The sequence below is a fragment of the Microtus oregoni genome, unplaced genomic scaffold (assembly GCF_018167655.1).
Source record: "Microtus oregoni isolate MIOR12 unplaced genomic scaffold, Mior012 000061F_ref0000440, whole genome shotgun sequence".
NCBI classification, from domain to species: domain Eukaryota; kingdom Metazoa; phylum Chordata; class Mammalia; order Rodentia; family Cricetidae; genus Microtus; species Microtus oregoni.
Window position 1 is genome coordinate 1,837,779 of NW_024543871.1, and position 288,358 is coordinate 2,126,136.

A 288,358-nucleotide genomic window follows, 5' to 3' on the forward strand; every position below is an offset into this window, starting at 1 on the left:
TAAGTCTATATTCTGTCAAACTGGAAAATCTAAAAGAAATAGATGACTGTCTAGATACATGTGGCTTATCAAAGCTTAGTCCAGAGGGGCTGGAGATATGGCTCAGTGGCTAAGAGCACTGGCTGATCTTCCAGTGGACCAGAGTTTGATTCCCACATAGCAGCTCATGACTGTAATGCCAGTTCTAGAGGCTCTGACCCCTCTCTTCTGCCTTATTGAGCACAAGACACACATGTGGTGCTCTGATAGGCATGCAGACAAAACACTCATATACATAACATGAGATAAAAATAAAATTAAAAAATAAATCAAGATGATGTAAGTACTCTTGAGACCTGCAACTTCCAAATAGATAGAGTCAGTAGTTAAAAATATGCCTATTAAAAAAATTTGGTCAGCCTCAATTTTTATGAGTCTTTATTTCTAAGAGAAAACTCAAAAATTTAAAATTTCTCTTGCATGAAAATCTTTGGTGGAAATTGGGATTAATGTTTATCATCTTGTTGACTGACCTGTCTCAGCGTCAGTAGTCTCCTGGGCTAGTGGTAAGCAGGGTCATTTGCTTTGGCTTATTTATTTCCCGCCCCCCCCCCCCGCCCATGTACTCATCCCTAGAGAATATTGAGAAACGTTAACAAAATCTTGAAGTTTTTTGTGTCCTGAATAATACTATATTTGTTTGTTTATTTGTTTTTTTTTTAAATCTCAGGACCTGTCCAAACTTTTCTCCTCATTAATTCACTTAATTCTTGCTATAGCACTCTCTGTAAGATGACCTATGTTACCCATTTTCAGATGAAGAAAGGGAGAGTCAGGAATAGCAATTTTCTTGCAGGTCATTCAGCAAATTGATGACAGCGCTGGGGTTCAAACCCAGATCTTGAGGTGGTCGTTTCTTTGGCACTCACTTAGGCCTCCATGTGTCTTATCTCACAGCACCCCTAAGATCTCCATTTCTCAGTCTTGTGCTTTAGTCCCTGCTCCTCTCCTTGTTCTGACCAATTCTTTGTCTTCATGCCTGATTGGAAAACAAACAATGAGATAAGGTATGAAGGTGATAGAAAGGAACCTGACCCACATTTAGATGCTCAAAAAATGTAATTTTACTACTGTATCTCATTTGAGCTTCATTGCCCCAAACTATAAAATTAATATCATTTCCCATTTTGCAGATTAGTAAACAGGCTTGAAGTAGCTAGGAACTCCCAACAGCAGTGTACTCATCCCTTCTATAATAAGGCTACTAGGATAGAAATTGTCTGGATAAAAGATGAAGCCATAAGTTCCATAGCTAATTCTATTCTCTGTGATGCAGATAAAAAGCAAATGGGCTTTCAACAAACTGCTCCCTTCCTCATATTATCAGCATTATCTACCAAACCCTTAGCTGACAGTCTCTTTAAAAACAACTCTATAAAACCGCAAGACCCCAGGAAACACTTTGAAAAATCATTGCACTATAAACTAAGCTGCCTAGCATAGAAAAAAAAAAGAAAAATCAAAGCTTCATCTTTTGCACCTCCAGCAAGGTTACAATCTCGTTGCCTTAGCATGGTTGTTTCATTTATGTCTGAATTATTCCCTCTTAAAAAATGCCTACTGTAGTAGTTATTCCTGCCTGAAGATCTTAATGAGCCTGAATTTAGAAAAATGTAATTTTAGTCCCTAGAGAATATGATATCATAATCATTAGCAAACACCAACGTAATATATATGATCCCTTAGTATCCTTGACAAATTTCCTATAATATACAAATCTGTAGATCCTTGAATTCTTTTCAAAGAGAATTATTTTATTTTTATTTTTATTTAAATGAGTATATTTTGGTTGTTTGCATACCATGTAATGCAGTATCTGCAGAGACCAAAAGAGGTCACTGGATCCCTTGGGACTGGAGTTATCGATAGTTGTGAGCTGCCATGAGGGTGCTGGGAATTGGATCCAGGTGCTCTTAATTGCTAAGGCATTGCCCCAGCCCCAGAAATTATTTTATAAAATGTTATAGTATGTACATTTAGTCTTTACACAATTTTCTGTAGACTACAGTTTATGTATACTTTAGATTATCTAAAGTTCATTTTTATGCCTTCTACAATGTAGAGTTCTATAAATTATTTTCATACCATAATATTTATGACAAGAAAAATATAGTACATGTTCAATATGTTCCATATAGGTAAATTTCTTCTTCTTTTTATTTTTCAGTGTTAGGGGTTAACAAATCTAAGGCTTTATACCCTTATTCATGACAGGCAAGCGTTGTAGCACTGAGCTAAACCCCCAGCTGAGACAAATAGTTTTTCAAATATTTTTTTATATTTGATTTATGGAACCCACAGATACTGATGGGCAACCACATTTAGAGATGTTTCTTTCCCGAATAAGCTCCCTTTATGTCTACAAAATATAAACTATAACCTGGGATGGAAATATAAGTCATGGTACTGGATAAATAGGTCCATAAAATATTTATTAAGATAGCAGCCAGTATCCAGGAGTATATTATAGAACACCTCCCTTCAACAAGAGCATCTAAAAGAAGAGGATTTTATTTTCAACACATTTCTGGAACTGGTATTTATGATCCAAATCTGTGTTGTTCATTGAAAAGCAATTGTTTGAGAATTTGTTATACGCTACTAAATGAGAACATAAAGGAAAGAAATACAGCCTGTTGTGTCGTGTTAGACATGACCCCAGGGGCTACGAAAAGTTAAAGGAATTGACCCTGCCCAGAGATATTTCTTTGTTTTGTTAATATACATGTCTGGGAGGTAAAAGAGTACAATAAATATGACATGGTTGCTGATGAGGTCTGTAGGAATTGGGGAGGCAGAGAGATCCCTGTGGGCTGTTTGGTAAGGGAAGTCATCAAGAAAGAAAGTAGACCAACACCAGGAATTAAGGAAGGACTATTGTTCAGAGAGGCATAGTGTCAAGATAGGGCATTGCAGTCAAATGGAGCAAAAATTTTCAAAATTCCAGCAGAGTCAAGAATGTGTAAGGCATTTGGGAAACAATGGTTTAGAATGATCTATACTGAAAAATAGGAACGTTGACCATGAAGAGTCAGTATCACGGCTAATATCAAGAATGTATCATATCCTATATTAGAAGCCTTTTGTGGGGTACATTTAGAGGTCAAAGGTCACTATCTGGCTTCTTCTTCAATCAACTCTTCTCATTCTTTTAAAATTATATTTATTTATTTATGCATTTATGTGTTTATTTATGTATATGTATACATGTCACCTCACAATGGAGATCATATGGCAATTTTTGGCAATTTGTTCTATTCTTTTACTACATGGTTTTCAGGGATCAAGCTTAGGTCATCAGACCTGGTGAGATGCTTCTCTGCCGAGCCATCTTGTCCTCCCTCATATTTACTGAAGGTTACTAATCTGGCTAGAATGGTGGACCACTAAGCCCTAGGAATTATTCTGCATACACCTCCCTGACCTAGGAATTTATTCACACACTTCCATGCCTGGCTTTTAAAATAAGTATGAAGGATTTAAACTCAATTCCTCAAACTTGATTGGCAAGCACTTTATGGACTGAGCAGTGTCCCTAGCCTCCACTGTAGGAGGAGGAATGTTGTATGAAGACGAGACTGTTTCAGAAAGGTTTCTAATTGAGATTTTGAGTATTCTTATCATAGTAAGTACATAAGGTGACTTATATACTCATTAGCTCAATTTAGCTGGTCGACCGCATGTACTTCTATCAAAATCTCATTATTTACTGCAAATGTACATATATTTAATTAAAAATTTAAAATGCTAATGTAATACATCTTATGATTTTTTTATCACAAAGTACAATAATGAAAAGGCAGAAAACTCAGTTTCATACCTAGTTTTGAATTCTGGAACTAGAGGAGGATCCCAAACTGTACTACCGCAGAGGCCACAGGTTGGATTTGTCTCTTAAGCATTCAGTGTTTGCTGACTTGAGCTAAAAGACAATCTTTGAAGAAATTATTTAAAAGATCCTTTCTCTTTGTTATAACTCCTTTCACCACAGTTTATTCTTAACATAACAGTTTTCCCTACCCTCTTTTTAAAAAAAGAATTATATAATTTCTTTACCATTTTATTTTTGTTTTTTTTTTAATTTTTTAATTACTACTTCATACAATATATTGTGATCATATTCTTTCGCCTTCCCCAACCTCTCTCAGATCCTCCTCACTTTCCTTCTCACCCAAAGACATGCTTTCCTCTCCTTCTATCTCTCTAAAAATGACAAAAAACAAAAGGGCAAACTCCTATTGTAGCTACAGGTTCTATGCATTGGATTCTCACTGCCTTTTTTATTTGCTTTCATATCTCCTCACTCCGTTCATTTTGCTAACTTTTTTGTTCTTCATTTAACACATCCAATATATTGTTGAATGTGGGCTATTGTAATTTCTAATCCCTGGAACATTCTATGTGCATATTTTCATGTATCTTTTAAAATTCATCTCATGCATCTTTCAGAACTCATCTCAAATACCTTCTCAATAAGGCCATTTCTGACCATCCTATCTCAATTACAATCCAATATATATATACTCTCTGCTCAATTTTTTCTGCTTTATATATTTACTCAACAATTATTGCTATATAGTGTTACTTAAATTGTAGTCATTTGTCTCTTTCCATTAGAAAGGTGAGCTCTACCAGGGCAGAGATATTTTGGATTCTTGCTATATACCTACCTCTTAGAATTGTACCAGGGCCACGTTAGATATTCAAAAAACTTCACCTAGTGAGTAAAGGCCATGTATTAGTTGTGTGACCATGAATAAGTAACTCAAAATGAGCCTCCATTGTCTTATCTCTTATACCAAAAGACCAGATTTGCCTCCTAGTTTTGTGATGATTAAAATGAGATCATGTTTATATCTTTCACATGCTCTTACCAGATCAGGTGTCCAGTAAATGTTAACAAGAGTCTTGAGTAACTTAATTCAAACCACACTCTTCTACTTCTACAGAAGGCTAAGCCACCTAGGGAGAAACTATGTAGTTAGGCTCTATCATGGTAATTCCCAGAACTGCAACCACAGAAGCAACCTGCATTGCAGCTCTTTCCCCACTGATGAATGTCAGTTGATAGGCGCAGCTGAGAGGCGGCTGTGACACAGCCTTAGCCAGTACATGGGAAATGAGGCAGAAACTAGAATATGTGTAGTTTTTTTTTTTTGACAAGACTGGGAAATCAAGTAATAGGCACATTTTGTTTTACTCGTGAGGAGTCAGTCATGGCAGAAATACAACTTAGATACCATTCTCCCAACATACACACCCTCTCATGTGCGAGTAACAAATGAGTGCTCTTGGATGTCCTTAACAGTGAAGGCAATCTGAATTAGAGTTGAATTAGAGTTAGTCTGCTCACACAGAGCAATGGGAGGCGTAATTGTCAGCATCATATGGTCATTATGCCATCAGTTTTCAGATGCGGCCATTCCCAGTTAAGTCTATTCCCTTTCACCTATAAGCCCAGTGAGTTGTCAGGACTTAATAGGGCCCATGCTGCTTTCATCATCTCTGCCTGGACTTCATCCTGACTCTTCCTCACCTCACAGGTTGCTGAAGTTGCTATTTCTGAAATGAAAGAGAAACTCTAGCTTCTCCATGTTCTCTTTGCACCTACTAAAGGGAAGTGTTCTGTACATACTGACTATTCTTATTATTTCTAATATCAGGCTGTATCGCTGTGTATTATTGTGTACTATTATTTAATTACATATACAATATCATATTAGGATCTATGTTTGATACATAAGATCTTGCTAAATAGCTTGGCTTGGAAAAACTCATGGTACTCCAAATGTAGATTAGAAGCATGTACCTCATCCTTAGCCCAATACAGGAACTTTATACTCACAGTTCTTAATTACTACAGAAACCATTGCTGGATAGGTTTTTTTGTTCCCATTTTATGAAAGGGAAGCTTAATTGATTCAGGGAAACAGTTTATCATAGCCACTAAGAAAAGAACAGTGATACTTATTCCTAGATTATGCACCCACTTTTGATCCAGCACTTCCACACCTGTTAGAAAGATATACATAGATCTTCCCGTTGTTGTTTCCTTGCTTTGATGGCCAAAGAAGGAGCCTTTCTGCTGGATACACCTAGACACCCAGGTTATCAGTATCAGTCTGGGTCTAATTAGGAGAAACAACTGACCCAGTAATTTTAAACACACACACACACACACACACACACACACACACACACACACACACAATCCTTATGGCTGAGATATAGTGAAAGGGAGAATTTCTCTACCTCTACTTTTGGATCTACACCCAACAGCACCAACACTGAGTTCCAGACACTGATGGAAAAGGTAAAGCTATGGCTAACTGGGTAGACAAACATTTACTTTGCTTGCCTACTCAGAAAACTTGCCAGAAAACCACTTTGAACATTCCCAGAAGCCTACTCTTGCTGGACTTCAAGGGTTTGGACATTTTGTAGTAACTAATCACAAAACCACCTAAGAGAGGTGTGGCCAGAGGAAGCTTTTGTCTAGAAGCTAACCATCCACAGTACAGAAGCTGAACACTATGGAAGCTAATTGTCCCATGGAACATACTAGACCTAGGAAGCATGGACCTTTTCTTCTTCTCATTCCTCTTTTGTACCCTCTGAAAAAAAGTTGCATCAGTATGGCTAGAGGAGGAAATCTTTTTAAAGAACGCAGATTCAATCTCACAGTTGGATGAGGCCGTGCTGCAAAATAACCCCAAATGGCTAAGTGTCATATTTGTTAAATGTTGGTCCCTGAACAGCCTCTGTTCTCCTATTCCTAGATTCTAACCAACAGAGTGGCTTTTCTCATCCAAGTCAAAATCCAATAAGCTTGTTTTCCTGATTTTAATTTGTGCTGATTTTAAGTAGCATAAATATTAAGAAAAATTGAAAAATTCATTGCTTTCATAGAAAAATTCAAAACAATATCTATATCTGTGAATGATAATCACATTTAACCCTTAATATATATTCTTATAGAAAAATAGATTTTTATAACAGATATACCAAATGTATACGTGTATACTTCCCATGCAATCATACATACAATCACACACAAATGAATACCCATTTGTCCACAGGCAGCCCCGTGTCTGTCCATGTACTTATATACATATAGTATTGATATAGATAGAAACATTTTTGGTAGAGAACAATTTTTTCCAATACTGTAAGTGAATTAATTCATATATGAAGTTGAGGGCTAGTAGAAAAGTCCAATGGAAGTTATAAAAACTGCTTCAAAGAAACACAGCTTTGGGATCAAGCACACTTCAGCAAAACCAAGAACATCAACAAAGGACCAAAGCAGATACTCAGGAAAGCCTCTCACTTGAAAGCACTTACAGGATATAAAATTAGCTAATATAGATTGTATCCATAACTGGAATTAAAATCATTATATATTTAAACAATATCTTTTTTCTTTGAAAATTTCATACACTGTGTTTTAAATATATTCACCCCTCCCCCAATTCCTCCCATATCAACCGCCTCTCCCTTCCCTTCACTTCCCTTCCCTTCCCTTCCTTTCCCTTCCCTTCCCTTCCCTTCTTTCCCATCTAACTCTGAGTTTCCTTTCTCTCCCCAATCACAGGAATGCCATTTTGCATATGAATACCATTCTCAACATTATTTTGACTTGTTAAGAGTGAAACTTTGATATATAGCCACTAAGAAAATAAGGAAAACATCTTGGCTATACCCTACTTGTGAATCCTCAATCCCTAACAATATGGCAATATTTCACAGTGGTTAGAAGTAGAGTTTGACAAATTGTTGAAATAGGAGCAGCGGGGCTGCGTCCCCAGCACCCTGGCCGTCCAGCTAGCTTATGCCCCGAAATAATTATACGGACACTGTATTCTTTTAAACACTGCTTGGCCCTTTAGCTCTAGCCCTTACTGGCTAATTCTGATATCCCGATCAACCCATCTCTAATAATCTGTGAGCACTGGTCTTAGTGGCTATGTTAAACTGTTTCCCTGAATCAATTAAGCTTCCCTTTCATAAAATGGGAACAAAAAAAACCTATCCAGCAATGGTTTCTGTAGTAATTAAGAACTGTGAGTATAAAGTTCCTGTATTGGGCTAAGGATGAGGTACATGCTTCTAATCTAAACATTTGGAGTACCATGAGTTTTTCCAAGCCAAGCTATTTAGCAAGATCTTATGTATCAAACATAGATCCTAATATGATATTGTATATGTAATTAAATAATAGTACACAATAATACACAGTGATACAGCCTGATATTAGAAATAATAAGAATCACTGTTCCCTGACCAATTATTCTACCAATGGAAGTCTTTACTACATTTTAGATCCCGGCTCAAGGAAAAGTGTTGCATGAAGATTTTCTTAATTCGAGAATCTATGAGATGGGGTAAAGTAAGTAACTAAAACTTAGGCATGCATAGAAGAAGCTACAGCAGATTTTGATGGGAAAGAATAGCTGTGAACTTTGCACTGAGTTGCCCTCCATAGTAAATATATTCTATATTAGAAAACATTATTTGACATTAAAAATTTCTAAGTGAAAGCTTATATAGTTAATGGATCGGAATCATCACTTGAACGAGGCTACTGCTTTTCCAAGAAACATTAGAAGTTTAAAACACTTCTTAATGCGTATCAATTTTAAAAATAATGAGTTCCTTGTGACATATTCACTCATGGATATATTTTGATTCTATGCACCCACACTGTTAGTCTCTTTTATCCTGCTTTCGTCTTCACTGTGATCACAGGCCCTTTCCTCTTTAATGCCTTTTCAACTTTCCAGTCTTCTTTTTCTAGATTCTACAGGAAAGAAAATGTACGGTAGCTGAATTTCTGAGTCTGTTTTATTTCCCGCAATCTCTGGTTACATTCATTTCTTTGCATCAAAAGTTTTAGCTCTTCCTTAAGCCTGAATGGTATTTCTCTCTTCCTGCCTCCCTCCCTCCCCCATCCCCCCCCCTCTCTCTCTTTCTGTGTGTGTGTGTGTGTCTGTGCGTCTGTGTGTTATATTTTCTTTATTTTACATTTGATGGGAATGTGGCCTGACTTGGTAGCTTGGCTGTTGTGGACAGTGTTGTGAAACACACTGGTAGGCTGACTGTTACATTTTGAAAATATCCTCCATGGTCCCATATACTGTTGGCTGGGCCCACAGCTTGTGGAACTGTTTTGAGAGGCGCGTTAGGAGATCGGGCTTAGATGGAGGCAGTAGTCACTAAAAGCCAAGTTCTTGAGGTATCCTGTCTATGCCCTTCTCTCCTTTGGCCTCATCCTAATTTTTGACTGTCATGATGTGAGCTGCACTGCCCTGCCAGGCCCTCCCAGCCATGATGGATTGAAACCTCTAAAACATGAGGCCAAATAATCTATCATTTCTTAATTTGTGGGTAACAGTCACTCAAGAATTATGGTTTCTTAAACACCTGGAAAAAATGAAAATGCGTTATATACCAAATAACAGAGTGATTATTTCTACGTGTTGAGATTAAAGGTGATGTTTGTTTTCTTAATTCAGGTTCTGCCCCTTACTGGTTATATGATGTTTAAAAGGCTGGAGAGATGGCTCAGTGGTTAAGAGTACTATCTGCTCTTCCAGAGTCCCCAGGTTCAAGTTCAGTGCCGACTTGGCAGCTCACAACCATCTGCGTCTCCAGTTGTAAAGGATCTGACTCCTAACCTCCACTGGCTCTGTACTCACACAGTGCAGAGGCATACATGTGGGTAAAACTCAGACGCATAAAATAAAATAATAATGCAAGAAAATAAAAAAGACATTAAAACTCTCTGGTTTGTTTCCTTATTTACAAAGACAAATAATATAAATTCTTCTTGACTCAGGAGGGAATTTCTCCTTCCACCCATAAAACAAAACAAAGCACCCTGTAAGAAATTGAAAGAGTAATTAAAAGTGCGCCGGATGGACTCAACATACACAGTGTAGAGTATGTGTTGTTTACTATGATGATCGTGTGGCTGCCTGGGAGTCGTGGCTCACTGCCAGGGCTCAGCATGGGGAAAGCACACTATTACACCTCACTAGCCCAGAGAAACATCAAAATTCAGAGTATGATTTCACTGACTATGCATCAAATTTGCACCATTATAAAGCTGAGAAACTGAAGTCAAGCCATAGCAAATTGGAGACTATCTGTAATGGTCTCAATAACACAGGGTTGTTGGGGTTAGAAGATATAGCAATTTTTAAACATAAAATCAAAGGCATTCAGTACACCGTTTTGCCCTTGAATTTTTGTATTTTGCCATGCCCATGGCTAATTTGCTCACAAAGAGTGCAGTATTCAAACAAAATAGAGACAACAACCTGTGTCAGTTTAGAAATAATACTACGTTAATCCCCAATCGACAATTTAGAGTTCTTTAAAATTACTTGTTACAATGAAGAATCCGTCCACCCAACTGCTATCTCCTTTCAGCATATTTACAGTGGAATTTCTTTGGTGCTTCTTTAAGCTTTAAAATGTTTTTTTAAGCCATCAAAAGTATAACGGATTTTTTAATGGAATTTTAGAGCAGACTTTGATTTGGTTAATCCGTGTTGCCTACTGCTCCTCACTCATCTATCTCATCCAGCCCCTCCTTGTATCCTCAGTATTTCCCTTTCATGTCATATGTATTCTGTGATACTTTTTGCACCCTTCTTGCTTAAACTCATCTTCCATGCTTTATGGTATTTTTTATAGGTTCATGTCCTATTCTCATATTAACTGTCCCATAAATATACATATATAAAAATAGAAAGTAGGATCCTCACATAAAAGAGAACCTGAAGTATTTGTCTTTCTGAACTGGAGTCATCTCATTTAATAATTTGCAGAGCTACCCATTTCCTTGAAATCATAGTAATTTCATTTTTCTCTATAATTGACTAGTGTTCCACAGTCTATATGTGTCATATTTTCATTATTCGTTTATCAGTTGATGGACAACTAGACTCTTTTCATGTTCTGGCTGTTGCAAATAGAATGACAATGAGCATGGATGAGCAAGTATCTCTGCAGTAGGCTATAGAGTTCTTTGGGTATATATCCTGAAGTGGTATTGCTGGATTATATGGCAGTTCTATTTTTATTTTTTTATAGACATTCTCACACTGATTTCCATAGTGGCTCTAACAGTTTACATTTCCCCGAGCACTAGATAAGGGTTCCTCCTTCTCCACATGCTTGCCAGAATTTGCCCTTTATTTTCTTGGTGATAGCCATTCTGACAAAGGTGAGATGGAATCTCAGAGTAGTTTTAATTTGCCTTTCCCTGATGGCTACAGACGAACACTTTTAAAGATAGTAGCTATTTGTCTATTTGTGTTTCTTCTTTTGAAAACTGCTCAGTTCATTGGCTCATTTATTGATAGAAAGTTTTGGATTTCTATTGGGGTTTGACTTTTATAGCTCTTCATATATTCTAGCTATGTACCTCTTATTTAGAGATAAGCTGGCAGGAATATTGTCCTGTTGCGGTGTCAGCTTCCTCTGTCGTGCAGCAACCTTTTACTTTCATGTAATCTCATAGGTCAATTCTTGGGGAACGTTTCCTGGACTAGTGGGTTCTATTCAAAAAGTTCGCATCTCTACCTACATCTCAGTGTTCCTCTATAATTTTTTTCTCTAGATGCTTCATCAGTTCAGGTTTTTTAAAAAAATATGAGTGTGTAAGTGTTTGTGTGTGTGTGCACACATGTGTGCACGTGCACATATATGTTTCTATGTGCAGGTATGTATGCATGTGTGTTAATGCCAAAGACAACCTTGAGTGTTGTGGTTTGAATATCTCCCATAGACTCAAATATTTGAATGGAGTTGTTGGAACTGTTTGGGTAGGATTAGGAGATATGGTCTCATTGGAGGAGATGTGTCACTGGGGGTGGGCTGTGAAGTTTCAAATCTCACACCATTCCTAATAAGCACCCCCTCCCCACCGCTGCCTTGTACTTATGGATGTGATGTAAACTCTCAGTTACTGCCCCAGAGCTGTGCTTGCTTGCTTGCTCTCATGATCTCTACCATGATTGCTATGGGCTCTCTTCTCCTCTGAAATTGTGACCCCCACCCTGAATTAAGTGCTTTCTTTCATAAGTTGTCTTGGTAATAGAGTTTTGTCACAGCAATAGAAAGCTAAAGCAGGTGTCATACTGAAAAATATCCTCAACTTCCTGTGAGGCCAAGTCTATCATTGGCCTTGAATTGTCCAATTAATGTAGACTGGCTGGCCAGCAAGCTCCAAGATCTTTCTGTCTTTTTTTATTTATTAGATTTAAAAAAAAACACCAATCCAAGTTCCCACTCCATCCTCTCCTCCCATGTCCTCCACACACCTTATCCTTAAAGAGGGTAAGGCACATTGCTTTGTGGAAGGTCCAAGGCCCTCCCTACTATATCTAGTCTGAACATCTTTCTGTCTTCTTATACTCACTGCTGAGATTATGTGTATGTACAGCCCTGGCTCGACTTTTCTTTTCTAGTCTACTTCACCAGTTATGAGCATCACTATGCCATCATATTAGCAGTTTCCATTGCTTTGTACTTTTGACATCTTAGTTTGGATATAGCCTGATGATGTTCTTCTCTGATTATATCCATTTGGGGCCTAAATGCTGCCCATGCTTGGATGTCTATTTCTTTCTCTAGATTTGGAAGATTCTTAGATGTCATTTTATTAAATAGGTTGAATGAATTTGAAACTTCTTAGAGATTTTACTCATGTTCATTAATTTTAATATATATGTGTGTGTGTATATGTGTGTATGTGTTCACGCGCGTGTGTGTGTAGAGCTTTGTTCTACTTTGTCTTATTTGCCTTCTGTTGTGTTTTGTTGTTGAACAGATTGATTATTTCCAGAATATCTCCTGGTGCTTTTTAGCATCTCAGCATCCATCTTGCTGAACTGTTGCTCTATGTATGTAAAAATTTCCTCCAAGTTGCTGATTATTTCATCCTCTTTGTTAAATTTCTTGTTTAGGTCCTAAATTTATTTAGTAACTTTCCTGTCGATATCTTTTATTTGAGCGCTGTATAGAATCATTGATTCATTTGAAAGTAGGAATCTGAAATGCTTATCTTGCATCTTAGCTATCTCTCTATCTTTTTTTAAAAACTGTATTGAGAAGTTGTCACCTTGTGGAGGTGTCGTGATGGAATGCTATCTCATGGCTTTTTTTTGTGTTTATTTGTTGTGTTCTGTACATCTGTTGGGATGAATGCATCCTCTGATTTTTAGTTTCTCAATAGGAAAGCCAGCTGCAGCAAGAAATGTGACAGTTTGGCAGGAGTTTTAGTGTTAGCTGCAAGAGAAAGATACTTGCTCAGTTAACTTTTTCTTCCCAATTGAGATGAGAGACAGCAGCATTAGGGTACTCTGGTTGGGGAAAGCATAGTTTAACAGTCATTTAAAAAAAGGGCTAAGGGTACCAATGTTTAGGTTAGTGATGTGAAAAGGGAATGTTAAAGGAGGAGGACGAGAAGGAAAGTATATGGATTCGAAATATGCAAAACACCAGGAAAATATTCAACATTAGTCTTAGAGAAAAGTAAGAACAGATATAAACTTTTCCCCAACAAGATACAGTTAAGAAACCAACAACTGGACTTCTGAAGTACAAAGATGTACATACTAAAACAACTTAAAATGATAAGTATGCATTTATGCAATAAAAAACCAAAGAAAATGATAAATGTACCACACACTATTCTAATTTTACTACTGCCTCAATAGTTGTTTTAAAGGAAAAGATCTACTTTCCTGGGTGATGAGCCCATCTGCTTCAAAGATCTATCTTACACTTCACCCAAAGCTCTAGATATTTTGTTGTCCAGGACAAATATATGTGTGTGCACACCCCCTACACACACACACACACACACACACACACACACACCCTGCCAATTTCAAACTGCTTTTTTTGTATCTGCAGCCACCTATCCCCTCTATTTACTGCAAACTGTACTTCTAGTTTCAGCAGCAAACTGAAATGTCACCCGCTGAGTACTTTCCTACACACCAAGGTATCTTCCTTGCAGGCCTTCCCCGCCAATAGCTGATTTTTCTTTCCCTTGAGCTCCCTTAGCACACTGTTCTCATCTCTGTTAGAGTGTTGCACATGATTTAGTATCATCCAAACATCTGTCTTTATCTCTAGAGCATGGGCTAGAGAGAACAAGCCGTTAATCTTATGTATGTTTGAAATCAGATATTTTAACATTATTCCAGATGTATAGTGATCAGGACATGCTCAGTCAATGAATGAATGAATGACTATAGTATGAAGAATTTTTATCTTACAACTTCAAGTGGAAAGTTGAGCTCTTCTTGATGTGGAAAATTGTATGGGCTTGGAATTTGTATTTTTAATACCATGGCAATTCCTGTAAAGTAAGAGTTAGGGAAACTGTTGAGAGTTGGGAAGCAAGAATGATTGACCAGAGAAAGGAGACCTAGAAAGCGAGATCACTAATGATGTATTTAAGCATTGCTCTGTGGGTATTGAGTTAAACAAAATAGAGGCAACTATGGATACTGTCTTGTTGGAAGAATCAGGGTTCTATTAGACACCTTTCTCACCACAGGATTTCCACATCCTCTTGTTCCATCTTCTGTCCCGGCTCAACACTGTGTCTTTCACTTCTCCCAAGTGTTAGGCTTTTGTCAGAGTATTAGTACATTATAACAAAGACTAGGCATAGAAAACAGCTTTCCTCTACTATTGTCCTTAGTTAGGATGTGTTATCCGTCCTTGGAGTGCAAGTTCTCCATCCTCTGTGAAGATAGTCATGAGAAAAGACTATTTTGTGATGTCTTCTGATACATTGTCTGAGTTACCATGTTACAGGGTAAAGACAGAAATGCTTTTGCTTGTGATTATTCTCCATTTCGCAACTACAAGAAACATACTTGTAGTTGAACAAATTGGGTTGGTTATTCAATTCAGTAAGGGAGAATCGACTTAAAAAGCCAAATAAAACTAGAAGTTAAATATTTTATTCCATCAATCCATCTCCCTGAAGTAACTGGGCATAAACTCCACTGGGGAAGAAATGTATAACTCTTCATGTCTATAAGAAATGATTTCTCAAGAAACAAATTATGGTGTTCATTTCTTCATAGTTTCTTTCAAAAAATTCAAGGATAAGAAAAATTTCTTATTGATGCACTTATATGCATGCACAGTGTTTCACAAAATAATGTGCTTTCAATACATTACTTGATACTCAGGATAAGCTTTATTTCAATCTTTGGAGGGATAAACTGAATGTGGTAGGGTTCACTAAACACTTTGCAGCATTATCATCATTCCCCTCTTCAGCACTGAGGTCTCTCTGCTCCCTTTCTCTTCAAAGTGTTATGTTAGATCATTGGAATCTCATTCTCGTCATGGGAACTTTTGACTTCTCCTGCAAATTGAGCCACACAATGTTTTTTTTATGACTATTCCTGCCTGCAGGAGCCATTAGTAATTGAGCAGTTAGCCATTGCTCAATGGGTCATATCTACCTCGAACCACTATGCTTTTGCCTGTAAAGATAAAAATGTGGTAGGGTTGCTGTGGAATTAAAGGGTATAACTGATAACAACTAAGGTCTGGGAGAAAAGGTAGCTGATTGTTAGTAATAGTAGAACCTGATGTTACTGGTTGCTAAGTGTGTCAGTCTTGCCTTCAGAGGAATTCAGAGCTTGCTGCATGTAGATATGATGACCCTGGCTGGTGCAAACATATGGACCTGACAATGTGGGTTTGGGTGGAAGGTCCCTGTTGAAACTTCTTTATCTTATCCCATCACCTACCACACAAAGTTAGTTCCTGCTTGAACTGGGTCCTTGTTTTTCCCATGGAGCCTTCTCAGATACTACTATTGTTCTCTCATTGTTCGGCTTGTCTGATCTTCCCCCTCTCCTTAAGTGTGAGTGCTGACCTGCCCTCTACAGCAACTCACTGGCCACTGTCTTAACAGTGATGGGTAGTGTTAGTCACAGACCCTAGTTGTCAAATCCATATTGCAGCTCTGTTGATTCGTCACGTCATGATATTGTCATGTCTACCCCATAGGACCAAGACAAGAGCCAAGAATGTCAGAATGAGCCCAGCAGTAATTTGGTAGTAGGTGGGCAAAGGTGATATAAGGAGAGGGTATGGGACAGGTTGAGACTGTATCCTAAATGGGGCAGTTTATGGCCTACAAGTATGCAAGGCAGCATTTGAGGTCATAGAAGCCAACACTATCTGTTGGAGAAGGCAGAAGCCAAGTAAAAGTCCATGAAGGAAGTAGATCAGCAGACTTAGTCTTAGTCAGAGACCAGGAGGGCAGTAATACAGAGGAAGCTTGGGATGTGGAACCCTCAGAATAGGAGGAGGGTTGGGATCTGGTAGTAATAAACAACACCCAATTTCCATGTCTGTAATTTCTCCATATTTGGCCTCTTTCATGCTTCTGGATCTGGTTTACTTCATTATGTATTGCAGCTGAACAACTCCTACACCCTGATTCTGTTCAACGGTGATCTACGATCATGAGACCTCGCATCCATAATGGCTCGAGCCGATTTTCCCATAGGCGAAGAATGAGGGTTCTCTCCCAGAAGTTCACTGTCACTGGCCTCGTTCTCTTCCTGGTCCTGTGCTTTGGCCTGGGCCTGGGCCTGGGCTTGGGTTTGGGCCTGGGTTTGAACCCAGGTTTTGGCTTAAGCCTTGGCCTGGGCCTTGGTACAGGCCTGAGTATCAGATTAGGCCAGAGCCTTGACATGCCCCGGATGGCCTCCTTGGATAGAGTACACGAGTCAACTAACAATGTTGCTGTGGAGGGCAGTTCTGTGGCATCTATCCTAGATGTAACAGATGAGAACCTTGGTCAGATCTCAGATGTAAGAGGTAAGAAATCCAAGTGGAGCCCCACTCTCTGTACCAAGCATGAGATGGAACACAACTGTAGGAGGTGGGAAGTGGGGAATGAGTTCACAGGATGGTACACGACAACAGGGTTGCTGGAGATTTTCATAAGCAGCCTCTGAAGAGGTGGCAGATATTGGCTATCCCCAGTGTCGATGAGGATGAGGATTGGTAGGTGGCATCACCTCCAATGTGAGGCTGGAATAAAAGCTCAGTTCACTCAACAACTTTGCAGTTTTGAGGGAGCATCTGCTACTCTCTACCAGGCCATGTTTAGTGAGACAGCAGAGACTCTCAGTGCTGAGAGATTCTCATGAACCCACACATGCATGTCAGTGGGAAGTCGGTGTTCAGCCAAAAGCTTGGCAGATAAAGGAAAAGAAGGCCCAAGGAAAACCAGCACTGCTGTACTTCCTTTTGGTTGGTCACTTCTAAAAGTGCAAAGATTCTTAGAAAGTTGGTTCACCACACGACGAGTTGGTTCAGAAGCATTTGCTGGAAAGAATATGCAGCAGTTTGAGGAAACAATTAGTTTCACTGTAGAATTTGTCTTTGAGGTAAACAATTATCTTCCCCATAACATTATGCCCAAGTCTAGAGATTGCCACCAGCTCCAATGACTGATCCCTTCTTTCTCAAAGGAGAAATTTATCAATAGTATTGACTGGGAGACTTACTGGGAACCACAGAGAAACAGCGCTATGGAAATGATCCTGCAGCAAAATGTTCAGTTTTGTCCCATTGCTTCTCTGAGGGTTGAATATGGATGCTGCTGCTAGCTTGGAATTAGGCTATTTTATCTATGATGGACTCCTCCCAAAGTTTATCTTATTCTTCACTCTAGCAGTCAATAAGTATGACAATTGGGATGTTCATGAAGATTCTGGAGATGAGACAGTGAAAGAAGGCACAGAAGAAGATGAGCAAGATAACGAGCAGACCACAAAAAGCTGAGAAAACCCAGCAGGACAGCAATAGCCCAGGTATCTGTGTATTGCTTTTTATGTCGCTCAGTCTTCCCACATTTTTTGTTTCTTAGAGATTTATTACTTACCAAATTCACGTAAATTAAGAAAAATCTTTAAATTAGAACAAAATCCAATTTAATACAGATTGTTTCCAGAATATTAATGTGTGTAGTCAAACAAATTACACTGTGTTCCAAAACATAAGTAGTAGGTTCACATTGGTTCTTCTGAGATTGTTTTCCTTCTAATCTTAGGCTACTAAAAATGGGAAACACTGTAGACTGAGTGTCTCTATCAGTGTGCTCTAAAAATGACAAATACTGTAGACTGAGCATCTAACACAAATACCCATTTAGAAAATAGCAGAAGCAGCAGCTTAAATGGCTGGGACAGGCACTAGTTGGGTCACTGGTACTAGGTTCTGGGTGGCAGCCTCACACATTAGAGACAGTGGTTTTTAAGGGTCCCGTCAAAGAGGGAAAATGTTGGAATTTTAAGTAGAGCCACACTTAATGAGTGATGATCATGACTTTAGTCATAACTATTTGTGTTTTCTGTTAGTCAGACAACAAAAAGAGGCATAGTATGACACCAACCATTTTCGCATACAAAACAATGGGGTTCATTTTGATATTTTCATGTGTGTCCTTGTATTTTTCTCATATACCCTCCCCAGTCACTTTCTCTTGCTGGTCATATTTATCCTCCAAACAGGTGTTTTTATAGGGGTTTGAGGGTCCTCTATACTGTTCATAGTGGTGGCACTAATTTATATTCTCAACGGTGATATTGGAAGGCATCTTTGTCTTCTACGTCCTTCCCAGCATTTGTTCTTTTGAGGGTAGCTACTCTCACTGGGGTGTGGAGGAGGAGCTTAAGATAAAATCTCAATGTAGTTTTGATTTTCACTTTCCTGTTGACTGAGGATCTAAGTTTGTTTTGCATCCACTTATAGGCCGTTTGCATTTCTTCTTACAAGAAATTTTCTTCCCTTCCCATTCATTGGTCAGCTCATTGATTGCATGGTTTGTGTCATTCTATATGTATCACAGTGTTTGAGTCATTCACATATTTTAAATTTGGGTCACATGTTAGGTGTATAGCTAGCAAGGATTTTCTTCCATTCTGTTGTTTCATTTGTAGTTCAAAAACTTCATAATTTTATGCAATCCCAGTTTTTTCAGTTCTTGATATTAGTTTCTGAGCTATGTGAATCTGTTTAGAAATGTCCTTGTATGTGCTTATATCTTGAAATATTTTCCTCTTACAGTTTAAAAGGTTCAGCCCATAGACTATGGATTTCGATATGTTTGGCATTGATTTTTCAGATAGGGTGTGAAACAAGAATCTGTCTTCGTTCATCTATTTGTGGATATCCAGTTTTGCAGCTACCATTCTTTTCAGTCTCATAGTACTGCTTTCTACCCTTCTTTTTTCTTTGAATTCTTATTTAAAAGAAATACTTTTATTTATTTTACATCTCGAACGCAGCTTCTCCTCCCTCCTCTCCTTCCAGTACTTCCCCCACCTCCTGTCTGTCTCCCTAAACCCATTCTTCCTCCATTTCTATTCAGAAAAAAGAAGGCCTTCCATGGGTAGCAACAAAACATGTCATATAAAGATATAGTAAAACTAAGCACATCCCCTTGGTATTAAGGCTGGCCAAGGCAACCCAGTATGAGGAAAAGGGTCCCAAAAGCTGGCAAAAGAGTCAGAGTCAGCCCGTGCTACCACATGAAGAACAAGTTACATAATATACATGCAGAGTGCCTAGGTCAGTCGCACACAGGCTCCTTGGTTGTTGATTCAGAGTCTGTGAGTCCCACTGACCCCAGGTTAGTTGATTCTGTGGGATTTCTTGTGGTGTTTTGTTTGGCTTATACAATCCTTCTCCCCACCTTCTGCAGGGTTCCCAGACCTCCACCTAATGTTTGGCTCGGAGTCTGTATCTGTTTTCATCAGTTGCTGGATGAAGTTTCTTTGATGACAATTAGGTTAACACAAATCTGGTCACAGGAGATGGCCATATATCCACTATTTCTAGGAGTCTTAGCTGGAGTCAACCTTATAGATTCCTGGGAGAATCCCTTGTGCCAGGTTTTTATCTGACCCAGAAATGCCACCCCCTTTTTATTAGTCTCTCTCTCCATTCTTCACATACTGACCACTCCTGTTCCCATGCCCACCTGTCCTCAGGCCACTCAAGAAATCTCTTCTATTTTCTCATCCCAGGGAGATCCAGGAGTCTTCTTTTGAGCCTTCCTGGTTACCTAGTTTCTCTGGGTCTGTGGATTGCAGCATAGTTATCCTTTATTTTGCAACTAATATCCACTTATGAGTGAGTATATACCATGTTTGTCTTTCTAAGTCTGGGTTACCTCATTCAGGATGATTTTTTTTCTAATTCCATTCATTTGTCTGCAAATTTCCTGGTGTCCTTGTTTTTAACAGATGAATAGTATCCCATTGTGTGAATGTACATTTTCTTTATCCATTCCTCTGTTGAGGGGCACCTAGGTTGTTCTCAGGTTCTGGCTATTACAAATAAAGTTGCTATAAACATAGTTGAGCAAGTGTCCTTGTGGTATGATTGAACATTCTTTGGGTATATACCCAAGAGTGAGACAGCTCAGTTTTGTGCTAGATTGATTCCCAGTTTTCTGAGAAACCACCACACTGACTTCTAAATTGGCCTTACAAGTTTACACTCCCACCAGCAAGGAAGGAGTGTTGCCCTTGTGCCACAACCTGTCCAGCATGAGCTGTCACTTGTGTTTTTATCTTAGCCATTCTGACAAGTGTAACATGGAATCTCAGAGTTGTTTTGATTTGCAATTACCTGACAGCTAAGGATGATGAACATCTCCTTAAGTGTTTCTTGGCCATTTGAGATTCTTGTGTTGAGAATTCTCTGTTTAGACGTGTAGCTCATTTTTAATTGAATTATTTGGTTTGTTGTTGTCTAGTTTCTTGAGTTCTTTATATATTTTAGAAATTATCCCTGTGGCAGATGTGGGGTTGGTGAAGATCTTTTCTGATTCTGTAGGCTGCCATTTTGTCCTATTGACAGTGTCCTTTGCCTTACAGGAACTTCTCAGTTTTTTAAAATTATTTATTTATTGATTTTATTGAGCTATACGTTTTTCTCTGCTCCCCTCCCTGCCTCTTTGCTCCCGCTTTAGCCCTCTCCCATGGCCCCCATGCTCCCAATTTACTCAGGAGATCTTGTCTTTTACTATTTCCCATGTAGATTAGATCCATGTATGTCTCTCTGAGGGTCCTCATTGTTGTCTAGGTTCTCTGGGATTGTGAATTGTAGACTGGCTTTCTTTGTTTTATGTTTTAAAACCACTTATGAGTGAGTATATATGATAATTGTCTTTCTGGGTCTGGGTTACCGCAGATGTTTTCTAGCTCCATTCATTTGCCTGCAAATTTCAAGATGTCATCATTTTTCTCTGCTGTGTAGTATTCCATTATGTAAATATACCACATTTTCTTTATCCATTCTTCAGTCAAGGGGCATTTAGGTTGTTTCCAGGTTCTGGTAATGACAAAGAATGCTGGTATGAATACAGTTGAGCACATGTCCTTGTGGTAAGATTGAACATCCTTTGGATATATACCCAAAAGTAGTATTGCTGGATCTTGAGGAATGTTGTTTCCTAATTTTCTGAGAAATCATCATACAGATATTCAAAAGGTCTGTGCCAGCTTGCACTCCCATGAATAATGCAGGGGTGTTCCCCTTTCCCCACAACCTATCCATCATAAGTTGTCATCAGTGTTTTTGATCTTGGCCATTTTTACAGGTGTAAGATGGAATCTCAGAGTTGTTTTGATTTGTGTTTCTCTGACTAGTAAGAATCTTGAGCATTTCCTTAAGAGTCTTTCAGCCATTTTAGATTCCTCGGTTGAAAGTTCTCTGTTTATGCCTGTACTCCATTTTTTTTTATTGGATTATTTGCTCTTTTGATGACAAATTTCTTCAGTTCTTTGTATATTTTGAAGATCATCCCTCTGTTTGATGTGGGGTTAGTGAAGATCCTTTCCCATTCTGTAGGCTGCTGTTTTGTCTTGTTGACCGTATCCTTTGCTTTATAGAAGCTTTTCAGTTTCAGGAGGTCCCATTTATTAATTGGTTTTCTCAATGTCTGTGCTACTGGTGATATATTTAGGAAGTGGTCTCCAGTGCCAATGTGTTCAAGTGTACTTCCCACTTTCTCTGCTATGAGGTTTAGTGTGGCTGGCTTTCTGTTGAGGTCTTTGATCCATTTGTACTTGAGTTTTGTCTATGGTGATAGATATGGTTCTATTTTCATTCTTTTACATGTTGATATCCAGTTATGCCAGCATCATTTGTTAAATATGCTTTCTTTTTTCCATTTGATATTTTTTGCTTCTTTTTCAAAAATAAGACATTTGTAGGTATGTGAATTAATATCCAGGGCTTCTGTTTGGTTTCATTGGTCCTCCTGTCTATTTTAATGCCAATACAAGGCTATTTTCAGTGCTGTTGCTCTAAAGTAGTGTTTGAAGTCAGGGATTGTGATACCTCCAGAAGTTCTTTTATTGTACAGGATTGTTTGTTGGGTTTTTTGATTTTCTGTATGAAGTTAAGTACCATTATTTCAAGGTCTGTGAAGAATTGTGCTGGGATTTTGCTAGGCATTGCATTGAATCTGTAGATTGCTTTTGGTAAGATTGCCATTTTTACTATGTTAATTCTACCTACCCAAGAGCATGGGAGATCTTTCTTTCCACTTTCTGGTGCCTTCTTCAATTTCTTTCTTCAAAGATTTAAAGTTCTTGTCATACAAGTCTTCCACTTGTTTGGTTAGAGTTACTCCGAGATATTTTATGCTATTTGTTGATATTGCAAAGGGTGATGTTTTTCTGATTTCTTTCTTGGCCCATTTATAATCTGTGTAAAGGAGGGCTACTGATTTTTTTAAGTTAATCTTGTATCTTGCTATATTACTGAAAGTGTTCATGAGTTGTAGAAGTTTCTTGGTAGCATTTTTGGGGTCACTTATTTAAACTATCATATCATCAGCAAGTAGTGAGAGTTTGACTTCTCTTCCAGTTTGTATCCCCTTGATCTCCTTTTGTTGTCTTATTGCTCTAGCTTGGACCTCAAGAACTATATTGAATAGATATGGAGAGAGTGGACAACATTGTCTTGTTGCTTACTTCAGCTGGATCACTGGGAGTTTCTCTCCATTTAGATTGGTGTTGACTGTTGGCTTGCTGCATATTGCCTTCATTATATTTAGGTATGTTCCTTGTATCCCTGCTCTCTCCAAGACCTTTATCATGAAGGGAGGTTGTATTTTGTCGAAAGGTTTTTCAGCATCTAATGAGATGATCATGTGGTTTTTATTTTTCAGTTTATTTATATGGTGGATTACATCGACAGATTTTGTATGTTAAACTATCCCTGCATCTCTGGGATGAAACCAACTTGATCATGGTGGATGATGGTTCTGATGTGTTCTTGGATTCAATTTGCCAGTATTTTATTTAGTATTTTTGCATCAACGTTCATGAGTAAGATTGGTCTGTACTTCTCTTTCTTAGTAATATCTTTATGTGGTTTGGGTATCATAGAAAGAGTTTAGCAGTGTTCCTTTTGTTTCTATTGTGTGGAACAATTTGAAGAGTATTGGTATTAGTTCTTTGAAAGTCTTGTAGAATTCTGCACTGAATCTGTCTAGTGACAGGCTTGTTTTAGTTGACAGACTTTTGATGACTGTTTCTATTTCGTTAGCAGTTATAGGTCTATCTAATTTGCTTATCTGGTCTTGATTGATTTTTGGTTAAGTGATATTTATTAAGAAAGTTGTCCAAGAGACCCACACTGGAGCACTGGACTGAGCTCCCAAGGTCCCAATGAGGAGCAGAAGGAGGGAGAACATGAGCAAAGAAGTCGGGACCACGAGGGGAGCACCCACCCACTGAGACAGTGGAGCTGATCTATTGGGAGCCATAAGGCCAGCTGGACTGTGACTGAAAAAGCATGGGCTAAAACTGGACTCTCTGAGCATGGCGAACAATGAGGGCTGATGAGAACCCAAGGACAATGGCACGGGGTTTTGAACCTACGTAATGTGCTGGCTTTGTGGGAGCCTAGCCAGTTTGGATGTTCACCTTCCTAGAAATGGACGGAGGGGGGAGGACCTAGGACTTACCACAGGGCAGGGAACCCTGACTACTCTTTGGGCTGGAGAGGGAGGGGGAGAGGAGTGGGGGGAGGGGGAGAAGGGTGGGAGGAGGGGGAGAAGTGTGGGAGGAGGGGGAGGGAAATGGGAGGCTGGGAGGAGGAGGAAATTTGTTTTTTTTCTCCTTTTCTCAATAAAAAAAAACTTTAAAAAAAAAAGAAAAAAAAAAGAAAGTTGTCCATTTCCTTCAAGTTTTCCAATTTTGTGGAGTAGATGTTTTGGAAATATGACCTGATGATTTTCTGGATTTCTTCCATGTCTGTTGTTATGTTCCCCTTTTTAATTTCTGATTTTGTTAATTTGGATATTCTCTTTCTGCCTTTTGGTTAGTTTGGATAAAGGTTTGTATATTTTGTTGATTTTCTCGAAGAACCAGCTCTTTGTCTCATTGACTTTTTGTATTGTTTTCTTTGTTTCTATTTTTGTTGGTTTCATCTCTCAATTTGATTATTTCCTGCTGTCTAGTTCTCTTGGGTGAGTTTGTTTCTTTTTGTTATTAAGTTTTCAAATATTCTGTTAATTCACTAGTGTGGGATTTTCCCAGATTCTTTAGTGCTATGAACTTTCCTCTTAATACTGTTTTCATTGTGTCCCATAAATTTGTGTATGTTGTATGATCATTTTTGTTGAATTTTAGGAAGTCTTTAATTTCTCCTTTTTTTCTTCCTTGACTCTTTGATGATTCAGGTGAGCATTGTTTAATTTCCATGTGTTTGTGGGCTTTCTGGAATTAGTGTTGCTGTTGAATTCTAGTTTTAAGCCATGATGATCTGATAAGATACACGTTGGTATTTCCTTTTTTTGTATCTGTTAAGGTTTGTTTTGTTACTGAGTATGTGGTCAATTTTAGAGAAGGTTCCATGACATGCTGAGAAGAAGGTATACATTCTTTTATGTTTGGATGGAATATTCTATAGATGTCTGTTAAGTCCATTTGAGTCATAACATCTGTTAGTTCCATTATTTCTCTGTTAATTTTTTTTTTGTCTGACTGACCTGTTCAGTGGTAAGTGGAGTGTTGAAGTCTCCCACTATTAGTATGTGTGGTTTAATGTATGATTTAAGCTTTAGAAGTGTTTCTTTTATATATTGGGTTACCCTTGTATTTGGGGGCATAGATGTTCAGTATTGAGATTTCATCTTGATGGATTTTTCCTGTGATTAATATGAAATGACCTTTTTTGTCTCTATTGATTGATTTTAGTTTGAAATCTATTTTGTTAGACATTAGGATAGCTACACCAGCTTGTTTCTTAGGTTCGTTTGATTGGAAAACCTTTTCCCACCCCTTTACTCTGAGGTAGTGTCTGTCTTTGAGGTTGAGGTGTGTTTCTTGTAAACAGCAGAATGCTGGATCCTTTTTCATATCCATTCTCTTAAACTGTTCCTTTTTATAAGTGAATTGAGTCCATTGGTATTAAGTGATAATAATGACCAGTGGTTGTTAACTCTGGTTTAGTGTAGGACAATTCTATATTCTGTCAATTATGTTTTAAATAAATGCTGATTTGCCAGTAGCCAGGCAGGAAATATAGACAAGACAATTAGACAGGAAGTAGAGGCGGGTCAATGAGAACAAAAGAATTCTGGGAAAGAAGAAGCCCATTCCTCCTGAGTTTTGTCCACATACGGAAGAAGCAAGATGTTACCTACCCCATTGATAAAGGTACCGAGCCATGTGTCTAACATATACTAGAATAATGGGTTAATATATGTTATAAGAGTTAATAAGGAGCCTGAATTGATGGGCCAATCAGTTTATAACTGATTTTCTTTGGGACCTTACTGACTGTGGGAACTGGGCAGGACAGAAACCCCAGCAAGCAGGCCCTCATGTAACATAGGTTATTTTTTGGTGGTAGTGATTGTGCATTTCCCTTCTTTGAGTTGTGTTGGTGGAGGGTTATCAGATGTCTGTGCTATTGTGGGTGTTGTTGGCTTCCTTGTGTTGAGGTTTTCCTTCTAGTACTTTCTATAAGGCTGGGTTTGTGGATACGTATTGTTTAATTCTGTTTTTGTCATGGAATATCTTGTTTTTTCCATCGATGGTAAAAGAAAGCTTTGCTGGGTATAGTAGTCTGGGCTTGCATCAATGGTTTCTTAGTGTCTGCAGCACATCTATCCAAGACCTTCTGGCTTTCATGGTTTCCATTGAGAAGTCAGGTGTAATTCTGATAGGTTTCCCTTTATATGTTACTTGACCATTTTCCTTTGCAACTCTTAATATTCTTTTTTTTTAAAATTCTGTATGTATTGTAATATGATTATTATATGGCAAGGGTATGTTTGTTTTTGAAGCAGTCTATTTGGTGTTCTGTAAGCTCCTTGTACCTTCATAGAAATATCATTCTTCAGGTTGGGAAAGTTTTCTTCTATAATTTTGTTGAATATATTTTCTGGGCCTTTGAGCTGGAGTTCTCATTCTTCTACCCCTATTATTCTTAGGTTTGGTCTTTTCATGGTGTCCCAGATTTCCTGGATGTTTTGTGTTAAGAATTTGTTTGATTTTTTGTTTTCTTTAATAATGAGTTTATTTCCTCTATAGTATCTTCAGCTTCTGAGATTCCTTCTTCTATTTCTTGTATTCTGTTGGTTATACTTGTCTCTGTAGTTCCTTTTCTTTTACAGAGATTTTCCATATCCAGCCATCCCTTGGTTTGTGCTTTCTTCATTACCACCATTTCATTTTTCAAGTCTTGAATTGTTTCAATTACCTGTTTGATTGCTTTTTCTTGGTTTTCTTGGCTATCTTTGAGAGATTTATTCATTTCTTCTACCTTTTTGTTTATCATCTCCATTTCTTTAAAGGAGTTTTTCATCCTGTTTAAGGGCCTCTATTATTTTCATAATGTTATGTTTGAAGTCAATTTCTTCTACTTTTTCTGGAATAGGGTTTTCAAGTCTTTTTGTCGTGTGATCACTGGATTCTGGTGTTGTCATGTTGCTTTTCAGGTTGTTGGAGGAATTCTTCCATTGTTGCCTGCCCATCTTTTCCTTCAAATGCAGCCAGGAGAGTCTTGGCACCTTGGTCCAATCTTTGCTGTGACTGACTGTGTACTTGGGGAATTTTCTTGGTCTGGCCTCTCTTAGGGCCCCTCGGCACTGGAGCTGGTCACGCTGGTGGATCTAAGGATCCCCTCTGGGTGGATCTCTTCAGCACAGGAGCAGGAACTGTTCCTGGGTCAAGGACCTCACAGACAATAGGGAAGGATTGGGGGAGGCAGGGTCATGTGGAACAAAGAAGCCCCTGCAGCAGGAGCTAGAGGGGCCCTGTGTTCCATTTCCAGAAAGTCTGCACTGGGCAGGCACATACTCATTCCTATGGATGGATCTCCTCATCACAGGATCAGGGACTCCTGGTGGGCCAAGAACCCAGCAGAGGGAAGTGTGAACTTGGGGGAGGGGCAGGGTCATGTGGAACAAAGAAGTCCCTGCACTTCCTTCCAGGGACCTTGCCCTCTCCAAGTTCTTCAAGAAGGTACTTAGTGCTATGAACTTTCCTCTTAGCATTGCTTTCATTGTGCCTCATATGTTTGGGTATGTTGGCCATTCATTTTCATTGAATTATAAGAAGTCTTTAACTTCTTTATTTCTTTTTTGACCGAGTGCTAACTCAGTAGATATTTTTTAAGTTTCCATGAGTTTGTAGGCTTTATGTTCTTTCTATTGTTGTTGAAATCCATCTTTAATCTGTGATAATCTGATAAGATACATGGGGATTATTTCAATTTTTTGTATCTTCTGAGATTTATTTTGTGACTGAGTCAATTCTGGAGAAGGTTCAATGTGTTGCAGCACTTATTTTTGAAGAGGCTGTCTTTTCTACAATTAATATTTTTGGTATACTTATTGAAATCACATGGCTGTAGTTAATTTTTTTCTACATGCCTTATTTTTACCAGTACCATGCTGTCTTTATTACCATGTCTTTGTAATATAATTTGAGTTCTTATGTTATGATACTTTCAGTAAAAGTGTTTCTGCTTAGGATTATTGTATCTCTTTTACTCTTTTATAGCTCTTTTGTACTTCCATGTTAATGTGTGGATTTTAAGATTTTTAATTTAATTTTATGGAGAGCATCATTGGAGTTGTGGGTATTACATTGAATCTACAGATCATTTTACATAACACAGTCTCAATTATGCTGAAATATGAGAATGGAACATCTTTCCATATTATAGTGTTTGCTTAAGTTTCTTTTTTCTTTTCTATTGTTTTTATTTAGCTATACATTTTTTTCTTTGCTTAAGTTTATTTCTTTTAATTGTAGAGGTCATTTGCCTTCTTTCTTATGCTTATCTCTACTTTTTTTACTTTGTTTGAGGCTTTTATGAATGGACTTGTTTTCCTAATTTTCAGCAATGTTGTTTACTATCATGTAAAAACTGATTTCACCATTTTGACTTTGTATCCTGATACTTTTCTGAATGTATATATCAGAAGTAACAGAATTCTGGCATAGTCTTTTGGGTCTTTTATTTATGTAATCATAACCTTTAAAAATGCAGATAATTTAACTCCTTTCTTCACTGTTTATAACTGTATGACTATAAGTAAATTGGCAAATAAGCCCTATTGTATATTTTTGTTTTAAGCATAAAGAACCAGCATTTATTATTTATTTTCCCCCATTTTCCCAGCTATGTATTTCAAGACAACCTGGTTTTTACACTGCAGATATGGAAACCAAGAGTCTAGGAGTTTCCTTTTTAAATGGCCAGAATGATTTCTAAAGTAAAAAAACACCACGGTACGGACACACACACACATATACACACAGGCATGTATAGAGATCTTTCTGGTGTTTGTCAAGGAGGACACAAGTTGCTGTGATCACATGATCAAAATCTATAAAGACCATGATATTTAATTACATGCGTTACGAGAGGAAAATTGTTCCTTATTGGTTCAGATTTACCACACAATTGCACAGCATACATGTTCACATGTACAACTTATTATTGTTTTACATTTAGAAAACCACTGATCCTGATTAACATATAATTGCCCTTTTTTTTCTCATTTGATTCTTCTGTTAGGAGGAATGAAAAGAAGAAGGAGAATGAAGAAAGAATTTGTGGTTCACAGTTTTTCAAATTTTTCTTTTCTTGGAAGGCCATGGAAATTTTAATATTGGCATCATTCCCAAAGTTCATCACATCCAAAGTGGTATCCAAAGGCAATTGCCTTTTCTCTTATTTGTTGAAAATATACTTGACCATGTTTGGCAATGTTAAAAATAATTTTAGTTAGTAAAGAGATGTTATTTAAATAATCATGATACAAATCTCCCTTTTACCCATTTACCAAACTTTTTTTTTCAATGAAATGTATACCTGTTTTAAATCACTTTGTTATTATTCAAAATACATAAAAATACCGCATTTAAAAGATTTCTGATGGGAGAGAAGGGGAAGACCTTGCTAACTGTGCTCTACACTGCAATAGTCACTAACTATCTGTAGGTCCTACGCATTTGAAATATGCTTGGTTTCATTTCAAATGTGCTGTAGTTGTAAAAAGTACTGGAGCTTAACTTACTGTAGACAGGCTAAAATCATAATAAATGTAGTAAATGAAATACAGCATTAAAATGTTGCCAGTTTCCTTTCATTTCTTTTTTATTTTGTTTTTTAATATGTAAATGTTTTTAATTAAATGTTTTTTATTTTTTATTGCTTTATAAATAATACCATTCAAAATTTCCACCTCCTCCCATTTCCCTCCCGCTCCCCCACTCACTCTCCCACCTCCCCCTCCAGTCCTAAGAGAGGACAGGGTACCCTGCACTGTGGGAAGTCCAAGGCCCTAACCCCTCCATCCAGGCCAAGGAAGGTATGTATCCAAACAGAGTAGAATCCCCAAAAGCCAGTACGTGCAGTAGAATCAAAACCCAGTGCCATCATCATTGGCTTCTCAGTCAGCCCCCATTATCAGCCACATTCAGAGAGTCTGGTTTGATCACATTCTCATTCAGACCCAGTCCAGCTGGCCTTGGTGAGCTCCCATTAGATCAGCCCCACTGTCTCAATGGGTGGACACACCCCTCGTGGTCCTGACTTCCTTGCTCATCTTCTCCCTCCTTCTGCTCTTCATCTGGACCGTAGGAGCTCAGTCCAGTGCTTCAGTGTGGGTCTCTGTCTCTATCTCCATCCATTGCCGGACAAAGGTTTTATGCAAGATATTCATCAGTGTGGCTATGAGACAGGGCCAGTTCAGGCAACCTCTCCTCTACTGCCCCATGACCTAGCTGGGGACATCCCCTTGGACACCTGGGAGCCCCTCTAGAGCCAAGTCTCTTGCCAACCCTAAAATGGCTCCCTTAATTAAGATATCTTCTTTCCTGTTCCCATATCCACCCTTCCTCTATCTCAACCATCCCACTCCCCCAAGCTCTCCCCAATCCTCCCGTTCTCCCTTCTCTCTCACCTCTTTCCCCTTCTCCCCACCCCACCCCCATGCTCCCAACTTTTGCCTGGCGATCTTGTCTGCTTCCAATTTCCAGAAGTATCTATATATGTTTTTCTTTGGGTTCATCTTATTATTTAGCTTCTTTAGGATCATGAACTATGGGCTCAATGTCCTTTGCTTATGGTTAGAATATACTAATGAGTGAGTACATACCATATTCATCTTTTGGGGTCTGAGTTTTCTCACTCAGGATAGATAATTGTCTCTGTAGTTCCTGTTCGTTTACCCAGATTTTCCATATCAAGCCATCCTTAGGTTTGTGTTTTCTTTATTGCCTCCATTTCGGTCTTCAAGTCTTGAACTGTTTCCATTGCCTGTTTGATTGCTTTTTCTTGGTTTTCTTGGGTATCTTTGAGGGATTTATTAATTTCTTCTAACTTTTTGTTTGTCTTCTCTTCCATTTTTTTCTTTTTTAATTTTTTCTTTTTTCATTCAATTATTTACACTTCCTTTCCTCCTCCCAATTCCCTCCCGCTCCCCCACACCTGCTCCTCCCTCTCCTGCTCTGCTTGAGAGAGCACCAGGAATCCTGCCCTGTGAGAAGTCTAAGTCCCTTCCCACTGTTGATATAGGCACTGGGATTTATTTTTACGGCATGTTCTGGCTTTTGGGGACCCTAGCCTATATGGAGGCTCAGTTCCATTTCTTTAAAGGAGTTTTACACATCCTGTTTAAGGGCCTCTATTATTTTCATAATTTTACATTTAAAGTTGATATCCTCTACTTCTTCTGGAGTAGGGTGTTCACGTCTGTACTCTATTCCTGGGACTATCCAGCCAGATTCATTTGTCACAGGAGAATATAAAGCATAAAATAAAACATATTGTATTGGCTGAATATGCAAGGATCTTAAATTGAACTATTGTTCAGAACCCGGTTATATTTCTGTTAACCAAACTAAATATCTAATCTGTTCGCCTTTCCTGTCCTTACTGTGTATCATGACTTGTTTTTTGAGCACAGGAGCTCCATTCTGAAAGTAACTGATTTTGCAATAATTTTGGCTTTAAGATTTACCTTATCTGAAGCTGGTCTAGAGTCTCTACAGAAAATTCTTTCATTTCTACTCACTCAGCTAGCCCCTTCCACCACTTGTCTCCTTTGGAGTCCCACACACTAATACAGAATATGGAACCTCAATCTCAGGGCTGACACAACAGCTCTCAGTTTGGCTAGGCATACTTGTAGAAGACCATTTCTGTGCAATGTGGCCTTTTCAAAGTATTTTGAAGTATGAAGAGAGAAAGTGGCAAAGTGTTTGCCATGGAAGCATGAGAACCTGAGTTCAAGCTACAGAATCTTCACCAAAAGCTGGGTGCCATGACATGCAGTTTTAGTGTCACCTCTGGGGAGGCGAAGACAAGTGGATCCTTGAGATTCATTGATCAGCCAGCCTAACCTACTTGGCCAGCCTCAGGTACTGAGAAATCCTGTCTCAAAATAAACAACAACACAACAGCAAAACAAAACACAAATGAGAGCCAACAAGTTGTATGGTGTTTGAAGAATGATACCCATAGTTGACCGATGGGTTTTCATATGAAGATACACAAGGTTGGGGGAGGAGAGAGAGAGAACCTTTTGCTACTCTGATAACCTTCATTTATAAGTTGTCAATGTCCTTTTTTACATTCTCCTCCCGTGTCACAGCCTTAGATGGACTATAGGACAGTTTTGTTATATTTCTTTATCATATCCTAAACTTTAAAGAATTTGCAGTGAAGCTGAAACGCTATCAGAATGCATCTTTGAACATTAGAAATTTAATTTAACCTCTTCATCCAGGAGCAGAGTCTAGTTGATTACTCAATAAATTATTAATGGAAAGTTACCCCCAAAGAATCATTGAACAAAGAAAAAAAATGGAGACGTGTGACAGCTTATGTACAAGCTATACCAGAGAAAAGACACTCATTTAAATGACATGGTCACTGTGGGATTAAAGTGGAATAAAACCAAGTCAATTGAAAATATAGTGTTATGAAAAAGCAAATCTAGAAAAAATAGATATTTTGTGTGCGAATGTGAATTGAAACATGTGTTTACTTAAATCTTATTCTATTATCATGAAAATCAAGTGGCTGTTGGCTTAGTGAGCAGTTCCTTTCAGAATATAAAGGCACAATAAAATGTCTAGAGTTGCATTTCTGTTTAAGCAATTTCTGTTCAAGCATTAACAGAGGCCATTATCCTTTTGTCTCTCTAATAAAATGGACTAGGTTTACTGTCCAGGTATATACAGCAGTTCTCCCTTACCTAATGCTGGCCTTTAAGGGTGGAATGAGGGGGAGGGCTCAGGTAAGAAGACTTCACTAACTTCTAGCCAACCTTGCTGAAACTCCAGGGACAATTGTACTTTGGCAATCAGGCCATTTGAGGAACTGGCTGCAAAGGTGCCCATATCTTAACGGTTAGTTTGGGAGTTCTTGGTACAAGTGGTGTGTTGCCGGAGGTCCTTCCGCTCCTCCAGCCTATAGCCGCTGAGATACTAGCCCATTGGGGCGTGGTCTCTCTCCGTTTAAAAAAGTGGCTACTTCTCTTCTCGTTTGCTTCCTGCTCTGTTTCCGGCGATTAGACAGACTCCTTCCTGATTGCGCAGAGGGCTGTTGTCTGGGACGGTTATCTGTAAGTTTTTTCCCCTTTAAATAAATACCACCCTATTAATCATAATTCCAAACTGGTGTGGCATTGTTTGTGACTTACGCCTTCAGTGGTGATATCAAAGAGAAAGATTACAGCAGGATAGGACATAATGTACTGGGAAACTGGCCCTCCCTTCATAATACTGGCTCTTTTCTTCCTACTATTCCCTTTTATCCATACGGCTTCCTTGAGGCTGCGAGTAGGTGTGCCAATGGGCAGATAGGGGTCCCTAGCCTGGTAACTTTGGGAGGATGCAGCTCTAGTAATGAGAGTAGGGGAGCCTGGTTTCCATCACCGAGACCTCTATGGTGCAAAAAGTACATTTCTTAGCGGTGGTGTTAAAATTTGCTAGTGAACTCATTGTTCAAATAGTGCCTTTTAAATGATTATGTAGGACAACATTGCATCATATCTGTGTGGTTGTAAAATATCTAGTACCTGCTCTGTGATAATAACAGTGACTTGCTTTATCAGAATTGTTTTTAATATTTACTGTAGTATGCTTTTTTTTTCTAGAAAATAGTTGAGAAGTTAAATAAACAATAGTTCCAGTTATGGCAACAGTAATAGAACTTTGAAAATCTTTCTATTTTTACTTAAAAATATATGTATAGTTTGAAGGCTTTATGCACCTGTTTGTATGTGTAGAGTTCAGGGTTTCACATGCAGGGGGGATTCTTTTTTAGTTGTTCTCCACTTTTAATTCTGAGACAGTGCCTCAGTGATCTTTTAGTGCATTGCTTTAGATATAGTGGTTGGCCAGTGAGGTCTAGAGATATGCCCGCTTCGGCTCCTTCAGCACTGGGATTATAGGTACTTTAAAGTGAATGCTGACTATATTTTTAAATAACTACAGAATCCCAAAAGATATTACTATATTGATATCATACTACTATTACTAATCTTTTATAAAAAGATTTAATAAAATTTTGTATAGTTATAAATATATTTACATATGTAATTTGATGTTTTCGAAAATCACCATGCTTCGGCATTGGAGAACAGAATCTCAGTTTTTGGATTGCATAGAAATTTAATAGTCATGTTGTTAAAGAAATTACAGCCTTGAATTTTTTCATTTATATAGAGATAATGCTCTAAATTGAACATTTACAGTCTTATCAACAGTAGCTTGATTACAAAAATTATTCTATCAATAAGAAAAAAATAATTATATCTTCTTTACAACATGGAAAAATGAAACTGAACTACATACCAATTTATATAGTGGTTATTTTTGTATAGTGAAATTAAGGGTGATTTTTTTTGTTTCTTTTTTAAAAGATGTTTCATTTTATTTGTGTGTGTGTGTGTATGTGTGTGTGTGTGTGTGTGTGAGAGAGAGAGAGACAGAGACAGAGAGAGAGAGAGAGAGGGTTCTCTAAAGGAACGTAGATGATGCATGAACATACACACACGTGAGATTTATTAAAATGACTTTTAAACTGTGCTGTGAGTAGTCAAACAGTGACTGTCTCCTGACAGAAAAGTCAAGGATCCATCAGTTTTTCATTCATGAGCTGAATGTTTCAGTAGTCCCAGCCTAGTGCTGGAATCCCAGGCAGTTCCCAGAGAGCTCCCGGTCTTCAGGGTGTGTTGGAATCCAAAGAAGTGGGTGCTAACACCAGTGAAGCAATGCCTCAGGAACGAGGTAGATGAATTTGCCAGTGAGAATGAAGGCATGCAGGCAAAAAACAAAGGCTTCATCCTTTCATATCCTTTCATGTAGGGTGCCACCAGCAAGTGTAGCTCAGATTTAGGGTAGATATTTTGACTTCATATGACACAGATTTATGAAGAGTGTTTTTTACCTCAAATGATCAAATCAAGAGAATCCCTCACATGTCTGGCTACTCAGGTTTTAGTTGATTTCAGATGTAGTCAAGTTGATGACCAAGGCTAGCTGTTACATATGCCTGTGAGTGCATACCATGTGTCCACGTCTTCTGCAGAGGCCAGAAGATGGCATAGGGTCCTCAGTAGATGGAGTTAGAGCCAGTCGTGAGCTGCCCTATGTGAGTTCAAGTCTCCTGGAACAGTAGGAAGCAATCTTAACTGCTGAACTATCTCTCCAACCCCCTAATTGCTGTTTCTACAGCCAAGGCTATTCCTTCAGCCTCCTAAATGCTGGCATTTATTAGCATGCTCTACCAATTCTGACTTTAAGAGTAATTTTTGTTTTCTTATACCGGACCCTGTACCTTACTAATTCTGAATTTTTAGAAAGGTAACTAAATCTTTTTGCCTTTATTTCTATGTTTCAAAGGACATTATTATGCAACAGTTCTCAATTCAATGGGTTTATGTTCCAGTCAACCTATACAATCTGCACATTATAAGCCAAATTTGTGTTTAAGAGACCAAGCACAAGGGGCACCATAGGTTTGCCGTGCAGGGCAAGTCTGGAGTCTCTCTTCTTGTTTTACTGCCGTGACCACACGACTGACTGGTAGCTGTGGATCACTGCCATCATTCAGCAAGGAGAACATATGTTACTGCACCTCACTAGCCCAAAAGAAGGTCAAAACTCAAAGAATAATTTCCAGTGACTATGCATCACTTGGGTGAGGTTGAATGTTTATTCAGGGAGTTATGGAGGAGGAAGGGTGAAGGGGGGATGGAGAGAGAGGGAGAGAGAGACAGAGAGAGAGAGAGAGAAAGAGAGAGAGAGAGAGAGAGAGAGAGAGAGAGGAGAAAGAGACAGAGAAGGGGGAAGCAGAGAAGTGGGGAGAGAGGCAGAAGCGAAGCTGCCTCTCCGAGAGGAAGATGGAAAAGCTATGCATCACTTTTGAAAAAAGTTCAGAAACTCTAAATCAAACCACGCTAAGCAGGCAGCAGTCTTTAATGGTACAAGCGTCATAAGGTCGTTGTAAAGTCTTCCCTCCTCTGAGAAGCTTGTAGAACTAGTTCACCAATTGTGTTGTCTCCTAACTCACTCAACCGAATCCATTAATGTTACAGGCTAATGGTTGCACATTTGCCAAAGTATACCTGTAGTTTATCTGTAGTTTAAGTTTGGATTTATTGCTCATTGCTTTAAGAGAGAACACACACTATGTGTTTGTTTTAGAATAAACAGTTTCAGAAAGTAAGGGTAATTCTTATTGGTAGTTCAAAATAAATCTTATCTATAGAGAAGGGATCATAACTAGGATGCAGTTATATCTGTTAAAGAAGTGGTTGAAGCCAAATGAGAAATAAGTTTAGGGTTTCATGATCTCACTTTAAATTTTCCTTAAATGGAATTAGAACGTCTTTATTTGGTGTTCATTTCTCATGGATACAGAGTGTTATTGTTATTGTAGATATTGCATGAAGTTGTTTTGTCTACTTGGAGAACAAAATGGTCTAACTGCGAGTGTCTGTCTAGTACTACACGTCAAGAGCTGTTTTTCCTTGTTGCTCTACCCTCAAGGCACTCCTTTTTCCTGGTTGGTATATGAGTTTGCTGTAGCGAAAATAGCTGTACCTACTTGTCCATCTCTGGGAAGGTCTGGCCCAAGCTGCTACATGGAACCAGGATAAAAGGCTGCTCTCCAGTTTTGGACATTGAGTTTGTGATCACTTACTTCTCTGGTTGAATAAGTTTGGACTGTCAAGGGTCTGCTAATGTTGTGTGCACAAGAAACAAGGGTGTCTCCACTTCAGATTAAAGGTAAAAATATATCATTTCTAGTCCTAGTCCTTCATTAAGTAGTATAACTTTGACCAAATCATGAAATTCCTTTATGCCTTAGTTTGTCAATTGAAAAAACGAATGGGGTTAGACTAGATATCTAAGCACTGCTTTCAGCCATGAAATTTGATCACAATATGAATTTTCTTTTGCATCACATCTACTTTTATAGAAAGTGCTAAAGAGAACATGGATGCATATCAATATACAGGGGAAGAATGATTAAACAAATGGTTTTACAGGTGAGTTGTTTAAAATAAAACTCAGCTGAAACTGTACTGTCACACTGTGGACTAAGGAGTTAAATGTTGATGTTCAGAGGTTGCTCTGAAACAAAATATAACATAGAATTTTGCTGGATATGTAAGAAAAAATTATTGCAAATTTGGGATGCAGGTACAATTGCAGAGGATTAATATCTAAATTATATAAAGAGTACAGAAGGGTAAATACCAAGAATCCAAACAACCCAATCAGCAGATGGGTACAGATATAAACAGTTTTCAAAGGATGAAGTACAAATGGCCAAACAATATGAAAATATTCAATATTGATAGGAACCATAGTAATGCAAGTAATAACTACATTGTGGCTTCCTCTCACTCCGTTCAGAGTGGTGATCATTAACAAAACAGATGGCAGCAGATGTTGGGGAACACATGTGGAAAGTGGAATCCTTATTCACTGCTGATGGGAATGCGAGTTCATCCAGCCACAGTGGAAATCAGCATGTAGATTTCAAAACATGGAAAACAGATGTACCATATGACTTAACTACACCACTCCTGGATATATATTCAAGGGTCTGTATAACTCAATATTGTCACAGCGATCCTTGTTCACAGCAGCTATGCTATGGAGCTAACCTAGGTGTTCATCAGAAGAAGATGGGTACCAAAATCGGGTGCACATATACAATGGGATCTCGACTAAGTGGCAAAGAAAAATGAAGCTGTGTCATTTGGAAGAAAAAATGGATGCAATTGAAGATAGTCATACTAAGCGAATTAAGTCAGACTCGGAAAGATAAATATTGTATATTTTCAATCATTTGTGGAGCCTAGATTTTATATAAATACATAAACTACATACATGTGACATGAAAGTGAAAATGAAACTATATAGAGTGAAATGAACTCGCAGGAGCGGGTAGGTGAGGACAAAGGATGGCAGGAGAGTTATGGGGAAACGTGTTCACAGTACACAATGTACCTGTATGAAAATGTCTCGATGAAAGCCAGTACTGTGTGTGATGGCTGTACACTAGTAAAAAGCATGAAAGAGAAAGCATTGTTGGATTTTTGCGATATAAAAATTCAAAACGACACACTGAGGAACATTAAGTCGAATAAAAGTAGGATACTATTTTCATCACATGGTTGTTATCATAACTACAATCTTATCTCCCTCCATCTGCTTATCTCACTGAATTGACTGAAGGCAGAGTATAAACCCTGGCAGTGAGGCAATAGCTAATCCCATGTGGTGGGGGAGAAGCTCATTTTTTTTCAGAAACAAATTACAATGTTCTCTGAAAGACCAAGAAATTACTTGATAGCATCACTCCAACAATTCAAAGGTAAGGAAAATGTTATTGATACAAAGCATGCACAATAACATTTCATGATGTGCTGCTTACATCACAGTTATATTTGATTCTAAAAGCAACCTTGAGGTAACAAGTTAATCGTTTCCCTAACTTCATGGATGATAAAACTGAGATCTATACATAAGTAATCCCCCCCTAACAATTACAATTCTACCTTGGATTTGCAGCTTTTGTGGGAGATTTTGGATTTGAGATTTTCTACATTTTGTTATAGCTTTAAACCGGTGAATTATCATATCACCATGTTTCAGTTTTGAAATGGAACCAGAGAGAGAACAAACATATTGAAATTTGTTTGTGTCAATGAAAGGAAAATATTCCCTGCTTATGTTGATAAGATTTAATGGTATTATCTTTCCTAAGTATAATATATGAAATCTTTCACTTGATATGTTTTTCAAAAGCAAATTTTACTGTTACAGTTTTTATAGTATGATATAAAATAGAATGGATTTCTTCATACATCTCAGACTCACATTTTGAGTATTAATTATGCCTTGAATCAACAAAAAGTCTTGATGTGTTGCTCTCCAAGCAACCTTTACCATTTAGTGTCCAGTATAGTTACCTCTTCTGGGGACACTCTGCCTTCAATTTGTTTTAAAAATTCTTTTCTCACTCTTTGGAAGTGTGAACTGAATCGGGCAGAATTCATTAGCTCCCTTCTAAAGTATGCCATTTACTGCATCTTCAACAGTCCTGACAGCATCCATTTTTTCTATATAGCTTTACCCATGTTAAATCATCTGAATTCTTATGGTCTTTGGGCAGGGAGGGGCAGGTTTTTACTGCTGCTAAAGTTTGAGCTATATAACACTTTTTAAAAAATTACTCTATATACATCTATCTATCTATCTATCTATCTATCTATCTATCTATCTATCATCTACTGTGTGTGTTTGTGTGGGTGTCCATGCATGGAGGTCAGAAGACAATTTGAGGGAGTCAATTTTCTCCTTCCACTATGTGTATTGCAGGGATTGAATTTTGATCATCTGGCTTGGTTGCAAGAGCCTTAAGCTGTTGAGCCATCTCACCAGTCTCACACAGCACTATTCTGCTATACTCATAGATTAGTACCTACCCTTGTTGTCACCAGAGAGGCTTCATCCAGCACCTGAAGGAAAGACATACGGACCTGAAGCCAAACATTAGGTGGGGTTCAGGGAATTCTGCAGATGTGGGGGAGAAAGGATTGTAGGAGTCAGAGGGCTTACAACTAATCTGGGCTCACAGGGACTCAGAGAGTCTGACCAAAAACCAGGGGGCCTACGTGTGACTGACCTAAGGTACTCTGTATATATGGGACAGTTGTGTAGCTTGCTCTACTTGAGGGACTCCTAAGATTAGGATCAGGAACTGTCGCTAACCCTTTGGATGGCTTTTAGAATCCTATTCCTCATATTGAATTGCCTTGTTCAGCATTAATACATAGGGAGGTGCTTAGCCTTGCTGCAAGTTGATACGCCATGCTTTGTTGATATCCATGGGAGGTGTGCCCTATTCTGAACAGAAATGAAAGAGGAATAGATTGGAGGGTGAGGGGAGGTGGAGGAGGGAATGGAAGGGTAGGAAGGAAGGGAAAATTCTGTCAGGATGTAAAATAAATAAATTTAAATAGAATCAGTCATTTTCAAAATTATGGGGTCATAATTTAGGTCATAAGTTGTGCTTACCTAACAAACTGTATTCTTTTAAACACTGCTTGGCCCATTAGTTCTAGCCCTTACTGACTAATTCTCATATCCTGATCAACCCATCTCTAATAAACTGTGTAGCACCAGTCTTACCGGGAAAGATTCAGCATGTCTGACCTGGCGGTTTGCTTCATCACACCGTGGTGAATGGTGGGGCTACATTCCAGGTGCCCAGCCGCCCGCAAGGCTAGCTTTATACCTGAAATAATTACACAGAAACTGTATTCTTTTAAACACTGCCTGGCCCATTAGTTCCAGCCTCTTATTGGCTAGCTCTTGCATATTGATTTAACCCATTTCTAATAATCTGTGTAGCCCATGAGGTGGCTTACCAGGGAAGAATCATGGCAAATGCCTGACTTGGCTTCTTTCTCCCAGCATTCTGTTCTGTCAGCTCTGCCTATCTAAGGGCCAAGGCAGTTTTTTTATTAACCAATGACCTTCCTTCATCAAGTTTTTTTTTCTTTATTTTCATGTTATATGCCAACACAGAATCACAATTCCCTCTCCTTCCCTGGTTCATGAGAGGTCTTTTTGGAGCCCATTTCCTATTGTGGGATGCCTTACTCAGCTTTGATGCAATGGGGAAGGGGCTTGGTCTTACCTCAAACTGATGTGCCAGACTTTGTTGGCTCCCCACGAGAGGCCTTACCTTTCTTGGGGAGTGGATGGCGGTTGGGTGGGGAGAGATGGGGGGAGTGGGAAGAAGGGCTATGGATTGTAGACTTTGCTTTATATCTAATATCTACTTATGAGTGAGTACATAATGCATTTGTCTTTCTGGGTTTGGGTTACCTCACTCAGGATGATTTTTTCTAGTTCCATCCATTTGCCTGCAAATTTTATAATATTGTTTTTTTTTTAAACCACTGAGTAATACTCCATTGTGTAAGTGTACCACATTCTCTTTATCCATTTTTCGATCGAGGGGAATCTAGGTTGTTTCCAGGTTTTGGCTATTACAAATAAAGCTGCTATGAACATAGTTGAGAAAATGTCCATGAAGTATGATTGAGCATCCTTTGGGCATATACCCAAGAGTAGTATTGCTGCATCTTGAGGTAGTTGATTCCCGACTTCTGAGAAACTACCATATTGATTTCCAAAGTGGCTGTACAAGTTTGCACTCTCACCAACAATGGAGGAGTGTTCCTCTTACTCCATATCTGTTGGGAGAACTGCTAGTATGTTTACCGAACACCCTGACTCAAAATAATCACCCAAAAACTATATTCGCAATACTGTTTGGCCAATAACTTGAGCATATATCTAGATAGCTCTTACATATTAACCCATCTCCATTAATCTGTGCATCACCATGAGGTCATGGCCTACCAGCAAAGTTTTGGCAGGCTTCAGCAGTGGTGTCTGTCTCTGTGATGGCTACTTGGCTTCTTATTGACTCTGTCTACTTTCTCCCAGAATTCAGTTTAGTTTTCCTGCCTAGCTCTATTCTGCCTTATCACAGGCCAAAGAATCTTCTTTATTCATTAACCAATAAAAGCAACACATAAACAGAAGGACTTCCCACACCACATATCCTCTCCAAAATAAGCTGTTACTTGTGTTTTTGATCTTAGTCATTCTGAGGGATGTAAGAAGATATCTCAGAGGTGTTCTGATCTGCATTTTGGTGATGATTAAGGATGTTGAGCAATTACTTAAATGTTTAGGTCTGAATACCATTTTTCTTTTTTTTTCTTTTTTCTTTTTGGTTTTTCGAGACAGGGTTTCTCTGTGGCTTTGGAGCCTGTCCTGGAACTAGCTCTGTAGACCAGGCTGGTCTCGAACTCACAGAGATCCGCCCGCCTCTGCCTCCCGAGTGCTGGGATTAAAGGCGTGCGCCACCATCACCCGGCCTGAATACCATTTTTAAATCGGATTATTTTGTATTTTGATGCCTAGTTTCTTGAATTCTTTATATATTTAGTAGATTAGCCCTTTGTCAAATATGGGGTTGGTGAAGATTTTTTCCCATTCTGTAGGCTGTCATTTTTTTAATATTTACTGTGTTCTTTGCCTTATAGAAGCTTCTCAGTTTTAGTCTTTTTTATTGACTGTTGCTCTCAGTGTCTGTGCTACTGGTGTTATACTTAGGAAGTGGTCTCCTGTGCCCATGCATTGAAGGCTAACTTCCCACTTCCTCTTCTATCAGGCTTAATGTAACTGGATTTATTTATGTTGAGGTTCTTTATCCATTTTTACATATGAATATATTTGCAATCCTCTAATGGTGACATCCAGTTATGACGCTAACTTCCCACTTCCTCTTCTATCAGGCTTAATGTAACTGGATTTATTTATGTTGAGGTTTTTTATCCATTTTTACATATGAATATATTTGCAATCCTCTAATGGTGACATCCAGTTATGACAGCACCATTTCTTTTTTTCTTTTCTTTTTTTCCCATTTATTTATTTATTAAAGATTTCTGTCTCTTCCCCGCCACCGCCCCCATTTCCCTCCCCCTCCCCTAATCAAGTTCCCCTCCCTTGTCAGCCCATAGAGCTATTAGGGTTCCTTGTCCTGTGGGAAGTCCAAGGACCACCCACCTCCATCCAGGTCTAGTAAGGTGAGGATCCAAACTGCCTAGGCTCCCACAAAGCCAGTACGTGCAGTAGGATCAAAAACCCATTGCCTTCCCACAGTTCAGGGAACCCTGATTGCTCTTCGAGCAGATGAGGGAGGGGGACTTGATCGGGGGAGGGGGAGGGAAATGGGAAGCGGTTGCGGGGAGGAGGCAGAAATCCTTAATAAATAAATAAATTAAAAAAAACAAAACAAAAACCCATTGCCATTGTTCTTGAGTTCTCAGTAGTCCTCATTGTCCGCTATGTTCAGCGAGTCCGATTTTATCCCAGGTTTTTTCAGACCCAGGCCAGCTGGCCTTGGTGAGTTCCCAATAGAACATCCCCATTGTCTCAGTGTGTGGGTGCACCCCTCGCGGTCCTGAGTTCCATGCTCGTACTCTCTCTCCTTCTGCTCCTGATTTGGACCTTGAGATTTCTATCTGGGACAGAACCATTTCTTAAAGATGCTTTCCTTTTTCCATTGTACCATTTTGGCCTCTTTGTCAAAAATCAGGTGTTCATAGGATTAATGTCAGGGTCTTTGATCCGATTCCATTGATCCGTGTGTCTGTTTTTATGCCAGTATCAAGCTGTTTTTATTACTATGGTTCTATAGTAGAGTTTGAAGTCATGAATGGTAATGCCTCTGAAAGTTTCTTTATTGTACAGGACTGTTTTAACTATTCTGTTTTTTTTTTCTATATGAAGCCGAGTATTGTTCTTTCAAGGTCTATGAAGAATTGTGTTGGTATTTTGATGGGAATTGTGTTAAATCTGTAGGTTGCTTTTGATAAGATTGCCATTTTTATTATGTTGATCCTATCTATCCAAGAGCACGGGACATGTTTCCATCTTCTGATATCTTCCTCAACTTCTTTCTTCAAAGACTTAAAGTGCTTGTCAAACAGGTCTTTCACTTCTTTCTTTAATGTTACTCCAAGATATTTTATGTTATTTGTGGCTATTGTAAAGGGTGATGTTTCTCTGATTTCTTTTTTGGCCCATTTATCATTTGTATATAGGAGAGCTACTGATTTTTTTGAGTTACTCTTGTATCCTGCCACATTATTGAAGGTGTTTATCAGCTGTAGGTGTTTCCTGGTAAAAATTTTTGGGGTCACTTGTGCAATACAAAGTCTTAGAAACAGTTTGCTCCTCTGATAACACTCAGTCCCGAGTTTTCAATATTCTGACTTCTCGCCATGTCTCAGACTGACATGGGATACAGAATAGGCTTTGTTACATTGTATTTATTTTCAATACAATGAATTAAAATCAGGAAAGCAACAAAAAAGTTGAAAATCTGTCAGAATGTGTCTATGTGTTTGGCCCTGAAAATATACTTACAAATACCACTCTATAGACAGAAAAGATTGTATTTACATATTTAAGAATACATATGTATTTAAGAATACATGCCTATACATACATGCATATCACAACTAATGAACAAGTAGTACATACACTTGAAAGAGAGAAAGGAGGGGTATATGTGAATGTTTGGAAGGGGAATGGGAAGTTGGAAATGCTGTTATATTATAATATCTCAGGACCACAAGGGGTGCACCCACACACTGAGACGGTGGGGATGTTCTATTGGGAACTCACCAAGGCCAGCTGGCCTGGGTCTAAAAAAACATGGGATAAAACCGGACTCGCTGAACATAGCGGACAATGAGGACTACTGAGAACTCAAGAACAATGACAATGGGTTTCTGATCCTACTGCACGTGCTGGCTTTGTGGGAGCCTAGGCAGTTTAGATGCTCAACTTACTAGACCTGGATGGAGGTGGGGGTTCCTTGGACTTCCCACAGGGCAGGGAACCCTGATTGCTCTTCAGGCTGATGAGGGGGGACCTGATTGGGGGAGGGGGAGGGAAATGGGAGGCGGTGGCAGGGAAGAGACAGAAATCTTTAATAAATAAATAAATAAAAAGAAAAAAATAAAATAAATTTGAAATGTAACATATCTTCATTTGAAAAAGTAACTTTTGGAGCTAGAGTGATGGTTCAGTAGTTAACAGAATGTGTTATTCTTGTACAGGGCCTAAGATCAGGTTCTGATACCCATGGCTGGGAGGCTCACACCAACCTGTCAATCCAACTCCAAGGGATCGCTCTGGCTTCTTTGTTTACTTGCACTCACATGCATATACCCGTACATAGACACACATGCCTAAACATTATTTAAAAACAGTGAAACACAGCTTTGTTAACTACAGAATAAGTTGTCAATGGAGAGTTCTCGTATGGGAAGTACCTAAAGGGCATGGGAAGTGCATAATCTAACTTAAGAGGTGTACGTGGTAAAGGACATTGATTCAAATGAGGTTTTCTCAATGGGAATGAAAAGAAAAGAAAATACAATCAATTATAAACTTAATATTATCAAAAAGACAAAAGCAATGGCACCAGGAAAATAAACTTCATACGGAAAATGGAAAATGTATCATATGATTGGCTGAATGTCATCCTACTGTTGGTAGCAAAACCAAGCAGTCATTGGTTATGTGAGAAGGTTCTAAGAATGCAAAGGCACAGTTAGATGTTCAGGACTACATGTTGTTCAAGCAAAGAAGCCCAAATGACAACAACAGCTATCCTTTTGTGTCTCTAGGAAAATGGACTCGGTACTGGACAGACATAGAAAGGAAATGCTTCCTTAATGTCTGATGGGCTTGAGGAATGGCATAAAGGGAGAGGGCATGAATAAGATTTAGTTAACTTCTAGTACATACACCTGTATGAGACTCTAAACTGGTCTAGGAAGAGAGCCCATTGAGGAACTAAAATGGCCCCATTTTAATCCCTACTCTGGGTGTTCTTAGGAACAGTGCCAGCAAAGTAAAAAGCATATAAGGATGGTAAAGGAGGAGTCAGACTATGTCCACCACAGTGACTCACCCTGTCATACAGATTCTTGTCATCTAACTCTCCTTTTAGGGGTTCCCTCTTTCTCGTGGGTGGGGTTTGCAACTCACTAGGGAGGTGGAGTCTTTCCTTCCTGGTAATCTTTGGTGAGTGCGACTCTAGAGAAGCTGATTTCTAATATCTACTCTTCCATGGATAGAAAGTTCATTTCTCAGTAGCTGTTACATTGTACATTTCTGTGACAAAATATCTGACGGAAACAATTTAAGTCTAGGAGACATTGCCTTTGTCTCTGTGTTACAGAGGTTTCAGTTCATGGTTGCTGGTCTCTGTCTTCATGGGGCTGGTTATAATGTAGAGCAGCAAGGCAGCATGAGTGTGTAACAGGAACAGTTCATATTCTGGTGGATAGGTAACAAAGGCAGGGATAGAGACAAGGGATAGGAATAAAATATTCCCTGGAAAACAAACCCCATGGCCTATTTCATTCATGTATATCCTGACCCCCATTTTTCCAAAATCAGACAAAATAGTGGACCAAGAATATAACATACATGCTTGTGAGAAACAGTTCACATTTAGTCTGTAAAATTCCATTCACCCCAAAGGTTGTGGCCCTCTCAGAGTGAAAAATGGACATAAATTATTATCTAAGATTTAGCAGTTGCAATATTTTCGTAATGTCCAAGTCTAGATTTCACTGAGTCTCAAGGAAAACTATTAGCTGTCAGTCCTTTGAAAAACAAGAACAGTTCATATAATGTACAGTGGAAGAAAATAAATATTTTTTTTATTGAGAAAAGGAGAAAAAAAAACAAGTTTCCACCTCCTCCCAACCTCCCATTTCCCTCCCCCTCCTCCCACCCTTCTCCCCCTTCCCCCACTCCTCTCCCCCTCCCTCTCCAGTCCAAAGAGCAGTCAGGGATCCCTGCCCTGTGGTAAATCCTAGGTCCTCCCCCCTCCGTCCATATCTAGGAAGGTGAACATCCAAACTTGCTAGGCTCGCACAAAGCCAGAACATGAAGTAGGATCAAAACCGAGTGCCATTGTCCTTGGCTTCTCAGCAGCCCTCATTGTCCGCCATGTTCAGAGAGTCCAGTTTTATCCCATGTTTTTTTCAGTCACAGTCCAGCTGGCCGTGGTGAGCTCCCAATAGATCAGCTCCACTGTCTCAGTGGGTGGGTGCACGCCTCGTGGTCCCGACTTCTTTGCTCATGTTCTCCCTCCTGCTCCTCATTGGGACTTTGGGAGCTCAGTCCAGTGCTCCAGTGTGGGTCTCTGTCTCTATCTCCATCCATCACCAGATGAAGGTTCTATGATGATATGCAAGATATTCATCAGTATTTCTATAGGATATGGTCATTTCAGGTTCCCTATCCTCAGTCCCTGGACCCAGCAATACCACTCCTGGGAATATACCCAAGAGATGCCCTATCATATGACAAGAGCATTTGTTCAACTATGTTCATAGCAGTATTATTTGTAATAGCCAGAACCTGGAAACAACCTAGATGCCCTTCAATGGAAGAATGGATGAAGAAAGTGTGGATTATCTACACATTAGAGTACTACGCTGCGGTAAAAAACAATGACTTCTCGAATTTTGCATGCAAATGGATGGAAATAGAAAACACTATCCTGAGTGAGGTAACCCAGACCCAAAATTATGAATATGGGATGTACTCACTCATAATTGGTTTCTAGCCATAAATAAGGGTCACGGAGTCTACAATTGGTGATCCTAAAGATGCTAAGTAAGAAGGTGAACCAAAGGAAAAACAAATAGTTGTCCTCTTGGCTATGGGAAGTAAACAAAATTGCCGGGGAGAAAATTGGGATCTTGGGGGTGGGGTGGGATGGAGGTAAGGGGAGATGGGGAGAGAAAAGGGAGAAGGGGAGGGTGGGGGCAACTTGGGGAAAAAGGATGATTGGGATAAAGGAAGGTTGGATAAGGGAGCACGGAAGTACAATTCATAGTTAAGGGAGCCACCTTAGGGTTGGCAAGAGACTTGAACCTAGAGTGGCTCCCAGGTACCCAAGCCGAGGTCCCCAGTTAGTTCCTTAGAAAATAAATATTTTTATTTTAAAAAAGGTTAAAGGGTAGCCATATGGTAGTAATGCATGCCCCAGCACCAAGGAGGCAGAGACCAGCCTGCTCTACAAAGTGAGTTCCAGGACAGTCAGGGCTATATAGAGAAACCCTGTCTTGACCAGCCTCCCACCAAAAAAGGAATGGGAGACCAGCAAGGAATCTAAGAACCAAAGCAAGGCTGCAACACAGCAGTACGGGGGGCATGTGCTGGTATCATTTGAGCTCCAACTGATTGAGTGTACCCACTCCTATATCATCACAATCAACAACTTGTATGGTCTGTTGCATTCCTAACTGTAACTTTGCTTGAGAGATGATCCATGCTTTTGGTGTTTTCAGCATTTTGGATTCTCATATTTACTTATGGCTCTCTCAGTGGTTTCTTTCAGGATGATGACACTGTCTTCTCTGCCTTCCTGTGCAATCCCAGTTTAAGTGGCCATGATCCCATGCGTAACTCTCACTTTCTCTGTGTTTTCAAGCTAGCATCACATGGATAATGCCCAGATGGCAGTATTCAGGGTCCCTTAAACATGGCCCAACAGTCTGTGAACACAAGGATGGTTAAATTTGAATAAATCCTTCTGTAGATTACCTTTAGTGAGCAGGTGTCCTGTTTCTCTCTTGTGAAAGGAAAAAAAAAACTTCCAAGCAACAGTTGTATACCCTGGAGGTTGGAATGGATGGTGTTGGGGCACTGGGAAACTATTGAGCAGTCCTCAAGGTACCTTTCCTATTGTTCAAGTACAAAGTTCTTGACTTCTTTTTAAAGGTGAAGATGTTTTAATAACTGCATATCTGCTATATTTTTTCCTTCACAACTGCTTGATTTGAAGGAAATGCAGAGGCTGGCCCCACCTTCATACACACCATATCATGTATCTTATTGATAAAGACCTCCAAGTTAACAGTAGTCATTGGGTTTTGTTTTAGCTCCATTGATACTCACATGGCATGACTAGAGCACTAAAGACTGAATAAAAATTATGCTCTTGGAAAATAATCCAAATATTACATCCATCCCAACATTACACAAGTTGTGGTCAAATACCCTGGAAGGACACAGGAATGATGTGTCCCCTCTGTATGCTGTGAATACCATTGGTTAATAAAGAAACTATCTTGGCCTGTGATAGGGCAAAAGAAGAGAGCTAGGTGGGAAAACTAAACAGAATGCTGTGAGAAGGAAGGCAGAGTTTAGAGAAGCCATAGAGCTACTGCCAGAGACAGACGCACTGAAACTTTGTGATGCACAGATTAATGGAGATGCCAATAAGAAGCTAGAGAGAATGGGCAAAGCAGTGTTTTAAATAATATAGTTTCTGTGTGATTATTTTGGCTGGGAAACAAACAGCATCATTACAACAGAACGATGGGAAAGAAGGCACTTATATGGGTACCATAGAGAGTTCTGCTCTCTTTGGGTTTCACAAGTCAAACAAGCCAGTTACAAAAGACATCCTAGTGGACACGCATTGAAACTTTCATAGACAAATCTGATGGCTATAAAATGTATGATTTTTTTTAAATTTATTTATTTATTAAAGATTTCTGTCTCTTCCCAGCCACCGCCTCCCATTTCCCTCCCCCTCCCCATTTAAGTCCCCCCCCCTCAGCCCGATAAGCAATCAGGGTTCCCTGTCCTGTGGGAAGTCCAAGGAACCCCCCACCTCCATCCAGGTCTAGTAAGTTGAGCATCCAAACTGCCTAGGCTCTCACAAAGCCAGTACTTGCAGTAGGATCAGAAACCCATTGCCATTGTTCTTGAGTTCTCAGTAGTCCTCATTGTCCGCTATGTTCAGAGAGTCCGGTTTTATCCCAGGCTTTTCCAGACCCAGGCCAGCTGGCCTTGCTGAGTTCCCAGTAGAACATCCCCATTGTCTCAGTGTGTGGGTGCACCCCTCACGGACCTGAGTTCCTTGCTCGTGCTCTCTCTCCTTCTGCTCCTGATTTGGACCTTGAGAATTCAGTCCTGTGCTCCAATGTGGGTCTCTGTCTCTGTCTCCTTTCATCGCTTGCTGAAGGTTAATATTCAGGAGGATGCCTATATGTTTTTCTTTGGGTTCTCCTTATTTAGCTTCTCTAGGATCACTAATTATAGGCTCAATGTCCTTGGTTTATGGCTAGAAACCAAATATGAGTCAGTACATCCCATGTTCCTCTTTTTGTGTCTGGCTTACCTCACTCAGGATAGTGTTTTTTATTTCCATCCATTTGTATGCAAAATTCAAGAAGTCCTTGTTTCTTACTGCTGAGTAATACTCTAATATGTATATATTCCATACTTTCTTCATCCATTCTTCCATTGAAGGGCATCTAGGTTGTTTCCAGGTTCTGGCTATCACAAACAATGCTGCTATGAACATAGTAGAGCATACACTTTTGTTGTATGATAAGGCCTCTCTTGGGTATATTCCCAAGAGTGGTATTGCGGGGTCCAGGGGTAAGTTGATCCCGAATTTCCTGAGAAACCGCCATACTGCTTTCCATAGTGGTTGCACAAGTTTGCATTCCCACCAGCAATGGATGAGTGTACCCCTTTCTCCACAACCTCTCCAACAAAGGCTATCATTGGTGTTTTTGATTTTCGCCATTCTGACAGGTGTAAGATGGTATCTTAAAGTTGTCTTGATTTGCATTTCCCTGATCGCTAAGGAAGTTGAGCATGACCTTAAGTGTCTTTTGGCCATTTGAAGTTCTTCTGTTGAGAATTCTCTGTTCAGCTCAATGCCCCATTTTATAATTGGGTTGGTTAGCCTTTTACGGTCTAGTTTCTTGAGTTCTTTATATATTTTGGAGATTAGACCTTTGTCAGTTGCGTGGTTGGTGAAGATCTTCTCCCAGTTAGTGGGTTGCCTTTGTGTCTTAGCGACAGTGTCCTTTGCTTTACAGAAGCTTCTCAGTCTCAGGAGGTCCCATTTATTCAATGAGGTCCTTAATGTCTGTGCTGCTGGGGTTCTATGTAAGAAGTGGTCTCCTGTGCCCATGTGTTGTAGAGTACTTCCCACTTTCTCTTCTATCAGGTTCACTGTGTTCAAACTGATATTGAGGTCTTTAATCCATTTGGACTTGAGTTTTGTGCATGCTGATAGATATGGATCTATTTTCATTCTTCTACAGGTTGACATCCAGTTTTGCCAGCACAATTTGTTGAAGATGCTCTTTTTTTTCCATTGTATACTTTTAGCTCCTTTATCGAAAATCAGGTGTTCACAGGTTTGTGGGTTAATGTCAGGGTTTTCTATTCGATTCCATTGGTTGACTTCTCTGTTTTTATGCCAATACCAAGCTGTTTTCAATACTGTAGCTCTGTAGTAGAGTTTGAAGTCAGGGATGGTCATTGGCTAATAAAGGCACTGCCCTGGCCCATTTTATTGGTTAGAGGATAGGTGGGAGGAGTAAACAGAACAGAACGCTGGGAGGAAGAGGAAGTGAGCTCAGAGACTCCACAGCTCTCCTCTCTCCGGAGCAGACGCCTCAGCAGAGACACCATGCCCTGCTCCCTGGCCGACACACACGATGAAGCTCCGACCCAGGATGGACATAGGCTAGAATCTTCCTGGTAAGCGCACCTTGGGGTGCCACACACAGATGATTAGAAATGGGCTAAATTAATATGTGAGAATTAGCCTAGAAGAGAATGGGCCAAGCAGTGCTTAAAAGAATACAGTGTCCGTGTAATTATTTCGGGGCATAAGCTAGCCGGGCAGGCGGCTGGGGTGTTGGGGACGCAGCCCCGCCGCCGCCGCTCCTATTACCTCATATGGCGCCCAACGTGGAGCAACTGCTTCCACATAAAGCCTGAGACAGCTTGGGAAGTAATTCTAGAACAAAATGAAAGCATTGTGCCTGGTTTCTTGGTAGCAGCAATTTCTCGGTTCTACTCTGCTTGCTAGAGGCAAGCAAGCGCCTCATCTAAGAGAGGCTTCCTGACTCAGCTTTAGCTGCAAAGCCTGCAGCTCATTAAGAGGTCCTGCCATGAAACACTTAAATGGTTTTGATGAAAAGCTGAACGCATGCTTTTCGGTTTTCAGCCATAGCAGGAAAAAAGCTGCGCCGTTTAAAAATGCCGGCTTTCTGGGCTGTCCTGCCAGGACAAACTCTGACTCTTTTATGCAGGCGGTTTGTGCGGTTTGCAAGCAAAGGCTGCTGAAGCTCACTTGCTGGCTACAGCCAGTACCTCAGTCATGAGGCTGGAAAGCTAAGGTATGGGCTGGATCCAGCCGGCAAAGCCACGCCTTTAATCCTACTGATATTGCTTGGTAAATTAAAGACTCGTGTGGTCAGAAAAAGAGAGATATACAGTAAAGAGAGATTCAAAGACAAAGAAAATTTCTAAATGGTTTACTGTGTGTTAAAAATTTATGCAGACTATAAGTTGAAGTTCTTAAAGTAAAAAAAAAAAGGAAGAGAGTTGTTGTGTGTGGTAGCACACGCCTTTAATCCCAGTGCCTAGAAGGCAAAGGCAAACAGATCTCTGTGAGTTCAAGGTGTAGTAGTTTACACCTTTAATCCCGAATGCCTGGGAGGCAGAGACAGGCAAATCTCTGAGAGTTCAAAGACAGCCTGGTCTACAGAGTTACTTCAGGTCAAAGATACAGAGAACCTGTCTAAAAAAGCAAAAAGTTAAAAGTAAAAATAAACAAAATAGAGGTTAAAATAAAACGAACAAAGATGGAAAATACACAGAGAATTTTGATACTGTATGCTATTATGCTCTCTTTGAATTATTTGAATGCTGAGGAAGGAGCAACAGCTGCTAAAAGATATTTATTTATAAATGCTGCTGAACTAATCCAACATAGATATTTTGAATTTGGATCTAAGGATATGATACTTTGGAAAAGAGATTATTTTGTTTTCACAGAGGATGAGACGCTGTTCATTTCTTCTATTCCGATTTGGTATGATGGACCACGCCCTCCTGAAGGGTTGGTGTAAACGCCTTCAAAAAGTTGCTTCCCTCAACTGCCAACTGAGATGAAACTAGCACACAGGTTATGCCATGAAAGACCTAATTAACGATGCCCCCATTCAGCAGGAAGCAGTTTGGAGAGAAAAAAACTGCGCCCATGTTCCCAAATATGGTTTATAAATGTTCTTTTACATTTAAAGGGGGATATGATATAGATATGAATAATTTACATTAGTATAGATTTTGCTTTATTCATAGAGATTTAAGGTCAATTTTGTTATATGTATAAGTGTTTCTGATTTTGATTAAGGTATTGTGAGTGTGTAGTTCATTTAAATATGTACTATATAATTAAGAAATATAGGTTGTTAATGGATAATCATCGATAATAGTAAAGCTTGTAGTCATGTTAGTTAGATTTTCTAGACATATAGAGATATATTTCAGATAGGCATTCTTCATATCTCTCAAAGGCTGCAGAATATGGCATTTTAAATGTTTTAATAACTTAGGACTTTTCATGACAATGAGACACTCTGCTCCTGGCAGCACCAATGTACTTCAAGAGGAAGATGGACATCGAAGAGGCACCTTATGGAGTTTGATAGCCATTTGGGCAAGAAACTGCTCTTGCCTGGACTATTGCATAAACTGGACACAGAGAACCCACAGAGAGAGGACTACTGAACTTGCCTAAGGTGAGATGATCTTTCGGGGTTCCTGATTCATGAAAGAGTCTGCGAGACATTCTGCAGGACACAACAGATAGTGACTGAATTGACTTTGAATTTTCCTGCTTTATGGAAATGTCTGCTGGATACCATGGGACTGAAGGCTGAAGATGGATGCCCCAACGGTACAAAAGAACTTTGGGTAACTGTCCAGGCAGTGAGATGTCTTTGTCATTTCTAGAGTTTGAAGTTTCTTAGTTCTTCTTTACTTAGGTAATATATCTTTCTGGAGTCTTTGATGGAGTTAAGAATAGTTAATTATAGTTATAGTTTTCCTTAGTTATGATAAAGATTATTGTAACTTTTACTTGATAACTGTTTTGTTATATGTAATTTTGCTATGTTAAAGCCTTTTTTTTTTGTTTAAACCAAAAAGGGGGATATGATGGAGGAAGGTCATTGGCTAATAAAGGCACTGCCCTGGCCCATTTTATTGGTTAGAGGATAGGTGGGAGGAGTAAACAGAACAGAACGCTGGGAGGAAGAGGAAGTGAGCTCAGAGACTCCACAGCTCTCCTCTCTCCGGAGCAGACGCCTCAGCAGAGACGCCATGCCCTGCTCCCTGGCAGACACACACGATGAAGCTCCGACCCAGGATGGACATAGGCTAGAATCTTCCTGGTAAGCGCACCTTGGGGTGCCACACACAGATGATTAGAAATGGGCTAAATTAATATGTGAGAATTAGCCTAGTAGAGAATGGGCCAAGCAGTGCTTAAAAGAATACAGTGTCCGTGTAATTATTTCGGGGCATAAGCTAGCCGAGCAGGCGGCTGGGGTGCTGGGAACGCAGCCCCGCAGCCCTTATTACTTCAAGGTTGGTTAGCCTTTTACGGTCTATTTTCTTGAGTTCTTTATATATTTTGGAGATTAGACCTTTGTCAGTTGCGTAGTTGGTGAAGATCTTCTCCCAGTTAGTGGGTTGCCTTTGTGTCTTAGTGACAGTGTCCTTTGCTTTACAGAAGCTTCTCAGTCTCAGGAGGTCCCATTTATTCAATGAGGTCCTTAATGTCTGTGCTGCTGGGGTTCTATGTAAGAAGTGGTCTCTTGTGCCCATGTGTTGTAGAGTACTTCCCACTTTCTCTTCTATCAGGTTCAGTGTGTTCAGACTGATATTGACTTCTTTAATCCATTTGGACTTGAGTTTTGTGCATGCTGATAGATATGGATCTATTTTCATTCTTCTACAGGTTGACATCAAGTTTTGCCAGCACAATTTGTTGAAGATGCTCTCTTTTTTCCTTTGTATACTTTAGCTCCTTTATCGAAAATCAGGTGTTCATAGGTTTGTGGGTTAATGTCAGGGTCTTCTATTCGATTCCATTGGTCGACTTCTCTGTTTTTATGCCAATACCAAGCTGTTTTCAATACTGTAGCTCTGTAGTAGAGTTTGAAGTCAGGGATGGTAATGCCTCCAGACGCTCCTTTGTTGTATAAGATTGTTTTGGGTATCCTGGGTTTTTTGTTTTTCCATATAAAGTTGGTTATTGTCTTCTCCAGATCTGTGAAGAATTTTGATGGGATTTTGATGGGGATTGCATTGAATCTATAGATTGCTTTTGGTAGAATTGCCATTTTTACTATGTTGATCCTCCCAATCCAGGAGCAAGGAAGATCTTTCCATTTTCTGGTGTCCTCTTCAATTTCTTTCTTCAAAGACTTAAAGTTCTTGTCAAATAGATCTTTCACATCCTTGGTCAGAGTTACCCCAAGATATTTTCTGCTATTTGTGGCTATCGTGAAAGGTGATGCTTCTCTAATTTCCCTCTCTGTTTCTTTATCCTTAGTGTATAGGAAGGCCACTGATTTTTTGGAGTTGATCTTGTATCCTGCCACAATACTAAAGGTGTTTATCAGCTGTAAGAGTTCTTTGGTAGAGTTTTTGGGGTCGCTTATGTATACTATCATATCATCTGCAAATAACGAGAGCTTAACTTCTTCTTTTCCGATATGAATCCCCTTGATCCTTTATGTTGTCTTATTGGTATTGCTAGAACTTCAAGCACTATATTGAAGAGGTATGGAGAGACTGGACATCCTTGTTGTGTTCCTGATTTTAGTGGGATGGCTTTGAGTTTTTCTCCATTTAATTTGATGTTAGCTGATGGCTTGCTGTAAATAGCTTTTATTATATTTAGGTATGACCCTTGTATCCCTAATCTCTCCAAGACTTTTATCATAAAGGGGTGTTGAATTTTGGCAAATGCTTTTTCAGCATCTAATGAAATGATCATATGGTTTTTTTCTTTCAGTTGATTTATATGCTGGATTACATTGATATATTTGCGTATATTGAACCAGCCCTGCATCTCTGGGATGAAGCCTACTTGATCATAATGGATAATTTTTCTAATGTGTTCTTGGATTCGGTTTGCCAGTATTTTATTGAGAATTTTTGTGTCGATATTCATGAGTGAGATAGGCCTGTAATTTTCTTTCTTGGTTGGGTCTTTGTGTGGTTTTGGTATCAGGGTAACTGTAGCTTCATAAAAGGAATTTGGCAATGACTCTTCTGTTTCTATATTGTGAAATACATTAAGGAGTATAGGTATTAGCTCTTCTTGGAAGTTCTGGTAGAATTATGCATTGAAACTATCTGGTCCTTGATGGAGGAAAGTCATTGGCCAATAAAGAAACTGCTTGGCCCTGTGGGTGGAGTCAACAGAACAAAATGCTGGGAGGAAGAGGAAGTGAGGTCAGAGTCTCGACAGCTCTCCTCGTGGGAGCAGATGCCTGAGAGAGATGCCATGCCCTGCTCCCGGGATGAAGCTCTGACCCAGGATGGACTAGGCTAGAATCTCCCCGGTAAGCGCACCTTGGGGTGCTACACACAGATGATTAGGAATGGGCTAAATTAATATGTGAGAATTAGCCTAGAAGAGATTGGGCCAAGCAGTGATTAAAAGAATACAGTTTGTGTGTTGTTATTTCGGAGCATAAGCTAGCCATGTGGGTGGCCGGGTGTGGGGGACGCAGCCCTGCCGCCCCATATTAATACAGGTCCTGGGCTTTTTATGGAAGGTAGATTTTTGAAAACGGTTTCTAGTTCTTTGCGACTAACAGGTCTATTTAGATTGTTCACCTGGTTTTGGTTTAGCTTTGGTATGTGGCACTTATCTAAAAACATGTCCATTTCTTTTGCATTTTCTAGTTTTGCGGCATACAGGCTTTTGTAGTAAGATCTAATGTGTCTCTGAATTTCCTCTGTATCTGTGGTTATGTCCCCCTTTTCATTTCTGATCTTATTTATTTGCGTGTTCTCTCTCTGTCGTTTAATTAGTTTGGATAGGGGTTTGTCGATCTTGCTGATTATTCCAAGAACCAACTTTTTGTTTCATTGATTCTTTGGACTGTTTTCTGCGTTTCTATTTTGTTGATTTCATCCCTCAGTTTGATTATTTCCAGTCTTCTGCTCCTCCTGGGCGTGTCTGCTTCTTTTTTTTCTAAAGCTTTCAGGTGTGCTGTTAAGTCTCCGATGTATGCTTTCTCTGTTTTCTTTAAGTGGGCACTTAGTGCTATGAACTTTCCTCTTAGCACTGCTTTCATAGTGTCCCATAAGTTTGAGTATGTTGTTTCTCTATTTTCATTGAATTACAGGAAGACTTTAATTTCTTTCTTGATTTCTTCCTTAACCCAGGTGTGGTTCAGTAGTTGACTGTTCAGTTTCCATGAGTTTGTAGGCTTTCTGGAGGTAGGATTGTTGTTGAATTCTAACTTTAATCCGTGGTGATCTGATAAGACGCAGGTGGACACTGATATTTTTTTGTATCTGTGGAGGTTTCCTTTGTTTCCGAGTATATGGTCAATTTTCGAGAAGGTTCCATGGGCTGCAGAGAAGAAGGTATATTCTTTCCTATTTGGGTGGAATGTTCTATAGATGTCTGTTAAGTCCATTTGCTTCATTACCTCCATTAATTCTCTAATTTCTCTGTTAGGTTTCTGTCTGATTGACCTGTCCATTGCTGAGAGAGGTGTATTGAAGTCTCCTACTACTAGTGTGTGTGGTTTGATATCTGCCTTGAGTTTTAGTAATATTTCTTTTACATACATGGGTGCTTTTATATTAGGGGCATAAATATTCAGGATTGAGACATCATCCTGACAAATGTTCCTGTTATGAGTATAAAGTGTCCATCTCGATCTCTTCTGATTGATTTTAGTTTGAAGCTCCTAAACTAAGGCGACCCACCCAGAGCGGTGAGTGCCTGCCAGTCGGGCAGGCCTCAGGGTCCCCTGTAAGGGAGTCGGGCACCTTCAGCTCCGGCGCCAGGCTTCCTGCACGCTCCTGGATACCACATCCCCCCCCCACTTGCTCCATTCATCCTGTTGGCCCTGGATCATTGGGCTACCGGCGGCCCTGTTTAGTTGATGAGGAATCCCATCAGGACGGGAACGGTTCCTGCTTCTACACTGAAGAGATATACCCTGAGAGTCAATCACAGCAAAGTCTGGACCAAGAGACCAGGCCTCTCCTGGCTCCATTTGAAGGAAGAGATGGGAAGGTGCCAATACAAGAATTCCTCCAACAATCTGAAAGGCAACATGACACCACCAGAAACCAGGGATCCCGAAATAAGAAGAATTGTACACCCTACTCCTGAAGAAATAGAAGAAATCGACTCAAAAGTGAACTATATGAAAATAATAGAGGACGTTAAACAGGAGGTGAAAAACTGCCATAAACAATTAGAGATTACAAACAAAAAGGTAGAGGAAATGAATAAATTGCTCAAAGGCACGCAAGAAAACCAAGAAAAACAAGAAAAAGCAATCAAACAGGTTAGGGAAGCGGTTCAAGACATGAAGAATGAAATGGAAGCAATGAAGAAAGCACAAACTGAGGGAAGAATGGAGATGGAAAATCTGGGTAAACGAACAGGAATGACAGAAACAAGTACTAACAACAGATTACAAGAGATAGAAGAGAGAATATCAGACACTGAAGATACCATAGAAAAAATAAACACACTGATCAAAGAAAACAGCAAAACCAACAAATTCTCATCACAAAACATTCAGGAAATTTGGGACACAATAAAAAGACCAAACCTAAGAATAATTGGAGTAGAAGAAGGAGAAGAAGTGCAGCTCAACGGTACAGAAAATATACTTAATAAAATTATAGAAGAAAACTTTCCCAACCTGAAGAAAGAGGTACCTATGAAGGTTCAAGAAGCATACAGAACACCAAATAGGCTGGATCAAAAAAAAAAAATCCCCTCGCCATATAATAATCAAAACACAAAATACACAGAATAAAGAAAGAATATTAAGAGCCGCAAAGGAAAAAGGCCAAGTTACATATAAAGGTAAACCTATCAGACTTACACCTGTCTTCTCTATGGAAACCATGAAAGCCAGAAGGTCCTGGATAGATGTACTGCAAAAACTAAGAGATCATGGATGCAAGCCCAGACTACTATATCCAGCCAAGCTTTCGTTCACTATAAATGGAGAAAACAAAATTTTCCAGGATAAAAACAAATTCAAACAATACGTAGCCACAAATCCAGCCTTACAGAAAATAATAGAAGGAAAATCACTAACCAAGGAGTCCAACAATGCCCACAATAACTCAGTCATCTAGAGACCTTTCACCAGCGCAACTCAAAGAAGGGAAACACACAAACCCTACTACTAAAAAAGTGACCGGAGTTAACAACCACTGGTCATTAATATCACTTAATGTCAATGGGCTCAACTCACCTATAAAAAGGCACAGGCTAAGGGATTGGATACGAAAACAGGATCCAACGTTCTGTTGTCTACAAGAAACACACCTCAACCACAAAGACAGGCACCTACTCAGAGTAAAGGGCTGGGAAAAGGCTTATCAAGCAAATGGTCCTAAAAAACAAGCAGGTGTGGCCATACTAATTTCTAACAAAGTTGACTTCAAACTTAAATCAATCAGAAGAGATGGAGAGGGGCATTTTATACTCATAACAGGAACAATTCATCAGGATGAAGTCTCAATCCTGAATATCTATGCCCCGAATATAAAAGCGCCCACGTATGTAAAAGAAACATTACTAATACTCAAGGCAGCCATCAAACCACACACACTAATAATAGGAGACTTCAACACTCCTCTCTCACCAATGGACAGGACAATCAAACAGAAACCTAACAGAGAAATTAGAGAATTAATGGAGGTAATGAAGCAAATGGACTTAACAGACATCTATAGATTATTCCACCCGAAGAGGAAAGAATATACCTTCTTCTCTGCAGCTCATGGAACCTTCTCGAAAATTGACCCATACTCGGTAACAAAGCTAACTTACACAGTTACAAAAAAATATTAGTAACCACCTGTGTCTTATCAGATCACCATGGATTAAAGTTAGAATTCAACAACAATGCTACCCCCAGAAAGCCTACAAACTCATGGAAACTGAACAGTCAACTTCTGAACCATACCTGGATTAAGGAAGAAATAAAGAAAGAAATTAAAGTCTTCCTTGAATTCAATGAAAATAAAGAAACAACATACTCAAACTTATGGGACACTATGAAAGCAGTGCTAAGAGGAAAGTTCATCGCACTAAGTGCCCACTTAAAACAGAGAAAGCACATATTGAAGACTTAACAGCCCACCTGAAAGCTCTAGAAAAAAAGAAGCAGACTCACCTAGGAGGAGTAGAAGATTGGAAATAATCAAACTGAGGGCTGAAATCAACAAAATAGAAACACAGAAAACAATCCAAAGAATCAATGAAACAAAAAGCTGGTTCCTGGAGAAAATCAACAAGATTGATAAACCCCTATCCAAACTAATCAAACGGCAGAGAGAGAATACGCAAATTAATAAGATCAGAAATGAAAAGGGGGACATAACCACAGACACAGAGGAAATTCAGAGAATCATCAGATCATATTACAAAAGCCTGTATAACACAAAACTGGAAAATGTAAAAGAAATGGACACTTTTTTAGATAAATACCATATACCAAAGTTACACCAGGACCAGGTGAACAATCTAAACAGACCTGTTGGTCGCGAAGAATTAGAAGCTGTTATCAAAAACCTCCCTACCAAAAAAAGCCCAGGACCAGATGGTTTCAATGCGGAATTCTACCAGAACTTCCAAGAAGAGCTAATACCCATACTCCTTAATGTATTCCACAATATAGAAACAGAAGGGTCATTACCTAATTCCTTTTATGAAACTACAGTTACTCTGATACCAAAACCACACAAAGACTCAACCAGGAAAGAGAATTACAGGCCAATCTCACTCATGAACATCGACGCAAAAATCCTCAACAAAATACTGGCAAACCGAATCCAAGAACACATTAGGAAAATTATCCATTATGATCAAGTAGGCTTCATTCCTGAGATGCAGGGCTGGTTCAACATATGCAAATCTATCAATGTAATCCAGCATATAAATAAACTGAAGGAAAATAACCATATGATCATCTCATTAGATGCTGAAAAAGCATTCGACAATATTCAACATCCATTTATGTTAAAAGTCTTGGAGAGATTAGGGATACAAGGGTCATACCTAAATATAATAAAAGCTATATACAGCAAGCTGACAGCTAACATCAAATTAAACGGAGAGAAACTCAAAGCCATCCCGCTTAACTCAGGAACACGACAAGGATGTTCACTCTCTCCATACCTCTTCAATATAGTAGTTGAAGTTCTAGCAATAGCAATAAGACAACATAATGGGATCAAGGGGATTCGAATTGGAAAGGAAGAAGTTAAACTTTCGTTATTTGCAGATGATATGATAGTGTACTTAAGCGACCCCCAAAACTCCACCAAAGAACTTTTACAGCTGATAAACAGCTTTAGTAATGTGGCAGGATACAAGATCAACTCCAAAAAATCAGTCGCCCTCTTATACACAAAGGATAGGGAAGCAGAGAGGTAAATCAGAGAAGCTTCACCATTCACGATAGCCACAAACAGCATTAAATATCTTGGGGTAAATCTAACCAAGGAAGTGAAAGATCTATTTGACAAGAACTTTAAGGCATTGAAGAAAGAAATTGAAGAGGATACCAAAAAATGGATGGATCTACCTTGCTCTTGGATTGGGAGGATCAACATAGTAAAAATGGCAATTCTACCTAAGGCAATTTATAGATTCAATGCAATCCCCATCAAGATCCCATCAAAATTCTTCACAGATCTGGAGAGGACAATAATCAACGTTATATGGAAAAACAAAAAACCCAGGATAGCCAAAACAATCCTATACAATACAGGATCTTCTGGAGGCATTACCATCCCTGACTTCAAACTCTATTACAGAGCTACAGTAATGAAAACAATGTGGTACTGGCATAAAAACAGAGAAGTCGACCAATGGAATCGTATAGAAGACCCGGATTTTAACCCACAAACCTATGAACACCTCAATTTGATAAAGGAGCTAAAAGTATACAATGGAAGAAAGAAAGCATCTTCAACAAATGGTGCTGGCACAACTGGATGTCAACCTGTAGAAGAATGAAAATAGACCCACATCTTTCACCGTGCACAAAACTCAAGTCCAAATGGATTAAAGACCTCAATATCAGCCTGAACACACTGAAAAGGATAGAAGAATAAGTGGGAAATACCCTACAACAGATAGGCACAGGAGATCGCTTCCTATGTATAACTCAAGAAGCACAGACATTAAGAGCAACATTGAATAAATGGGACCTACTAAAACTGAGAAGCTTCTGCAAAGCAAAGGACACTGTCACTAAGACACAAAGGCAACCTACTGACTGGGAGAAGATCTTCACCAACCCCGCAACAGACAAAGGTCTGATCTCTAAAATATATAGAGAACTCAAGAAACTAGACTTTAAAATGCTAATTAACCCAATTAAAAAATGGGGCACTGATCTGAACAGAGAATTCTCAACAGAAGAAGTTCAAATGGCCAAAAGACACTTAAGGTCATGCTCAACTTCCTTAGCAATCAGGGAAATGCAAATCAAAACAACTTTGAGATATTATCTTACACCTGTCAGAATGGCTAAAGTCAAAAATACCAACGATAACCTTTGCTGGAGAGCTTGTGGAGGAAGGGGTACCCTCATCCATTGCTGGTGGGAATGCAATCTTGTGAAACCACTATGGAAGTCAGTGTTTCGGTTTCTTAGGAATTTCGGGATCAACCTACCCCTGGACCCAGCAATACCACTCTTGGGAATATACCCAAGAAATGCCCTATCATATGACAAAAGCATTTGTTCAACTATGTTTATAGCAGTATGATTTGTAATAGCCAGAACGTGGAAACATCCTAGATGCCCTTCAATGGAAGAATGGATGAAGAAAGTATGGAATATCTACACATTAGAGTACTACTCAGCGGTAAAAAACAATGACTTCTCGAATTTTGCATGCAAATGGATGGAAATAGAAAACACTATCCTGAGTGAGGTATCCCAGACCCAAAAAGATGAACATGGGATGTACTCACTCATAATTGGTTTCTAGCCATAAATAAGGGTCACGGAGTCTACAATAGGTGAATCTAAAGAAGCTAAGTAAGAAGGGGAACCCAAGGAAAAGCATATAGTTATCCTCTGGGCTAAGGGAAGTAGACAAAATTGCCGGGGAGAAAATTGGGATCTTGGGGTGGGGTGGGTTGGGGGTAAGGCGAGATGGGGAGAGAAAAGTTAGAAGGAAAGGAGGTCGGGCCTTGGGAAAGCAGGAGGATTGGGATAAAGGAAGGTTGGACAGGGGAGCACGGAACCACAATTCTTAGTTAAGGGAACCACTTTAGGGTTGGCAAGAGACCTGACCCTAGAGGGGCTCCCAGGTGCCCAAGCTGAGTTCCCCAGTTAGTTCCTTGGGCAGTTGAGAATAGGGAACCTGAAATGACCCTATCCTTGAGCAATACTGACGAATATCTTGCATATCATCATAGAATCTTCATCTGGTGATGGATGGAGATAGAGACAGAGACCCACACTGGAGCACTGGACTGAGCTCCCAAAGTCCCAATGAGGAGCAGAAGGAGGGAGAACATGAGCAAAGAAGTCGGGACCATGAGGGATGCACCCACCCACTGAGACAGTGGAGCTGATCTATTGAGAGCTCACCAAGACCAGCTGGACTGTGACTGAAAAAGCATGGCATAAAACTGGACTCTCTGAACATGGCGAACAATGAGGGCTGATGAGACGCAAAGGACAATGGCACGGGGGTTTGATCCTACGTAATGTGATGGCTTTGTGGGAGCCCAGCCAGATTGGATGTTCACCTTCCTAGATATGGACGGAGGTGGGAGGTCCTAGGTCTTACCACAGGGCAGAAAACCCTGACTGCTCTTTGCACTGGAGAGGGAGGGGGAAAGGAGTGGGGGGAGGGGGAGAAGGGTGGGAGGAGGGGGAGGGAAAGGGGAGGCTGGGAGGAGGTGGAAACTTGTTTTTTTTTCCTTTTCTCAATAAAAAAAAAGAATTAGGTCTCAAATTTGAAAAGATTTATAAAATACTGTTTTTATGCTTTTTTTTTTACCTAGTATCCTATTCTGAAGGTGGAAAGAAGATAGATACCATATTAATAAAAGTTAGGCCCTTGGTATAAGCAAAATTTTCTATGCTGACCCCACATGTAACCATCATTTTAGGTGGCAACACCCTGAATACAGCAAACTAGGTAAGAAACTAGCTAAGATGCTTTTTTGTAGCAGATGAAGACAATTACAAAATTTACAGCTGATCAAAATACAGAGAGGAAGGATCTATGGGGTGCCCTGGCTCTATTGTTATAATTACAATACAGAAGCTACAAATAAGTCTCAGGAAGCATCACAGAACAATTGAAATGATTCTAAAATCTAGAAAACTATGATGTCTGGTTCGAGATAGTGTTTTCTTTTTTTTAATTATATTTTTCATACCAACCACAGTTTCCCCTACCCCCTCTCTTCCTCTTCCCTCACCCATCTCCCATCTATTTCCTATACCCACTCCTCCTCCTTTCAGAAAGGTGCAGGCCTCCTATGGGTGTCAACAAACCATTGCATATCAAGTTAATACAGGACCAGACTCCTCTCATTGCCTCAAGGCTTGGAGAGGCATCCCAGCCTGGGGAATTGATTCCAAAACCCAATTCTTGCACCAGAATTGTCCCACTAGCAGGGTCCCCACAAATAGACCAAGCCACACAACTGTCACCCACATGCGGAGGGAACTAGGTTCCCTTGCAGGCTTTCTTAGTGTCTGTACAGAGTCTATAAACTCCACAAATCTGTGGGGTCTCCTGGCTCATACAATCCCTCCTGCCTCTCTTCAACAGGACTCCTGGACCTCTGCCTAGAATTTGCTGTGAATCTCTGTATCTGCCTTCATCCATTACTGGATGAAGGTTCTATGGTGATAATTAGGGTAGTGACCAGTTTGATCACAGGAGAAGGCAGGTTCAGGCACCCTCTCTACTTTTGTTAGGAGTCCTAGCTAGGGCCATCCTTGTGGATTCCTAACAAGGAGGACCCCTACAAGGGACGCATGAATTTCTCTGGGAAGGGAAATAGACGAGATCTCCTGTGATTTCTATATACAAAATGACATCTATATACTTAGGAAATTTTAACAGTATAATTTCCTGAACAAGATCTGAACAAAGAATATACCAGTTAATATCCCCGTGTAGATGGGAAAAATTTCATAGGACTCCACCCTAGGTGAAGAGTTAGAGGTAATTAAAGACTGCAGAGAGGGAGAATCAGTGAACTCCAGTAAAAAAAACTGCTTAAAGAATTATCCAATTTCAAGTGGTCAGTCCTAAATACATACACATATGAGCAATACAAAATGTACTCTGCAGGATACACACACGCACACACACACCATATAATTGTTAAATAATTATATATGTTTATGTATAAATAATGAATTCATGAATTTGAAAGGGAATGGGAGGGACACCAGGGGAATTAGAGGGGTGAGAGTGTTAGAAATTTGTGAATAGAATTTACATATAGGAAGTTCTAATATATATTTTAAAAGAGAAAACTCAGTAACTCAATAAGAATTCTTTCAATAGGAGAAAACATGGGTATATATAAGCCTCATATTTGTCTGTTTTGCCTTAGTTGGACTTTTCACCTGTGTTCTTTGTCTTGGAAAATAAAAGTACTTGTCTCTGAAATCTAAGTTTTATGTCTTTGGACTGTAAATTTGTCATTTTATTTGATCCATCTCATGTCACCTTTGTATTAGTTCATTTGGGATCTTATAAGACTATGTGAGGCTGACTATTTTACTTATAAAGAAAATAAGTTTATTTTGTAGAGTTCTGTAACTTCCATCCTATCATAGTACATGTTTGACAGGTACCTTTTAGCAAGTGACACCATGGAAGGAATGCTTAGAGAGGTGAGAGATTCAACTGAGAAATAGGAAATCAGAGAAGACCACAATTCACCAGTATTGCTTTTCCAAGATCCTTTCCAGGTGGGAACTAAATAATAACTGACGACTATAATGTTTTTTTAAGTATCTGCACATTGATGCCTCATTTGTATACAGTATAGAGAATTTGACAACTTTTTTTTACAATAAGGAGTTTTATATATAAATCTGTTAATGAACATGAAAGCTTTATTAAGAGAAAATATGTTTGTTATGATTACAAACTGTTCATCTTGAAAATATAGTCATTAATGGTTTCCAGTGATTGCTAGGCTAGCTTTCAATAGATGTTAAGATAACCGATGACTGAAAATTTTAATTACTAAAAAAAACAAATTAGAAAAAGTTAAAGAAACAAATCTCTATGTGAGGGGAGTAAAGTATTAGTGTTTTGGTTACAGAAGAGGAAAGTAACTCTTGTCTAGATGGTACAGCTGATTGTTTCAGTGAGCGAGAAGAAGAACAGAGGATAAATAAATTTATAAAAGAAAATTATAGAAGGAATGTACAGAGAAAACCATTTCATGTATGTTAAGTGGGCTAAACCTGAAAGAACTATGACATTTGTTATTTTATTGAATAAAATGTATATTTTTTACATTCCACACACCGTTTTACAGTTTAAAATGTAATCTATATTAATTCCAGGCTATGGTGTATGTAGTTTAAATTCAAATTCAGATTCTAAACTCTATTGTACATATATGGGGACTTTGGTTTCTTTCTTTCTTTCTTTCTTCTTCTTCTTCTTCTTCTTCTTCTTCTTCTTCTTCTTCTTCTTCTTCTTCTTCTTCTTCTCCTTCTCCTTCTCCTTCTCCTTCTCCTCCTCTTCCTCCTCCTCCTCCTTTTCCTTCCTCCCCTTCCTCTTCTTCCTCCTCCTCTTTGTCTTCCTCTTTCTCCTGCTCCTCTTCTTCCTCTTGCTCTTTTATGCCTTTTTTGAGACATGGTTTCTTTGTGTAACAGCCCTAGATATCCTGGAACTAGCTCTGCAGATCAGGATAGCCTCGAACTCACAGAGATCCTCCTGCCTCTGTCTCTGGAGTTCAGGGATTAAAGACGAGAACCACCACCACCTGGCGGGACTTTGGTTTCTTATGGGAATTCTTTCCCTGTCCCAAGACCCAGATGATCAAAATTTCTAGTGTTCTCTTCAAAGATGATTGGGGAAGTTGTAGTCAAAGGAGAGTAATATTGCAAGGTTCTATTTTTAGAACAACCCATTTCCATAACAGACAGAACTATAAACATCAGGCATTCCCATGGATTGCCAAAACTTCTGATTATGAGTGAATTGTTTTTTTTGTTAACTTCTACTTGTTATTCTATGTTTGTGAAGTTTGATTTATTTCATGTGCATTGTTATTTTGCCTGCATGTATGTCAGTGTGAGGATGTTATACCACCTGGAACTGGAGTTACAGACAGTTTTTGGTGCTAAGAATTGAGCCAAGGTCCTTTAGAGGAACACCCAGTGCTCTTGACCATCGAACCAACTCTCCAGTCCTGGCCTTTTATTCTTTATAAAAAAACAATTGAGATTTTTCTTGCTTCCTTTTAATTCTTATATTAGCTCCTTTTTCTGTTTCTGCAACTCGATATTATATTTTCTTCTTATTCAAATATATCTATTCATTCATTTGCTTTATATATTTTTCAAATAATACTTCAGGGGTCAACTCTAACAGTTTGAAGACAAATTTTGCTGTATATGAATGACTGTTTACCATGAATATGTAATTTGTGGGTCTGCTTCTGGTTTACTTCCTCTACTAAATCTATAGTTCATTATTTTTATTCCTATTTCTAAATTGAGCTAGAACTTTTACTAATGTGCTCAATATCACCAGTATAGTGTACACAAATAGTATTATGCATTTTCTCAGGTTTAAGTGGGTTTAATAGAGAAGATTTCACATGCACATTTTCTTTGATTTTTCTTTTTCATAGTTCTTTGATCTATGAATGAGAAGATACATATGTGTGATTCTAAAATAAAATTCAGTAAAATTCACATGGGTAACACAAATCCCCCTTAAGAAAGAGCTGAATTTTTAATTTTCAAGGGTCTTGAATTCATCCTGCTTCAACTTACTTGAAATGTCTTATTGAAGTCGATGGAGTTGCAAATCAATCTTCCTTTGAAATCGAAATGACCTCATTTCATTGAGACTGTTTTTATGTTAATGTGCATTATTTATAAAAGATTCACTTTGAGAAATTCAATTTACAGCATGAATAGTTCAATTTCCAGGTATGGTATGATTTGGGATATAGTTTAATTACAGTTAAGAAGTGTCATCGAACCAATGAAGCATCTGGATAGCAAAATCCAAGAAATAAAAACATGTAGAGTCCTCCCGTTAAAGAAGCTGTAAAAATATATTTAATAACTAGCAAGTAAATGTGATATTTCCATACTTCTACATTCTGTATTTTAAGTTGAATTGATGCATACTTTCCTGTTGGCTTATTGACTTTGTAGGCACCTCATTATCTTAGCAGGAAAAAGTTATCAAGAAGTTTATAACACACTTAGTTGTACTGTAAGAATAATTTTAAATGTATTTCTTTCTTATAAACCATACATTAAAGAGAATTCTACTAACTGTGGGTTCTGTGCTTTGAATCATACAGTGTATTAGTCTTTGTTTAGGCTTAGGGTTGCATTTATGATTCCAGATGGTATGGTTATAAGAGGCAGTTTGCCAAAAGTGTGCCTAATTAATATTCATTTAACGTGCACAAATGTCAAAGGACTTCAGCTTTCTACTTCCCTTTAATGTTGCCTTTCAGATGCTCCCCATGCATACTTTTTTGTGCTAATTCATTCTTTTCCTGGCATACATGCTTTTCTGTTAATTTTTTCCTATTCAGATATCTACTTACACCAATTCCTGGCTCTTAGTATAGGCTGGAAGTGTGTCAGTCAGGGTAAAATCACCAAATTGTTCCCTATCCACAAGAGCTGGTTGCTGATAGCAGTTGCCTCAGCCTTAGAGGACTTGAGACATTATATGTGGGATTAAATTTGCTTGGCCACAGACAGTATTGTGATTATTAAAGTCTACTATTTGTCCCATTGCATAAGAGGAAAATTTGGATATTTTTTGTGAGGCATATGTTCCAGATTTACAAGATGGCTATTGACAAGTTTTGTCCACTCAAACTATTTTTATAAATAAAGCAATCTAACATATTTGAGTTTATTAATTATTTGTGTGTTTAAAGGTGTTGCTTAGCTTAGTAACATATGAATAATGTTGCTAAGATAGTAAGCTATCATATCATCTTGGTACTATATCAATAACAAAGTAAGTTGTATATCATACTTTGACAGCATCACTGAACATATTAGAATCTCTTAGTGTATTATTATGGAACCCATTCTATCAGTGTAGTCAAGTGTTACTTGAGCCAGGATGAAAATAATAAAAGCATTTCCACAGAGAAGTAATAATATTTTTAGATGACCAGATCATGTAGAATTCAGCTTCCCTATGTGTTTTTTTTTTATAATGAAGTAACTCATTAAGATGTCTCTTTTTGCTAACAAGGACAGAATTCTCATATGTTGCTGTTGTAATATGCTCAGGATGTTAGTAGTTATGTACTCTGCAGTGGAGATACCTCACTATGGAAAAAGCAAGTTTACCACTGATTTCTGCAGCCTGTTTGACAACTTCCCTGTAGAATAAAGTTATTTCTAAGCTTCATCACCTCTTTACTGTAAATTGATTCAGGTTTGGCAACTATGAATATTTCTTACATTTTTGTCCCAATAAAGCAGGTTACTGATTTTAAAGCTCCTTAAATGTTTAAATTTCATTTGTAGAAATATCTTTAAAATTACTGTTTTGTGAAACAATAAACTTTATTAAGAGCCATGGTATGCTCTCTGAGTCAGTCAAGATCTCAGCAGGAAATAAATGTAACATTTTATAGTACAATAGTTTTATTGGTGTTTATTCACAAAATAATCATTCATAACGATTTGGGGTGTATCCATGGGGACCACAGGATTTAGCATAAGTTCCATCAGATGTTGACATTATTTCCTTTACTGTAAAATAGATTAAAAGAAGGAATGAGTTCATGGAATCCACAGAAAGGTATGAGAAGCCAGCTGTTATCTGAGCAGTCCCTTTCTCTTAAGGGAAACCGGAGGAGTAAATAACTTTACTGTGTATTCCATTTTCATCTTCTGAAGATGCTCTCCATCAGTTGAACCCAGAGCCCAGAGAAGTGCAGTGATGAAATCAATACAGGCCAGTCTACTGAAGAAAAACGTCAGATAGAATAAAGGATTGAGGCAATTCAGTGCTACATACCTCCAGATCACACTTTTTATGTTGTTGCAACCTTGTTCCATAAGTTATTTCTTTGAAATCCTATAAGACTACAGCAGAATATTTTATTTGACAATTTTACTGATGAAAAGTTGCAGATATTATAATGTATTTAATTTGCTCATAATCACACAAGTAATCAATCCACTCTAGCATGTTTGTAAAATGACTTCATATTTATAAAATATTATTATTAGCTAACATTGTTTGAAAGATTTTTAAGTTTAGCCCAATCCTAAGAGGTAGTTGCTGCTATCATTCCCTTTGGACGAGTAAGGAAATGGACGGTGAAGTGAAACCTATGATTACAGAAGTTCAGAATATGTAATTGTGGAGGTAATTTTCAGAAGGGGGTTGGGGATGACAGAAGAGGTACGTATGGGTGCTTCTAGAGCTCCTGCTGTCTGACCTCACACTTGTTTCCTAAATTACTTCATTAGATCTTTACTCTTTATTCTTTCTTCTACAGTGTCAAGACTTAGCCAGCAGAATATATAGACACTTTCTCTCCCATCTTATCTACACTTTAAATGAAAGAATAAAGGACTCATAAAAACATTGCTATTGCTCTTCAGACCTTTCTCAAAGACAAAAAAGAAGTTCTCAAAGAAAAAAGGAATCTTCAAAGAAAGACACTTTCAAAGAAAAAAGAATTCTTTGGTTTATGTTTGTCATTAGAACCTTCAGCTCTTGCATCAACCAGAATTTTCTTGGAATCTCTGTAGTTTAGTTGATGAGACTGTCAAATACATGGGGTAACTGAAAAGAAAATACTTAAAACATTCTCTCAGAAATAAACCTCAAATTACCACGGGATAATGTTGAAGTGTGTCCTTCAAATTTGGTTTCATATGTTTATACAAGTTTTGGGGTAAGTGACTTCATATTTCAAAATTTGTATTTTGGTGATCCAAATAACATATACTGTTTTTAAAAAGTCATAGGTGATGCCGGGCGGTGGTGGCACACACCTTTAATCCCAGCACTCTGGAGGCAGAGGCAGGCGGATCTCTGTCAGTTCGAGGCCAGCCTAGTCTACAAAGGGAGTTCCAGGACAGGCTCCAAAGCTACAGAGAAACCCTGTCTCAAAAAACCAAAAAAAAAGTCATAGGTGAATGACAAGAAAAACATAAAACAATCCATAATATTACAAGTGGGAACTCACTGACTCCAGACTGACAGTTGGGGAACCTGCATATCACTTAACTAGTCCCTCTGAATGTGGGTGACAGTTGTATGGTTGGGGCAGGTTTCAGGACCACTGGCAGTGGGACCAGGATTTATCCCTATTGCTTTTTACTGGCTTTTTGGGAACCCATTCTCTTTGGAGGGTTACCTGGCTCAGCCTAGATATAGTAGGGAGGGCCTTGGACCTTCCCCAAAGCAATGTGCCTTACCCTCTCTGAGGAGTAGATGGAGGGTGGGGTGATGGGGGTAAGTGGAGGGAAGAGGAAGTGGGGAGGGAGTGGGAACATGAATTTGTATGCAAAACAAAAAAAAGTTAAAAAAAAGAAGTAGCATTACAATGTGTGTGTTCTTTTGTGAATTTTATATATACATATACATGTATATATAAGAAAATAGTCATTACTCTCCCTCTGCTAGCTGATTTTCCCATTCTAATTTTCCTACAATATCTGAACTTAATTTACCTACACAGAACTTTAAATATATTGATTATTTATTACGTTTTGGATTTTATTCCTACAATGAATCATCACTAGTTTGCAGACTATCAAACAACAGAATCGTATCACTTTTGACAAATAATTAAAAGACAAAATATGATTGGAAATGTATATCTTAAAATGATACATACTGTCAGCTAGTATTAATTCTTGTGGGTAAATTTAGAATGCGACAAGCTTTATAATTTTTCTAATTTTCTTTCATGTCTAAAATTTAAGCACAGAGTAACTTGTTATCATGCGCTACTAGATGAAAATGAAGTGAATTTTACTTTATCAATGTTTCTTAACTTCGTGGATATATTTTGAGTTATATGCCAACAATCACATGCTGATTTATCATGCTAAAAACCACTTTGAATGATTTGTTGGCTGGCAATTCAGTTAGGTTCTTCCTGAAGTTTGTTAAGAGCAACGAATTAAAAACCACTTAAGTTTCAGAAAGACATTATGGAGCTATCACTCACACATTTTTATGTTCTTCATTAATGTAGTTTCAAATTATCTTTTTCTTTCGTACCTCACAGATTTTCCCATCCTAGGACAAGAATTTTACCATAATAAAATTGCTGATGAGTAAGAGAAATTCTTTTGTTTGGTGAAGTTACAGAAAGGAATTGTAATTGGGGGCTGAGCAAAGAATCTGTGGATTTCAGGTGTGACCTGAGGTATTCATTCGTTAGAAAAGAATGCTTATCAAAGTGGGGAAGTTTAATACATTTGAAGAATTACCTCTTCAATAGTTCATTGTCTTCACTGGGAACTATACATTACTATTCCTTTCTTTGCTCTCATAAATTTATAAAATCCTTAATAATACAGATTGTGTGCTTAAATTCTCTAACTGACATGATTCTAAGTATGTAATAGGAGCACAATAAATATTGCATTAATATTGTGGAATATTTTTAAAGATGTTTTGCATTTGTTTATGCTGTGGAACCTTTGTTTTAGTGATACAAAAATGTTCTGCATCTTTTATGTTGCATTTGTTTACTCTGTGAAGCTGTGTTACTTTGCCTGTCTAAAACACCTGATTCGTCTAAAAAAGCGCTGAAGTGCAATAAGAAGTCAGAAGAAAGGATAGGCAGGATTGGCAGGCAGATAGCATAAGTAGGAGAGAAATCTGGGAAGGCAGAGGATCGAGGAACAAGAAAAGTAAGGCGTGAGAAAAGGGATCAGCCACACAGCCAGCCACAGAGTAAGAGAAGGAAAAAGACCAGAAGAAAAGGTAGACAGGGTAATTTAAGAAAAGCTGGCAAGAAATAAGCCAAGCTAAAGCCGGGCATTCATAAGCAATAATAAGCCTCTGTGTATGATTTATTTGGAGGCTCCCCAAAGAGTAAAGATCCAATGAATAAAAAAAAAACCCCTACAAATTAATGTTCTTTTTATTTTTTGAAAATTTCATACATTATGATTATGTAACATTCTTCTATTTTATCTCTCCAATTCCTCCCTTCTGTTTCCTAATTCTCAAATAATGTCCTGTTAGTGTTGCTCTTATTTTTTATGGCTGACTTCTTAAGATTGGATAACCTATAAGGGGCTAACATACTAATGGTCTCTTCTTTGAAAAAAGATCATTTCTTTATTTCTCAGCAACCATAAATTCTCTATAGCTCTTCTTCTTAGGTTGAAGAAAATAAATTATTCCTTAATTTACATTGATATACCAGCTGGTATTGTCACTATTTTAGGTCTTCTTTAGATAGCCATATTGTTGTGATTTCCTGGGTGTAGTTCTTTTATCACGTATAGAATACAGCAGATGCCCCATTCTGGTCCTCTGACATTTACAACCTTTCTACTCCCTCTTCTGTGATATTCCTTGTACACTTATGTGTGGGGCTATATTGTATATTTATCACCTGTGGCTAGGTACCTTATGATCATTTGTTCTTGATTCTACCAGTTGTAGTTATTGCATTAATCTTAACTGCTTGAGGCTCTTCTCTTATTTCTATAAAATAACCAAACTACACAGGGTCATTTATCATCTACTGATGAGGATGCCTTGTGAGGAATGTGTGGTTAATAATTGGCCATTATATGAATAAACAGCCCCAGGGTGTAGATGTCCTGCTTTAAACCTTATACCTTAGGCATGTGACTTTCCTAGGCTAAAACCTGTAGAGCATGTTGCTTCACTGAATAGTATACACTGTTGTGACACGATGGCAGATATTAGCTATCAGAAACAAGGCAAGGTACAACCCAAACACTATATAATAGGAATCTTCAGCTCCACAATAATCTTACAAGACCAGTTTTATCTCTATACTCTGTGATTGACCAAAATATTATCATAGTATAAGCCAGGTGTGGTGAATCACATCTTTAGTCTCAATATGTAAAATACAGACAGACAGATATCTGTGAGTTCAAGTTAAGCCTGGCCTACAAAGGGAGTTCTAGGCTAGACATGGAACACAGTGAGACCCTGTCTCAAAAACTAATGTATCAGTGCAAATGACTGCATAAAATGATTGGAAAAAAACTTAAAGGAGACCAAGGGCTTTTAGAAAAGAAATGTAATGTTGTGGTTGAATATGAAATGTCTGCCATAGGCTAAGGGCTTTGAACACTTGCTCACCAGTTGGTAGCAATGCCTGGAAAGGTTATGCAGTCTTTATGAAGTGTATAGCCTTGTGGAAGGAGTGTGACACTGATGGCAGGTTTTGAGACTTTATAGCCTGGCTCCACTTCCTCTTTATTCCCTGCTTCCTGAGTATGGGTGCAGTGTGGATGGCTGGCCTCATGCTCTTACCACTGTGCCTTCCGCAACATGATGACTTGTTTCCCCTGTGAAACTATAAACCCCAGTGTACCCTGTCTCTTTATGTTGCTTTTTTCCAGGTATTTTTTTTTTATCAGAAACAGAACTAATGCCATCAAGATCCCATCAAAATTCTTCACAGATCTGGAGAGGACAATAATCAACTTTATATGGAAAAACAAAAAACCCAGGATAGCCAAAACAATCCTATACAATAAAGGATCTTCTGGAGGCATTACCATCCCTGACTTCAAACTCTATTACAGAGCTACAGTAATGAAAACAGTGTGGTACTGGCATAAAAACAGAGAAGTCGGCCAATGGAATCGTATAGAAGACCCGGATTTTAACCCACAAACCTATGAACACCTCATTTTTGATAAAGGAGCTAAAAGTATACAATGGAAGAAAGAAAGCATCTTCAAGAAATGGTGCTGGCACAACTGGATGTCAACCTGTAGAAGAATGAAAATAGACCCACATCTTTCACCGTGCACAAAACTCAAGTCCAAATGGATTAAAGACCTCAATATCAGCCCGAACACACTGAAAAGGATAGAAGAGAAAGTGGGAAATACCCTACAACAGATGGGCACAGGAGATCGCTTCCTATGTATAACCCCAGAAGCACAGACATTAAGAGCAACATTGAATAAATGGGACCTACTAAAACTGAGAAGCTTCTGCAAAGCAAAGGACACTGTCACTAAGACACAAAGGCAACCTACTGACTGGGAGAAGATCTTCACCAACCCCGCAACAGACAAAGGTCTGATCTCCAAAATATATAGAGAACTCAAGAAACTAGACTTTAAAATGCTAATTAACCCAATTAAAAAATGGGGCACTGATCTGAACAGAGAATTCTCAACAGAAGAAGTTCAAATGGCCAAAAGACACTTAAGGTCATGCTCAACTTCCTTAGCAATCAGGGAAATACAAATCAAAACAACTTTGAGATATCATCTTACACCTGTGAGAATGGCTAAAGTCAAAAACACCAACGATAACCTTTGCTGGAGAGGTTGTGGAGGAAGGGGTACCCTCATCCATTGCTGGTGGGAATGCAATCTTGTGAAACCACTATGGAAGTCAGTGTTTCGGTTTCTTAGGAAATTCGGGATCAACCTACCCCTGGACCCAGCAATACCACTCTTGGGAATATACCCAAGAAATGCCCTATCATATGACAAAAGCATTTGTTCAACTATGTTCATAGCAGTATTATTTGTAATAGCCAGAACCTGGAAACAACCTAGATGCCCTTCAATGGAAGAATGGATGAAGAAAGTATGGAATATCTACACATTAGAGTACTACTCAGCGGTAAAAAACAATGACTTCTCGAATTTTGCATGCAAATGGATGGAAATAGAAAACACTATCCTGAGTGAGGTATCCCAGACCCAAAAAGATGAACATGGGATGTACTCACCCATAATTGGTTTCTAGCCATAAATAAGGGTCACGGAGTCTACAATAGGTGAATCTAAAGAAGCTAAGTAAGAAGGGGAACCCAAGGAAAAGCATATAGTTATCCTCTGGGCTAAGGGAAGTAGACAAAATTGCCGGGGAGAAAATTGGGATCTTGGGGTGGGGTGGGTTGGGGGTAAGGCGAGATGGGGAGAGAAAAGTTAGAAGGGAAGGATGTCGGGCCTTGGGAAAGCAGGAGGATTGGGATAAAGGAAGGTTGGACAGGGGAGCACGGAACCACAATTCTTAGTTAAGGGAACCACTTTAGGGTTGGCAAGAGACCTGACCCTAGAGGGGCTCCCAGGTGCCCAAGCTGAGGTCCCCAGATAGTTCCTGGGGCAGTTGAGAATAGGGAACCTGAAATGACCCTATCCTTGAGCAATACTGATGAATATCTTGCATATCATCATAGAACCTTCATCTGGTGATGGATGGAGATAGAGACAGAGACCCACACTGGAGCACTGGACTGAGCTCCCAAAGTCCCAATGAGGAGCAGAAGGAGGGGAACATGAGCAAAGAAGTCGGGACCATGAGGGATGCACCCACCCACTGAGACAGTGGAGCTGTTCTACTGAGAGCTCACCAAGACCAGCTGGACTGTGACTGAAAAAGCATGGGATAAAACTGGACTCTCTGAACATGGTGAACTATGAGGGCTGATGAGACGCAAAGGACAATGGCATGGGGGTTTGATCCTACGTAATGTGATGGCTTTTTGGGAGCCCAGCCAGTTTGGATGTTCACCTTCCTAGATATGGACGGAGGTGGGAGGTCCTAGGTCTTACCACAGGGCAGAAAACCCTGACTGCTCTTTGCACTGGAGAGGGAGGGGGAAAGGAGTGGGGGGAGGGGGAGAAGGGTGGGAGGAGGGGGCGTAGGGAGGGAGGAGGGGGAGGGAAATGGGAGGCTGGGAGGAGGTGGAAACTTGTTTTTTTTCTCCTTTTCTCAATTAAAAAAAAAGAAATTAATATGGCCACACCTGCTTTTTTCTTAGGATCATTTGCTTGAAAGACCTTTTCCCAACCCTTTACTCTGAGTAGATGCCTGTCTTTGTGGTTGAGATGTGTTTCTTGCAAACAGCAGAATGTTGGATCCTGTTTTTGTATCCAATCTCTTAGCCTGTGCCTTTTTATAGGTGAATTGAGACCATTAATATTAAGTGATATTAATGACCAGTGTTTGTTCATGCCAGATATTCTTATTGTTTTTGGAAGTAGAATTTGTGTGTCTCCCTTCTTTGAGTTGTGCTAGTGAAGGGTCGCTAGATGCCTGAGTTATTGTAGGCAGTGTTGGCAATGTTGGATTCCTTGGGTTGCAGTTTTCCTTCTTTACTTTCTGTAAGGCTGGATTCGTGGCTACGTATTGTTCAAATTTGTTCTTATCCTGGAATGTCTTGGTTTCTCCATTTATAGTGAACGAAAGCTTGGCTGGGTATAGTAGTCTGGGCTTGCATCCATGGTCTCTTAGCTTCTGCAGTACTTCTATCCAGGACCTTCTGGCTTTCATTGTTTCCATAGAGAAATCAGGTGTAAGTCTGATCGGTTTACCTTTATAAGTTACTTGGCCTTTTTCCTTTGAAGCTCTTAGTATTCTTTCTTTAACCTGTATATTTTGTGTTTTGATTATTATATGGTGAGGGGATGTTTTCCTTTGATCCAGTCTGTTTGGTGTTCTGTATGCTTCTTGAATATTCAAAGAAATACCTTTCTTTAAGTTGGGAAAGTTTTCTTCCATAATTTTGTTCAAAATATTTTCTGGGCCTTTGAGCTGTGACTCTTCTCCTTCTTCTATTCCTATTATTCTTATATTTGGTCTTTTTATTGTGTCCCATAATTCCTGAATGTTTTGTGATGAGAATTTGTTGGCTTTGCAGTTTTCTTTGATCAGAGCGTTTATTTTCTCTATGGTGTCCTCAGAATCTGAGATTCTTTCTTCTATTTCTTGTATTCTATTGATTATGCTTGTTTCTGTAGGCTGTGCTCGTTGGCCTAGATTTTCCATATCCAGCTAGTCCTCAGTTTGTGTTTTCTTCCTTGCTTCCATTTCAGTTTTCAATTCTTGAACTGTTTCCATTACCTGTTTGATCGTTCTTTCTTGGTTTCCCAGGGTATTATGTACGTATTTACTCATTTCTTCAAATTTTTGGTTATACTTCTCATCCATTTCTATAAGGGCATTTTTCACATGTTGTTTAAGGGACTCTACTCCTTTCAAAAAGTCAATTTTTTCCACTTCTTCTGTGTTAGGGTGTTGGAGACCTTCTGTTGTAAGATCATTGGGTTCTGGTGTTTTCATGTTGTTTTTCAGATTATTGGGTGAATTCTTTCCTTGACGCCTGCCCATCTCCTCCTATCGATGCTATCTAAGGGGTCTGTTAAAACTCTTTGGTTTAATTGTAGTGGGGCGATATGTTCTCGGTGTTTCGTGTTTCTCGCGGTCCCTGCAGCCTGCTTCTGCTGCTGGGATGGTTCCCGCCACCAGCAGCCTGTGTCCTCTGCTGCTGCTCAGGTCCCAGCTGGTTCCAGCCTGTCCCAGTTGGTCCCCGCTGGCTGCGCTGGGCGTCCTCCGGCCGCCTTCCACCGCCCGGTGTTCCGGCCTAAAATGTATGATTTTAATGCATTATATAAATCCCCTAATTGAGTCTCCCTCTGAAAACTCTGAGACTGGCAGTTAACAGGTAATAATAACTAGAGAACTCAAGGGAATCACAGTTCATCTGACTATTGGTAGATCACTAACTAATTGACTGTGAGTGAAGAAATGGGAAAAAATAAATTGTAGAGAAAGGAAAAAACATCAGTGTCATCAGAAATGACCATGTGTATATATACCAACATGGAGAATGAAATCGGTAGACCATTAAGAAACAGGCCTATAACTGAGAACAGGGTATTGGATGCCACACAAGCATTTGCTACTTAAAATGAAAGATTTTCTGATACCAAAATAGTTCTTAACTTTCCACTACTACCACTCATTTCCAAACTGTCCTGGACATTATCTTCCCATATCTACAGTTCGATCCAAATTAACCAATATAAAGCATTCGTGAATATACTATTTTTACATCATTGTCACCTCTTCCTTCCCTGTACGGCTTCTTCCCACACCCTCCTGTGTTGAATTAATGATCTCTTCTACAATTAACTGTTGTTGAACTAAGAACCCTGCCCGCTGTTGACAGAGGTTTGTGTCCCACCCAGTCCCACAGTCATTTAGTCCCAAAGAAACACACAGAGATCTACATTACTCATAAACTGTTTGGCCTATTATCTCAGGCTTCTTATTAACTCTTACATCTTAAATTAACCCATAATTCTTGTCTGTGTTAGCCACGTGGCTTGGTACCTTTTACCAGTGAGACATTCTCATCTTGCTTCCTCTGTATCTGGGTGACAACTGCAGATTCAGCCTTTCCTATTCCCAGAATTCCCTTATTCTGGTCTCCCTGACTATACTTTCTGCCTGGTTGCCCCATCTATACTTCCTGCCTGGCTATTGGCCAATCTATTAAATTAGTACAAGTGACAAATCTTTACAGGACACAAGACCATTGTCCCAAAGTACCCCTCCTCTGTTTTTAGAGCTGAACTTGAGATTGGATAACCATTCAGTGGGATTGCCCTTGGAGAGAACTGATTTTCCCAACCCCAGCAGCCACTGACTGAATTTAACTCTTCATCTAGGTGTGGAACCTCATGATCTTTTCTTACCTACCTTGGGATGTCAACAGGTATGGCCTGATGAATATTCTTATTTAGGAAGTATTAATGATGGAGTAACTATGTTCCCATCCTATTATATTGTTGAAAACTAACTTTAAGTGAAATGATATTGGGAAGTGGGGGTGGGTATTCAGAAGTAACTAGATAAGGCCAGAAGTTGCCTCACACTAAGACTCTGGGAATATCTGCTACATCTTCCATGTGAGAATACAGCAAGAAGACAGTTATTTGAACTGAGGTTATAATATGGTGATGTAGCTATTGTGTAGCAAGAACATAGCTCTTCCCAGCATAGTAAGGAGATGGAGAAAAGAAGTTAGAGAAAAAAAAGATAAGGAGGAAGAATGTGAGGGAGAAAAAGAGGTGTAAGAGCTAATCTTGGTTGTTAACTTGACTACATATAGGGTCAACTAAAATCCAAGTTGTTGGGCACTCCAGTGATATATTTTCTTAATCAGATTATTTGAAATGGGAAGACCTACCCTAAATCTGAGCCACACATTCTGGTGGCAGCCTACACAAAAGAACATGAAAGAGGGAATCTTTGCTTTTGGTCTCCTTGTTCTGACTCACACAGGTAACTTCATCTATAAAACTTCTTCAGGATTCCAATGTAGACAGTTTCTCATAGCTCTCCAGGACTCCTCCAGACTCCAGTGCCAAATTTGAACAAATTTGTGACATTTAGCCTTATAGACTGAATAATGACCATATTCTTGGCCTGAAATCATGAGATAGCCATTAGTGAAATGGGAGAAAAATACCTCTTATGATAACAAATTGGATGGATTTTGATAACCTTGTGCTAATTGAAATAAGCCAGAAAAGAAACATATTGTGTGTTTTAAAGCATGTGTGGAAGATAGAAAAAAGACGATATGAAAAACAAAGATTGCTGGGGGACAACCCTTCTGGATGCTGTGAACATATTTTGCTATCATTAATTGATAATAGAAACTGCTTTGGCATATAGCAAAGCAGAATATAGCTAGGCACTGTAAGAGCCAGAGAGGATGGAGGACACCAAGAAAACAAGGTCCTCTAAATCAACATATTCAAAGCTCATATGAACTCATGAAGACTGAAGCAACATGCACAAGGCCTATACTGGTGTGTATATTATGTGTGTGTTTATCATGGCTTCTGTTTAGTGTTTCTATGGAACTTATTATTAGTATCAATATTATATGGAATTTGAGTGTATAAATGAGTTGGTCTCTAATTCTTGTGTCTTCTTTTAGGCTCTTTCTCTTCCCCTTTTTGTTTTGTCCAATTCCAATGCAGTAATTTTTATTTTGTCTTATATTGCATGGCATTGTATTGTATTAGCATCCCTTAGAAACATGTTGTTTTCTAATGAGATACAGAAAGGGAGTAGATCCAGATGGAAGGAGAGGTGGAAAAGACCTAGGAAGAATAGAGGGGAGAGAAACTGTAATCAGAATATATTATGTGAGAAAAAGTCTATTCTCAATAAAAGGGGGAAGAAGAAGGTACATTTTAAGTTTCTGGGGTTACTGGTGCCAGTAAATGGGAATATGCTAGTCAAAGCCTATAGCAGCTCTCTCACAGGAAGCGTGGATGAGACCTTCAAGTGCACGGCAGTAAAAGAATAAGGAACACCGCAGTGTCTACCACTAAAAGTCAATTTCAGATGTCTTTGTCACAAAAAAATAAAATGTTTGAGATAATGGACATTTGTTCTTATTCATCTATACAGTGCTGTATCTAAAAACTATACTGTTACATTGTAATACATAAATGCATACTACAGCTTGCAAATATTCAATTGCAGTCAGACTTACATGGTTTCAAGCTGACAAACATCTGAATGAATGCAGCAGGGAAAGCAGTGCTACGAGACTGCAGATACTGCCAAACTGCCCCCCCCCGTCCCCTCTCTTTTGCTGAAAGTCCCCTTAACAAGAAAAGGAAATGTGCATCCCTTCCTCCCTCACAGTGCCAACAAGTGACAGCCTTCATCTCCCCTCACACCCTGCATTCATCATCCTAAATAAACACGCAGACCGGGTAGTGCCTGCTCCTTTACCATGCAGCTGCAAGACACTGTGTCAACATTGCCACCACCCCAGAGAGTTCTCCATAAAGAGCTTTGGGAGTCATTCTTCTCCCTCTCTCCGGAAACTTCCCTTTCTGCTCTGATGCTGCAATAATGCAGAGCTGCTTCCCGAGGAAGAACAAAGACCATGATTGCAAGGAAGATTCAAGGAGCCTAATACTCATGAATCTTACCTCGGGTATTGATTGACTAAATAGCCCCAGGAGGGAGGGCTTCCTTGCCATTTGTGCTTCCTCAGAGGCGGCAGGCAATGATGGTGATTTTGGTATCGACCAGTTAAACCACTAGTTCCCACATCTTGCTTCACCTACAGTCTACCAGGGACTTGAAAATGTTTGACTCCCACCCTTAGCCATTCTGATGGAAATGGCACAGGTCCACAGCAAGGATTAGGAATTTTAATTTTCCTTGTGTTTCTGTTATGCATGTTTGGGGACTTTTTACATAAATCCTCAGTTCTCTGTGTATACTATTTCCTGAGTTGTCTCTGCTTTGTTCTATATAGCCTTATTCAGTTTGTGTGTGCATATGTATGTGTTTGTGTGTGTGTGTGTTTCTGGTAGATGTGTAGCTTTCTTTGATTTACACTTAGCCTTACATCAACTTTCTGCTCATTTGCATTTATTTTCATTATCACTCTTAGTTATCATCCCCCAACACAAACATAGCAAGATATATCTAGTTGAGCTAAATATCTATCCCTAGTTATTTTTATAAGACAAAATTGCTTCCTTATGACCTGTGAAGACTAATTTTAATTTTTTCAGTGTTATGCCCTTCATTGAGGATGTAGATTTTTGTGAACCACCTCTTGAATAGGAACTCTGCAATGAAGCCCTCTCATTGAGAGTATTCTCAGAGTCTTTGGCTGTAGGAATACTCAAATATCCTCAGCCAAGCTCAGGCTGCTCCATGTCCTATTCCTTTATTTACCTTTGTCTTACTTTTGAATTACATCAGTGATGCTAGTGCAAAATAAGGCTATGAATGACTTTATACGCTCATGAAGTTCGAGGACTTTGTACTGACTTCTATACAAATTTGGGAACTTGAGGAGAAAGTTATTTCAGAACTTATTATATTGGTATATCACTTCTTTCTAAATGAGAAAGCTAGGACCCAGGTAGATAAATGAGCTCAGTCATCAAGATACTAGGCAAAGTTTTGGAGGATTTAGGACTCAAATCTCTCCAATATCCTTTTTGGTAATAAATACTAGCTACTGTTTCCTTGCAGTGCTCTGAGCTCCAGTACAGGAAACTACATAGGAATGTGGACATTATAACCATAGTTCTGACATCCCAATACTCCCCACAAAAACACAGCTAGACATATCCTTGAGCAAAATACCCATCCACAGACATATTTGCTAAACACAATTGCTCCCTCATGACCTGTGAAGACCAATTTTAATTTTATTTTTAGTGTTATGTCCTTCCTTGAGGATGTAGATTTTCATTGACTGGCTATTGTTCTCTATTCTCTGTTTCATCTACGTCTGTTTTAACCTGTATTTCTTTCCAACTGCTACCTTTGGGTACAGATTACTTTTATTTTTCTGTCTTCTAGCCATATAAAATTAGATTATTGATTTTGTGATATAGCCTCTTTCTTATGTACTTATTTCAAGTCACAGCCATAGCTGCTTTCATGTCTATATTTTTGCCATGCTGTTTCCATTTTTATCTTTATGAAACCATTGTTTGATTTTACTCGTGAGTTCTTTGGAGCCACTGATTGCTTAAGGTGTTTGATGGCCATCTCCAGGTCATGCTTGGAACATAAAGTCATAGCTGGACGGGCTGTTTGGAGGTGGAGTCTACGTGGAGGAAGTTAGTTACTGGGGCCTGCCTCAGAGAGTGACATCTTGTTCCTGGCCCCTTCTTTCTTAATTATTTCAGGTCTTCCATGGTGTTAGAAGATGTTTTTGAGTGATACCATTCTGTGAGGAAGTTTCTGCCTTCCTATGTGATTAGGTGCCTGGAGCCACCCAGCTGTGGACTGAAATTGCTCACTGTGTTATGCTGGTGGGGCTCAAAGGACTGGAATGATGATAGGAGTATAGAGGAGTGCAGGCAGAAATGAGTGTGCTCAGGAGATTGCAGATCAGAAGGAAGACTCTATCACGAACTTGCTATTCATGCCACATTGTTGCCATTTACCTGTCTACATTAGCCCATACATTGAGGCTTTTTAGGAGACTGAATTTAAACAAAACCACTAATTAATATGGCAACTAACAGCTCACAGCAGCAGCGGGGCAGTAGTGGTGGCGCACACCTTTAATCCCGACAATTAGGGAGGCAGAGGCAGGTGGATCTCTGTGAGTTCAAGTCCAAGCTGGTCTACAGAGTGAGCTGCAGGACAGGCTCCAAAGCTAGAGAAAAACCCTGTCTGGGAAAAACCAAAAAAAAAAGTTCACAGCAGCATAGCCCTGAGGCTATGCCTTTGTAGCTGTGTGTAACAAAATTTGCAGTGAAATCGAGAGCAAAATACATAGTGGGCTCATTTATAAAGCTTAGTTTGGCCAGAAAAGGAGCATGTGTAAAGTTCAAAAGTCAAGAAAAGTGTCTCTTTGTATCTGGACAATAGGTATTAACTGGATACCAGTCATTGCAGATTCAAGGGTGTAAAGATGTAATCTTCCTTGAAAGGTTTTGCTTTGAGAAGAGCACTTCTGGTTGCTTTGCTGAAACAGGATCCCTAGGGAAATATAGTCCCACGTTTACCTAACCATGTACATAAAAGCCCTTGAAACTATGGTCCAAGGAGTCTCAATGCTGGTTTTGAAGACGTGTGGAATACAACAGTTATGGAACACTAGAAGCATCCATACAGATTTTTTTTCAGAAAAAGGTCCTAGAAAGTCAATTATTGTGTGGCAGGCTGAGAGTCTCAGGAATCAGCCACCAAGAGAATAAGGTCTGAAGCTATGACATTCCATGAGATGATGCAATGTGGACTCCAGGGAGTTAGAGATACCAGCAATATACAAAGACTGCAAAGAAAATCTTTAAGCACTCAGCAGATGCAATTCAAGAAAGAGGTGAGAGGGATGAGGTTGCACCCTTCGGTGCTCATACCATATCACTATATACCCTGAATTTCATGTGCAGAGATCCAGGATTATATGCCCTGGTGGCTTTTGGTATTGCTTTGGTCCTATCTTTCTTTTGTGCTCCTGTCCCTTCCTCTTAGGTTGCATCTTTTATTCTGTGATCATGTCATCAGTTTATATTATAGGAAGGTTCTACAGCAGTAGGTTCCATACCTGATCAGGCATTCTTGAGGAAGGTAGAGATTCTCCTAGCCATCTTGGTCTCAATGGCAGCAGACACAGAATCTTTTTTTTTAAGTGTATCAATCCAGAGACTCTGTGTCTTTGGCAAAGACGTTGCCATTGAACTACATCCTGAGACAGATCAGGTTTCTGTATAAGAGCATGGGACAAGGTCTTACTCTGTAGGCCAGGCTTGCCTGACACATACTATTTAGCTCAGGGTGACCTCAAATCCTCAGTGATCCTCTATCTCAGGCTGAGTGCTGGGATTCTATGTGTGACGCACCACACACTTTCAAATGACTCATTTTCTAAAACATACTGCTAATCTGTCTTTTATTGGGTTTATTTTTACCAAATTTGTGTTTGAAGTCATTATTAATATGAAAAGACTTATTTCTGTCATTTGGTCATTTCTGACTGTTCTCATCACAATTGTTTTCCTTAAACATTCCAATTTTGCCTTTTGTGGTTATTCCCTTTTATGTCATTTGGATGTTTTCCCCATCGCTATTCTGTGCATATGCTATCTTATTATTATTATATTTTGTTATCCTTGGAATTGCATCTAAGTAGGTGGTGGAGTGTCCAGGTCTGAGAGAGGTTTGACCTGGAGAAAACATTGATAATACTTCGTGCCCAGATTATATTGATGCTATGGGATGTGGTAGAGAAGAGCAGAAATAGCAGTGCTGACTCCTGAGAACATGAAAGCATAGCCTTCCTATTGATGGATGCTTTTATATTTACTCATTATAACTGCTATTTAGGTATTGCTATTGGTTCTCATTGCTAAAGGCAATTAGGTAAAAATAAAAAGAATTTCTTATATTTTCTAAGTAATAAAACCAGGTAAATTTTGTTACTTTACTTTTTATATTTTTTTTAGCCATGAGATTCTCTTTTAACCTCTCGTTGATTATATCAACTCATTACTTACTCATTAGTTTCAAAAGCATTAATTTTCTTTCCAACTTAAAATAATGACCTTCATTTTCCCACGGAGATCATCTATCTTTAGAAAAAGTAATAAATGTAACTTTATGTTTTTTGCTTCTCCAAATGGGGTACATAAGGCCAAATATTTTGTTGATGAACTCAAAGACATGCATATGAAGCACAAAACTGGTATATGTCAGCTATATGTCATATTGATCTTGGCTTTTATACTTGCCTTGACCAATTTTCTTTCAAAAGTGTATCTTTAATCACAGTGAGAGGGGAGTGGAGATGATTCTTACAGAGAAACAACTCTATGTTCATTTATTTTTTTTTTGAGAGAAGGCTGAGATTCTAACCTTTGTATCTGAATAATGGTGCGACCTGACCCTTAAAACAGCGCAGTTTGGGGGAGGCAGATGAGTTATGAATAATGGTACATGTCTGAAATGAAACATTTGAAATTATGTTAAATATGAGCTGATGGAATCTGGTTTACAATTTCCCTCTTCCCCTAATTGTCTAATTCTCGTTATTTCTCCTGCAGCCACTTTAGCCCTTACTGTTCTAGTTGCTTGCCAACTGCAAAACAGCTCTCTCACCAATTCTTGATATCTGAGAATTAGAAAATATGGAGGTTTATACTTTGAACTCTCCCTTGAATGGGGCAGAATCGAGCAGGTTGGAGCCATGTCCTACCAGTGTGTCACAAGCGTTTCTCAGCACACTTGTAAGACCTTGAACAGTTCGGGTGACATGGGCTAAAATTCGGATAAGCTTGCATAGAAAATGCCGTTTTCTCGGACCGTTTTCTCTGCCTTCATTTCTACTTCTTCCTGATTTACTGAAGCTGTAAAAGAAACTCACCAAACTTCTGTAAATTTCATTTCCTAATTGCCTCACCATGGCAACCCTATTGTTGCCCAGACATGCACTGCATATAGTTCTTTTTGAGAACCTAAGCACTTCTTAAAGGAGCCCATACAAGTTTTCTTTGGGATTTTAAAAGACTTTACCCATGCTATTTATTTTCAAGGTTAGAAGGAGGCCCAGGCTTGGTCTCAGACTCCTGATTTAGCACAGCAAGCAGACTAAAATACTCAAAGCTGTTCTTAGCATTGTTTCACTGGTAGTGTCTGAGGACTCTGTAAGCCTTTGTAAGTGTAATGCAGTGTCTGCTGCACATGTATGCTCTTGCCATACTATCCACTGGGCCTTCAGAAAATGGCTCTGCTTCCATTGTACCTTCGAGAGCTCTTGCTTTAGCTGATCATTTAGGTATCTCCAGAGTTTTCTATGCCTTCTCTTTAAAGGTCATCAAAATATTGTGAAAAAAAGGTTCAGATTGGGATTTTACCTAGCATTAAAACCCACAACCCATTTGCTTCTTTATCATACTGATAACTGACAGGCCACACACCGTCAACTGTGCCTGCCCATAAAACCAACCCCATTAAAAGGTACACAGTATTCACAGGGGAAGGGCGCTGCCTTGAGCTTAGGTAGGCATAGCTGGAGTAAATTCTCATTGATGTTAAGGGACTGATTTGACATTGACTCCAAACCAAATTATGAGTCTGGTGCTGTGCTGTGTACATTCATAAACTAAACTCAATTTCACAACCATCTTGTGAGGTAAATATTGATATCTTAATTCCGTCAGCTCAGAGGAGTGAAATGATTTGCCAAAGACGTTAGGAAAATGTCAGATGTGAAAATGAATCTTTCTGTTACTGCTCTTGCCTAAGGGTCTTATGGGAGTACCAAAGGTGTCCCTAGGAGTGTTTGGGTCAGATTCTCCTCTTTGAACTTGAAAAGAAATTCACTTCCCACGACTTGATGAGTGGCGAGTAGTGTGCTCTACAGCGCCTCCATGACTTCAGAAAGTGCAAGTACCATTCATTGTTGGGCAGGCCACTAGTCTGTCCCCTGGAGCAGTTCCAAGTTTCTGCTTGTATGTTCTCTAAATAACACTGGCATTAGCCCACACTGAAACCACCTCCTCAGGATTCTGAAGTGCTGTACAAACAGTTCGGAGAGAGCATTGTCTAAAGCCATAGAAAAAGACTGGGATTTGTCTGGTGAACAAAAATTTTGCAATCATAACACCTTTTACTCCCACAGCTAGCAGAACATTTTCTTTGTGAAGCAAGCCAACATTTCATTTTTGGAATAATGATGTTCTTTAAAGAGACAGCAATAGCAGTTTAGCTCTTGATTTCCTTTGCATTTAATGCCATCAGAGGAAAAGGGCAAGCTTTCAGATGCAGAGTCTTCAAAACCCCGAATTTCCTGTTATTTAAGTGGATACACGTGGGCTTTGTTGACAAGCTAACAGGCACAGCATTTCACAGTAAGGGATATTTCGTCCCCAAGATTAGAGTCACCTTAGCGTTATAGAAAATGTGGATTTTTAGGTCCCACCATGGAGCTGTTGCTTCAGTGTCTCTTGAGTGGGAGGAGGCATAGAGCTTAAGCACATGCACTTTTGATGTACCTCTGAAGAGTTTCAGATCCATTAGTTGGAAAAGAACTACAGTGGAAGGACCACCTCCATGAAAAGATGAGTTAGAGTATTTTTGTTCTAATGGCATTTGGTTAAAATGAATCCAGCAATTACTTACATTCCAGGAGGGAGAGCCAAACTAACTTGTCTGTGTTGAATTTGTACATGAAAAGGAGATGGAAAATACTTGTGGAGACGAAACTTATTCTTTTAAAGAGCTTGAAGGGAAAGTAGGCATAGTCTGCGATACTCTAGAAATCATGTGTATAAGTGTGTGAGGTGTTCACATTTTAATACTTTGTAGCTCAGGCCTCAAATTTACAATCCTTTGGGGTGGTCCAACTGCTATAGAACACGGTTCATTCATAATGACCATCTTCATCACAGCATCTATGGCTACCTGCAAGAGACCCTTGAGGCTGTTGCTTGTTGACATTTGCCCAGAAAAATAAAGGAGGATGTGAGGGTAAGCATACCTTAGATCTAACTAAGTAAGCCATTCCCTGGAAGCAGGTCCCTGCAAGCTGTAGAGAATTCTGCCCAGTCCAAATTGCACATGACTCCATGGTCTAGAGATGCTAGACTATATAGAGGGGAGGAGGTTAACTGAAATGGGGCACTCTACCTATATGGCTTACTGTCATGGAAATCATCATTCATGCTGAAGTGAGACTTCATTGTGCAGCTGCTTTGTGGTCTCCCACACCCCATCAAGAAACTCCTCACTCATACTGTCTAAACAAGTCAGGCGAACTCATCAGTTCACTAATGGCTCATCCAGCCTTAGTAGATGTTTGTTTATGTCTCTCCAGAAGAAGGTCACGTAACACATCCCCATACCCCCTGGTAATGAGAAAGATATAACTGGTTGAGGCAGGCACAAATCCACAAAGAGTTTCTCAGAGAAATTTACCAGTGAAATAGTCATAAGGTTTTAATCTCCTCTGTTCTTGGGAAAGGACATTTACATGTCTTATAATTTTGAATTTGAACTCATGTCTACTCCGGACTCAGTGAGATTGAAGGTTTTTGAAAAGATTTGGGTATGCTGAGGGTTGAAGGTGGATCACTGCTAAAAATTCATCCTTAATGAGTTGGATTTTGTCTCTTTGACTTTTCAATGTTTGAGTTATTGCACACAAGGCAAAATATGAAATAGTGCCAAGAATATATCTTTAAATTTGGGTTTTTCAAAGTAACATACAGTTAGTGTTTAAAAAATTGACTTGTTGTATAAAACATGTGTGAAATCAGTAGTCATTCTGCCCTTTCTACCCCTGATTTCTACACCTATACTTATTTCATTATTTTCATATTTCTAAATGTATATAATTGATTTTGATTGGTTTAAACTTTGAAATATTATTTGCCTTTTAACATGCCAGATTTATCAAACTCTGCCTCTCCATGTAAACAAAACTCTTCCTGTTATTCCTGCAATATACAGCAAAATTAATATTTAGTGTTTCATGGTACAGGAATGCAAATATTGTGAACTATGTCATACATGACTCTATTTTCCTCTTTACAAGTGCTCTTTTTATTTAAAATTAATATTTTTTTCACTCTTCAGGGGCCCACTACCCAGCTTCCAAATAAATTCGTGGGTACTTATTCTTACTTATGAATGTCTGGCCTTGGCTTGGCTTATTTCTAGCAAGTTTTTCTAACTTACATTATTCTGCTTCTCTTTAATTACATTTTGCCTCTGAGTTTTTTACTTTTCTTTTTTTTTTTAATATATCCTTCTTTCTATATATCTTTGAAAGTTTGAAAATCTTTTCTATCCATTTAGGATGTTCTGAGGGTTCATGATGATGCGCCCTGCTCTGTGCATTGCATTAATCATTGCTCTGAGCTTTTAAACCTGCAATGACATGGCACTTCAATGGAGGAAATTTTTGAGTTATTCAATTTCTTCTCTTTATTTTCTCCTCCTCTTGAAGTACTATCCATTGGCTGTCGAATACCTTAGTCTGACCTTATATTTTGATATTTCTTTTTTACTGTTTATTTCTTTTTCTTTTTGCTTTAATTTATAGGAAAGTTTTTTCAACTTTTCTCCCCATATGTGTAAGTAGATATTTATATGGACTTGAATATCTAATTTCTAAGACTCTCATTTTCTTTCATTTTTTTATTTTCTTAGCAGTGTTTTATTTAACGGAGGACAAATTTATTGTTGCTCACATTCCCAGAACATGGTCAGCTGTCTCCATTGTTATCGGCCTGTGGCGAGGTACAACATTGTGCCAGCAGTGTGGAATGGAGCATGTCTGCTCACTTCATGGCGGCCAGGGAGAAAAAAATAGACAAGGATGTGTTAAGCTCCTTTCAAACGCACATCTCAAATGATCTCACTTCCTAATATCCCTATCACTTTCAAGAGTCCTTAGAACTTAGCCTTCAGCACAGGAGCCTTAGAGGGACATTCCAGATCCAAATTATAAGAACAATGTATGATTATAGGTTCACGTTTAGTAGTGGATCACTCAACACTGAGAGATAATTTTCTCAGTATTAAGGAGCATACTCAAGGATTCATGTACAATAAGCAAATAGTTTATCATTGAGCCACACTCCAGACCAAATAATATATACTAGCTATAGTATAGTATTTTGTTTTTAATTTCTTCCTTCCTTTCTTCTTTCCTTCCTTTCTTTTCTTTTCTTTATTCTTTTTTCTGGTCCTGATGATTCAACATAGAACATTGTGCAGACTAAGCTTATTGTGTTCTATTGAGTTATGCTTCCAATCCAGGAGGCACTTCTGATGTAATGGAATGATTGCTGTGCTCTTGCTTTCTGATACTTAATTACTAGAAAACTGGAAACAGCGCATAAGGTAACCATTTTTTGGACTTTGGAATACAAACAGCATGTTTCTGAGGGAAGGTAAATAACTCAGTGATCTCTGTTATCACCTCAGTGCTTGGAGGCACTTTCCACACCTGAACACAAAGATGATACCCATTGTATTTGGAGAGTCTGACATTGGAGTTTGGGGGAGTCCAAATTAGCTGAAGTTTTCACTGCAAGATACTTTAAAATTGGTCATGGGTGGAATTTGTTTTTTTACCTTGGCTATCAGTAAATACCACAAATTAAGGTTGTTTTGATGTTTGTATTTATGCTCCAAATAACCTTTTGGAACATGCCAAAATATTCTTTATCCATAAAATGTTGTTCAACAATTTTTTTCATTGCTAGTGATTGAACCCAGGGCCCTATACGTGTTAGATTAGAACTCTATCTCGGAGCTAAATCCACAGACTATACATTGGCAATATTGCTATAATAGTTCATTGGCAGAGCCAGTTTTTAAGGCAAATTGTTATGGAATAAGTAGATAACCACATGAAGAAAAATGAAAATGACTATTACTTTGCATCATACACTAAACTTACTTAAAATGACTATAAGAGTAAACAAAACTATGGATTTTTTAAAGGAATCCACATGGGAAAAAAAGGGGGGACCAAGGAGATAGACCACTGAGTAAAATTCTGGCCTTGAAAGTATGAAGACCTACTTGGAAACGCCAGGTGAATGGGGTGGTAAGATGGCTTATCTGCTAAACCATACTAGGTGAAGACTCTTGGTACCTACCTTGGTGACCTGAGGGACCCATATGAAAGGAGGAGAGAACCAAGTTTCCTCCACAGGTGCACTGTAGTACACACACACTAAATAAATAAATAAATACAATAAAATAATTTAAAATGATAATGTGAAGAATGATCAAAGAAGACACGTAACAAAAGGAAGGAAGGAAGGAAGAAGGAAGGACAGGGGAAGGAAGAAAGGGAAGAAGGAAGCATGCTGAGTGTAGTAATGTGCTCTAGCCATCCCAGAATGGGGAGATGGAGATGAATCTTTGGGGCTCCCTGACCAGCCAGCCTAGACTGTTTGGTGAGCTCTAGTTCAGTAAGCAATGCTATCTCAATCAAAGGTGGATGGTGTGTGAGGAATGATTTGATACCCAAGCTTGTCTTCTGGTCCCCACGTGCATGCATACATATATACACATACAGCCACGCTCAAATCCACCTACAAACATGCAGTCTTGCACATACACACAAATTAATTAAAAGTGTACTTTTATTTGTTGAAAATTAGAAGACAAGTTCTATAGCGGGAGAAATATTTATAATTGCTACAACATATAGGAGTTTTGTCCATAACATGAAACACTCATATTTTAATAAGACAAGTGACACAATATATATTTAAACAGATATCTTAACAAATGGAGATAGAAATATCTAATAAGCATGCTAAAAGTGCTTAATATTATGGGTCTACATGAAGATGAAAATAAAAGGCACAATGGAATATAACTTTGCTTACACTGAGAATAGCTAAACTTAAAAGTCTGACAAGTTATTTTTATTATGTTTGGGGAAGTTGAGCCATTTCTTGCACATTACTGGTGGATATGTAAAATGATACTACCAGTTTGAGAATAGTTTGTCAGTTATTTTTAGAAAGGTTAACTTCCCTATTGTGTGTTTTTTTTTCTCTTTGGGGGCCCACCACCCAGCTCCTAAATCAATACATGGAGACTTCTTCACTTACCTAAGCTTGGCTGTTTTCTAGCCAGCTTTTCTTACTTGAATTATCCTGTTTCTCTTTAGCTGTTTTTTGTCTCTGGGCTTTTTACCTCTCTTTATTCTTTTTATCTATTCTCCTCTCCTTCTCCTTTTCTCCTTCCTCCCTCTTCTCTCTTCTTCTTCTATTTATTTTGCCTGCCTGGTAGCCCTGCCTATCAATTTCTCTGCCCAGCTATTGGACGTTTAGTTCTTTATTAGCCCAATAAGGTGTTTTAGACTTGCAAAGTAACATAGCTTTACAGAGTTGAACAAATGCAACAACATTAAAGAATGCAATGCATCTTTGCATCATTAAATATTCCACAACATAGATGAAGGTAACACATCTTAACTAATATTCCACAATGATGATATCTAGTACATTTGAAATACACTTCCTTATAAAGTGTATGTAAAAGTGAACATAAGATCACAAAGTAACTTACAAATAAATGTTTATAGCAGTTTTATTTATTATATTTCCAAACTAGAAATCACTAAAATGAACGAAATGATCTATCAAATTAATACAATCTGATACTCTACTACAGTGAAAGGAATAGAGTGTAAATATAAACAATATTAGTAATTTTTTGTAAAGCAGAGTCTTTATTCTTACACAAGTTTTCAAACACGGACTCTCTGTGTGTTCAACATATTGGAGTGATCGGAGAACCCCTAGCTCAGTTGGGGTTGGGTTTTTAAAGTAGCAAAGGTTGGGGTGAGGGATTTCTAAGGTTTAGGACCCCTGGTTGGCTGATATTTGTCTAGGGATGTCCTGGTGAAAAGCGATGGGTGTGTGATGGCAGGTGATCCTATCTACAGTGTTGGAATGTTAGGAATTTCCTTTGGATGGTCTGTTCCTGGATGGTGCCTGGGTGGTCTCAGTTTATGGTCTTTCTTGGAACCAGGTATTGCCTTGGGGTAAACTACTGAGACTCAGGCCTCTATTGAGCTTGTCATGGCTGGGTCCTACATTTCCCCCTTCACAAGTACCAATGACAGGACCTAATTATGGGTCCTGCTTGCCCAAGGGTTTAAGGAGATAGTATTGGGACCTAAGAACCATTAGGTAACAAATTTATTTTCCAGGGCAGTGGCCATCCTACGAGGCCCTGTAGCTCTGTTCTTTAGTACAACCAAAGTGTAATTACAATCCTGAATTTTATATATATATATATATATATATATATATATATATATATATATATATAATCCTCTTTGGTTCTGTGGTTGTCATTGGGCATGATAGGTAGCCATTTTTGTCCCCTGTGCCAGTAAGTTTCCCCTTGTCTCAGCATTTCAACCTTTTCTTGGCAGGGAACATGGAACGACATGTTCTTTTTTGTAACTACTTCAAGCTGACATTGGGGTGTTTTTTTCAGGGCCCAAGAAGGCTGAAAGACTAGCCAAAGGTAATGAGGGAATTCAGTCAATGAGGCACTTATCAGAAGCTTCTGCTTCACAAACTCTGTTGAAGGGACAGGGAACATTCACATCAGCTAGACTGGTCCACATCAGCTTTCAGCAAGTCCAAGGCTCACAGTCATTTGGAGCACATTGTAGTCAGCAACAGATGCTTAGATGTAGCTGCCAGCCTAGCTTCAATTAAAAATCATTTTTTTGAATGCTAAGCCTGACAGAATGTAAAATTCTAACCTTATGAAAGTTGCTAACTTATTGTAGACTGTTAGGAAATACAATTTAGTCAGTCATCCTTAAAGCACTGACATGATTAATTATAGGGATAAGCCTTATTTAGGTCCCTGTATATGTTTTCAAAGTCAAACTTAAAACAAGTAACTAGAAACAAAGTTTGTCTAATCAGATATACCTAGGCAGCCCTCATACTTCAGAGATCTGAAGAATATGACATTTAAAATAATGATTTAAAAGCTTAATAAATTAGACAGAGACGCTGAGACCCTATCAGTGACCCACGATCTCCAAAGAAGATTGGACACCATGATGTCTCCACCTAGATTATGACAATGCCGACCACTGGGCGAGATGCCTCAGTGTAACACCTGCTGCTAGGACCAGGTCCAGACTGTGGACAAACAGCAGGACATTGGAGAATTGATTGCACCACTTTTGCCTATACAAAATGAGGTCAGTTTTTCATGTGCCTCTTCCATAGGAAAAAAAACATTCACCTTATGGGTCTGGCTAGGACTATAAAACTGCTGTTCCATTACTTCTGCCTCCAATGCTATGAAGACCTGGGTATGGCTAACTCTGGTTCCTGTCATTTCTAATAGATTCAGAAGCTTCTTGGTCTGTACTCAGGTATAATTTATTTATCCTTCTGGGTTCTCTGACAGTATTGATGACTAGGCTAGCTATAATTTTGTCAATTTAGCAGCAGCAGGTATCCAGATCCTTCCATAATGCTATAGCCAGCTTATTAGCTCTCTCTCTCTCTCTCTCTCTCTCTCTCTCTATATATATATATATATATATATATATATATATATATATAACCTCAAGTCTTGCTTTTTCTAAAGCTACTAGGTCTCTTAATTAAAAAATGTTTTGATATAAAAGCTCACTGGGGTGTGGTGGTGCACACCTTTAATCCCAGCACTTGGGGGACAGAGGCAGGTGGGTCTCTGTGAGTTTGAAGCCAACCTGGACAACCAGAGATAGTTTCAAGACAGGCTCCAAAGCTGCAGAAAAACCCTGTCTCAAAAAACAAAACAAAAAAGAAAGAAAAAAGGGATATAAAAGCTCATAAGCTTTGAGGGTCTAAAAATGATTTAAGATGTAAATACAGTTTAAGTTATGGAAAATGTTTCTGATTTCTTTCCCCCTCTGTGGTATAATTCTTATAAACTGATAGAGCAACGACTCCTTACTGTTTAGGTCACAAACTCAAGATTTTATATTTATTCTGGTTGCCATATAATATGAATTTAAAGATGTTCCTCATCAAGCCAAAGGCATTACTGTCCAACCCATACCTGGCTCTCTGTACGGTAGAAAAATGTACATGCTTTTAATCAAAACTTGTAGTTTTGCCTAGGACTCAAAGGAAGGAGTCTATTCCTGCTGTTTTACAGATACCCATTATTTTCTTTATTCTATGCTAGGAATTTCAATATGGGCCTGAAAGTTTCAAATTATTAGTTTCCTTTAAGTATATAAATTTTAACTTCTGTTTCTAGTCTAAACTTATTTCAATATTAGTAAAATTTAAAACACACCAAGCAAAAGAAATCAAATACCCAAATATACACATTGTAAGATTCATTTCGGATGACTCGATGATCCAGAACAGAAAGTTGATTGGAGACTGTCTGGAGCCTGGTGTGATGTGCTGCAGACTAATTGGAAAGTTGCTGGAAGGCACTTTCTGTGGCATAGAAATGCTCTGTATGTTGATCATGCTATGTATTAGCATGCACAGTTTTCAAAATTGTTAACCTTCCACTTGAGTCTGCGGCTTCAACTACTGAGACTTTTATCCGAATAAAGCTGATTTAAAAAGGGGAGCAATGCTAATGTGAAATTGTTTGCAGATGAATTGGGCTTATCATTTTTGCTTCTCCCTTTTGTGGGACTCCTAACAGTGGGGGACAGGGGCTGTCTCCTGATTCTTTTCCTGACTCTTTTACCGGCTTTTGGTACCCTACTCCTCAAACTGAGTTGCTTTGTCCAGCCTTAATACATGGGGAGGTGCTTAGTCTTTACTGCAACTTGATATACCATGTGTTGTTGATATACACAGGAGACTCACCCTTTCCCAAACAGAAATGGAGGAGTGGATTGTGGGATATGAACAGAGGTGGGTGAGGAGGGACTTAGAGGAGAGGAGGGTGGATAAACTGTAGCGGGGATGTAATCTTTATGTATATGTGTATCTAAAAGAAGCTAAAAATGTTATGCTCTGAGCAGTCTACCATAGGTGAAGGCATCACTGCACTGCAGAGCTTTAACCACAGAACTGAAGAAGGCTGATGTCCAAGGAAGGGCGACCAGTGATGGGGAGAGATAGCTGAACGTAAAATCTCACTCTAATCTAGTAATGACTTTTTCCCAAAAAATAGGGCAAATAACAAAACAGTATGATTAGCTGAGCATTAATCCAGACTATGTTTCACATCAGAGGCAATCATCTAGAATGACAGAAATGAACTTTTATTCTTTTAGAATATGGTGTGTGTTAATTAGATTTACTTATCAAAAGGAAACTAAAATTTCTTTTTTATTTCTGATAAGCAAGAAATTATATTTTGGAGCTAAATTTCCACAAGGGAAGAGGGCACAAGCTAAAAGGGAACACTTTTCATAATTTTACTTATGTATGTGTGTATCTGTGTGTGTGTGTATGTTTTTGCATATGCGCGGACACACACGTGTGTGTATGCTTGTGTGTGCATGTGTATAATTGTACACATATGCGTGAAGGCTGGAGGTTGGCATCTGGCATCTTTAATCACTCTTCAGTGCATGTATTGAAGCAACTGAATCCAGAGCCCCCATACAGGTTGTCTAAACACCTAGATTGCCCTGGAACCCCACGTTTCAGAGGCTGGAATTAGAGGAAAGCTGCTACCCTCACCTGCTTATGTGGGCTTGAGGATCCAAACTCTAGTCCTCATGCCTGTACATCAATTGCTCTATCTAACCCTCTGCCATCTGTCCAGGTCCATGGCTTTTACTTCTAAAAAGCATGACTTTTTGGCTGCTGAGAATGATATGCTTGTGGTGAAAAACCAGCCAGAGGTTTGATGATAATCGTACTCATAATATCAAATTCTCTAAAACTGCTAGCAGGAAAGGGAAGGGAGAAAGTTCTTTATTTTTATACACCAGGAAAAAAATCCCTTACCCTTACAATTTTCTCCATTTTCTAGTAAAATTAGTTTCAAAGCTCTCCACACTGCTATCTCCACTTTCCTCTGGGCAGCTTGCAACAGTGAAACTAACCAACAAGTCCACAGTGAAATAGAAAACAAAGGAAGTGGTAGAATTACAATAGGATAAATTAAAAATTACTATTGGTGAAACATTCACCTTGGAATGATAATCTGTAAGTGTAGCATACCAATGATTAATGATTAAAGCAGATTCTTCATTAGTAATACATAAATTTTTCTAATCATGCATTAATTTCATGAATTGTTGTCATACATTTATTGTTTCTGTTTTCAAATGATTACTTGAGAATTATTTTTCAGTTTTTAATGAAATTTTACCATATCAAAGCTTAATGTGCAGCATAAATCTGGAATCTGATAATCTAAACTTGTAGGTTAGTTTTTCTTCTAAAACCTAATAAATCTCCTTAGAATTCTCATTGGTCATAAGAAGGAACAGTATACTTATAAGCTAAACTACCATTCAGCAATTATTCTATTACCCCAAAGAATTTCTCCCATATTCAAAACATAAAGATAGTGCTGAACACTTACTGAGGGGAACAAATTGAATCTCCAGTGTTTCACATAACACTAGGTATTAAGTTTTGATAACAAATCTAACCCATGGGATGTTTCCCATCTTGTCTAAACCAGTTGTATTAGTATTTTAGTTAGCTATTTAGTTAACTATAAGTTCTGGAATTAATATATATTGTTATATGTTATCATATATCATCATATTATATAATACATAATATCCACCTTTGTTTATGTATTTTTTCAAAGGTTGGAGAAAATTTGTATCCCCAAACTAAGGAAGTGACATTAAAGTCATATTCCACAGATTTTATCTGTAAATGACCAGGGTTTTTTTTTTGGTTAATTAGGTGCTTTTCTATACTATCCGTACAAATAAAATTTAAAAAAATACTTCTGTGTGAAATTGAGAACTCAAGATTCTGGATGTATATTTGTCATTTTTACTTTGATATTCTTATACAATAGCCAATATGGTTTTACTTTATTCTTCCCTTAACCTGATTGCTAGAGTTATATTCAAGTCATGTATAGACTAGAAGAACAATTGAGTCAGATTGGCCATGCGATGATAGAAACTACTAGGGCTATAGAAAGAAAGAGAATTTTAACAAATAGTGTTCATTTTCTCAAAAAAAGTGTAATTTTTTTTACTATAATTGAAAACGCAACCCATAGCCATTTGGAGAACAAAATAACCAATGCTAATTACAATACCTCCTTTTAGTTGAGTTTAATACCAATACTAGTCACTCAAGATATTCCAGCCTCAAGTTATCTGGGGAAAGCATAGTTTAGTTCTGGGGAGCTAGCTTCACGTGGAAAACATGAATCTGTGTGGATTTTATTTCAGCCTAATAACCATATGAATAAGCAAGAATACCTGAAAGGGGTCTATCCAACATGGTTAAAAACTGTCACTTTCCCTCTAGAATACTTTTATTATGGATCTCTGTATAATTTTATTTTTATTGTGGTTACCCAGGTTGACTTTGAACTGTCATACTCACGTCATCCTCAGTTTTCCAAATAGCTCAGAATACAAGTACACACCACTATGCCAGTTTGATAAACTTGAGAGATTTCTTCCAGTAAGTTCCAGTAAGTTCCTCCAGGTCCATTTGACTTGTCTCAGGGTTTCTGGAAAAAGAGAAGATTTATAAATTTATAAATTGTGGATTATGATTATAAGAAGAGTGAGTTAATGCATTGTGAGCATTTCAGACCCAAATTCACAGTGCAGCCAAATAGAAATTCAAAGAGATATAATGCATTTTTCCTTGTAAGAGTGAATCTAATTTTTATATAAACAAGGCAAGAGGCAAGCCTCCAGGTCAATTTAACCCAGCGAATTGCTGAATATTAGCCAAAGAACTTTGAAAAGTTTGAGTCTTCCATTCTATCTGGAGTATGACAGCTTGTTGTTTTGTTTTAAGATGGGGTCTTCCTATATTGTTAAATGGCTGAGCTCAAATGAACTTCTACAGCAGACTGCCAAATAGCCTGGGCTGTAGGCATGCACCGTAACCCCTGAATGTAGAACGACAGTTCAAGACATTTGTTTTAATTCCTGAATGAGAGAGGCAAAACAAAACAAAACAAAAAACAATTCCCTCCATCTATTTCAGTAAGCCTTAGGATCCTAAAAGTGGGAATTAGCATTGTAAAAATATTTTTTTATTGAAAATAAATCCTTTTCTCATATAATATATCCTGATTATATTTCCCCTACCTCTACACCCCCCTGTCTTTTCCTCCCTTTCAATCCACTGCTTTTATGTCTTTCATTAGAAAAGAACAGACTTCTAAGAGATAACAATCAAGTGGCAAAATAAAATACAGCAAGGTGGTGGAAAAACTATAATATTGAAGTTGGACATGGCAACCCAGCAGGAGGAAAAAGAGTCCCAAGAGCAGGCACAAGAATTAGTGACCCACTCATTCTCAGTTAGGAGTTCCATAAAAATACTGAGCTAATCTCTATACACAGAGGACCTGGTACAGACCCATGTAGGTCTTGTACGTGTTGCTTCAGTCACTGTGAGCTCATATGTGCCTTTCTTAGTTGATTTAGAGGGTCATTTTTTTTCCTGGTGTCTTATATCCACTCTGAATCTTATAATCTTTTTGCCTTCTCTTATGAGAGATCCCTTGAGCATTGAGGGAGAGAGGTTTGATGGAGACCTCCAATTTAGACCCCTCCACATAATCTGTGGCTGTGGGTCTCTACATCTGTTCCCATCTGCTGCTGGTGGAAGCCTCTCTGATGATAACCGCATAAGGCATTGATCTTTGAGTATAGCAGAATATCATTAGGGATTATTTTATTGATATTTTAGACCAGGAGTGTTTCATTTTTACCTTAGGCCCTGAGGCTATCTAGTTTTTGGTTCTTTGTTACTCAAGTAGTGTCAAATATGGGTTCCTTCTTGTGGAGTAGACCTTAAGTCAGATCAGACATTGATTGGCCATTCCCACAAGTTCTGTGCCACCATTACTCTAGCGAATTCTGCAAGCAGGACAAACTGTATGTGGCTAGATTGGTGTCCATAGTTCTCTTTTGGTAGCCTGCAGAGTATCTTCCCATACCAAACTAGAACACAGAGGTGAAAGTTCTATGTAGGTACCAGCTCGACATTTCCATGTTCAATGAGTTGTGTAGATGTTGTCCTTGGTAATGCCCCCCCATCCACTGTCAGTTTGTGGAGAGCAACTTTTTCTCTTAGCGTAAGCCTGGGTTGGTTGAGATTTCCATGAGTCCCTCTTGGCAACAGCTCAGTTGAATGTAACCTGGATCTTCTACTGGAGGCCTTGCCTGGCTACAAGAGATGGCCAGTTGAGACTCTGTATCCCCATAACTAGGAGTCCTCATTAGTATCACCTTTGTAGATCCCAGTAATTTTCCATTGTACTTCTCCCCCACTCTCCGAAAATGCCCCCAGTTCCAGCTGTCACCCCCACATTATCTCCCTACATCCCATATCCCTCCATCCAATCTCTCCTACTCCTGTTACCACCTGCCCCAAGTCCACCCATACAATCTATTCTATTTTCCCTTCCCAGGGAGATCCACCTGTCCTCCCCCTAAATTTCTTCTCTTTACCTAGCCTAACTGGTCCTATGGGTTATAGCTTGGTTATCATTTACTTAATGGCTTATATCTGCTTAAAAGTGAGTATATACCATATTTGTCTTTCTGGGCCTGGGTTACCTCACTGGAGAGGATTTTTTCTAGTTGCATCCATTTTTTTCTGCAAATTTCATGATATCAATTTTTTACATAGCTCAATAATACTCCATTTTGTAAATATACTGACTTTTGTTTATCCATTTTTCTGTACAGTGACATTTAGGTTTTCACCAGTTTCTGGCTATTATGAATAAAGCCATAATGAACATGGATGAACAAGTGTCCTTGTGGTAGGATGGAATGTCCTTTGGGGTTATACCCAGGAGTGGTGTAGATGGGCCTTGAGGTACACCAACTCCCAGATTTCTGAGGAACCACTATATTGATTTCCATACTGGTTGTGCAAGTTTGTACTCCCACCAGCAATAGGAAGTGTTCCTCTTGTTCCACATTCTCACCAGCATGAGCTGTCACTTGTGTTATTGAGCTAAGTCATTCTGACAGATATGAGATGGAATCGCAAAGTAGTTTTGATTTGCATTTACCTGATGGCTAAGGATGTAGAACATTGTTTTAACTGTTTCTCCATCATTTGAGATTTATAAGATGAACTGGGCAATGTTTATTCTGTTTTTATTTTGTGTAATAATTTGAGCAGTATTGATGTTAACTCTTCTTTGAAAGTCTGGCAGAAATCTGTACTAAAATCATCTGACCCTGGGCTCTTTTAGGTTGGGAGATTTTAATGGCTGCTTCTGTTTCAGTAGGGATTATAGGCTGATTTAAATTGTTCATCTGATCTTGATTTAACTTTGGTAAGTAGTAACTATTGAAACAATCATCCTTTTCTTTTAGATTTTCTGATTTGGTGGAGTACAGATTTTTAAAGTATATTCTTCAGATTCTATTGATTTTCAAGGTGTCTGTTGTTATGCCCTCTTTTTATTTCTGGTTTTGTTAATTTGAATATTATCTCTCTGCCTTTTAATTAGTTTGGATAAAAATTTGTCTATCTTGTTGATTTTCTTAAAGAGCCAACTCCTCATTTCATTGATTCTTTGTATTGTTTTCTTTGTTTGTATGCTATTGATTTCAGCCCTCAGTTTGATTATTTCTGTCTATTCGTCTTGGATGTGCCTGCTTCTTTTTGTTCTAGAGTTTTCAGGTGTGCTATTAAGTTGCTAGTGTGAGATCTCACAAATTTCTTTATGTAGGCACTTAGAGCTACAAACTACACCCCCTTTTTTTATTGTGTCCCATAAGTTTGGGTATACTTTGCATTAATTTTCATTGAATTATAGAAAGTCTTCATTTTTTTCTTTATTTCTTCCTTGACCCAGTGGTAATTCACTAGAGAGTTTTTCAGTTTCCATGAGTTTGTAGGCTTTCTGTTGATCCTGTTGTTGTTGCTATCCATCTATAATCCATGGTGGTCTGATAGGATGAAGTGAATTTATTAGTTGTGACTTACTTTGTGTTTGAACATGTAGTAGGTTTTTGAGAATGTTCCATGAGGTGCAGAGTAGAAGATATATTCTTTTGTATTTGGGAGAAATAACCTATAAATATCTGTTAGGTCCATTTGGTTTATGTCTGTTAGCTCCAGTATCTCTCTGTTTAGTTTTTATTTGGATTACTTGTCTGTTGGTGAGAGTGGGGTTATTGAAGTCACCCACTATGTGTATGAAGGTCCATATGTGATTTAAGCTGTAGTAGTGTTTCTTTTACGAACTTAGGTGCCCCTGTGTTTAGGGAATAGATGTTAATAATTGAAATGTTGGTGGATTTTTCATTTGATGAGTATGTAGTTTCCTTCCTTTTTTGTTAAATTTTGTTTGAAATCTGTTTTGTTAGATGCTAGAATAGATATACCAGTTTGCTTTTTGGTGCTATTTAATTGGATTTTTTTTCCAATCCTGTACATTGAGGCAATGTCTAATTTTGATGTTGAGGGTGTTCCTTGTATGCAGCAGAAAGATGGGTCCTGTTTTTAAAAATCCATTCTATTAGTCTGTGTCTTTTTATTGGAGTTATTGAGACCATTGATCTCGTTTTATTTTGTTGTTGTGGGTACGTATGTATGTTTGTATGTCTGCTTTTTTTCTTTTGATTTTGCTAGTGTGAGAATATATATTTCTTGTGTTTTCATGGGTGTAGTTTACCTCCTTGCGTTGGAGTTTTCCTGTTAGCACCTTCTGTAGGGCTGGATTTGTGACTAGATACTCTTTAACTTTGGCTTTGTCATAGAATGTCTTATTTTCTCCATCTATGGTGATTGAAAGTTTTGCTGGATATAGTAATCTGGACTGGCATCTGTGGTCTGTTAGAGTCTATAGCACATCTGTCCAGGCCCTTCTGGCTTTTATAGTCTCCATTGAGAAGTCTGGTGTAATTCCAATAGGTCTTCCTTTGTATGTTCCTTAGTCTCTTTTCCTTGCAGCTTATAACATTCTTTGTTCTATACATTTAACGTTTTGATTATTATGTGCTGAGGGGGCTTCATTTTCTGATCTAATCTGTTTTACTATGTATACTTCTTACAGGCATCCCCTACTCTAGGGTAGGAAAAATTTTCTTCTATGATTTTGTTGAAAACAGTTTCTGGGCCTTTGAGCTAGGTTTCTTTTCCTTCCTCTATTCCGATTATTCTTACATTTGATCTTTTCATAGTGTCCAGATTTCCTAGCTGTTTTTGTCAGAAGCTTTTAGACTTAAGTATTTCTTGACTGATGTATGTATTAATTTTTCTACAGTGTCTTCAATAACCTCTTATATTTTGTTATTGAATCTTGTCTCTGTAGTTCCTGTTTGAATTCCTAAAATTCTCATTCCCACAATTCCCTTAGTTTGGGTTTCCTTTATTGATTCTATTTCTAATTTTAGGCCTTTGACAGTTTTATTTATTTTCTTACACTGTTTGATTTTTTCAAGGAGATTTTCCTTAAGGAATTTATTTATTTCCTCTTTAAGGATGAATAGCTGTCTTTTTCTTTAATATGTGCTTTAAATATGTCAGAAAATTCAAGGTCTGCTGTGGTAGCTGAGCTCTAATGGAGATATATTGCCCTGGCTGTTATTGGTTATGTTTTTACACTGGCATCTCAGTGTCTGGGTTTGGGATTATTAAAGTTCTAGGTGCTGATTTCTGGATTTGTCTTTGTTGAGTGGGTGTTGTTTTTTGTTTTCTGTTTCCTCTCTGGATTGTAGGAGAGTGTGATGGCTCTGTTTCCCATTTACCTGGTGTCCTCAGATGCTGTGTTCACAGGGAATGCCTGCTGTTATTGCAGGCTGGGATACCGGGATGACTTCGGGAATAGAAAGTTGGAGGAGAAGGAAGGTTTTTGTGAATCCCTTGAGGATAGGATCAGAGCAGAAACCAAGACCACAGCAGGTTTCCAGCTGGAGAGCTGGGGATGAGACTGAGGTGATTGGTTCTCAGGAGCAGTAGGAGAGGTGTGGGTTTGTCTTCCACCTACTTATTGCTCTGGGAGGAGAAGCCTTTGGGTTAGCAAGTGGTGTCTCCTGGATTTAGGGTCTGGGATGAAACAACAAGTAGGGACAGGGGGGTTAGGAAGGATGGTTTTGGGGACCCACAGGAGATGTGGGCAGAAGTGAGGGAAGATTGCAGCTGGTGTTCTGTGATAGCACTAGGAAGAACACCCAGGATTAGCATATTAAGAGAGTCTATTCTTACTTAGATGATTTTGTTGCTAACAAACCAAAATAAGCAAATATGGACTGTTGCCTAGGAGGTGTTTGTAGATAATTAATTCCTATAGTTCAGGTGAATTCAATTTAAGCCTCTTTCAATTCACTTGTCCATTTCCCTTTCTAAATCTTATTTCTGAAAATTAACAAAGACTTTTATTATTGAAAAGAGAGCTTCTAGGTCTGGAGTCTCTCCTGTTTTAGCAACCGGTATTATAGCTGCCAGCAAAATCATGGCTTTTAGAAAAAAAATCACTGTCATGAGTGATCTCTATGGTAGGTTACTGACATGTGAGCAGTTATAAAGCCTCTAACAAATCATCCTTCAATTTTCTGTAGATGCTTTATTTCTCATCAAAGTCAATACCCCCTTTCTGTTTTGTAAATGTGACTTATTGCATCAGATACACTCATAATCAGTGTATGTTTTATATTGCTATGGGTCCAAAACTAAGAACCATAGCTCCATTAGCTGCTTGTGTTAACATAATTCCAGTCTAAAATAAACCTCCAATGTTTTATAATCAGACACTGCAGCAAAGGAGATAAATATACATTTTCAAAAGGAATATCTCATGTATAAACCAGATTCTGGCCTAGTGTTTGCTAATTGTACCACTGTATAATCCTAGTCATCTGTTTGATTGGCTAAAATGTAGTAGGGTTTAGAAAATTGCATCTTTAAAATACAATTAATAGGACTGAATAGAATGTTTGTTTTTTAGTCTAGTAGTGCACCAACAAAGGTAAAGTGTTACACATTTGTAACCATCATCATTTGTGGAATATACACAGCAAGTGACCTACTGCAAAAGTTTTTGTTTCTAATAACTGGCTGCCTCCATGACTCAGATACATTCAAATGTTTGCATCACAGTATTTAGATATCAACTTGAGTTAAATTTCCACTAGCAGTAGCTTTCTTTTCATGAAAGAACAAGCATCAAACTTTTTCTCAGAATCTTGAATTCTTAAAGCTGGAGAAGATGTAATAGCCAATTCTAATTGTTCGAATACCTGTCTGGATTCAGGGACAAAACCAGGGGATCTGGAGGATTATGATGCAAATGCATTGTCAGAAATGTCAGAAGTATTTGTGTGTGTGTGTGTGTGTGTGTGTGTGTGTGTGTGTGAGAGAGAGAGAGAGAGAGAGAGAGAGAGAGAGAGAGAAGTAGTAGTAGTAGTAGTAGCAGCAGCAGCAGAAGTGGTAGCAGTAGGTCCTTTGTCTACATAACTGGCTGACTTTTAGAATATGACACTTAGCATTTACATGAGAATGGGTGGATCAAAGGTTTTTTTTTTTTAGTTTGTTTACTAAGGTCCTAAATCTGCATGAAGCCAACCTAATCAGTCTTGACTTGTACTTTAGTTTCAAAGACTACCAGCAAATTATGTATGTATTAAATGATTTTTTTCTATAAACCACTGCAAAGAGACAGTTCTAAAAACCTTTTGGAATTTCTCTAATTGCATAAACTTATGACTCTTTTATAAATGAATGTCATGAGAATTTAGATTTAAACATAAGGAAACAAAGGAAAAAGAATAGCATAGATTAACTGGAGAAAAAATTTTACAAATGATGACACCAAAATGAGAATATTGTAGGTCTAGAAGTCGCTCCATTTTATTTACTCTTTTAAGGTCTTATACAAATCTATTTAGCATTTGACAGATTTTTATCAAATTTATCTTTTCTTCTTCTGGGAAATATAAGATGACAAAATGATTGCACTTTAAAAGTTATTCATTTTTTCCACCTTAACTTTTTAATAATACGCTTTATTGCTTCAAATTGAACCCTAAATAAAGAATATTGTTTTACACACTACCAATGCTTATCTTTGGGGTAATGTATTTATATTGACTTTTAATATCAAATTAAAGCAGTCTTTAGGACTCACAATGATGCATTGACTTACTTTTTCCTTGATAGGAGGAAGGAACCAATCCAGATGCCCCTTTGCCAGGAAGCTCAGCAAGTTATGGCATCCATGGTATGGACTATGATAGACTTTAATCTGTACCACAGGACCCTTCCTATCTGATTTACAGGAGAATCATAAGAAACCTGTCCTTCAGTCAGTGGACTGTTTTGTATGAGGACCATGGTGTAAAAGACACAAGCAGAAGGGAAAGTTATTGAAACATATTGTTGTCTATGTCTTACCTGTGAGTTTTTTTCCTATTCTTTCAAAGTAAAATCTATTTGGCATTTATATTCTAGTAAAAACACTTGTCCTGCTTTGTTATGATAATGGGGATTAAACTCAAGGTCTTATATATGCTAGGCATACACTAATATCACTGAGGTGGACCCCCAACCTGTACTCTGGAGTTTCTTGATTCCCTTGTTCCTATGAGTTTTGCATCTGTTCTTCCAATGGCATTGTTTTGCAATAACAACATACATTGTTTTCTTTGGTTCCCTAGCTAGAATAATATAATCACCTTTAGTAAAAGCCGAAACTAATACTGACTGCCTATCTGTCTGTCTGTCTGCTTGTTTGCTTCTTTATATGTATATAGGAGTGCATGTGCTATGGTGCAATGTTAGAGTTCAGAGGACAACTTGTAGGAGTTAGTTCTTTCCTTCCACCATGTAGGTTCTTGATGTTCACTTCAATGAACTGGTTTCTGGGCTTTTAAGGATGACATTTCTGGAATGTAGTACTGGTGTGTAACATGGAGGGTCCTATTTGTTGGGTTTTCTGTCCTGCCAGGAAGCTACCCAAAGAAAATCACACATAGGTCTCCATAAATTATAAAGCTGATTGACCCATTTGCTCTAGCCTCTTATTAGCTCTGATAGCTTATATTAACCCATTATTCTGATCTTTGTTAGCCATGTGGCTCAGTACCTTTTTCAGTGGGGCAGATCACATCCTGCTGCTTTGGTGGTCTTGGCAGGAGTGGGAGGAATCAACTTTCTCCTTCCCAGAATTCCCCTGTTCTCATTACATCATTTCTACTTGCTGTCTGGTATTCCCGCCTATATTTCCTGCCTGGCCAATCAGCATTTATTTATAACATGATTGATAGAATACAGACAATTATCCTGCACCACTTCCTTCTCCCCCCCCCCTTTTTTTTTAAAAAAGGAAAATATCCATAGTCCATTTTTTGGGAATGTGGGCATAGTATTCCAGGCTACTTCCAGCTGGTTGGGGGTGCAGATAATCTTATGGGGACCTAAAGAAAATTTAGAGTTATGATCAAATCCTGACTGAAGTATCCTGTGAGTCTTGACCATCTCAGGCAGCAGTCTTGAATCTGTTCTGGATGAAGAACTCAGACATCTGGGCCATCTATTCCTGCCAGAAATTTCTCAGGTGATCTTCCTTGATCAAATCTGATTTTTCTTAACTCGGAATAAATCCACAGCCTCTCATTTTCTGTGGAAACAAAAACAAAATCTCTTCTCCAAAATAACGTACCTTTTGACTTAAATTTTGAAGCCAAGGTACTTTCAAAATACCTATCTTGGATTAATTCTGCAGCATTTATAAGAAAATATCTTTTAGCAGCTGTTCTCCTTCCTTAGCATTCAAACAATTCAAAGAGAGCATAATAACATACAGTATCAAAATTCTCTGTGTATTTTCCATCTTTACTTGGCTTTCTTTTAGCCTCTATTTCTTTTATTTTTTATTTATTTATTTATTTATTTTGCTTTTAACTTTTGGCTTTTTGAGACAGGTTCTCTGTGGATTTTTGTCCTGGAACTCCCTCTGTAAACCAGGCTATGGTTGAACTCACAGAGATCCGTCTGTCTCTGCCTCTCAGGCTTTCTTTCTTTCTTTCTTTCTTTTTTTCTTTCTTTCTTTCTTTCTTTCGAGAACCTTAATCTTTATCCTGTATATATTTTTAACACACTGTAAACCATTTAGATGTTTTTTGTCTTTAAATCTCTCTTTACTGTATATCTCTATTTTTCTGACCACATGGGTCTTTAATTTGCTTAGGAATATGGAGAAATGTTTTTCCACAACTCTATGGCATTTAAGGTCCTTGTCAGGAAGCAAGCTGAAACAGTGTGTCCATAAACAACACTGATAAGCTCCTATGGCATTTCAAGGTCCTTGCCAGGAAGCAAGCTGCAACATTGTGTCCATAGCTCCATAGTCTGGGACCGCCTGCTTGAAAGAGTCAGAGTTTTCCCTGGCAGGACGGCCCAGAATGCCTGCATTTTAAAACAGTGCTGCTTTTTTTCCCATGCTATGGCTGAAAACTGAAATGTTTTACTCTAGTATTTCCCAAGCTTTCTCAGGCTTTCTGTGGATGCAGTTATCCATGTGGGCGCCATTCTGTAACATGGGGGGTCCTGTTTGTTGGGTTTTATGTTGTGCCCTGTACCCCACAGCCAGAAAGCCCCAAAGAAAACCATACATAGGTCTCCATAAATTATAAAGCTGATTGGCCCATTTGCTCTAGCCTCTTATTAGCTCTGATAGCTTATATTAACCCATTATTCTGATCTTTGTTAGCCATGTGGCTCAGTACCTTTTTCAGTGGGGCAGATCACATCCAACTGCTTCGGTGGTCTGGGAAGGAGTGGAGGAATCAACTTTCTCCTTCCCAGAATTCCCCTGTTCTCATTACATCATTTCTACTTCCTGTCTGGTATTCCCACCTAAATTTCCTGCCTGGGTAATCAGCATTTATTTATAATATGATTGACAGAATACAGACAATTCTCCCACACCACTGGTGAGAGGCTTTTTTTATTTTTTAAGGAGATTTATATACATTTCAAGGTGCAGAATTTTCTGATTGTTTTTCCCAAATGAAATGCTTAAAGAAAGTAAAGGGAGAAAAGTTATCTTTATGTATTTTCAAGAGCAGGAAAAAAATGTAAAACAAATTAGATTTGTATTTGCCGTTATACTGAGAAGGAAAAGACACGGTCTCTCTCACATAACAAATTGCTTAGTATTCCTATATAGGGAGAAGAAAAGGCCTTAGTAAATGAATCTGTAGTATGAGTTGAAAATTCATTGTAAGAAAAGAGGCATTTACCTGTCTACATGATCAAAGTGAGAGAAGCAAGAAAAATTTGGTACTGATTAGGATATGTGTGTTTTAGAATCTATACTACAGTTAAGTTTTGAGATGGCTTGGCACATAAGGCCTCTTCCAGAATAAGAAACAGCAATTTAGGCCTAGAAACAAGGAATTATCAGGTGCATTGAGATGTGTACAATGGTCATATTTTTTTTAGTCACTATAGGGAACTAACTTGTTCATTCATGTAAACAAAATATGCCTCAAGAAAGAAGTAAACATTAGGTTAGATAAAACTCAAAAGTTTAAAAATTAGAATATGTACTTTTTTTCTAGCAAATTTTACAAATTGTCACCTCTGGGTTAACTTAGTATAATAAGGAAGAAAGTTATTAAACCATATCTATGATCAACAGAGACTCTTATATGTACTTGGTAAAGCACTTAGAATCATTCCTAAGTTTAAGATTCAAGTTGTTTTATGATAAAAGACACTGAATATTTTGTAGGCATTTTTTGTAAGAGCTCTTTTGTCTTTCCCTTATAATCTAAAAAGTGTAATTAGACAATTGTTTCCTCATCATATCTTCTCTTCACAACATTATCAATGGTACTATAATTTATATCATATCATATCTGAATGATTTGGTCCATAATCCAAGAAGTGGAATTGGGAAGGCAGACTGTGCTTTCATGAAGGAAGAATTCTCTTTAAGTACAATCTGTATAAACTTCCAGTGATTTCATACTTTAGGGGTTAGAGGGTTTTTTTTTTTTTTTGGTCTTCAGTGAACTGTGGCAAAAAGAATTATAATGTTAAGAAATGTATGTACTTACAGATAGACTATTATTGAGATGAAGCAGGTACTGGAAGAAGATATTTTATTGGAGCTAGCATCAAGCCAATGACAAGTCTATGGCAGAGGCCATTGGATGGCTTGAAACGTGGTTATAAAATAATGGGGAAATTAGCAACTAAGGGAAGATGTGGTATTATGTTGTAAACTGAGACTTCTTGTTTGTTTCCCGGCTGCCCAGACTGACTAAAATAATCACACAGAAACTATATTAATTACAATACTGCTTGGTCAATGGCTTAGGCATATTCTTACCTAGTTCTTATATCTTAAATTAACCCATCTCTATTCTGACATCTTTCTCCTTCTGTAGTTAGATGGTGTCTCTCTGACTCCACCTACTCTCTCTCTATATATATATCTGCTCAGATTTCTCACCTGTCTTTACTCTGCCATAGGCCAAAGCAACCTTTTTATTAAGCAATGGTAATAAAACATCTTCACAGCATACAAAGGGGAATCCCACATCATTAGGTTGTATGGTAAAGAATGTAGTTGTACAGGTACAATACTGTGTGTCTTCAATTCCACTGTTGACCTTGATATTCAGGGTGATGGTGAACAGGTATAGAGGAAGGAATTTGCAGTTCATATGCACCTGGATTTAAGACATCTTGGATAGGGGGAGTAATTCCATTGCAATATCTTTCTTCTGATGTAAAAAAAGTTCTCCAACTCACTGTAGGAGTCAGGGTCAACCTATATTGCTGGAAGAGACAGATATTTGAAAACAGGTAATGGTATTGTTCATGTTCATGTGGCACACTGTAAAAGATGTAGAAATGTAACATATTGCTTTGGTATAATATGGCTCATAAGATGCTTGTCTGTCTACATAATAAAATAATTAAGAATTTCCGTTCTTTGTGTACTATTGAGAAGAAATATTTTCAAATTAGGCACAACTTTTAATTGTTCATATGGTGTAAGTGAACAGGATCCTCTAAATCTCTTTGAGAAAAATACATTTTCTTTCACCGTTGTCCAACTTCCCCAGCTTAGGAGGTAGTGCTCCAAGCAGACTGCATCAGTTTTGATATTTTAGTGAGGAAACTAGGCATAAGGAGATCTGGTAGAAGAGCTTTGGTATTAAGGTTTTAAGGTTGACATTCTGATGCTTCCACTAAAGGTTGGCTTTATATGGGGAAAATGACACTCACTCCCACTGCCCCAGTGGATGGCCCCACACTCGTTCAATACAGGTAACACTAGTTGGATCTAGTGTATTTTTTTAAAAGACATGAACTTAGGAGAGAAATGTGTTGGGAGGGCTCTAAGGGAGTGGGAGAGAAGACTGAATATTATATGTGACCAAAAAATTTTATATATTAAAATTTCAAAAATAAATAATAACAATTTAAAGAGAGGCCAGGCAACTTATATGAGAAGCCCTTTTGCATATGTGTTGCTTTTATTGGTTTACGAATAAAATAAGCTCCTTGTCCTGTGATAGGGCAGAATAGAGTGAGGCAGGAAACCTAAACTGAATGCTGGAAGAAAGAAGGCAGAGTCAGTGAGATGCCATGTGGAGGAGAAAGATGCTAGCCCCCAGTTGGAAACTTGTTGGTAGGCCACAAGCCTCATGGTAAAATATAAAATAATAGAAATGTGGTGTGGAAAGTCCTTCTGAATATGTGTTGCTTTTATTGGATAATGAATAAAAAAGTTGCTTTTGGCCAATGATTTAACAGAATATAGCCAGACTGGAACAGATACATATATAGAGAGTAGGCAGAGTCAAGGAGATGCCATGTATCAACCAGAGGGGAAAGATGTAACCTTCCTGGTAGTGCACGAGCCTCGTGGTAAATTATAAAATAATGGAAATGGGTTAATTTTAGATGTAAGGGGTAGCTAGCAATACATTCAAGCTATTGGCCAAACAGTCATTTAAATAATATAGTTTCTGTGTGATTATTTTGAAACTGGGCAGCCAGGAATGAACAAAAGGCCTCATACAACAGAAATGGGGAGATCATGTCTGCTAGGAGTGTACAGGCAGATTTCCGCTGTTATTCACAGAGATATTTCCAGGCTGTGTTGCATGCTGCATGGCAGACTTAGCTTGTACTCAGATAAAAAGGGTTTATATGCTGCATGGTGCTACACAGAATTGAGGTGATAAGAACACCCTCCACCCAGCAGTCCCAGATCAGGCTGTGAACTACCTCTGCCATATTGAAAACTTGATAGAAGTAGAGCCAGCATCCAAAACCACTGAGACCAAGCTGTTTCCCATTTTAAAAGCACGCCTGGTCAGAAAATTATTACCCATATGCAATAAAGACAGATTCAGACAGATACAGACCTCTAAATGGGTCACAGTGTTGAATAAATGTACATAGGCTTGGGAGAGAGAAGAAAAAGACTATTGAGAGTTATAAAAAGAAGTAAAAAGTAAACCATTTAAAAAAATAAAACAAAGTCTTTAAAGAGACAGAGTACAGATAGTCATGGATTAAAAGGAGTAAAGAAAAATAAACCTCGTAAAGATAGAATGTACACAGAGAGTCTGGATAGTTCCTTGTTAGAGATGCTGTGAATCTGGTTTCTAAGAATTTTTGGTCAAAGACTCTCTAATGTAAGAGTTAATTTTATAACCATGCAACTGAAGGGCAGAGTTCTAAGTATCATTTGAAGACATTTGAGTTACTATAATTTAAGTTATATTGAATATGTTTGTTTCAGGAAATGTTTGTTTTAATTTAAAGCATTGACTTTTGAGGATTGTGTCTTACTCTGTAGTCTAGGCTGGTCTCACATATTCCTCTTTCCTCCTAACTATTGTTGTTATTAGTCCACCGCCATATGCAGCCTCAATAATACTTTTAATTACTTAAAACATGTGTTTCTTCCTGTGCCTTATGTCTTTGAGTAATATTAAAATCTCATGAAATATGCCAGGATGTGTGTCAAATGCCATAGTATACTATAATATTTTCATCTAGTGTTAGTACTCCAGCTTGTGATGGAATGCAAGACAATAATTACTATATTGAATAGCAGGTCACTTATAGAGCCTTAGAAATTCAGCTTTAAATTTGATTTTTGAACTGATTCATAAAACATGAAGATGCACATTTTTATGGGGTATTTTGCTCTCTCTGAATATAGTTTAGATTATATATGTACATAAAGTTTAAATTAGGCTAAGTAATTATGTCATTTTAAATGCAGAATCCTTTTTATAATGGCATTTATGAGTATCTATCAATGGCAGTTAAACATTACAAATGCCAGTAAATTAGAAAGATGATTAGTTGCATTACAAAATGCCTTCCCAGCATTCCCAAATACCATATTTGTTTATAGAAATATAATTCTAGACTTATAGAAATGATATATGTGCTCACATCTTGAGAACCTATGTCTTTTGTAAAGTAAAGTGGACCCTCTCTGTGATGGTTTTATTCAATACAGTCCAGAATTAATGTGCTTTTATTCTCATTTATAATGAAACTTTTCAAAATCAGTGATGGACCACCATGTCAAATGCACCCCCTACATGCATGATTAAAAATAATTAAAAGGTAGGTTAGAGCAGTAAATTGCTCTCATTAAACATATTATCCATAGCTGCTGAAACACCAAGGCACAGTCAAATCTGACCTTTGCCAAACAAAAAGACAAAGTCAGCAGGGAAGTTGTACCAGGTTGAAAATGCTCCAGAGAATAGAAAAATAAATTAAAAGTCATAAAAAAAAACTTTGGCGGTATCCATTTAGATATGGAATTGCTGAAGCAGAGAGTTAAAGTATTTTTGCAATAATGTTCTGTGATTGATGCTAGAGATTTGGAGGGACTATGAAATAGTGGGGAACTGATGAATTTTCACATTTGCTGACATACTTTATAAAAGAAAAAATTTATAGCCACATAGGATGTTTCATTAGAGAGAGCAAACAGCTGAGGCATGGGAAATAGAAGAGGAGGAAACAAATCCCTTTTCGGTGTTAGAAATCATTATGGAGGTTACCAATGCTTGGAAAAAGGGACCAAGGGCAAAGACTTTGAGAACAGCTACTCTTTATCCACTTCATTATTGATGAAGTCCTCAAAAGTTGAATGTAAGCAGATACCACTTTTATCCAAATCCATGCTATCACTTCATTACAGTTCTTTCTTTTAAATTCTATTTTTACAGGTGCTAGCATTTGAACCTCTAACTTCTTTGGCCCTCTGCCAAACAGCTAACAACAATCAATGAATTTCAAAAATACACAAAAGGGAACTTGTTATTAATCATGCACCCTTCTTTTCACAAAAACAATCCTTTTCCAAATGAGGCCCTTTTCAGAGTGTCTCTATATTCAAATGAGTGCAGCTGCACTGATTGAAATTGTAGTGGGGGAGTCTTGTCTTCCATCCCTAACACTTCTGCCCCTATCATTCTGTCCCAGGTGCATTTAGACAGCTCAGCGATCATGGTTAGAATGTGATGACTCCCATGTGTGCTTTGTAAGATGACACATAAAATATTTATAGTGACCTATATTTTACATCTGAAATAATAGAAGGGCACTCACAGATCTACCACCTACCTTAAGAAATAGAATACTATTAGACACTTGTAATCAATCCTTACATTTTTGTCTGTTATCAGTGTCCATCCCCTCAGAAAAAAACACCACACTGAATTTTATGTTCACATTTTTTTTGCTATATGACTTTTAAAAAATGACGTGTGTCTAAATTATGTGTATCTTTATATAATGCAGTTTTTAAATCTTTCATGCTTTAACTTTCTAGGGATAAAATAATCCTGTGAATTCCTTTATTCCCTTAACCTTATATTTATGAGATACCTTCATCTTTATGTAGCTATATTTTAATCACATCCAGTATTGTATTCCACTGTCTGGGTTTGTTCATGCAGTAAGTACTGGGTATGTATACAGATTTAGTACTAGCAGATCATAGATACAGAATTTATTCAATGACTCCAAAGCAATTATTATCAAACTAGAGAAGTAACTCATGCATCACATCTTTGTCAATACTCATTAACAGACTTGATTTATTATTTTGGCTCTAGTAAAATTTTTATTGTTTTTATTTTGTGTTTCTTTGATTATATATGAGGCTGAGTACATTGTCATATGTTTTATATGTCATTCATAATAACTCTGGGAGTGTCAAATGACTTCATTGAGTGTTCGTTTTTCTCTATGAACGTCAATGACTAGATCTGTTGTCAGGTGTTCACACTTGCATAAATATACTTTTGTGTTCTTTGTTGGGCTTACTTCATTTTCCTATTCCATCTTAATTAGTTGACTTTATGAATGAGAGTTTGGAGAGATGAGTAATTAAAGAAACGAAACTTATCAGTAATTGTTTTCAGGAATATCTTGATTATTTGTGTGTTTACTATAGCAGCATTTTAGGTGGGCAGAATACCAGAAGGAGTGAGTCAAGGGTTGATGAGGGGGAAAAGGGAGGGCAATTACAGCTTATAATATATAAAGCCAATTATGCCATAGTTAATCTAAATGTCATTTCTGCTATATTTTTCTTGTTTCTGAAGGGTTGGGATTATATACAAAATCTTGTGCATAAAAGACCAGCACTCTCCCATTTACTTATAGCCACAGTTCTAACATGACAAAATGATACACAGTTGTATGTCTTTATGTGGTTGACTGTGAGAGTGTGATACAAGCATACAATGTACTGTGATAATGCCAAGGCAGCTAGCATTTCCATCTCTTTAAACACTAAACTCATGTGGTTTTGAGAGCAGAAAACCTAAAAGGCCAGATGTATTGATATGACTGTCAGACAGTATGTGGGGAAACACATGATTTTATTTCTTTGAGATGGGCATACAGATCAGTGATAGTATTCTTGCCTATTATATATGAGGCCTTGGGTTTGAACAACTGCCATGAAAAATAAATAAATAAATTCAGTTTCTTTAGAGTCTTCTTTCTTGGTATGAATACACAACATTATGATAAAACACATGGGATCTAATTTGAATTGTAATTCTTATCAAATTCTGTTCTACTGCTTTTAGGTATTCTCAGATGCATAACTTATTCTTTCCAAGACTTTTCTTTTGGTGTGAAAATGGTAATAGTAATATATCCCTACTGTATATGTTTTCCCTAGTGACACACTTTCTCCAACAAGGCCACACAATCCTATTCCTTCCAATCTTATCAAAGAATTCTACTCTTGGTGAAAAAGCATTCAAATATATGAGCCTATAGGAGTCATTCTTATTTAAACCACCACCATACTGCTCTATTCATAATAGCCAGAAATTGGAAACAACTTGGATTTCCATCAATGGATGAACAGACAAAGAATATGTGGTACATTATACAATGAAATATTATTCAGCAGTTAGAAAAATGAAATAATGAAATTCACAGGTAAATTGACAGAACTAGCAAAAAATCATCTTGAAAGAGGTGACTGAGATCCAGAAAGACATATATAGTATATATTCATTTATCCATTGATGCTAGCTGTTAAGTCATTGATAAGCAAACTACAATCTATATAACCACAGAGGTTAGGTAGAGAGTAAAAAACTGTAGAGGAGGGATGGATCTCTTTAGGAAAAGGAAACAGAATAGATAGTTATGAATAGAACCAGCAGAGGGACTGAAGTGGAAGGATCAAACAGAAAGGGAAAATAAGCCTTTGGGCATGCCTATGAGATACTTTGAATGACAAAGGACCATATCCACATTTGATTAAAATTTTAGACCTTCCATATATATGTTACTTACCTTTTTGCTGCCATGGAAACATGAGCTTAGGGAAGCAGCTGGTAACATTATATCTACAACCAGGACTCAGAGATTAATGCTTGTGCTCAACTTATTTTCTTCATTTTATTTAGTTCAGGACTCCAGCCAATGCAATGGCAGGGATTTGCCTACCTCAACTAGCATAAACTAAATAACTCCTCATAGGCCCACCCAGAGGTTTGTCTTCTGGGTTCTTTTGTTGTTCTAGGTTCTGTCAAGTTGATATTAACCATCACAGTATCTACAATAGCTTTATGAACATGCTTTTTGATGTCAAGATATAGAATCATCTGACATCAAGAATAAATGAATGGATAAAGAAACTGTAGCATATATACACAATAGAATATCTATGTAAAAAATGAAATCCAGTTGTTTGATGAAAAAAATGAACTGAACTGTTAGAAGACAGTATGTTAGTTCAAAGAAACCAGTCAAAGAAAGACAAATACTATATTGTTCCTCTCAATATCTAATAAGAACAATGCTCTCAAAACAGAAGAGAGTAGAGTCATAATTAGCAGTCTAAGTATAAGGTAATTAGAGAGTGGAGATAAAGGAAGGATGAATAATATATACCAAAACCACTGTTAGATAGAAGGGTTAAGTGTTCATCTTAGACATCTGGGAACAGAAGAGAAAGGCGAACAGGCACTATGATCTAATTTCTTTAAAAAGACTCAATATAGATGTAAAAATCAGAAGGATTGGTTTGAATTTTGTTGTATTTAAAGGTCTTTATAAAGGCACAGATGACAAGGAAAGTAGGTAGACCTTACAAGCTGATGAAAGTAGAGATGACAGTCAACAAGAAAACATACATACAAGTAACATCATATGGATTCAATAGGTTATATTTAGTAATATCCATCTACCTGTCTATCTATCTATCTATCTATCTATCTATCTATCTATCTATCTATCTACCTGTCTATTATTTAGTGAATAAGAAGCCATGAATTTGAAGGGGAGCAAGGAGATTTTTATGGGAGGGTTTAGAGAGAGGAAATGGATAGGAGAAATGTTGTAATTATATTATAATCTCAAAAATAAAATAAATGGGAACCTGGGCCTACAAACAGAAGGAACTGATTTCTTCCAAAATTCTGAATGAGCAAGAAAATAATTCTTTCCTGAAATCTTCAAAAAGAAATGCATCTCCACTGACAACATGGCCTTGATAGAGTAAGACTCTTCTTGTTTTACCTACTAACTTGTTAGATTAAAAAGGTTTCAAAAGCCCAAGCCAGGACCAGTGTTACTTTCTCTTGGCCTGCAGCTTGGGATGTAGCTCTTAGTTCATTCTCCAGCATCACACATATCTGTTGCCATGCTCCATGCCCTGATGATAATGGACTGAACCTCTGAAACTGCAAGAAAGCACCCAATTATGAAAGTTGCTTTGGTCATGGTATCTCTTCACAGCAATAGAACAGTGGCTAAGACAAGTGACAATGGACATTGTTAATCAAGTGTCTCTGTAGTAGGATGAAGCATCCTTTGGATATATGCCCAAGAGTGTTAGAGCTGGATCTTGAGATACATCAATTCCCATCTTTCTGAGGTACTTCTACACTAATTTCTATTGCAGCTGTAGGAAGTTTTCACTCCCACCATCAAGGAAAACCAATTGTTTCCTTACTCTGCATTCTTGCTAGCATGAGCTGTCATTTGTTTTATTAATTTTGGCCATTCTGACCAATGTAAAATGAAATCTCAAAGTAGTTTTGATTTGCATTTCCCTTATGACTGTGACTGTTGGATATTTCTTTGTGTTTCTCAGCCATTTGAGTTTCCTCTTTTGAGAATTCTCTGTTTAGATCTTCACTCCACTTTTAAATAGAAATATTTGGCTTGTTAATGTCTACTGTTTAGAGTTCTTTATATATTTTAGATATTAACACTCTGCCAGATGTGTAGTTTCTAAAAATATTTCCCTATTCTGAAGGCAGCTGCTTTGTGTGAATGATGGTGTTCTTCGTCTTAAGAAGCTTTTCAGTTTCATGGGGTCACATTTATTAATTGTTATTAATTTATTAATGGTTGGTCTTAGTGACTGTGCTTCTGGTGTTCTGTTCAGAAAATTTTTTTCCTGTGTCAATGAGTTCAAGAATATTCCCTACTTTCTCTTTTATAAAATTCAGCATATCTATTCTTGTGTTAATGTTTTGGTCCACTTGAACTGAGTTTTGTGCAGGGTGATACATATGGATCTACTTGCATTTTTCTACATACAGCTATCTAATTTGGCCAGCACCACTTATTGAAGATGTTGTCTTTTTCCAGTGTGCATTTCTGGCTGTTTTGTAAAATCTCAGGTGTCTATAGGTGAGTGGATTTATTTCTGGGTTTTGAATTCTATTTCAGTGATTAGTTTTTATGTTTTTGTGCCAATACCATGCTATTTTTATTACTATAGTTCTATAGTATAATTTAATATTAGAGATGGTATGCCTCCCACAGTTTTTCTATCATGTACTTTTCCAAACTGAGATTTGTCCTTGCAAGTTCTGTGAATAATTGTGCTGCAATTTTGATGGGGATTGCATTGAATCTTTTATGTGGAATAATTTGAGGATTATTGACACTAACTCTTCTTTGAAAAATTGATAGGATTCTATGCTAAAATAATCTGACCATGGCCTATTTTTGTGTTTGGAGGCTTTCCATTTTGCTTCTATTTTACTAGGGGTTATCATTATGTTTATGTTTAAATTGCTTACTTGATCTTGATTTATCTTTGGTTTGATTTATGTATCAAATGAATTTTCCATTTCTTTTAAGCTTTCCAATTTGGTCAGTACAGTTTTGTAAAGTATGATCTTTTAATTTGGTGAATATCCTTGGTGTCTGTTGTTAAGTCCCTTCTTCATCTGTAACTTTGTTAATTTGGATATTATCTTTCTTCCTTTTATTTAATTGGCTAAAGGTTTGTCAAAAGAAGAAATAACAACCAAAAGTATTAGATGGCAAGAAATAAACAACCTCAGGGATGAAATCAATAAAAGAAACAACAACAACAACAAAATTCCAAAGGGTCAATGAAACAGTGTTTGTTCTTTTTATTTTCTTTTCTTCTGTTTTTTAGGGGGACTTTTTTTTTTTACTGTATTAGTTGGGTTTTTATTTTTTTATTTTTTTTAAATTTATTTATTTAAGATTTCTGTCTCCTCCCCGCCACTGCCTCCCATTTCCCTCCCTCTCCCCCCCCATCAAGTCCCCCTCCCTCATCAGCTCGAAGAGCAATCAGGGTTCCCTGCCCTGTGGGAAGTCCAAGGACCACCCACCTCCATCCAGGTCTAGTAAGGTGAGCATCCAAACTGCCTAGGCTCCTACAAAGCCAGTACGTGCAGTAGGATCAAAACTCATTGCCATTGTTCTTGAGTTCTCAGTAGTCCTCATTGTTTGCTATGTTCAGCGAGTCCGGTTTTATCCCATGCTTTTTCAGACCCAGGCCAGCTGGCCTTAGTGGGTTCCCGATAGAACATCCCATTGTCTCAGTGTGTGGGTGTACCCCTCGCGGTCCTGAGTTCCTTGCTCGTTCTCTCTCTCCCTCTGCTCCTAATTTGGACTTTGAGATTTTTTTTTTCAAGACCATGTTTCTCTGTGTAGCCTTGGCTCTCCAGGAACTCACTCTGTAGACCATGCTAGCCTCAAGCTTCAAGATCTGCCTGCCTCTGCCTACTGAATGCTTGGAATAAAGGCATGTACCAACATGCCTAGATTCGGGTTGATTATTTTAAATCATTTAATAATTTAAGTAATTAAATTATTATGGTAATAAAATTATTATGGTAATAAAAAATAATTTTTCATGTGGCAACAAAGAAAAAACTCTGATTTGCAGCTTTCTTATTTAGATGCATATAAAAAAATTATAGAAAACTTTTGCCAATATTTTAAGTATGTAACTCATAGAAGACTAAAATAAATGTGTTTGTTCATAAGATTATAGCTAAATAATAATGATCAAAAACAATTATCCAGTATTTACCAAGTGGCATTTACTAAGTGACATAAGAAATATTGAAACTGTATATGGGGGAAAATGACTTTAATCCCAGAAAAAGCTGGAAGATCTCCGTGAGTTTAACACCAGCCTGGTCTACATGGCTAGTTTCAGAACAATCAAACCTACACAGAGAGATTCTCCCTCAAAAAAGAAAGAAAGAAAAGTGAAGGAAAGAAAGGAAGGAAGAAAGATAGCTAGAAAGAAAGAGAGAAAAGTTGATTATGTGATACTGTCTTAGTTGATTTTATATTATTCTTGAGGTAAGCTTTTGTAGTGTGAACTTCCAGATTTCTAGTATCAATTTTTTTTTTTTTTTTGCTGACAATATCCAGACTTTCCCTTCTGTGTTTATCCTTTCCTTTAACAGGAAACTTATACCAGGTTACAGAGTCAGGGTGAAATTTGGTACCCTTATTTACTTGAAATTCTGGTAAGAATCTCTGCATGCCCCTCTAGGTGTTAATGATACATCTACACTTGATTGGAGTTTACAGCTATGTTATTGCCAGGAAGGGATTTGTCTTATACTGAGGACAATTCTGTGTAGGGAAGAACAAAAAGGAGCAGGGAGATGGAGTCTTTGAAAGTGTCATGGAGTTACTAGTATCTAAATGTTACAGGTAAGCGAGAAAATGAAATCCTTTTTTGTTCAGGTCACTTTGCATTAGATTTTTTGGGGGGTTCTACATAAAATATTATTTAGCAGATAAGTATGTTCACAACTCAACTCAAGAATGATGTAATAATTCTCAAGTTCTAGGTTTATTTATGGTAAGCATTGTAGATTGTTGGTCTTTAAGGTAAGGCCCCAGGCCAGCAGTAATGCTATTATTTAGGGATTTATTAGGAATACAAGTTATATGCCTATACTCTGGAATTTCTGATTCAGAAACTGTGGTGGGAAGGACCCAGTAATTTGTTCTTAATTTCTTTTTTAAAGTCGTCTAGAAGATTATGTTGCATATTGAAATCTTGATTGCTGCTTTGAAAATTTAGGAAATGAAAGATTAATGCTTGTGGTGGTTTGAATGTAATTGACCCCCACAATCTCACAGGGAGTAGTGCTATTAGTAGGTGTGGCTTTGTTGGAGTGGGTATGGTCTTGTTGAAGGAAATAAGCCACTATGGGGGCAGGCTCTGGGAGTTTCTATGCTCAGAATTCCACCCAGTGTGTCAGTTGACTTCCTGCTGCCTTCTGGCCAAGATGTAGCCAGTTCCACATCTGCCAGCATGCTGCCATGCTCCCCATCATGATGACCAAGGGCTGAACCACTCAAACTGTAAGTGAACCACCCCAATCAAATGTTTTCTTTATAAGAGTTGTGGTCATGGTTTTATTACAGCAATAAAAGTCTAACTAAGACAATGCTTATTGAAGGATACTGAAAAACTTCATAAAGAAAAACAAAAGCAGTTTAAATTCACAGAAAAGGATACTTATGAATAAGAATATATAAATGAAAGAAAGTAATGGGATATTAATTGAGTATATTAGTAAAATTGAAAACATTAATACAGGTAGTGAGAATGGTGAGGTAGTGAGGAATTAGTAACTGAGAATGTTTTTAATTTTGTCCTGTTGCTTACATTTCACCCATATGCCATTTTCATAGAAAATGCAAAAAATAGAATTCATATTGGTATGAGAAAGAGACCTGGTCAGTCAGTCATCTTCATCAACTTAGACTATGAAACACAATATGGACAAGTTCAACAGAACTGCCATATGCGTGCTGCCTGTGCATTGTTCATTGTAGGTACTTATATCAGTGATTACATTAGGTGTTTGAAATCAGTCTGTGCAGGGTTTTGAATAACACCAAGCAATAGAATGGGAATGAACTAATCTGACATGTAGTGGCATTAAACAGAAAGTCTTCCTGAATTGAAAATCTGTTTGAGAAAGTTACTTTTATCTTCTGGTCAAAATTTAGTATTATCAGGATGGCACTAAGTAGTAAGAGCTTAAGTTACTAGGGCATTGTGAGATGTTTGGTACAATTTCTTATCTTCTTCCTTGCATTCTCTATTTTATGGATGAAGTGTCTACATTAATAATGATATCACTGTCCAATGTTGTTCGTTACCCATCCTCTCTGTCTGCTTGCTCTGATAATGTGTGCTTGTATAGAACTGTTTACATTCTGTCTCTTCCCTAAAGCACTATAAGCCATGCATAATGATACAATCTGTGAAATAATGCGATGGGAACTGTCTCTGACTCGGAGAAGCTGCTGGAAAATGAGAGGTAAGCATTTTATAGCTGAAGAGGTAATGGCTAGAAAACCAAACACTAGACCCTTTAAGTCTCCTTTTTGAACTTATATGGATTTGTTATTGTTGGTGCTGCTGGCTATGAGTCCGTAAGAGTGGGACTGAGGAAGAGGAGAATGTTTTAATGGAAAGATGCAGATGGCTTCCCCTTGCTGAAAGCTTTTTTTTTTAATAAGCAGTGCCAGAATGGTGAATAAGCATTTCTAAAGTACAGACGTTGCTCATTGAATTTAGCTATGATTTAATTAGTCTTGATAATGGGGCATTATTTTAGAGAGATTTTAATGTCCCTGATATTGAATGACCTTGGCATGACAAAGAGTCTCTCTCTCTCTCTCTCTCTCTCTCTCTGTGTGTGTGTGTGTGTGTGTGTGTTTGTGTGTTTGTGTGTGTGTGTGTTTGTGTGTTTGTGTGTGTGTGTGTGTGTGTGTGTGTATGTGATGAGAGAGAGAAAGAGAATGTGTGTATGTAAATAAAGGGTACCTGAACTGGCCTTGTCTCTTAGCCACACTGATGAATATCTTGAATATCACCATAGCACCTTCATCCGGCGATGGATGGAGATAGAGACAGAGACCCATATCAGAGCAATGGACTGAGCTCCCAAGGTCCAGATGAAGAGCAGAAGGAGGGAGAAGATGAGCAAGGAAGTCAGGACTGCTAGGGGTGCTTCCACCTACTGAGACAGTGTGATTGATCTAATGGGAGCTCACCAAGGCCAGCTGGACTGGGACTGAATGATCATGTGATCAAACCGGACTCTCTGAATGTGGCTGACAATGGGGGCTGACTGAGAAGCCAATGACAACAGCATTGGGATTTGATACAACCGCATGTACTGGGTTTTTGGGATCCTACTCTGTTTGGATGCACACCTTCCTAGGCCTGGATGGAGGGGGGAGGGCCTTGGACTTCCCACAGGGCAGGGTACCCTGCTCTCTCTTAGGTCTGGAGGGGGAGGGAGGAGGGTGGGTTGGGGGGTGGGAGGGAAATGGGAGGAGGTGGAATTTTTGAATGGCATTATTTATAAAGCAATAAAAAATGCAAATAATGCAAGTGGCTTTTGGAGTTGTGCCAGAAACCCCTGAGCACCAAGCTAAGGTTACATTAAACATGCTTGTTTTGCAGGTCATGTTGAAGGATACCTGAGACAAGCAATAAATTTTTCCCCTCTGCCACTCTGGAAGGACAAATCAGCCAGCGAATCACCTCTTGTTTATTTAGCTAGACAGAGACATCATTTGATTTGTATAGATGGTCCAAAGTTTAACTTTTCCCTTTCTTTGGCAATTGAGTAGAGGGGTAATTGTAGGCAGAAGCAGTTCAAGTCAAGGGACGCTAGTGATTCAGACCACCTGGAAAAACTCCCATGCTTTCCTTCAAGGAGCAAGACAAGCTTGCTTTTCCTATGAAAATATTTCTATAGGTATAACTGTTTCCATGGGCACCAGCGTGAGGACATTTGGATTTCAAAGCTCTTTTTGGAAAGGTGAAATGTTTTGATAGTCTTATCACAGGTTTGATAAGGCCTATTGGAGTCTCTAAACCAGTTTTCATAAGCTTTGGCCTTGGAGACTGTGACTAACAACAAATCTGTTACTTTCCTTCCTTACTCTGGAGATTGCAAACTCTGGTATATTTATAATATTCTCATTTAAATACATTATTTGGAGTTCATTTTCAGTCAGGAAATGCATCTCTGGGCCTAAGTGTGACCTATTTGAAGTCAAAGAAAAGATATGGGTTTTTTTTTGTGAAGTGTTTAAAGTAAGCTAAGGCCCTATTGGAGCCAACATATGCATGAGACAGCTGGTAGGTGTATTTTACCTAGCTGCTAACAGACATTGTTAGAGTGAAGAGAAAAGATACTAAATATTCTACATGATGTCTACATTTAGTTGGCTTTCTGGCACCATGAAACCATCATGCTCCTCTACTAGATGTACTTCTTATTTGTTGTAGCTTCTCTAGTGCAGAGTAGAAGAGTCAACTGGACTAATTGCCTTTCTAAAGCCCTTTCTCGGAACTCTCTCTCTCTCTCTCTCTCTCTCTCTCTCTCTCTCTCTCTCTCTCTTTCTTATTTCCTGTGTGTGTATGTGTGTGTGTGTCTGTGCACACATTTACACACCTAGGTCAGAAGACAGACTCAGGTGTCACCTTCCACCTTGTTTGTGATAATTTGCCTGAAAGTTGCCAAAGATTCTTCTGTCTTTTCCTCCCATATTCTCATAGGAGTACTGGGAATGCAGGTGCACACCACTGCAGCCATATTGATGTGGGTTCTAGGGATGTAACCTCAGATGATCATGTCTATTTGAGAAGTGCTTTATTCACTGAGACATCTTACTAGCCCTGCATGTTCTTCATGGTGTATCCTTGGATAAACTGCCTTCTCTCAGTTTCAGTTAACACTATTGTAACATACAGATAACACTCAATTTCCCTCATTAATGGGGTCATTATAAATGTAGTGATAGGTCATTTGAATTTAAACCAAAATTATCATTCCAATAAGCAGATACACCTAGACACATAGAGAAGGACCATGAAACAGATTTGTTAGAAGTTAGTTGTTATGAAAGACTAGAGTCTCCTAGGAAAAAACTCCTCAGTGTGTGTGTGTGTGTGTGTGTGTGTGTGTGTGTGTGTGTTTGTTCAGATGCATGGCCATGACCTAGAACTAAAGATAGGAAGACATAATAAAAGAATTGCCAAAGTCCTTAAATGTAGGCTCAGATCTCAAAGCAAAAGGACATCTGAAACATTTTAGCTTCATCATCAGTCCAGAATTTTTAGAGTTCTTGCATGTACAATAGCAAGAGTAGGAGATCTTTTCATGGAAGAACTCAGCTATTACTCTCAGAATAGCAGAAGTGTCTGAGGAGAGGCTTCAGCTTTACAGCGTAGGCTGACTGTGAAGAGGCTGGATGGTAGGAAGCTGTCCATTGAGGATATCCCAGTCTGCAGAAGGAGATTGCAGTATGTACCCAAACTTCTAATGTAATTCTTAACAGTAACATTCAAAAAACTCCCAGGATCCCTGTTTTAATGGCAAATTGTATAAAACAAGGAGTTTTGATGAGAAGGATGTTTTTTTGCTTTAACTGAGGCCCACTTTACTTAAAACATTTGAAGATCTCCTCTACTTCCTTTTCGTTTGGCTATTTTTTTTTAGAGAGATCTAAGAATCACTTTTTTTTTCAGTTTTTTTTTATTGAGAAAAGGAGAAAAAAAAACAAGTTTCCACCACCTCCCAGCCTCCCATTTCCCTCCCCCTCCTCCCACTCTTCGCCCCCTCCTCCCACCCTTCTCCCCCTCCCCCCACTCCTTTCCCCCTCCCTCTCCAGTCCAAAGAGCAGTCAGGGTTTTCTGCCCTGTGGTAAGTCCTAGGACCTCCCCCCTCCGTCCATATCTAGGAAGGTGAACATCCAAACTGGCTAGGCTCCCACAAAGCCATCACATTACGTAGGATCAAAACCCCGTGCCATTGTCCTTTGCATCTCATCAGCCCTCATTGTTCGCCATGTTCAGAGAGTCCAGTCTTATTCCTTCTACTTACCCCATTTAAGTTCTTTGGAAGTTTTGTTTTATTTTATTTTCTATATCTCTGGCCCTTTTAGGGCCACAAAAATTTTCTAGCTTAAAAACATCTGTGTATGGAGCTACAGTTACTTTAAAGGTTTACACTTTTTCTAATGTCATTTTGCCATTTTGAATTTGGCCAAATTCACAATCAAGAAGTCACTTGTATCTCATTCATAGAAACTGTGTAATATCTCTAGAACCAAGGTGTTCTGATTATTATAACAGAATACCATGAGATGGGGCAAAGTTCATTTCTTAAAGTTCTCAGAGCTAGGAAGTATGATGTTTTGGTCCTGAAGGATTCCTCATGAGAACTTATTTCATTGTCTGGTGGAGGACCTCCCTCCTTTCATCCCTCAAGTCTCTCTCTCTCTCTCTCTCTCTCTCCCTCCCTCCCTTCATCCCTCTCTCCCCTTCTCTCCGTGTCTGTCTGTCTCTGCCTTTCTCTCTCTCCCCTCCCTCTATCTCTAACAGGTACTTACTGTGTAGCCCATGCTGCCAATCTGACTTTGAACTCATGATCTTCCTGATTCAGATTTCCATTAGTATCAGCAGACATCATTGCGTTCTATTCTGGTCCATTTCATGTGTGTCCTGACATGGTAAAAGAGGCAAGACAAAGCTGGGCATAGTAGTGTGAGTCTGTAATCCCAGCTTCTCTGAATGTCGAGACAAGAGGATTCTTTACTCTGAGTAGTAATTGAAACATCCCAAGGAACACAGGGTTACTCCATCTACATGACAACAAAACCGCAAAGAATCTCTCTGGTACATCATGTTTTTAATCAGGGCCCTGATGGTTAATGTTGATTGCTAGCATGGCCTGTGCTAAAATGAGCTAGAAGGTACCTCTGGGTATGTAAGTGAGGCAGTTTCCAGGTTGGGTTACTTGAAGTGGGATGATTCTTTATAAATGTGGGTTGGTGCCATTCCATCGCCTGGCCTGAGCAACTCGGAGCAATCCAGTGGAGCACCAGCATTCATCTCTTTCTGCTTCCTGACTGTAGATGCAGTGTGACCCACCACCTCCTACTCCTGCTGCAATGCTGCCGTGATGGACTGGACCTTGGAACTATGAGCTTCTCTTTCATTGCTTTCAGTGGGTCATGTGCAAAGTAGCTAAGATTTTAAAAAAAAAATGGCACTAAGAAGTGGAACCACTACTGTGATAAAAGTGAACATGTATTCTTAGGCCTCTGTAGTTTGTGGGAAGAATATGGAACTTTGTCTTAGATACCCTAGAGTTCTGTAAGCAGAGCTTAATGGACCATATCAGTGGGAATCTGGCAGAACAGAAGGCTCAGAGAACTGTGGGTCGTAGAGTTCTGGGTTCACATAGAGCAAGTCCTTCTAAGTAGAACAAGGACTCTGTCGGGAATTGTGCTAGATGGCATTCATTGTTTATTCTAGTAAATATTCTGGCTGTATTCTGCTTGTGTCCTGGGAATTTGAGAGAGGTAGAGTTTAAAGGTAGAGTTTAAATTTAAAGATTAATTTTCTTGGTAGAGGAAATCTCTAGATAGGGTAGCATTCAGCCTGTGGTGTTTACTGACCACTGTTCTTATCCAGGTCTACAGCGTGAGAAAACTACGAAGACAGGAAAAAGATATGAAGGATGTGTCACTCGATGGGAGAATGAGGCACATGCAAAGCACAAGGCAAGTGCTTACCTGTAATTATGAAATCAGGTCCAGTAAAGAGGAACCTCTGACAAGGCCACTGGGAAACAGTCTCTTCTAGAAGGGGTTGCATAAATAAGACCAAAATGATGGCAATATCAGTGGCCATGTTAATGTGGAGGGGAGAAAAAAATTTCATGGAGTAATGTCCCTAGACAAAGAACTACAGGGAAGTAATAAGTTCTGGAACTCGCATGAGCTCCCTATCGGTTGTCCATTTCAGAATGCTCAAACCCTGAAAGCATACACACACAAATAACAAAAATGAGCCCAGCAGATTTTATTTATATTTTGTACACACAAATATATACACACATATATATGTATGTATGTATATATATATGTTGCAATATTATTCAAAGAAAAAAGATGCTATGAATCTGAGAGTGAGGGAGAATATGGCAGGGGTTTGGAGGGAGGGTATTTGTAAAGGACTGGAAAGGGAAGTGGGACGGTGTTATAATTCTATTTTAATTAAAATGTTTTAAAAATCAAAGAAAGTACATCAAGTCTGCAGACTGTATGTTTAGTAAATACAAGTATAAAAAGTATTTAAGAAGCATATATAAACATGGAAATTTTGTTTCCAAATATGCTTTCTTTTATTTATTTTAATATGAAATCATTTTTCTTAAGCTAATTTATAAATTCACATAAATGGCTATTCTAATTATTAAATAATAAATCTTCATGACTATAAAGAGAGAAACTTCCTGCTCTGCACAAGGACAATAAAAAAAGTGCCCTAAAGGGAAGAGTCTAGACATTGAAGACTCTATATTGTGAAAATACATATTTATTTAAATGAAGAGAGCCTGAATTGAGAATGCTGTAGAAGGGGATTCCTGTTCTAAAGTAACTGCATATATATATATATATATATATATATATATATATATATATTGCAGATTTAATATCCAAAGTACTCCACAGCGGCTACTACAGAATTGGCATTGATCTAAGGGTATGGGGCTCTATCCAAAGCTTAGAGCGGAAGTTTATAGCATTGTCCACATGGTACTAGTTTTGCAGTCATGAAATGATTATGATTGATGGGGTCATGGATTCTAGTACTACAGTTACAGAAGATGCTTAGGCCAGACAATATTTGACAGGATTGGAGTTTCTGTAAGGAAATCCTTAGGATGTATTATGTGAAGTATTAAGGAAATCAGGAGGTACAGAGGGGAGCTAGCCCTAGCGAGAAGCTATATGTGCTTTAGGAGGTAGAGATGGAAGACAGGGCTACTGAAACCCTTCGGAGATGTAATAATTCTGTTATGAGCTCCAGATGCAGTATATCCAACTCTTTCTTCTTATGCCACCATTCCTTATTTTTAGGTAGTAAAGTTTATTCTGTGACAATTTACGTTTGAAGTTAAAACTTATTTTTTTTGATTATATAGGGGCTCTCAGTTAAGAGATTGCTTGAAGTCTTAGAACAGATTTTGAAGTTTCAGATAACCAAAATCTATGTGAATGCAGATGTAGATTAAACACATTTTACATTATGAGATGAAAATGAGACTTTTGGAGACCAGGGGTAGAATATTAATAATCTCAAGTGATATGTTTGATTGTAAATTTGACAGCGGTAATATTCGTTACATTGACAGGATCTAGAGCAGTGGTTCTCAATCTTCCTCAGACTGTGATCCTTTAACACAGGTCCTCATGTTGTGGTGACCCCAACCATAAAATTATTTCATTGCTACTTCAGAACTTTAATTTCACTGCTGTTATGGATTGTAATGTAAATGATATGTAGAATATCTGATATGTGACCTCCAAAGAAGTCTCGACCCACAGGCGGAGAATCACTGATCCAGAGTAACCTAGGTGACAGATCTCTGAACGTGATTGAGTCAATTGAGGTTGAAAGATCCACCCTAAATATGATTGGCATCATTCTATGAGCTAGGGTCCTCAAATGAATAAAGTGGAGGAATCAAGCTGAGCACCAACACCTAGAACTCCTTGCTTCTTGAGTACAGATGTAGTGTGACCAGCTGCTTTCCAATACAGCTTCCATACTTTCCCTTCACAAAACTTTAACTCAGAAAGTGACCCCTCTTTCTTTAAGTTTCTTCTTATCGGGTATTTGATCAGAGAAATCAGAAAAGTGACTGGTACAAGAGTTTCAGGGTTATGACCTAATCACTTCCTGAAGGTCTGAGCCCCCCAGTGCTCTCTCACTTGTGATTAGGTTCTGACATGTGTATTTCTGGGGACTGCAGACATACTGCCCAAAGTAAAAATTGATGAATTTCTGTGTTGTTCGCCCCTCCCATGTTCCTGGTTTAAGGGATGGTTGGTAGGAATGTATAAACCTTCACCACAGCAAATGTCATTGTCCCCAAAGTAGCATGCACCATGATTCCCGAGGGAAATGTGAAAAATAAAAATAGAAACTAATCCCTTAGAGACCTTGAGGATAGCTTCATCATCCTTCCCCAACTTCTGCTTTTGGAGCCCAGTTTGCTAACCCTGGACTTGCTTCCATTCACACATTCCTAAGACAGCAGCGTCATGAATTCTATAGATTTTTTTATTAGTCTTTATATCATCCAGCATTTATACTTTCAGAAATGTGAATACAGTTAAATACAAGAATGGTTTTATAGGTTTATAAGGGCACTGATGCCATGTGGGAATAGCATACTTCACTTACACATCATGTGTGAAAAACAGAATCAGACACAAATCACAAAGAAATGTAGTTAATGTTTTATGAGTTCATAAATCTGAAACTGTGACCAATATTAGGATCTCCAATGGTAGCCTCCAGCCTTATAATTCAGGTACTCCAAGGATTAATTTTACCTTTCAGAGTTTAGGCTGGGAGCTAAACTGCATCGACATGCAAGTCCAGACCATGGAGAATAACTAAATACATTTTTACATGGAGATTTGTAAAAATGCAGTGGCAAAACACCTATGCAAAAGGCCTTTGAATTGTCACTTGCTAGTTGTATGCACAATGTGGATTATTTCATATAGTAATCCTTCTTGTAAATCAATAATGTTTAGTGATAACTAGATTTTTAAAAGTTAACTGAAATTAACAAACCTTCTAGCATGTGCCGGATTAGATAAAGTTATATGTTTATTTAATGTTATTTATGTTTTCATTTATCTCTGTATGTGTATATGGTGTGGTGTGAATGTGTATATGTATGAGTGTGTGCACAACACTCTGTGTGTGTGTGTGTAGGTCAGAGTGCAATCTCAGGTGTCAACTTCACCTTCTGCCTTGTTTGAGGCAGAATTTCTTTGTTAGTTTTCTACTTTGTGCATCACTCTGTATGACCTTGGAGCTTCTGGGGATTCTGTTTCCACCTCCCACTGCCCTGTAGGAGTGCTGGGGGTCCAGATGGTCATACTTATGGAAACAGTTTTGCATAGATTCTGGGGATTTGAAATCAGGTCTTCATGTTTCCCCTGCTTGTGCTTTTATCAAGTGAGCTAGATCTCTAGACCCATATGCCTATTTTATAGATAATAAACTTGAAGCTAAGCCATAGTAAATTAATTGTTTGAGGTTATTTTTTTTTTTAAAAAAGATTTTATTTTCTGTATCCAGACAGACATAAATATCAGGAAGAATAGTGGGTCATTTGTGGTTTTGGAAATCTTAATTCAGACATAACCTCAGTTTCTTGAGACACATCTTCTAAGGTGTTAGTTGAGTTCTATTCTTCTTCCCTGGGACATGGAGCTGGAACTATACTTTTCTGTTTTTCAAATTTCCAAATTATTAAGCCACAGTTTAAGGTTAAACTGGGCCCCAACTCCATAGTTCATTACCTCCCTATATAATCATACCTTATAAAACAAGAATCCCATAAATGCATCTGTCTCTTTGCCACTGCATACATATATACTTCATAGACAGTGACATTCACACCTGATAAGATACAAGGATCTTGATTGTTGTGAACAGTAGAGGTCATATAGTGTGTGTGTTATATCCAAGAGAAATATTGTTGATAAAGGTAAAAGTTTCTGTCAACTATGAATCATTTCTAAAGAAAAAATAGACTTCTACCCTTCTTTATTTTTATTATTTTTTCATTATTTTATTGTTTATATTGAGCTATATATTTTTCTGTGTTTCCCTCCCTTCCTGCCCCTCCCCTTCTATCCTTTTCCATGATCCTCATACTCCTAATTTACTCAGGAGATCTTGTCTTGTCTACTTCCCATGCACATTAGATCCATGTATGTCTCTCTTAGGATCCTCATTGTTGTCTAGGTTGTCAGCAATTGTGAATTGTAGGCTGGTTTTCTTTGCTTTATGTCTAAAAACTATTTATGACCGAGTACATATTATAATCATCTTTCTGGGTCTGGGTTACCTTACTCAATATGATGTTTCCTAGATCCATCAATTTGCCTGCAAATTTCAAGATGTCGTTATTTTTTTTGGCTGTGTATTATTCCATTGTGTAAATATACCACATTTTCTTTATCCATTCTTCAGTCAAGGGGCATTTAGGTTGTTTCCAGGTTCTGCCTATGAAAAACAATACTTTTATGAACATAGTTGAGCACATGTCTTTGTGGCATGATTGAATATCCTTTGGGTATATACCCAAAAGTGGTATTGCTCAATCTTGAGGTAGTTTGTTTGCTAATTTTCTGAGAAATCACCACACTGATATCCAAAGGGCTGTACCAGCTTGCATTCTCACCAGCAACGCAATGTTCCCTTTTCCCCACAACCTCTCCAGCATAAGTTGTCATCAGTATCTTTGATCTTGGCCATTATTAAAGGTGTAAGATGGAATCTCAGAGTAGTTTTGATTTGCATTTCTCTGATGGCTAAGGATGCTGAGAATTTCCTTAAGTGTCTTTCAGCCATTTTAGATTTCTCTGTTGAGAGTTCTCTGTTTAGGTCTGTGCCCCATTTTTTAAATTGGATTATTTGTTCTTTTGATGACAATTTTCTTGAGTTCTCTGTATATTTTGGAGATCTGCCTTCTCTGTGATGTGGGGTTACTGAAGACCTTTTCCCATTCTATAGGCTGCCATTTTGTCTTGATGACCATGTCCTTTGCTTTACAGAAGCTTTTCAGTTTCAGGAGGTCCCATTTATTAATTGTTTCTCTCAGTGTCTGTGCTACTGGTGTTATATTTAGGAATTGGTCTCCTGTACCAATGCGTTCAAGTGTACTTCCCACTTTTTCTTCTATGAGGTTTACTATGGTTGGTTTTATGTTAAGGTCTTTGATCCATTGCACTTGAGTTTTGTGTATGGTGATAGATATGGATCAATCATTCTTCTACATGTTGATGTCCAGTTATGCCAGCACCATTTGTTGAATATGTTATTTTTTTCCTTTTTAAACCTTTTTCTTCTTTGTCAAAAATCAGGTGTTTGTAGGTATGTGGATTGATATCTGGGTCTTCAATTCAATTCAATTTAATTGGTCCTTCCATTTTTTATGCCAATATCAGGCTATTTTCATTACTGTAGCTCTGTAGTAGAGTTTGAAATCAGGGATTGTGATAACTCCAGAAGTTCATTTACTGTACAGAATTGTTTTTGGCTATCCTGGACTTTTTGCTTTTCCACATGATGTTGAGTATTGGTCATTTGAGGTCTGTGAAGAATTTTGCTTGGATTTTGTTGCGTATTGCATTGAATCCATAGATTGCTTTTGGTGAGATTGCCAGTTTTACTATGTTAAACTATTAAAACCCAAGAAATTGATGCTGGCACACAGCTGTTAACTAAACTACAAGACTTTTTCAGATTACACCATGTACTCCTTTATAGAGGCATGTGTGTATGTACGTGTGTGCGTGAATTTATATATAATTGTATTTCTAGATTTGTTCTATAATTTTAAAGTTCTAATCTCTATTGAAATACAAAATCCGCCCCCAACCTTTGATAAGTATTTTCTGATGACAGAAACAAAACAGGTTTTGGAACCTGACAAGCTTAAGAATTAAGCCTAAATTTGCCTTTTCTGGGCATCCAAAGTGGGTTTCATTTTTTTCTTCTGCAAAATGGGGTTAATAATTTCCATTGATGTGACATTTTTTGGTAATTAATGCCAAAGTTATTGGTCCAGTAAATGCTGTCTCTCTTCCTACTTTCATCCCCCATTGGAAGGGCAGCATGTTAAACTGTTATCGCTTCTTTTTTCTTATTCCTTCTTGATTAGAGCAAGTTTTAGTCAGAAAAGAAGAATTGAGTAGTGCATGAAAGTTTTGTATGTCAAAACTGAATTGAAGAGGGTGCCAAGATCTGAAAAGAGGATACAAAGAAGCACGAACACTTCAGCAATTTTATAATTTTGTTTGATAGTAATCTGCCATAGGTTATGCACAGGTGCCTTAATGTGGATGTTTAGAATATTCTTACTCTGCTTTTTACTTTTAACATGAATTACTGACCTGAAATATTTGTGTCAAGTAATTTCTTTGTTTATGTTTTATCATTAAAAAGATAAGGTCAGAGGAATTGATGTTATAAAAGTCACACTTTTCTGGAGTCTCGATTATTATATGAATGTGCTTTATACATGTGAAAACTGTCCTAAACAACGCTCACCTTACTAGACCTGGATGGAGGTGGGTGGTCCTTGGACTTCCCACAGGTCAGGGAACCCTGATTGCTCTTTGAGCTGATGAGGAAGGGGGACTTTATAGGGTGAAAGGGAGGGAAATGGGAGGCGGTGGCGGGGAGGAGGCAGAAATCCTTAATAAATAAATAAATTTAAAATTAAAAAAAACAATCAAGATTTTCAGCAAACCCCCACAAGACCTAGGGTGTATGTGTATAGGTTTCACAACTGAAAACAAATTTACTACTCATCCCTTCAGTCTCCCTTAAAGTCTCAATTGTTTGAAATTTATCTCCTTGATTAAATGCCATTTTTAAAGTTTTATTTTATTTTTTAATAAAAAAAGAAAACTGTCCTAAACATATGATAAAGTTGTTTCTTTTCCTTTCTGCCTAGACAGAGAGGATGACCACAAAGATTAGAGATACTGCTAAGTCGGAGAGCGGCACTTAAGACCACTTGTATCTCTTGCAGAGGTCCAGAGTTAAGTTCTCAGAACCGACATCGCAGCTCACAAACATCTACAACTCTTCTTCCATGGGATCTAATGTCCTTTCCTGACCCATATGGGCCCTGCATGCATGTGGTACACTTACATACATGCAGTCATAAAATCAGACATATAAAATAAATGAAATCTTTAAAATATCAGGGTTATTGAGCTATAAAATGCATATCAAAATTTTTACCATTTTGGTATATAGTCGTGCATTTTGACAGTTGTACAACAATAGTAATCAAGCTACAGAATATTCCTATATCTCCTAAAAGTTTCCGTATGACCTATTGTAGTCAGGTTCTCCCACCCCAAACTCTTGGCAACTAGTAATGTATTTATTCTATAATTTTATTCTTCTGAGATTTTATGAAAATAGAATCATATAGTTTGTTACATTTTGAGTCTGGCCTCTTTCATTTTACATAATGAATTTGAGATTTATCTGTGCTGCTGTTAGATTGTTAATCGTTTTCCTGACTTGTATTTCATTGTGTGGAATACTACAGTTTGTTTATTTATTATGCCCATTAAGAACGCTTTGATTGCCAGGTAGTGATGGTGACACATTCCTTTAGTCCTAGTAATTGGGAGGCAGGAGTAGGTAGATCCCTGTGAGTTCTTGGCCAGCTTGGTCAATTAATTCTAGGACAGCTAGAGCTGTTACACAGTAAAACCCTGTCTTGAAACTCTAAAAAGGAAAAAAAAAAGAGAACATTTTGATTGTTTCTAGTTTGGGGATGTTAACAAAGCTTTTGTCAACACTGTGTACATGTTTATAAATAAAGATGTTTAAAATTTCTTGTGTATATACTTAAGAAGAAGATTGCTGGGCCATATTATATGAACACGCCAAGGCATTCGCTAAGGTAGCTGTCAGTTTTTTCACCTGGCCAAGAATGAATAGCTTTACTCTCTCTGTATCTTTGATAGCTCTTTACGTTTTCATATCCTAAACCTTTTCCCTACTCAGATAAGCTTTTAACCATATATCATATCACTTGGCTACTTTTTGTAGTTGTTCAGTTGTTTGTCTTGTTCCTACTATTTTGGTTTGGAAGCTGTTATGTATTCTGGATAGAAGTCTTTATCAGATGTTTGACCTGAAACTATTTTCTCCAAGTATTTTGTACTTGTTTGTGCTTCTTCAGCATGGCATTAGTAGACCAGTGATTTTAAATTTTGACAGAGTCCAAGATACCACTGGTTTTGATGGATTGTCCTTTTGTTGTCAATTTTAAAGCTTATTATCCTAAACTCTAGTCTCAATATTTTTTCTAATGCTTTCCTTTAGAATTTGTTTTATAGCTTGAACTTTTATGTAGAGATGATTTACAAGTTTTGAGTTAACTTTTATATATAGTGCAAGGGATAGGTTGATGTTCACTTTTTTGCATATATGTTCATTTTTGTCATCACAATGTGCGTAAAAGATTTACCTTTCTACATCTTCCTCCATATAAGTAAACCATAATTGTATGGGATCAGTTGCAGACTATTTATTCTGTATGCTTTATCTAAGTACCTACATTTCTGTCAATATCATACTGTTTCTATACTGTACCTGTGTGGAAAACTGATATAAGGGAGTATGTATGTGTTCTCCAACTTTGTTCATTTCAAATTTAACCTGGCTATACATCCTCTGGAATTTGAAAATGATTGCACTGAGTCCATTTTTGGAAAGCTGACCCTTTACTATGTCATATATCCCCACAGTTTTAGATTATTTTTTAATCTTTACTATTTTATTTTTACTAGCATATTATTCTTAAATTTTCTTAGAGGTGCATTTATGCACCTAATATTTGGTGCTGACTGTACATGGTACTGCTTCATAGATAATGTATAGGATATATTTTGCTTTTCTTTATTATTTTTTATACTATTGGAACTTGCTAAAATATTGCTATTAGTTTTAGCAGCTTAAAAAAAGCTCTTTGGGTTTTTTGTACCATTATTTGAATAACATCAGTTTTGGCTCTCCTTTTTTATTTGTGTTTATTTTAATGTTATTACATTAAAAGCTTTCATTTTGACTGAGACCTCTAATGTTGTATTGAATAGCACTGATGAAAGGAGATTATATTTATTTGTATTCTATTTTAAGTAGAGCATTTTTATCATTTAGGTTATTCAGAAATGCCCTTTAGCAAATTTAGGCATTTTCTTTAATTCTTAGATTATTAGGACCATTTAATCATGGAAAGACAGGGGATTTTTTTCAAATATCTTTTTTGTAAAAGGGTAACATAATTTTTCTTTCTTTAACATGTTGCTATGGTTAATGACATTGACAGCTTTTGTGGAAGTTTTATTTTTATTGCTCTTTGTGTGTGAGTGTGTGTGTGTGCGCGCACGCATGTGTGTGTGCCACATGTAAGCAGGTGTCTGTGGATTCCTAGAAAAGGATGCCAGACCTGGAATTGAAATTGTGGGAGATTGTGAACATCTCAATGTGGATGCTGAGAACCCAGCTCAAGTTCTCTGGAAGAACAGTAAGCATTCATAACTGTGAGCTATCTCTGTAGCCCCCAACATTGCTGACTTTCGAATATCAAGCCAAACTTGCAGTTTAAGTGTAAATCCCATTTAGTCATGATATATGATTCATTTTATATATTCTAAATTTGTTTGTTGATACATTTATTGAAGGTTTTTCAGAATTATTCATTATACAGAATATAAATTGTCAATCATATACTGCTGACTTTTTTGTTTTTATATCATCTTTTATTATTTAATAACAGAACAATGCTAGCATGGTAAAATGACTTAAGTCTTGTTCATCTTTTATATTTTAGAAGAAATTTTTGAGGAATTGCATTTTATCTTCATGTTTGCTATAATTCACCAAAGCCATTGGGGTGGAGATATGTATGCCTTTGTTCAATTTTCAAAATGATTTTGTCCTGGGAATTTAACCCAGAGCCTTGCAATGCTATGTGTACTTTACTATCGAGCTATAACCCCTAGATCTTGTTGGGATTTTTAATGTTTGTTTGAGACAGGATCTTGCTACACAGGCAAGGCAGACTAGGAACTGGCTATGTATTTCTGACTGATCTTACACCCATGGCTCTCTTGCTTCAGTCTCTGAAGTGATGAGCTTACAGAAATACGACACTGTCTGCTTTGAAGTCTTATTAAAGTAAGAATTGGAGGCTGGAGATATGGATGGCTCAGTGGGCAAGAGCAAGTGGTGCACAGCATGAGGAAGTGATCAGGTATCCCTAGCACCCACACATGAAAACCAGGCCACTAAGATTCTCTGTCAGCCAATCTAGCAGAAAATTAGCGATCTCAAGATTCAGTGACAGATCCTATCTCAAGGGAATAAGGTAGATGAATTGTATAGCAGAATACCCGAAATCTTCTTCTTACCTCTGGATATATGCTCATGGGTGCACACATACACACACGCATACAACACACACACACACACACACACACACACACACACACACACAATGTAAGTTAATTTTCCATAAAGATGTAATTATTTTCAGTTTTTTTCTGATTTTATCAACTTTAAAGACCTGTAGAGTTCTTCAGTTTCGTATTTGTGGGCTGTATCACTCTGTTTGCATTACTATAAAAGCACCTCAGACTGGGTAGTTTATAAGCAAGGGAAATTTTATTGCTCCTAGTTATAGAGGTTTCAAAATCCAAGATCAAAATGCTAGCAGATTCAATATGTAGTGAGCACCCATTGCTCGTAGATTTGTGTCCTCTCATAGTAGAAGGGACAAATAAGATTTCCCCCGCCTGTTTTTAAAAATAGAAGTGCCAATTGTATTGGTGAGGAGAGCTCTGCCTTTATGGTGTAATCACCTTTTATCACGCCCACCTCTAAATACTCCCATAGTATGATGACTAGGCTACAATGTGTGATTTTTGGTTGGAGACATTAGCATTTAGAAAACAGTACAGATATGAATTTCTATAACATTTAAGACAGCCAATCTTGATGATCAACTTTATTGTTTTAAGAAATGTCTGGGAGATTAGTAATGCATGACTTGAGGTGTGTTTGTGAAGGGTACTTTCCAGCAGGATTAAGGGGGAATGACTCTCCCTAAATAGGCTAGATATATGGCTAAAATAGCAACAACAAAAGCCTACTAGTTGTATGTGTTCTTTGCTTCCTGGTTGTCATGATACAAACATCTCTAGCTTTCATTCCCCATACCCTTCCTCCATAGAATTCTATTTTACAATAAACCTAGAAATAGTGGAGCTAGATGGCCAGGGATCATAAGTTTTGAAACTATGAGCCATAGTAGTTATTTTCTCCTTTTAAAATGGTTCTCTCAGGTTCTTGTCACAGTGGCAAGTTCTTTTAAGTGTATACCTAGGAGAATTTCTGAGTTTGGGTCATATGGGAATTTTGCATTGCTCTTTTTGAGAAATGCCCAAGTGTTTTATATAGTAATAGAGTGCCTAAGATGTAAAAACAGGATCCCTTTGAGATTAGAGTTGTCCTTGCTCAACATTACTGATCAACCACAACCCAAAGAAGAATGTTTGCTGAGATAGCCTTTCTCCCAAGATAGTCTGTCTTGCCTGAAACAAGCAGTTCCAGAAAGGAGAAAGACCATACACACACACAGCTCCTACAGATGAATCAATTTCCTTGTTTCAAGCCCTTACACACTTTCCTCTTTTGTTTCTGTGAGAGAGAAGCTCCTGCTCTTTCTGTGTGTCAATAAACAATCTCATCTGGTGAGGTCAGACTTTTGTTTTTTCCATGCCTTCTTTTTCCTCACTCTGTGCTTTGAAATCCAACACATAGTGCACAGGTCAATTCCTGTTCCTGCCAACAATAAGTGAGGGCCTCAATTTTTAAGTACTTTTAGCAAAACATATTTTTCCTTTAAAAAATATGGCCATCCTCATAAATATAAAGGAATCTCATTGGTTTTTATTTATCTTTATTTAATGATTATTATTAAGTATCTTTTGAATGCTTATTACAGTCATATATTATTTTCTTTCTAGAAAAATTTGAAGAGTGAGCGTATAGCTCATCAGTAGATCACTCCACCTAGAGCATTTGGCTAATGTGTACATTCCTTGGTTACATCACCAGCATCATGAAAACATGTTCATATGAGTATTTTGATCACATTTTGTCTTTTGTTTTTTTGATTGAACCTGGAACTTTGTACATGCTAAATACATGTTTTACTGCTGAGCTACACACAGAGTCCTATGAATTTTCAAATCAGATTTTTTGCCATTGTTGTAGGATTTTTGGTGTGTGTGTGTGTGTGTGTGTGTGTGTGTGTGTGTGTGTGCTGGGAATTGAACCCAGGGCCTCACACTCACATCTACTGGATAAGTTCTCTACTACTGTGCTGTATATCAAGCCTTGTAGAAGTTCTTTAAATATTCTAGATATGACTCTCATTAGAGATATGAATCAATTAATGGTTTCTCCAATTCTACTGGTTCAGTTTCCTTCTCCTTTTAGTATCTTTTGAATATAAATTTTAATTTGCATAATGTCTGGCTCACCTATATTTTCTTATTTTCTCATAATATCCAAGATATCATTCTGAGATGTATATTGTAAAGACATTCCCTTATATTCTACCTTCCTAGGCACTTGGCTGTTTACCTTCACATTTTTATTTAATTAAAATATAGTGCATTATTTCCTTCCCCTCCTCCCTCCAATTCGTCCAACATCCATCCTCAAGTCCCTTTCAAATTCATGATTTTTTTTAGTGCTCAATTACTATTGCTACAAGTATTTGTATATGCAAATAAATACATAAATGCAACCTGCCAAGTCCCTTTTGTATTGTTTGTATGTATATGATTTCAGGGCTGACCACTTGCTATTGTACAAACAACTAGGGGGCCTAATCTCTTGGGATGACTAATTCTCCATCTCTCAATGGACTGTAGCTCTTCATCTAGGAGTGGGACCCCATGTCACTTTCTTTAACCACATTGGCATATCAACTGGTGGTTCACTGTTCAGGTTTTGTTTAAGCAGCCATACTGTATAGATCATGTTGTAAGGAACGGCAGGCTGCGTCCTGCCACCCGGCTCCCGCACCGGCTAGCTTTACCCGAAATAATTACACTGAAACTGTATTCTTTTAAACACTGCTTGGCCCATTAGCTCTAGCCTCTTACTGGCTAATTCTCACATCTTGATTAACCCATTTCTAATAATGTGTATAGCATCATGAGGTGGTGGCTTACCGCAAGATCTTAACCTGCATCCATCTTGGAAAGGAAAGCTATGGCGACTGCCTCACTGCCTTCTTCTCCCAGCATTCTGTTCTGTCTACTCTACCTACCTAATTTTCTGTCCTATGAAAGGCCAAGGCAGTTTCTTTATTAACCAATGAAATCAGCACAAAACAGAAGACTCTCCCACATCAAGATCTCATAGCTGTAGCTTCCCCATCATATAGGAGGTACAATCTCACTATAGACTTCTTTATCTCTTGACTCTTACAAACTTTCTGTCTCCTTTTCCATGTTGTTTCCTAAGCCTTACATGTTGTGGTTGTGTTGTAGATGGATCAGTTGGGGACTGGGCACTTTGTGATCAGGTTCTGAAGCTTGACCAATTGTTGCTTTTTGTAATGGTCTCCTTTTGCTGCAGAAAGAAGCTGGTTTGAAGAGTGAAAGCTTCAATTTTCTGTGGGTAATGGTAAATATTAGATTGCATTTAGGAATTATACTGGTTCAAGAAATAGGCAGTAGCGGATTCTTCTCTATGATCCCTGGCTTCATTAGCTATGTATGGGAGGCTAACTTTCCATAATAAAGCACAATTTCCCTCTCATTGAGAAGGGTTGAAGTCTAATTAGACAGATGTTAGTTAGTGCCGAGTTATAAATGCCTTTATTTTGCCTTTAGGGTTGTCTTGCCATCCTGGCCACTGTTGTGACTCATAGGCATCATAGCTGATAGGATTATTGAATACTTTCTTCTTAGCAGCTTGCATTACACTTCTCATGCCAGAACCAGACTCATCCCTCTCACTTTTGTGTCCAAAATGTGTAGTGCCTTTGGCAATAGAGTCTTCCCTTCAACTTCTGGGAAGCAACAAGGACAACAGCAACAGAATGTATTGTTTGGGGAGTCTTTTAGAGTCCCCTGACTAATAATGGGAAATGAGGCTTTTCATGCCTAGTACTGGCTTTTTTCTTAAGTAGTCTATGGCTTTGGGGGGAAGTATTATTACCCCAAGTGACATAACTTCACTTAAACCATATGCATATGTATGTACCTACATTTGTATGTGTTAGTATAATTTTTGGTAAGCATAAAATAATATGAATTCCTATGTCTTCTTCAACCATCCCATGTATTACTGGTTTCTTCTCTTCCCTTCACCCCCTTCTCCCCACTCTAACTCAAGTTCCTCTCATTCCCACTTCAGATCGCCTCTGGTCTGCTATCTCCTTTTCCATCACTCCTCTCTCCATGGTACCATTTTACTTTGCGGCAGCTGTGATTACTACACACTACACGTACTCAAATTTGAAGATTTGGAGTTAACAACCACAGATGAAAATTCCACAAGATGCACAGCTTTGGGACTGACCTGACAGGGGTGATATGAAATGACAAGAAGACAGAATTCCAAATACAAAAAAACTGGGATTTAGGGGGCCATGCTTTCTGATGTAGTCACACCAGCAGCAGCCCGGAAGCTCAGAGAATTTCTTATATATGGCACCCAAATGAGGAGGAGTCAGGTTAGCTAATCTCAGAAGGTGGTCTCTGTAGGCAAGCAATCTCTGAATGCAATCGACTGGGACAAGAAAGCCACAGTTGATATTTTCTATGCACAGCCAACATCCATATTCAGACCAGGGGAAGGCCTTGGCATGCCTCTGAGATTGACCTGCATAGGCCTTTCCATTCTCAAGGATGAGGCATTGAGGTCTTTTATATGGCTATGCTGTGAGGAACACACATGCACTCAGGATTTCATCTGTTCTGCACATGAGATAGAGCTTGCAACATTTGTCTGTCTGGATGTGGGTTATCTCACTCGGTATAATATTTTCTAGTTCTACCCATTTACTTGCAAAGTTTGTGATTTCAATTTTCTTTAAAGCTGAAAAATATTCCATTGTGTATATGTATATGTATATTTACATTATCTGTTCCTCAGTCCAGGGGCATTTAGATTGCCTTCATTTTTTAGCCATTGTTAATAGAGCAGCATTGAACATGGTTGAGCAAATATCTGTAGAGTAGAATGTTGAGGTCTTTGGACAGATACCAAGGAGCAGTATAGTTATATTTTTAGAGTTCTTCACACCAGTGTCCATAGTGGCTAGTACAGTTTGTAATCCCACCAACAGTCAATAAGGTTTTCCTTTTCTCCACACCTTTTCTAACACTTGTTATTGTTGGTCCTTTTGCCGATCTTTGACATCCTGATTGGGATAAGATGAACTCAATGTTGTTTTCATTTGTGTTTCCCTGTGCTAAGCATGATGAACATTTTGTAAGATATTTCCTAGTCGTTTATATTTCTTCCTTTAAGAATTCCCTGTTTAGATCCTTAACTCTTGTCTTTATTTTTTGACTCTTTGTATTCTGAATTCTTGATATATTTTACTTGTCAATTGTTATTCCTAATTCCTGGGCAAAAGGATTCCTAGTCAGAAAGTTCTTTTCTACACCTATATCACACAGGAAGAGGCATATGCTCCAGTAAATGGACTCTTAAATTATATCACTACTAACATTGATGAACCACTAAGAATGTGCAGGTCCCTGTGGCTATGAGATGTAGGCACAATCCAATTTAGTAGCAACTCAAAGGGCTAACAGTCTGCCTTTAACAACAGTAGGTTTGGAATTTGGACATACAGTAGCTTGTTCAAGAAGTGGACAAAGGGGTAGAAAGGTCAGAAGATTGCTAGAAACTTAGGATACAAAAATCTAATACTAACAAAGGTGGTCTAAAACAAAGTTTCTAGAATAGCCTTATTGTCTAGACCCCAGTATGGTGGACACCTACCTGCCATCATCTATGACTAGATGTCTTGGACCAATAGTCAAATTTATCAGTACATAGATTATAGGAGAGTGGACCTGGCAAGATCCCTCCATATTTTGCTACTCTTGGTAGACTAGAAATTAAGTCTCCAGTTAGGCCAGTCATTAGTTGGCCAATCCTACAAATTCTGTGCTGTCTTTAACACAGCAAATCTGTAAGGAGGGCAAATTGTGGGTTGAACAGTTTGTCGGTGGGTTTTGTGTCCCAGTCCCTACACTAGAAGTCTTGCTGGGTTACAGGAGATGGCAGTTCAGAGTTTTTGATCCATTTGGGGTTAATTCTGTGTAGGATGATATATATGGTATAATTTCATTCTCATATACTAGGACATCCAGATTTACCAGCAGCCTTTGTTGAAGATACTATTGTTCAGTGTATGTTTTTGGCATCTTTGTCAAGTATCAGATGGCTATCATTACATGTACTTGTGTTTGGGTCTTCTACTTTCATTCATTGGTTTACATGTCTGATCTTGTGCCAGTAACACATCACAGCTCTGTAACATATTTTGAAATCTGGAATGGTAATCTCCCCCAGTGTTTTTCTCCCCTTAGGACTGCTTTGTTTATCTGGAGTCCTTTGGGTTTCACATGAATGTTAGTACTTTTTTCCACTTCTGTGAAGAATTTTGTTGGAATTTTGATTGGAATTGCACTGAATGTGTAAATTGCTTTTGGAATATGGTCATTTTCATAATATTAATTATCAATCCAGGAACATGAGATATCTTTCCCTTTTCTAGTGTCTTTCTCAACGTTTTTCTTCCAAGACTTATAGTTTTCATTATAGAGGTCTTCTATAGACTTGATTTAATTATCTCATAAGTATAAATATTTAAGACATTTTGAGAAATGTTGGACATTGTATAATGTCAGGGGGCAATTTTTATCTAGAATTTTTTCTTAGCCTCAGGTGTTGAAAATTGTCTCTTTTTCCCCATATAATGGTTTTGGCACCTAGGTCAAGATCAATTTATTCTATGTGTAATGATTTAATTCTAGAATTTTTAATCCTTATGCTAATGCCATGCAATTTTGATTACTGAATCTTTGTTGTATGTTTTAAAAGAAGGGACTATCGGTAGCCTAATACATTTTTTTCCTTACAACTGGCTATTCTGGATTCCTTGAAATTTCATATGAATTCAAGAAGAGAATTTCCTATTCTGTCAGAAACATCACTGAAATTTTGATAATGTACCTGAATATATGGATTGATTTGTGTTATTATTAATCATCCTATGTTTCAAAAGATTTATTTTTGTGCATTTGTCTAAAATCTTATTTCTTACTGTATATTTTTAGTGTTTACTTTTGACTTGACATCTCAAGAAGCTGTGGGTAAACTCTATATTGATTGGTACTTGATTCTACTTTCAGTATACAGTGCTGAGTTTTTAGGTTAGTGTTTTCTTGTTCTATTTTCTCTCTCACACTCTTTAAACTCTATGTACTATCTAGTTATGTTTCTTCTATCCTGAGGTCATCATATTTCTCATGTATATTTTACTTGCGTTAATTATAACTACATCCATAATGAATATATTCTGTTACTTAAATGGAAGAGCAAAGAACAAAAAAAAGTTGTACAATAAAATATGCTGGGCGGTGATGGCAAACACCTTTATCTCAGCACTCAGGAGGAAGAAGTAGGTGGATCTCTGTGAGTTTGAGGCCAAGCTGGTCTACAGAGGCAGTTCCAGGGCAGCTATGAGTGTTACACAGAGAAACCCTGTTTCAAAAAACCAAAAAAAATGTGATGACCTCAGGATAGAAATGTTATAGAGTATGTTAATTAGAATTTTGAAAAATTCATTCTCTGAATTATTTCTGTTAGTTTTTTAATTTATTGATTTTTTATTACTTTTTAGCTCTAGCATTTTCATTTTTTGTTAGTATTGGTTATTTTTTTATGTTAGATTCCCCCAAACAGCTACATAACATTAGTTATCTATTATTAATAACTAGTCATTTTGCTTAGTAAAGATATAGTATAGTATTGTTTTATTTTAAGATTTGTTTTATTAAGACATTTCTTCTTTAAAAATGATGTCTTACTGGATTGTCTGATCATATTGGCAGTCATACATACCTATATGTTATGGGTAAATTCAGAAATGCCAAAATAAAGTTAGATTTTCCAGGGGTGTGTGTGAATTCTTTTATAAGGTAGTCTTCCTGAATAAAAACATTTTTATTTTCCCTCAGTTTTCAGTTCTGTGCTATATTGCTTTAAAATATAACATTAGGAATGATCTCTATCTAGATTGACGACATTGTTTCAGTGCCTTCAAATCTTTATATTGTGTGTTTAACATATGTTGTTGATTTGTGAACTATTAGGCTATTGCTATATTTATGACACGAAGAGTAAATTGAAGGTAAGCATTGGCATGCAGCAGTGGTCCCAACTCTTCTGGAGTCTGAAGCTGGGGAATTCCTTGTGTCTATGTCAAGCCTAGGATGTGGAACATAGTGAGGGCTCCAGCCCCTAACTCAAAGAAATGTAGGATCTTTGGGTTCCATACTAGCACAGTAGTTATGAAAGTGTGTTCCTTTCTCTCATAACACCAGCTTCACGTGGAACTTGCTAGTAATTAAAATTTTCAGGCACGGGCATCATCACATAGCTACTGAATAGGGAATTTTAGAGAAGACCATTTTAAAAGGTGCTAGTAAGTTCTTCAAGTGATTTTGATACGTGTTCAGATTTGAGAATTATTTTCAGAATGTCAAAAGTTTTTTTTTTTATTACCAGTTCCTCATTTTATATCTGCGAGGAGGCAGGCTCCCCTTGGTCCAGGTGTTTTGGATGCAATTTAATGGAACAAGTTGAGGCGTACTCAAGGGCTAAACTGCCACTTTTGGTTTTGTTCATTTCTATTTATAATTTCATTTGTGACTCTCTGAAAGAATTGCATTTTTCTTGTGTGTTCTCGGCTTCATTTTTTTTTTTCTGGTTCATCAGTTCAGCATTTTTTTGATTTTTACTTCTTAGGAATTCCTTAAAGTTTGTTGATGACCTTATTTTTCATCTCCAGACTCACTACAGTTTTATTCTTTAAAAAGATTTTTTTTCAATTTTTTTCTATCAGCCATTGAGTTAAGGATGAAAACCAGAGGTATTGTTTATTCCTATTAAAATGCTAACACAAACCTTTTCCAACTAAGAGTTCATTAGGAAAGGAAATTGATTTTCTGACTTCTTTTGATTTGGCAGAATGATATATATTCATAGCTCTGGATATTTATTAAATGCTAGAATTAAAGAACAAATAATGGCCATATTGTGTTGAACTTTAGAAATCTATTTTTATTTACCCATTTTGCTGAAGAGAACATTACAAGAGGGGAGAAGCAGTTTGGCCTAATTCACACAGCATGTCGTCTCAGGACTGGTGCTAAATGCTGGAGTGAACTTGCGATTCCTATTTGTGGAGGTAATGTGGAAGAGGATGAAGCAGAAGGACAGCTTTCTGCCTTGGGTTGATTTAAATCCAAGCACATCTCCAGTTTGGAACGTCATTTCTTTGAATAGAATATCTTTCTACATTATACTGATTCAACTTTCAGAAAATCAGGCAGTCAGAAGTCAGAAGGGATTAGCAGCTGTTATAAGAAAAAGCAGAGGGCTTACTGCCAGCCTTCAAAAATCTTGGCGTATTTGAGAAAATGTCCCAATATGTTACATATGCTCATTCATGTGTGTAAACCTTTGGTTTTAGTGGCTTGCCAATATAAATATGTTTTGCATTGTGAGCTGGTTTGAGTGCTGAATTGCTTGTTTATTAGCCCTCAGAACTGCAGTGCCTTCCTCTTTGTTTCTTTGTTTCATTTTTCCTACTCTGGCTGTTCCCATTTTTGGAGAAAATGATGAGGGGGTGTAGGGAACATGTTAGTGCTGTCAGTAAATTCACTCTTGTTCTCTCCATACTTCCTCTCCCTTCCAACTCTAGTGACAACTATCTTTTAATCTCCATCTTGGCCAGAGTTTTGAGATCAGACCATGTCAGCTATGTCTTGGTAGAGTGGAAATGTGGTTTTCATAAAGCCGGGAAGCCAACAAATTCTATAAGAGGATCAAAGTGACAAAATAACATGGCGACTCTCTAAGCTGCTTAGGAGCAGGCTCTTGTCCTGATGAAAGAGATGCTTAAAGGAAGCAGTGCATAAGGATGTAGATATCAGTGAGATCGTTTTATTCAGGAGCAGTGCACAGGCATGCGCACAGCAGTGAGGTCGCTTTATTCAGGAAATATTGCGTAAACATGCACACAGCAGTGAGGTCGCTTTATTCAGCCGTGTTACAGTTCAACAAACTTCTCTAAGAAATTAAGAGCTGAAGAAAATGGACAGTTTTGATCTGTAAGGAGGGTCCTCTTATAGCTTGGTCTGATCTTTCTTCTAGGTGTGGGCCTCTGTCACCAGGGATGATCAAACGATATAGTGCTAAGGAAAGCAAACTGGAATTTATTAAAAATCAAATGATTCTGAAATAATTCCTTCATTGACTGGTCACAGTATATTAAATATCAATGGTTTCCTTCAGTAAGATACTAGTTTTAATGTTTTTATTTATTTCTTTTTTTTTTTGCTAAACTATTTGGTTTATTGGTAAAATCTTAACCTTTAATTAAGGTGCTAGGAGTCGAACCTTTGACCTCACACATGACAGGCAAATACTCTATCATTAAGCCATAGCTGCAGGTCTGAAATCTTCCTGAAAATACAGTATATAGAATAAATGAACACTCTGGTTGCAGCATCTCCATAGGTACACTTTAGAAAGCACTAAGTTGTTAAAGCATTCAAGACTATTACTGAAATGAAGTAATAGTCCCCGAGAACTAGAACATTTCTGGAAAAATTAACAGAACCACACATAGAATACCAAATTAACTTCTGGGACTTCGACTTTAAGAAAAACATAAAAATCTAGGGATTCTTTTACACGATAACTTCCAGGTTTCAGTGTTATGTGCCATAACTTAGTTTTGACATATTGGGACTTTCATTCAATATTTAAACCTCTGTTGCTTAATGGCTGTATGACTTTAGAAAATCTCTTTGTGGCAGTTTCTTTATTTGTATAATGGGTTGCATGTTAACTAATAGGATTTTGAGGATTATTAATATGATTATTAAATTTGTCAAGTATAATGGGCTATATAATTTTAGATTGATCTGTCAGCTTGGAAATGAATATGAGCTGGAAAGCAAAGGAGCCATAGATTCTTAACAAATACATATTTGTGGACATGTGATAATTTTTTTCAATACTTGGAGCTCTGCATATAAAATGTTTGTTTTTTGTTTCTTCTCAAGGGTACAACTACAACAAATATGCAGCTACTTTATAGAGAAAGCTTCAGCTCATCACAAGACGTGGGGTTTTAATTCTGAATTAAAGGGAATGCCTTATGAGATGAGTTACAGAAAATCTTGCCATTGTAGTTTTAGCAAGGAGGCTGAGTGCCTAGAAGTCTTGTTACAGAATAACAGATTTTGGCATTGAACAGAACGTAACACTAGGCATTTTCAAGTGTCTGGGATACTATCCTCTTTTATAAGTGTATTTTAATATTCTTTTCTGTTCACCATCTTCTATCCTCTTTTCTAAATATATTTTAATATCCTTTTCTGTTCACCATCTTCAGATAACATAAAGTCAGCCCCATGAAGAGTCTTGTGAAGCAGCTCTACATGATCATTACACAAGAGGTTTGGAATCTAGGTAATTGATTTCATAGTGGATAGATTGCCTAAGGTAAGCTCAAGGAACAAGTCTGACTTTGGGAACCTTCGTTGAGCTTTTAAGTAGGAAGATAGGCTGCTTTTGCAAACAATGCTGATGACATAAGTAAAGCCACAGATGCTAGTAGCTGCCTTCTCCGTCCAAGGAGAGATCTGATGAGAGATGGGGACTGAGATTAAGTTCTTAGAAGATGATTTCAGTCCATAGAATTCAATCATCCATGAAATTCAAGTCTAGTCTTTGCCTTTTACATAAACCACCAAAGTTTAATTTTGTAACAGGTTATTGGTCACTTGCCTCTTAATGAGCCTTAGTTGACATATCTCATCTCACCTCACCTTTGTCTCAGACACAATCTCCTTTCTTATTTGCAAATCAGCAGGCTTGGAGACAACTATTGTCATAGGTACAAACAAAGCCACAGGGCTGATCAAGTTTGAAGGACACAACAATCCTGTTCCTTATGTAACAGTTAAATGAAAGTCCCCAAATCTATGCTCATGTATTTTAGGCAGGGGAGACAATACGTTTTTTGAATTGCCCACTTTCTGCTTACAGTGCACTTGGCAGGGCAGGGAGTCCTGTGTCAAACTGTTATTTAGCAAATTAGAGAAAAGCTGTAATTGCAAAAGTTTTGCTTGTTCTTTGTGTTGCTCAGTGTGAAAGGAAAGTAATTTTGTTTATGAAAACATCTTGATGGATCTATTTTATTATACATGAAAAGGTTGGAATTCTAGGGCAAGATATGAAATTAGAGATTTGACAGAAAAAAGCAAAATTGACCTTTTATATCCAACAATTTTGTGCCAGGGGAGGTTTATGGATGACATAAGGAGAACCTGTATACCCCTGCAGTGTGACACTGTGGTCAGAAACCAACAACTGCTCTGGGGTGCAGGAATATGAGCTGGTAGGAAGAAAATGATAACAGTTGACTAGCAGAATGCAAATCTGAGCACAATGCCTCACCCTAAGGCGTAACTTTACCTTTCCAGATAATGTATATTTTCAGACAAAGGGTAACTCAGAAGCCAAAAGTTTCGAGAAAGACACATGGAGCACATACTTATCATCTCTGTCCTTTTTGACAGTTCTGGACTGTCTATCTAAATATACTCCCAGGTACTGAAAAGCAAAATTACCTCTCAGGATGTGTCTCTTCTCTGAAATTAGTCCAGACCACATCCAGCTCTCCCATCTCAAACACAGTCTTGACATTACTTGTTTTCCACTGCTTACATAGCTCAATCTCTTAGTTTCTGAAGACATTGCCATTTTACTTCCACTTGAAAGCAGGTCTTTACTATTCACTTCTGGGTTAGTAATTATACTTCTATGGGCTGGGGAGATGGGGGTTGCTGTGGGACAATGGTCTTTTATCCTGTTTCTTGCATTACTTTTAATAAAATGTTGATTGGCCAGTATTCAGGCAGGAAGTAGGGGTGGGGCAATAAGAACAGGAGGATTCTGGGAAGAGGAAAGATTCAATCTGCTGTCATTACCCAGGCATAGAGGATGCAGATGAGAATGCCTTGCTGATGAAAGATACCAAGCCACGTGGCTAACATAGACAAGAATTATGGGTTAAGATGTAAGAATTAATAAATAAGAAGCCTGAGCTAATAGGCCAACCAGTTTATGATTAATGTAGACCTCTGGTACTGAATGACTGTGGGACTGGGCAGGACAGAAACTTCAGTCAACAGAGGTCAGTAAAGAGCATGCTGCACAAGCCCAATGATGTAAGCTCTGATCTCCAGCGCCCATGTAAAAAGCTGGGCTCCATTGCAATCACCTGCAATCTTGGTGCTGGGGAGGAGGAGGCAGGGGAAACTCTAGAGCTCACTGCCTAGGTATCCTAGTCAAATTGATGAGCGCCAAGTTCAATGTATGTGCACATGCACATAGCCATATGAACCCCTGAACACAGAGAGAGAGAGAGAGAGAGACAGAGACAGAGAGACAGACAGAGACAGAGACAAACTTTTGGGATGAAGCATATAATTCATTTATTCTTGACTTGTTATATTACCAGGTCATGCATGTTCTACCTCAGAATTGCTGTGAAGGAAAGAAGATTGGAAAATTTTCTCTTTTTCGCATGGTTCAACTGCTCCATTTGTTTTGAATATGGAATATATTCCTTTTCTGAACTATCCTGTGTGGTATCTTCAGTCTAAAGTCAAAGCATGTTCTTTCATTTTTGCTTTTGTATCGTACTTAAATTAACCATGTTTGCCCTAGAACTTGAGAAATAATTTAATGATAAGAAAGATATATGGTGCAATTAATGCTGTGTACATAATGAGTATCTATATGCTGGTGATGAAATGCTTGGAGATACTCTGCTGAATGTAAGATATTTATGGTACTTACATATACATTGCAGAATATTGTTTCTGCCCATTGCATGGCTTTAATATATGCTATAAGCTGGGTATCATCCCTTTGGTTCTCCAGATCTCCTTAGAACTGGAATTTATCTCCCGGGAGACCAGTTTTTATGCATCAATTAGTTTGCTTTTTCACTGGCTTTTGATTTGGTTTTATAACTGGAAGGAATTGGCAGGGAGTTGGAAGGTGGGGGAAAACACTGAGGCACGTATTCTAGAGCTCCTTCCTGATGTAATTTGAAATTGACATTGTTCCTTTATTGAAGGACACAGTTCCTATCAGGTACCTGTCCCCTAATGTTCATTAATGGCTAGCTAGTCCTTTAGATAAGCATGGCAGTAACATTTTCTGATTTCTGTCCTTTATCACTCCTTGCTTAGTTCCCTTAACCTTTTTACAGTATAAAGGACTCCCTTATTAAATATTAAAGTATTTTTTTAGTGTGTGTCATTTGTTTACTAAGGTGAGACTCCAATTCTGTATAAAACAATGCACCTTATTAAGATACATGAGTGCCTGTATGTATGTGTGTACGTATATATGTATGTATCTACACTATGTGCTCATGGAACCTGAAAGAAGAAATCAGAACTCCTAGAATTGAAATTGTCTGCAGTTGTGAACTATATGATGTGGGTGGTAGGTACCAAACTGGGATTCTCTGCAAGAGTAGTAACTGCTGTGTTCTCTCTCCAGCCCTCCATACATTACTCTTATTGGTCTCCATAACCATTAACTTTGTCAACTTGACACAATTATCTGGGAAGAGATTCCCAAGTAGGCATTGTTTACATTTGGTTGGCCTGTAAGAGTGTCTATGGGGCAGTATAGAAGGAAGGTCCAGTCTACCGTGGGTGGCACTGTTCCCTAAGGAGGGGATCCTGAACTGTGTAAGAGTGGAGCAGCAGAGCTGAGCAGAAGCAAGCAACAAGGAAAAAGCTTGAATGTATTCATTTCTTTCTGCTCTTTACTGTGGCTATGCAAATTTCTGCCTTGATTTCCTCACAACCTTCAGTTGTAAGCCAGGCAGATACTTTCTTCTCTGAGTTTCTTTTCATTAGGGTATTTTATCACAGTCACATAAATGAAATTATGAAAGCATTCCCTACTTTAATCTCTCCCTTCCCTCACTTCCCTATGCCCCTCCTTTGTTAGTTTCCTTCCTCTGCCTATGACACCCTCTTTCTTCTTTTTTTTTTTTTTTTTAAATTTATTTATTTATTAAGGATTTCTGCTTCGTCCCCACAACCGCTTCCCATTTCCCTCCCCCTCCCCCGAACAATTCCCCCTCCCTCATCTGCTCGAAGAGCAATCAGGGTTCCCTGACCTGTGGTAAGCCCAAGGACTGCCCACCTCTATCCAGGTCTCGTAAGGTGAGCATCCAAACTGCCTAGGCTCCCACAAAGCCAGTACGTGCAGTAGGATCAAAAACCCACTGCAATTGTTCTTGAATTCTCAGTATTCCTCATTGTCCGCTATGTTCAGCTAGTCCGGATTTATCCCATGTTTTTTCAGACCTAGGCCAGCTGGCCTTGGTGAGATCCCAATAGAACATCCCCATTGTCTTAGTGTGTGGGTGCACCCCTCGTGGTCATACAAATGGATGGAAATAGAAAACACTATCCTGAGTGAGGTAAGCCAGACCCAAAAAGAGGAACATGGGATGTACTCACTCATATTTGGTTTCTAGCCATAAATAAAGGACATTGAGCTTATAATTCATGTTCCTAGAGAAGCTAAATAAGAAGGTGAATCCAAAGACAAACACATAGGCATCCTCAGGAATATTAACCTTCATCAGGCGATGAAAGGAGACAGAGACAGAGACCCACACGGGAGCACCGGACAGAAACCTCTTTCTTCTTTTATGTCACTTATACGTGACTGGCCCAGATCAAGCAGGAAAAAGCTTCGATCTATCAATCTTGGATCAATATTGCCGTCTTTGACTTGGACAAACATTGACATTGCTTTCAACAGGAGCAAAAGTAGAACTCAAATGATGTAACGGACAGAATCTGAAATAAAACTCACATTCTCTTTGTGGAGGTGCATCTGGGTGCTGTTGCACACCTCTCTTGTCTTGGCTGTCAAGATATACAAGATGCATTTCAAGACTTAACCACGGTAATGAATTTATTTATATTCTCGACACAACTGTAACTCCCCTTTCCACTGATAATGCCCAATTCTCCTTGCCCTTTATTGAGCTTGTTTTGTGGCTATTTAAATCTTACTGAGGCTACTTTGGATTCCTTTGGCTATAGAGGGCATTCTGAGTGAGATGGAACGGGACCCACATTAGTGTGCTTCCTGGAGTCCATTCATTCCTGCCATCTCTCCAAATGTTCAGGGCTTCAGATCCTTTCCAGTTATAGTTTTATCCATAAAACTATGCTTAGAAACACTTAGGATGGATTTAGTGAGGTGCTTCCAAAAGCCTGAAAAATGAGGGGGCATTACCTTTTGAAATGAACACCTGGGTCAGCGAGATTTATATATACAACCATTTAAAGTTAAATGACTCACAGATTAGTATTAATGTGTATACTATACTAATATATCAGATAAAGAATTCTCTAAGAAGAGGGTACATCAATCCAATAAGTATAAAAGATTTTCAGGAAGCCACATGGTAGCTGTGTCTACTGAAGCCTTCTGAGAAGAGGAGAGGGCTTGGGCTAATGTCCTTCTAACTTTGACCTATTATTGAAAGTATTTCAATAAGGCCAAAATATCAGGCTTCAAGTGATGCCTTTAAAAATTAGATCCTTTTGATTTCCTTTGTGATAATTTCAGGTTCATTATGTAAACCTTCTGAGTATTATGTGTGTGGCTTTCCATGCACTATAAACTACAGGGAGAAAAACATCCTGTTCGTATAAACTATGAATAATCCTGTACTGGTGACAGTTAATTCTCAGGGTAAATTTAATAAAATAACGTTTTATTATGATTTGGCCTCCCACATGGCATGACTACTGAGAGAGAATTCTCTTATCATGCTGACTTGATTATGCTAGTCCATGTGAGGCTTAGATTTTGCTTTGTCAGTTAATGAACTGGCATTTTGGTGTCTGTCTCAGTCTGGGGAGCTTAATTAGTGTGCACACATTGCTAAGATGTGGATTTGATGTTGGTGAGCTGATAATATTTGGTTTCAGAGGTTGCAAGGCAGAGGGCCAAACCCAGCACCATGGTAAGTTAACCAAAGTAATGAGCTACTTCCTGAGAGGCCTTGTGGGAACCAGCATGTGGCCTTTATCCCCTAATGGTATGCTATGTAGCTGAGACTAAGTGTGTTTTTATTTTATTAAACGATAGGGCTTCTAACAGTCTATTAGCCATACTTCTTCTATCTTGGACACCTAGCATGTGTTCAGGCACCATCACGAGCCTGTGGTAAAATGTGTTTACATTAACTTTTTTTTTTCCATTTTAAAAATTCTGTATTAGAAAACTAGCAAGTTGCCAGTACTGATAAAATTTTCATGTTCAATTCCTGCTTTGTATTACTACTTGTGTAATAAAAGTAAGCACTGTTCTGCATTGTACATTTAACCCAAATCAGGAGCAGATGGAGAGAGAGCATGAGCAAGGAACTCAGGACCGTGAGGGGTGCACCCACACACTGAGACAATGGGAATGTTCTATCGGGAACTCACCAAGGCCAGCTGGCCTGGGTCTGAAAAAGCTTGGGATAAAACCGGACTCGCTGAACATAGCGGACAATGAGGACTACTGAGAACTCAAGAACAATGGCAATGGGTTTTGATCCTACTGCACATACTGGCTTTGTGGGAGCCTAGGCAGTTTGGATGCTCACCTTACTAGACCTGGATGGAGGTGGGTGGTCCTTGGACTTCCCACAGGGCAGGGAACCCTGATTGCTCTTGGGGCTGAGGAGGGAGGAGGACTTGATCGGGGGAGGGGGAGGGAAATGGGAGGTGGTGGCGGGGAGGAGGCAGAAATCTTTAATAAATAAATAAAAATTAAAGAAACATTTCCTTAAATTTTAAGAGCTTTATCATATATGTAGATGGTGTCAAATGATGATATGTCTATTGTTGTGTTATTTTATGAACCTCAAAAAATTTGTGTAATGTGTCATACTGTTGTCTTAGTTACTTTTCTATTGCTGTGATACTACATCCTGCCAAAAGCAACTTATAGAAAAAAATATTTATTTGGGGCTTTCAATTTCAGCAGATTAGAGTTCATGATGGCAGAACAAAGGCATGACTGCAAGAACAGCTGGAAGATTATATTTTTATCCACAATTAGAAAAGAGAGGGAGACACACACACACACACACACACACACACACACACACAGAGAGAGAGAGAGAGAGAGAGAGAGAGAGAGAGAGATTAGCAATGGTACAACTCTTTTGAAATCTCAAAGTCCACAACTAGTGACATGCTTCCTCCAATAAGACCACACCTCCTAGTTCTTCCAAGACAGTTCAACCAACTGTGGACCAAGTATTCGAATATATGAGTGCACAGGAGGAATTCTTGTTTAGAACATCAAACTGTATATGTTTTTTTCTGACATGTCTTTTTTTTCACTCTATGCTCCATAATTGTGCATATTGTTGCTTTTGTGTATAGTTAAATCATTTTCATTGTGAATGATATTTCTTCATGTGGCTATGACACAATTTATTTACTCTGCTGTTGAACATTTAGAATATTGAAATGAATATCATTAGAAGTATGGGACTAGAATTGTTTCATAATATGTTACATATATCATCAATTTTATAAGATGATAGGATCTCTAAATGAATCCAATTATGTTTTCTACCAATAGAATGTAAGAGCTCCTATGTTACTACGTTCTTGCCAACACCTTATTTCTTCTTAAAAAATAATTTATTTTACTTTTGATATTATAATGACAACACTTTGTTCTTCTATTTCTTCCCTCCAAAATTGCCTATATACCTTGTTTTGCTCTATTTTAAATTCATGGCCCATTTTTTCATTGATTGTCAGTACATGCATATATATATATATATATATATATATATATGTGTGTGTGTGTGTGTGTGTGTGTGTGTGTGTGTTTGTGTGTGTACACCTATATATTCCTAACATAACATACTGAGACCATATAATTTTACATGTATGTATGTTTTCAGGGATGACTGTTTGGTACTGGACAACGAATTGATGTGTTCTTCTCTGGAGAGGACTGTGGGAGATCCATAAAGAACTAGCTTGGCCTATAGCGTAGGAGGAGGAAGGCAGGGTGAGTGAGAAGTCATGGAGCCACCGCCAGAGTCAGACATGCCGAAACTTTAGCTGGTAAGCCACAGCCACGTGGCAATATACAGAATAATAGAGATGGGTTAGTTTACGTTATGAGTTTAACCAGAAATATGCTTAAGCTATTGGCCAAACAATTCTTTATTCATTAACCAATAAAAGCAACACATAGACATAAGGCCCTCCCACACTAGAGTACCACCTTTGTTGTTCTGAGATTTCCTGTTTCCCATAGTTCTTTGTGTAAGGTTGAGGACTCATGGACTTTTTCTTGTTCAATTTCTTGTGTTAATTGTTATCCTTTTTGTTCAGTTCACATTTGGGTGGGCATGTTGGTGAGACTTAATGGAATAGCTTCTAATGTTGCTCAGAGATATAACCCCACTACCAAGTGCTTGAACCTCTGGCTCTTGTGACACCACATCCTTCAGAAACAGGGTCCAGAGCCTCCTGATCTGTAACTAACCTGAAAGCTTCCTTCCCAAGGACTAATTTTCACAATACCACAAGGCTCCATGCAAGTTTTCAAAGGAGGGAGGTAACCAACAGTCTCACCCAGCTATTATGCCTATGAACCACATTAGTGAGCAGTATGGCATGATAATCAAAAGTGTAGAATAGTAGCACACTCACCATTTGTTCTTAAGACCCAATCAACAAGAGAGATACTATTCCTGATACTGGAAACCTTGCTAATCACTCAATGCTAGTGAAGTTATGATAACTGGAGAAGAATCTTCAACCACTAATTTAGTAAACCAGCACAGTACTTGACAACAATCTATAACTATTTATCCTTAGAGTCACAAATAAGTGTAGTCTTCACCCCTCCTCCTAGTAAGGTAACCTCTTTGCAACAGACGTAGACCTGTACAGAAAATTACAAGTCAATATGCATAGCTGTAGAGCTTAGCCACAATGGACACATCTACAAAACATTCTCACATCTGAGGATCAGAGAACACTGTAGAAGAGGGGCAGAAATATTCTACCTTGATCTTAGTAACTGTGTGTCAGAATTTCATAACTGTTGCAAAATTCCCAAGATGAATGATTTTAAAAGAAGGAAAGAAAGATTTGTGACTGATGGTTCCAGAGCTTTCAGTTTATCGTCATTTGAATGCACAGTTTTTATACCCATGTCGAATACTAAGGAGGAGAGAATGTAGTGAAGGAAAGTATCTAGCTTCATTGCAGCCAAGAGGCAAAGAAAATGAGAACAATGAATTGTGCATAAGTTACGCTCTTTGAAGGTTTGTTCTTAGCAATTTATCTTTCTTTGACTAGTTCCTATCTATGAGTCCCTTCAGCTATGATGTCATCCATGGGTAGATACACTGATGAAGAGTCCTTTTATGGTCCAATAACTTATCAATACCACCACTAACTGGAGACCAAGCCTTTAATACATGCACAACCTAGGAGGATATTTCATATTTAAATCCCAATAGCAATGTCTTCTGCATGCATATGGAGCTTCCAGAGAATATGCACTGAGTGTATTTCTAAATGTGCTGCCTCCTACTATAGTGACATTCCTATATATTTACTTTATTCTTTAGCTTAAGTTTCATTACCAACTTTAGTGGATTTAAAAACCACCTAGGAGACATACCTCTAGACAGACCTGTGAGAGTATTTACAGAGATGTTTTACTAAGGAAGAAAGATCCATCCTGAATATGAGTAGCACCATCCCATATGTTTTGATCATGAAAAGAATTTAAAAAGAGAGAAAACAAGCCAGAGAGGATGGAGGACCCCATGAGAACACAGTCCAAAGAGTCAACTAATCAGGGCTCATAGAGTTTCACAGGGATTAAAGAGGCAACCACGGATCCTTCACAGGTATGTGCTAGGTCCTCTGCATATATGTTATAGTTGTTAGCTTGGTGATTTTGTGGAACTCCTAACAGTGGGAGTGGCAGTGTTGCTGAGTTTTTTTGCCTGCTCTTGGTCCCCTTTTACTCTTACTTGTTGCCTAGTCCAGCCATGATATGAGAGTTTGTGCCTAGTCTTACAAGTTTTAACTTGTTAGGCCATGTTCACTAAATATCCCTTATCCCTGGGAGACCTGTTCTTTTCTGAAGGGATAAGGAGGAGGATTGGATCTTGGGGAGAGGGAAGGTGGTGGGGCCTTGGAGGAGTGAAAGAAAGGGATAACTGCAGTCAGGATGTAATGCATGAGAGAAGAATAAGAGAGAGATTGTGGATACAGTGCAAATAGCTAATTCATTTTCTTGCTATCATGTTTTTTATGCCATGATGAGCTGTATCCTCTTAATCTATGGTCTGATGCAAACTACTCCTTAAGTTGCTTTTGTTACATATTTTATCACAGCAAAAGGTAACTAATACAGAAACAAAAATTATATTGCTTTTAAGTTGCATAAAGATTAAGAAATGTTCTTCATTAAGCAGTTATTAGCATTATTTATATTTCAAAGCTAGAATACATAACCTATGTGTTTAGTGCATTTGATTTTTCCAGTCCTTATTCTAGTATGTAAGGAAGATGTTATTAGACCTATAGTATATTGTTCGCCCAACTTCCTAGAAGCAAGTATTTGAACAAAAAGACCTCCAGAGAATTTCTATGTACATAAGATAGTTTTCAGAGACAATTTAATATAAATATATGCAAAAATATTCTAACTTGTCATAGTTCAGTTAAAGATAAGTCTGATTTATTAAGTGACACAATTGAAATTTCAGCTGCCAGTACCCACATACAGCATAATAGTAATTATGTATTTTCTTTTACCCACAATGAAATGAAGAAACAGTTACCTAAAATCTGACTGTGTAATTCATATCAAGAGTAAGAGAAAACATTAAGTCCTTGTAGTGATAGGAAAAGTTTTCCATCCTATGGATGCATTACATACTTCACAAAAGTTCTTAATACTTGATTGTCAGGTTATTCACTTCATTTGAAATATGAGCAGGACTCTTAGGGCTATACCAGTACTTCAGGTGACAAATCACGTGGAAGAAGCAGTTTGCACCATGACTGTTATCTAAAGTGGGACACAAGCTTTGTATCCATTGCTTAAATGTTTAGAACAAACTGATACAAGTTTTAAATTATTTATAGTTATTGGATCAACTCTTTTTTTTATTGAGAAAAAGAAAAAAAAAGTTTCCGCCTCCTCCCAGCCTCCCATTTCCCTCCCCCTCCTCCCACCCTTCTCCCCCTCCCCCACCACTCCTATACCCCTCCCTCTCCAGTCCAAAGAGCAATCAGGGTTCCCTTCCTTGTGGAAAGTCCAAGGTCCACCCCCCCTCCATCCATATCTAGGAAGGTGAACATCCAAACTGGCTAGGCTCCCACAAAGCCAGAACATGAAGTAGGGTCAAAACCCCGTGCCATTGTCCTTGGCTTCTCATCAGCCCTCATTGTTCGCCATGTTCAGAGTGTCTGGTTTTATCCCTTGCTTTTTCAGTCACAGTCCAGCTGGCCTTGGTGAGCTCTTGTATCTATTTTCCCTACATTGGAATTTGGCTAGTCTTTTGTGGCAATGTTCCTGAAGATACATCAATAAATGTTAGAGAACCAAGAATAGATACCACTAAGATCTAACTTGGTGAGCCATTGAGTTTTATATGCACGAGGGGTTACTACTATGAACAAAGATGTTTCAAAGACAGCTACATCACCAAAAGCCTATTCCAGCATGGGTAACAGCTCACAGAGTCTGGAGACTTGTAGTACATTGCTCAGCCTACATACAGTTCAATAGGTTACGGGTATCCTTTACTTGTGGGTCAGTTAGTTTGAGTCTCTTTCAGGTAAGTTGGCTGTTTTCTTCTTTCGGGCTTTCTTTCTAATATACTCAGGCTGCTGAGTAAGGGCTTCTTCTAAGCAGCTCAACTTGTCTGAGAGTCTTCTAAGTAGGTTAGTGTGTCTGAGAGTTACTGAGCAGTTTTTATTGCTTGTGAGTAGTTATGAGTACTCAAGAGTGCTTGCGGAGTGAGGGGTCTAGTTAATTTGGTCAGCTTCAGGAACTTCCTGAATCTATTTTGAATTGTCTACTTCCTGTCTTAATGAGCTTCTCTGCAGGATGGAGAGTTTTACCTCTCCTTAGCAAACACATTGCTTCATCTCCATGTAATTACACATCTTATCCTAAATATACTGCTGTTTTACTTCCCCTTTCATATTCTGTATCTTAAGAAGGTTTCCTCTAAGATGAAAGGTTTTATTTTCAGAGGAATCTGTTATACAACAGATGGTCTGAGCTAGCTAGTCCCTGATGTGGCTATTCAGGTATGCTAGAGAAAATGCTGTGTCTATTCTGGGCCTGAAAGTAAGAGGATTGGTAGCTTCCACCTTGGTTTCATGGATTTTTAACCTACCATGCGAGAGGCTTCAATACTCTGCTGAGGAATTATGTGGAGAACTCTGAAATGCCACAGACAATGGTAAAAGTCACATTGAGCTGTCCTTGGCAAGATGCTAAGAGTCAAGCTATCTTGAACCCTAAAACACAAAGCCTATTCACCAATATAACACTACCATGTGGTTTCAGTTGACAGCACGTGAAACAGTAAAATAACCTAGTTAAGCCAAACTGGAATTCCTGACCTATAAAGTCTTAAGAAAAAATAAAATGATAATTAGGTTTTGGGTTGTTTGCTAGGACACACATGGTTAACTGGAATATAATTGCTACCAGTTACATACTAGCAACAGAAATGAACACTTGTATTCTTCGTAGTTCAGTGCCTGTCTATTTAAAAGTTAACTAGATAAAGTTCCAATTACAGATATTTGGTGCAATTATTCTAAACACTTTCTTTTATTACTTAAATTTCAGAAATTGACTCTCTAAGCCATGTTTAATATGATATGCATAAAGATGATCAGTCTTAATAAAGCATTGTGTCCAAAAGGAAAACACAAATTCACCTAAGACTTATAAAGATATTGGTTTGTGTGTGTGTGGGTGAGTGTGTGGGTGTGTGTTCATGGAAGAGATACCAAAGGGGTGACAATTAAGAATGAACTCTACTCTAATTAAACACAGTGAGTCATAACAAAGAAAAAACATAAATGTAGGAAGGAGACTTGGAAAGAAGGAGAGTTCAGCAGGGTTGGGAAGAGAATAAGATACAACAATAGGGGAAATATTATCAAAACACATTATGTATGTATGAAATTGGGAAGCAATGAAAATGTCTTAAAAATAAGAGATCAATATTCAAGGAAAACCTTACTTATACAAATTAAATTAAATTAAAATTGTAGTTGAAATATAACTTATTTGTAAATGTCTGTATTGTATACAAAATTCCTAGGCTATTGGTTTTTGGATATATATATATTTGAGTTTAATGAACTGCTTAAAGTGGTGGAAACACAGAAACTCCAGACTGGTCAAGATCCAGAGAATAGAAGAATGTGGAACACTTAGCCCTAAATGGGACTTATATCACAAGGCCCGGGGATCTTTATGTAAGTGGGAGCAGAGGGATTGTAAGAGCCAGAGGTGGTGACAACATCACAGAAACTGTTTTTTTTTCCTCTAGACACAATAGGGCAGTTGAACATGTGGTCTTACAGTGACCGTGACAGTATGCATAAGTTCAAGCCACACAAAATTCTAGCATGGAAGGAGTTGTGCACAAAACGTACCATTAGCTGAAGTATTTGATAGTTACTAGGGGATGGAGGAAGATTCAGTTTTCTTTAATGATGGGACTCCTAGTAGGTTGAGCATGTGTTAGGACAGGCCACATTTTCAACATGAGTTGGGAAATACAAACTAGACATAAATTGGGAAAAAAGAAAACTCAAAGTAGGGTGGGGAGGATGTAGAGGGTAGATAGGGAAGAAGTTGGAGAGCAAAACTGAATATCATAAAAATGCATCATATGAAATTCTCAATGAGCTGATAAATATTAAAATAGTTTATAAAATATCAAAAGAATAAGATTACTTAAAATCTCATTTTATTCCCTCCCCATGATATCTTGCACATTATTGGAACTATGTTCTATTTCGTATGAATACCCCTAAAAATTTCCAAGTCCTGAATGTCTGTTTGACCTGTTAGTCTTCCTTTTATCCTTCTTTTTAGATCAAGTTTTTACCTCTTATTAGTGATTTTCTTTTTGTTTGATCTAGGTTTATCTTTTATAAGTGATTGTCTTTCTCAAGTCTGGAATTTATCCATTGCCTTTCCCAGTTTACTATCTGTGGCAATATGTCCTTTTATTACTCTGGTGAACGATCTGACATATACAAGGGAAGAAAGGTTTATTTTGGCACGTGACTATGAGATCTAAAGCTAACATTCCCAGATGAGAGAACACATGTAACTTTTATTTCTTTGGGTGATGTAACCTAGACCCAGGCTTTGACTCACACATTTAATCATTTCATTTATAAGTGGTTGGATAATATTCCATTGTGTACATGTACCACACTTTCAGTATCCATTCATTATTTGATGGGCATCTAGGCTGTTTTCATTGTCTGATTTTTGTGAGTGCAGCAGCAATAAACATGGATGAGCAGGTATCCCTTGAGTAGGCTATGGAGTGCTTTCATATTTAGATACTGAGATGATTTCCTTACTTTATTTACAAGTTTGTTTGAGTCCTCCTCATGTTCACTGAACCTTTAAAAGAGATGCCCTTCGTAACCATTTTCTGGCTTTCCAGATATATGCATAAATACAGCTGTAGAGTCTATATAATTTTACTTGGTTACTTGTGTGTATGATCTCAGGGCTGATCATTTAGCACTGGACAATCAATTGGTGTGTTCTTCCTGGAGATAAGTATAAAGGCTGTACTTACTTATGAGTATAACGACAAATGTTTATTGATTACCTTTAACTTATTTTGGTTTCTCTAGTGTTCTCCTTGTTCAGCTCACATGTGGCTAGTCATGTTACTGAGACTTTATGGGTGTAGTAGCTTCTCATGTTTCTAGGAGAGACAATCTCACAGCAAATTCCCAGGTCTTCTGGTTCTTACAGTCTTTCAGACCCCTCTTCCACAATGTTCCCTGAGCCTTACTTAGGAGTGGGAGTGTTCTGTAGATGTGTCCATTGAGAATGGACTCCACAGCTCTGCAGTTTGATAGGTTGCAGTTTTCTGTAGTGGTCTCCATCTGTTGCAGAGTTGCTCCCTTGATGAGAAGTAAAGACTACACTTATCTATGAGCATAAGGACAAATGTTTATTGATAACCACTAATTTATTTTTGGTTTCTTCCTTCCACCCTTCATTTCTAGCTGTTTTTTTTGTTTGTTTATGTATAGCATCTTGCAATATAGCCTAGGCTATCCTTCAACTCGAATTCTTCCTCTCTCTGCCTCCTATGTGCTGGAAATAATGGCTTAAATCACAATTCCTGGTGCCTTTGACATTTTAAGTACACCCAAATTTGTTTCAACTTAGGAATTTTGACTATTCTTTCATTTTTGCCAATTAGTATCTCATTTTGCCTCTCAATAAAGGCACCCATAAAACTTCTCTAAGGACTTAAACTTGAAATAACTTCCTTTGCCTTTTATTTTCCAGAAGTATCTTTGTTGTAGTTGTATTAGAGAGTGTAGCAACCTCTCCTTTGATTTGCTTAAATGTCCATCTCCCTTAATGGACAATGATTTCCTGTGGGGAAGGTGCTGCCTTCATATTCAGCATAATACTCATCTCAGACCTTAGAAATACTATTCCCTGTGTTTTCTTCTATTAATTTGGTTATATAAGCAAACAGCACACAAGAATCACCAGCACTTCATTGGCGTATGCAATTTAATCTGAATTAAGTCAAAGTTCGCGTATGTTATTTGTCTTTCAAAAGTTTGAAGACCCTTCGAAAAGCCCATGCATGCATAGAGCCCATATGTTTCCTGAGTGTACAGCATACTACTTCCTTCCTACTTGTTCTATACAATGCTTTTTTGACAGAGTATCCAAACCTAATATGTCCCTGATTAACCTGACGGCATGTTCTTTTTCCTACTGAGTTGTCACTTGTGACTGTACTGCTCAGGAATTCATGTGTTTAACAGGCACCTGGAACTTGATGGTACTTAAAGAGAGCCATATTTAGAAACTCTTGTTCTTTGCTCTTGAGTCTAGATCATTTGCTCTAGTAAATCTTCTATTAAAATTTGTGTACTGCCTTTGGAACTCAACTTTCAGTTAGATAGTACTTTGAGAATTGGCTTAACTATATTTTTAAAATTTAGTTTAAACTCCAATAGAAAATATTTAAAAATGTACAAGTCAGCCGGTCGGTGGTGGCGCACGCCTTTAATCCCAGCACTTGGGAGGCAGAGGCAGGCGGATGTTTGTGAGTTCGAGACCAGCCTGGTCTACAAGAGCTAGTTCCAGGACAGGCTCCAAAACCACAGAGAAACCCTGTCTTGAAAAACCAAGAAAAAAAAATAAAAATGTACAAGTCAATGGGGTACCATGTATGTACATATGTATGCACATATATCACACATGTGTGTGTATGATATGTTTATATTAGATTGTGTCTGCTGAATTATTTGACATTTCTTTATAGTGAAAACTTTCAAAATCCTTTCTTTTAACTTTTGGAATGTTGGCTACACAACTGTTACCTACAAAGACCTTATTGTGTAATAGCATTCAAGAACTTTTTGTTCCTATTTAACTGTAACTTATTATGTACTGATCAGCCTTTCTCCCTGGACTCTCCCTGACCTGATTTACTTCAAAAGCCCTTTTCACTAAATTATTAAAGGATTTTCTCAGGGACGTTTACATTTTAGGATCAAAATCTTTAAACAGACTGTTCTTTGAACAGATTTTTTTATAGCAAAATTGGCAACAGACATTTTTAATGAGGCACTGCTGGAAACAACATGGAAATGTCTTTAAGGAACAGCAATATTCAGACTTCAGTAGGTACAATAATTGACTCATTTAAAGATCAGTCATTTTTTTTTCAGTTGCTCCAGAAAGCAGCAAAGAATTAGAGAAAGTGTAGTTTTGTTATATTATTTCTCTGTTAATTGACCACACACATTAACACTAAGTTAGAACTGAAGGATGTAATTAGAGAGAAACTTCTCAAATCATGCTAGAGGGAAAGTTAAAAAAAATCAAGCTTTCAAGTGACACGGATTCTGTTTTCTACCAGGGCGAGCTATTTGTTAGTGCTTGTTGATGGACTAGAATCAAGAATCTGGGAAGCTTTAAAGAAAAATCTTCTAAAAGAGAGAAGACCCAGACTGAAAGATTTTTTTTATAGGACACAAGAGAAACAGTGGCAAAGCAATCTGATTACACTTTAAGTGAAAGGTGTATAATTTCTAAGAATAATGTAAATACTTATTCCTATACCTGCAGCGATGTGTAGCTTTGACCCATCATCTGAGAAGCTTTCTTTCTTCAGCAAATGGAGACCATCACAGAAAACCACAAGTGAACATAATATGGAGATTAACAGACTTTGGGGAGTAAAGTGCAATTGGATACATCTACATCATAGCTCCTGCATCTATAGATCAGGAAATATGGCTAAAGAGGGGATGAAAATGTTGTAAGAGTCAGAATACCAGGCAGTTTGCTGTGACACAGTCTCTCCTAGAAATGTGTACATAGGTAAGACTGGAACAATGGTGGTATCAATAGATATGTAATGATGGAATGGGGAATTTCACAGGATCCCACCCCAAGGCCAAGAATTACAGGCAGCAAATGACTGCTGGGAGAGGGATAATTAGCTTCCCCCAGAGATAAGCCTCCTTCTTGGTTATCCAATACAAAGTAGTCAGCCCTGAAATCATATACACAGAAACATCAAAATTGGACTCTATCAGGTTGTATTTATATATTTGTGCATGCATCAAAGTAATATGTGATTTAAGCTTTTGTAGTGTTTTTTTTCTCATTTGAGGGTACCCTTGTATTTGGGTCCTAGATGCTCAAGGTTGGGATTTTCTCTTGATGGATTTTTCCTGTGACTGATATGAAATGTTCTCCATTGTCTCTATTGATTGATCTTAGTTTGAAGTCTATTTTGTTAGATATTAGGATAGCTACACAAGCTTTTTTTTAGATCAATTTGATTGGAAAAAACTTCCCAACCCTTTACTCTGATGTGATGTCTGTCTTTGAGGTTGAGGTGTGTGTCTGTACGAACCAGCCATGTTCAGCTAAATATGAACAAATCACCCAAAGGAAGTTCTTTTCTTCCAACCATTATCACCTGCCAGAGTAGGAATCAGCCATGATAAGTTGAATAGAGCCTGAGTCTCAGTAATTTACTCTGAAGCAATACCTGTTGCTGGTAGGACCATAAACTGAGATTACCCGAGCACCACCCAAGAACAGACCAGCCAAAGGAAATGCTTAACGTTCCAAACACTGTAAATAGGATTACTTGCCAGCACACACTCACCAGGACAGCCCTAGACAAATGTCAGCCAATCAAGGGTCCTGAACCTGAGAAACCCCTCACCCCCACCATTGCTACTATAAAAACCCAACTCTAACTGAGCTCGGGGCTCTCTATTCCAATACATTGAACATGCAAAGAGACTAAGTTTGGAAACTTGCATAAAATAAAGGTTCTTTGCTTTTACATATGGGATTTGGTCTCCTTGTTGGCTATTGGGGGACTTCACGGATTTGGGCATAACACCCCTCACTGACTGCCACACGTGGGAGAGTGGGTCCTCCACCCTGCCTAAGCAGCACAATAGAGCTGAGCCTGTTCACAATGGCACAGGTGAGCCAGCTTTGAGGGTATGAGGTTGGTAGAGGTGGCCCCACTATGCGTCTGCCATGCAGCAGCGTGGGCAAGGAAGAGATGACCCCCTTTCTCTCTTGCCTCTTGCCAGCTGCAGAATGTAGGAGAGCTGGCCCCCAGGTCACGAGAGTAGAAGAGCTGGTCCTGCGCTTTACCAGCTTCAGCACTTGGAAGGGCGGGCCCTGCACCTCACTAGGGCAGCATAGCAGAGCTGACCCTGTTGGTGGGGGTTGGTGAGCTGACCCTGAGGCTGTGAGAGTGGAAGAGTTGGCCCTTCCCCCCTATTCTGCCATGTGGTAGCAAATGCAAGGGAAAGGTGCCTTCCGCACCTGCAGTAGGCAAGAGAGCTGACTCTCCCCTTACCAGTTATAGAACTTGGGAAAGTCGGCCCTGTACCTCACCTGGGCAACACAGTAGAGCCGGCCCTGGTGGTGAAGGTCTGGGTGAGGTGGCCCTGAGCATATGAAAGCAGGTGAAACGACCCTGCCCCTTGTTCCTTGCTGTATTGGGTGAAGTAGCAGGGGTAGTGCTGGAGAACTCACCCTGGTGGGCTGACCAGCCCTGCAGCAGCCTAGGCCCAGAACAAGGGCTATGGGTCTACCCCAACATCCATTGCATCTGTGATCTGCTGGAGAGCATGAAGGAGCTAGTCCTGCAGAGCGAAAGCTGCAGGATCTCCACGATACAACACAACACAATATCCAAGAGGAGTTTCAGCGAGGGCCCAGCATAGATAGTGTGGCAGAAATCAGACTAATGCTTCTTTGTAATGAACACCTGAAAGTAAAGATATATGGACAAATCAGTGTACTGGGCAACTCACCATGTCACATTACAGCTTCCATGATGAGTTTTTTTTTTTTCATTTTTTCCCTTTTTCTTCTCTCTTAATTTTATTTTTGTGTGGGGAGGTTACAAGGGTAGAGGGTGGACAGAAAGAGACAGGGAGATGAATGGGATCAAGATGCATGATGTGAAAGCCACAGAGAATGAATGAAAAAGTAGAAAAAACCAAGAATAATAATAAAAAGTAATAAAATGAAAATAAAAACAAACTAATTGAAAAACGGAATAATATTCCAAAACAAAGCAAAAAAAATGAAGAAAAATAGGGTCTGCTTTGTGTTGATCAACTACTCCCTGGGCATGAGTGTGGTTGATATAACCAATGGCACTCAAATGGAGAAAACTGATTTTCCCTTTCCCAGAAGGTATCAACTACAAATAGTTTCTTGGTGTCCACTTACCTTTCCCAGAGCTGGGATTTTGTCAGGTTTGAACCCGTGCAGCTGCTTGCACATGGTGTCATATTCTCTGTGAGTTTTTGTGTATATCAGTTCTGTTGTGTCCTTTGGGTTACCCACCACCTCTGGCTCTTAGAAATTTTCTGCCTCCTCTGCATCATAGATCCCTGTGACTTGAGGGGAGGGGTGTGACAAGCACATACCATTAAGGGCTGACCACTCCAAAGCATCTCACTCTCCAAGTTTCCAAGTTGTGGGTCTCTGTGTTAATTCCCATTTACTGCACAGTGACGGTTCTCTGTCAAGGGCCAATGACTCACGAAGATTAGACACCTATCAGCGAACTAATTTCAGTGCCTAGTGTCAAATATAGAAAACAATCAGAGAAAGAAAGTGTAATGACACTTATTTGGTAGTAATATTATAATAAGAGTGTGCATGCCATGGTAAGCTGAAAATATATGAAAAGGTTGAGGCCAAGACACTCTTTAAAACAAATGTGGGGATTATAATACTTATGTTGAAATAAAAATTTATGGTCACAGTGATTAAAGACAACAACCATATGATTAGGTTGAACAGACAGCTGCTGGGCATATTTCCTTGTGCATCTACTTTTCATGTATTTTAGTGTGTGTTCAAAATTTTTAATGTCAGTTGTATTTGGAACAGTTACCAAGAATCACCTGTAAAACACTTCAAACCCTTTCCTTTGATACTCTTTGTTTTTTTGTTCTGTTAGGGCTGCTGTGGCTACTTTGTTTCTGAAAACATTGGCATTTCTCTCTCAGTCTCTTCATCTCATCGAAGTTATTCTCGGAAAATTTGATTTATCAACCCTCACATACTTAGGTTTTTGTTGCCTATCATTGATGAGATGAACCTGGCTTTTGTACTCTTTGTCCATATGGCCTGGTCCAATGAGGGATCAGCATTTGGCAGAAGCAAGAGACAGAGTCTACAGAATATTCAATTCGTTTGCAAAATTTTAGACAACAGACTCAGCTAATTACTCTGCTGATGTAAGTGTGAATTACTGTAGACACTACAGAAACCAGTATAGGGGTCTGTCAAACATCTGATGCTGGCGACATTATTTTGAAGTCCACTTTACTGCCTTTTTCAAATGAAGTATAGGAGAGTGATGTTGATATGAACAGCATGGAGACAGATCTTTAGTTCTGTTTCCTCACAGACATATTGATATCTCTTTTTTTCCTGAAGTGATTTTCTCTCTGTGTTTATGCATGTAGGAATTTGGTGTCATGTTATCACAACTTATTTTGCATTATTGTTTTCTATTATGATTAAAGATATAAAAATAAACTACAATTTCCAACCCAGAAGAAACACTAAACCTGAAACAAGCATATGGTACACTCTGGAAATATATAAAAAGGCTTTATCAGTATATCATAGAGATTTCTTCTCATCCATATTTATTGAGACACTGTTCACAGTGGTGAAGTCATTGAATCAGCCTATAATCTATCAACTGATGAATAGATAAAAATGGTGTTTTATATGGAGGCTTATTGGAAGCTTATTAATGGAGATTGATTTAGTCATAAAGAAGAACAAAATACTTTCATTTTCAGGAAAGGGAATGGAATTGGAGATTATCATATTTAACAAAATAAGCCAAATGCAGAAAGATAAATATCATGTTTTCTCTCACACGTGGAAACAAAAGAGTAAGTGAACAGCCTACAGAATGGAGAACCTGCTAGTTTTATATCTAGAATATATAAGGAGCTCAAAAATCAAACACATAAATACCCCTGAGATAATGTAGCCAGTAAATGAGAAATGAAATAAGCAGTATTTCACATATATTTACATATATACATATATGATGTGAAAATCAAATGGGGCATATTTGGAAAGAGGAATGGGAGTGAGTGGATATGGTCAAAATATTTGCTATATGTAAAAAAATGTCATTAGGGTACATATAATGTGTACTTTGAATATATACAGATAAAAATTAAAAAAATATTTTATACATCCAAATATATATTTTACAAATAAACTTTAAGAGGCCAAAAATACTGTGGTATTTTATCATTTTATCTTACCTAGAAAATTATGTTTCGCATCTCTTTCTTTATGTAGAACAATGTAATTAAAATGTCAAATGAATGCATATTAATTGTACATCTTAATGGATTAAGTGTAATATTTCCATACATCCATCAAGCATGCACTGATTAAATCCAGCTATAGTACTCTTTTTAATCACTCGTAATCAAGATTCTACTGTCAGGTAGAACTTTTTATTTTCAGGTATGAGGAAGCACATATAGGACTTGTCTTTCTGATCCTCAGTTTTGTACTTAATAAAATATTTCACTCACTTTGCTGCTAATTATAGGAGATCAAGTTTTATGACAGAATAATACTTTACCACTACATGTTCATTATATATTGTTGTATAGAATGATATCTTCGGAACATAGCTTCCATCTGCATCAGAGTAGCTGTGACTTGCATGACACCAAGGTCACCAGGCTTGCAGGACTCTCACCTGAGATGCCAGGCATTTCTGCCTGCATCTCCCAGCCAGTACCACATAATTCTTCCCTAATTACATTTGGTCTCATGGTCTTGGGAGGTGCTAGAGAATATAGACCATGAATGTTTAACCAGTGGAGAAGATCTCTTAAATGTTAGAGTGAGACTTGTTGGTAGCTCAGTTGCTTTTTGGTTACCAATGCTCCACTAAGTAACCCCTCACCTATGCTAAAAAAATAAGTCCAATAATCTCATTGTTTTCCCAAACTGGACCTTGGTGAAGTCATACTTAGGTCTGCCACTGGTGCCCTATCTTGGAGAGGAGACATTTGTTTGTATCACCCCATGAAAAAGTTCATGCAACTTATGTTCCGCTGTTGATGAGTATGTAAAGTGATTCCATATGTAAGATATTGTCAGTACTGTTAGAGTAAACATGAGCGTGCAGGTGTTTCTTATAAAGGGGGTTCATTTCCTTTGGGTGTATACCCAAAAGTGGGATAGTTAAGAAGTGGAAATTTAGTTAATTCTATTGTTAGTTTCTTTTCCAAGAAAGTGACACTCTGTTTTCCACACTTAGTTTGCTTTCCTTTCGAAAGCATGCAAGGGCCCCCTTTCTTTACCAACATTCTTGCTAACACATCTTATCTTTTACCTTTTTTTTTAAATTTTTTATTGAGAAAAAGAAAAAAAAAGTTTCTGCCTCCTCCCAGCCTCCCATTTCCTTCCCCCTCCTCCCACCCTTCTCCCCCTCCCCCACTCCTCTCCCCCTCCCTCTCCAGTCCAAAGAGCAGTCAGGGTTCCCTGCCCTGTGGAAAGTCCAAGGTCCTCCCCACTCCGTCCATATCTAGGAAGGTGAGCATCCAAACTGGCTGGACTCTCTGAACATGGCGAACAATGAGGGCTCATGAGAAGCCAAGGACAATGGCACGGGGTTTTGATCCTACTTCATGTTCTTTTACCTTTATCTAAATTAGCAATTCTAATGGGGATGAGATGATATGTTGCAGTTTTGGTTTTCTTTTCTTGATAGCCACTGATATTGAGCATTTAAAAATTTTATTTGCTGGTTGTTTGTATGTCTTCTTTTTAGAAATGTTTATTCAAATTATCTGCCCGTGTAAAAAAATAGGTTACTTCATATTGTTGAGCTTTTTTTTCCTGAATTATTGATACATTACTGATATGTTACTGACATCAATCCTCTGTCACATGGATGACTGACAAATATGTTCTTCCATTCTGAAGATCGCGTCTTCTTTTTGTTGTTTCCTTTGCTGAGTAGACACTGTTTGGTTTGACGTAATGTTATTTATCAATTCCTGGTTTTGTATCCTGTGTGTTTTGGGTTTTATCATTACCTATCCAATATCTTGAAATGTTTTCTCTGTAACATAAATAGAAGACTTAAAATTATATGAAAAAACCAAGTGCATCCATGATCCAATTACCCCTTCCTATCACATTCACCTGCGGCCAGGCCTGCAGCATTTATTGACTCTCTTTGTGGAATATTACTTATTCAAGTTGCAGTAGTAGTCTTATGAAGGCTGTGCGAAGGAGTGCCTCTATTGTGACCTAACCTCCAAGCCATTGTGCTGGCTGCCCATGTATTTTCTCCTGTGGGAGATACCCAAAAGATGTTGCAACGAATAAGACCCTTACATTATCAAATAAAAAAAATATTTTTTAGCTGAAAAATATCCCTATTGTAGCACAATTTCTTCTTGGTAGTACATAGATGAGATGTTTTACTCTCTCAAATAGTAACATTTAAGATTTGAAATTAAGTTATTTTAATCATATTGCTTAATATATATTTTAATATTTTATTTGTCATTATTGTATGTGCTAGCACATAAGTGAAAGTTGGAGAACAATTTCTTTTTCTCTTACCTTTCACCATAGGATTGAAGAATCAAACTCAAGTCTTCAAATTTGTAGAACAAGTGCTCTCATCCACGGATTAATGCCATTGGCCCCACTTTACTTATTTTTATATTGTCTATTTCCTAACAATTAATTAAGACATTATTCATTTAAATCATTTTATCTTTAAATCTTTTTATTTTGGACACCGGTTCTCAGTATGTCTGTCCTGAAACTCACTTTGTACTCCAGGCTGGCCTTGAATTCAGAGATCCACGTGTCTCTGTCTCCAGATAGGTGAAATTAAAGACACGCACCACTATGACAAGCCTTTATTCTTTTATCTTAATGATAAAGAATGATTTGTGAACAAATGGCTGGAACTAGAAAAAAATCATCCGGAATGAGGTAACCCAGACTCAGAAAGTCCAGCACAGTATGTACTCACTCATAAATGGATACTAGATGTAAATAAAGCAAAGGACAACCAGACTACAATTCACACAACTCCAGAGAAAACAGGTAATAAGGAGGACCCTAAGAGGGACGTATGGATCACCCTGGGAGGGGGAAATAGATGAGATCTCCTGGGTAGACTGGGGGCAGGGAGCAGTAGAGGGGAAGGGATGGGGAATGAGAACATGAGGGAACAAGATGATTGAGTTGGGGGAGGGACACAGTGGGAGAGCCATGAAAAAGAGATCTTGATAGAGGGAGCCATTAGGAGGTTAGGAAGAAACCTGGTGCTAGGGAAATTCCCAGGAACCCCCTTGACTCCAGCTAAGACTCATAGCAATAGTGGAGAGGGATCCTGAACTGGCCTTCCCCTGTAACCAGATTGGTGAATACTCCACCTATCATCATAGAGCCTTCAGCCAGTAACTGATGGAAGCAGATCCAGAGACCTACAGCCAAGTACCAGGCTGAGCTGGAGGAGGGATTATATGAGCAGGGTGGGGTGGGGTCACGATCATGACTGGATTCTACAGAGACAGCTGAGCCAAGATCATGGCAACTCACAAACTCTAGACAGACAGCTGTGGAGGCTGCCTGAGACCCAACACTTGTCTGGCAATGCTTGGTCTGTTTGAGGGACCTCTGGCCGTGAGACCAGAATCTATTCCTGGTGTGTGAGCTGGCTTTTGGTGCGATGGCTTGTGCAGCCTTGATGCAGTGGGAGGGGCTTGGTCCTACATCAACTTAATGTGCTAGGCTTTGTTGACTCCCCATGGGAGACCTTACCCTTTCAGATGAATGGTTGGAGGGGTTTGGAGGGGAGGTGGGGGGATGCGGGAGTGGGAGGAGGGGTGAAAGGGAGAACTGTGGTTTTTATGTTAAAATGAATATAAAATTAAACAAGAATGATTTATGCACCATAGTTACAATTATAGAACTTCCCCATTTTGAATAACTATTGTAACTCGTGTGTATTGTAATTCTCCATGCTTTTTGTTTGAAGAATTCCTTTCACATTTATTATAAAGCAAGAGCTGTGTTCTTTCGACATTTTTTTTTCAGATTCTTCACTTCAAAAGGTCAACTTGGGTTGGTACAATATTCTTGGCTCTTTAATTTTTTTTTCCCTTCAGTACTTTGAAAATGTCTGGTCACTCTCTTCTGGATGATAAGGTTTCTGCTAAGAAATCTTATATCAGACAAAATGATCTTTAAGTGCTTGATTATAAGATGCCTTGCAGATAGCCATGGTTGAGTTAAATCTGCCTGGTCACTTTTGACCTTTCTGTATGTTTGCATCCTTCTGACATTTGGGGAGTTTTGTTAGTTTTCTTTGAGTAACTTTTCTACTCTCAAGTCTCTTTCCAAATCCAAATACTGGCTTTTTCCTTCTGTTCCAAAGTGTCTCATAGTTTAATCATTTTTCATCTTTTTTTGGTTTGTTTTCTCCTTTGCATACTTTCAAGTTCACCAGTTTTCCCCTCTAATCAGCCCTGATGTTACTGCCCTTCGTTCTGTTTTAATTTCACTGAGTATGTTTTTTTGGCTCACACATTTCTTTCTTTTTTTTTTTGTTTTTTGTTTTTTGTTTTTTTTTTTTTTTTTTTTTTTTTTCGAGACAGGGTTTCTCTGTGGCTTTGGAGCCTGTCCTGGAACTAGCCCTTGTAGACCAGGCTGGTCTCGAACTCACAGAGATCCGCCTGCCTCTGCCTCTGCCTCCCGAGTGCTGGGATTAAAGGCATGCGCCACCACCGCCCGGCTTGGCTCACACATTTCTATGAGTGTTTTCTTCTGTTTTTTTTTTATTTTATAATTTTTATTACTGCTACCTCTTTGTTAAATTTTTCTCTTAGAGTACTGAATAACATTTTCTGGGTTTTCTTGAAACTCATGAAGACAGCGGTTTGAAATGTGAGGATTCTTCCATGCTGAACACTGGCTAGTCATTTCTTGTCATCTTTTTTTCACAGTTTAATGAGATCACGGTTTACTGAAAGTAACACCTTCAGGGTATTAGTGAGGGATTTCTCTGATCACTGAAGGATATGCTTTTGATTACTGCTCCTAACCTAGAGTTCTTTGTACCCATATTTCTAAGCATGTATTGGTTTTCTATGAGTATGTATTTCACCAGTGAGTATAGCCCATATCCACATTTTCTGGGAGTATGCTGGTGGTGATTTTTCATTATTTCACCTTTACAGGTTGATCTATGCTGGGTTTGTTTCAGATCCATTGTTTGTGCATTGTTTTGCATGATTATAGGTAATATGATAGAAAGATAATGGATAATGAAAATTTGGTGTATATATATATGTATATATATATTCATATATATTTGAATATTACTCACCTCAAAAAAATGAAGTTCAAAATTTACAAAAAATGAATTACCTTAGAATATATAACATTAAATGAGATCACATAGTCTCAGAAAAAACTGCATGTTCTCTCTCATGTGCAATCTAGTACGTGTATATATGATAACAAATGCACACGTGGGTAGAGGATAACATGAAATGAAGACAAGAAAGGTTAAATAAAGGAGTAAGGAAGAACTGTATAAAGGAAATGGCATAAGTTATGATGGGAGAGGATACAAAGATTTGATTTTCTAGTTTTAATTCTGTCATGGATTTTTTTGTTTCTGCTGGTAGAAAAGTACATAAGATATATTTGATAAGATGGTTCAAAATTTAATGTAAATTTCCTTACCTTTCATTCCAAATACCTATTCTACCTGTATAGACGTTATATTGAGTTGTATAGGTTTTGGGTATAGTTAATTTTGGTATGTTATTTTTTTGTTTATTTTAATATTTTTACAATAAAGTTTAAAAATTTTAAAAATAGAAAGAGCAGTCTGTTACTGTTATATTGAAACGCCTTGTTTGCAGTTACTGGCTTATGGTCAGGACCTGTGGGATGCCGTAGACTCTGTGAATACTGTGGATACACAAGCTCCAGGTTCCTTTCTCATGCTGATGACCATCAACACCACCAAGCTGTGCTTAATTTCTAGTCTACCAAGAGTAGCAAAATATGGAGGGATCTTGTCAGGTCCACTCTCCTATAATCTATATACTGATAAATTTGACTATTGGTCCAAGACATCTAGTCATAGATGATGGCAGGTAGGTGTCCACCATACTGGGGTCTAGACAATAAGGCTATTCTAGAAACTTTGTTTTAGACCACCTTTGTTAGTATTAGATTTTTGTATCCTAAGTTTCTAGCAATCTTCTGACCTTTCTACCCCTTTGTCCACTTCTTGAACAAGCTACTGTATGTCCAAATTCCAAACCTACTGTTGTTAAAGGCAGACTGTTAGCCCTTTGAGTTGCTACTAAATTGGATTGTGCCTACATCTCATAGCCACAGGGACCTGCACATTCTTAGTGGTTCATCAATGTTAGTAGTGATATAATTTAAGAGTCCATTTACTGGAGCATATGCCTCTTCCTTCATGGCAGGGAAGCCCCAGAGATTCCTTATGATCATTGATTTGGAAAGAGCTCTACTGAGTCGGGAGACAGGTATTAGGGACAATCTGTCATCTACTTATTTTGATGCTGATCTGAGTTACACCTGCATCTTACAGCAGTGTAAGTATAATCTCAGGGAAAGATCTATATGTGTGCTAGTTGTGCTCAAAAGTTAGAACTTACGTAGCTGGAATTTCGTGTTTTTATCACAAGATGCTGCCACAGATCTAGAGGCTCTGCATGTCAAGTCTGCCCTTTCCATTGGGTGCTTGCTTTCCCAGATACTTGTGCTCATTCCAGCTCGGTTCTGAGACAGAACCCTGTGTTAGTGTTCATGCTCTGCTCCCAGTACATGGGTTTATACTCCTGCTTTTCTTTATATGGGTGGAAGAAGTGTGGTAGTGGCAGTTTATATTTAGGGCTCAGATATTAGCTGGGAATAGGTACTGTTGGGTTCCACTTGGCATCATGGTTCAATATGCTGGCCCAGTTATTTAGTTTCAAGTCTATGGCCTGAATTTTACTTCCTTTAATCAGGAGGCAACTCTTTCCATGCTGTAATGGTTGAATTTGCTGAAGTCTTTTTTTCATATGTTATTTATTTGTTTATACAAAGAACAAGCAGTATCTTTCTCTTTGGATGGTAGTATGGTTCATGTATAGTTGTTCAACTTTCTCTGTGGGGAAATTCCTCTTTTACCATTTTCCTACATTTTTCCTTACTATCAAAGTTTAGGGGCTATGAATTAACTATTGAAAGTTTTCATTTTTCCTAAAATTGGCTGAAATAACAAACTTTGAAACATTATTAAGTGTGAAACTTTTCTTAACATAAGGAAAAATGGTCATCAGATTGAAGCAGTTGATTAAAAGGAGATAAGAATTAGATATCAATGTAAAAGTCCTTAAATGTTAATCAAATAATTGAAGCTTAAAGACTATATTAAAAGTGCTCATAAGAAGGTTTTGTGTTAGACTTACAGATCTAATAAATATTAATAGAGGTGTACCCACAATAGAGTGAATTCACCAAAAATGCTCACAAGATGTTACTATGCGTTTGATTATATTAAAAAGTACCAAAGAAATCCTTAGCCAAGACAAGCTGGCAGTTAAGGGAATTCCATCAACGTTCTTCCTAAGAGTTCTGGGTGTATCCTACCTTAATGGACTTGATTGGAATTCTGTTTAGTGATGTCTCTAGAACCCAAAGGAAATGAAAAGTAACTTTACTCAAAAACTTTTTCAGGAAACAAATGGTGAGAACCAAAATAGAATCATAGAATCTTAAATATTATATATATATATATATATATATATATATATATATATATATGAAGCAAACTGAAGTGTCATGCAGTAACGAACTTTTTTTCAGAGTTATAGCCAATTTAATCTCAGCTAGAGTCAGCTGAGTAAAGTGTAGAATCACAAGGACAAGCAAGTTTTTTTTTCCCCACTGAAGAATAAACCAGATATAGCAGGTTGTAATGAACAATCTGAAGTAAACCCATTCCTATCTGCCACACCTGGGAGAAGAAAAAAACACATTTCAAGAACAATTCCGTGTTTTTGTATTTTTTCTTGTCTTGTGTTCTTGACATTTTCTCACAAGCAGTCAGGATTCTTACATGACTCCATTTTTTATTGTGTTCCAACAGGAGCCTTTCTAAAACATCTCAACTATTATCCGAAAGGGCATTCTATATAAGAGGACTCAGCCTGAGAAGACTCACAAGAGCTCAAAAGTGAGTCAGGGGAACAGAAAGTACAAAAGGCTGATTGTTGGTACCTTATAATTACTGGGGTTTCCTATTCCTTCTGAAGATTATTTTGTTTCAGGTCTGTTTATAGTCACCAATTATGCCTAAATGAAGAAGAAGAGGAGGAGAAAAAAAAACAGGAGGAGAAGGATGAGGATGATGAAGAGGGGAGCGATATTATCAAAATACTAATGATAATTACCTGGGAATTGAGTTGCAATCAAAACAGTAGAACATTATGGTGGGAATACATATTATATAGTAAATCATGTAAAGTATTAGTTAAAGACTTATTCAGAAGAAAAATAAGGAAGATTTTATTTTATATTTTGAAAACATTTTGGTTCCAATGATTAATACCAAGAACAGTCAGTCTGAGGTTGAACAGACAGTTTTAGGGCAAATGTCCTTGCAAAAGTACTTTAACATTTAACATTGTATTTTTAGAATAAATTTTACTTTGTGTACTCACATGCACATCACAATGCACATGTGGAGGTCAGAAGACAACTTTTAATAGTGGGTTTTCTCCTTCCATTTTGTGGGTCCTGGGGATCAAACTCAGGTTGTCAAGCTTGGAGGTCCATACATTTACTCACTGAGCCATCTTACTAACCCACAAGGATTTTTTTTGCAAAAGGTTTTCATGGCTCCAGGAAGAAAGTTTTTGGTTCTAAAAGTCTTTAGTGATAGTTACTACCAGAAACCATGTGTGAAAACCCATTTTTCATAAGGCTTGAGATATATCTACTTCTTCATTTATTGTTATTATTAACATAAGTGACTCTGCTTTGATTCTGACAACTTTCACATTGTTTCACAGTGGAGTTACATGGGTCGTATGCTGACTGAAGTGGAATACCAGATAGAAAATGGAAGTTGTTTTCATTTAAAGCAAATGGAATGGATTTTTCTGTGAGATGAAGGGTTTAATTACAGGAAGGGAATGAGGCCATTACATTGTGCAGATGATATCACAGTCCATTATGGAAGTTGATTTTCTAAATTTATGTTTTGATCATGATAATGTTACTATTTAAAAATATATATATAGAGAGAGATTCGCAATGTTCGGAGGAAGAGAAGTATTGATTTAAGGGTGAATATGTTGATTGTATAAAGCTGCTGTTTTTTCCTGGAAGTCAACATACAGCTTATTGTACACACTTGCAGTAATTTCTCTCCTCGGTTTAGGTGCCAACAGAACATTACCTGTTGCAGGGGAGAGCTGCTTGCTAGTTCCCAGCCTCCCAGCTAGTTTTGACCTGAAATAATCACACAGAAACTACATTAATAAAAACACTGCTTGGCCCATTAGCTAGCTCTAACTTCTTATTGGCTAACTCTTGCATCTTAATTTAACCCATTTATAGTAGTCTGTGTATTGACATGTGACAGTGGCTTACTGGCTAAAGTTTCAGCATGTCTGTCTCTGGTGGCTCCATGCCATCTATCTGACTTCTCTCTTCTTTCTTCCAGCATTCAGTCCAGTCCTCCCCGCCTACCTAAGTTCTGCCCTATCAACAGGCCAAGGCAGTTTCTTTTTTCATTAATGGGAATCACAGCACACAGAAGGGAGGGGACTCTCACATCATTTACTTTTTGAATTTGCTACTTGTTCTTCCCCATTGTGAATAGTAGCTGCTGAGGTCTTAGCTAGATTTGATTTAAATGAGAATGAGACACAGTATATTCAAGGAAAATCTTATTCTTTTAATATTCAGCCAAGAAATTCCTTTTCTGGCCGTTGATATGCACATGATAAGATACTGCTTTTGTTACGGTGTTCAAGGTAGTGAGAACTGTAAAACTATTAGAATCTGATACTCTCCATATTTATAATATGTGACAGCCTAGATCAGGGTCTTTGTTTGAGAGAGAGAAGTCTATTTACAGTTGAAGCTGCTCCTGAAAATCTGATTGTCAGTTGAGAAAAATCACACTCAGAGTCAGCTTTCTCTGTAATTGGTTAACACTCCTTTTTCTCCATGTAATTAAGTAATAGAAAAATAAATGCAGAGTAAATAGAATTTCATGCTTGTGCAAGTCCCTGGCAGAATCATCATTGTGTCATGCAAGAAGAGATGTTCTGTGTAGAGAAAAATTGTCAGGAAGGGAAACATTATATTTCAATTTCTCTTATTTGTCCATTTTGAGACTCTGGTTTTAAAATGCTGACATTTGCAGACAAACTGGGAAGTTAAACATTTTGAACCCATCTTTGGGTTAAGATGAGTTATTTCAACATTATCAAAGCTGATTTGTTTATGCAGATTTCAAATGTTAGAAAATTCACCCAGGGTTATTTATATATAGTGGCATAAGGGAATATTACAACCAGACCGCTTTCAGTAACGACTATGGATTATATTTGTTGGGAAAAAGATGAAATAAACAAAGTTAATATTAGCAGATAAATGACCTTAATTCTGTTGGGCCTTTGTTAACTTCTCTCTCCTCATCATGCCACCTTTCTAAATTAGTTTTTTTTTTATTGTTGTTGTAACCAATCGTGTACTAGCCAACTTGGCATAACTGTAACAAAACATCCAAGAAAGACAGCTTAAAAGGAGCTAAGATTTATTTTGGCCCGCTAATAGTTTGTTGCTGGTGTTGTTTTCTGAACCTGTGATGACTTAGACTGTCACTATAGCAGGGGACATATTGCAAAACAACGTGGCTCACCTCTTTGGTGGTAGACATTAAAGAGAGTGAAAGGACAGGACCAGAGTCCAAAAGTAGCTCTCAATGGCATGCTCCCAGTGACCCAGTTCCTCTAAATCCTCTCTGCTTCCTAGGGTTTCCATCATTTCCCATTAGCACTATTGGCTGGAGACCAGGCCTCTGAGACATGGCAATGTAGAGTACTTGAAATTGGAACTAAGACATTATACCCTTGTCTTCTGTGGTAATTTGAATGAGAAATGTCTCCCATGGTCTTAGGCATTTAAACACTTGGTCCCATTTGATGGTGCTGTTTGGGAATGCGTAGGATGTGCTTTTTGCTGGAGGAAACATGTTACTGGAAGAGGGTGTTGAGACCTTAAAATGGTGGTTCTCAACCTGTGGGTCATGACCCCTCTGGCTCGAATGACCCCTTCACTGAAGACCATTGAAAACACAGATATTCACTTTATGATTCATAACAGTAGCAAAATTACAGCTATGAAGTAGCAACAAGAAAGTTCTGTGATTAGGGGCATTATGAGAAACTGTATTCAAGGGACACAACATAGGAAGATTAAGAAGCACTGTCTTAAAGCTTTGCCTGGTTTCAGCTCTTTCTCTGCTTCGTAGAGGAACAGGCACCCTGCCCATCTTTAAGAGTCTCAACAGTCTTACAGTAAAGCTCACATGTCTAAACCCAGTTGTCTAGGAGGTTCAGGGAAATCTTTTAGGTATGAGGCTTTGCAAAAATTACAAATACCTAAGTTGTACCCAGTGGTGTACTGTATGCTTTCAATCCCAACATTCAGGAGGCAGAGGCACATGGATCTCTGTGAGTTTGAGGCCAGCCTGGTCTATAGACTGAGTTTCAGGACAGACAAGGCTGTTACACAGTGAAACCCTGTCTCAAAAAAAATAATAACTTAAATAACCAAATTAAAGTCTTCTAATATATATGCTAGGAAAGATAGACATTCTTATTCTGATAAGGGAGAAATAGGGACATAGGAGGAGGAATTGGAACAAAGCGCATCTGAAATATAACAAACATTAAAACAACATTAAATCTTGCAGTTCCCAGAAATGAAGGCTCTGGGAGTCTCAAATACCCTTCAAAGACAAGGCCCCTAAGAACCTGCACCTTCTAAAAGCCCAATTCCTAATGTTTCCATTTCCTCCCCAAAGCACTGTCAGCTGCAGGGTAAACCTTCAATATATTCTGTGGGATGAGTAATTTCCAAACTGTAACAAATTAGTATAATCTTACTGGATTAATTAATGCAAATATATTATGCAGTTCTATAAGCCAGAGACCAGAAGTCCAGGACAAATTTCAGTGAAATAAACTCAAGGACTGAATTCCTTCCTGAAAGTTCTGTGGCAGACTCTGCTTTCTTGTCTTTTCCACTCCTAAATGCCACCCGTATTTCTTTAGGTCATGTTCCTTCATTTTCAGAGTTTGCAATGACTAGCCAATGTTTCTTCATGTCACATCATTCTGCACTCTGTCTTTTACCGCTGAAGTCTATTCTTAATACAGTGAACCAGCCTGTACAATATAGTCTAGTCTCTGCAAAGCTGGCTTATTCTTATTAAGCACCCTTAATTTTACTTGCAGTATTATTTCTATTTTGTTCTAGGTTCTAACATATTTAAAGGTGCTGGAGATAAGGGTGCAGATATTTCGGGTGAGGACTTTACTCAGTTGCCATAGATGTCAAGTATTCTAGGCTTATAAAAAGGTTTATGCATTTGTGTGTATATGTCTGTGAGTATAGAAACCAGCATAGAGTAGTTGTGTCTACCTCTGTAACTTTCCAAATGTTCATTCAAGGTAGGATCTCTCCCTGTACCTGTGCTTGAGCTCATGCTTTCTAGGTTGTGTTAGAAACCAGTAGGTCCTGTTGATCCTTCTGTCTTCATCCCCTACAGTTCTGGGGTTACAGACATCTGTCGAATGCCCAACTTGTTGCGTGGTAACTGGAATGCAAACTCTGATCCTCATAATTGTGTGGCAAGTGTTCTGGACCTCTGAAACATCTCTCTAGCCCATGTTCTAGGCTTTTGTTATAGTAATCGTAAGCCAAAGCCAAAAAACGTATGATATCTTATCTAGGAATGTTACCCTTCAAAGATACTAGAGTATATTTGGTAGGAACTCTAGATTAGACAGCCAAAGTTAGAAAGTAGCTGGGTTAGAAAGCAGCTTGTTCATTTTTGAACTGTGTAACCTTGGACAAACCTGACAGAGGTTTGCTTCCTCATCCATGACATTTTACTCCCTCCTCTATAAACTCAAACTTGTTCTGTATCCTAATTAGCATTTCTTAGTCGAGAACCCATTAATCTGGAAAACTAATTCCAGCTAAGATGTTAATAAGTAAGTAATAGATTCATGTATCACCCTCACTCTCGTTCTCACTCCGCCCTCCATTTGCACTGAAAGGCAGCATTTACATTAGTAAGATAAATTCACAAGTAACTGGAGTTGGCTAGTGATTCCTACATAAAAGTTGGTAGTCCCTAAACACTTAAGAAGACAGTATGCGAGAATGGTCAGAGGGCCTAGCTGACCTAGGATAATCTGGTTTGTGCTTATAGCCTTGCTTCACTCTCAAATGTCCTGATTTGGCTCATATATTGTGTGGTTACTATATTTGCACTTGTGTTCAATAAATTGAATGTATTATAAAATTTCTACCATGGTGGAATTTCAATGGTAGGATGGCTACTTAGAATGTTGTAAAACCCTGTGTTACACTTTTTTCTACCTTGAATGTTTCTGAAGGCAAATTCATTTTAATTACTTTTTGAAATAATTTTCTGAAGCACATAGCCTAAACGTTGTATATCATGGAGTCTGGGTAGCTATTTCTGACTTGTTATACCCTATATTTTGTATTTCAGGCATTTTGTAAACCACTTATTATTAACAGGATTGTGGTTGCCACCAATCTCTATGCTGAAGCCCTAACTCTCAAAGTTGCTATATATAAGGAGAAATTCCTTAAAGTGAAAATGAAATGAGGTTTTAATAGGGTAGAACCTCAGTCTAACTAACAGTGTTTGGTTTCCTTATACAAAAGAGAATTACCAGGAATATGCAGGAGAGAAAATTACGTGTGAGTGCAAGAGAAAGGCAATGGCCACCTGTAAGAGAAGAAAAGAGACACCAGGAAAAACTCAAACCAACACAGCCTAGGTCTTGGACTTGGGTATCTTTGTCTTACTGACCTTTTTCTTGTATATTATGATATTTAATTTTGTGTTTTGATGGATTTGTGTCTGTTTTTCTTGTGTTTTCTTATTTGTTTTAATTTTATTATGGTTTGTTTGGTTTTGTTTGCCAATTTGTTTTTTAAAGAGAGAAAGAAAGAAGGAAGGAAAGAAAGAAAGAAGGAAGGAAGGAAGGAAGAAAGAAAGAAAGGGCATATCAAGTTGTATGTGCATGGAGGTGGGTAGATCTAAGAGGAGCTAGGAGAGGAGAAACCATGATCAGAATATATTATATGAAAACACTTCTTTTCAATTACAAAATGAAAAAGCTTAATATATTCAGCCTGTAATAATGTGTTATGACTTATCTTGCAAACTAATGCACATTTTGTATAAGAAACAGATTTTGTTAAAAATCTAGTTGTCTGATGCCATCATACTTGACTTAATCAGACTTTGTCTAGTGGGGGTTGAGGACATGTTGTTTTCCTAAGATGGCTATTATGTCTGCTACTGTAGACATGGAGGAAAAGATTTAACCCTATACAAAGAACTCTAAGCAGCTGAGCAATGCTGAGAGTGGGAGAAATAGTCTTCCCTAGGGAAGAGCACACCAATTGGTCATCCAATACCAAGTGTTCAGTACCTGAACACATACATTCAAGTTAGATTAGACAGACTCAGCAGGCTTATTTAGGGATATATATGTATATACTTGTACATGTATGCATGTAACAATAATGAAAAAGAGGTCATGAATTTGAAAAAAGCAAGGAGAGAGGTATATGGAAGGTTTGGAGTGAGGAAGTGAAAATGATGAAATTTTATTCCAATCTCAAAAAGATAAAACAAACAATTAAAAGTAACAAATTTTAAAATGAATAAATGTGCTCCACTGAAATTAATCACTAAAATGTTTCTTTTTTTCTTACAGTACTACCTCATGTTGAAATTTTGTGCCTTCTTGTTCTCTTTAGGGACTTTCTATAGAGGTATAAAGAGTGACTATCTTGGTTATCTTTGGAATATGTGGAGTTATCACTGAAAATTAAGAAAATTAAGATTATATATTTGTCACTGTGTAGAGGAAGAACTTTGATTCCACATTTGACCCTGTGTCTTGAACATGTAGCTACTTAATCCCCAGAAATTGAAGTGTATTTGAATGCTGCTAGATTAGGGTCAGAAAAACTAAGGGCCAAGGAATGAGTTGGTAACCAAGCCTAGAAAGATATTCATGCCAAAGAAGTTAGGTGTTAGTGTTAGCTTGTATTTTTTGCCAATTCCATGGTTAATGAAAGCCCCAAACTTCCCCATTGATCCCTGAAATCCAGATTTCCACCAGGAATTCGTTCAATTATACAGAGTGCCTCTAAGCTATAAAGATTTTACTGAACTATCATAGAAGACATGGAGAGCCACTCACATTATAGCTGTGTAAAAATATTGACATGCTCTGTAGCTACTGCTAATCTTAACTGCCAAACACATTTTACTTCCCTGCATTTCAATCCAGTTTCTCTCTATCTTGCTTTTTTTTTGCATTTTTCCCATGTTTTGAGGTCAGAACAATAAAGTTCTCATCTCATGGAGAGCAACTTCTTCTCCACCCATAAGATGTGCTGTTGCTTGGCTGCCCAAGTATTTTATGGCAGGAGCAAGGGATGATTGAGAAGATTCATTTTCTATCCTTTTCCTTTAATCACATACTAAGGTAATCATCCAATCCAAGATAATATTATTCTTAAGAGAAGTTCTTGTGATCAAATTTATCTCCATCTTATTTTATAAAAATATTATTGAAGTTGCTGCCATGGAACGGGTATGGATATGGCATGGATAAATGAAAAGAATACTATACCAGAGAAGAAACTAGTTTACTAAAACTCATCATATATGCTTAGAACAAAGCTAAATAATTTATACTCGCTTTCTTACTTGATTTTCAGAAAAAGATTCTCTGAATTATCATTATCTATCAGACATCACAGATTAGGGGCATGAGGGTCAAAGAGTGTAAATGAAAGTGACTTGAGCTAGTAACAAGAAAATCTAGTATGTTAATTCAGGTTTTATGACTCTGAACTGTATTATTTTCTTTATATAGATTGTGTGTAAAGAGTCTGAAATCCAAAATGTTACCAAGTCATAATGCCTTAAAATAGGATCCTTTTTGAACAACAAATTTCAAATTTTGGATATTGTGTTTTTAATTTATAGACAGTGAGAAAATAAAATTTATGTAGATATTCCAAGTTGTGAAAAACAAGAGTTTGAATTCTGAAATAGTGTGTCCTCATTTCTTTTGGATAAGGGATATTCGCCTTCAGTGATAAATGCTTCCGAATTGGGAAGCCTGGATTCCAAATTCTGCTAGTGGCTTGGGTGACCTTGAGGAGGTTATGATCTGTCTGCATTTTAGTTCCTTAACTAGAAAAGAGAAAGGTTGAGTTAAATGGCTTCTGAAGTTTCCCAAAGGGCAATATGGCATCCTGTTACCTGTCCTCAGACAAAGTATAAGGTCAAATGAAAAAGTGTACTAAACCTTGCTTAATTAAGGCAGGGTATTATGTGCCAAAATCTGGGGTTTTCCTGTCTTGCTTCTGGAACTGATATATTTACTTATTTTCATACATGTAGGACAAGGAATTCTTTATTAAAGAAAGGTTAACATTTACATTTCAGTTCAGTTCTCTTCCACCTACCCCATAATTGTCATCTTTCCCCTGAAACAAAAAGGCTGGGTGGTCACTGAAATATTAATGAGTTGTGTGGTAGCTCTGTCCTTCGTTATAAGAAGCCATAAAAAGATAGAATGTTTCATATCTTTCATCTTGGCTATCGTTCCCAAACCATGAAGGTTATTTCTCACTCAATGTACCATGGCCTAGGTTCCTGTGATCTTTTATTTAACATGTGCTTGAGAAGAAATGGCCAAAGGCAAAGAAATTTATCACCATAGCAAATGCTGAGAAAAGGATGCAGTACTCCAGTGGAAGATGTAAATGTGATCATCTGCTTTTTGGGCACTTGTGTAGTGCAAATCTAATTGGTCTTAATAATAAAAAACCTGGAGACAGATATTAGGGCATAAAAGCTGATATATCAGAGAAGCAGAGAAGCCAGCCACTAAAGTTCTTACCCCTGTGAAATCCTCAGACAGAAAAGGGTACAAGTACCTGTGTCTACAAATCATCAGACTGAATGCCATCTCTATGAAACCTCAGAATGAATCCTGAGCTCATGTCTCCTCCCGCCATATAGTCCTCTCTGCACCCAGTCATATCCCTTCCTGCCTCCACCTCCCTAGTGCTGGGATTGAAGGTGTGAGCCACCACCACTTGGCTCTGTTCCACTTTTAGACTGGATCAATTTCATTTAGCCCAGGGTGTCCTTGAATTCACAGAGATTGTCTGCCTCTGTCTTCTGAGTGCTGGGATTAAAGGTGTGTGCCACCACTGCCTGGCCTCCATGGCTAACTAGTAGTTTAGTTCTGTACTCTGATCTTCAGGCAAGCCTTATTTGTTAAAGCATGAACAAAACATCACCATACAGTTGTGTGTAATAAAAAAGACTTGCCACTATATAAAGTCATCAAGAGTTTAGGGGCTATTATTGGCTAAGTTGTTATCCGTGTGAAGAGAATAGGAATTCGTAAAGTGGCATGGTATACAGGACCGACCCTACTTGGATTTGATTGACAAAACAGCAAGAATGTGGTTTCTCAGGAATGATCTTAGGATTTATGCCTAGTTTACAGAACTCAGGGATTTCTGCTATACTATTCTTATTTGGTGAAACCCTTGCTTCGAAAAATAAATAAGCAAACAGCATTACCACTTATATCTCCAGTGCTTTTGACATGTCCCTTTATTTCACCATCATTGTTCCTGTTCAAATTGTATGGATGAGGATTTCAAAGCTCTGCAGGTTTAAATAAGACTCCAAAGGCCATATTGCTAGCTACCATCTGAACAAAAATATAAACTTTTGAGTATCCTCTGCTCCTTCTGTTTCCTTTTCTACTCTGCTTTCACAGTACCATTTAGCTTGAGTATCTGCTTATCATCTCACCAAATAGTTTGTGATATTGCTTCCATGGGCATTTTTTGTCCAGAATAGTTGACACCAGTAGGCTAAGTAAAAGTCAATGGTCTGATTAGTAAATCAAGGAATTAAGTATCCATTCACTGTTGCTATATACAGGCACCAAGGATATGGTATCACAGAGACATCAGAGTAATCCCTTGCCCTTATGAAACACAACTTAACTGCTGGTACCGGCTACAGAAATAACCAGTAGCAGTTTAAATTTAAATTAACTAATGCTAAATGCAATGAAAATTCAGTTATTCTGTCATGCTTGCCATATTTCAAGTGCTCAATGGCCATATGAAATTATTAACCACTCTCTTGGATACCATAACTATAGGATATTAACATTTTCAAACAAAGTTCTGTGGGACAACACAACACAATAGCATTTTTTCTTCATATAAAAGGACAGATATATGATTGAAAATATTCATTATGATGTATAGCAGGCTTTCCTGAGGAAAGTGACATATGAGCTGTGCTTTTAATCAGAAATACTGAACAAATACTCATGTCAGAGTGATGACCCATCTATAGATACTCTGTGCTGTGAGACTGTACAGATCCCGTAGTTATAGAATTAAGGTCAGTTTGCTCAGTTTTACTTCCATGTCAGGGAACATGCTTTCTGTCCTCAGTGAACATAACAGTGCATGAACAGGAAATAACAGAATAGGAAGCTATTTCCCATCTCTGTCTGTTAAGATCAAGTTGATCAAACCTGGAGCCAAGGATTACTGCGAGTGAGGACCTTCGTGTACTTTTAGGGTTTTTATTTTTTTGTTAAATTTTCCTTTGAAATGTGAGTCTATATCAATCTGTGACAATATTAAGTTTTATAGGCCATACAGGATGATTTATCGTTTCAGAGCATATTGAACAAGGAGAGAAAAATGGGTTGAGCAGAAAAGAAGCAGCTGTGTCTGAGTCCATGTGGTATCAGGAGCTATATGGTCCATGAGACTCAATAGTCAGCACTGGAAAGTAGAAGGATATTTAGATACCCACACATCTGTAGGTAGGGAGTTAAGTTCAAGTTTACAATCAGGCTAAGAAGTATAACCATTTGATTTATCATAAAATTAATTACAACATACATGGATCTCCTCTTCCCTGTCATTTTCTGCCTCTATAATCTATCTAAATATATTTTTCTGTAAGTCCTTGGTAGAATCTGCAGTTGTACCATTCCAGTACAGACCTTGATTCTCTCTCTGTTTCAAGCATCATTGATCAAAATATCAAAAGCTAGGCTGTTCTCTCCTATGTCAATGGCATGATGTAAGCATATTTTATATTTAGTTTACTGAGAAAGAGAACAAAGTCCTCAAAATGGAAATTGAAAATTTTTTATCATTGCTACTGGTTCTGTCAATAAAAACTGCTGATAAAAGTTATATTTGTATCAGATTTTGTATTACAAAAATCAGGAAGACTATATGAGCGTCTAGCCTTCATCTGTCTATATTATCATCATGGGGATGTCATGGCACTGGGAATAAGAATAACTAAGTTCTCCAAACTCACCCTATCTTTTAAGTCTCTGGAAACGATTCCATCAGTCCTTTATATGTACTATGTATTTTTTCACTTGTATATTGAAATATTTTGAATGCAGGATAATATTCTATTTTGGGGGTTAGGATTTGCTTATGAATATTATGTTCTCTTTAAGAGCTACTGAAACTTTCCTTTGGTGTTAAATCATGCTTTCTGCCATCCTTCAGAGATCTTGACTCACTGGCTATGGCTTGAATCCAAGTCCTGTCCCTTTCAGTTTTTGTCGTTTTTTCTGATCTTTGTCAAAGTAATGCTGTATTTGATTTTTCTTTTGCCAGAATGGTGACTCTGTAGTGAGCCTGTGTGCCAAGAGTTCCCGTGGGAATCTTTCCAAAGCAGATAATTTAATTTCCCTGTTTTCAGAAAGCAAAGAGTGAACCTCCTTATTAACTAGAAATGTGCTTATTTGGTGATGAAGAAGGGCTAACATTATCCTTCTGATTGTTCTAAAGTATCTTAGCCTGTCCTTGAGATCTCATTCTCCTAATGTGTCCCTGAAAATCTCCTACTCCTTCCCTGCACACACATCCTCACATATAGACATGCACTTCCAACTCCAAGTCCTATGAATCCTATGAGGCCCAGTTTATGTCTCATGGCACCATGGATTCTTCTTTAATTAAGGAAACCAAATTGTTTTTTCTCTTCTTCTACAGCATCTATTGTACACAAGGCATGTTTTTTGACTGTACTAATTTGTACTATCCTTCTTGATCAGAGAAGAAATTCTTTGAAATGGCCTAGTTCACGTATAATAAATCTTCACTATATGATTGTTTTATCTATTATTCTAGTCAACGAACACTTGCTAAGCACTCACTACATATATCATCTTGGATTAAGCAATAGAGTTACAAAATGAATAATAAAAAGATGAACAAGACTTTGTTTCTGTCCTTAAGAAGAACCAAGTCCAGTAGAAAGAATTAAAAAGTAAGAATATAGGGGTAATGTTGTATTATAGGTACTATGATAGAAGTTGAAAGAAGTTACTTAATATGAGCATGTAGGAGGGATTGAGTAATTATACTTCAATTAGGTGGGAAAAGGCTGATAAAGTAAATGATCATTAAGCCTTGTTATAAAAGCTTAGTCCATGGATACATGGCAGAAAAGAAGAAAAAGTGAAGTCCAAACAGTAAGATCAGCAGAAGGAATGTCAGAAGCTTGAAAACATATGAAATATTGGGGAAACTAAAAATGGTTTGACAGGACCAGATGGTCATTGGGTTGAAGCAGGTCAAGTAACTAATAAGAGAGAACACTAGAAAGGACCAGATTATGGAAGGATATTACAACTTAAGCTGCAGACAGTAATGAATCGTAGAATTTTGCGTGGAGTAGTTACATGATCCAACTTGTGTTTGACAATGATGACTAGATAACATTGAGTCTAATTAGAAGGCTGAAATAATGGCAAGTAATCGATTGAATTCTGTGGCTGTGGAGACCAGTAGGAAGCATAGATATTAGAGGTGTAACAAGGTAAGCACGGCAGGAGTTAGTGAGTGAGTGCACAGGGAGGATTGAAGGCAAGAGAAGAAGTCCAGGACACACTCCAGGCACTGGGTTTAGACTACTGGGTATGTGATTGCTATGGTTTCTTTATGGATTGTCTCCTAAAAGGCCCACGAGGTAAAGCTTGTAGCCTCAGTCATCGAGAGGTAAATGCATCCCGGAGGCTCTGACCTAATCACCTGATGGATCCATAATTTCCTGGCATGCTTGAGAGGTAATTGAATCTCTTGGAGGTGGAATCTGGATGGGTAAAGTATATAACTGGGAGTGTGCTCTTGGGGTGCAGTAGCTCATCTCTGTTCCATTTGTCTGGTGTCCCTGATTCCTGTTCCCTGCCCCTCCTCCTCCAGGAACAAAGTAGCAGCTAGCCAAGCAAGTGCAGAAATCTCTGAGCCCAGGAGCTAAAAAAAATGTTTCCACTCAGGTTCTTTTTTTCTTCTCTTCGTCACAGTGATAGAACGCCGACTAACAAAGTGGTAGTGTTACTCACCAAGGCAGGAAACACAAGTCGCGGTCCTCCCCTCCACTGGGGTCCTCAGTAGTTAATAAACATATGGTGGTTATCAAACCTTTTCCCTTTAAAACATAGGAGGAAGTCTTAGCTTCTGTGAGATGTTCTCTGTATGGAAAGTTGCTTTCTCTTATTTCATGACGCTTCTACAGCTCTGATCTGTCTCTGTAATTCTTTGGTGCAAGTTTGAGGCTCATTACGCAGCTTGCTTTTATTGTTTGTGCTACACACCTCTGATCTTTGTCTCTGTATGTGATTTAATAAGAGTAATTGCTCACATTTGAACAGTGATTTGGAGTTTACAAGGCATGTTCAAATATATCTCCTTTGATCCGTTAACTGTTCTGTAAAGTAGGCAGTGAAGTAAATTTAATTGTCCTGTTTCATGTGTAAAGGAATACAAGCAGTAGCGATGTGACCTGCCAAAGATCACACAGTTGGTAAGTGTTTTAAGTGTGTCTTTGTTTGCTTCTCTATATCCATTGTACTTTACTTGCTTAATCTTGATCCTTGCATTGCTGTCTGTTGAGCAAATGGTTCCAGACTCCCCTGAGCCTTTCTCATATTAACTCCCTGCTTTGTTACAACTCCCAGTGCTTATCTATGCCTCAAGTGCACTGTGAACTTCTAGCAGTTTCCCTTGCTAGGCTCAAACCATGTCCTGCGTATGCAAGTCCGCTTTGATTCTAAGTTCAGTTCTCTTGCCCAGTCTCTGATCCTTCTAACTTGAATCACAGTCTTGACAGTGACACAGCAGGACTTGCAGATGGGTTTGTTGCACTAGACTTGCAGATGGGTTTGTTGCACGATTGCTTCTTTTCTCAAGAACATAATAGGGGTACCCACGTTCAATCTGTTGGAAGGAAACCTGACCTGAAGAGATATTGGCCTTTGGAAATTTGTTACTCAAACAAGGGTTTAATTTCTGTATGTGATCAGCTAAAGAAGAGAGACAATACTGAAGAAAGCATTTCTAACTCACAGTTCATCTTACTTACACAGAACTCAAGGTTGTTGCTGGACTCCCTTGTGTGTGCTTCAGTAGGTCCACGAATAGATTCATCTCCCGACTCTAATGTTGCAAGCTGTGGTAGCAGCCATCTCCTGTGGAGATCATGGCACGAGTTGACAGGTGCTTTTCATATCAGCCATGGTTGGCCCACCAGGACAGAGGGCTACCTAAGCTTCCTTAGCATTTCAGCATTTTTGAGTTGAGCAAATACTTGTGAAATACCTACTCATAACAAGGTGAAGCATTCTCAAAGAACTAAGAAACACAGGTGAACCAAAGCAAAGCTCCTCCAAGTATGTTAGAAACAAGCAAGTATGTTAGAAACAAGCTCCTTGCTCCTGAGCCTGATGTCTGATTGAGGCATACTTCTGATTTGTCCCAACGTAACTGGAAAGCACACCAAGCACTTACCCCATGTTAGGAATTTGGAACAGAAGATGAACTAGTCAAGGCTGTGCTCTAGAAGCAGTAAGATTTTAAATCAGGCTCCAGGAAGGATTAAAATGCAGAGTAGCAGAGCGTGTGAGTCAGCACTAATGCCAATATTCTTGGTTGGCACTGTGGTGCAATAGAAACCAAAGAGGATTTCCATCTTTGGGAGTGAATTCAGGAGAGCGCCTGTCAAATCAGGCTTTTCAAACAAAGCCAAATCTTACACCATACATTCATTAATTCTATAGTTTGGTTCTTTTGCAGTGTGATTTAAGGCTGTGGTGTGAACTCAGCCCAGGAGACTCCTTTCTCAAGTTAGATTTCAACTCAGGTAAAAACTGAATTTGTTCTTTTGAGATAATTGTTCTTAAGAAAGGAGTACTGCTAAAACACAGGCTAGAATAGAAAAGTTAGCTTTGTGTCGCTCTGAGATGCAATTATCTCTGTTCTTCCTTGGCAAAGATGATGCTGTGACTGGGGAGCCTACTCAGAGTGACAGATCTGTGTGGGCTGAAGCCCCAGTTTGATCATGAGGAGGCGGAAGATGGAAATGGCTTTCTTTTTTTCCCCTCTGTGATGGATTCTGATGCAGGCGACTATATGCTAAGGAAGCTATTGTTGGGGGCCATGTTGTTGAGCAAGAAGCATCTATAGCATGCTTTGATGAAAGGGGCAGGGGGCAGGGTGTGCAAATTGAGAGAATTAAACACTGCTGGAGTACATTTGTTGCAGTCATGAACTGCAAACATGCTACATAAGATATCAAATTCAATTGCTTCACCCAGTTTAATACTTCCCCCCCCAGGATTTTCCTAGATACTAGGGTCGACTGAGGTAAGATATTCCATCTCTCAGTTTGGGTGGTAGTGGGAGATTGTTAAAAATTGGGCAGAGATAATTGGTTCATGGAAGTCTTGAACTTGTGCATATATATTAGTTTGGCCTGTTTGGCCTACCTGTTTATAATTCCCTCTTGGGATTCTATTCTGAAAAATCTAGAATACCTGTGAAATCTATAAAGAGAGAGTGCACTTGAACTGTGAGAATGGTGGCAATAATGCCAGAGTTAATATCTCCATCTCAAGTATGACATCCTGAGAAAATACCACATTGTTGCACAGCATAGGCTGTTGTCTGTGCTTCAGGATAGGAATTGATGTCACACTCATTCTAGCGATTTCCCTGGGGCTTCCTTAATAAAATGCATCTCAAGGACTTGCTTAGGATGACTTCAGTGAAGGAGCAATTATTATATATGTTGTAAAAATAACCCTGCCATTTATTGATCCTTTATTATATGTTAAACTGTTTATGTAAAATTCTCATAAAATTTTCATGATAATCATAAGATAGATTACTTTATTATGTTTTATGCATAGATTAAAAGTGTTTTCTAATTTAAGTCACAGTGACTGTAAATAGAACAAGATTGATTAGTTGATTTTTATTGTGAGAAATACACCACATTGACCTTTTCAGACACTTTTCAGCAGGATTTAAACTTTTTATTAACTTTTTGCAATATATTTTGATTATTTCTCCTTCCTGACTTTTCCCAGATCCTCCCCACTTTCCCTACCCTCCCAACTTATGTTCTCTCTTTTCTCTCTCTCTCTTAAAAAAGAAAAAAAAATCAAAGCAAACAAACAAAAACCAGTAAGACAAAAATACCTAAACAAAACAAAAATCCTACAAAAAAAAATACAGAGCCTATTTTGTGTTGGTCAACAATTCCTGGACATAGAGCCTACCTTAAAGTGTGGTTGATACACCCAGTGCCACTTCGTTGGTGTTTCCCTTTGCCAGTGGGTATCAACCTCAAACAGTTTCTTGGTTGGGGTGGGATCTTGTGTCCATTTTCTCTTTTCGGTGCTAGGATTTTGTCAGGTTTGAACCTGTGCAAGTCTTGTGTGTGCTGTCACATTCTCTGTGAGTTTATATGTACATCAGCCCTGTTGTGTCTGGAAGGCCCTGCTTCTTTGGAGTCACCCACCACCTCTGGCTCTTAGAAGCTTTCTGTCTCCTCCCCTGAATACATTCCTGAGCTTTGAGAGAAGGGTTTAATGAAGACATCTCATTTAGGGTGGAGTGCTCCAAAGTCTCTCACTCTTTCTATATTGCCTAGTGGTGGGTCACTGTTTTAACTGCCCTCTACTGAAAGAAGAAGCTTCTATTATGAGTGTTGAGATTTCACTTAGGATGATTGTTTCCAGCACCATACATTTACCTGAAATTTTCATTTTTAAGAGCTGAATAATACTCCATTGTCTAAATACCACATTTTTTATCATCCACTCATCAGTTGACCAACATCTACACTTTTTCTAATTATTGAATATTATAAATAGAGTAGCAATGAATAAGCACACAAACATAGATATTAAGACCAATGATTAATGAATGACATCTCATTAAACTTTCAAAAAAGATATCATCATTTGAGCAAAGCAGTGGCCTATGGAGTAGAAAAAGTCTTTACCAACTATACATCTGATAGAGTACTAGTGTCTAGACTATCTAAAAAACTAAAAAAGATGAACTTGAAGAAAACAACCCAATTTAAAAATGGGTATAGAAATAAGCAGAGCGTTTTCAAAAGAAAGAACATATATGGCTGAGAAATTCTTTTTAAAGTTCAATACCCTTACCCATGAGGGAAACGAAAATTAAAACTACTTTGAGATTTCATCTTACCCCATTCAGAATGGCCAAGATAATAAAACAAACAAGAGCACGTGTGCATTTCCTAAGTAGCTAATGTACTGAGATCTTACATTTATTAATTGATTTGAGAGCGTTTGGCCATTTGTACATTCTCTTCATGAGGTACTCAGGCAATTGTTTTCTTCTTGTTGAGTTTGAGAGTTGTCTATATATTCTGAATTTACGTCTTTGGTCAGCTATATGATTTCCATGCTTTAGCCTTAGGCTGTGGGCTCTTCTTTGATTCTTTCAAGCATTCATTTTGCTTCCCTTCCACCAATATTAAATATGATAAAATGTTCCTTATCGAAATTTTCTTTCATGGATCACAGTTTTGGTATTCTATCTTAAGAACCATTTGTAATGGTATAAAAACAGGATCTTCCTGTCTCCGTTGTTTTCAGTGTTGGGATTATCAGCATGTGCTGCCACACAAAGCCTTTAATTCACTTTTTAAAAACGTGGCATTGGCTAACCTCAAAGATACTATGCCTAGGATAAGCTTGAACATCTGATCCTCTTGCTGCAGTTTTACTGGTGCCGAATAATGGTGCTGAATCACCGTATTTGGTTTGTACACAGAAACTGAGAATCAAACCTAGGGCTTTGTACATACTAGGCAAGCATCTACCAAATGAGCTGTACCCGTAGGTTCTATACATTTTAAAACTGTACATTTCAAAGACTTTTTAAAGATAAATGCTAAAGCTCTGAAACCCTCATTGAGTCAGTTTTAGAGCATTTTCATCACCCCAGTATATCTCAGATGCATTTATTTCTGTTTTCTTTTTATCTGTGACCCTGCTCTAAGAAACCACTAATCTGGTTTCTATAGAGTTTTCTGGAACTATTTATTTACATTGCATTTTGAAAGAAAAAGTATGTGTGTGGGGGGATGATTGTGCACATGTGTGCCTTAGTGGAAGTCAGAACACAATTTGTAGGCGTTTGCCTTCTCTTTCTGCCTTGTAATTCCCAGGGATTAAACTCAGGATACTGCACTTGGAAGCAAATATTTGTATCCGCTGAGCAATTTTACTGGTCTCACAACTTATTTTTAAATGGCAAAATTTAATTATGATAAAAAGACACTATTAATTTATCATATAATTCAAAATTATTGAATACAGTTATGTTACTGTGGTAACCAGTTCTGATAACTTTTTCATCTTTTAACTAAATCTGTACCCATCAAGTAGCAGATCATTTCTCCTCCCTCAATTTCTTGATAATCACCATTCAACTTCTTTGTACATGCTGTGTAAAAGTGGGATCATGTAGCTTTTGTGTTTTACTTTCTGCTTTATTTCAGTTGACACAATTTTCATCCACATTGTATGGATCAGAATTGTCTTCCTTTTTATTGTTGAATATTTTTTTATTGATTTTTATTGAGCTCTACATTTTTCTTTGCTCCCCTCTTTACCTCTTTCCTCCCCTTCGACCCTCTACCAAGGACCCTATGCTCCCAATTTACTCAGGAGATCTTGCCTTTTTCTACATCCCATGTAGATTATATCCATGTATGTCTCTCTTAGGGTCCTCATTGTTGTCTAGATTCTCTGGGATTGTGATTTGTGGGCTGGGAATAATCTGCTTTAAAATAATATTATGCACATGTAACCAATTTTGTGTATTTATCCATCTTTTGGTGGATATTTAGGTTGTCTATACCCTTTTGATATTGTGAATGATGTTACTGCGAACATAGAAGCATGAATATCTCCTTGAAATCCCCATAGCACCATTTAAAAATAATGTATTTGGGATTTTTTATTACATTATTTTAGTTTTTTTTTTATATTTTGCAGTGCCGGGGATGGACTCAGGGCCTTGAGTAAGTGAGACAATTATTTTATTGCTTAGTAACACCACTAGCCTGTTTAATTATTTTGAAAGCTATTGTTTTCTTTTAAACATCAGTTTCTGATTGTATATGCTCGGTTTAAAAATGTGATTTTTGAAAATGTTGAAATCTCTTTTGCCATTTTATTGTGATTACCCATTGGCACTATATTTGTATTTAAATATGCACATTGTTAGCAAATGTAGATAATTTTAATCTCTTCCTTTTTAGTTAGTGTGTATTTTATTTATTTTCTTTGTCCCATTGTAGCAAGTAGAAATGATGAAAAAGGCATCCTTGTCTAGGTACCAATATTAGAGGGAATGCAATGTCTGTCCCCTTTAGGAATAAGATTAAATCTGTTTTGTGGACAACTTTTATCATATTTAGGAAAATTATGAGCTATTTCTTATTAATGGAATTAAAATTATCTATTATCAACAACTGTTTTTTTTTCAAATATTGCTTTTGTATCCAAGGATATGGCAACATGCGTTTGTTTCTTTCATACATTTGGTGCATTGGACTGCAATGATCTTAGAGCACTGGACTTGCATTGCTAATATAAGCATCTTTGATTATATAGTATTAGTATTTTTCATATTGTCAGACACAGTTTGCTAAAATTTTACTGGGTACTTAATATTTGCATTCACAAATAATGTTGGCCTATTATTTCCTGTTTTCAGTTTTAAACAGAGTGTTGCTTTGTATTACATACACGCTATTGAAACTCAAAAGTTGCTGTGTAGCCCAGGGTTACTTAGAACTTTCATCCTCCTGACTCAGTTTTATGAATGCAGGGATTAGACGCATACACCATAGTGCCTGGCTATGTTTTTATGTTCTTGCACTATTGTCTATTTGATATTAAGATAGCTCTTTTAACCTAATGAAATATGTTAGGAAGTGTTCCTACTGCCTTTATTTCCGTGGATTCCATAGTAATCCATGTTACTTTTCTTTAAGTGTTTTTTGTAATTTTCCAGTGACATATTGCCTGTTGGGAGAAGAAGGATTATCTTCTCTGAGGAATGAGTCAGGCTCCCACAACATGAGTCTACCAAGCTTTTTCTTTTAGGTCACCAACCAGCTTCCAAATCATGGCTCTTAGTATTAGTTTTGAATGCTCAGCTTTATAGCTTAATTCCTCTCTGGCTAGCTCTCTTGACTCAGATTAACCTGTTTCTTTTTATTTACCTTTTGCCTCAGCACTTTTTGTTTTCCTTACGTATATTTTCCTTTCATTGCTTCTCATGTCTGGCTGGTAGCACCTGCCTGACTTCTTGCACCAGGCACCTCTTCTGTTCTTCCTCCTTCTCTTGCTCCACTTTTCCTATTCTTTCAAGACTAGATTTCTCCTCCTATTTATTCTCTCTGCCTGCTAGCCCTGCTTATTCTTCCTAGCTATTGGCCATTCAGCTCTTTATTAGGCCAATCAGAAAAAAAAAATAAAAAAGTTACCCAGGCGGGTGATGGCACACACCTTCTATCACAGCATTCGGGAGGCAGAGGCAGGTGGATCTCTGTGAGTTTGAGGCCAGTCTTGTCTACAAGAGCTAGTTCCAGAACAGGCTCCAAAGCAACACAGAGAAACCCTGTATTGAAAAACCAGAAAAAAAATAGACCAGTCAGGTGCCTTATGAAGGCAAGATGAAACAGATGCAACATATCTTTACATAATTGAACACACATCCTCACATCATTAAGAAATGCAGCATAAACAAAAGTAATATACCTTTACACAGTTAGAATAATATTCTGCAGCATAAACAAATGTAGCACATATTTTCCTAGTTAAAATAATGTAATACAACAAATAAGCACCCTTTTTGGTTTTCCCATGCAGAGTGATCAACTCTGAATCCATGCATACCAGCAACCCACCAACAAAAACTGATTCATCAATCAGGCTCTCCTCTCTCTCTCTCTCTCTCTCTCTCTCTCTCTCTCTCTCTCTCCACACACACACACACACACACACACACACACACACACACACACAGAGAGAGAGAGAGAGAGAGAGAGAGAGAGAGAGAGAGAGAGATTATATATATATATGTGTGTGTGTGTTGTACATTTATATACATATATATGTATTTAAGTAACAAATATAATCAAAGATAAAGATGCTATCAACTTAAGAGGGAGGCACATGGGAGGGATTTGAGAGAAGGTAGCTGAGGATAGTGTAGGAGGAGGAAAAGGGAAGAAAATGATTTAAATCTGCTAAAATTAAAAATATTCAAGAAGACATATAATCCACAACAAGTTAAAAGGAAACTACTATATCTCACTATGATTTTTGAAGATTTTAAACCTATGTATTCTGTTTCTTATATTTCATTATTTGCAATACAATTTAGTATCTCCTTCATCTTAAGTGAATTTTAATACCTTAGTTTAATATTTGATTTATTTATCTAAATTGTGAAATTACAGTTCATAGAGTTGTCCTATGTGGCATATTTTCACTATTATGAGTAATCCATGAGAAAATCAACTTACAATATAGTTTCCAGGTTCTGGCTATTACAAATAATGGTGCTATGAACATAATTGAACAAATGCCTTTGTAGTTTGCTTGAGCATCTTTTGGGTATATGCCAAAGAGTGGTGTTGCTGGGTTCTGAGGTAGGTTGATTCCCAATTTTCTGAGAAACTGTCATATTGATTTCCAAAGTGGTTGTACAAGTTTGCATTCCCACCAGCAATGGAGGAGTGTTACCTTTACTCCACATCCTCTCCAGCATAAGCTATCATTGCTGTTTTTGATCTTAGCCATTCTGATGGTGTAAGATGATATCTTAGAGATGTTTTGATTTGCATTTCCCTGATGGCTAAGGATGTTGAACATTTCCAGCCACTGATGGAAACAGAGGCAGACACCCACATTGGAGCATCACACTGAACTTCCAGTTGAAGAGTGGGAGGAATGAAATTGCGAGCAAAGATGACAAGACCATGATAGGTACACCCACTAAAACAGTTTACTTGAGCTAATGGGAGCTCACCAACTCCAGCCAGACTGGGAAGGAAAAAGCATAGGACCAAATTAGTCCCTCTGAATGTGTTGACATTTACATGGCTGGGGCAGACTGAAGGGCCACTGGCAGTAGCACCAGGATTTATCCCTACTACATGTACTGGCTTTTTGGGAACCTATTCTCTTTGGATGGATACCTTAATCAGCCTAGATATAGTAGAGAGGGCTTGGACCTTCCCCAAAGCAATGTGCCTTACCCTCTCTGAAGACTGGATGGGGGTGGGGCAGGAGGCTGTGTGGAGGGAATGGGAGGAGGGGAGGGAGTAGAAACTTGGATTGGTATGTATAATGAAAAAAAGATAGTTTGTTTTCTTTCTAAAAAATAAATAAATAAAAAGGAAAAAAATAGAATTTTTAAAATAATCTTGAATAATAAAATAACTGATGGAACTCTGTCTCTGTCTCATTTCATAGCCTGATGAAGGTTAATATTCAGGAGGATGCCTATATGTTTGTCTTTGGATTCACCTTCTTATTTAGCTTCTCTAGGATCACTAATTATAGCCTAAATGTCCTTGGTTTATGGCTAGAAACCAAATATGAGTGAGTACATCCCATGTTCCTCTTTTTGGGTCTGGCTTACCTCACTCAGGTTAGTGTTTTGTATTTCCATCCATTTGTAGGCAAAATTCAAGAAGTCCTTGTTTTTTACTGCTGAGTAGTACTCTAATATGTATATATTCCATACTTTCTTCATCCATTCTTCCATTGAAGGGTATCTAGGTTGTTTCCAGGTTCTGGCTATTACAAACAATGCTGCTATGAACATAGTTGAGCATATACTTTTGTTGTATGATAGGGCCTCTCTTGGGTATCCTTACTAGACCTGGATAGAGGTGGGCGGTCCTTGGGCTTCCCACAGGTCAGGGAACCCTGACTGCTCTTTGAGCTGATGAGGGAGGGGGACTTGATCGGGAAAGGGGGAGGGAAATGGGAGGCGGTTGCGGGGAGGAGGCACAAATCCTTAATACATAAATAAATTAAAAAAATAACTGATGGAAATACCACTCAAAAATATAGTTTCAATGAATACTTGGTTGGCTCCACTGGTTTGGGTTTCATAATGGGGATGTGTAATGCAATGTAGAGCTTTTCTCATTTTAGGAGTTAGGGAAACAGAAGGAGAGGTTACAACTATGTCTAATGATTTAATTCTATAACCAAGCTGTACCTCTTAATTTCTACCAATTACCAATAATGCCATCATATTATAAGTTCATTAAAGATTGTTCCATTGAGGAAGTTAGGGCTCTCAGGGTGTAACCAATTCCGCAAAAATAATCAACTGGAAGCCAAAGACGTTTTGTATTTGAGCATTATACTGTAATATACTTTTAATATTTTTGAGTCATTAATATCCATATATTTCATTTCTTAAATTCTATCAATATTTCTTATCCTTTTTTTTTGTTTTTTTGAGACAGGGTTTCTATGTAGCTTTGGAGCCTGCCCTGGAACTCATTCTGTAGACCAGGCCGGCCTTGAACTCACAGGGATTTTCCTGTCTCTGCCTTGCAAGTGCTGGGATTAAAGGTATGTTCCACTACCACCTGGCTATCCCTTTCCATTCTTATTAAAAATGTATTAATATCTTTTTTATGAGATGTATCATTTATGTGTACTGTATTCACATAATTCCATCCCCTCCATCTAATAGCTCCTGTGCCTCACACTCTCTTTCATATTCATGGACTTTTTCTATTTAATTATATGGACCAATACATGTATAAATGAGTAAATGCAGAAATATAATATACTGAGTAATCTGTTTAGTGTTGTGCTTATGCATATGATTTGAAGGTTGACAATGTGGCAATAAATAACTAATTTGGGGGTTCTTCCTGGGGGAAGACTATTTCTCTTCCTTTTAGCATTCCTCAGTTGCTTATGGTTCTTTGTCTAGGGTTGAGGCCCCATGGGATTTCCCTCTGCCATGATATCATATCTATTTGAATGTCCTTGTTCAGGTTTTGCTTGGGCAGCAATGTTGATGAGACGTTATGGGTATATTTTTTTTTGACATTTCTAGGAGAGGAAGTCTCACAGAAACTTCCTGTTCATCCTACAGTCTTTCTGCCTCTTTTCCACAATGATCCTGAACTTTAGGTATAGAAGTTGTGTTGTAGATACATTAGTTGTGCCAGTGTGTCTAGGTAGAAGCATTTAGAATGGACAGATTATGCTGGCTTAATAAAGTGTTGGTTGTAGGTTTACCTTCAAGATCCAAGATTCACAAGCCAGGCTATGTTTCTAGTACTAGGCAAAATGTGGCTCTTGTTTAGTGGGCCTTACATCTAATTAGAGATATATAGGTTACTCCAGGTCTTGGTGTTACTTTTGAACCCCTTAGTGTTTTTGTGACATACTTGTCATTGATTTGGTTCATAGTAACCATAGCCAGGTAGAACTATTGTTTTCTTTCATCTCTTCAAAGTCTGTGTGATTCCTTCTGGTACTATGGAAGCCAGTTCTTAGGGCAGAGTCATTTAGTGCAGCTCCAGCTCGGGTTCCCTTAATCCTGTATCAGAAGTATATGGGATCTTCAGCAGTAGGGGCTCCTACCTCTTGGAGGTAAACAAGGGCAAAAGCAATAGTCTATAATGTCTGGGAAATCTATTAGGCACCTCTGACCAACAACTCAAAAGAGAGAACTTCTCATGCTTGGTACTGAAATATATATTTAAAGACACACACACACACACAAACACACACACACACACACTCTATGGCTCACAGAAGTGTTGTCATCTCAGATGGTAAAACTATATTTATATAAATATATAAAAACTTACATGTATATTATAGGCATTTTAGTTAGGTAAGTATTAGTACGATTCCTTATTGTCTTTTCAGATATCCTTATTGTTATTTCACTCTCCTCCATCCTTCTGTAATGATCTCCCACTGATTTCTTAATTACCCCACCCCACTTTGCCATTTCTTTTCTTCAAATCACTTTCCCCTTGCTGTTCTTCCCTCTACTGCTGTACATTCCTGAAATGGTCCTTTTTTTACTTTTCTTGTTTCTGTAATTATTTTACTGTCTGTTCATCAGGAACATTGGTCTATGGTTTTCTTTTCTTCTTTTTTGGTTGTCCTATTTTTCCCTGATTTTGGTATTAGAATGATATTGGCTTCATAAAAGAAGTTTGGGAATACTCCTTCTGCTTCTCTTTTTAAAATAGCTTTAGAAAGACTGGCTGTATATCTTCTTTGAAAGTCTGGTAGAATTCTGTTGTGACTCCATCTGGTCCTGGACTTTTTATTTTAGGTGAAATGTTTTTTATTACTATTTCAATCTCCTCATTTTTATGGGTCTGTTTAGGTTGTTTATATCTCCTTGTTTTAATTTTGGTGGTTTGGCAGAATCTAGAAATTCATGCATCTCTTTTAATTTTTTTTCAACTTAGGGGAATACAGAGTTATAAAGTTTTCCCTTATGATAGTCTGAATTTCCTTGGTTGTGTTGTAATGTTTTCCTGCTAATTTCTGAGTCTGTTAATTTGGGTTCTTGCTTTCTTTAATTTGGTTCATTGAGCCTACTGTCTGTCTATCTTGATCAGGTTCTAAGAAACAGCTCTTGGGTTTTGATACTTTTATTGGTTTCTTTGTTCCTAGCCCATTAATTTCAACTCTGAATTTTATTACTTCTTGCCATTGACTTTGTTCTTTTTCTTCCAATTTTTTAGATTGCATCATTAAGTCATTTACTTTTGCTCTGTCTGAGATTTTAATATAAGCACATAAGCTATAAATTTCCCTGGTGGAACTGCTTTCAATGTATCCCAGAGGTTTTGTTGTGTTATGTTTTCAATTTCATTTAGTTCGAGGAAAATTTTTATTTCTTTTTTGATTTCTTCTGTGACCCAGTCATCATTGAGTATTGAGGTATTTAATTTCTATGAATTTGTGTACTTACTAGAGATTTATTTGCTGTTTTTTTTAAATTTATTTAAGATTTCTATCTCTTTCCCACCACAGCTTCCCATTTCCCTCCCCATCCCCCAATCAAGTCCCCCTCCCTCCTCAGCCCGAAGAGCAATCAGGGTTCCCAATAGAACATCCACATTGTCTCAGTGTGTGGGTGCACCCCTCGCGGTCCTGAGTTCTTTGCTCGTGCTCTCTCTCCTTCTGCTCCTGATTTGGACCTTGAGATTTCTGTCTCGTGTTCCAATGTGGGTCTCTGTCTCCTTTCATCGCCTGATGAAGGTTAATATTCAGGAGGATGCCTATATGTTTTTCTTTGGGTTCTCCTTATTTAGCTTCTCTAGGATCACTAACTAGAGGCTCAATGTCCTTTGTTTATGGCTAGAAACCAAATATGAATGAGTACATCCCATGCTCCTCTTTTTGGGTCTGAAGAACTCAAGAAACTAGACCGTAAGAAGCTCATCAACCCAATTATAAAATGGGGCACTGAGCTGAACAAAGAATTCTCAGCAGAAGAAGTTCAAATGGATAAAAGACACTTAAGGTCATGCTCAATTTCCTTAGCTATCAGGGAAATGCAAATCAAGACAACTTTAAGATACCATCTTACCCCTGTTAGAATGGCTAAAATAAAAAACACCAAGGATAGCCTTTGCTGGAGAGGTTGTGGAGAAAGGGGTACATTCATCCATTGCTGGTGGGAATGCAAACTTGTGCAAACACTTTGGAAAGCAGTGTTTCGGTTTCTCAGGAAATTCGGGATCAACTTACCCCTGGACCCAGCAATACCACTCTTGGGAATATACCCAAGAGAGGCCTTATCATACAACAAAAATATATGCTCTACTATGTTCATAGCAGCATTGTTTGTAATAGCCAGAACCTGGAAACAACCTAGATGCCCTTCAATGGAAGAATGGATAAAGAAAGTATGGAATATATACATATTAGAGTACTACTCAGCAGTAAAAAACAAGGACTTCTTGAATTTTGCATGCAAATGGATGGAAATAGAAAACACTATCCTGAGTGAGATTTGTTTGTTGTGATTTTAAGTTTTACTGTACTATGATCAGATAGGATACACAGAGTCATTTCCATTTTTCTGAATTTGTCAAGATTTGTGTCGAACATAATTTTATATTGGTTAAGGACAGAGAAATAGACTTATCAACTTGAATAGAGTTATAAAATAATACATACACACAACTTTGGTGTATGATAGCATAGTAATATTTTTATGTAAACAAAAACTATAACTAACTCAAACTAACTCAAATAACCATTAGAAGGGGAATAGTTGTACAAATTGTTGCATGCTGGTATTATGGGATACAGCAGAACATTGAAAATGAATGATCTAGGGCCAGATCGAGCGCCGGGCGGCGGAAGGCTGCTGGAGGATGGACGCCCAGTGCAGCCAGCGGGGACCGACTGGGACAGGCTGGAACCGGCTGGGACCAGAGCAGGCAGCAGAGGACACAGGCTGCTGGAGGCAGGAACTGTCCCAGCAGCAGAAGCAGGCTGCAGGGACCGCCGCGCGAATCACCTAGAACAGATCGCCCCACTACAATTAAACCAAAGAGGTAGGCCTTCGGTTGGGGAGGTCCCTGGCAAAGGAGGAGCCGGGTCCTATTCCTGAAGACCCCTCTGAGGGATGAGAGGGATCTTGGCCCCCTGCAGGAACCAGGAAACAGAGCAAGGGCATTTAGTAAGTGGAGCCCCTGGCCAGCAGGGAAACCTGAAATATTTTTAATAGACCCCTTAGATAGCATCGATAGGAGGAGATGGGCAGACGCCAAGGAAAGAATTCACCCAATAATCTGAAAAACAACATCAAAACACCAGAACCCAATGATCTTACAACAGAAGGTCTCCAAAACCCTAACACAGAAGAAGTGGAACAAATTGACTTTTTGAAAGCAGTAGAGTCCCTTAAACAACATGTGAAAAATGCCCTTATAGAAATGGATGAGCAGTATAACCAAAAATTTGAAGAAATGAGTAAATACGTACATAATACCCTGGGAAACCAAGAAAGAATGATCAAACAGGTAATGGAAACAGTTCAAGAATTGAAAACTGAAATGGAAGCAAGGAAGAAAACACAAACTGAGGACCAGCTGGATATGGAAAATCTAGGTCAACGAGCAGAGCCTACAGAAACAAGCATAATCAATAGAATACAAGAAATAGAAGAAAGAATCTCAGATTCTGAGGACACCATAGAGAAAATAAACGCTCTGATCAAAGAAAACTGCAAAGCCAACAAATTCTCATCACAAAACATTCAGGAATTATGGGACACAATAAAAAAGACCAAATCTAAGAATAATAGGAATAGAAGAAGGAGAAGAGTCACAGCTCGAAGGCCCAGAAAATATTTTGAACAAAATTATGGAAGAAAACTTTCCCAACTTAAAGAAAGATATTCCTTTGAATATTCAAGAAGCATACAGAACACCAAACAGACTGGATCAAAGGAAAACATCCCCTCACCATATAATAATCAAAACACAAAATATACAGGTTAAAGAAAGAATACTAAGAGCTGCAAAGGAAAAAGGCCAAGTAACTTATAAAGGTAAACCAATCAGACTTACACCTGATTTCTCTATGGAAACAATGAAAGCCAGAAGGTCCTGGATAGAAGTACTGCAGAAGCTAAGAGACCATGGATGCAAGCCCAGACTACTATACCAAGCCAAGCTTTCGTTCACTATAAATGGAGAAATCAAGACATTCCAGGATAAGAACAAATTTAAACAATACGTAGCCACGAACCCAGCCCTACAGAAAGTAATAGAAGGAAAACTGCAACCCAAGGAATCCAACATTGCCAACACTGCCTACAATAACTCAGGCATCTAGCGACCCTTCACTAGCACAACTCAAAGAAGGGAGACACACAAATTCTACTTCCAAAAACAACAAGAATATCCGGCATGAACAACCACTGGTCATTAATATCACTTAATATTAATGGTCTCAATTCACCTATAAAAAGGCACAGGCTAAGAGATTAGATATGAAAACAGGATCCAACATTCTGCTGTTTGCAAGAAACACATCTCAACCACAAAGACAGGCATCTACTCAGAGTAAAGGGTTGGGAAAAGGTCTTTCAAGCAAATGGTCCTAAGAAAAAAGCAGGTTTGGCCATAATAATTTCTAACAAAACTGACTTCAAACTAAAATCAATCAGAAGAGATCGAGATGGACACTTTATATTCATAACAGGAACAATTTGTCAGGATGACGTCTCAATCCTTAATATTTACGCCCCTAATATAAAAGCTCCCACGTATGTAAAAGAAATATTACTAAAACTCAAGGCAGACATCAAACCACACACACTAGTAGTAGGAGACTTCAATACACCTCTCTCAGCAATGGACAGGTCAATCAGTTAGAAACCTAATAGAGAAGTAAGAGAACTACTGGAGGTAATGTAGCAAATGGACTTAACAGACATCTATAGAACATTCCACCCAAATAGGAAAGAATATACCTTCTTCTCTGCAGCCCATGGAACCTTCTCAAAAATTGACCACATACTCGGAAACAAAGGAAACCTCCACAGATACAAAAAAATATCAGTGTCCACCTGTGTCTTATCAGACAACCACAGATTAAAGTTAGAATTCAACAACAATCCTACCTCCAGAAAGCCGACAAACCCTTGGAAACTGAACAGTCAACTACTGAACCACACCTGGGTCAAGGAAGAAATCAAGAAAGAAATTAAAGTCTTCCTTGAATTTAATGAAAATAAAGGGACAACATACTCAAACCTATGGGACACTATGAAAGCAGGGCTAAGAGGAAAGTTCATAGCACTACGTGCCCACTTAAAGAAAACAGAGAAAGCATACATCGGAGACTTAACAGCATACCTGAAAGCCTTAGAAAAAAAAAGAAGCAGACACGCCCAGGAGGAGTAGAAGACTGGAAATAATCAAACTGAGGGCGGAAATCAACAAAATAGAAACGCAGAAAACAGTCCAAAGAATCAATGAAACAAAAAGTTGGTTCTTGGGGAAAATCAACATGATCGACAAACCCCTATCCAAACTAATTAAACGACAGAGAGAGAACACGCAAATAAATAAGATCAGAAATGAAAAGGGGGACATAACCACAGACACAGGGGAAATTCAGAGACTCATTAGATCTTACTACAAAAGCCTGTATGCCACAAAACTAGATAATGCAAAAGAAATGGACATGTTTTTAGATAAGTGCCACATACAAAAGCTAAACCAAAACCAGGTGAACGATCTAAATAGACCTGTTAGTCGTAAAGAACTTGAAACCGTTATCAAAAATCTACCTTCCAAAAAAAAACCCAGGACCAGATGGTTTCAATGCAGAATTCTACCAGAACTTCCAAGAAGAGCTAATACCTATACTCCTTAATGTATTTCACAATATAGAAACAGAAGAGTCATTGCCAAATTCCTTTTATGAAGCTACAGTTACCCTGATACCAAAACCACACAAACACCCAACCAAGAAAGAAAATTACAGGCCTATCTCACTCATGAATATCGACACAAAAATTCTCAATAAAATACTGGCAAACCGAATCCAAGAACACATTAGAAAAATTATCCAATATGATCAAGTAGGCTTCATCCCAGAGATGCAGGGCTGGTTCAACATACAAAAATCTATCAATGTAATCGAGCATATAAATCAACTGAAAGAAAAAAACCATATGATCATTTCATTAGATGCTGAAAAAGCATTAGACAAAATTCAACACCCCTTTATGATAAAAGTCTTGGAGAGATTAGGGATACAAGGGTCATACCTAAATATAATAAAAGCTATTTAAAGCAAGCCGTCAGCTAACATTAATTTAAATGGAGAAAAACTCAAAGCCATCCCACTAAAATCAGGAACACGACAAGGATGTCCACTCTCTCCATCCCTCTTCAATATAGTGCTTGAAGTTCTAGCAATAGCAATAAGACAACATAAAGGGATCAAGGGGATTCGTATCGGAAAAGAAGAAGTTAAGCTCTCGTTATTCGCAGATGATATGATAGTATACATAAGCAACCCCAAAAACTCTACCAAAGAACTCCTACAGCTGATAAACACCTTTAGTAATGTGGCAGGATACAAGATCAACTCCAAAAAATCAGTGGCCTTCCTATACACTAAGGATAAGGAAACAGAGAGGGAAATTAGAGAAGCATCACCTTTCAGATAGCCACAAACAGCAGAAAATATCTTGGGGTAAATCTGACCAAGGATGTGAAAGATCTATTTGACAAGAACTTTAAGTCTTTGAAGAAAGAAATTGAAGAGGACACCAGAAAATGGAAAGATCTTCCTTGCTCCTGGATTGGGAGGATCAACATAGTAAAAATGGCAATTCTACCAAAAGCAATCTATAGATTCAATGCAATCCCCATCAAAATCCCATCAAAATTCTTCACAGATCTGGAGAAGACAATAATCAACTTTATATGGAAAAACAAAAAAACCCAGGATAGCCAAAACAATCTTATACAACAAAGGAGCGTCTGGAGGCATTACCATCCCTGACTTCAAACTCTATTACAGAGCATTAGTATTGAAAACAGCTTGGTATTGGCATAAAAACAGAGAAGTCGACCAATGGAATCGAATAGAAGACCCTGACATTAACCTACAAAACTATGAACACCTGGTTTTCGATAAAGGATCTAAAAGTATACAATGGAAAAAAGAGAGCATCTACAACAAATTGTGCTGGCAAAACTGGATGTGAACCTGTAGAAGAATGAATATAGATCCATATCTATCACCATGCACAAAACTCAAGTCCAAATGCATTAAAGACCTCAATATCAGTTCGAACACACTGAACCTGATAGAAGAGAAAGTGGGAAGTTCTCTACAACACATGGGCACAGGAGACCACTTCTTACGTACAACCCCAGCAGCACAGACATTAAAAACCTCATTGAATAAATGGGCCCTCCTGAGACTGAGAAGCTTCTGTAAAGCAAAGGACATTGTTGCTAAGACACAAAGGCAACCCACTAACTGGGAGAAGACCTTCACCAACCCCGCAACTGACAAAGGTCTGATCTCCAAAATATATAAAGATCTCAAGAAACTAGACCGTAAAAGGCTAACCAACCCAATTATAAAATGGGGCATTGAGCTGAACAGAGAATTCTCAACAGAAGAAATTCAAATGGCCAAAAGACACTTAAGGTCATGCTCAACTTCCTTAGCGATCAGGGAAATGCAAATCAAGACAACTTTAAGATACCATCTTACACCTGTCAGAATGGCTAAAATAAAAAAACACCAAGGATAGCCTTTGTTGGAGAGGTTGTGGAGAAAGGGGTACATTCATCCATTGCTGGTGGGAATGCAAACTTGTGCAAACACTTTGGAAAGCAGTGTTTCGGTTTCTCAGGAAATTCGGGATCAACTTACCCCTGGACCCAGCAATACCACTCTTGGGAATATACCCAAGAGAGGCCTTATCATACAACAAAAGTATATGCTCTACGATGTTCATAGCAGCATTGTTTGTGATAGCCAGAACCTGGAAACAACCTAGATGCCCTTCAATGGAAGAATGGATGAAGAAAGTATGGAATATATACATATTAGAGTACTACTCTGCAGTAAGAAACAAGGGCTTCTTGAATTTTGCATACAAATGGATGGAAATTGAAAACACTATCCTGAGTGAGGTAAGCCAGACCCAAAAAGAGGAACATGGGATGTACTCATTCATATTTGGTTTCTAGCCATAAACCAAGGACATTGAGCCTATAATTAGTGATCCTAGAGAAGCTAAATAAGGAGAACCCAAAGAAAAACATATAGGCATCCTCCTGAATATTAACCGTCAGCAAGCGCTGAAAGGAGACAGAGACCGAGACCCACATTGGAGCACAGGACTGAAATCTCAAGGTCCAAATCAGGAGCCGAAGGAGAGAGAGCACGAGCAAGGAATTCAGGACCGTGAGGGGTGCACCCACACACTTAGACAATGGGGATGTTCTACTGGGAATTCACCAAGGCCAGCTGGCCTGGATCTGGAAAAGCCTGGGATAAAACCGGACTCTCTGAACATAGTGGACAATGAGGACTACTGAGAACTCAAGAACAATAGCAATAGGTTTCTGATCCTACTGCACGAACTGGCTTTGTGGGAGCCTAGGCAGTTTGGATGCTCAACTTACTAGACCTGGATGGAGGTGGGGGTTCCTTGGACTTCCCACAGGACAGGGATCCCTGATTGCTTTTCGGGCTGAGAGTGGGGGGACTTGATTGGGGGAGGGGGAGGGAAATGTGACACGGTGGCGGGGAAGAGACAGAAATCTTTAATAAATAAATGAATTAAAATAAAAAAAAGAAAATGAATGATCTATTACTTTCATGTGTAAATATTGATAATGTAGTTACTAAAAGTGTTAGTTCCCAGATTGTTCTTTATAGAATTGTACCCTTTGTGAAGAGTAAATTTCAGTTAAAAATCAAATATTATATTTTTACTTATAGGGAATGTATACTGTAAAATTAAAAAAAAAGCAAAAATGCAGCAAGCTAGTTGATCATTGTTTCTGAAAGTGAAATAGAAGAATGAAATGTGGAGGGGGCAATTAAGAGTAGTATGTTTATAACGTTCAACTTCTCAGACTGTGTTTGGTGATTAAATTGTTTGTGTCATTTTAAAAGTAATAAATAAGCTAGTAGGTAAATAAAAGAATGCAATGTATAGACCCATTGTGGTTATATGGGTACCGATTTTGTGCATCTGTGGTACCCTAGGCCAATGAACCTCCTACTAAAGATAATAATTGAAGTACATTATGGCAAAAGTTCCTATAGGTTTTCTGCATGTTAATTCAGAATCAACCGTTCTCCAAATATTTCTTTTCATCTTTGAAAAAAGTCTGTAAGCTGAGACTGCTTGTTCATTCCCTGGCTTCTCAGACCCCATTCCCTGGCCGCTCAGATCTGAATAATAATACAGAAACTATATTAATTACAAAACTGTTTGGCCAATAGCTTAAGCATATTTCTGGCTAACTCTTACATCTTAAATTAACACCTTTCTATTAATCTGTGTATTGCCACTAGACTGTGGTTTACTGGTGCAGGCATGTTACTCCTTTGGCAGCTACATGACATGGCATCTCCTTGACTTCACCTATTATCTCTCTCTCTCTCTCTCTCTCTCTCTCTCTCTCTCTCTATATATATATATATATATATATATATATATATATATATCTGTTTAGATTTCCCACCTGGATTTACTCTACTAAGCCATGGGCCAAAACAGCTTTTTAAATAACCACTGGTAATAAAACATATTCACAGCATACATAGGGGAACCCCACATCATCTCCCATTTTCTCTCTAAATAGAAAGGAAGGTTTTAACTTTACCATAGTAAAATCACACATACAAAACATGTATCAAGGAAGAATTATAGTTACAATATTCATTATATCTACTTTATCTTTTATCATAGCTAAGGAAAACTGTAATTATAAATATATATTATTCAATTTCCTCAAAGACCACAAAGGATATAATAATACCTTATTATGTTAATAAGGTTAAAAGGAAGGGAATTATAAGCAACTTCCAAAACTTTAGAATTGACAGAGACAATTCACTACCTGGACAGTTGCCCAAAGTTCTATAACACTGGGGCATCCATCCATCTTCAGCCTACAGTCTGACAGACTTTTATAAGTATCCAACAGACTTTCTCATGAAGCAGGAAATTTTAATGACTGTTTCACCTCTATTGGCAGTTCTTCCGGCACTTTCTTCTGTATCTTGCAGAATGTCTGGCTGACCCTTTCATGAAGGAGGAACCATGAAGTACTGTCTCACCTTTAGACTGGTTCAGCAATCATTTTTCTGAGGGTCCTGCATGTTAAGTTCATATAGTATACCATTAACTAGTCTAGGCAAGAACAGTTTCTTGCCCAAATGGCTAAAAACCTCCATAAAAGCCTCTTGGATGCCCATTATCCTCTTAAAGTAGATTGGTACTGCCAGGAACAGATGTGTCTCACTGTCATAAAAACTTCTAAGTTCTTAAAACATTTTAAATGCCACATTCTGTCAGTCTTCAAAAGCTTTGAAGAATACTTACCCATCTGAAATATATCTCTGCACATCTAGAAAACCCAACTAACATGACTACAAGCTTGACTATTGTAGATGACTATCTATTAACCTATATTTTTTTAAATTATACATTTCATTTTTAAATGAGCTGCACCAACACAATACCTTAATCAAGAGCAGAAACATACATATAAAAATTGACCTTAAATTTGTATTAATAATCCAGGATCCATACCAATACAAAGTATTCATCTCTATAGCATATTTATAACAAACATTTATAAACAATCATTTAGAGAATTTGGGCACTGTTCTCTAGATTGCTTTCTGCTGACTGTGGGCACTGTTAATCAAGTCTTTCATGGGGAATCCTGTGTGGTAGGTCCATCTCAGCCAGCAGTCCTGAAGTTGTTATAGATATTGGACCATCTGGGCCATTGCTTCAGGATGTCTTGATCAATCAAACCATATTAGCTTGTAAGGAATCCACAGCTTTCTATCCTCTGTGGAAACAAAAGCAGAAACTCTTTTCCAAAACAACATATTCTCAGACTTATATTTGGAAGTCAAGTGCATATAAAATATATATGCTGGTTTAGATTAGAAGCCAATATAATGATATATCTCTCTGTACTTAACTCATTCACAGTCAAAAAATTCAAAGAAAGCACAATATACATAATCTAGACTCTCTGTGTATTTTCTGTCTTTACCTGGTTTATTTTTCTTTATTCTGTTAATCTATGACTGTCTATACTCTGTCTCTTTAAAAAGTTTGTTTTATTTTTGAAATTATTTATTTCTTTTTATAACTGTCTATACACTTTTTTTCTCTCTCAAGTCTACTTACATTTTTCAAACACACTGTGACCTGATTGGAGGTTTATTTGTGTCTGAATCTGTCTTTATTGTGTATCTGTAATCACTTTCTTACCAGGAGCACTTTTAAAATGGTAAGCAGTTGTTGACTGAGATTTCTGTCCCACCAGGTACAAAGAAATACACAGAGGTCTACATTAATCATAAACTGATTGGCCTATTAGCTCAGGCTTCTTATTAACTCTTTCTTGCATCTTATATTAGCCCATTATTCTTGTCTGTGTTAGCCATGTGGCTTGGTACCTTTTTTGGTTGAGGCAGTCACATCTTTCTTCCTCTGTGTCTAGGTGACAATTGCAGACTGCAACTTCCCTCTTCCCAAAATTCTCATTGACCTACTTCCACTTCCTGCCGGGTCACCCCACCTATACTTCCTGCCTGGCTACTGGCCAATCAGTGTTTATTTAAAATACAAGTGATAGAGTACAGAACATTGTCCCACAGCAAGCATTGTGGTCACAGCAGCCCTGCATGCTAGCTCTGCTTCTTTCAGCCTTCTAACATGATGAAGGTAGTTCACCACCAGCTCTTCTTCCCAACCTCTCTCAGGTTTTATGTAAGTATAGTCAGCCCACGTTTTGGCACCATTTTTTAGGCAGAGTGCTCGTTAGTTCCCTGTTAACTCAGACATGAATAATAGCACAGAAACTATATTAATTACAACACTGTTTGGCCAATATTTTAAGCATATTTCTAACTAACTCTTCCATTTTAAATTAACCCCTTTCTATTAATCTGTGTATTGTCAGTAGGCTGTGGCTTACCGATGCCAGCATGTTACTCCTTTGGCAGTTACATGGCATCTCCTTAGTTCTGCATACTCTCTTTATATATTTCTGCTTAAATTCCCACCTGGATTTACACTACTAAGCCATTGGCTGAAATAGGTCTTTAATAAGCAGTGGTAATAAAACATATTCATAGCATACAGAGGGAACTTAAGATACATGAAGAGTTAAATAATGTTAGTTAAAATATGAAGCACTATCAGGGTGGCCAGTGAGTAAATTAGGCATAGTAAGTACACAAATATAAGTGTTTTTAAGAACCAGTTTTATGTATTCTTTTTTTGTTTTATTTTTTTATTTTTAATTTTTTTAGTTGTTAAAAAGAAAAAAAAATTTCCAACTCCTCCCCGTTTCCCATTTACCTCCCCCTCCTCCCACCCATTGCCCCTTCCCCCCACTCCCCTCCCCCTCTCCCCGTCCCCCCACTCCATTCCCCCTCCCTCTCGAGAATGAAGAGAAGTTCATATTCCCTGCCTTACTCAAAGTCCAAAGTCCTCCCACTTCTATCCAGGTCCAGGAAGGTGAGAATACAAACAGGCTAGGCTCCCACAAAGCCAGTTCATGTATTAGGATCAAAACTAGTGCCATTATCCTTGGCTTCTCATCAGCCTTCATTGTCCGCCATGTTCAGAAAATCCGGTTTCATCCCCATGCTTACTCCTTCCCAGTCCCGCTGGCCTTGGTGAACTCCCAATAGATCAGTTCCACTGTCACAGTGGGTGAGTGCACCCCTCGTGGTCCTGACTTCCTTGCTCATGTCCTCCCTCCTTTTGCTCCTCATTTGGATCTTGAGCTCAGTCCAGTGCTCCAATTTGGGTCTCTGTCTCTATCTCCATTCATCGCCAGATGAAGGTTCTAAGGTGATATGCAAGATATTCATCAGTATGGCTATAGGATAGGGTCATTTCAGGTTCCCTCTCCTCACTTGCCCAAGGTACTAGCTGGGAACATCTCCCTGGACACCTGCGAGCCCCTCTAGAGTCAAGTCTCTTGCCAACCCTAAGATGGCTCCCTTAATTAGGATATATATTTCTCTGCTCCCATATCCACACTTCCTTTATCACAACCTCCCATTCGCCCAAGCTCCCCCCATCCTCCCCTTCTCACATTTATCACCCCATTTCCCCTTAGCCCTATGCCACCTCATCCCCAAGTTCCCAGTTTTTGCCCGGCAATCTTGTCTACTTCCCATATCCTGGTGGACGACTATATGTTTTTCTTTGGGTTCACCTTCTTATTTTTAGCTTCTCTAGGATCACAAATTATATGCTCAATGTCATTTATTTATGGCTAGAAACCAATTATGAGTGAGTACATCCCATGTTCATCTTTTTGGGTCTGGGATACCTCACTCAGGATAGTGTTTTCTATTTCCATCCATTTGCATGCAGAATTCAAGAAGTCATTGTTTTTTACCGCTGAGTAGTACACTAATATGTATATATTCCACACTTTCCTCATCCATTCTTACCTTGACGGGCATCTAGGTTGTTTCCAGGTTCTGGCTATTACAAACAATACTGCTATGAACATAGTTGAACAAATGCTTTTGTCATATGATAGGGTATCTCTTGGGTATATTCCCAAGAGTGGTATTACTGGATCTTGGGGTAGGTTGATCCCGAATTTCCTGAGAAATCGCCACACTGATTTCCAAAGTGGTTGCACAAGTTTGCATTCCCACCAGTAATGGATGAGCATGCCCCTTACTCCACAACCTCTCCAGCAAAGGCTATCATTGGTGTTTTTGATTTTAGCCATTTTGGCAGGTGTAAGATGGTATTTCAAAGTAGTTTTAATTTGCATTTCCCTGATCACCAAGGGGGTTGAGCATGACCTTAAGTGTCTTTTGGCCATTTGAATTTCTTCTGTTGAGAATTCTCTGTTCAGTTCAGTGCCCCATATTTAAATTGGGTTAATTCGCATTTTAAAGTCTAGTTTCTTGAGTTCTTTATATATTTTGGAGATCAGACCTTTGTCTGTTGCAGGGTTGGTGAAGATCTTCTCCCAGTCAGTGAGTTGCTTTTTTTGTCTTAGTGACAGCATCCTTTGCTTTACAGAAGCTTCTCAGTTTCTGGAGGTCCCATTTATTCAATGAGGTCCTTAATGTCTGTGCTGCTGGGGTTATACGTAGCAAGTGATCTCCTGTACCCATATGTTGTAGAGTATTTCCCACTTTCTCTTCTCTCAGGTTCAGTGTGTTCAGTCTGATATTGAGGTCTTTAATCCATTTGGACTTGATTTTTGTGCATGGCGATAGATATGGATCTATTTACATTCTTCTACAGGTTGAAAACCAGTTCTGCCAGCACCATTTGTTGAAGATGCTTTCTTCCATTGAATACTTTTAGCTCCTTTATAAAAAATCAGGTGTTCATAGGTTTGTGGGTTAAAATCCGGGTCTTCTACTCCATTCCATTGATCGACTTCTCTGTTTTTATGCCAATACCACGCTGTTTTCAATACTAATGCTCTGTAATAGAGTTTGAAGTCAGGGATGGTAATGCCTCCAGAAGTTCCTTTATTGTATAAGATTGTTTCGGCTATCCTGGGTTTTTTGTTTTTCCATATAAAGTTTATTATTTTCTTCTCCAGGTCTGTGAAGAATTATGATGGAATTTTGATTGGGATTGCATTGAATCTATAGATTGCTTTTGGTAGAATTGCCATTTTTACTATGTTGATCCTCCCAATCCAAGAGCAAGAGAGATCCTTCCATTTTCTGGTATCCTCCTCAATTTCTTTCTTCAAAGACTTAAAGTTCTTGTCAAATAGATCCTTCACTTCCTTGGTTAGAGTTACCCCAAGATGTTTTATGCTGTTTGTGGCTATCGTGAAAGGTGAAGCTTCTCTGATTTCCCTCTCTGCTTCCATATCCTTTGTGTATAGGAGGGCAACTGATTTTTTGGAATTGATCTTGTATCCTGCCACATTACTAAAGGTGTTTATCTGCTGTAGGAGTTCTTTGCTGGAGTTTTGGGGGTCGCTTATGTACACTATCATATCATCTGCAAATAATGAAAGTTTAACTTCTTCCTTTCCAATTCGAATCCCTTGGATCCCCTTATGTTGTCTTATTGCTATTGCTAGAACTTCAAGCACTATATTGAAGAGGTATGGAGAGAGTGTGCATCCTTGTCATGTTCCTGGACCTTCTGGCTTTAATAGTTTCCATAGAGAAGTCAGGTATATGTCTGATAGGTTTACCTTTATAAGTAACTTGACCTTTTTCCTTCGGAACTCTTAATATTCTTTCTTTATTCTGTATGTTTTGTGTTTTGATTATTATATGGTGAGGAGATCATTTTTTTTTTGGTCCAGTCTATTCGGTGTTCTGTATGCTTCTTGAACCTTTTAAGAAATATCTTTCTTTAGGTTGGGAAAGTTTTCTTCTATAATTTTATTAAATATATTTTCTGGACCGTTGAGCTGTACTTCTTCTCCTTCTTCTACCCCTATAGTTCTTAGGTGTGGTCTTTTTATTGTGTCCCAGATTTCCTGAATGTTTTTTGATGAGAATTTGTTGGTTTTGCTGTTTTCTTTGATCAGTGTGTTTATTTTCTCTATGGTATCTTCAGTGTCTGACATTCTTTCTTCTATCTCTTGTAATCTGTTGGTAGTACTTGTCTCTGTAGTTCCTGTTCATTTACCCAGATTTTCCATCTCCATCCTTCCCTCGGTTTGTGTTTTCTTCATTACTTCCATTTCATTCTTCAAGTCTTGAACCGCTTCCCTTACCTGTTGAATTGCTTTCTCTTGTTTCTCTTGGTTTTCTTGGGTATCTTTGAGTGATTTATTCATTTCCTCTACCTTTTTGTTTGTGATCTCTCTTCTTTTATGGAAGTTTTTCACCTCCTGTTTAAGGTCCTCTATTATTTTCATATAATTCACTTTTGAGTCGATTTCCTCCAGTTCTTCTGGAGTAGAGTGTACAATTCTTCTTATTTCGGGATCCCGGGATTCTGGTGATGTATTCTTTTTAACAACATGACTGATGGCATAATTAAGTACTTAGGTGTTCCATAGCTATTCTGGATCAGAGAAGGAGAAATAATGAATTCAATTAATTGAATATATATTTTTGAAATATGACAAGATGCAATTGCTCTAATCTTTTCTGTCAAGTATATTGTTTATGTATTTTCTTGACATGATATAAACAAACTTCAATCTGGATTCAGTCCAGACAAAGTAACAATGTCAGAATGAAGCATGATTTCACACAAGTCTACCTTGGTATACCAATGCATTTATTTATGTTTAATAATATATGGGTAAAAGGTTGCTTGCAAGTGTGTGGGTGACGTCAGAACAGTAGCATCACTGCAAAGTCCAACACCATCATGAACAGTGACCTCATGGAAGCTTGAGGAGTCCAACCTTCAGTTAACCTTCTTTCTATAGACTTGCTTACAGCTAGGGATTGGCAGGATGGCATAATGACTAGAATCTCAGGTAATAATCTTATAACCCTTTCTTCTCTGCTTCTATTATTCGGTGTTAAGAGCTTCCCTATTATGATCCCAAACTTATCATTGCATAACTGCTCAATTTGTTGTGTCATTATTGGGCCAAAATACTATTTAATTCAAAATGGCAATTGACTGACCATGTTATTTTTTTTATTGAGAAAAGGAGAAAAAAACCCACAAGTTTCCACCTCCTCCCAGCCTCCCATTTCCCTCCCCCTCCTCCCACCCTTCTCCCCCCCCTCCCACCCTTCTCCCCCTCCTCCTACTCCTTTACCCCTCCCTCTGCAGTCCAAAGAGCAGTCAGGGTTTTCTGCCCTGTGGTAAGTCCTAGGTCCTCCCCCCTCTGTCCATATCTAGGAAGGTGAGCATCCAAACTGGCTAGGCTCCCACAAAGCCAGCACATTAAGCAGGATCAAAACCCCGTGCCATTGTCCTTTGCGTCTCATCAGCCCTCATTGTTCGCCATCTTCAGAGAGTCCAGTTTTATCCCATGCTTTTTCAGTCACAGTCCAGCTGGCCTTGGTGAGCTCCCAATAGATCAGCTCCACTGTCTCAGTGGGTGGGTGCACCCCTCGTGGTCCCGACTTCTTTGCTCATGTTCTCCCTCCTTCTGCTCCTCATTGGGACCTTGGGAGCTCAGTCCAGTGCTCCAGTGTGGGTCTCTGTCTCTATCTCCATCCATCACCAGATGAAGGTTCTATGATGATATGCAAGATATACGTCAGTATGGCTATAGGATAGGGTCATTTCAGGTTCCCTCTCCTCAGCTGCCCAAGGAACTAACTGGGGACCTCGGTTTGGGCACCTGGGAGCCCCTCTAGGGTCAGGTCTCTTGCCAACACTAAAGTGGCTCCCTTAACTAAGAATTGTGGTTCCGTGCTCCCCTGTCCAACCTTCCTTTATCCCAATCCCCCTGTTTCCCCAAGGCCCCCCTCCTTCCCTTCTAACTTTTCTCTCCCCATCTCCCCTTACCCCATCCCACCCCGCCCCCAAGATCCCAATTTTCTCCCTGGCAATTTTGTCTACTTCCCTTAGCCAAGAGGATAACTATATGTTTTTCCTTGGGTTCACCTTCTTACTTAGCTTCTTTAGATTCACCTATTGTAGACTCCGTGACCCTTATTTATTGCTAGAAAACTGACCATGTTATTTATAGCATTTACACACACCAAAATTTAAACCAATATTTGATTCATGGTGAAAACACACAATAGAAGTGTTCTTGGTTTTAAATTAAGAACTTAACATAGATCTTTTGGTAAATGCTCAATGGTATGACAAAATATTCATGGAGGATTGCCTGAAATATACACACTTCTTCACAATAATTGCTTCTAAGAACAGAAGTCTTTCAAGATAAGCATTATTTGGAAGCTTTTATGCATTGGAGAAATCTCAGGTTCCATTTCAGATTTCTCAAATAAGTATTTGATCATGAGCTTCCCACTATAATGGAGTGTCTAAGAGACCAGATCCCACAGCCTGAAGAAATCAGGCTTATATTACCCACCTCTCTTTCTCTGACAGACAGTTAAGAATCTGTTCTGTACTCTGATTTTTTACAGCTACTAATTTATGGTCCTATCCAGTATCTTGATCCTGTATAGTCTTTGTCATGTAGGCTATGTTGAAATAAATCATGTGGTATAGAACTTCCAGCCAGCTCCCGAATGGATATAAAAATCATATATTTTCCTTTGTTTGGGAAATCGTTCTGAAGGCTCACTTCTCTGAGCCTCTCCCTGACATCCTGTGCACAATAGTTTTCTTTTTTTGTCTGACTTTAAGCTATCACTCTTAATGTAATTCCTTTCTTTCCAGGCTTAAGGGAAACCTGTTTCTTTAAGGCCCTGCTCATGTTTTCTCTTAGAATGTACTGTTCCATTTTAAAGTGCTCCTACCTCGAGATCTGATCATGGCTTCCATAATCTCAAAGACTTTTTTTCCTAATTAAGTTAATTCTTTTTTTTATTGAGAAAAGGAAAAAAAAAGTTTCCCCCTCCTCCCAGCCTCCCATTTCCCTCCCCTTCCTCCCACCCTTCTTCCCCTCCCCCCCACTCCTCTCCCCCTCCCTCTCCAGTCCAAAGAGCAGTCAGCGTTCCCTGCCCTGTGGAAAGTCCAAGGTCTTCCCCCCTCCATCCATGTCTAGGAAGGTGAACATCCAAACTGGCTAGGCTCCCACAAAGCCAGAACATGAAGTAGGATCAAAACCCCATGCCATTGTCCTTGGCTTCTCATCATCCCTCATTGTTCGCCATGTTCAGAACGTCCGGTTTTATCCCATGCTTTTTCAGTCATAGTCCAGCTGGCCTTGGTGAGCTCCCAATAGATCAGCCCCACTGTCTAGATGCTGAAAAAGCATTTGACCAAATCCAACATCTCTTTATGATAAAAGTATTGGAGAGATTAGGGATACAAGGTTCATACCTAAATATAATAAAAGCAATATACAGCAAGCTGACAGCTAACATCAAATTAAACGGAGAGAAACTCAAAGCCATCCCACTAAACTCAGGAGCACGACAAGGCTGTCCACTCTCGCCATACCTCTTCAATATAGTGCTTGAAGTTCTAGCAATAGCAATAAGACAACATAAGGGGATCCAAGGGATTCGAATTGGAAAGGAAGAAGTTAAACTTTCATTATTTGCAGATGATATGATAGTCTACAAAAGCGACCCCCAAAACTCCACCAAAGAACTTTTACAGCTGATAAATAGCTTTAGTAATGTGGCAGGATACAAGATCAACTCCAAAAAATCAGTCGCCCTCTTATACACAAAGGATATGGAAGCAGAGAGGGAAATCAGAGAAGCTTCACCTTTCACGATAGCCACAAACAGCATAAAATATATTGGGGTAACTCTAACCAAGGAAGTGAAAGATCTATTTGACAAGAACTTTAAGGCATTGAAGAAACAAATTGAAGAGGATACCAGAAAATGGAAGGTTCCCCCTTGCTCTTGGATTGGGAGGATCAACATAGTAAAAATGGCAATTCTACCAAAGGCAATTTATAGATTCAATGCAATCCCCATCAAGGTCCCATCAAAATTCTTCACAGATCTTAAGTTAATTCTTGACGGGCAAATTAGGTATGCACTCCTTTTCCAAACCAACTCACATGCCTTGCTACTCCTCTTACTCTCTCAGTTGGAGAAACTGAAACACCCTGGAAGTTCTGTGTGTTTGTTATATAGAGTTAATCAAAGAGGTAGGATTACTGCACATAGATGGACAAAAAGGCAGAGTTATTACATAGAGATAAATAAGAATGTAGGGTCTCTCTCTCTCTCTCTCTCTCTCTCTCTCTCTCTCTCTCTGTGTGTGTGTGTGTATTACTTTTGTTTTCAAAACATCCCAACTGCAGTTTTCCCTCCTTCTATTTTTCCAATTTCCCACACCACCCCATCTCCCCTCTTCCCCAGATCCACTCCTCCTCCATTTCCCTTTTAAAAACATCATTTTTTTTCAGGGATATCCACTGAATATGGCATAACAAGATACAGTAAGACTAGGCAAGGACCCTCATACTAAGGTTAACTAAGGTAGGAAAGAGTAGGAGGAAAGAGTCCCAAGATCAGGCAAAAGAGTCAGAGGCACCCCACCCCACTGGTATTAGTTCCACAAAACACCAAGCTACACAACCATAACATATATGAAGAAGACCTAGCACAGACCCATGCAGGTCCATGACTGCTACCTTGAGCACCTGTAAGCCCCAGTTAGTTGATGTTTGTGATTCGAGTTCTCCTGGAATCCTTGATCCCTTTGCCTCCTACATTTTCCTCTTTCTCTTCCACAATGTTCCCTGAAGTTCAAGGTTACAGGGTTTATAATATACAGCTGGGTCCAGGGGACATATTTAATTAATCTCTGTAGATCACTCTCTGTGAGGTAACCATCTTCAGGCTTTAAATATTCCAGGGGACAAAGCTAAGGTGGCAATGTTCTACACACTGTCAACATTCACACTCAGACCTAAGGAAGGCTTTTTTTTATTTCCCCCTGAGCCTCACATACATACCCCATCCTCGGGGAAGTCTTTGTGATTTTCTTCATGTGTCTGAGGCTCTGGGGTTTTGACAAGTCCATGCCTATGTAAAAGCACACATTCATTCAGGACTTCCTCTGCTCCCTACAGATTGCTACTGTGAAGATGTCTAAGAAGTTAGCACACGTTTATCAGAATGAGTTAAAATGCTGCAGAGTGGAGGTCTCTGACTTAAGGCTGCCTACATGAAGGAATGTAAATACAACCATCATTCCGAAGATTTACATGAATGAAAACTTCATTGCCCTTTAAAGCTCAAAATTTTGAGCAATGAAATGTAAAAATTAGAAGAGAAATGAAATGAAAAATGGTCACAGCAATATTCATGCTTACAAGAGTTTAACAATCACACCGTAGACAAGATGGCAGCCCATGCTTTGTAGATATTGAAGCAAAATGAAACAGGTAAGCAGTGTATATTCTATATTAACATTTATATTAACATCATGGCACTGGAGTTTCAAAATTTACTTGTGGCTGTGAAATGTCTTGAAATAAATAAGAAAATCTTCTACATGCTGCCCTTGGCATCGTATAAGAGAAGGTGGTGGGAAACAAGAGGAAAATATTACCCTAGATGAGAAATTTCCTTTAATAAAATTGGTGTGTGTAGGAGGGACACATGCTTGTAAGCATGAATATTGCTAGTTAGTTCCTGGCAGCTTAGCCCCGAAATAATCACACAGAAACTATATTATTTAAATCACTGCTTGACCCATTAGCTCTAGCTTCTTATTGGCTAACTCTTACATATTAATTTAACCTATCTCCATTAATCTGTGCACCACCACAAGGTCATGGCCTACTGTATCTTTTGATTGGGAGGCAGGACTTTCAGTGAGATTTTCTTCTGACAGAGGGTAACACATCAACGTTTTGCTCGGTTTCTGTGAGTCTGTTTCATCATTAGCAAAGATGACAGTGGATTGTCTCTCAACCAGTTCTCTGTAGTTAAAGCATCATTTTTAGCTGGCTCTAGCAACTAGGACCTGCTGATATCTTTAATTTTTTTAACTTTATAACCTTTGTTAATGTTTGGGACCAATTGGGATGAGAAAGGAAGTCTTTTTTTGCAGCAGTCTTTAATACTTTTGAGAAGGACCTAGCAAAAAATTGTTTAAAGTCTCCTTGGTCAGTGTCTGGTAGAAGGGAAAATCCAATCTGTCCAGGCTGCATTGCCCAGCAGTGAGCCCCCTGCCCAGTCCCCATAAGCAGTTTTTCTACTTTTTGAAGAGAATGATGGGTTTTGAATTTTCCAATTATCCTGACAATTGGTTGAAAATGTCATGAATCATGAAAGAGGAATGATGTACTTCCTCTTTTCTCTTTTCCTGGGGGTGCTTAGAGCAGGTGCAGAAGCTGAGGGGCTGCACACCTTGGGGAACTATTTTCTGCCCCCTGTGTGCATTCTGCATAGAAGTCATGGAGCCCTGGATGAGAGTCTTGGCCCCTCCCAGCCTCAACATGGGGACCAATAGGGGCAGACTGTGAGACAGATTCATAGATAAAATTAGCTAGTACTCTGTGAAGGGGACAGGCAGAGGTTTGGGGGAGTTCTTTGGGCAAGAATGAAAAGGATTTGGGCCTCCAACAAGAGGCATAGTTATTAATTCATGGGCGATCTCACAGCAGAGAAAGCCACTGGTTAATATAGAGAGGCAGAACTGATAGAAATACGTAAAAAGACACATACACACACACAGAGAGACAACCAGGAACAGCTACCACACATTGATACACCTGAACAAACATTAGCAATCTAGTGATGTCTCACTTGGATCCAGGACACTGGATCAGGGCTGCCTCTAACCACTCCTATGTGTCCAAACATAAGGCACCTCAATCAGACTTAGCTCTAGAGGTGAAACACTAGGCAAGTGGTGGCGGTGTCAGACTCCTACTCCTCCAAATTGTTAAGTAACAATTGATCAACTTGAGTTCGAGAGCCCTGGAACATCTCAGTTTGCATACCCCCTGGGACTCTCCTGTTCACCCACTCTTCCCAGCTCAGAGGGGACTCTGAGATCTCGGTGTCTCAAGTTCTAGTCTTTGGGATCTCAGTGGGACCTCCAGAAATGTTGTGGGGTATCCACTACAGAAGACTGCTTGGACATGAGTTTAAGCAATAAGGGTCTTTATTAGCCAGCTAGCAATTACAGTAGGTATTCAGGATCCCAGTGTTCAGCTTATGTCAGCATGGTCCTGGCAAAAACCCAAGCCATGTGCACTTCCCCCCCCCCTCTCTCTCTGCACGAATGTGTGTCATAGAGATGCTTGTGTGGCTCTGTGCTAGTGTGTGTATGTACATGTGGAGGATAGAGATTTAATGGTGGAGGTTTGTGGTGTGAGTGGCAGGAAGGATCTTAGCTCTACCATACTCTTACAGCTATATGACTACAACAATCATGGTGTTCCAGCACCCACCTCCATGCTGACAGCTGGATAGCATTAGGATCTGCTTGCTTTTGATATGGAGAGATGACTCCAGAAATCTACTTATCTCTTTTTATAAACTCCCTTTGACAGAAATCAGAATTCTATACAAAACAAGCTATTAAGTCACTCCTGGGGGTGGACACTTACAACAACAGGACTTGTGGGTGCATAAACAGGAGGATAATGAGTTCAAGGATGCCTGAGTCAACCTGGGTAATGCAGTGAGACCTTGTCTCAAAAGAACAATGGCAGCAGCACCAACAACAGGAACCCCAAAATCGATCATTGCAGACTATGAAGATCAGTGAACTAAAAGTTAGTAGTATAATTTGACAAAGATGACATTCTAGAAAATGGGATCATTGCTGATATAAAAACAAAATTATCAATATAAGTCATGAAACTCTCTGATTCAAACCAGGCCACTAAGCTTTAAGAAATTAATTTCATTGCAGCTGGAGAGATGGCTTGGCAGTTAAGAATTCTGGCTGCTGCTCTTGCAGAGGTCCTGAATTCAGTTCCTAGCACATGGATGATGGGTCACTGCCATCTCTATATAACTCCAGTTCCAGGGAATCTGGTGACCTCTCCTGGCCTCCCCGGGCTCCAGGCACACATGAGGAGCACATCCATACATGCAGACAAGACACCTGTACACATAAAATAAAAAGCCAGACATTTAAATGTTTACTTGTATTATTGAAATTAACTAAACTTTTATTCGTGTTTGAAGGGGAGTCTAGGCTGGCTTGAAACCGACTGTGTAGCCTAGAATAGCCTCAAACAATTACCTTGTCCTCAGCTACTGCTAATTTTTAAAAATATAAATAAAACTTAAGAATTAACTTGGCAGCTGTGATTTCTAATAGTTATTTCAATAACTTTCTTTTGTTTTACTTTGACATTATAATATAATTACAATATTCCCCCTTCACTCTCCTCCCTCCAAATTCTTCTATACCTTTCTCTCCATTTTCCTTAAAATTCATAGTCTCTTTTTTCATTAATTGCATTATATGCATATGTGTGTATGTACATACATGTATATTCCTGAAAATAACCTGCTTGGTCTGTATAATACTATTTCTATGTATGTTCTCAGGGATGACTATTTGGTGTTGTATAATCAGCTGCTGTGCTCTTCCTTGGGGGAGACTGTTTCTCTTGCTCCAGATTTCTTCAGTTGCCTATAGTATTTTGGGTAAGGCTGAGGCCTGTGAACTTTCTCCTGCCCATGCTTGCTGTTGTTCTTATTCAGATAGTGTTCAGGCTGTCATATTGCTGAGACCGTATGGGTGTAGCTTCTTTTTTTTTTTACTACTAACCTGCATTTCTTAATTATATGTTGCATTTTTAATTGAGCTGCATAAGCACACTACATTTAACAAGAGTAGAAACATATATTTAGTATAACAAAAATAACCTTAAATTTGTATCAATATACAAAATAAATTCAAAGTAGTGTAAAGTATTTGAGACTAGTGGTTGTTGAAAAGTAGGTTCAACAATCCACCCTTTTATCCCTTCATTTCTATACTATATTCCCCTCTTTTTCCCTTCAGGAAGATATCCCTGAATCTAGTTTCCTTTGTTTAGCTTTCTCCCTGACCATGACCAGTAACAATTTGTAACCAACAATTTCTAACCAATTTTGGTTGTGAAAAACATCTTTAACCCAACAAATGACTAAAAACTACCCACCCCACCTCCTGGGAATGTGGGTCTTGTGTTCTCTAGACTGTTTCCTGTTGTTTGGGGGTATTGGAATCTTTGGAGGACCCTGAGAAAATTAGGATAATGGTCAAGTTCTGGCTAGAATAGTCTGTGATGCTGGACCATCTCAGCCAGAAGCCTTGAAGCTGTTGTGGATACAAAACTCTGAGGAAACTGTAACAGATGCACTCTGAGATGCTGGATCACCTGGGCCACACATTTTCATTGTTGTTTGGTTCCCTTGTTCTGAAAACACATAAACTCTCAAAGATAGCATACACATCTGCATTAATGCAAGTATGAATTGTTAGCATAAATATTCAGAATGGAGAGATGAATCTGCACTCTGAATTTTAGTCTGTTGTTTTTGCTGTTGTTACTTTATTTTCAAAGTTTGTTGCCTTTTATAATCCAAAGGAACAGAAACAAGAAACCAGGTGATATGTAAAGAACAGTTAGCAAAGTGTAAAGAGTTTTGTGCCCAAGAGTGTACAATAGAGACACACAAACCCTCAGCAGAGACATAAAGTGGCTCATGTGTGAGGGAACATGCAGAAGTGGGCCCTAGGAAAATTTGTTTCAGTAAGTTGATCATTCCGGTTTGGTGTGCTACAATTAACAAAAACAATAACAACAATTCTTTTCTAGTTTGATAAAACAAAATGTATGACAATAGTGATGTATTTCAGTAGCATGTCCAAGGCTCTGAAGCGAGTCTCCAGCACAATATAAAAATAAAGTTTGAGAGGCCAAAGCAGGCCTGAGACAGTGAACTCTATAGGAGTACGTCTGAGGGAATAGGCCTGAGGCAGGACCTGAGTGGGGCCAGGTGCAGGTCTGTGACCTCCGAGGGAGTGGGCAGGAACCAGAGACTTTTAAGGGATCAGATTCAAGCCAGGGACCTCCACAGAAGTGAGTGGGCCCAGACAAGGGACAGTTACAGAAACAGATCTGAGCCAGCTGCCTAGGCTAGAACAGGTGCGAGACAGCGAACTCCTCAGAAGCAGGTACAAGGGAGCAACCGCTGAGGAAGCAGGCCAGTACCAGAGCCTTCTGTGGTCCTGGTACAAGTCTGGGGACATTCTAAGGAGTAGACCACAACCAGAGACCTCTTCGGGTCTGGCCCTGAGTCTGGGTCAACCGAGGGAGTAGGTCTGAGCCAGGACCTCTACCAGAGCAGGCCCAAAGCAGCAACCTCAGCAAAAAGAGCCCCAGGCAAGCAATCTCCTTGGGAGCAGGTCTGAATGACTGCTGGTATTGCAAAGGGAAACTTGTGAGTGCCAAGTGACCCCCAGGAACAAGGAGTGAGCAACAGGGTGACTGGAAACTTGGCCCTGACTGCACCACAAGGAGCAACCATCTGAGTTTTGGATCCACTGTCACCTGGAAGATTAATTACCAGAGTTAGAGACAGTCCCAACTATACCAGTCAGAAGAAAAGATGAGTAGACAAGGTAAGAACACATACAATACCACAAAGAGCAACACGACACCAGTAAAAAGTAGTGGCCCTACAACAGCAAGACTTGAACAACCAAATATAGATGAGGCAGAAGAAAATGACCTAAAAATTAACTTTAGGATAATGTTTGAGGCCCTTAAAGAGAAAATGAAAAAATTCCCTCAAAGAAATAAAGGAAAAGACAAATAAGAAATTGGAAGACATCAACAAATCCCTTAAAGAAAAAGCAATCAAACATATGAAAGAAACTATTCAAGTTTCTTGAAAACTGAAATAGAGACAATAAATAAAACACAAGCTGAGGGAATTATAGAAACAGCATGAGAAAATGATCAGGAACCACAAATGCAAGCATAAATACCAGAAGACAGGAGATGGAAGAGAGAATCTCTAGCGCTGAAGATACAATAGAGGAAACAAATTCATCAGTCAAAAAACTCATTATATCTTGCAAAAGCTTAACACAAATATCCAGGAAATATGGGGCATCATGAAAAGAGCAAACCTTAGAAAACTAAGTATAGAAGAAGGAGTTCAATTGAAAAGCACAGAAAATATACTTAACAAAATCATAGAACAATACTTTCCCAACCTAAAGAAAGATATGACTGTGAAGATACAAGAAGCTTACAGAACACCAAATAGACTGGATCCAGAAAAATTCCCTTGCCATATAATAATAAAAACAGTAAACATACAGAATAAAGAAAGAATATTAAGAGGTACAAAGGAAAAAGGTCAAGTAACTTATAAAGGCAGACATATCAGAATTACCCCTGACTTCTCAATTGGAAACAAAGCCGGAAGGTCCTGGTCAAACGTCTTGCGGACAACAAGAGACCACAGTTGCCAGCCCAGACTACTATATCCAGGAAAACTTTCAATCACTATAGAAAGACAAAACAAGATATTCCATGACAGAACCATATTTAACCAATACCTAGCCAGAAAACCCACTACTATGTTAAGTACTAGAAGGAAAACTCCAACACAAGGAAATTGGCCACATTAAAAAAACACAGACAATAGATGACCTCACAGCAGTAAATTCCAAAGAAGGGAAAAACATACAAAATAACATCACCAACAATGAAAAATAAAATAATAGGAGATAGCAATCACTGGTCATTAATATCTCTTAATATAAATGGACTCAACTCATCTAGAAAGAGACACAGGCTAACAGATTGGCTACGAAAACAAAATCCATCCTTCTGCTGCATACAAGAAACACACCTCAGCCTTAAAGACAGACATCTCCTCAGAGTAAAGGGTTGGGAAAATTTTCTTTAATCAAATGGACCTAAGAAACAAGCTGGTGTAGCTATCCTAATATCTAACAAAATAGACTTCAAACCAAAATCAGTCAAAAGAGACAAAGAAGGACATTTCATATTAGTCACAGGAAAAACCCATCAAGAGGAAATCTCAATACTGAACATCTATGCCCCAAATACAAGGGCACCCTCAAATGTAAAAGAAACATTTCTAAAGCTTAAATCACACATTAAACTCCCCACACGAGTAGTAGGAGACTTCAACACTCCGCTTTCATCATTGAATGGGTCTGTCAGACAAAATATTAATAGAGAAATAATTGAACTAACAGTTCTTATGACTCAAATAGACTTAACAGACATTTATAAAACATTCTATACAAATATAAAAGAATATACCTTCTTCTCAACACCTCATGGAGCCTTCTCAAAAACTGACCACATACTAGGTAACAAAACAAACCTCAACAAATACAAAATAATTAGAATGACCCCATGTATCTAATTAGATCATCATGGCTTAAAATTAGAATTCAATAGCAACACTAATTCCAGAAGAAAGGATAAGGAAAATGTGGTACATTTACACAATAGAGGACTACAAGGCAGAAAAAAATGACATCTTGAAATTTGCAGGCAAATGGATAGATCTAGAAAACATCATATTGAGTGAGGTAACTCAAACCCAGAAAGGCAAATATCATATGTACTCACTCATAAGTGGGCTTTTAGACATAAAGCAAAGAAAACCAGCATACAATTCACAATCCCAGAGAACCTAGACAACAATGAGGACCCTAACAGAGTCATACATGGATCTAATCTACATGGGAAGTAGAAAAGGACAGATCTTCTGAGTAAATTAGGAGCATGGGGACCATGGGAAAGAATAGAAGGGGAGGGGAGAGGAAGGGAAGAGGAGCAGAGAAAAATGTATAGTTCAATAAAATCGATTTTAAAAAGGAATAAAATAAAGTTTGAAGTATCGATACACTAGGAATCATATTGAAAGTAACTTGAACAAGTAAGCATTGTCCCTATCTACCTTCTAAAATCCAAGGGACAGTAGTCTGTGGGGGTGAAAACCAGTCCAAGTTTCCAGTGTTTGTATTTTAACTCTACATTTTCCCTGTTAAATTCCCTACTAAACACTTTGGTCAGATCGAGGTGTTAAATGACAATCTGTGTTCTAAAGAGGGCACATCTACAAAAAGAACTGTCTGTCACCAGCTTTAATATGCTCATATCAAACTGAATGGGCCAAAAGACATATTTGATTTTGTTTTGTAATATGTTGACCACACAGTCAGAAATTCATGCTTGCAAATTCCATACTCTTTCCCATGTGTCTGGCTCTATTTCCTGTGGGTGGCTTTTATAGTTTTGGGGAGTAGACTCAAGGCTGATTTGCATAATCATATTTTCATAATCATAAAAGGGTGCTGTAGAAAAAGAACTACTTGAAACCCTTTCCACTGTATTTTCTCTGAACAGAGGCGATCTAAATTTGGCGGATCACTTAGCCCCTGGATGTTTCCAGCTGTTTGTGTTGCTCTGGCCAGCTCATCCAATCCTGCAGGGGGCATGGGAGAGCAGTCATATCTCCTGTCATGCCCTCAGGCAGTTCTCTTGTGCCTTTGCCATCAGGGTTAGCTGTAGTGTGCAGCCCAGGTGATGGTGGGACCTCCTCTACCCAGTGCTGTAGCTGGTGAGGGGCAGTACCAGCTCTCTCATTCTCAAGAATGTGTCAGGGCCAGCTCTCTCTGCTGCCATATGTAGTGGGGGTCAAGGAAGCAGACAACACCCGGACCCAGGGTAACAACACAGGTCACCCGGCTTTATATGGCCCAAGCTGTACCCTGACCCTCAAATACCAACATGACCTCAGGTGTTGGCCCAGACTACAGCCTCTGTATGGCCCTTGATGGCAAGAGGAGCCACAGAGATCAACAAAATCCCCCACAGCTTTGTTAGGGCCTTGACCAAGATATTGCCCCTGGAAACAGCCCAAGCCCAGACAACCATTGCCTTGGACCCAGGAGGCAAGGGGGCCATTCAGGTCAGCCTGTTCGTCATTACCCTTGACTCTTCAGATCCACCTTATCCTAGTCCTTGGACCATTCTGCCTGCCCTTGTCCATTTCCCCACCCTGTACTTGCTCACCATATTGGTGTCTGAGCACATGGCACCAGAGGTGCAGGGTTGATTTCTGCCTACATAAGCTGAAAGGAGCTGTGGCTGTCCTCTTCACACACTCCTGGCCTCTGCTCAGTTTTCTGCATCTCGTCCTCTCTGCTGCTGAAGTTGCTTCTGATCTACTTACGACTCCACTGCTCTTCTTCCCTGCTTTCCCCATTCCTTCTGCACTCACCGCTTAGTAACTTCCTCCCCATGGCTTGCAAAACTTGTTTTTTCTACACTCCAGTCCTACCTGCTCAGGGGTGGCACCACCCACAGTGACCTGGGCACTTTGTGACAATCAATACTTAAGAAAATGCTCCACGCTTACCTATAAGTCAGTCTTATGGGGGCATTTTCTCTATTATGGTTCCCTCTTCCCAGGTGACTCTAGCTTCTGTTGACATGAAAATAGGCAGCAGAACTCCCTTTAGCTGTGGTTGTCAGACAGACTGGACAGACCTTGTGTGACGAGTTCCCTCTGGTTTTGTTTGTTTTGTATAAGTCCTTATTTCTCTGGCATATCTGAAGAAACAACCTTGTTGAGCATTGTGTTCTCAGATAGCCAGGTCATTTAAACAAGGGCATTAAAGGTACATGTGTCAGTTACATTTTTTTTTGCTGTGACAAAATACTATGACCAAGTCAACTTATAGAAGAAAGAGTTCACTTGAGCTTATGGTTCGATAAAGGTAAGAGTTATTCATGTCAAGAGGCTTTGCAGTAGAGGCAGGACACTGAGGATTCTTGATCTACCACCACAGCCTACTTCAGGGTGGAGGGGACCTGAGAGCCAACTCCAGTGCTGAGGGACTCTAAGAGAGGGCATACCAAGAAAAACCACCAAGTACACAGTTAGCCACAGCAAAGATTGGACCAAGATGCCAAGACTCTCCTGACCACATTTGAAGGAAGAGATGGGCAAGCACCAATGCAAGAATTCCTCCAACAACCTGAAAAGCAACATGATAACACCAGAATCCAGTGAACATGCAACAGGAAGACTTGAACACCCTAATCCAGAAGAAGTAGAAGAAATCAACTTTAAATGTAACATTATGAAAGTGATAGAGACCCTTAAACAGGAGGTGGAAAACTCCCTTAAAGAAATGGATGAGAAGACTATCAAAAAGTTTGAAGAAATTAATAATTCCTTCAACCATACCCAAGAAAACCAGCAAAAAGCAATCAAACAGGTAATGGAAACAGTTCAAGACTTGAAACTGAAATGGAGGCAATGAAGAAAATACAAATCAAGGGATGGCTGGTTATGGAAAATCTAGGTAAATGAACAGGAACTACAGAGACAAGTATAACCAACAGAATACAAGAGATAGAAGAAAGAATCTCAGATGCTGAAGATACTATAGAGGAAATGAACTCATTTATAAAAGAAAACAGCAACTCCAACAAATTCTTAATACAAAACATCCAGGAAATTTGGGACAACATGAAATGACCAACCCTAAGGGGTAGAAGAAAGAGAAGAATTACAGCTCAAAGGCCCAGAAAATATATTCCACAAAATTATAGAAGAAAACTTTCCCAACCTAAAGAAGGATATTCCTATGAAGGCACAAGAAGCATACAGAACACCGAATAGACTGGATAAAAAAATATCCCCTCACCATATAATAATCAAAACACAAATCATACAGAATAAAGAAAGAATATTAAGAGTTACGAAGGGAAAAGGTCAAGTAACATATAAAGGTAAACCTATCAGTTTCATGGAAACCATGAAAGTCAGAAGGTCTTGGACAGATGTGCTGCAATACTAAGAGACCATGGATGCAAACCCAGACTACTATACTCAGCAAAGCTTTCTTTCACCATCAGTGGAGAAAACAAGATATTCCAGGACAAAAACAAATTTAAACAATATGTATCCACAAACCCAGCCTTACATAAAGTACTAGAAGGAAATCCACAACCCAAGGAAGCCAATAATACGAATAATAACACAGACATCTACCAACTCTCTACCAACACATCTCAAGGAAGGGAAACACACAAACTCTACCACCTCAAAAAATGGAGTTAACAACCACTGGTCATTAATATCACTTAATATCAATGGACTCAATTCACCTATAAAGAGGCACAGGCTAAGAGATTGGATGCGAAAACAGGATCCAACATTCTGCTGTTTACAAGAAACACACCTCAACCACAAAGACAAAAGGGGTTGGGAAAAGGTTTTTCAATCAAATGGACTTAAGAAACAAGTGGGTGTGGCTATACTAATAACTAACAAAACTGACTTCAAACTAAAATCAATCAGAAGAGATAGAGAAGGACACTTTATACCCATAACAGGATGAAGTCTCAATCCTGAATATCTATGCCCCTAATATAAAAGCACCCACATATATAAAAGAAAGATTACTAGAACTCAAAGCACACATCAAACCCCAAACACTAATAGTAGGAGATTTCAACACTCCTCTCTCACCAATAGACAGGTCAATCAAACAGAAACTTAACAGAGAAATAAGAGAATTAATGGAGGTAATGAATCAAATGGACTTAACAGACATCTATAGAAAATTCCACCCAAATAGGAAAGAATATACCTTCTTCTCTGCAGCTCATGGAACCTTCTTGAAAATTGATCACATACTCGGTAACAAAGCAAACATCCACAGATACAAAAAAAAAAAAAACAAAAACAACAACAAAAAAAACAACTAGTAACCACCTGTGTTTTATCTGATCACTATGGAAGAAAGTTAGAATTTAACAACAATTCTACCCCAAGAAAGCCTACAAACTCATGGAAACTGAACAGTCAACTACTGAACCACACCTGGGTCAGGAAAGAAATAAAGAAAGAAATTAAAGTCTTCCTTGAATTCAATGAAAATAAAGACACAACATAACCAAACCTATGGGACACTATGAAAGCAGTGCTAAGAGTAAAGTTTATAGCACTAAGTGCCCACTTAAAGAAAACAGAGAAAGCTCATATTAGAGACTTAAAAACACACCTGAAAGCTCTAGAAAAAAAAGAAGTAGACTCACCCAGGAGGAGTAGAAGGCTGGAAATAATCAAACTGAGGGCTGAAATCAACAAAATAGAAACATAGAAAACAATCCAAAAAATCAATGAAACAAAGAGCTTGTCCTTTGAGAAAATCAAAAAGAGTGACAAACCCCTATCCCAACTAATCAAATGGCAGAGAGAACATGCAAATTAACAAGATCAGAAATGAAAAGGGGGACATAACAACAGACACAGAGGAAATTCAGAGAATCGTTAGGTCTTACTACAAAAGCCTGTATGCCACAAAACTGGAAAATACAAAAGAAATGGACAGTTTTTTTAGATAAGTACCATATACCAAAAATTTAGTTTCTATATACAGTCCATGACTACCTGCCCGGGAAATGGTTCCTTGAGTGTCCCATGGATTTAACTGCTATTATCAGGCTTAAGAGCAAACACCTTCACAGATTATGCCATTTTGTTAGCTTTAAGCATTGGAATATTTTGTTAAGCTTTACATGCATGAAATAAATACATCATTATTCTGAAACTAGATTAAACAGCATCCCCCTTTCTTGCCATTCCACTTACATTTTCCTGGAAACAGTGTATTGAGTGCTTCTTGTACATTACAATAGACTACACTCCCCTCTCCCTGACATACAGTCCCTAAAACACAAAGAGAAAGATGTCTTTCTGATGTCATACAGCTATACCTTTGTCCATGTACCCTATTTTTTATGTACATCAATATTCCAATGCTTAAAGCTATATCAGGCATTTTACCTGGAACCCCCAGTGGCCACACCAATCAGGAATCCAGAAAAATTTCCTACAAGACAACAGAGATCCACCACACTCTCCTAAGAACCAGAGAGTGCAACAGAAACCAAGGAATAAAACACCCACTCAAGAAAAACAAGACTATATACCAGCACCTAGCATTACAATCTTCCCCACACCCAGGTGCCTAGATATCAGTGTAAAAGTGCAGTAACAACCACAACCAAATATGTCTCCTCTAGAAGCGAGAAATCTTAACTGATCAGGCCCTGAGTATTGCAACATAGCTGAAGCACACGAACTGAGTTGATATGTCAAATGAAAGAGATTGTTTTTAAAAATATGAAAAATGCATTTAAAAATATGAAAAACACATTTTAAAAATTCTGGCACAAAAATTCCAGGAAATCTGGTATAGTATAAAAAGACCAAATCTAAGAATAATAGAAATAGAGGAAGGAGAATAAACCCTGGTCAAAGGCATAGAAAATATTCTCAACAAAACCATAGAAGAGAAATTTCCCAACCTAAAGAAGGAGATACCTATAAAGTTGCAAGAAGCATACAGAACAAATAGACTGGACTAGAAAAGACCACAAAAAAAATCCCCTCAGCACAAAACAATCAAAACACAGAACTTACAAAACAAAAGCATAATATAAAAAGCTGCAAAGAGAAAAGACTATGTAACATTTAAGAGCAAAGCTATTAGAATTATACCCGACTTCTCAATGGCGATTTAAAAGCCGAAAGGGCATCGATAAATGTTCTACAAACTCTGAGAGACCACACATGCCAGACTACTAGTGTCAGCAAAATTTTAAATTACCAAAGATAGAAAAATATTGCATGATAAAAACAAAATTAAGCAGTATCTACAAATCTATGCTCACAGAAGGCCCTAGAAGGAAAACTCCAACCACAAGGAGTTAGCCACACACAACAAAACACAGGGATTCTCAGGACAGCAAATCAAAAGAAGGTAAACACACACACACACACACACACACACACACCACCACCACTAACAAAATAAGAGGACTACTCATTTGTATTTCTCAATATAGATGGTCTCAATTTCTCAATAAAAAGACACAGACTAACAAAATGAATGTGAAAAGAGGATTCGTCCTTCTGACTTATTCTAGAAACATATCTCAACATCAAGGATGACAATCAAAACTAGTCAGAGGAGATGAAGAAGAACATTATATACTCATCAAAAGGAAAATCCATCTATAGGACATTGAATTCTCAACAACCATGTCCCAAACACAAAGACACCCATGTTGGTAAAAGAAACACTACTACAGCTTAAATCACATATTTATCCTCACACACTGATAGTGGGAGAATTTGATATCTCAGTCTTGTCAATAGACAGGACATACAGACAAAAACTAAATGGGGAAATGCTGGTGCTAACTGACATCATAATCCAAATGGACCTAATGGATATTTACAGAACATTTCACCCAAACATAAAAGAATGTACTTTATTTTGTAAGAATATGCATTCTTTTGAGAGAACCTCATTGAACTGTCTCCAAAACTAACCACATATTTGTACACAAAGTATCAATAGATGCAAGAAAATTGAAATAACTCCCTGCATTTTATCTGAACTCCTGGATTAAAGCTGGATATCAACAACAGAAACAACAGAAAGCTTACAAACTCCTGAAAACTGAAAATCTGACTACTGATAGAAGAATGGATGAAGACAGAAATAATAAAGCATTTTTCTTTGTGTGTATGTTCACCAATGTGGATGGGTTTGTATATATTCATGCGAAAGCAGAGGTCAGCCTCTGGGGTAATTTCTCACAAGCCAAATACCATTTATTTATCTACTTAGTCATTAAATTACTGTTTATTTAAGACAGGGTCTCTCTTGTATCTGTAAAGTTTTGACTAAGTTTCCTGTCTCTAAATCCACACACCTATTATTTTTTTATCAAGAGGCCAGAAATACAGTCTGGATAAAAGATACCATCTTCAACAAATGGTATTGGTCAAATTGGATGTCTGCATGTAGGGAAATCAAAATAGAAAACTAGTGGTCCACAGCAGTTGTAGATTGACCACTAGGTGCCTGCAGAAGTGAGGCACTTTGGGGGAACCCAGGGCCTACCTGGTGATGGGGGAGATGAAGGGCGGATCCAGCAAGGGAGGACTATCACTGAGGCTACTGCCACAGCGGATGCTGCCCCACCTGCCTGCCCTGGCTGCTTTGATATTTGATAACCAGGTTTCTCCCTGGGTACTGGATTCCATTTGACAGGGATCTGAATATTGTTAAGATATTCATAATACTGGAATATTGTTTTATGCTGGTCTACTTTACGGATGAGCCGGATCTGGAGTTGGCTTATGGCTCTAGACCTAAGCATACTTATAAAACGAACAAACATTCCTCTCCATCAGGTGTTAGGTGATCCACCTGATTTCATGACAGGGGAAGGAAGGCAAAGCAGAACAGTTAAGAAACTGAGCTATTGGTTTAATTTAACTCTCTTAGATTCTGCAACTGCAAGACATACAGTTACAATCAGACCCCGCCTACATGCAGTAGAATACATTGCAATCCTGTGGTTTGACTCTATAAGCCTTGGATACTCTGTCCAGGGACTACAAATAGGGAGGGCTCTCAGTTGTAGTCCTGAGGTCATGAGCATACAGCACTAGTATTTATTTGATAAACCCTCTTCTTATTAAAATTTATTCATGGTCACGGTGAATCTCTGAGTGATCCCAGACCCACAACATTTTGTTCAATATTAACATACTAGCTTCCATTTTACTTATTATATTTTCTTTTATTATTACTCCTTAGACTCTTGTATGTTTGTATACATGATACATATAATATATAATATATGTAATTACTTTATTGATTCTTTGGGAATTTCACGACATGCATCCCAATTCTGATCATTTCCCAGTCCCTCTATATCCTCCCTTTACCCATTTGGTGTCCTACCGGAAAAGAAAATCAAAAAAATACCAAACCAACCAATGAACCAAACAAACAAACAAAAAACCCAACATCACTCCTCTGTCTTTCCTGCCACTCCAATTATTTTAGTGGCCTTGGGAGCCCTGGTGTGTCATGCAGGAAACCTTTTTGTCCAATCAGACCCACCCGAAAACGTTCATTGTGATTAGTTATTGGTCTGATTAAAGGTCTCTGATATCTGGACCCTCACTGAAACTCCTATCAAATATCCCGCAGCTGCCCCATGTCGTGGAGATCCTGCAGAACCAGTCCCTTCCCAAGTGCAGCAGGTCCTAGATGGGAAGATGCTAGGTGGGCAACTCAAAGCCCTGATTTGGTCCAGGATGATAGGCGACCTGGTTGGTCCTAAAACCTGGAGCTGCCCCCTCAGGTGATCAGGGGAGCCAGCTCTCCTACACCCATTCCATCAGGGTCAGCTGTTGCATGCCTGTGGTGAGGGGTGGAGCCCTGAGTGCAGAAACCAGCCCTCCATGTCTGGACCACTGGGACCAGCTTGCCTATGAGTGTCAGGGTCAGCTCCCTTGCCACAGCAAGTTTCAGGGTCAAGTTTGCCAGGGCTAGTGAAGGGCAGGCCGGGCTCAGCATGGCCCTTGGCTTTCATCATGCATGATCTTCTGTGGTAGCATAGACCAAAGACATCATGACAGAGCCCAGATGCAGCAGGTCCATGGATCCAGACATGGCCTTCTGCATTGTCTCTGGCTCAGATGTCACCATGGCACCTGTGGCAGCTCAGGTCACCCAGATCAGTAAGGCCCCAGCAGCAGCAGGGCTCTCAGACGCCAACATGGTTTGAGTTAGCTAACCAGACCCTAGGCATCAGCACGACCCTTGGTGGCAACAGAAGCCATGGGCATTGACTCAGACCCTGGCTGCTGTAAGATTACGGACCCAGAGATATCCCTAGGCTGCAGCTTAGACCTTGACATCACCAGAGCCCCAGGTGGTGACACATGTCACTCAGATCAGTCGCTGGCAGCAGCTTCACTCTGGGAAACCATCATGGCCTCAGGTGGCAGACCAGACCCCAGACAACTTCATGGCCCTTGGTGGTAACAGGAGCCATGGATATCAACTCAGACCCTGCCTGCCATAGGGACACAGACACACACATGGCACTAAGCAGCTACTTGGACCTGTATGACACCAAGGCCCTGGGTGGCAGCACAGGTTACTCAGATCAGCATGGCTCTGGAAGCTTGCACACCAACAAGGTCCCAGATTGCAGCACAGGCCCTGAGCATCCCTGTGGCCTTTGGTGACAACTCAGGACATGGACCTCAACACAGTCCCTGGCTGCAGTTCTGACATGGCCCCAGAATGGTCCTTGGCAGCAGGAACACATGGACGCCACCAAGACCCTAGGTGGTAGCATAGGTACTCAGATTGGCATGGTTCCAGCAGCAGCATGACCCAGGGACACCAACACATCCCCAGGTGGTAACCCAGATGCCAGGCATATGCATGGCTGTCAGTGATAGAAGGAGCTATGGACATCAACACAGAGAGCCTGGCCACTCTCCCAGACATGGCCTTCAGCAGCATCTCAGTCCCCGATATCACAATGGCTGGGTCTGGGTACCACCTTGACCCTGGGTGTTTAGCAGGTCGCCCACAGCAGCCTGCTCCTCACCCTCTTTGCTCCTTCTGTTCTGCCTCTTTCTACAGCACATGAACTGTTCTGATTCATTCCTTCCAATTTCTCCACCACACATTTGCTCATTGCAGTGACACTCTCCTGCCCATGAATGTCTTCAGCAGGTCCAGGAAGGCCTGTGGGCAGCTTCCACCCACCTGAGCTGAGGGACAGAAAGGGGAATGTATCCAGATGTGAGAGTAAGTGGGGGAGGAACTGGGAGAATTAGGGGGAAGGGAAACCATAATCAGGTATGAAAAAAATCTAATTTCTTTAAGAATAAAAAAGTATTGGTACAATGCCCCAAATAAAAGTTTTCATCACCATCAATATCGTCTGTGCCACCTTCTCCTTAGATTTCTTGTTTGCAGGATTACTTCTGAATCACTTGCTCAGAGGATCTACTAAGCCTGAATCAAGAAGGCTTATGTGATCCACTGTCTTCCAATCACCATGTATTGGGAATATTCATCTTGCAAGCAACACTCATGACTTAAAATGCTAATCTATGGAACTAGACTTTGTCATTCTGTTTAAATGGAATTTCCTGAAAAGTGTACATCCTATCCTACAAAATACCAGAAAGCATGTGGAGGTTATGTGTTTATTGTTAATATGAGTGTTCAATTTTAGTTAATTTTGGCAATGGGCACATGGGTTACCAATTAGCCATTTGGCTCCTGAACGAAGGATGATGCCATTCTATGAATAATCTTCCTCAGTGTCCCACAGCATGATGATGTCTTCAATAGGAGGTGTTGTCTCTATCAGTACGCGTTTTTCCTTCCTGTCTTTCGCTCTCCGTTTGGCAAACCACATCTAAAATCAGAGGGAGACAAGATTGTTTTAGCATTGGCTTCCACCCCCAGAGCCGAGGGAGAGACATCACTTTAAGGCACCTAACATGGAACTTCCTACTCAGCTCACAAAAGCAAGCCCCGGCTGTGTGTCAACCTCTGCAAACAGGGCCATGATTTTGTCTTTTTCCAGCAGTATATACACTTCAGTGGGGACTTCCACCCATGGTAAATCTGACCAGCATATTCTTTCATGTTGCACAAAGTTCTCCAGCATCAGGATGAAGAATACTATCTCTGCTTCAGCGAGATTTCCAGAATCCTGCCCTGAACAATATTAATCTTTGTATTTTAAGTGTTGTTCTTCCATACCTATCACTCCATGCCTCCTATCAACCCTAATATAACTATTTGGCAATGTGTTTGACTAGATACAACACAGAATCCCAGAAAAATTAACATTAAGGGTTGTCACTATTAATTACCATCGTCCCAAGTTATGATCATTTTTTTCTTTATACAGTGTAGCACTTTTAACCCTGATATTCCAGACACAAAATAGAAAGACGGGGACAATTAAAGAGTTAATGGGGCAAGGAGTATTTCCATAGGAGGCTAAGTGTGTGGCCAGCTGGGGGTCCAAAGTTGCATCACAATGAAAACCATGTGCTATGAATGTTGTCCACCTAGAGATGATGTCCCTTTTATGTAGAGCTGTTTCAATTAAGGTTAAAATAGAGTTAAAGACAGCTCAGTTTGTCAAGTGCTGTAATCTCAGCACTGGGGCGGGTGGAGGTAAGAGAACCCTGAATTCAAGGACAGCCAGTGTTACACAGAGAAAGCCTGTGCCAAAAAACCAGCATTCAAACAGGGAAAAAAGGAAATGAAATCGATTCATTGAAAAGTGCCTAGGACAAGGCTAGCTAATACCTAAGGAAGGCTATAGATTGTCTGTCCAATTGCTTTGTTTGGATTCACTGACCTTCAGTCTCACTTCAGGCACTTTCAGAAGTCTTGCGAGTTCTTTCCTGTGTAAAGACAACCATGGATGTTTATCATGCAGGGTTTTACATGCAAAAGAACGTCATACATGAATTCTATGCCTTTTAAAATATCACTGTCCTTTCTCACACTTGGCATTAACATTCATTCTCAGAGGCAGTCTTACTTTTGAAATGAATTCATCTCCTGCAAAAGTTTCTAAATGATAGAGACAAATAATTTTAACAAAGTATCAAAAATTAAAAATAAATGTCAAAGTCTCTGCTGAGCAAAGTATGCTAATTTAAAAACAGTACTAGGGGCCAGGTGGTGGTGGCACATGCCTTTAATCCCAGCACCAGGGAGGAAGAGGCAGCAGATCTCTATGAGTTTGAGACCAGACTGGTCTACAAGAGCTAGTTCCAGGATAGGCTCCAAAATCTAGAGAGAAACCATGTCTCGAACCCCCCCCCCCCCGAACCAAAAAAGACAAAGAAAACTAAACAAAACAAAAAACAGAACAAAAAGACAGCACTAGCGTAGGGGAAAGAGAAACCAAAAGGAGTTGATGGCTAGGTACACAGTCCCTGAAAAGATGAGGAGGTCACCCAACAAACTATAAACCCCTAACACTCTTGAACTTGATGGTAGTAAGCTGTTTGGGCCCACAAATTCTGGTCTCTATATTTCACAGAAATTAAAATATGACCCGGAATGAGAGGTGTTGACTATGGACATTTGCTTCATGTCAGCACTACATGTTGGTACTGAGCTCGGGCCCCACACGGGGCATCCTCCTGTGCCCACCATCAAAGGAGAAGACCCCTGTGACTTGGAGATGAGCAACAGGGAATACAGGGCCTGGAAGAACAAAAGGACACCTCAACATGAGCCAGAAGCCAGGGATGTTGGGGAGCTCTTGGGCCAAACCACATACCTGGCTGCCAAATTTGGGTACTGGGATATGTTAAAGAACCTTTCCATTTCCCTGATCTGGAACTTTGTGAAACGGAAGTGGTTTTGATGAGCCCGTTGCCTCCGACGAATCCTTGCCACACCAGCCTCTGAGGTGTTCAGTTCTTCCAGGTCAAGCTCCAAAGAAGAATCCGGGTGGCTATGGCCACCATCTGCCTCCATGGCCGCAGCTGATGTGGAGGCCACAACTCCGTCCTCACAAACTATTTCCTCTTCATAATCATTCGGACTAAAACATTTACGCTCATAATAAAACTTGTTGGCCATAACTACAACTGTGGACCTCAAGCAGAACTAGGGTCCCGGGAATGACTGACCTCGAGGTCTAGAATCTCAGCACTGCTACGGACCAAACAATGAGAGTATGGGAGAAAAGGGTGACGTCAATGCGTCAATGCACAGGTCCGCGCATGCTCCCCAGTTCTCCCAGGTCCTCATGCACAATGTCCAAGCTCTCGCTTGCAGGAAGGAGCTGAGGACAGGCGCGCCTGCCACTCACTGCTTCCCTGACTGAATGCGCTGGCCCTTCTGCCCACTTGCTGAGGTAGGTGCTGTCTGTTTTAGCTCACAAAGGATGGGTGTGGCCCAAATGAGCAGGACCTGAGGGAGACTGATGGGGTTGTGAAAAGGTAGCATGGAGTTAAATATTGCTCCTAGGGCATGCTTCCAGAATGAGCTTTAATGCGTGTCCACATGCTGCCCGTTCCTTCTAGGTCGTAGGGAGGAGATGACGGGTGGATTGTGTGGAAGTGCAAGATCATTTGGAATGGAGCATGGGAGAGAGGCACACGCTTGACTCCAGAATGCTCGAGTGAACCTGAAAAAATTTCTGTGACCCTCCCCCGCCACCCAGATCTAGCGGCTCAGAGAATGGGTTTAGAACTAGGTGTATATGGTCAGCTTTAGTGGCTGCTAGTTCAGGAGTGCCTGTTAGCACACTGAATGCTAGCCAGACATTGCTTTTCAAGTACAACATCAAGGTTTTATTACTGGGTTTGAATAGAATTCTAGCTAATGACACTGTCGAAAAGCAAACAAAAGATATACTCCCACAAAAGAAAAATGATCTGTTTAAGAAGTAATTACATCGCTGGGCAATAGTGAGACACACTTTAATCCAGCACTCAGGAGACTGAGGCAGGTAGATCTCTGTGAGTTCTAGGCCAGCCTGGGCTTCAAGAGCTAGTTCCAGGACAGGCACCAAAGCTATGGAGAAGCCCTGTCTTGAAAAAAACCAAAAATGAAAAAAGAGCTAGGTTAAGGACATCTAGGATTCTTACACAGAGAAATTGTGTCTTGAAAAGCCAAAATAATAATAATAATGATAATAATTACCTCAGATTTTTTATACTTTCTGTTAAATTTCATGTGTAATATTTACATCAGCTCTTATCACTGAGGGTGTTGATGTGGTCCCTTACTCCTGTTGGACTGAAGGTAAATACATAAATATTCAGGCAATATTTCAAATAATATTTGTCCCATGACATATAGCATGTGACACATTTTCAACAAAAGAATAGGTATCTGAGTTATCCAAGGTTGGAAGTAGGGGAGGTGCAGTACCCCTCTTCCTGACAGATTCCCCAGGGTTTTCCCTGCTCTTGGAATTTTTGGGATCAGTAGTCATATATATTTACACTATACACACAATATAGATATAAAATGAATGGCTAAATCTGTTTACAGTTATTGAATAGGGAATCATTTGATTTTTTTCTTCTCTTTTTAAATTAACATTTTCATTTATTTTACGTACTGATCACAGTTTCCCCTCCTTACTGTCCTCTCAACCTCTCCCCCTCCCTGACTCCCATCTATCCCCCTTCCCTTCTACCCACTGTTCCTCGGTCTCCATCCAGAAAGGTGCAGCTCTTTCATGGACTTGAACATAGCAGGGCACATCAAGTTGAGGGAGGACCAAGCTCTTCTCCCTGTATAAAGGCTGGGTAAGGTAATCCATCATGGGGGATAGGTTCCAAAAAGTCAGCTAAGCACCAGGGACAGGTATTGATCTCATAACTAGGAACCTTACAAACAGAGCAAGCTACACAATTGTCACACACATGCAGAGGGCCTAGGTCGGGTCCATGCAAGCTCCCTAACTGTTGGTTCAGAGCCCATGTGGTCCCACGAGCTTAGATCAGCTGTGCCTGTGGTTCCTCCATCATGACCTTGAACCCCCTGGCTCACACAATCCCTTCTCCCTTCCTCAGGGGGACTCCTAGAGCTCAGCCCAGTGCCTGGCTGCAAATGTCTTTGAATCATTTCATGTTTTTTTTCTCTTGGGAATCTCTGTGAATCATTAGATTTTTGAAAGAGGTTTCTTTTGAGTAAGTGCAAAGATGGGTGTCTTTAAATCAGTTACATAAAAGTTTTGCTAAAAACACACAATGGGGGACTGGATAGATAGATGGTTCAGTGATCAAGAGTCCTTGCTGCTCTAATAGATGACCAGAGTTCAGCTCCCAGAGAAAAGAAAGCTCACAACCACCTATAACTCTAGCTCTAGGGCATCCAGGGAATCTGTCAGGAAGAAGGGTAGTGACCCTTCCCTATTTCCCACCGTGGTTAGCTCAGGCACCGATTATTTTCCTGAAAAGGTGTCATATGCCTTATTTTGTGTGTTTATATAAGTTGATTACTTGACTGTTTGTGGATTTGGCAGTGTAGATGAAGAGACAGAGACCCTGAGTCTGCAGTATGCCAGTGTAGGAAGCTGGGGTCTTTCTGATGACATGGAATCTTGGGATGATACTTGTCATTTGTACTTGGGCCTCAGAACAGTTTCCCCCTCTTACTGACTACCAAGCACTTTCTAGGAGACCTCTAGATTGTAACTTCAGAGGAAGAAGAGAGTAGATGGCAAAGAAAGAAGCAGCATAAGAAAAAGAAAATGGGATGGGCAGTGCCAGCTTTGTCTAATAGGAAGCTAAATCCCAAAGCCTGAGCTCTACATATCTTGGGACCCTGAATGAAATGCTTCATTCACAGCTTCCATAACCATGAATGGGGATAACATCAATGGCACAGGACCGGGATACCATCCAGGTTCATTAATTATTTGCAGAATTTTGGCATCCTTTTACTTCAGCTTCACAAACCAGTGTACCAGCAACTACAGTTTCCTTCTCCTGGAAAGCACATCCTCAAATCTCTTGATGTCTTTCCCAAAGCCTAGTAACTCGTCACCTAGATAGATTTTATATTAGCTTCCGTTTTCTGGCTTGGACCTTTTCTTCCTTGCACCTCCTTCCATTCAACAGTGGTGGAGGATGGGCCTATGGATTCAGCCCTGTTGCTGCATCTTATTACACCTTATGATGTTTGTCCTTGGGTTGTGCTCGGGAAAGGCACTTAATATTTGCAACAGAGTTTGGCCTCATCATTTTCATGTGACAATAAAACATGTAGTAGGCCACAAAAACAACAGTACCAAGTGTGTCAAAGAGATGATTTCCTGGAAGAGTTTCTGGAAGTGCTCACGAAATGGTCTTGACCCTTTTCAAAACCAAATTGGCAATATATGTTAGGGTTTATGTTTGGGCTGGATGCTCTCTTCCATTGTTCTTATAGTCTGTTCATGCCACTCCCATACTGTCATGCATGCGCTCAGTGTCAGCAATTCAAGGTCCCTTGATATTTCAAAGGAATCTTAAGATACAAGCTATTCTCCAAGATACTCAAGGAGCCTAAAACAAAAAGATTGCATATTCAAGACCTGCCCAGGCAGGTAAAAATGCAAAATAAAAGGTGGAGGATGAAATGGAAAATAAATGATAAAGGAGGAGGAACGGACCAAGGAAAAGAAGGGGAGGAAGAAGAGAATGGGAAATAGAATTAATCTAAGCCGTATTTTCCTGCTTTTTCCAAAGAATACCATGGAGTGTTGACAGGGATTTAACTGAATCTTTTGGTTGCTTTGAGGAGTATTACATCTTACCAATGCTAAAGATTCTACTTTATGAGTACAAGATGCCATTCCATTAATATGTGCCTTCTTTAATTTTGTTCAGCAACAATTTGAATTTATAATATACAGAAATTTTTTTATTAATTTAATTATGTATACAGTGTTCTATGCTGCATGTATTCCTGCAGGCCAGAAGAGGGTACCAGGTCTCACTTGAAATGGTTGTGAGCCACCATGTGGTTGCTGGGAATTGAGTTCAGGACCTCTGGAAGAAGAGTCAGTGCTCTTAACCTCTGAATCATCTCTCCAGCCTGCATATGTAGGAGGGAGAGGAGTGAACTGCTTGTTTGTCCCAGGCGCCCAGCTGCTTAGCCCTGAAATAAACACACAGAAACTGTATTAATTAAAACACTGCTTGGCCCATTAGTTCTAACTTCTTATTAGCTAACTCTTATATTAATTTTACCCATTTCTATTAATCTATGTATTGCCACGTGGCAGTGACTTACCGGCAAAGATTCGGCATGTCTAACTCTGGCAGCAGCTCCATAGAGTCCCCCTGACTCTGCCCTTCTTTCTCCCAGTTTTGTCTTGCCCACATAACTAAGTTCTCCCCTATCAACAGGCCAAGGCAGTTTCTTTATTCATTAATGGTAATCACAACACACAGAGGGGACTCCCACATCATGCATACAAGACTTTTTATATCTTTGGTTAAGTCTATTACTAAATATTCTATTCTTGATTATTCTATTATAAATAACACTGCTTTCTTAATTCCATTTTAATATAGATTTCTCATTGTTACTATATAGAACTACAACTGATACTAATTTTGTGAGTTGGTTTTGCATTCTGCAACTTGGAAGAATTAGTGTCTCCTTTCTTAGCTTGAATTCTCATATCTCTTGTCAGTAATATAGTAGGCCTTCACCAAATGTCTGCTGAATAAAGAAAAATATTTTTAAAAACTCCCACCAAACACTGCAAGTGGTACTTTTGATGAGAACACTTCTCTAAAGAGTGTCATTTCTCAAATGAGAAAGGCTTTCTCCATATTATATTATTCTTTACTATTAGCAGTCCAAGATTGCATTACTCATTCCTAGAATAAGCAGTCTTTCAGCCAGTATTTAAATATAAGTTATATGCACCTTTACTTATTTCTATCCTTTGATAACATACCTGTTGTTAAAATATCAAAATATTTATTGACCATTTCCCTCATGATCTTAAGTGCCCCTACCACAAGATTTACTACCTATGATAAATTGTTTCAGTAATGGTGCATGGTTAGTGAATCACATCTATTATTATTTTTCTTTGTTGGTTCTCTTCCAAATTATTTCAAGATTTTGCCATGTTATTTGCTGAGGTCACTAGAACATCAACAAATATAACCTATTCAGTAGCTGGAAACTGGGTATTGTAGCTACTTATTTTGGGACCTAGATGTTATGTGAAGAAGCCCAGAATAGCCCACTTAAAATACATGGCCCAGACAACAGTCAAAAATCAATCATCAGAAATGTAAAACCATGCTAGTTCACAAAACTCAGCCAGGCCACTAGGTGACCATAAGTGATTCTATGTTAGCTTTAAACATCAATTTGGCACAACTTTAAATCACCTGGGAAGAGAGGAATAATTAAGGAATTATCTAGATAAGGTTGGCTTATCAATACATCTGGTCTATGGTTACCTGCATAGGACCCACACAAGATTAAGGCAGCCAAAATCTCAGCATAGATTGTTTAAACGATCTTAAGCCCCAGCCCCTTACTGTGGAGCTATTGACACTTAATAGTTACTTGGGGACAGAGAATTACTCTTTTTTGAGGCAATCCTACCATTGCCATGGTAAGACTCCATACTCTAGTGGATAACTGAAGTGGAATAATCCTTCTGTAAATTGTGTAAATTATACTATGATTGGTTAATAAAGAAGCTGAGTGGCCAATAGCTGGACAGGATAAATTTAGGTGGGAAAGCCAGGCTCAGGATACTCGGAAGAAGAGTGTTGGAGCCAGAGGAGTCACGAGTGAGACACAGAGAGAAAACAGGGAGTACAAGATGAAAGAAAGTTAACACTATGTGTTATAAATGTAGATTAATATAAATGGGTTAATTTAAATTATAAGATCTAGTTAATAATAAGCCTGAGCTATCAGCCAAGCGTTTATAATTACTATTAAGCTTCTTTGTGGTTATTTGGGAGTGGCTTCTGAGACAGAGAAATTCTACCTACAGATGGCTTCACACCCATGTACATATATGGCCAACACTAAGTGGAATTAATGGATAATTTAAAAAAAAACCATGAAATTATTATTAGCCTGAACTGTCAACAGGGATATAAGGAATCTGGGGGAGTTGGAGGGGTGAAAATATTGTTTGAGCATATTTCATTTTTACATGAATAAAATTCTTCAAATAAAGAATATTTAAACAATATTCTTTTGGAATTAAGCCACTATATTTTAGAATGACTGGTTATAAAGCCAACATTAGAAATCACCTAAATATAAATGAATGAAATTGCTCCCAGGTATCTTTCTGTATGAAGAAACATGAAAAGAATCAGACAAAATTACCTAAAATTTGTAGGAAGGATTAAGTTAAGGTACAGTGGGAGACTATTTCTGGAATAAGCTGTGATATCTGCCAATATGAGACTGAAAATGATAGCACATCTTTTTAAAAAATCATCTTAGCAATATGTAGAGAGGAAATCCACAAGATGGAAACTAGTTCTTATCCCCCTTTTTCTTATCCTCTTCCCTCTGTTTGCAATGGTGAACAGTTTTATAGGCTGATACAATAGTAAAGGCATTATATTCAAGGTGATATAGTCAACATCCAATACAATGAACTCATCAGGTTATTAAGTGATATACAGATTTGTATTAGTTATCTACTGTAAGTCAATATAGTGTGGTCACATTGGGAAAATGAAATGAACATGTCAAATGTTATTTTTTTAAAGAGTGTGGAACCAAATGTTCATCTGTAGATTAAGAGCACTCTAATAAGAATTCTGGAAAAAAAAAGGATTCTTGGAAAGCAGGCTTCATAGAGAAATAAGAACATGAGTCCTTTAGGATTGGCATGGAGGAAGACAGAATGAATATTTGAAGTACAGGAATCTCTATAACAAAGCTGCAAATTTGTTGACTGGTGAGTGGAAAAGAAAAAAAAAACCCCTTTTTAATCTGCAGGTGAAAATTTCAGTAGCATCTGCATCACTTCATTTGAGCGATATTTGCTGAGATGTGTTTGGATCAGTTTTGGCATAGGCCCCTGATCCAGCTTATTTACCAACAGTGTACATAAATTGTGGTACTTTCTAAAATTCCTGCATTCTCTGAAGCTTTCCACGATCCAGAAACTATGCATGCGTGAGCTAAACGAATGTCATGCCATTGACAGGAATCATTTTCCCTTTTCTAGACATTTTGAGGGAACTAATAATACAGGCTCATTTCAAAAAGGAGTCTTTCAAAGTCAACACATTCTCTAACGCTTTTTCTGTCTCCCTCTTGCGTGCATGAACCCCACTGATTTTTTCGAAAGATGCACTGGTTGTCATGGTAAAAAACTATATTAATTGGCTGCCTCGAGTTGATGTTCTGTCAAGCTCACTGCCCCACTGAGCATTTGGAATAGAGCACTTAACTTTTTGCTTCTCAAAGAACATGTTCTCAGCAAGTCAGCTGCCTCAGCAGAAAATGGGAAGGTATTTGAAATGTCCAATATGTTATCTAAATAGTTCACTCTTCATGGGGCCAGACGTGCAGTTTCATTTTCCGTTGGTATCTTCTTTCCGCAGAGAGTTCTGATAGAACCTCGGCTGGAGATTCTTAACTGCATTAAGTGGATTTGGGGGGATTTATGAAGGAAGCATGCGGGCAGACCATTGATTTGAGAACTGAGTCCAGAACAGCGGTATAGGGAGCAAATTGTAAAGCCATCCCATTTTGTTATGTTCTTCTGCTGTTTCTCCAGCTATTGCTAGGAACAGAGGACAGAAAAGGAGGGGCGAAACAAAGGAAGGACAAAGAAGGCTAGTATTTCCAGTATAATGTATGTTCTTAACTTCAAACTCCTTCTGATTCTCTTTCTGCTATAGTCTGAGTGTTCTCGAAGCCCATTGGAGTGGTATTAAGATGTGGAATTGGCTGGGAAGTGACTAAATCATGAGGATTTCACTTTCATAGAATATATGGATGCCTTAAAAAAAAAGCTTATGATAACTGGATTAATCCTCCCTGCCTCTTTTGCCTCTTAGTTCTTTCTGTTATGTGAGGCTGTGGTGCTGTTCCTTTAGGCTGGAGAAACAAGGCTCCATCTGGCAAGGAGACAGTCAACCCACCGATGTTTTCATCTTAGATTTTCTTGGACTCCAAAAGTTTTTGAAAAAAAATGTGTTTTTTTTTTGTTGTTGTTTGATCTTTTAAATTTTTTTTTATTTGAAAGTTTTTTTTTCATTTTACATATGGACCACGGTTCCCCCTCCTTCCCCTCCTACTCTTCCCACCTTTCCCCCACCCAGCCTCCCATCTACTCCTCAGAAAAGGTAAGGCTTCCCATGGGGAGTCAATAAAGTCTGACATATCAAGTAGAGGCAGGAACAACCCCTCACCCCTGTATCGAGGTTGAGTAAGGTATCCTTCCATAGGGAATGGATTCCAAAATTCCAGTTCATGCACTAGAGATAAATCCTGGCCCACAAACTACCAAAGCCACAGAACTGTCACCCACATTCAGAGGGTCTAGTTTGGTCCTCTTCAGGATCCCTAGCTATCAGTCTAGAGTCAGTGAGCTCCCACTAGCTCAGGCCAACTGTCTCTGATCTTGACCCCTTTGTTCATTATAATTTCTGCTCCCTCTCTTTGACTGGACTTCAGGGGCTCGGCCCAATACTTAGCTGTGAATCTCTGTATCTGCTTTCATCAGTTACTGGAAGAAAGTTCTATGATCATTAATCTGATTACAGGGGAAGGCCAGTTCAGGAACCCTCTTCAGTATTGCTAGGTAATCCTTGTGGATTTCTGGTAGCCTCCCTAGCGCCAGATTTCTGCCTAACTCCATAATGACTTTCATTGTCAATATACCTCTTTTTTTGCTTCCTCAACTCAACTATACCCTCCTCATTCCCTCATATTCTCCTCCTCTTCACCTCTCACTCCCCTCTGTGATGCCAATTTACTCAGGAGATCTTTTATATTTTCCCTTCCCAGGCCCATCCATGCATGTTTCTCTCAGGGTCCTCTTTGTTACCTAGCTTCTCAGGGTTGTGGATTATAGCCTGGTTAGCCTTTCTTAATGTCTAATGTCCACGTATGAGTGAATACATACCATGTTTGTCTTTTGGATCTGGGTTACCTCGCTCAGGATGTTTTTTTTTCTAGTCCCATCTTTCAAGATGTCATTTTAAAAATTCACTGAGTAGTACTCTAGTGGGCAAATGTACAACACTTTTATATGTTCTTCAGTTGAGGGTTGTCTAGGTTGTTTCCAGGTTCTGACTATTATGAATAATGCTGCTATGAACATATGAGCTGTTGAAATATGAACAGTGGGGCTGGGTCCCTGGCACCCGGCTGCCCGCACGGCTAGCTTTACCCGAAATAATTACACGGAAACTGTATTCCTTTAAACACTGCCTGGCCCTTTAGTTTCAGTTTCTTATTGGCTAGCTCTTACATATCGATCTAACCCATTTCTATTAATCTGTGTAGCCCACGAGCTGGCTTACCAGGAATGATCTTAACGTGTGTCTGCCTGGAGTGGGAGAATCATGGTGACTCATTGATTCAGCTTCTTTCTCCCAGCATTCTGCTCTGTTTACTCCTCCCACCTATGTTTTAACCTATGAGGGCCGAGCAGTTTCTTTATTGCTTAACCAATGAAATCAACAGATTGATATATGACACTCCCACATCATGAGCAAATGTCCTTGTGGCATGAGTATGCATCCTGTGGGTATATACACAAGAGTGGTATTGCTGGGTCCTGAGGTACATTGATTCCCAATTTTCTGAGAAATGGCCATACTATTTCCAAAGTGGCTATACAAGTTTGTACTCCCACCAGCAGTGGAGGAGTGTTCCTCATACCCCACATTCTCTCCAACATAAGCTGTCATCAGTGTTCCTGATCTTAGCCATTCTGACAGGTGTGACATGGTATCTCAGAGTCATTTTGGTTTGCATTTCAGTGATGGCTAAGGATGTTGAACAATTCCTTAAATGTCTTAAAATAGATCTTTCTGTGAACTCCATGCTGCCTTCAAATTTCCTATATATTCCAAAATGTTGTTGAACTCATAATCTACCTGCATTGAACTCATGAGTGCTAAAAATATAGGTTTTGCTACCATATCTAGCTTATAAAATTTTCTGCTGTTTGTAAGTTACTCAATACTACTTATTTTGTTAGAGCTGCAAGAAAAAAAAACAAAAAAAAAACAAATCAAAAACATCCTTTTTCTGGCCTCTAGTATCTGAAGCTTTAGGAAAATCTGAACTATGTTTTTCATGCCTCTGAATGACATACCATATGACTTGAACACTTAGAATTACCCCTGAGGCCTTTTGAAGTAGATATTTTGAGAGTCTTTAGATGAGGTCAATTGGTATCATCATTTTCCTACTACTTTAGTTTACCTAGATCTTGGTAAAAATCACAAACTAAGAACTTCTGAGCCCCCTATATAAGTAACACTTCTCTCACATTAAGATTGAGGTTCATGTTTCCCATCATTATGGAGGAGCTCTGAAGTGGCATGCTAGGAGTTCTGGGAGATCTTTTTTTTTAATTAAATCACTGCTTGGCCCATTAGCTCTAGCTTCTCATTGGCTAACCCTTACATCTTAATTTAACCCATTTCTATTTATCACCATGAGGTCATGGCCTACCAGCAAAGTTTAAGCACGTCTATCTCCAGCAGCAGATTCATGGCATCCCTCTGACTCTGCCTTCTTCCTCCCAGAATTCAGTTCCATTTTCCCTGCCTACCTAGGTTCTGCCCTATCAATAGGCCAAGGCAGTTTCTTTATTCATTAATGGAAATCACAGCGCACAGAGAACACTCCCACATCACCCCCCTCTTTTGTTTAAATAAAAAGGAACCTTTTAACTTTAACATAGTAAAATTACATACAACAAAACAGTTATCAAGCAAGAATTACAGTTATATCTATTTTATCTTTTATCATTACTAAGGAAAACTATAACTACAACTATAAATTCTTTAACTCCATCAAAGATTCCAGAAGGATAAGATATTACCTAAGTAAACAGGAGTTGCATTGAAAGCAACTTCCAAAACTCTAGAATTGACAAAGACATCTTGCTACCTGGACAGTCACCCAAAATTCTTCTGTACCATTGGGGCATCCATCTTCAGCCTATAGGCCCATAGTATCCAGCAAACTTTTACATGAAGCAGAAAATTTCAAAGACAGTTCATCTATATTGGCAGTTTATCAGTCATTTTCTTCTGTATCCTGCAGAATGTCTAGCAGACTCTTTCATGAAACAGGAATTGGACTTGCAGAACCCACAGAGAAACTTGCCTAAAGGTGGGACGATCCTTCAGTGTTCCTGTTTCATGAAAGAGTCTGCTAGACATTTTACAGGATTCAGAAGAAAATGACTGATAAACTGCCAATATAGGCAAACTGTCTTTGAAAGTTCTGGGAGATCTTATCATCTTCTAGAACATTGTTTTAGAGATGTTAGAAACTCACCTGGAAACACTTCTTTTCTCTCTATCTCTTTAGATTCAGTTTTAACTGCCATTGGTTCTCCATACTTCAGAGTAAATCAGTGCAAGAGAAGGTTTTGGATTCTGAATACACAAGGGAAAATGCTATGAAAGGAAAATATGCAATGGGTTGTTAAAGAGAAAATAGCTTGCTTTTTGAAACTTTTTTTTACTCAGTCTGATTGTGGGAATAATAATGATAATTGTCATCATCAAGAAGTGGTGCCCAATTTAACATCTAACTGGGCATGGTGCTATACTTAAATAACTCCATAGACCTAGCATGTTTCTGCACTGAGTATGAGACAAACTGCATCTTAGAGATTATATGGGCCATGTGGAACATAGGTAAATATCTCTGCATAGGGGAGATAAAAGGACATTGATATTAAAGATTCCAAGAGAAGAAGGGCTTGAATATTGTTTAGGCGTTACTGTTCAAATATTTGGAAATGTTTGGCTCTTTTATGATTTTGAAAGTATTGGCATAGACTTTTTGGAGATAAGTTAAGCCCTTGCCTGGTATATGAAACATTACATAGACAACAGAAATCATGGACTATTCTTGGTAACAGCAAGAAAGATGCTGAGATAAGTGAGGATGACATTAAGGCGTTTCTGAAAGATGATTTTGGAAGACATTCTAAAGTAAAAGATTATTAATATATATTAAAATTAGTTCCAGGTACTGTGTGAAAACCCCAATCTGTTATCTTAATTATTTCTTCTAATAAGCATTTTACAGTTAAGGAATTGGAAGAATAGCAAATATAAAGTTTTAAAACTCATGTTGCAATATTACTGCATATATACACTGTACTAAATTTCCTTGATAGGTTTTTTAGAAATTTTTTCTTATAATTGGGCACTTTAAGGAAAAAATGGATGCAATTAGTTGAGAATTCCACTCCATTGGGTTCTGTTTAATTGAAACTGGGCTTTTTTTCCCAGGGAGGTTGCAGATGACTCAGTTCAGGCACATTAGCCTCTGAATTTCTTCCAAAGAATTACAGCTCATGGTAGCTGGTTGCTAGAGATTAACTAGGCTAATATTAATACATCAAAGAAACTTGTACCTGAGATAACAAAATAATTCCCAGTGCCAGGACCGTTGTTGAATTGAAGCTGCCCTTATAATTCCATTATTCTTAAATCCCTTCTTTCCAACAACCCAGCAGCCCCCAAGTCTTAGTGGCTTGTTTATGAAGGGTTCCTTTATTTGAAATGGAAAAGGAACTTAGCAGCTCCTGGGGTAGAGGTGAATCTAACCTAAGCTGTATTTCCTACAGTTTGCCCTTACCTGTTTCCATAGAAACAGAATAGTAGGTTGAACTTAAAAAAAATAAATTTTCCTTTTTTTTATGTTGTTAGAAACTTGTGTTAACTTTACTAAAACTAAACAGATTCCTGCCTTCCATCCTACTGGGCAATTTGTGGAGTCTGTACAGTCAGAGTAAAAAGAGAACACATGGGAATTTTTGGTATCAGATGTACATTAAGTTGGCATTGGTGAAGAAAGTGTTATTTGGGTGTAGGAAATGTCTTCCATCCCCCTTTCCCACCCCAGGCTTCTCATTCAGCTCACCTACTGGAACTAGGGTTTAGGATTATTTTCAAAGAATGAAAGTACTTAAAAGTATGGGCTATACAATAGGCAGATTTGGGTTTAATTTCTAGCCTTGCTACATATGAGTTTATGTGAAATGTGGCAAGCAGACTTTCTTTCTTTTCTGTCCCTTTCTTTCTTTCCCTTTCTGATGTGGGAGTGATTTCTTTCTAATCTTTTGCTTTCATTGGTTAACTAATAAAGAAACTGCTCTGCCCTCTGATAGGGTAGAATTTAAATAGGCGGAGTAGACAGAACAGAATGCTGGGAGAAAGAAGCTGAGTCAGTGAGTCGCCATGATTCTCCCACCTGACACAGCCGCAGGTTAAAATCTTCCCTGGTAAACCACCTCGTGGGCTACACAGATTAATAGAAATGGGTTAGATCAATATGTAAGAGCTAGCCAATAAGAGGCTGGAACTAATGGGCCAGGCAGTGTTTAAAAGAATACAGTTTCTGTGTAATTATTTTGGGGCATAAGCTAGCCAGGTGGCTGGGAGCTGGGGTGGCAGGGAAGCGGCCAGCCAGCTCCTTCAACACCTTGCTTTCCTTTCCCTCCCTCCGTCCCTCCCTCCCTCCCTCCCTCCCTCCCTCCCTCCCTCCTTCCCTCCCTCCCTCTCTCCCTCCCTCCCTCCCTCCCTTCTTTCCTTCCTTCCTCCCTTTCTCCTGCCCTCCCTCCATTTCTCTTTCTTTGTCTTTCTTTTTTCCTTCCTTTCTCTCTATACTCCCTCCCCTCCTCTCTCTCTCTCTCTCTCTCTCTCTCTCTCTCTCTCTCTCTCTCTCTGACATGGTCTCACTGTGTTGAAGTCCTGGATGTTTAAGAACTCTCTTATGGAGACCTGACTGGTTTTGAACTCATTGGGATACACCTGCCTTTGTCTCCCCAGTGCCAGGATTAAAGTCGTGTGTTACCACTCCTATTTACCAAGTAGAGTTTTAAAAATTCTGATTTTTTTCTGTAAAACGGAGGCTGATACTGAGATTTGCTTCAGAGGAATATTATGAAGAGTAAATGAGCTGCTCTCCATGGCATAATGCCTGCAACATTGCAAGCAGTCAATTGATATCTCTTAGAAAACTCATGAGAGGGGTAGTGTCGCATACCTGTAATCCCAGTGCTGGGGATATTGAGGCAGGGTTGCAGGCAAATGGTATATTTAAATACAGTCTGGGCTGCAGTATGAGACTGTTTTTTTTCCTGCCTCAGACCTCGCCAGTCTCTCCTACTGGATTACTCCCTTTAAGGCCTTGTTTTCAACTTTGTCTCCTGTTGCCTGCTGTGATTTTATATTGGTTGGCATGTTTGAGTTGGTTGACAATTTTCTTTTATTAGAACACCAGCCTTGTTGCACAACTACATTGTTATCACCTGGAGGGGCCTGGTGGCATCTTGCCTAATGTGATATTGAGCGCCTGGGAAATGCTAATTAAATATATTTGTGAGAGTAAAGAACAAGCTCTGGGATTGTGTAATTTATCTACGGTGTATTTTGCTTTTAGTCTACAGAGAGAACAACAGCAACAACAACAATGATAAAGGAGTCTCGCTTCCTTGAGGTATTTTAGTCATAGTGACAAAAAGTAACTAATACAATAATATCTAATGCTCCCAATGTGATGGATTCTATGAGGATGGATGGAAATGAAAGAATTCATACAAACTAAGGTTTTGTTTCTCTGAGTGTTCCTGTGTCCAAAGCTCACTTCCTTTGAAGGTAATACTGTGTTTAGTAAGACAGCCTCAAGGGCAGACAGAGACACTTTTGAGTATGCTTTAGCATTGCCATTATGAAGACCAAGTTGGGACTGAGGTTAAAATTCTCCTTTTGGTAAGTATTGGATCGTAATAACACTCAATGGTTACAACATTAAGCCTGTATCAGATATTTGCAGTTAAATATGGTATCTAAGGTGAAAATCCAGTGATGGGGATGTTCCTAAGTTAGTGAGATATTTTCACGGAGCTTGTTAATAGCAGAAGGGAAGACAATAAGGAATTAAGAAGGAAACTCCACTTGTTGACCAGTGCTTTACAAGGGGTGGGGTACAAAATTAGGACTTCAGTGGGCAGTGAACACAGAGCATGAGTCTGCCTCAGTTCCAAACTCCTTTATCACTCTAGTCAAGTAGCAGGTCTCCGATGGTTTTTCCATGTGAAGGAAGCAGAAAGCTCCAGGGCCTTTAAGAGACTTCTTCAGGTAGGAGGCACATCCAAGTGAGAGGGTGGTTTTGCTGTTTCCTCTAGGGATCCTTGTGGAAGGCGTCAAGGGGCCAAGTTGACTGAATTCCCTCTACAAACTAAAATGATGAACTCTTGGAAACTTCTTCATTTATGTGGCAAGCCATCTCTAGTCCTACTAGAAACAAAGTCAGAGACACTGTGTAATAAAAAGGTAGCAGAGACTATAGGAAGAAGTGGATTGTAAGAAGGAGAAAAAGGAAGTATGAAAGCAAAGATAAAAATGGCTATGTTTATTGGTCCAGCCTTTTTTCATCTATTAGTTTTTGGGGAGGCATAAACCACATGAGAGAACACAGGAGAGCTTATGGAAGTCAGTTCTCTGTTCCATCATGTAGGTTCTGGAAATTGAAGTTAGTCTTCATGCTTGGTGGTTAGTGGCCTTACCTGCTAAGTCATCTTGCTGGTTTTTATCCAGCATCTATTTTCTGTTTTTTTCCTCTATTTTTAATTGATTTTTATTGAGCTCTACTTTTTTCTCTGCTCCCCTTCCAGCCTCCCCCCTCCACTTCAACCTTCTCCCAAGGTCCCCATGCTCCCAGTTTACTCAAGAGATCTTGTCTTTTTCTACTACCCATGTAGATTAAATGCATGTATGTCTCTCTTAGAGTCCTCGTAGTTGTCTAGGTTCTCTGGGATTGTAATTTGTGGGATGTTTTCTTTGATTTGTGTTTAAAAACCTCTTATGAGTGAGTACACATGATAATTGTCTTTCTGGGTCTGGGTTACCTAACTCAAAATGATGTTTTCTAGCTCCATCCATTTGCCTGCAAAATTCAAGGGGTCATTACTTTTTTTTTTCTGCTCTGTAGTACTCCAATTGCGTAAATGTACCACATTTTCCTTATCCATTCTTCAGTCGAAGGGCATTTAGGTTGTTTCCAGATTCTGGCTATGACAAACAAAGCTGCTATGAACATAGTTGAGTACATGTCCTTGTGGCACAGTTGAACATCCTTTGGATATATACCCAAAAGTGGTATTACTGGCATTTTAATTGTACTTTCTGCTTCTAGTCCTGTCTTTTCTTGATCCTTTCTTAAGAGGCATCATTGATCTTCCTGGTTGTAAATCTAATCGTGTAAGTCTAATTCCTCTTCTTCAAATCTGTCTATGTTCCCTGTTGACTTCACCATGATGTACAGCCTCCCTGCCATAATGATCCATGTCTTGTTATAATGAGTCTTACTGTCTCCCTTGGGCTATAGTACTACTGAGTGACATAACAGATCTTTACATACCTTACATGCATACATCTTTACATAGGTTTACATACATAACCCTACTCATATATTACATTCTTACTAATACAAAAGGCTGTCACATGGTCTTGTTCTTGCAACTCTCATTCTTAGAGTACTGTTTCTACCTTCATTTGCTCCTTTCTGTCCATATTTCTCAGATACAACCCAGCTAACTCTTCCTCTAAAGTCCCCCTTTTTGATAACTTCACATGACACTGACCCCCCCCAGAGTTCCATGGAACTGACATCTACTTCTGTCTCATCATTTCCTTCATCATATTGAAATTATCTATTTGCTTGTCTCTTTTTGTTCAGTGGAGCTTTTTGAGGATGGGACTAAAGGTACTGAAAATATTTCAAAGACAGATGAGTTGTATAGAGAGGACAAAGGAAATAGTAGTTTTAGAGTGCCTGTCAAGACACAAAAATTGTTTGAGCTTTCTTCCTGCTCATCAGGTGCCTGTTTTTCCAATGGTTGACACATTTGTGAAAAGCCAGTTCATGAAACTTTGGATCTGTGGAATACTTGCATTTGGAATACATGCCCATTAGGAAACAGTGTATTTCAGGCACTGAAGCATGACTGGCCAAGAAACATAGTTTCCTTGACTCTTGTACTATTTAGTTAGGCTAGTTGTCCAATTAAATTGTGCTTAGTTCGAGTCAACCCATAACCCATTGCCCACTGATAGCTACAGTGATGTTAACATTGAGTTAATATTTTAAGAATATAAAATGTGAGTGGGTGTGTTGATCTCAAGCTTTAGCTAAAATAAAATATAGCTTTCTTGAGGACAGAGACTGATCCCAACAGAGCTGTCATTTAAAGAAGACTACAAAATTGGACAACCCCCAGGGAGATGGAGTTCTAGGACAAGTTCCATTGATCAATGAGAGGTTTCTCTTTTGGCATTTTGCTTAAACCAGAGTAGCAGCTAACATTTTCATATAATTTATCTAAGATTGGTCCTGTGCTTCAAATTCCAAAGTATTGTCTCAGGTATCAAGCTAAGTCCCACACTAAAGCTAATGCTAACAATGTTAGGCATGGATTAAGAACAACCAAGACTATCTAACTTGGCTGCTCTCATTTCTCAAAAATTTTAGATAATTCTTACTAAAATATGAAAAAGTGAAGGAATTACATGTTATATTATCCAGAGGAAAATGTGTTCTAAGTAGCAACATTCTTATTGGAAAAATGCCAGCTAAGAAGACAGATGGAATGGTTTTGTTCAAATCATCTGTTATTAAAACAGTCAATCTTTAACTCTTCTATGCCAGGATATAACCATTGATTAATCTAAAATAGTTTATATTTAACTCCTCTGTGCCAGGATATAATCATTGATTAATCTGAAACAATCTATATTTAGTTCCTCTTTGCCAGGTTATAATCATTGATTAATCTAGTAGGTCACTGCAACAGGGACTGTGGTTTTTAAAAAGGGGCACCTACCTTCAAGGGGCTTAAATTTTAATAGGAGAGACAAGAGATGCATGATCATATATAAAATAAAGCAGAGTGTGCTGATGTATCAAGAGAGTTGCCAAATGTGGTTGGTGGAAGCACTGGGCAGGTGGAGACTACATTTGTTCAGGAGATAGGAAAATGCTCTTGGGGGTGTCTGATGGCAAGGGGAAAGGAGAGAAATCATGGGTATTCAGAATATAAGGAAGTCATGTTAAACAGCATGCAGGAAGGAAAGTCCAGGGTACTTTGTGTATGAGAATAGTCTGGTGTGAAAGGCACATGGTGTATGGAAATAAAAAGAGAATATCAGATAAATTGTTTTAAAGTTAGACAGAGGACACATTTGATGGTCAGATAAAGGGGTTAAGAATTTTTCTTTATCCAGTAGACAATATGTTGTCAGTGGCCTGCTCATAGGTGTTCTTGAGAAGGATATCTGGAGCATCCTTGCCAGTATAGGTTAAGTGCAGAGCTATTTTCTTTAACCCCAGGGGAGGTAGAAATGGATCCATTGCTTCTGTTACTCAAGATGTAATGCATTGGGCTTTGCAGACTTGGAGCTATATTTTTCTTTTATTGGTTGCTACTAGATTGATAGCCCTCAGGTCATGGCTCAGGCCAAGAAAACTAGCCTGGCTGAGATGTGAGGATACATTTTTCTTCTGGAATTTAAACCTCTGTGAACTTTGTGGTATTTGTGTTAAATCTGGACCAACTTTTCAGTATTAGCTTGTGTTATTTTATTTTATGTATAAATATGCACACACACAGTTGGAAGAAGAGGGGAAGGGGATAGAGGGGTTGAGAGGGAGAAGGAGCAGGTGTGTGTGTGTGTGTGTGTGTGTGTGTGAGAGAGAGAGAGAGAGAGAGAGAGAGAGAGAGAGAGAGAGAGATATTTAATTTGGGGATAAAACTATATTTATGACAGTTCCCCTGATATTTCCTGTTTGTTTATAGTATATTAGATACTTTGTGATTATGTCTGTGGTCTTCTCTTACATATAATTCACATTTTCTGTGTCACATTATTTTAGTTAATTTTCTATTGCTGTGAAGAGACACCATGTCTAAGGCAACTTACAAAAGAAAACATTTAATTGGGGGCTTGCTTACCATTTCCAAGTGTTAATACATGGCATCATATTGGAAAGCATTGCAACAGGCAAAAAGGCATAGCACTCGAGCAGTATTTATGTCTGACCTAAAGGCATGAAACAGCAACAGTGACAGAAGTCAAGCAATTAGAATGGCTTGGGCTTTTGAATTCTCACAGCCCACCCCTGGTAACATACCTCCACCAACAAGGTCATACTTTCTAATCCATGCCAAATAGTTCCATAAACTGGGGAGCAAAGCAATCAAATATATGAGCCTATGGTGACCATTATCACTCAGATTACCACACATATATTTTAAAATACCTGATGGTGAAGATGGCTTAGTATTATATCTGAAATTATATTTCCCATGTTTATTCTGAATTAATGCCACTGAAAGGTAACGTTTATGGAATGGGGATACAGTTCTGATAGGATGAATAGCCAGTGTTAATACAAGTATGATCCTCCTTGACTATTTGCAATAAGATTTACTTGGAGAGAAGCTATGTGGCAGACCCAGTATTGGCGGAAGGCTTGAGAAAATGAAGTGCTCAACAAAATTCTTCGTAATTCTGAAGACCTGAGTTCAGATCCTCAGTACCCATGTAGAAAGCATTTACCCTATATGCCCAGCACTGGGAAAGTAGAGAAAAGAAGATCCAAGGGGCTGGTTGGCCAGCTCCTCTTGCCAGTTTGTGAGCTCTGGATTAATAAGAGATCTTTCTTGTAAAACATAGTGGAAAGTGAGAGAGGAAGATGCCCACTGTCAAACCATGGAATACATACGCATACATATAAAGCTCACACATGTGCACAAACACACACACACACACACACTTGGAGGAAGAGTTGAAGCAGAGAGATAGAGAGTGGGAGGGTGAGGGAGCTGGAACAAGAAAGATCAAGAGCGAGAGCAGCACATCCTGCACAATGGAGTGGGGAGGCTGCACCAAGAGAGAGGCAGAGGGAGAAAGAGACATAGAGGCAGAGACACATAGAGAGTGTGTGTGAGAGAGACAGAGAGGCAGAGACACACAGAGTGTGTGAGAGACAGAGTCAGAGAGAAGACCCAGTATAAACTTGTTCAATAAGCTCTTCAATCGATTTAGTTATTCAGATTTGAGGACCATTAAAGTAACAAAAGAATAAAAAATAAAATAAAAACAAGAAATGGAGCTTTGAACTTAGAAAATATGATGAACTTTTCAAGATAGTGAAACATGGGGCTGGAGAGATGGCTCATGAATTAAGAGCATACACTGCTCTTGCAGAGGATTCTAGTTCATGGTCTAACACCCATAACAGGTGGCTTACAATTGACTGTAACTCCAGTTCCAGGGGGACAGTCTGACCTCTTCTGGCCTCTGCAAACACCTGCACTCATAGCAAACATAAACTCATGTAACTATATACATGGATGAATAATAAAAATCTCTTAAACACTGAAAACTTGGGCTTTTCAATATTATGGTTTAGTATGGTAGGGATTTTCATGTCAAAAGGAGAGAAATTTGTGGTGGAAGGGCCTACTCAATTTGCAACATTCTTTTAGCAATCCTAGTATAAATCTGGTCATTCTTCAGTGCTGCTTCAGTTTCCATTCCTTCTCTTGTGTCCCATAACTACTCCAGTCTGTTAGTGAAGGAGGTTTTTTTTGGGGGGGGGTGGATGGAGTGAGGAGTCATTGGGACTCCTTAGGTATCACTTTGTGTAATGTGATGACTTGAATTAGGTCTCCCTTGCTTCACACCTCTTGCTGTCATCTCTCTAACTAGTCTCTAAGTCTCTTGTGGAGGAATACTATGTCATATTTCCTTTAACACTTTCCTCAGTTTGTAGCACTGAGTAGCATGTTTGTCCCCCAATAGTAACATAATAGACGCTTTCAGAGTCTGTGAAAGATTTCAGAGGACATGGTGTGTCAAAGCTCTTTGGAGAAACAGAGTCGTGAAGTGAACCCAAATGTATGCTTATATTCACTAAAACAGTCAAAGCTTAAAACGTGAGGAACACAATAATATGCCACCCCCAATAGTTTTAGAGAACTGCAGTGTACCCAACTTCTTTGTTTTCAGTTATGTGAAAAATACCTTATTTCCCTAACTCGCCTTTCATTTTCAACCCATTCTTTCAATTGCAGCTATGACTCAGGATCTCTTTATTTCTGGAAGTATTGTCGTCTTTTAACTGGGAAGTGAAAGAAATTTCAAATAATGGCTTTTGAACTTGCTCAGCAATTCTCTGATAGTCCTTCTGAAGGGCTGAGCCCTAGTCATCTGCACACACACAGAGTCTATCATTCATTATACTAGTCCTCTGCTGGGATTCTTTTCATCCGTGGGGAATTTGATAACTGACCTCCATTTAATTGCATTTGTCAAACTACATCTTAACCATTTCTACCTGCCCCCTCGTTCTTTCTTTTGAAGCTTCAGTTTCTCTGATTTTAGAGTGTGGGGGACTGGGGTGGGTGGGATTGATGCCTGCCTGGGCTTTTTAAGTACCAGCAGCAACATTACTGCTATATTTTTTGTTCTGCCACTGAAATGCCTCAGCCCACACATAACGGGTTCTCATTCTCTTCCTGTTCTCCCGCCCACAGCCTCTTCCTGCTCCTTCACCCCCCATATGCCTGCCCCCCTTCTCAGTGGCCACTTATATTCACAGTTCCAGAATGGTTCCATTCATCACTGTCACAGTCCCTGCTGATGGCAAACTCATCTATTTTATCCGTGACCACAGTAAATGAGCTTGCATTTAATATTTGAAGCAGTTTTCTTTGTTTCTGACATTTTCCCACCCACAGATACTTGTACTTATATGGCTTACTGTCACTTTTTCTCCCTGCCAGCCTTGCCAGTTGGCTGGCAGGGACTGATATCCACCAGAAGATGTGAGAGGATCATCCTGTCACTTGGGAAATCTGTCTCATCTTCATCTGACATTGGCTACAAGTGCTTACTTTTTCTTTGGGTGAGAAAGACAGACTTAAGAAGAAGAGAGAATTTAAGAATTTGGCAGAGACAGCTAAAAGTTTGAAGTGATCAGGCTGGACACTGGGAAGTTTTGGGTTTGAGCTTATGCCCTGAGATGACCTACTGTTAGTGTTTCTCTTTCTTTCAGATATTTTTTCAGTAATGGGAATAAAACCTAGCGCCTCTCACATCCTACCATGGAGCCACAACCCCACTTCTATTCTTTTTTTTAGTATTTATTTTTTTTTAAAAAAAATTTGAACAGAACCTTGCTGAATTGCTCAGGCTTATCTTGAGCTTGATGTGTAGCTCAGACTGGCCTTGGAACTTGTGTTACTTCTGCCTCACACTTCAGATTAACTGGGATTAGTATAGTCCTACACCACTAGGCCTGGTTAGAGGTTGGTTTCCTGTAAATTCCTTAGTATATCTGTGTCTTCTTCTATGCTATGGGAGTGATGTTGATTTTGAGATTGTGATGCAAAGTAGTAGATGTATGGCTTTATAATATGGGTGATATTGCTTATGTAATCTTGCTATGTGCAAAAGTACTTAGGTAATTTGCACATGTGTCTACTCCATATATTTAGTGTCTTGTTGAATATCAGAGGGGACAGATAACACTAGAGACTTTTAAACAATCATAGGAAACATACTGTTATAGGATATATATGGAGAAGGGAGGAAGCAGAGATGGAGGAAAGAGTGAGAATGTATCTACCCTTTAACAGAGCAGCAATGATTTTATGAGATACCAGAGACTAACAGAAGCCCAGTGAAAGGGTTACTATATTTGGTATTGTTGAACATTGAGGTACCCTAGGTTTTTCAAACATTGGAAGCTATTGTAATTGCTCTTGGTTACCCACTCCCCAGAACTTGACAATCAGAATTCATTACCGAAATTATCATGTATTTGAGTCCTAGAACTGGTATAGACTCACTCACAAGTTTCATCCCACTATCTTTCATTGTGGTGGAAGGAGCTATGTATGCTACCAGAGGAGGCAGGTAACCATCAGTTTACAAAACTTTGCACCTTGTGAGCTATAATGATGACTGGTCTGGCAAGACATGGCCATTGATACATCGCAAGAATAAGTTACTACTTTCTGATTGAGTTTAAGTCCTGATCCACAAGAAGATACCCATAATTGACACCATTATCAGGCCAAAAACCAATGGCATGTCATAGGCTCTAGTGGAGAAACTGCTACTATTATGCTGCTAAGTGGACATAGTATAAATCTAACCCACTCCTAATAGTATATCATTATAAACATAGATTAATACATTTATTAAACCTCATTGGAGAAGCTTCTATTTGTAATTGATAATGATTAACACAAATATCCACAGATGGCACAAACCCACAGTGCAGAAATTAAGAGACGCAAAATGTTCAATCCTAAATGGAACATATACACTGCAGCCCATCTCCCAACAGTAGGGTACAAGTGATATGATCAGGGGAATGGAAAAATGCGAGGGCTCTATTTAGGGAGGGGGGTTTAAATAGAGAAGTACATCAGAGGGTAAAACAACTGTAAGTATATCTGAAAAATTTATAAACAAACATACTATTAACTAGCTACCTAAATTTTATAAGTCTGCATATAAATACACACATATTGTTTAAGTGAAATTTTTTTATCTGAGTTGATAATGCTCCCTTCAAGAGTCAAAGATCATTTCACAAGTGCCTCAACACCAGGAGACTTACAAGACGTACAGCTTGTATCTGTTGCTCTTGGTTGTTCCCCAAACGTGAAATGTAAGTCTCTATTACTAAAGACACCGTGCAGTCTGGGAACAGAATCTAGAATACTACTTTCAGCTGGGACTGACATGAATTGCCTCCTCACTGAGGATTAGCTCTCTTGGTACCACAAAGTGCCATGAAAACTTCCAAAAAAAGGGAATAAAGTAATAGTCCTGTCCAGGTATAATGCCTATGAACCTAATGGTTTAATAGTGGTATACATGCCTTTGTGGTAACTAACAGCTCTCTAATTAGGTTTAAGACCTGCTCAACAAAAGGGAAACCATGCCTGGTACTGAAAAGCTGCCCAGCTACCTAGGGATAGGTAAATATAGGTTCTTGGAGAGAAATTACAACGGCCACTTTATTAAATCAACATAATCCCTAACTACATTCTAAATATTTGTTCTTCTCACATATCAGTATAGTTCTCACCATTCATCTAAAAGGACTAGGTGGTAGGGGTGTAGCCTAGGAGGCCTCAATTCCATACAAAGAACTATAGGTAACTAAGGAATGTTGAAATTGGAAGAAATAGTCTTAATCAGGGAAGAGCACAACTGGTTTTCAATACCAAATGATCAGCCCTGAAAACATATGTACAAACAACAGTATACAGATTATGAAGGTTATATTTATGGCTATATATATATATATATATATATATATATATATATATGCATATGTATATATGTATGTATATACATGTCTAAGTAAAAACAATGGATGGAAAAGAGAACATGAATTTGAAAGATCAAAGAGAACTACATGGGAGGATCTGGTGGGAGAAGGGAAGGGGAAAATGATATAATTATATTCTAATGTCAAAAATAAATAATAAAAAGGGTATCCTATATTATTTCCCATTTTAACTATAACATTTGAATAAGTGTAGTGATGAGGTGAGCAGGCCTGCTTTTCATCACAGCTCCCGCACAGCTAGCTTAGCCCTAGAAATAACAACACACAAATTGTATTCTTTTAAACACTGCCTGGCCCATTAGTTCCATCCTCTTAACGGCTATTTCTCACATCTTGATTAACCCATTTCTAATAATCTGTGTAGCACCACCAGGTGGTGGCTTACCGGGAAAGATTCTACCCTACATCCATCTTGGGCTGGAGCTTCATCGCGTCTGCCTCACTGCCTTCTTCCTCCCAGCATTCTGTTCTGTCTTCCCCACCTACCTAATTTTCTGTCTTATCAAAGGGCCAAAGCAGTTTCTTTATTAACCAATGAAAGTAACACATAGACAGATTACCCTCCTCCATCAAACAAGGAAATGAATTATGAAAATAAGTGAATCATCAAAACAGAGATGATAAAGCAGTGCTTCATAGAGAAAAGGGACCATGGTAAACTGTTCACAAATGACACAGATGTAACTTGCTAAATGTAGGATAATGATACTAGTCTTTAAATACAGTGATTGAGGATTGTAGAGATGGCTTTACAGTGAAGAAAGCATACTGCTCTTGTAGAGGACCTGGGCTTGGTTCCTAGCACCCAAGTTGGGTTTGACACAGTCACCTATAATTCCATTCCCAGGGGATCAAACACCCTCTTTTGAGCTCCACACGCACAAGCACTCAGATGCACATACCAACCCCTCTTATATTTGTATATAATTAAAAATAAAATAAAAACCTTAAAAACAATATTTGTAGGAATGCAGCTATGTTATATATACACATACATTATATATAATATGATATGATATAATATAATATATATAGTACATATATACAGATAAATATTACTGTCTCAATGAAGCCAATTATTTTGTAAATTTAATATACACTAGTAATAAAAAAGTGTTGGATTCCAGGAAACAGCGAGAGAAAGAGAGAATATGAGTGAATGAATCAATGAATGTATATAAATCCTGATTTTTTTAAATAGAAAAAAACCTCCAAAACTATAGTCAGGTGTCTTAAAACATGTTATTCCATATACTACTGACATAGAGATGAGTTTTAAGATGTTATTTTTTATATTACCACTTCTGGAAGTTTCAAATATTTCCTCATTTTAAAATTGATCAAATTTTAGTTCCTCATGATAGATAGAAGAACATTAATGAAATACTTGAGAAGACATGGTATTTAATGTATTTTGGAAGCTAGTGAGGTTTTAAACAATCTGAGAAATCACTCCTGAATGTATACAATGGTTACTTTATTTAGGACTTTTCAATATCCCTCAGAGAAGATTTTATTAGGAGCTAAGTCAACTCCTCTTCACTCTGCTCTCTTACCACACAAGCATCCCTGAGCAGTGTGTCCCTTCGGACTTATATTAAGGTAAAGGAAGTGATGTGTCAACATGTTTTACTAACCAAATTAATGAGGCATAAATGATAAAGAGTAATTAATCATTCAGAGTAGACTGTTTTATTGAGAGTTCTTCTGAATTATAAACCTCTTTTGTTGTTGTTAAGCAAAAGTCCAGACTGTCCTATTTTAGTATGTACCTTTTCCTCCCTATCATCTATTTTAATATCTGGGAGAGCCAAGAGCACACCAGAAAAGTAGCATGGAACCAAACTTTTATCTGATCCACATGGCCTTTCCCAAACACATGAGAAATAACCAAAGGAGAGAACCATATTAGGGGAGAAATGGCTATATTTTTCTTAGCATTGATTGCAGAGGATTGACAAAAGGGAGAGGTGAAGCTACAACAGCGCTGGAATTGGTACTCCCGTTTTTGCATGAGTTGATGAGGGAAGCAAGCTGCTTCTGAATGACTTCGTTTTTCTGCATGTGTGATAAGGAAATGTGTGTGAATCTGTATGCTGAGGTTGCGGAGAAGGGAAATGTGGTGGTGGTGGTGGAATTCACATTAGTTGAATTTTTTCAGCATTACTTCTAACATCTGTTCTCTTTGTTGTCCTTAGTTGAAAACATTAGGAGACTCTTTTGTATTCAGATCCAATTGAGTCAGTACTTAACCTACAACTAGCTTAAACTATCTTGATCATATATATGAGCAACTTGGAATTCATAGGGCTTAGGTGCATTTTCCAAGATTACATGATAGGGAAGTGCAGCAAGAAGGTTCTGAAACCAAAGGTTTTACGTTTGCTCTATGTTCTTTAGCATCTGAGGGTCAAGATATGTCTCAGGATTCCAATTTGTTAAAAGATGTGCGACCATTCTATCTGCCCTGGTGAGAAATCCTTTTGGAAAAATTCTCCCAAAAGTTTCCCCTACTTTTGTTATTTCCTTCTTCTAATATATATATAAAATACTGGGTATCATTACAACATTCTGACACCTGTGAGAAATAGATTTTGATTTCATTTAGGCACCACAAAGCTCTCCTCTTGGAGACTCTTTTCCTTTCCCTAACTATTGCTCAGTGTGCTCTAAAGAATTTTGAAGTCCCTTTAGCATTTCTTCTTTTCAACAAGTCCTGCAAACAATCCATTTGGCATAAAACACAGCATGGAATGAGGATTAAACTAGGTTTTGGGATCGACTGTCTCCTCCTCCCAAAGACTGGAATGCATATAGTGTGTTCACATGCTATGTTGGCGATCTATCCTCTGGCAAAGGAATGGATTAAGGGTGGGGTTCCCCACTTCAAGTGATTCACTAAAGACAAATAGCCTAGGACTGACGAGCCACTAAAACTGGGTTTTAAGTTAATTTGTGGTGTGGTCGAGTTGAGAACCAAGAATATTCACCATACACTCTTTGTCTACGAAGCTCTTCTTACCTTCTTCTTTTATCCATTATTTTGTTCAACTCTAATTTGTTTATTTTTTTATGTCCAATGTTTGTGTACCTGTGTTTGGGTTTTGTTTACTGTAGGCATGAAAGAACCTGGAGTGAAGAGGTTGTCCAGCCTCTGGTGTTGAGTGAGGTTTCTGTCCTGCCCTGTCCTGTAGTCATTCAATCCCAAAGAATCACACAGAAGTCTATATCAATTATAAACTGGCCCAGTACCTCAGGCTCTTCTTATTAACTAATTCTTATAGCTTTTATTAGCCTGTAATTCTTGTCTATTTTTGCCACGTGGCTTGATAACATTTATTTATTTATCTATCTATTTATTAAAAATTTCTGCCTCCTCCCATCCCCCAATTTTTCTCCCACTCCCCCCATGCCCCCTATCTCTCCAGTCCTAAGAGAAGACAGGGGGCCCTGCCCTGTGGGAAGTCCAAGGGCATCCCGCCTCCATCCAGGTCTGGAAAGGTGTAGGGTCAATATGGGAACAGGGAAGAAGATATCTTAACTAAGGGAGCCATTTTAGGGTTGGCAAGAGACTTGGCTCTCGAGGGGTTCCCAGGTGTCCAAGGGGATTTTCCCAGTCAAGTCCTTGGGCAACAGAGGAGAACATGCCTGAACTGGCTTGGTATCTTTTTCTGCTAGGCAGTCACATCTTGCTTCCTCTATGTAGTGAGGAGCTGCAGGCTGCTTCCCGCCACCCAGCTAGCTTTACCTGAAATAATTACACAGAAACTGTATTCTTTTACACACTGCCTGGCCCATTAGTTTCAGCCTCTTATTGACTAATTCTCACATCTTGCTTTAACCCATATTTAGTAATCTGTGTAGCAACACGAGGTGGCTTACCAGGAAAGATCTTAACCTGCATCTGTCTCAGGTGGGAGAATCATGGCGGCTGCCTGACTTGGCTTCTTTCTCCCAACATTCTGTTTGGTCTACTCCAGCTACTTAAATTTCTGTCCTACTAAAGGGCCAAGGCATTCTCATTATTTAATCAATGAAATCAACACAAAACAGAAGACTCTCCCACCCACACCACATCTGTATATTGGTGTAGGTGGAGGACTGAATGTCCCTCTTCCGAGACTTCTCTTGTTCTCATTGGCCCGCATCTACTTCCGGCCTGGTTGCCCTACCTGCCTATACTGCCTGCCTGTTTGCTGGCTAATCACCATTTTATTAAAAATAATACAAGTGACAGGATAAATGACCATAGTCTCAAAGCACTACCCCTTAAAAAAAAACAAGAACTCTGAATATAATGTACTTTGTATTGCTCTCTCTCTCTCTCTCTCTCTCTCTCACACACACACACACACACATACACACATACAAACAGAGCCACACACAGACACATATTGCCACACACAAACACACAAACAGACCTGTGGAAATTTCTTTCTCATAAATCCATTGATCAACCACCACATACTATGGTCTGAATATTTTATTAATTTATAGTGACATTGGAATTGGAAACGTTGCTTTGAATAAGAACATTTGGAAGTAGGAAATACATTTGAGTTTTTGTTGGAGATCAAGTTGGACTTCCCAGAGATCTGGTTTCATCGGCTTGTCCAGCACTGCAAACTAAAGGACCCTGGAAACTTCTTTCTGCAGTAGATGTCCTGCTTGCTTACTGTCTTGTTTGTTTGTCAAGGCAGGGTTTCTCCTTTAGCCCTGGTTTTCATGACAAGGTATCAACAGTCACAGTGCCAGCAGGTTAAGGGATAGCTGGAAAGAAGCAAAGAATCATCGTGCACTCCGGGCTAGGAACCATCTTCTCCAAATGGGGTATTTGTCAGTTCCCCCAGAGGGCAAATTGAACTGTCCAGGAGAAGGACCAAGGAAGGGTCAAGTGTCCACGCAGTCAGGGGAACATCGGTAGGAGACTGGCAGCATAGCAAAGCCAGTGCTGCCTTTGTTTCTGAGAAAAAGGGACACCTAGTGTTCTTAGAGGGAACCACTTATGCACTGAGGTTGACATGGAAGGATTTCAGATGAATCCCAGAATTGGAAGAGAACTTTCTGTTTCTCGAAGGCAGCTTTTTAACTTCAGGGGTGAGATCTAGCGTCTCCCTTCTTCTCCAAGTCTTTATCATCTTCCCCCGTGAATAGTGTGCAGCGCAGAGTACTTGTGTCCATGCATACAGTCTCAATGGTAGGCAACCGTGTGGCTCTAGGCACCCTGGGAATCCCCTAGGGTGTCCAGGTAGGTGTCCACGGTGCTGTTTGTTGAGGCAGAAGTCGTTCCTTTCCTAGAAGACTAGTCGCCTCTGGGCCTTGCGCCTAACCATTGGGGGCTTCTGACGACTCCCAGAGGCCTGTTCTTCGGGACTTGGAGGAGGAGAAGGAGGGAGAGGCTGCAGTGGAGATCCGGGCAGAGGGCACAGTATGCTGTCTTGGAGGCTCCAGACAGACCAGGGAGCATATCTCCCTGCACTAGGAGGGCAGTTTTCACTCCAAGGATATGGCATTTGACAGGGAAACATGGGGCTGAACATGCCCCTGAAGGGCGAAAGGATTTCTGGGGCCATGAGACTTGGGTCATTCATCAGCGGCATCACAAAGTCTTCCTGAGTGTCTTCATGTGGACCAGGGACATTTGCAAAGCCTTGGATGTATGGTAGAGATGCACTATTGAATCCCTGGTGTAGGGCACAGACGTGGTGGTCCTGGGGCATGTCAAGGACAGCGGCCTCCTGCATGGCTGCAGGCCAGAACACAGGCTGTCCATGTTGGGAGGAGGCTTGGAGGTCCTCGGGGACCAAGAGGATGGTGTGTCTGGCTAGCGACACTCTCATGACCGAGCCAGGGTCTGGCTCCAGCAGCAAGTCGATGCCTTCCAGGTGTAGTTTCACGGCACAGCCGGTGGGAACGAACACCGTGGAGGTGAGCTCCTCGCTGGCAGGCCTGGCAGATTCTTCCAGGTCTGGCTGTACCAGCAGCGACCACAGGCCAGCAGGCTCCTGGAGGCACAGCCTCTTGGCAGGGTGGGTCTCTTCTGGCTGCGGGGCCCAGCGGGGCGTTTGGTAGGCATTTGGGCTTTCTGGCGCCATCCCCATCATTCTGATGCCAATGCACACTTGCCTCTTGGTTCCGGGAGCAAGACAAGGTCCTTTGCAGGTCGTTTACTGCAAGACACTCTGTGGACTCTCTGGGACAGAGTGGATGCAGTCAGGTTGACTGGCTGATCCTTATATAAGCCTTGCTTCTGAGGAAGCCCCGCCCATGCAGGGAGGGGCCGAGGGAGGGAACCTTCAGGAATCCACTTGTGTGCACCTGGGCATGAGTGGGCCAGCCTGTTTGTGTGTGTGTGTGTGTGTGTGTGTGTGTGTGTGTGTGTGTGTGTTGTGGTCATTTTTGCTAGTGGATCAGAGAGGAAATTAACCTTTGGATGTGCTGTGGTCTGTAAAGCCTTTCTTTTGTAAACATACATACACAAACACATGAGAACTCTTTTCCCACCCCCTACCACAGTCTCATGACATCCTTGTCCCACCCATGCCTAACAGGTCCTAGAGATTTTCTTAATTAGCAAATGCAAATTGAAATGGAAATTAACAAAATGATGCTTAGGGTTTTCATTGGAGGTTAAGATTGTTAATAAGATCAGATCTATCAATCTATCTATCTATCTCTACATATATATCGATATATTTTTTGATATAGCTTTTTTGAATTGTAAATGCATGGTGACACCATAGTCATTGAGTGTAAATATTTGATCCCAGGTGATACCTCAACGATAGTGTGTTTGTCAAGCATGCTGGAAGCCGATAGGCTTGATCCCCTATTGAAATCCAAAAGGATCAATGTGAGTACCCTAGCATACCCATAATCTCAGGTTGAAGGAGACAAGCACAGGAAGATTAGCCATTCAAGGCCAGCCGGCAACTGGGTGTGTACTAGGTCAGTCTGTGTTCACAATGAATTCAAGGCTAGCCTGCAATGGTGAAATTGCATCTCCAACATTCAGTTGATCCTCCCACTTCACAGAGGTGGGAAAGAAAGCTTTCAAAGAGTTGGTATTGAAAATGGCAATTAAGCACAGACGTGTATCAGTAGAAACTTTGATATGCTCCCTTCCATTTCTATCATTTTGTTTATTTTGTCTGTTTGACACGTGAAACCATGTTTACTCTTTAGGACTGTCTTCCTTCTCCCTCCCTCTCTCTTTCTCTTTTCTTTGCTTCTCTCCTCTTCTAGCTTATTCTCACACATGCGTGAGAAGCACAACTGAGCAGTGCCACATACCCGCCCCTTTTGAGGATTATGTTTGCATGCATGCATGCGTGTATGTATGTAGGTATGTGTTTTATTATTTTATACCTAATGGCATTCAGCTAACCCAGTCTGGTATGCCGTGTTCGTGCCATGTGGATGTCAGTTGATAGGAGAAGTTGCCACACTTTCTCAGTTGCATTTTCATTGAAATTTCTTCACCACCTAAATGACATCACTCTGTATTTACTACATGGGTATATTGGTAGCCAATTCAAAACTGTTTTAAAAGAGAGGAAGATGGTCCTGTGACCATTCTCTCTTTCGAGAAGTATCCTCAAACGTTTCCCCTTCTCTTGTTCTTTCCTTCTCCTAACATCTGTACAAAATACGAAGTATCAGTATGGCATTCTGACACCTGTGAGAAATAGATTTTGATTTCATTCATGCCCCGCCAAGCTCTCCTTTCAGAGGCTCTGTTTCTTTCCCTAATTATTGCCCTTGTGTGCTAAGTACTTTTTAAGTCCCTTTAGCATTTCTTCTTTTCAACAAGTCCTGCAAACTATCCATTTGGCATAAAACACAGGATGGAATGAGGATTAAACTAGGTTTTGGGATCGACTCTCTCCTCCTCCCAAAGACTGGAATGCATGTAGTGCCTTCACTTGCCATGCTAGCGATCTCTCTACTGGCAAAGGACTGGATTAAGGGTGGGGCTCCCCACTTCACGTGATTCAATAAAGACAAATAGCTTAGGACTAACCTGGCCAATAAAACTGGGTTTTAAGTTAATTTGTGGTGTGGTCGAGTTGAGAACCAAGAATATTCACCATACACTCTTTGTCTACGAAGCTCTTCTTACCTTCTTATTTTATCCATCATTTTGTTCAACTCTAATGTGTTTATGTTTTATGTCTAATGTTTGTGTACCTGTGTTTGGGTTTTGTTTACTGTAGGCATGAAAGTACCTGGAGTGAAGAAGTTTTCCATCCTCTGGTGTTGAGTGAGGTTTCTGTCCTGTCTGTCCTGTAGTCATTCAATCCCAAAGAATCACACAGAGGTCTACATCAATTACAAACTGGCCCAGTATCTCAGGCTCTTCTTATTAACTAATTCTTATAGCTTTTATTAGCCTGTAATTCTTGTCTCCTTTACACGTGGCTCGGTACCATTTATATATTAAATACACACACACACACACACACACACACACACACACATATTGAAAACTCCCGCCTCCTCCCATCCCCCCATTTTTCTCCCACTCCTCCCCCACTACCCTTCCCCTCCCTCTCCAGTCCTAAGAGAAGTCAGGGTGCCCTGCCCTGTGGGAAGTCCAAGGGCCTCCCCCCTCTATCCAGGTCTAGGAAGGTGTAGGGTCTATATGGGAGCAGGGAAGAAGATATCTTAACTAAAGGAGCCATTTTAGGGTGGGCAAGAGACTTGGCTGTAGAGAGGTTCCCAGGTATCCAAGGGGCTTTTCCCAGTTAGGTCCTTAGGCAGCAGAGGAGAGCGTGCCTGAACAGGCTTGGAACCTTTTTCTGCTAGGCAGTCACATCTTGTTCCTCTGTATGTTCATGTGGGCTGAAGACTGAATGTCCTCTTCCCAGACTTCTCCTGTTCTCATTGCCCCACCTCTATTTCCTGCCTGGTTGCTCTGCTTGCCTATACTTCCTGCCTGTCTGCTGGGCAATCAGCATTTTATTAAAAATAATACAAGTGACAGGATAAATGACCATAGTCTCAAAGCACTCCCCCCTTAAAAGAAACAAGAACTCTGAATCTAATGTAGTTTGTTTAGCTTTTCTCCTGACCATTATCCATACCAACTTGTAACCAACATTCTAAATAATCAAAAGATCTCCACAGTCTATTTTTTGAGAATATGGGTGTAGTTTTCTAGGCTACATCCTGCTGATTGAGGAGCTGATAATCTTAGGGGACTTAAGAAAATTTAAAATTATGATCAAGTTATGACTGGAGTTTCTTATAAAGCTTGATCATCTCAGCATTCAGACTTGAATCTCTGCTGGATGTAGAACTCAGACATCTGGATCATCCATGGCTATAGGACACATCTCAGGTCGTATTCCATGATCAAACCTTTTAATAACCCAGAATCAATCCAAAGCCTCTCATTTCTCTTGGAAACGAAAGAAAACCGTCTTCTCCAAAGCAACACAATTTTGACTTCAATTTTGAAGTTAAGGTATTATAAAAATAACCGTCTTGGATTAATTGAGCAGCATGTATAAACAGTTATCTTTTGGCAACTATTGCTCCTTCCTCAGCATGCAAACAATTAAAAGAGAATATAATAACATACAGGATCCAGATTCACTGTGTGTTTTCCATCTTTACAAAGCTTTATTTTAAACTCCTTTCTTTTATTTTTAGCTTCAATATTTGGCATTTTGAGAAAGGGTTTGTCTGTGTAGCTTTGTCCCAGAATTCACTCTGTAGATCAGGGTGCCCTTGAACTCACAGAGATCTGCCTGCCACTGCCTCTTAAGAGCTGGGATTGAAAGTGTGTGCAACCAAATTTCTGGAATACATGTGGGGCCTTCACTTGCTAGGCTGGCGATCTATGCACTGGCAATGGACTGGGTGAAGGGCGGGGCTCCCCACTTAAAATGATTCAATAAAGACAAAGACCCTAGGATTAATCTGACTGCTCATAAATTAATCAAGATACGGTACTTAACTTAAACTGGGGTTTCCGTTAACTCCAGGAGCTGTCGAGTTGAGAAGCAAGACTACCCACCACACATGCTCTGTCCATGAAGGTCTTCTTACCCTCTTATTTTATTCATTACTCTGTCCACCGCTAATTTCTTCACTATTTTTTTGTTCAAGTGCATGTGTGTGTGCCCGTGTTTGGTTTTGTGTACTGCAGGCATGAAAGAGCCTGGGACGGAGAGGGTGTCCATCCTCTGGTATCAATAAGGGTCTTCTTCATGTGGGTGCTGGAAGAGTACCAAGTCCTTTGATGTCGGTGGTTCTCAAGCTTACTAATGTCTTGGGCCTTGAATACAGGTCCTTACGCTGTGGTGAACCAACCATGAAATTATTTCTGTTGCTTCCTCATAAGTATATTTTCACCAGGGTTAGGAATGGTGCTGTCAATGTGCAGGATCTCTTATTTGAAACCCTTGGAAAGGGTCATTTGACCCCTCAAAGAATACTCCCCACAAACGTTGAGAGAGAACCTTTATCCTAAAGGCTGAGCCATCTCTATGGCCATGCTTTTCTGTAGATTTCTTCCACATTGCCGAGTGTAGCCCAGCTTACCTTTGAACTTTCTCTGTTTCTGAGAGTAGGCTCCAACTGCTGAGACAAGTGCTTTCACCTGGAGACAGGCTTGCCCCACCACCCAGGTTCTCTCTGTCTCTCTCTGACTCCGTCTTCTCTATCTCTGTCTCTCTTTCTCTCTCTCTCTCTCTCTCTCTCTCTCTCTCTCTTTCACACACACACACACACACACACACACAAACACACACGCAAAAACAGAGCCCCCCCCGCCCCACACACTCAGACACACACACACAAACAGACCTGTGGAATTCTCTTTCTCATAAATCCATTGATCAACCACCACATACTATGGTCTGAATTTTTTATAAATTTATAGTGACATTGGAATTGGAAACACTGCTTTGAATAAGAACATTTGGAAGTAGGAAATACATTTGAGCTTTTGTTGGAGATCAAGTTGGACTTCCCAGGGATCTGGTTTCATCGGCTTGTCCAGCACTGCAAACTAAAGGACCCTGGAAACTTCGTCCTGCAGTAGCTGTCCTGCTTGCTTGCTGTCCTGTTTGTTTGTCAAGGCAGGGTTTCTCCTTTAGCCCCGGTTTTCATGACAAGGTATCAACAGTCACAGTGCCAGCAGGTTAAAGGCTTGCTGGAAAGAAGCAAAGAATCATCGTGCACTCAGAGCTAGGAACCATCTTCTCCCAATGGGGTATTTGTCAGTTCCCCCAGAGGGCAAATTGAACTGTCCAGGAGAAGGACCAAGGAAGGGACAAGTGTCCATGCAGTCAGGGGAACATAGGTAGGAGACTGGCAGCATAGCAAAGCCAGTGCTGCCTTTGTTTGGGGAAAAAGGGACACCGAGTGTTCTTAGAGGGAACCACTTATGCACTGAGGGTGACATGGAAGGTTTTCAGATGAATCCCAGAACTGGAAGAGAACTTTCTGTTTCTCGAAGGCAGCTTTTTAACTTCAGGGGTGAGATCTAGCGTCTCCCTTCTTCTCCAAGTCTTTATCATCTTCCCCCGTGCATAGTGTGCAGCGCAGAGTACTTGTGTCCATGCATACAGTCTCAATGGTAGGCAACTGTGTGCCTCTAGGCACCCTGGGAATCCCCTAGAGTGTCCAGGTAGGTGTCCACGGTGCTGTTTGTTGAGGCAGAAGTCGTTCCTTTCCTAGAAGACTAGTCGCCTCTGGGCCTTGCGCCTAACCATTGGGGGCTTCTGGCGACTCCCAGAGGCCTGTTCTTCGGGACTTGGAGGAGGAGAAGGAGGGAGAGGCTGCAGTGGAGATCCGGGCAGAGGGCACAGTATGCTGTCTTGGAGGCTCCAGACAGACCAGGGAGCATATCTCCCTGCACTAGGAGGGCAGTTTTCACTCCAAGGATATGGCATTTGACAGGGAAACATGGGGCTGAACATGCCCCTGAAGGGCGAAAGGATTTCTGGGGCCATGAGACTTGGGTCATTCATCAGCGGCATCACAAAGTCTTCCTGAGTGTCTTCATGTGGACCAGGGACATTTGCAAAGCCTTGGATGTATGGTAGAGATGCACTATTGAATCCCTGGTGTAGGGCACAGACGTGGTGGTCCTGGGGCATGTCAAGGACAGCGGCCTCCTGCATGGCTGCAGGCCAGAACACAGGCTGTCCATGTTGGGAGGAGGCTTGGAGGTCCTCGGGGACCAAGAGGATGGTGTGACCTGGTAGCGACACTCGCATGACCGAGCCAGGGTCTGGCTCCAGCAGCAAGTCGATGCCTTCCAGGTGTAGTTTCACGGCACAGCCGGTGGGAACGAACACCGTGGAGGTGAGCTCCTCGCTGGCAGGCCTGGCAGATTCTTCCAGGTCTGGCTGTACCAGCAGCGACCACAGGCCAGCAGGCTCCTGGAGGCACAGCCTCTTGGCAGGGTGGGTCTCTTCTGGCTGCGGGGCCCAGCGGGGCTTCTGGTAGGCATTTGGGCTTTCTGGCGCCATCCCCAGCACTCTGGTGCCAATGCACACTTGCCTCTTGGTTCTGGGAGCAAGACAAGGTCCTTTGCAGGTCGTTTACTGCAAGACACTCTGTGGACTCTCTGGGACAGAGTGGATGCAGTCAGGTTGACTGGCTGATCCTTATATAAGCCTTGCTTCTGAGGAAGCCCCGCCCATGCAGGGAGGGGCCGAGGGAGGGAACCTTCAGGAATCCACTTGTGTGCACCTGGGCATGAGTGGGCCAGCCTGTTTGTGTGTGTGTGTGTGTGTGTGTGTGTGTGTGTTTGTTTGTTTGTTGTGGTCATTTTTGCTAGTGGATCAGAGAAGAAATTAGCCTTTGGATGTGCTGTGGTCTGTAAAGCCTTTCTTTTGTAAACATACATACACAAACACATGAGAACTCTTTTCCCACCCCCTACCACAGTCTCATGACATTCTTGTCCCACCCATGCCTAACAGGTCCTAGAGATTTTCTTAATTAGCAAATGCAAATTGAAATGGAAATTAACAAAATGATGCTTAGGGTTTTCATTGGAGGTTAAGATTGTTAATAAGATCAGATCTATCTATCTATCTATCTCTACATATATATCGATATCTTTTTTGATATAGCTTTTTTGAATTGTAAATGCACGGGGACACGATAGTCATTGAGTGTAAATATTTGATCCCAGGTGATACCTCAACGATAGTGTGTTTGTCAAGCATGCTGGAAGCCGATAGGCTTGATCCCCTATTGAAATCCAAAAGGATCAATGTGAGTACCCTAGCATACCCATAATCTCAGGTTGAAGGAGACAAGCACAGGAAGATTAGCCATTCAAGGCCAGCCGGCAACTGGGTGTGTACTAGGTCATTCTGTGTTCACAATGTATTCAAGGCTAGCCTGCAATGGTAAAATTACGTCTCCAACATGATGGAGAATTTACCTTCATTGGTTAATTAAGAAACTTTATTGGCCCATTTGATAGGCCAGCCCTTAGGTGGGTGGAGTAGACAGTACAGAATGCTGGGAGAAAGAAACCCAGTCAGGCAATCGCCATTATTCTCCCACTCTAGAAAGATGCATGTTAAGATCTTTCCTGGTATGCCACCTTGTGTTGTTATAGAAATTATTAGAAATGGGTTAAATCAATATGTAAGAGCCAGCCAGTAAGAGGTTCAAACTAGTTGGCTAAGCATTGTTTAAAAGAATACAGTTTCCGTGTAATTATTTCGGGTCAAGCCAGCTGGGTGTCAGCACACAGCCAGCTTCTGCTCTTCACAACACCAACATTTAGTTTATTCTCCCACGTCACAGACATGGGAAAGAAAATTTTCAAAGAGGATAACTTGTTTTTTGGGTGGTTGGGGGATTTAGAGACAGGGTTTCTCTGTAGCTTTGGTTCTGGTCTTGGAACTATCTCTTGTAGACCAGACTGGCCTTGAACTCCCTCCCAGAGATTTGCCTGCCTCTGCCTCCTGAGTGCTGGGATTAAAGGCGTGAGCCACCACCACCAGGATTAACTTGTTGGTTTTGAAAATGGCATACCTGCTTCATGTATAAGTGGAACCTTTGATATTCTCTTTTCCATTTCAATCATTTTGTTTTATTCTATCTGTGTTTGACACGTGAATTCATGTTTACTCTTTACGACTGTCTTCCTCTCTCTCAGTTCTCTCTTTCTTTGCTTTCTCCTCTTCTAGCTTATTCTCACACATATTTGAGAAAAACTCTAAATCAGGGCCACATTTCGGCTCCTTCCTCGGATTGTGTATGTATGTATGTGTGTGTGTGTATATATATACATATATATATGTATAAATATATATATATTTATACCTAATGACATTCTGCTAACCCCATTTTCTTTGTGGTTTACCTTTGTGTTGCTATTTTGGAACACTAAACAATAGGGTCAATATAAGCAATTTGGTGACATAGGGCCTTCTTAAATCCTCATAAATTTAAGTATTATAACTGTAAATTAAATTTTTATTAATGTATGAAATTATGCATTCATTAATTGCATAGAAAATGGATGTTGTTTTCACTGAAACTTTTGATGAAAAACACTATAAGCTAATATCTGGATAATTTTGCTCTTAAGAAAAAATTGATATTATAGTGTTTTTGTCCCCAGAGATTTTCTTGCAACTTGTTGTTTTTCATTTCTATAACTTGAAATCAGATGTTAATAAATAAACTGTAGTATTCATATGGCACTTCTGATAAATTACACAGAGATATTGGCTTTAATACATGAAACATTTTTGTGTAAATTCAAATATTTTTCTTTATGAGTTATTTTCACTAGAATCAAAAACCTCTATGTCTCCTAAAACATGGCTATTTTGTATAGAATATGCACTTACTATTTATTTATTTATTTATTTATTTTGATTTATTTATTCATTATATATACCTTGGTCTGCCTGTATGTGTCCCTGCAGAGAGAATTTGGCACCAGATTTTATTACCGGTGGTTGTGAGCCACCATGTGGTTGCTGGGAACTGAACTAAGGACCTCTGGAAGAGCAGCCAATGCTCTTATCCACTGAGCCATCTCTCTAGCCCCTATTTATTTTTTTTTACATGTAGTGGTTCTGATGCTTTTACAGAAAAGAGAATATCAAAATTTACATCTGGATAACCTGGCTACAATTAAATGACATTTTTGAAGATCTACCTACCTGTTACTTTTTACTTTCATCTTAGTGTATACTTCTAAAGAGTTTAATATCTCTAAAATACATGAAAGGTCTGTGGGCTAATTTCATTACATTTTCTGAATCCAGGACCATTTGTTAAGTATTCATTTTCTTACTACAATACAACAGCTGAAATACAATAGCGTAATCTGATTTACTTTTTTTTCATCGGCTCATTCATATTTAATGCGGACAAATACATGAATCTAAATTTCTCCAGAATAGCAGCTTGGCTTGTCCCATATTTACCTAAAGTAACTACTAAAATGTATGGCACCTACAATGAAAACTGTCTTTTTACAAAAACTCTAACGAATCACACAGAAATTCTCCTTGCAAACTATGTGTGGAACATTAACCGTCATCCAAAATATCTTATTCAGATATTTTTAACTGTATTGTCATGTCCAAAATGGTTCATGGCCCTAACCTAGCTTACTTCCCATCAGAATAGCAATCATATGTTTCAGAAATCTAGAACATACCTAAAGCTACTTCACTGCCATTTTTCATCACGGCACAACAGACAAGTTGCACAGCTTATGCTGCCAACAGTCAATAGCCTCTTCCTGAACTCTGTGCATCTTTCTTCTGCAGTCCCTTGGTATTTGTGAATGTATTCTGAAAGAAAGTACAACTAACATTACATTAAATTGAGGAGCTGAAGAGTGGTCGGTTGTGTTGATTTTCTCTACTAGAAGCTGATCAGTACATAAAAACCAAACTTATAAAAAATAACATGAGTTGGGAGTTCTTTGTTTTATTTTAAAACTATGAATTTAGGAACACACACACATATGTGAATGCAATAACAATTAGTTTTTTTAAAAGGCCAGGTCTTTGAAGGAGACTGGAGAGAGGTGTATGTGAAGGTGTGGAGGGAGGAAAAAGGGTGCAATGTTGTAATTAAATTACATTATAAGCTCAAAGATAAAAATATGAATTACAGCATTTTTTATAATAACAAGAAAACTTTGAAATAATTTAATTTAAATATCAAGTAGTATTCATCATTTAACTTCTTAAGAATATTTCTACTTTTATCACACATTGTGTTTTTGCAGGGCATTATGTAGG

The 288,358-nt window shown here is 38.7% G+C and overlaps 2 protein-coding genes across 2 annotated transcripts; both read right to left on the reverse strand.

The window, feature by feature from the left end:
* Positions 1–277,399: 277,399 nt before the first annotated feature.
* On the reverse strand, positions 277,400–278,200 carry LOC121439430 (proline-rich protein 23A3-like). The gene has a single exon (XM_041639935.1). The coding sequence runs from the start codon at positions 278,198–278,200 to the stop codon at positions 277,400–277,402; it is 801 nt and encodes a 266-aa protein (XP_041495869.1).
* A 5,592-nt stretch (positions 278,201–283,792) lies between these two features.
* LOC121439431 (proline-rich protein 23A3-like) lies at positions 283,793–284,593 on the reverse strand. The gene has a single exon (XM_041639936.1). The coding sequence runs from the start codon at positions 284,591–284,593 to the stop codon at positions 283,793–283,795; it is 801 nt and encodes a 266-aa protein (XP_041495870.1).
* Between the last annotated feature and the right edge of the window lie 3,765 nt (positions 284,594–288,358).

Bases quoted from the DNA above. Each gene is read 5' to 3' on its own strand.
- LOC121439430 (XM_041639935.1), bottom strand. From the start codon at position 278,200: ATGGCGCCAGAAAGCCCAAATGCCTACCAAACGCCCCGCTGGGCCCCG.
- LOC121439431 (XM_041639936.1), bottom strand. From the start codon at position 284,593: ATGGCGCCAGAAAGCCCAAATGCCTACCAGAAGCCCCGCTGGGCCCCG.